Genomic DNA, 279,570 nt, shown 5'->3' on the forward strand with positions numbered 1-279,570 from the left:
CATCCCAAATAAATCACCTCCTTATTTGGAGATAAGCGAGCAAAGAATAAATGTGTGCGAGATGGATGGAGGCGTAGAAGAACAAAAGTTTGTTTTTGCTCGTCGATGACTTCAGCTTCACGGTGAGGTCCTGTCGGATTTATTACTGCAATTATAGTCGAACTTTCAAGTTGAACGCGATCCATTTTGTGCTTGACTTCTAAATTGGTCTGCTGAAGTGCTTCTCAATCAAATTTTCTCCACTCGCTGCGCTGGTTATAAATAAGATTATCTATAAAAATTGTATGAGTAAACCTAAAATTGAATCCTTTTTAACGTTGTCAAAAGGAAAAAAATACAATATAAATCAAGTTTCAACAACTGCTGACTACTCTTTTTTTTTTACAGCATTTTGTATAGGTTACAGGTTAGTCTAAAACGGAAAAAAAAATACTATAATTCCCCCAATAGGAGACGTTCTTTTTTCCCCAAAAGGATGGGTGCATCCCATAAATGGTAACGTCATTTTTTTTTTTTTTGACACCATTTGAGGAAGACTGATCCGTCAGCCTCGTAAGCCGAGTTTTGACGCACGAATGTGTATTTTTATATCGGCCGTATTCTTACTTAGTCATTACTGTAATGGGACGAGCTAGAGGAGCAGGACGTCAGTCCGCTGTGAGCATCAAGTGCCTGTTGCCGCTAACAACAGCTTATATTAGCTGAGGTTGTCGTGGCATTATTTTCAAAATAAGAAGCAAGCAGACCGAACCAATGTCCGGGTCAATCCTTGTTCACGCACAGGAATATTACAAAAACGGATAGGATCATGTGAAAGTATGATGATTCAATTAAGAGCGCACCGGGCGTGTCTTATATATAATGTACTTTAGTTTGGAGTCCCAAAAGTGTCTCCGGTTGGTCCAAAATGCCGCTTGTGCGCCTTTAAGTGTTTTTCATAGCCCTAATTTGGGCCTCTTTTTAAGTTCTCCATAAATTAAGTAGCTTTGAGAAATACGGATCTTCACGTTGCAACAATTGGAAGCTGTAGGAAGATGCATTGCCTTTATGTACCCCTGGGGTACCCGTACCCCATTTGACCCCGTTTTAAAGCCATCGGTTCAGTCCATCTCAATTTACCCTTTGTTCCAAATGAGAAAAGTAGCAGCTATCGTGTCAACTGCCCGCCAGTCAAAATGAAGGCTCGTCGCGGCTTCGAGGCCAATCAGAGAGAGGCGGAGCTTATCAGCGAGCATCGCTCAGGCTTCCCAAAGTGGCGTCTGCAGCACGCTCGCCGTTGCTCCTTGGGGTCTCCCGCCGCGGAGAAAGGGACAACAGATGGCAGGGCGGCCTCTTCCTTCCACACTCTTGGCTGATAATGGACACAGCTGTTACTCAACGCGTGTGGCGTGTGCGGATTTGTGCTCGATATTGCCATTCGATAGCCGTGTCTTTATGGCGCCGGTTTATTTGTGTCAATGCATAAAAGTTTGGATCTCACGTCACGCTTTGCGCTCAAGATTGCAAAGAATTTCAGTCTTGGCACCTGCTTGCAAGCGGTTTGGAGAGAAATTAAAAACTGGTTTTGTGCGCCCTCTAGCGGCTGTTATGCAATTTACGCTTTTTCAAGAGAAAATGTGACATATTTAGTACCCCTAAGTGACATAATGTGAATGGGAACAGGGGAACTGGGAAGAAAAAGGTTGAGCGCCACTGCTCTAGACAAAAAAACAAAACAAAACAACAACACACAATTGGTATGTTGAAAAACTCTCAAATGAAGGCACTTGTATCTCAAGACATGACTTAACGGTGGGTAGGGGGTACTAGACTGAGAAAAATATTTCCCCACGTTGAGGAAAAAAGGGTGAGAACCCTGGAAAAAAATGGTTGAAAAACTCTCAAGTCAAGGCACTTGTATCTCAAGGCACAACTGAGTCCAAAAGCAGCAAAGCTGTTTGCTTTTAAAGGCACTTTCGTCAGGCTAATTTGAGAACGTTCAAACTTTTGTTCAAGTTGTTTCATTAGTTAGCATTAGCATTTTTTGTCCGCTTTTCCTTTACGGCCTCTCGGTGGTGGGGGCCCGCGCGGTTGTGGTGGTGGGCGTTCGGCTGTCCATGACGTCTCGCATCCAGCGGGTGTACTCGCACAGTTTGGTGAAGACGCCGGGGTGGCCCTGGTTCTGACAGCCCAGACTGAACCACTGCACGCCCTGCAGCTGCCCGTCGCACACCAACACGGCGCCTTTGTCGTTCTGCGTGCCAAGACGTAAAAAAAAAAAAAAAAGTTGAAGTGAAAGTGTAAAAAAAAAAAAAAGTGGCGGAAAACGATTTGGACCCACCAAGCAGTTAGCCGTGTGTTCTGCACCAGCGCACAGCATCCAGGGGCTCCAGAACACGTAGTCGGGTAAACTCTTCATACATGTTTGGGCTTCCACAATGGGGACACTTAAACACTTCAGCTCCTTAGGAGACTCATCTGTTTCAAGAAAAAAAACGTCAATTATTAATACCGGTCCGTGGGTCAGCTGGCAAAGGGCCTCACCCGAGATAATGATTTTTTTTTTAACTGAATTATTTTATCTTGATGTTAGTTGTTTGGCGCCGCCTCTGGCCGCTGTCGGTATTACATTTTGTAGTGAGGAAAGACGGCGACGCACACGTCTTTGACGTCGGTGGTCTTACCTTGATTCGGCACGGTGGAGCCCCAGCCGCTGACGCCGCAGCTCTCCCCGACCCGAGGGCAGCGGCCCGGCAGCCCGATGGGTTGGACGTGCCGGTCCAGGCGGGCCGGCCGGGCCAGGCGCACCATGGCCAGGCTGTGGAGCGGCGAGCGGTACGGGCTGTGGCGGACCACTTCCGCAACGGCGATGCGCTGCTCGGTGCCCTCCTCCGCCGTCACGTCGTGTTCCCCCAGCGAAGCCGTGACACCGCTCGATCTGGGGAGCCGCCCATTTTAGTCGCTCCGAGTGCAGCGGACCCCCGGGTTACGGCGTCCCAGGCTTACGTTTTTTTTCACGTTACGAAGTGGAATACTACGTTTTTTCGTCCCTTCTTTACGGCGTTTTTCCTGCTGCGCGGCATCAACAACTGTCATGACCTTAGGGGTTGGCTATGTTTTTGTTGTTTTGCCTCCCTCTTCAGGCGTTTTTAGATAACGGTTTTTATTTTCTGTTCGTGTCAAACTGCCTGCGCTGCAACGCTTCACTAAGATGCTGGTCTGCTATTGCATGACTTACGTGGGCGCGCACGCGGCGGACGTGACCAGCCACCACTGGTTTACCAAGACAGCGCTGCATCTGCTCCTCGAGTTGTGGAGAGACGCCTGCCAGGGTCGGGAGTACGGCGGGCAAACCCTGCCGTCCTCCGACGTGGACGCGCCTGCTAACGCTCGTTATTAGTTGACGGTCGTCACCAGAAGGTCATGGTGTTCATAAATGGCGGCGCTTTACCCGTGAGGCCCAAAGCCAGCAGCAGAACAACAAGCTCCATCTTCTCCTTTGATGCGGTCTGTGGCTCAAGTCGCTGGCGCAAGCTGCTCCTTTTATAAGCCCCGGAGGATTTTGACTTTGCCGTCACTTCCCGCCCGGACGTGAACTTTGAAATGGCGCTCGCATCGCACCTTCTTTCCGCTAATCTTCTCTTCGTTCTCGAAGGACGAAGAAATGTCCTCACCGCCTGTGAAATCTGTTTTTTTGGCCAAGTATCGTTGTCGGAGTTATTAAACTTTGGAACTTTGGATATTGAAATAAAAGGTCAAATAATAATAATTTACGAAACTCGCTCAATCCCAAAAATGAAATTTTTGGTATATTTCAAAATTCATTAAATCCCATACTGTATATGTATTTTACGTATTTATTTACGTTTTTTTTTTTTTTTTTTCAAGAATTGGGGACTTGCTGGCACTCAAGTAGTTAATTGAAAAAATAAGAATTAAATGCTCTATTATAAAATAATAAAAATAAATCATTTCTGCAACTCATACAATCATACACTACAAATAAAAATATTTGCCATACTCCCATACTGTATAATTTTATTGATTTAATTGATTATTGAACCAAATAATAAAATGTATGTCTTTCAAAAATCTAGGCATTCAATTCCATACTGTATGATTTATTTGTTTATTTTCAAGAATTGGAAATTGGATATCACTGAATTGGTATTTTTTTAAATATTTTTCGAACTAACTGATTAGGGATCATAGACTGTGTTTTAGGACCGTGAAATGGAATAGCCTCGAATATGAACTTATGTTGTTGAACCTACAGTATATTTAAATTTTTCCTGTTTTACATAATCTTATTATTATTTTTGAGGGATTCTTGCATGTCGCTGCTTTTACAATATAGTCTAAAATCTGGTGTATCCCCATTTTGAGACCCGCTGTTTTGAAAATCATTTTATCATAATGAAATGAACAGGTGAAGCTGATACAAAAAAAAAAATATGTGAATCGTCCGTCGTAGTGATAAAAATTAAGCAGCATTGTCGCAAAATCTATAAACACTAAAAGACTTGTGATAAATCTTGATGGGCTGTATTAAAAAATACCTTGGCCCCAATAAACACAAATAACGTCTTACATCACAAACCAAGCACTTGTTACACAAGAACAACTTCAGGAAATAATTGCGTCTAATTCAAGTTAATAAAGTTAATATTTTACCATCGTACCTCCTTCCCACATGTTCTTTAAAAAAAAAAAAAAAAAAAAACTACGATTGCACAAAAAAGGTCGGGCTTTCAAGGCCAAATTATTTGCCGAGTGCTGTCGTTAGCCACTTTTTTTTTTTTGGTCTCATTTTACGGTGCAATAGGATTTATGGATTGCAAAACAAATGAGGTCACCCGGGAACAGCGTGTCCGCGTTTGCGCAAGACAACGCTTATCAGAGTTCATCAACACGGGAAGTCGTTTTATCCTAACAAAAATCCTGAGGTCTTCTCTGCCAGTGCGTCACTTGGCAGACTTTGAAGTGGGCGTGGCCAATCTCATTCATTTCATTCTAACACTAAAAAGACGTTTACTAAGAAAGTAACTAGCTAGCTAGCAAGTTAGTTAATTAGCTGACTAGCTAGCTAAACCGGACTATAATAACGATGACTGTGAGGTTCCAAATTTTCAATCTCACATTTGGTAGCTTCTATTCTATGCGCCAACAGTTTTAAAATGGACCATTCATTGAACCTGCGCTTTATAATCAGCAGCGCCTTATAGTGCGGAAAATATGGTATCTACCTTATATGGGCGTGGGAGTGAGTGTGCGTTTTGTTGACATTCATTTTAGTGCAGCTCCATCGAGTGGATGCCTAACGCAAGCCCAGCACTATGGTAGCTTCTGTTCTATGCGCCTTATAATGCGGCGCGGCCTATATATGCGGAAAAAAGGGTATTCTCTGAATTTATTCAGTCGATTTATCAGAACTGTCTCTTTATTCAGTTCAAGGATTTCTGAGATTAAAGTCACAATTCTCATTTAAAAGGGAGAAATTTGACTTCATCCTCACTTTGAACGGTCAAATCCGAAGTCCTTCAAGTGGATTCTTTATTCTAGAAATTCGGTTGAAAGTGAGAATTTCGAGAATGGAGTGAGACTTCTTACGTTGAGAATGACCAGAATAAGTCGTGAAACATGACACTTTTGTATAAATACTTTTAATATTTTGACACGTGATACGGAGGTCGGGTGTGTGTGGCGGCCGCAATTGGGGCGAAGACGGACTCGAGTGTCTCATTTCAAGCCTTCGGAAGCGACGTTGTCCTGACTGTGAATTTTTTCCAAGCCGTCGTCTGCTGCTCGCGGGTTTGTTTGGTTTGAGTGGTTTGGCGTTTACTGCTGCCCGGTGAACAGGTGGTAGAGCTGATCCTGTACGATGCTGTTGTAGGTGCTCAAAATGGTGGTGGTTTCCGAGTAAAGATTCCTGCAGAAACAACGGGGCGCAATTGAATATTTTTTTCGCTGTATTTCGTCCAATCTTTTGATCTCTTCGTGAAATGCGTTTCACATCATAGAGAGGGCATTGAAAGACACCGGGGAGCCGAAATTTCACCCAGATGTTGACAACATGTCAAAGTTCAACACAGCATGCCCGCTTACCGCAGATTTCCGATCTATAAGCCGCAGGTCATAACATCGGATATTTATGCAGAAATATGCATAAATATGTTTGTCTGTTTTTTTTGTTTTTTTTTTTTACTTTTTTTTAACTGCCTGCTTATAGCAATATCCTATTTTCAACAAACTGAACATGCCTGCAGGTTTAGCACCGCCATGTCTTCAGAATAACACCCACATAATACTGCAGATTAAAATAGTAGGTCAAACTTGAAATCAGTATTTCCTTCCTTTGCGATTTATTTTTTCTCACTTAGTTTAATTAGTTGAATGATTGATTATTTTATTGAACATATAAACACATTGCACATAATTCATATATCTATCTAGCTATGTATCAGGCTATAACTTGCTAGCTAGCTAGCTGTAGCATCTATCTATCTATCTACAGTATCTATCTATCTATAACTTGCTAGCTAGCTAGCTATAGCATGTATAGAACTGAATATCTCTATAACTTGCTAACTTACTAGCTATAGTGTCTATAGTACTGTATAGCTCTATCTACATATCAAATTTATCAGTTATAAAATGTACAAGTGACAGTTTTTTTTTAAAAGATCTTATTTAGAGTATACCTATTTATATTTAATACTCTCATTTTAAAACTCTTGTTGCGCACAGCCATTAATTGACAATTTTTCTTATGTCTTCTATTTCATAGTTGTTCCATAACTTAAAACCGATACACACTTTTGCTTTACCAGTGGATTGCCCCCTGGTGGCAAGTAGATAAATGGCAGATAAGCTGCACTGGGCTCTAAAGCGCAGAACTCAAATCACGAGAAAAAAAAGTTGGGCTTGGAGTCCAAAATGTATATTATCACACGAGCTAAAATAATGTGAGAATGACGTGTAAGAAAATGATCCAAAAATGATCCAAATAGAGCATATATGGAATATATGTATTCCATATTTTGAGAACACTGAGGCGGGCGTCTTACTTGACTTTCTCCTCCACCTTGAGGCCCTTGATGGTGTCCATGTAGCCGGACACGGTGTTGACCGCACCGTTGTAATAAGACTTGACGGAGTTGCAGAGGGCGGCGAAGGGGCCCGGCTCCTCATCCGTGGCCTGTCTCGGCATTCGGAAGCCTTCGGCGCCTGCGCGACACAACGGCCGACATGCCTCACGCATTTCCGATTGGTTGCCTCGCTCAGGCGCCAGGCTAATAGAAAATTGCCGCACTATAAGGCACAGCGGAATATTTGGCGCACCTTCAACGAATAGCCTATTTCAAAACTGTTCATATAGAGGGAGAACCGCATTATAAGGCGCATAGAATAGAAGCTACAGTAGCGGCTGGCGTTGCGTTATGCATCCGCCAGATGGCGCTGCGCTAAAGGGAATGTCAACAAAACAACCAGATCCTGTAAGTCACTCAATAGTTATTAATTTAACCACATTCTTTTAAGATTGTGACTTTTTCTCATTTTTAAGTTATTTTTGTAGCATTACGACTTCTACAATTTTTTCCAGCGTTTTAGCATTTAGGGTTCAAATGATAGTTATAGTTTGATTCTGATGTTTCGTTAACAACTGTATTCCCTTAAGATTATGACTTTTTTCTGATTTTTACTTTTACGTCTTCTCAAACATAGTCAACGCTAATTCCTCCGGCATTTAGGACTTTAAATTGTAGTTTTGATTTTATCAACTTTGTTGGAAAAATGTGGCATTTTTTTCTTGAGATTGAAATGTTTTCACTTTTTTTAAAACTTTTACAGCTTCTCAAACTGTCAGCACTACTTCAACTGGCATTTAGGGTTGATATTTTTGTTTTTTTTATGATTCGTTTTGTGAAACTTTTGTCGGAACAATGCAACTTTATTCTCTTAAGATGATGACTTTTTCTCATTTTTAAATTGTTGTTTTTTGTACCCTTACAGGTTCTCAAACATAGTCAGCACAATTTCCTCTGGCATTTAGGAGTTCAAATGATAGTTTTGATTTTATTAAGATAGGCTTTGTTAAACTTTCAACTTAAAATGCAACTATCTTCTCATAAGATTACGACGTTTTCCAATGATTAAGTTTTTCTTTGTACTTTTACAATTTCTCAAACATAGTCAACACTTCCTCTGGCATTTAGGGCTTCAATTCATAGTCATGATTTTATTATGATAAGTTATATGAAACTAGTTGAAACTGGTTTAAAAAATAATAATAATAATAATGGCGATTTTTTTCTTCCTGCTTGTCCAACTTCAAGTTGCTCTTCCCGAACTGCCATTTCGAATCAAAAAAGTCTCCACTTACTGACAGCAAGGAGTGCAAGCAGCACGCCGGCAAGCAGGAACTTGTTCATGACGGCGGATCTGATCTGCGAAACAAAACAAGTCAACGTCGATGATTCCGTACCCGCCGCTAGAGGGCGACATCGTCCGCCTGCTGTCCGCAATCGCTTTCAATTGCGGGCGACATGGTTCCGATCGACTCGAAAGAAAACTCACCGTATTCCCTTCCGGAAGAGTGATGAGAAAAAAACAGAATCGGCTCCTCGGCCATCCTAGCGGCTTTATATAGCGGCGCCGCGTGTTGACTTGTCGCTCCGGGAGTCAAAGTGCACTTCGGGGTAGATAAACTTGTGTTGTTGTTGCCCCCCCCCCCCCTCCTGGAAATTGTGAGTCCGTGCTGCGTGGCATAGTGCATTCCTTGAAATTCGCTATCTACGCGAAGACGTGGAGGACGATGATGATGAGGCTAGTGTGGCAATTATCTTTTTTTTTTTTTTTTGCTGCACGCCATGTTACGTGTGCTGACTTCATACCCAAAGTTTTTGCAACGCTTTGGGTCAGGGGCGCTTCTAGGGTCAAACTTATGGCGCGGCCAACCCCCCCACCAGGTAGATTAACTATAACAGTTTTGTCAATTTTAACATAATTTCATTTGACTAATGAAAGCAAAGCATAAGACCGTTAGTCCATGGATATTTAATCATTAAGCTTGTTAAATACTATTTAATGGCTACATTCTCATATCTTAATCAATTAGCGTTGAGGTTGAAATTAAATTTGAAGAATATTAATTGAAAGAATGGCTCGAACCCTGTGGTGTCCAAACTACGGCCCAGGGGTCATTTGCGGCCCAACAATCAAATTTTTCGGCCCACCGTGTGAACAAAAACATTTTTTGACATTGGCCGGCAATGCTACTGGAAAAAAAAAAGAATTTGACTATATAATTAAACTACATTATATAGACAATAAACTCTTGCGTGATTGATTAATTTCTATAGTATTGAATGGGATACATTAAAATCATAATAATGCGGCACATACGTCTTTCTTATTTTCTCTGTCTGGCCCTCAGAGGCAAATGTTTGGACACACCTGCTCTAAGCGATTAGTCAATTAAAATAGTTGTATATTGATTTGATAATCGACGTGGATTTAATTTTGGCACTTGCTTTACCTTCATTTGAAAGCACCATATTTGTCAGTGAATATTGTTTGGGGAAAATGTTAAGGATTGGCTGGAACAAACCATTGTGAAAGTGTGTGTGTGTGTGTGTGGAGGGGGGCTATATTTTTGTTTAAATACACTTCTTTAGAAAGTGACAAATAAAAAGCATTTCAAAGGTGTTGGGATGAAATCAAGAGGCTAGAAATGGCCAGGCATTGGGCTGAAATGACTTCTTGTGACATCACGGCGGCAACGGCGACGTGTCGGCTCAAGCTGGAGTCGCTGGACTCTAGTCTAGAGGCTGCTGTACACGTCAGCCGACCTCGTTTGGCTTACGAGATCTCGATTACGCTCGTCGCCTGCCTTGCGCCGCCGGCAACATTTCAAACAAAGTCTCCATTATATTGCATCATATTTGAAGAGCTAGGAGATATGTATATTCCAACATTGATTAAATAAAAAATGAAAAGTCCCGTTTGGACGTTTCAGTGAAGTTACTTCAGTTTCCTTTGCGGCGTTTATTTGAGATTCTGTTTTGATTCTGTGTTGAGCGGGTCTGATTTTAATACGTTCTTGTAAACAGAGGGTTCGAGAGTAGCCAGGTTTACATAAAGCTAGGGTTTGGGGGGAAAAGTCGATCAAGTCGGGTAAGTCGACCTTAAAAAATATCCAGTTGGAGGCTCTTGCTTTATAGCTTGGTGTCAAATTTACGGCCCGCGGGCCAGAACCGGCCCGCGAACAGGTTTAATCCGGCCTGCCAGATTATTTAATCATGTAAAGTATAAAAATGTTGCTTGAAAGTTTTTTTTATGATTAGTGGTAATGTTAATGTTTCATAATTGATAGCAATATTAATGTTTTATGATACATTATGATGTTGTGCTTGTACTACTTTGGACAGTATTAAAAACGAATAATAAACCTTTGTTTTGTTTTTTTAAAGTTATATAAATATATACCATGACTTTATTTGTCCAGCCCATTTGGGAATAGATTTTCCTCTATGTGGTCCACAAACTACAACAAGTTTGACAACCCCGCTATATAGCTCCTTTGCTTGTCTCGGTGCACCACCTAGTGGCCGGATGACTGATGCCGTTTGTGCTCCCAAACACTTACTGCTTTAATAGTTAGCGAAATTTTATAAATTGATAATATTAGCACACAAAGTTAACATTCCAAAAAGGATGCAGGCTTTATTATCCCAGAATATAATCTGTCACAATGAACGATTTCTGTAGGAAAAAAAAATGATCGTACTTGAGTTTCTGTTGGCTACTTAGAGATGAAAGGTAATGCGTAACTTGCGTGGTTTTAGTTTATTTTCGTAATCGGATGGGTTACCAGTAGCTGGGTTTACATAGAGCTGGGTTTGGGGAGTTGACCAAATGGGGTAAGTCAACTTTGAAATCTTTTGAAAAGTTTTCTCCGTTTAAGTTTCACGACTTCATGTTAGAGCACAATTGTATCGCTGTACACACTTAGATGTGTCACAAAAAACTGTAATCTGCTGGCTTTGCGAGTACCACCTTGAAATAAAGTCCGGTATTTTGCCCATCCCTGTTTGTTTTTAGCATTTTCCTCCCAGGCGTGAGTGCAGTACCTGCATAATTAGTCAAATTTCAATTGCGATATTGGCTGACACGATTGTTTCAAGTGATCCTCGGCGATACGGACATTTAAAAGCAGGTGACCTACATGTAAAATCAAGCACTTTGTCATCCCACCAGGGGGCAATGTTCCCCATGTTTGCATGGCAAAAGCCTCTGCTAATATATTATTTACCAGTGTGAAATGGCATTGAGTTTCTCACAGGATTCCTAATGTATACAAATTTGGAAAAATTCTATTGGCTAAAAACTTGGAATACATTGGGTTTGGAATGACCGAAAATGACACTTGATTGAAATTTGCTTAAGAGTAAATAATGTGCATGGTTCCAAGTAGGCTTCATTTTTTTCATAGGTTTGCACTTAGCAAGAAAGCTAGCTGTGTTGCCCTGTGTGTTTTTGCCATAATTGTTGTGTACTTTGTTTATTTATTTGAGTTCACTGTTATTGTTTGCAAGCGTCAAGGATCGAAGCCTTGTCTAAATGCTGCTTGTTAAGAAAAATAAAAAAAATGCAGACAAGTAGACACGTTTGACCAAACATGATGAAAAATGGATATTGACCCGAAAAAATGGTGGTTATTATCTTGGCCATAATCGCGCGGCCCTAACCTGTGGAAAATGTCAAAGTTGACACTGGAGTAAGTCCGCCCGAATCAAGACGAGGCTCAAACGTCTCATTTTTCCCGTCGGTTTTATTGCACACACTCACAAATCCAAGCAGACACTCCGGTGCGAGGACTACCGTCAGAACGCGCGCGCCGCCGAGCACATTTGATGCGGACGGCGAGCAAAAAGGAAGGACGCCCGGCGCCTTCGGGGCTCCGAGCGCCGCGCGCCCTCCGGCGGGCTTGCGCCGCTTTCCTTTTCTTTGGCTTTGTTTTTTTTACTCTGCGGGCAGGATCATGTCCAGGACCAGCTTGATTCTGTCGATGCTCTCGCTCAGATACTGGCCCACGTACGGGCGCATGTAGTGTCCGTACAGGCCCAGGGCGGATTGGCGGGCTTTGTCCACCAGGGGGACGGCCTCTTCCGCCAGGGCGCTGCGGAACGAGGGGGCCACGGAGGCGCGTGAGCGACGCTCCGGGGGGGGGGGGGTCAAATTTCAAAGGCGGCTTTGGCGGGGCGCTCACCTGGCAACTTTGACGACGGCCTGGAACTCCGGCTTGGTCTGCAGCGCCTCGGCGGCCTCTTGGGTGGCGGCGCCTTGAGCGCTGGCGCTCATTTGTTGTTGAAGCTTGCCGAAAGCGTTGAGCAGACGCTTGTAGAAGGTGGCCCTGTAGTCATTGTACTTATCCACCAGTTCCTGATCGGGGGCGGGGATTTCGCACAGGCTCATAGAGACTGAAAGGAGGGGGGTGCATTTTATTAACCTCGGTACATGCAAATGTAAACATGCACTTATTTATTGTCGTGCCGCCGCCGCGCAGGAGAAACTCCAAAAGATGTTCTATATATAGTGTGGTGCCATTGGTTTTAATCATTCATACTTAAAAAATCAATAAATAAAGTTGCTTCATGTTCCAATTCTTTTGCTTTCAATTTGAAAAGAAGATGTGTTACTTTTTTTTTTTTCCTGGCTCATCTCAAGCATAATTGCGTCACCTATAACAATGCGCATTCGTATAAAATTCAACAAAATGAAGGCATGCAAGAGTCACTGGAACACAATTTGGCCATGACTTGCTTCATGTTCCAATTAATTTCCTTTAAAATTTGAAAGACAAATGACCTGTTCTTGTAGGTGTACTGGTATCTTTAGGCCTATTTCATTCAGAAACTCCAAAAGATAAATAGTGTAACGTCATCTTTCATTTCCGGTTCGCCTGCCGGAAAGTTGCATCTCAAATCACAACGTACATTGGAAGAAAAGGTAACAAAAGCATACATGTAAACTAATCACTATAACATAAATTGGAAATAGCTTGCTTCATGTTCCAATTAATTTGCTCTTAATTTGAATAGAGAAACAAACTGGTTCTGTCTCGACACTAAAAAGCATTACTTTAACTACATATATATATATATATATATATATATATATATATATATATATATATATATATATATATATATATACATACACAAACACACATACACACACACATCTTCTTACCCTGCAGAACCAGGATCAAGGCGACGGCGTATTTTGTATTCATGTCTGAAAGGAGAAAAGCGAAACAAACCCATTTTTTTTTCCATTTTCCAATGCCCAATGCATCTTCAAACATATTTGGTAAGTAAGATCCTTGTAAAAAGAAAGCGCAAAAGTTACCTGCTACGGATCGCGTCCGGATCCCAGAAGTGACAGTGTTGCTCTGAAAGTGAGTTGTCTGCAACTGGGGACCGACATCCGGAGCCGATGATATAGGGGGGGACCGCCGGCACACGTCATCTGATCAGGACCCGCGCGCATGCACGCACGCACGCACACACATGCGCACACACATCGCCCAAACAAAGTCCAGTGTACATGCCATGCGCTTGAAAACCCCGCGGAGCTCTTGCGAAACGCGGCCCCGTGGCCCGTGCCGTATAGTTCCCCGTGCACCCGAAGACCCGGCTGATAGCGCGCGTCTTTGCTGCGCGCGGACGTCTTAATCTACACCTCGCCCGTAAAAACTCCCCTCCGATTAGATTATCTCGCCTCGCCGTTCCCGCCGAGGTCCCGGGTCGGTCCTGGCGCCACCTCGCTGACCCCTCGTCCTCATTTTCCCAGAATGGCGGGATTCTTTCTTTCAATGGCCTAGCAAGAATTCCCTTTTTGGCTAGTTCGGCATTGGTGGCGTCGTCCGATATTAGGGCGCGTCGTTGAATGCGGCCCGCTGTGGCTACGCCGATTTGCTAGCGCTAGCAAAGGTACAACAAATAGCACGTTCCGATCAAATGTGAATTCATAGCCGCTTTCGACTTGATCTCAGTCACAGACGGTATTTTGGGGCCGACTACTAGACTGTTCCTGTTCTTATTGATTTTTAGAATTTTGTCTGTATTTGCTTTCTGACTTTTCAGTGCGAATTCCTCCAAGAAATAAGGAGTTTTGACTTTATTCTTCTGATTCATTGAACAGTGACTGAAAAAAGTGAGGATCCCAACTACAGGATTTTCCGCACTCAAGGAGAAAAACGGGTAAAACCAGTTCCATGTATTAGCCGCTCTGCAATATAAGACGCACAGGATAGAAGCCACAGTGGTGGCTGGGGTTGCATTACGCATCCACTAGATGGGGCTGCGCTAAAGTCTGTCAACAAAACAATCAGAAAAGTCAGTCGAACATTTCCGTCACAAGTTAAGAATGAAGATGCTGCCACTCCCATTGAACTCTTTCACTCCCAATCCCGTGCAAAAACGGTTGAAAAACTTACACTCGCTCCCAATCCCGTATAAACGCGGGGTACCGTATGTTAAGGCGCATCGAATTATAAGGCGCACCCTCAATCGATGGCATTTTTTAAAACTGTTTTCATGTATAGGGTGCACCGCACTATGAGGCGCATAGAATAGAAGCTACAGTAATGGCTGGGCTCACGTTAGGGGTCCACTAGATGGAGCTGCGCAAAAGGGAGTGCCAGCGAGTCAAGTCACTCAAACGTTATTAGTAAACAATGAGAAATGAAGAATAAAGATATGTTGAAAGTAGTATTTCAATAAATACCTCTTGATTACATTCAAAGACTGTTTAAATCCATGCCAAAATTAATCAAAAGGTTAAAAGAATATAAATATGATTCCATAATAAACAAATGTTTGCAACCAAAGTATATTGTTTTGTTGATTTAACAACAGTTTATGGATTTATTTGATAAACTCTTGTTGTCTGTTAGCAAAACGTTTTTTGGGCCTTGTCCCCATAAAATATATACATATACAAATGCTTGTATAGCATATCAAAATATTAAACGGGGTGTTATAAAAAAAAGTCGTAATTGTAAAAAAATACATTTATTTCTAAAACGCTTAGGTCAAAAGGGAAGAATTTGCATAGCGCAATGTCGGTTTTTGAAAAAATGAAAGACTTTTAGGTGCGCCTTACAGTGCGGAAAATAGGGTGTTCGGTTTGATGAATTCTGAGGATAAAGTGAGAATTCTGACTTTAAGCCATGTGTCGTATTTTGTTTGACAACTGTTGTTCACTCTGTGCTACGTTGAAACTCGACTTGTCGGCATCTGGGTGAAATTTCAGCTCCCCGCTCCCAACGCTTTCCTTTCCAAGCGAATCGCCTTCGATGTACGGATGAAAGTATCGGCCGGAACGCGGCACAGGAGTTTCAAGTCGGACTTCTGAGAGAGTCTGAATAGACGGACACCATTTTCGGACAGCGTTTGTTCAGTTTGTTGCTTTAATGACGCGTGAAACGAAAGCCCGCCCTCAGTCGCTTCCTCGCTGGGTGCTATTGGCGGAAAAGTAGGGCACGTAGTTGGCGATCCTCTCCCGGGCCGACCGCCCGACGCCGGCCGCCCATTGGCCCAAGCCGTCCGCCAGCGGCCGGATGTGTTCGGCGTAGTACTCGCTGGCAAATTCCGTGGCCGTCTCCCTCGCCGCCGCCATCTTGTCCTTGGCGGCGCTGTGTGGGGAAGGGACACAAGGACGGCCATTGAGCGGACCTCGTTTTGGATTTTTGGATTTTGCCGCGTACGTTTTGGCCTTTGCGCCCCATGAACTCGCTGAAGTGAAAATCCAGCGCCCGCCGACGCCCCCGCGCTCTTTCGGAACCGCGCTTTGTTCGAGAGCGACGGGTTTCGTTAGACGTAATCCGTACGAAACAATCGTTTTAGAGGACATGATGGGAAAGTGGGAGGAGTCTCGTCAAGCGCCGCGACAATGTTACGTACGACGTACGCCGCCGCGTTTCAAAATAAACGCATTAAATAATACATAGGCTTTTATTTGGAAGTTTTTTTTTTGTTACGTCCCGATTAGCTCGACTCCTCCGATTACCCCGTAGCTGCCCGCATGGGGACCGGCCGTATGGTGCATTCAAATGCAGTCGGACGTTTCAAACTCGTACAGATTAAAAGGTCAATTTATGTTGTGGGTCAAATCGACCCATCTTAAAGTTCAACTAAATGTTTAATGATAGCGAAGGGAATTTGTGTACATTTCTGTCGCGGTGCTTTTTCAATCTTTCATTTGTTTTTTGTTTTGCTTAACAAGAACGTTGCAAAAATTAATCAAAAACTGCCTCAAAAAACTGCTTGAAATTGAATATTGGATTTCGGTGACTTACTACGCCCAGGGATAGATATATATATATATATATATATATATATATATATATATATATATATATATATATATATATATATATAATATATAATGGTTAGGAAAATGCACTCTATCAATCAGTTGTCCTCACTACGATAGTAAGACAGAAGTGCGTGTGTGTGTTTGCACGTTTTTGCGCGTGTGCATTCGCTTAAGCGCGGCGATAGCGACCGGGCGTTGTCAATCAGCCTCTGCAGGATTCCCGCCGCGTCGGAAAAATTCGGCGCCGCCGTCTGCGCCCGAATCGTCCCGCAGGCTGCAAAACAACGGCGGGCGAAAAAGCTGGTCAAGCAAAACAAGTCGACGAAAATCAAGCGGGACAAAACTTACCTTCAACCAGTAAAATGAGAGCAATGAGGAGAAATCTCATCTGCAGGCAAACAAAAATCATCTTTATTCATCTTTCTTTATGCTGCCGGCCGTCCGTGATTGCCGCTTTTCAAGAATACAAACAAATTAAACATATCGAGATAAAAATATAGACAGGCGTGAAAATGAGACACGCTCTCATTGAATGTCATACTTTAGAAGTGTTTTCATACATAGGGCGCACTGCATTATAAGGCGCATAGAATAGAAGCCACAGTAGTGGCTGGGGTGGCGTTACGCAGCCACTAGATGGAGCTGCGCTAGAGGGAATGGCAAAACAATCAGAATGAGTTTAGAAGAATGCAATTCTGATTCCATGAAATATTACATTTCTCTAAATCAAATTGGAACCAAAAAAACCTTCAAATCTATTTTCTTTTGTCGAAAAACACTTTCTGGATTTATTTAGTAAATTTGCGCTATCTTTTACAACTTGCCTTTTTTTACGGCCTCTCCCCATATAAATTGCTTCAAATTTGGACCACATGTAGCATATCAAAATTTTAAACGTGGCGTTATCAACATTTTAAGTGTATAAAAAAAAAAGTAGATTCATAACTAAAATGCAGAGGTAAAACCGGAAGAACTGACATTTCTTTTTTCGTCTCCCAAAAACTCAACGTTTTCTACGCTGTATAAGGCGCGCCGGATTATAAGGCGCTCGCTCATATATGGAGAAAATCGGAGGCTTTCAGGCGCGCCGGAAAAACCGTTAAGAGTGTACCTTTTTTCTTGTGTTTGTTTGTTTTCTTTCAGTTCCGTTGCTCCGGCACACGCGAGTTGAATGAAACCCGTGTTATTGAGCCATTTTATTTATATAAGGCAAACAGCTCGTACATTGGTCCCCGCGCTGGCGCTTTTTTCGTTATTTGTTTAGTTGAATAATTGCCTTTTCCCTGTTTGCCTTTGAACGCGGCGCACGGCGGTTTGAGGAACCGGCTCGGCCCAAACGAATCATTCCATATATTAGAAATCGCCGCGGCGGCAAACGGGAGCTCCTCCGTCTTTTGGACTTTATTGGAGGGGTCGCTGAGGCGTTTGCCGGCCGGGAGGGATCTCGCCAAATTTCATCCGCCGCCATGTGATGAACGCGGTCGGCCCCCGATCGCCTTCTCTGCGGCCAGAGTCCATGGCAAAAAAAAAAAAAAAAAAAAATCAATCTGAACTCTGAAGCAATAACAGCCTTCCATCCCACAGCTGTCCAAACACATGCGGGGGGTCAACATTTTGTTTGTTCCTAAAAAAATAAAACAAGTATCTTAAAGGGGGAGTCGACACTTTTTTTTTAAATGATACGCTTTTGAAAAATTAAATAAAATGCGGACCTTCAAGGGGAAGTCAGCCCGAACTTTTTTTTTTGACAGATATGGTCCTGGGGGGAAAAAAAAAGGGAAGTCCATGCATTATTTTGGGACATAATAAAATGCATTTGAAAAAAAAAAAAGGAGCATGCATCCTAAAGTAGAAGTTGACCGCTTATTAATTAGAAAGAAAAAGAACAATGTTGAAGGAAAAGTATACGCAATTTTTTGGAAAATTACATGCTTTTGAAAAAAATAAAATGAGTATCTTGAAAAGTATCATATAGGGAAGTTCATGCAATTTTTTGGGGCAGTAATATGCTTTCGGAGGAAAAAAAAAAAGATCAGGCATCCTAAAGCAGAAATTGACCCTTTTCTTAATTTGACAGAAGTACTGAAAAAAAATCTTAAAATGGAAGTCGACCACAAGGTTTCGTTTTTGTTTTTTTTTTTACCATAATATGCTTCAAAAAAACTATAATCTCAAAGGAGTCCAACCCAAAATGTTTTGACAATGATATACTCATCAAAAACAAAAGTATCTTAAAGGGACAATGTGTAAAATTTCGACCGTTTTTCATTCAAAAGGAATAAATGAAATGAATTCCAAAAACTTGCAAGTGAATGTGAATGTTTTAATTATAATCATAGGTCTAGTTATCATAAATTTTGCTCCATGGAGGGGTGGCACTCCACCCCAGGCGGCCATGTTTGTTATAGCTACGGACAATGGTAAATGCAGCATCTGCAGCACCTCCTGCTGTCCGTGATGAAAAACACTCTCAATCTTACACACTGTCCCTTTAAAGGGATTTCAATCCTTTTTTTTTTTTATTGCGGATATGCTTTTGAAAAAAAAAAACAATTTGAATATCTTCAATATGAAGTCAACCCACTTTTTTTGACAGTAACGTGGGGGGGCTGTATACAGAAAACGCTGTATCGTTCACATGGAATAAAAAGACAATTCATTTGGTAAAAAAAAAGTCAAAATGTTACAAATATGGCCGTTTTTTTCCCCCAAATTGTGCAGCCCTCGTTTTTAGTTGTATGAATTTTTTTAATCTGGAGGATGACCCCCATCAGGAGACCGTCGGCTTTTCCCGACAGGTTACAGCCAAGCGAGCCGTCAATCATTAACCGGCGTCAACTTTGGTCCACCTCTTGTGAAAGGCGCTCGGCGGCCGCCATGTTGGCACCTCACCTTTGCTCCTTTTGACACAAATAAACAATCAAACCCCTTGATGACCCCATCAAAGGAGGGAATGATTTCAAAAAACAAAATCTTTCCTTCGTCCCCTTTTCTCATGTTTATTTATTTGAAAAGATAATAAATGCAAGATGTCGTCCTTTAAGTTACATAAAAAAAATGGGTCAGAAGACAAATGCTAATGAGTGTTAGCTAAAAAGCTACAAATCACATTTATTCAATTAAAATGAATGATTACATGCAATATTATAGCATATCTTGAATATGACCTATTTAATGAGTAGCTTTCAATAGAAAACTAAGGTCATTAGTTGTATAAAACAATTGTGTACATGTATATGAATTCATTTTTATTCGGAATATATTATTAGTACTTTTATTATTTTATTAGTATTTTCATGCGTGGGATTTAATAGCCTTTTGTTTTCTATTTTTAGTATTTAGTATTTTTGTTTTACTTGTTTTATTTTGTATTACTTTTACTATTTTATTAGTATTTTTTAGTATTATTTAAGTCTTTAATTCCTTTTTGTTTTCTAGTCAAAGCTACTCTCATTAGATAAATAATTATTAAGGTTTACTTTTATTCATATTTATTTCATTATATTGCTTTAATTGGCTTGCTCATTTTGCTTTTTAGTCAAACACTTTTAGTTTGAATTCAAATATATAGCTGAAAATTTTTTAATGCATTTATTATGCATTTAATTGCCTTTTGTTTACTATTTTTCTATTATCTAATTTTTACAAGTTCATTTAGTACTTTTTTTTAGTACTTTTGCTATTTTATTAATTTTTCTCAGTACTATTTATGTATTTAATTCCCTTATATTTTCTATTCAAAGCTACTCATATTAAATAAAGAATTTTTAAGGGTCACGTTTAGTTCATATTTGATATTTCTTTCATTTGCTTTCTCATTTTGAGTGAATAAACGTGTGTTTCTTTTTTTTTTTTTTTTTACTTTTTACTTGTTTACATGTTGCCTCATGGATGAAGTCAAAATAAAATATATGTAATCGAAGACTTTTATCAAGGTTAACGTAATATTTTGTTCATTTAATGATTTTGTTTTTCTTAAAGTGTGGCTAAGATATGCTTGATTTTGGTATTTGGTTCAGATTATGTTTTGTGTGGTCAAATTTTATGTGCGTGCTTATTGTGGCGTTCTTGCAATGCATTCTGGGACTTGTAGTACATTCAGGTTCTTTTTTTTCCTTCCTTGCCCAGTGTTTTTTTTTATGATGCATAAATGCCTTTTCCCTCATATTTTGAAGACGAATGTCATATTTCATGAGCAATGTGATGACATCTTGATTGAATTCACATTTTTCCCCCAAACATTGCAATAATAATAGTAACAAAATGGACACCGCGTTGTTGTTTTTTTCCCCAGTATTGTTCATTTATTCACAAATTCAAAACAGATTTACAAATGAGTTCACTTTGGAAATCTTTCAAATAGTAACTTTGAATGTGCATATTTTAACTCATTCAATCCCAAAGACGCATTTTTACGTATATTCCAGGAGGCCTTCATATTTATTTCTTTATTTTGCAAGCGTTGGGGTGAAGAAGGGTGATAAAATGGCTGCCGCTGAATGAGTTGAATGTATCGGACGTAACGTGGCTGCCCGGGAACGTAGAGCGAGTAGCGCAAGAGCGACCACGAGCTTCAGGTCAGGGCGGAAGACTTGAAGGTCCTCCTAGTTGCCAAAGGTCTTCTGAAACCATTTCCTGTCGGAGCACAAATGCAACAAGTTGTCATTTTGCGGGCGCGCGTGCGTGCGTTTCTTTGTTTACGCCGACGTACGTGATTTTGTCGGCAAATTCGCTGTTGCGAATGTTTTCGAAGGATTGCTTGGTGCTGTCCGCCACTTTTTGGAACGCTTCGGCCACCTGATCGCCGTATCTGCTCAACTTGTCCTCGATGGTCTCGTCCTGAGCATCTGTGTGCGGGCGTCAATGCAATCAGCTGATAAGTATATTACGTTTAAAAAAAAAAAAAAAAAAAAAGCGAAGTTGAGAAAAATCCCACATTTCCGGGGTGCGGTGAACGCAACACTCACCCGTGTAGGCAATCAGAGCCAACAGGAGCACGGCCGCCGCGAGGTAAAGTTTCATCGTCTGGAAAAGTTACATACGTTAAATTTGAGACAATAAAATTGGGGGAAATTTCACAAAAAATGCTAACTATAAAATCAAGTCAAGTCTGAGAAAAATCATCTGAAAATTGAGAGTAAATTAAAAATATTGATAATAATAATCTCCTACCTGTGGTTGGTCTTGTTGTTTTGGATGCAAACTGCTGTGTTGTGTGTTTGTGTGTGTATGTGTGTGTGTGCGTGGCTTCTTATATGCCTGCTGGCTTGCACAAATGTGACGCACGCCGGACTCAAACGAGCGCACGTGGTGCCCCCCTCTTTTCTTTTTATTGAGCGTGTCACCGCTGCCAGATCGGGATCCGAGGTGCAAAAACAAGGCTCGCTTTACAAAGCGCAACCTCAATCGATCTGTCTTTCCCAAAGTGACAATGCTCACTTCTGATCGGCTCTGTCAGAAAGGTCTTTTTAAATGTAAATTTATTATCATTTCAGGGACGTTTGATAGCACATCTTTTTCAGAACCATACCATTTTGATTACGCAACTGTTGCGTAGTCACCGATACCGAGTACCGATACCGCTGCTTTTGATAAATGAAAGTCCCCTAAAAACACCAGTAGATCATTTCAACGAGAGGCCTATCTAAGTAGCGTTTTTGCCTAAGTTTCACGAAATAAATAGCATTTTTTCTATTATTTAAATTTGTAATAAAGAGCGCTCGATATTAGTGATGATGCAAGTGCTGATATCCTGAAATAAGATCACTTATCTACCCGATACAGATACCGTATTTTCCACGCTATGAGACGCACCCAAAAGCCTTAAATTACATCGGAAACGGAAAAAACGCAACTAATGGAGAAAGGTTCCGGTAGTTGTCGCTAACTTGAAGCTAGCGCCATGTAACTAGGATCATTTTTGCTGTTTGGAAATCGTTTTTTTTTTGCCTGCGTTAACAAAAGTAATGAAAAAAAAGGATGTTCCCAGAACTTTAACTGCGGGAAGCTAACATGAAGTTAGCGCTATGTAGCCGTGATTGTTTTTTTTCACGTTTGGAAATTGTTTTTTCTCTGCGTTTAGCACAATTAATTCTACATGCTGCCTGAACAAAAATGATGTGCCCAAAACCTTAATTAAACAAACAAAAAAATGATTGCAATGTTTTAAGCTAGTTAGGTAAAAAAAAAAAAGACGTCACGTCAGCAAGGCGCAAAAAAAGAAGTTCGGATGCGTTTTTATCTCTCTTTTTTCGATTTCGTGGGTTAGCGGCGGGTCAGCGCAGCGTTCTTTGATCAGCGAATGGAGATAAGCCAATGGACGGCCGATTGCATAAAGATGGGTCGAAAGGAGCTCCCTGGCCGCTCCTTTGGACCCAAAGCGGAATAATGGAGCCTTCCATTTGTGTTCCGACCGCATCACGCATGCAGGTCCAAAGTTTGACTTTGTCAACATTCATCAATCGACCCGCAATCCCCTCTGTGGTGACAATTAATCAAGTGGCCGGCGTTAGCCTCCTCCTCCCAAAAAAACAAAAAAAAACTTTCCAACAGGGATTTTATCCGACTCGTCAATTTATCGTCATTAGCGATCCAATCGGAATGTTTCTCCAAGTATTAGATCGGTGGATCTCCATAGGGGCTATGTGGGATTTTCAACCAATAGAATTTAGTGCTTTTAACAGGAATTGTGCGTGTTTATTTCCAAATAAGAGCAAATGAATTGGAACATGAAGCAACTTTTTTGTAAATCCTGTTCAAGTGGCTCCTTTGCAAACCTCCAAAATATCAAATACAAATATTTGCGTTTCCCATCGCGATTGTATCCGATTCATCGATGAATCGAATATTTCAATAATAGTTTTTTGCGATCCTATTGAGAATGTCTCTCCAAGTACGTTAGATCAGATGTTCTAAATGTGTGATTTGATCAGGTTATCAACGGATGGAATCTAGAGCGGTTTAATACCGTGACAGGAACAGTACATGTTCTCTTTCAAAATAAGAGTAAATTAATTGGGACATAAGCAAGTTTTTGTGAATTGTTTTGTCGTGGCTCCTTTGCAAAATGCGCACATGCTTTTATTTTTCTACTTTATGCAAATGCACATTGTCGTTTGTAATGTGATTTTTTTTTTTTTAAAAGCTGGGTATGTGTTGTGACTCATCATTTTTTGTTTTTCTGGAAATGAGTGTTTATTTTTCCCTAATTTATTTGACGCCTGACCCGGCAGGCCTTCTGACCCACATTGCAAGGTTCCGTGTCTTGTCAGCTGGTTAAAAAAAGAAAATAGCACCAAAAGGATTGGATTGCCTCACTCTTTGTCACACAGATGTTCCTTTTTTTTTGGGGGGGGGGCAGACAAAGCTGATGGTAGCGTCTGCTCCTTGTGAATTGCAAATGCAGAGAAATTTCTTTTGAAACCCCACCGATTCATAAATGAACAAATATCCCATTTTTTTTTTCCTCCCATTGGACAATAGAAGTCCCCAAAATGGACACATACCAGCAAGGGGTTGAAAAGACATTTTTCTATTCGCCGTCGACTGAAAATGACATCGGATTTGCTGAAGGCTCAGGTATCGACCAATCGCAGTCCGTGAACGTCACATGACTCCGGGGAAGCCGTAATTGGTCGTCACCTGAGCCTTCAGCACAGGCGATGTCATTTTCAGTTGACGCAAAATGTGTTTTGAAGTTTTGAAGTTAATATTTTGTTCATTCATGTTGTTTATGTGGAGTGATTCATAAACAAAATTCTTTTTACTTCAGGGCTAATTAAGTACAGTAGGTAGAAAATAAGTGGACTATCCCTTTAAGGAAAGTGCTTTCATCTGCAGTGTTTTTTTTTTTTTCGTCTTCTTTTTTGTGAGGTTACTAGCAGTTAAACATCTGTTGATTTGCAGAGGACTTTTTTTTTTTTTTCCAAGAAATGTTTTGATGGCACAGATGGAGCAGACATGCTGAGCGAGCGCTCCGTGATTTTCGTGTTCTTCGTTTTGCGTAATAGATGCACCACGCGCGCGCGTTTTTGTTTTGTCAGATCCATTTATTTTGGTTCATGTTATTGGTCTTTTGTGTTTTTTTCTGTGGTTTCTTCAAATTAGTCGTTTGTCACTCCAGCTTTTGTCTGTAGATAACATGCTAGCTAAAGTTAGTTTTTATCTTTAGCATGTTACATACGTAGTGTTGCCTCATATGTGTTTAGCTCATTAGCATTTTCGATTGTGCTAGGTATTGGTGGTGGGTTTTTTTCGGTCCGCTTTGGGCTGCCGTGTCTGACGTTGGCGTTGTTAGCACGTTAGTAGCACTTTAGCAATGACATCACACAGGAAGCACCTTGCATGACCCCAAACTAAACTTAAGTAAACTCGCACGCTCAGAATAATCCAAAAAATAAATATTACTGCTCCCGTGGTCCCATTTATTCGATTTTTTTTTTCCAAAAGGCTCTAACGAAATGACGGACTTGAGCGCGGTCGCGTTGCGTAAGATCTACTTTGAGAAGTTTTTTTATCCGCATCATCTGCAGTTCAAACATCGAGAACACTGGAAGACGTGTTCTTCCGGTTCTCGCCGGACAACTTTGAACACCACTATGTCCTTGTCTTGAACCGGATCCTGTTTGCGGCTGCTCCCTTGCAGCGGGTCCCAACGCCCGGCGCGGCTCGGCCGGAATTCATCCGGGGTCGGCCGCGGGTCCGGACCTCCGGTCTCCTGCGCGGAAGCGTCCAGCGTGGCCTCGTTGCGCGAGTTCCGACGGGCTCTCAGAAAGCTGGACGTGAAACTCTTTTAGAAGTTGTTTTCTTGGTTTTAAAGCTATTACGTGGAGCATACTTGCGGATTTCGGGGATGTCCTTGGGGAGGAGGAACCCCGCCTTACCCATTTGAGAGCTCTGCCGGCTCTCGCGGGCGCGGCAACCTGAGTTGGGAGACGGGCTGAATACCTGATGTCAACTTTTGACTTTGAAGTTTTGATATTGACATACCGACGAGGATTGCCAGGGAAAGGACGAGCGTTACGACCTTCATGCTGGTTGGTACACCTGCGAAGTGGAGCGCAATCAATACGTGGGATGCGGCCATTTTGGGCGATATTTTTACACTTTTGAAAAAGCTTCCCTCCCCAAGTGTTGGGATAAAAGTGGGTCTAAAAATGTCTGACACTGAAGTATTTCGCAGATTATTCCAGATATTTTCTGGAATGCAACCCCAGCCGTTAAGGGAACGGTGTAAACCTCAACGTTATTTTTCAACTGTGTGAAATATTTTTTTCAGTAAAGTACCCCCTAACCAGCATAAATCTTTTGATCTTTTTGATTAAAAAAAAACACCTTTGATTTAAAAAAAAAACAGCTAAATATAGCTGATTTGATGAACGTTGTCACTGCATTTTCATGGTACCACAAGGTGCTTTTTAGTCAGCTCTAGAACATAGCGTAACATCTGGTTCATGTCTAGTTTGCCTGCCGAAAAATTGCGTCACTAACGACAATGTTCATCCGTCTGAACCTTAAATTGTAAATTTTGCGAGGGAGTCACTATAACACATTTTAGCAAAGGGTTGCTTCGTGTTCCAGTTCATTTGCTCTTAGTTTGAAAAGAAAGCGTACTGCTCCTGTCCCCCAGTATGAAATTAGATTCGCCCCGTTAAAATCTCACCCTTTGCCCCGAAAGTGCCTCGGTGCCACCCCAATTTTGAAGCACCGGTGTACAGCAGTTATAAAATACCAAATTTGGTCGTCCTCATCTTACCTGAGGGGGTGGAGCCTCTTCTGTCTTGCGCCCGCAGTGGCTTGCCACTTATATAAGCGGCCGCTGCTCAGCGTGGGCGGATGTGTTTTTCTTCTTTTTCTATTTGTTTTGGGCTGCCTTATTTTTTTCAACACATCTCCACTAAAGTTGAATGTTGTTCCGTGGATAAATATTTATTGATAATGATTTCTTTTTGAGAACCGGTCTGACACTTTATGTTGATTATTTTTTCTGGACTCATCTTTTTTATTCATTAAGTTAATGATTTGATTTGTGAGAAGATGTACCGTAACCCCAAAACAGCACACTTTATGCTGAATATTTTTTTGTGGACAAATATTTATTTATTTGAGAACAGGTCTAGCACTTTATATTGATTATTTTTGGGTGGAAAAATATTTAATAACTATTTCCTTTTTGGATTTCTTCTTTGATCCGAAAGAGGGCATTTTAGGTTGATTATTAATTTGTGGACTACTACAAAAAAAAGTTAGAAAGGGTCTAAAGTTTGCCGTGTTTACATTTTTATTGATTTAATTATTTAACCACTGACATATATACCAGAATTTCACTTTAAAATGTATCAAAACACCAAAATACCAAATTTTACAGCAGGCCCGATGGGTGTGCACATTTTGATGACTTTTCGAGCATGTTTAGGCCCTCAAAAATGTGATTCATTCAGGAGAATAATGATAATAATAATAATAATCTGGACAGAAACAAGAGGGACCTCGCAGCGGTCACTGCTCGGGCCCTAATTAAGAGTGCGTCCTACACACAGTTGCGTGCTATATTTGGAGAGTTATGCTATTTTATAGCAATCCATCTTTGTTGGTGCGGCTTATAATCCGGAAAATGCGGTATGTTTTTTTTCCTGCGCATGGAGGAGAAAGAGGGAGACAGCTTTGGTGTTTTTCGACTTCTTTATTGAGCGGCGACAGCAGCAGCACGAGGTACAAAAAAGACACTTTGGGTTACATGCTACAACAAGCGAGGCAGCGCTGCCTAGCGGCCGACTGTCATTATTGCACCCGACTAGTGGCGTGGCGAAAAAGCGTTACTTGAAACGAGAGACTGGAAAGGCGTTTTCGGCGCGTTGGATTAAGGCCCGGCCGTCACTGTTTATTTACATTCTCAATCAGTAACTTTCAACTCCCCCCCCTCCCCTTCCAGGCGACTTCACTGGGCCTCGGCGGCGTCCTTGACGGCCTCGGCGATGCTCTCGAACTTCTCGCGGATCTGCGCGGTGAGCGGGGCGAACAGCTCGGTCAGCTCGTCCATCTTGCCCTCCAGGGAGACGCGCATCTCTTCGGCCGCGGCCTCCAGCTGGGTCCTGAGGCCCTGGGCTTGGCTCTCCAGCTCCCGGCCCAGACCTTGGGCCTGGGTCCTCAGCACGGCCGACAGGTCCGTCATCTTCTGGGAGGCGCTGTCGCTCGCCTGCTGGACCAAGGGCTCCATCTGCTGCCTGACCGCGTCCAGGTTCTGGGAGGTGCGCGATTGGATCTCGCCCAGGTAGGCGGCCACCATGCTGGGGTCGAACAAAAAGCGGCGTTGGTGTACGACCCTGATTCTCCGTCTCTTTTTTTAACTCGTTCAATCCCAAAGATGTATTTTGACGGAAAAAAAAAGATAAAGCCGCGCCGTCCGTTTGTAGGGTGGTAAAGATAATGCGCAGCCGTAAAAAACTGAGCCGAATGGCGCAATTGAGTAATATGTTCAAATTCCAGTTCATTTGCTCTTAATTTGAAAAGAAAAATCAATCGTTGCCTCAAGGTTAGCTTCTTTTTGTGATCTTAAGGGACGTTGGCTTACTCCCAAAATGCTCCATCTTTTTCGAGTGTCGCGATAACGCAATTGAGCAATGACTTGATTCGTATTCCAATTCATTTGCTCTTCATTTGAAAAGAAAGCAGAGCTGTTTTCATGGCATTCAAAACTATGTAATTAGATCTGCTGACCGAAACGGGGTTTTTTTGTCTTTTTTTTTTTTATTCTTGGCAATGTTTTTTTTAATATCTTTTTCATTGAAAATAAATATCAGCTACAAATACTTTTTATTGATTTGTAGTGGCCCCAGGGGAAAAAAAAAAAAAAAAAACTTTTATCAATTCATCTCTACTTGTAACCTTTGGGCCCACTCATGTAATTTATTTTTCCTTTTAGGCGATTTATGTATATGTTTGTTTATTTATTCATTTTTCAATTCATTTATGTATTTATTAAGAAAGCAGGGTTCTTATCGCTCCAGAGCTTGGCGTGACAGAGAAAAGCTGATATCAATATTTCAGTGCCATTGACGACTAAAGACGTCAAAGATCAATTTTTACCCGGCTGCCAGCGATCGTGTTAACTCGGTCGCCCGAAACGGATCTTTGAGGTCCGTGGCCGTCGGCGGCGGCGAACGCGTCGGAATCGGCGGCGGCGAACGCATTGGAATCGGCGGCGTGGTCGAAAAGGGACTCGGCGCGCACTCACTTGCGGATGTCCTCGGTGTCCTTGCTGAGACGCTTCCTCAACTTGTTGGTGTAGGCGTTGATGCGGCCCCTCACGTCGCCCGAGTTGTGCTCCATCATGGTCTTGAGCTCGCCCAGGTAGACGCCGCTGCGTTCCTTGGCGTCCTGCATGTCCTTCTGGAGACGGTTGGCCAGCAGCTGCAGCTCGGCGGCCAGCTGGTCCGTGGAGGCGGCGGCGTAGGGGCTCATCTTGGCCTGCACGTTGTCCTTGTAGGTCGTCAGCTCGGCCATGGCGTCGGTGATCAAGGTGCTGGCCGCGCGGGGGAAGCGACCGTCACGTTTTGGATCGGAACCGTTTGGGTTTGAGCAAAAATGCCCCTAAAACCTTTAGTGTCCTCGCGTACCCCCGAAGGTAATTGTCGCCCCCTCTTGAAAACCGTCGGCTTAAAGATTTACAAGTACGGCAAATTCAATGCTAGTTTGCTAGCCTATCTTTAACGTTTAGTATCACGTGTTAGCATTATGCTAGTCAATGTAATGTAAAAAGAGGCAGTTTTTTTTTTAGAGGGATACAAAACTTATTTGGCCATTTAGATAAGTTTATATAAGTGCCGCAACAACCTAGCAATTTTGCTAGCCCACATTTTCATTGTGTGTTAGCATTAAGCTAGTGGACCCGTGTAAGGTCAAATAATACAGTTTTTTTGAATGCAAGAAATATTATTGTGTTTTATGGAATGCTAAGCTTATTTAGCCGTTCAAATAAAAGTCCTGAAACTTTATTGGTGCTGCAAAAATCTAGCAATTTTGCTAGCCTGCCTATGGCGTTTTGCATTGTGTGTTAGCATTAAGCTAGTGGATCCGTGTAAAGGAAATGATGCAATTTGGTTAAACACATGTGTACTTTTTTTTTTTTTTACTGGTGATACAAATAAATGTCTTAAAATTTTAGAAGTACTACACCAAAATAACAATTTTGCAACCCTGTCTATGGCATTTAGCATTGTATGTTAGCATTAAGTTTGTGGATCTATGTAAGATTACAGTTTGATTAAAAATGAGATGTATTTTTTATGATAATTAACTTATTTAGCCATTATTATTACTTATAATTATTGACACTTGACATGTTTTTTTTTTGAAAATGTGTCATTTAAACTGGCGCTTCTTGGTAGTTTTGTTCATCATGTGTTGATGCTTTTTCAGTTTAAGTTGTTTTGGCGCCATCTTGTGGCGACTGTGTGGAATTTCAAAACCACTTGTGTTGCATTGGTCCTTTTGTGATTACTGATGAATGAGCAAGTTTACCGCCTTCCTTTGACCACGGCTAACCTTTCTCGCCAATTAACAATATTCATCGGAGGACGAAGGGGACATTTGGCGCCGAACCCGGCCTCCGGGAACTTACTCGAGCTCCCGGTTGAGCTGCGAGGTCTTGATGGTCTGCACCACTCCATCGGCCTTCTGGTTGAGCTCGGAGACGTACTGCCAGAAGCGGTCCACGGTCTGCACCCAGCGGTCCGGGGTGGCGTCGGCCTGGCGCACCACGCGGGCGTCGCAGCCTGGGATGGAGGCCGCGTAGGTTAACGCTCAAATCCATAAAATCACTTTAGCGCGTCACCATGCTTGTGGGAAATTCTTTGTTGGCGCCCGCCACTTCCGGTGGTCCCAAATTTTGGGCTTGAGTGGTTCTCAACCTTTTTTTCAATTATGTACCAGTTTTTTTTTTGTTTTTTTTCAGTCAAAGAAACCACTAAGCACTGCGTGCCTGTTTTTTGTTTTATTTTAACTTTGAAAGGACATTTGGAGTGGTCTATTGCGGTATACTTTATTTTGTAACTTCAGGAGATAGATCGTGAAACATCCGTTGTTTTTTGTGTGTTTGTCTGTTTTGTTTTTTTCTGGCACATTTTCCGGATCATTTATGACAAAGTGCAGAAAATAACAAAATAAGGCACACAATATATTGCAAAGGAGGCTGGAGAGCACAATTTAAAATCATGTTGCAATTGATTTGCGCTTAATTTAAAAAGAAATGTACCATCCTTGTCGCCACGTGAACAATTTTGATTTGTTAATACCTACAAGAGGCCCTCTTAAAATCTCTCCTTGTCCTACCCCCCCCATTTGAAAATTGCTAATCTTGGGGGGAGGGGGGGGGGGGGGGGGGGGACTTACCAGTTAGGACCGCCAGAACAAGGACGAGAGCTACAGCCTTCATGGTCAGTCGCAGACAGATACACCTGCAAAATAATGGGGTAACATATCAGAACATTTGGAATGCAAATCGGAAATGAGCTGATGGTTTTTTGTTTGTGTTTTTTTCCCTCTCCCATCTCACCTGAAAGGCTTGAGGTTCCTCCGTGTTGAGCGTGCGGGGACTCGCGGCTTTTATAGGCCGCCGCTGTTGAGCGTGCGTGCGTGCGTGCGTGAGGGTAGGCGGGGGTTGTTGCCGCACCCCCCCCCCCCCCCCTCCCCCGTCCTGCCCCACCCCCACCCTTACACGACGTTGCAGCATGTCCGAAGTTCTCAACTTTTACAGTACATCCGCTCGTTTGTTTGCGCAACGGGGTGAAAACTAACAAGCGAACGTTTCATTTCCACCTGTGTGAATTTATTTTAGGGTCTAATTGTTTCTTTATTTATTTTAAATGCTTCCCAATATTTTATGTTTATTTCTTATATATTATTTGATATTTTCAAGATCAAATATTATTTTTTTTTTATTATATTCCAAATACTTTTTTCATTAAAATCATGTAATGCCATGTTTTGGGATTTTTTGTTGTCCGCTAGGCAGAATCGAAATATTTGTGTTTCCGTTTTTATTTGATTTAATAATGAGCTGTTTTACCACCTTTGTTGAATTTATTTTGAGGTTGTTTCTTTCTATTTTTACTCCTTCTAAATATTTTATATTTACACATTGTATATTTAGATTTATTTTTTATTGATTCTGCTTTATATTCTCAATAATGTATTTTTATTTTTGTGGATTATAATCTGAATATTGTTTTTTATATTTAATGTTATTTTTATGATAAAGACCACAATGAGCAGTGTTTTTTTTTTTTTTCTTTTCGGCCTTTGGGCAGTATTCAATTAATTCAGTTTCCATTTTTATTTTATTAAATTATTTGTCTGTTTCACCAACAGCACTAACAACAACGCTTGACTATATTATATTTGAAATATATTTAATATGCTTTTATTGATGTGTTTTTCTTGATTTTTAATCCTTCTAAATCATTTATATTTAAACATATATTTATATTTCTTATGTTTTATACTCGAAATATACATATTTATTTTTTATTTGATGTATTATATTCTAAATCTTGTAAATTTAATTTGTTTTTATTTATTGTTCTATATTCTAACTGTTTTTTTTTATTGTGATTCGTTTTTATTGGAAAGAAGAAGATTATCTGTACTTTTTTGCTGTTGCGTTCAGTTGTGAAAATGTGTTTTTCATTGAAATGAGGAAATGGCATGTTTTTGAAGCAAAGACACTCCGTTTGGTCTTATCATGTCGCTCCGGCACAGATTTAATCATGTGCGTGGATGACATGACCAAAATGAATCACAGCAGAAAGTGCGGCGTCAAAATATCTGGTCTGACCTTTGTCATGAATTTATATGACACATGTTTATGCTGCTTGACACACTTTATTTCATATGCTGTCAGCAGCGACGTTGTATAATGGTGATATCATATTTTAGTTTTGTTTTTTTTTCTACATTGGTAAAAATTGCCCTTGTGGAAAGTATTTGCTTATATGCTGAATGAACGATAATACTTTTGAACTTCAATATCATTTGAGACAAGAACGGGACGCTTTTCTTTTCGAATTAAGAGCAAATGAATTGGAAAATGGATTTAACCACCTTGCAAAAATCTTGTACACCTTTCATTTGAAGTTTTAATCTAACTTAATGCTTTTTCATGCCAAAGGCGCTTCAGTTTTCAAATTAAGAGCAAGTCAATTGGAACCTAAAGTGACTCCTTTGCAAAGCTTTGCACACTGGATTAAATACAGCTCAACAAAGGTAGTTTTGTAAATCAGACACAGATGTGACAGAAATAGAAATAAAGATGGCAGAGCGCTATTGTGTTATTATCATTCAACAATTTTTTGCACTTGTAAGGGTGTACTTGGCCGAAAAAATAAAATGAAACGTGGGGTAGGTTGAGAGGCGCCAAAATAACTACCATAGTTTGGTCATGAAAACCTTATTTAAACAAAACTGGGTAACGATAGCAAAGCATCGATTAAACAAATACCTTATTTACTTTTGCCACTGCCAGGTCACCTTTTTTCTTTCTCCATTTTTGGACGTTGCGTTCGCTGACGTCAAACGTTGCGGCGGTCTGGACGTTGGCGTCCTCAAGCGCTTTCCTCCTAAAAGCTTCTGTCTCTTGTCGTTGGTGTCTTCCATTTTTCTCCCGCGACATTTTCTCGCGCCGCAAGTTCTTTCAAATATTCAAGAAATGCGGACGACGTTTTGTTTGCCTTTCATCGATGCGCGACGGAATATCACCCATGACCAAATATTACCGTAAATACCGTAACATCGTAGATGTTTGCATTTTTCTGGACGACGTTTTGTTGGTCTTTCTTCGGCGTGTGCCGCAATATCACCCGTTACCGTAAATCGCCGAAAATACCGTGAGAATATTATCTGCGTTTGTTTTTTATGTTTTCCATTTTTGTGGGTAAAATTTTGACGGAAAAAATCATTTTTCGATGTGCGAATATGTATTTTACCGTAAATTCCATTAGAATATTATAGAAATCCGCTCTTGTTGTCGATGTCTCCATTTCGTTCGTTTTCTTCGATGCGAGACGGGATATCGGCCATTACCGTAAAATGCTGTAAATACTATGAGAACGTGACGAAAACTCGCTCTTGTTGTCGATGTTTTCAGTTTTTGCCGACAACATTTTGGCTTGTCGTCACCGTACATTACCGTAAATACCGTAAGAATATTCTAGAAATCTGATCTTATTGTTTTCCAGTTCTCGTGGACAAAATGTCTTTTTTCTCTGTGCGGCTCAATGTCATCCATTACCGTAAATACCATAAGAATATTCCACAAATCCGCGCTCGTTGTTGATGCCGACACCGTTTTGTTAGTCTTTCTTCCATGCGTGGCGCAATATCAACCGTGGCCGTAGATACGGCAAGAAAATGATAGGAACGCACATCCGTAGGTCACGACGCCTCGTCGGAAGAAAAATTCCAATGTTTAAGTTCAAGCGTTTGTCGGACACGCCTGTGCTTTTGGGCCCGGTGTGTCGTTTACGTGAGGAATTACGGTAAGGGCTCCTTTTGCGGGCATTCCTTCTCAATGGCGGTCCGGCCTCGACAAAAGGGCCGTCTCGGCGGGTGTCGACTTTATGAATAGAAGGCGCGAGTAGCAGCGGGGCGTCGAGTCGGGCCTTGTCGTGCGAATGCCCCCCCCCCGGCCGCCCTCCCCTCCCCCGAAATGACTTTTGTTCTCCGAGGCGGCAAATTGCACGCGGCGTATCCGGCGAGCGCGCGCGGGGAGGACGCGCGCAAAGCGACACAAAGCCCGGCCTTGCCCCTTGCCCTTTGGGACTTTGAGATGGTGCTGGACGGGGGCAAAGATTGGTCCGCTTGGCCGGCTTCGCTAATTAACGCCGGGCCGTGATAACGCGCCATAAAGCTGGCGGGACGCTCTGGTGCGCAACTTAGAGGGCTTCACCGCTCACGGCTCACTCGACTGGATACTGGATACAGAAATATATGGATACATACATATATAGTGTGGAATTACGTGTACTGTACCTATATTGAAATTTGCATTTTCAAATACACCATCACATTTTTGTTTTTTGCATTTATATATATATATATATATATATATATATATATACACACACACATACTGTATAATGTTTGGGGAAATGTAGAGCTTTTCATTTATTTACATTTATACACACACACACACATATATGAATTGATTTATATATACACACACACACACACACACACATATATATATATATATATATATACATACACACACACACACACACATACTGTATAATGTTTGGGGAAATGTAGAGCTTTCAGCTTGATAACATCAAAGATTTATATTTATTTAAATTCATACACACACACACATATATGAATTGATTTATACACACACACACACACACACACACACACACACACACACATATATATATATATATATATATATATATATATATATATATATATATATATATATGTGAGTGTGTGTATTTTAAAATTTTCAATATATTTTGTGGAATGTAGGGATTTCAACTTGATAACATTCAATATTTATATTTCTAAATTTCTATTATATAATATTATATGTATATATATATATATATATATATATATATATATATATATATATATATTTTTTTTTTTTTTTAAGTGTAGTAGAATTAGATATATCTATCTTTACATTTTCACATACATATTTCTGATTTTGTAAAATCGTATCAGATTTTTTTCAGCCACTCCAGAAAATAGATGATGTGAAATCCCTGGGTTTTTGTCTAGCTCGCCCGCCGAAAAATTGTGTCAGGAACGATAACGTGCGTCAATGTAAAACTTGAGAAAATACATTTTTCCAACATGATGCAGCGTACAATATACAAATTGTATCTCAAAGTTGTCCAAGTCCGCAGCATTTCATCCTCTCAACAGTAAACATCAGGCTTGTGTAGTCATCCGCAAAAGCAGAGTTATTTGTTTTCAATCAAAACATAAAAAAATATATTTGATTTGAGAAATAATTTTTTTCATCTTTAACCTGCATTTCTATCAAATGTAATCAGTCATACACTGTTAGCTAAAGCACAATTATTAAAAATCGCAAGAACTTGCTTCGTGTTCCAATTCATTTGCTCTTCATTGAAAAAGAAAACGTAATGGTTGTCATCTTGTCATGAAAAAGCACGAAATTAGATTCAATGATATCTTAATAATTTGATTATTTTAATAGTTATATTAACCAGTTATTCTAATCATAGATAATCAATTCAATGAATGATCAAACTGAGAGCAGTTTTGCTCGATTGTACTCTGGTGTACCGTCGACTTCCCGTCTAGTCTCGGTCCCCGCGCGGCAATGCTAAAAAGGGATTATTTGTAAAGTGATTTTTTTTTTTTTTTTTTTCCCTTGCTGTTGAGGAATTGAAACAAAAGGCCAACCGGAGGAAGTGAAAGTCATGAGGTGGTACAGTCAAACTGCAAAACAACAAAGTCGGGGGGGGCGTGGCCAGACGTGGCCTTGGGACCGCTCAGCCGGCCGCTTCCTTCCAACCTTGTGGATATTTCGATGAAACCGCTATAAACGGCTGCAAATGGCAGATTCCGGCTCAGGAAAAGCGCTAAAGGGTTAACGTTGCTCCCGAACAGCTGGAGGCGCACCGGCGGAATGTTGTTTGCCACCGTGCAGCGCAGCGTGGGCGCAATCAGCCAGCGGCGGGGACGGCGGCATCGGGATTTGTTGTTGAACTTCCAGTAACCCGACATGTCTGGTCCGGTCCGCCGGCGCTGTCGCAACCCCCGACGCGCACGAAGCCCGAGTGCGCAACTGGCTTGTGACTAATACGGGACATTTTTTTTCTTTCGCTCAAAAGATCTTGCCTACTTCCACCGTTTGAGGTGGTTTTCGTTCCAAGTTCCAAGTAGTAAACCGACAAACCTCCGAGAATTTTTGACCCAACTCTGGCTTTTTGATACGTGATATCAATGGAGAAGAATCCGTAAAAAACTCGAGGAGGCTAAAACATCGCATAGATTGTCAAAAGACGATGACTTTTATTTAAATGCTTGCAAACGGGAATTGGAGAGGCACACCTTAAAGGTGTTAAATTTAGCCCATGTCGGGCTCATTTACTGCCATTCAAAATTGGAAATGCTGTCTATTTTGGACATGTCGATACCTCGATGTTTGATCGTGCATTTCCCACTATTTTTGCATTCATCCTTTCAAAGGCGACTCGCCAACGGGGCGCAATAGTAATTTTTGCGTTGAGACACCTGGGTATGACAGCCTGTTCAAAATCCTTTTGCTCACAAATGAAACGGGACTTGTTTGAAAAACAGCTATAAATATTCTACAAAAAATGTGAATAACTTGCATAAACTGACGTGTCGATGCGAATTAATCAAATTCATTTAGTTTAGCCTCCGTGGCAGGAAGCTGAAATTTTGAGCACGTGGGCAATTTTCAAACCGTCGACCGATTCTCACGGTTACCGATTCATCTTTGTTTGAACGAGGAGCTCGGTTTGGTTTTGTTCGTGCTTTTGCGCGTGCCAACAACGATGGTTCAAGTTCAACCTTTTACACGGAAGTGAGTCACGAGACTTTTTGTTTTTTTTTGGAAGGGCTTTATTGCGATGGTAACAGAAGCCTGCTTGGAACAGACCAACAGCGCGTGCCGCTGTAAACCACGAACACGTCTGGATCCCGATCAGATGGGCGAGAGAACGGAATTCTGGCAAATTGAGTTTGTTGTTGCCGACGCGGACTTAGTTGGTTTTGACGAAGGACTCGTAGAGGGCGGTCAGACGAGCCTGGAGGTCCTGGGCGTAGGGGTCCAGGGTCTCCCTCAGCTCCCCGATGTAAGGGGAAGCCAGATCCCTCATCTGCTGGGTCCTCTGGGTCATCTCGGCCTGGAGCTTCTCAGCCATCGGGGTCACGGTGTCCTTGAAGGTCTTCAGGTGCTGGTCCACCTTCTGGATCAGGTCGTCGGTGCGGGGACCCAGCTGAGCCTGGAGGTCGGCGACGGTCTGGTCCACGGTGGCCTTGAGCTCCTCGCTCCTCCTCACCAGCTCGCTCCTCAGGGTCTCGGAATCCATAGCCAGGAGTTGGTTGAGCTCGGCCTGGATCTGCTCCATTCTTTCCTGGATCTGGACCTTGACGTTGTTGGCGTAGGGCTCCACCTTCTCGCGGACGCCGTTGATCTCCGTGGCCACGCGCTCCTTCAGCGCATCGGCCTCGGCGCTCACCTTGGCGATCAGCTCCTTGGCCGCGGGGGGGAGCTGCTCGTGCAGGGTGACGGCGTACTGGTTGGCCATGTCGGTGCCGTCGGCCAGCCGGGCGCTGCGGGAAGCGCAAACGTGAGACGTTTGCCGCGGGGGTCGGCGCCGGGGCCCGGGGGCATACCTGATGTCCTGGCCCAACTGAGACTTCTTGATCATCTGGATGGTCTCGTCGGTGGTCTGAGTGACCTTGGCGACGTAGGCCCAGAAGGTGTCGGCCAGCACCTCCAGCTGGGGCTTGGGCGCGTCGGCGTAGAAGAGGTTGGCATTGCAGCCTGGCCCGGGAAATCGGAGAAAATGACAAAGTCAGCGATGGTTTCATCGGGTCCGTCGACTCGGACCCCGCGTCGTCGGATCCGCGGTTGGCGAATCCGGGTCATGACGGTACGTAAGTGCCCGTCGGTCGGGCGGGCGGGCGGGGACCTGGGTTTGCCCCCTGCGATCAGATCGGGAATCTTTCCGCCTTAAACGCCGAGTGTCCGGCGAGGAGGAAACGGCTCCGTTTTGACGTCGTCGGTACAACCCGTCATCCGGGGTCTGACGGATCCACCGAATCGGATCCTGTGCCGTCGGATCGACAGGTGGCAAAATCTGGTCCGTGACAAAGTCCCCCCCCCCCCCCCCCCCCCCCAGTCGGGTCGAAGCAACCGCGGTCGGGTTTCTACTCTCCGGACCACCGATCAGATCTGCGGGTCTCTGTGGTACGACCCAGGCCGAGATTGAACCCTGGACCTCTCGGTCTCAAGATATCCGCTCTAACGCTGGGAAGAAAAGAAAACTTTGGGCGGATAAAACGTTCGGATAGAATTTGAACTCAGAGGTCCCATTTTTAAAGTCTTTGCTGTGACCCGACCTGGGAGTGAACTCTCAATATCACAGTCTTAGAGCGGACTCTACCAGTAGGTCACTGAGCCAGTAAAAATTGGCGTTTCAAGTCAGTACAAAGAAAAAGATTGAATATTTAGATCAATTTTGGACGCTGCGATGCTCCTGGATTATCCTCGGAGGTAATGGTGCCACTTGTACAGTATTCGGTTTGACCTGGCCTGGGATTGAACCCTAGATGTCACAGCCTTAAGGCAGGCTCTACCGCTAGGTCAGTGAGCCGGTAAAAATTTGAGTTTCGGGTACGCAGAACGAAAAAGTTCGTAAGCTAATCGGATAGAATCAGGACTCGGAAATCTCCGTGGTTTTTCCTTCTCTGAAAAGGGTTTTGCAGCCGGCGCTTTGGTGGCTTTGTACTCACCGGTGAAAACAGCCAGAACCAGAACAGCGAGGACCTTCATGGTTGTTGGATCTGGGGTGACGGGACGCAGAATTTACAGCGGGAAGAAGAAGAAGAAGAAGAAGAAGAAGCCTGTTTTTCTTACCTGTGAGAGTATCTGCCAGTTAAAACTCCGCAGCGCTTCTGCTGAAGGGACGCGCCGCCGCCGCTTTTATAGCAAAGCGCGCGCTAATAATCCCAAAGTCCAGGCCCCATGTGCCTTGCTGTCACTCACTATCTCCGCTGATGTCCTAAGCATCCTGAGGACGTAACCTTATTCACCATGAATCACTAGATTTCATGTTCTTTCACATGATTTCCAACTCCAAACAAAGCTTTATCTCGAGGTTCTGATGTATCGCCGATTAGATAGTGGCGAAAAAAAGAAAGAAGAAAAAAACGTCTTGGTGGTGTACCATTGCTCATCTCTCATACCTTGAGTTTGGGGGTCAAAGTTCGCACGGCAACCGCCATGAGTCAACGTGAGCAAGGGTCAGTAGATCGTGCCATCGTCAGCCTCTTAAGGTCGGGCCTGACGCGGAAAATGACGTCGAAAGCAAACACGTAGAGCGATTGGCCGCAAAGTCAAAGTCATACCACAACTTTTTCTACGCGCTTCATTCTTCGGCGTCATCGCCGCTTGTGCTTGACGACTTTGGAGCCGCAACTGTTCATCCGATATCAGATTAACTCATTCGATGCCAGGGACGTATTTTCACGTATTTTCACAAGCCAGATACTTAGGTTTCTATTTAATACTTAAGTGTCTGGAAATTAATGTTCTTTATGTATTTAAATATTAATTTAAGACTTAAGATGTCCGGACTCTTAAAAAACGTGAAAATACGTCTCTGGTATTGAATGGGTTCATCAATACTTATTTTTCTTATAATCCATTTATCATTTTGAGAACTACCGTATTTTGGGACTATAAGCCGCACAAATGAAAATTTGACAGAAAAGCTTTTATTTTCTTCACATATAAGCAACGCTGGACAAAACAAAACGGCGCTAGAGCGCCACCTAGAGTGGAAAACCAAAAAGTAATCTTGAAATGTTGTTTTTTTGAGGGGAAAGAACTGGATTTTTGGCGACCTGAACATGCTCAAAACCTGGCCAAATTTTCCACATTCATTGGGCCTGATGAAAAATTTCACATTTTATTCATTTATTATGTATTATTATTTATTTTAGTTGTCATTAATGATCGATACAAAATCACTCCATAGCACCACCTAAAATTGGATACATTTACACTATTCTGGTACGTTTACGGGTGTTTTGTTTTGTTTTTTTCGAAAAAAAAATGTTTTTGGAAGGTTACAGTTGACATTTTTTTTCCTGCTGATAATAGAACCTGAACATGCACAAAAACTCAAGAAATTTTGCAGATCCGTCTGGTGAATTTTGTTTTTTAGAGTTGTGATAAACTAAAAGCAAAACGTCAAACGCCAGCTCGAGTGGAAAAATAGCGCTCAAATTTCGTTTAGCCTCCGAAGTACCGTTTTGGAATTTGGAAAGCGCCAATTTCGCGAATTTTCACAAAGCGTCTGACACCAGACAGGTTATTCTGAATGCGGAAGCTTTTTTGACACTCGTGATGAAATCAACCAAAACCAAAAAAAAGTAAGGCACACCTGGCGTGACCCTGTTCCAAAGTCCGACGGCGCCATCGTCCCGCGTTTATCTGCCGTTATCTGCCGCGAAAATTCCCCCAACTCCGTCTTGGCCGCTTCTCAAATTGCAGCGTCGCAATTCCAAGGTGAAAAGACCTTTAAAAAAAAAAAAAAAAAACCTCAAGTTCAACTCGAAGCCGTTTTTTGGAGGGGTCGCGTTGCTAGCATTAGCATGGTTAGCTTAGTCGTGTGACTGCTTTGCGACAACACGGCAGGGAGCGCTGGACTTTGACTCGTCCGCTACAAGCGTCAAAGCTTCTTGGCTATAAATAAGAGGCGCAAAGAAGACTGGCGCGCATACGCTCCACCAAAGAGACGCACGGGAGAGAGCAGGTGAGGATTCGGCAAGTTAGGTGGGAAATGTGCTAGCTTGTTGTTGCGCGCCAATTAGCAAGCGACGTGTGCTAGCTTGTTGCCAAGCGAAATCCTCTTTGTCGTTGCAGCAATCATGAGGCTTTTTGTTTTGCTGGCTTTGGCCGCGTTTGCGGGTAAGTTGCGAGCCACAAACGCAAGCACACTAACTTTTCTTTTTATTATTATTATTAACAATGTAATAAAAGTTTAGAAATTTAGAAATTAAAGCCCAGAAAAGAATACAAAATGATTTTGATAGCGTATGAAATATCCGCATTTAAAGTGTTCCAAGAAGGATGAGTGTGCATGGATACCAGATATCGATATCAGTGCTGATACCGGTCCCTTTTTTTTTTTTTTTTTTTCAAATCATGCGTAATTGGGATGTGCCTGATTTACAATTTGTACTAGGAATTTCGAAGAATGCCAAATCGATGATTCGTGTGGCGGTCTGAAAAAAAGAAAAAGGAAAAATTACCCAAAGTAGTCACGTTGACCACAAGCCCACAATTTGAAATACTAGACCTCGTATCTTGATACTGTTGATATCATTGGACAAATAGTTGTAGAATTTACAAAAACATTTTGCAGTTTCACTTCTGTACACATCCAATGTTCAAAATCATGATATCTCGTTCACCAGTGCTCTATTGCGATACTGTTGATATCATGTGGTAAATATCTCTCACAGCATATAGCTGTCAATGGCAGCGAATGAGTTTTAATGTTTTCGCCGGCGGCGCAGTAAAAATGGATCTTTGACGTCAATTCGCGTCAATGGCGCTAAATGAGTGAACGGCGGCAAAATATCGGCGATGCGTCTTCCCCGCAGCGGGTTGCCATGGCAACTTGTTCCGCGAGGACGCGCCCAAGCCTCCCGTGGAGGCTCTGACCGACGCCTTGTGGGACTACATCGCCAAGGCTAGCAAGAGCGCCGACGACACCTTGGAGATGGTCGTCAAGTCGCGCTTCGGCGCCCAGGTCAAGTAAGTGCACTATCCTAGTAGTTGCCTTAATTACCTTATCGCGATATTATTGATATCAAGGGTCACATAGCGTTTGGGTAAGTTGATCGAATCAATATTTTAGTTGGATACATAATATATTGTTGTTTTATCATGATACAAATGTTATCATCGGACGTGTGTTTTCGGTGCAATTCCTGTTTCGCGACACAAATGATATCATTACACTTGCTACACACTTTCAAGTCCGAAGAGCATACCAACATGTAACGGTTTTATCGTGATAGAAATGATATCACCGGACGCGCTTTCGACGCACTTCCTGTATCGTGATACAAATGTTCTCCCTGGACTGTGTCGTTGGGATCATTCCTGTACGGTGACGCCTTTGATATCATTACACTTGATGAATATTTTCATTGCCAACATATATTGATTTTATCACCATTTGGTGCACTTCCTGTATCGTGAAACAAATGATCTCACTAGATATGTGTCACGGATAATCCCTGTATCACGATACCAACGATATGACGACCCTTGCTAACCGCACGACGCATACTAACACACAGTGCATCGGTGATATCGTGATACAGTCGGTATCGCGGAACGTGCGCTTATGCCAAGGATATCACTGGATACGTGTCATATGGATAATTCCTGTCTCGTGACACCGATGATACCATGACCCTTGCTAATCGCACGACGCATACTAACGCACAGTGGCGATACGGTCGGCATTGTTGAACGCGCGCGACGGCTATATCTCGACGCCGGCGATATCGCCGGATATGCGTCGTAGGGATAACTCCCGTTTCCCGATACCAATGACGCGATGACGCCCGCCGGTCGCGCGGCGCAAACCGACACGCGGCGCATCGACGGTACGGCGACACAGCGGGTATGGCGGCATCATTCCCGACGCCAACGATGTGACCCCCCCCCAGCGCCCAGCTGGCGGAGACGGCGGAGGCGGCCGGCAGGTACGCCAGCAGCCTGAAGGAGGAGCTGCCCCGGGCCGCCCGGGGCCTGGCGGCCCAGATCGGCGCCGAGGCCCACGCCCTGCGGACGGTCCTGAGCCGGGACCTGAGCTCGGCGGGCGAGCGCATGGAGGCCTACTCGGACTCGCTCAAGTCCCGGATCCGGGAGAGGCTGGACGGGCTGCGGCGGGAGCTGGGCGCCTACGCCCGCACGGTGGACTCGGACGGGCTGCGGGCCGCCCTGACCGAGCGCGGCGAGGAGCTGCTGGAGCTGCTGCAGGGCGGCGCCGAGCGCAACTTGGCCTCCTTCAGGCGGGACCTGATGGAGCGCGTGGACCGCCACCTGACGGCCTTCCTGGGCAAGGTGGGCCCGCTGGCCCACAGGGTGCAGGAGGACCTTTACTCGGGGGGCAGGGAGGTGGGGCGAGCGGTGGCCCCCTACGCCGAAGACCTGAAGGACAGGCTGGACCATCTGGCCTCCGACCTCCAGGAGCAGCTCAAGGCTTTGGTCAACGACCGCTGACCTCCCCGGAGCGTGAGCTCCAGTGCCGTTTCTATTTATTGAAGCTCGTGCGCCAATATTTATTGTTTGTAAATTTCTTTCATAAATAAATGCATTTATCAAAATAAAAAAAAAAGCTTTCACACCGACTTCTTCAGCGATAATGGTGAAATATCAACGAGTATCGGATACCGACAGTTGCCGTATCATGACACTGTTTGTATGGTGGCCAAACATCTTGTAGGGAAAATAAGGGGAAACAAAAAAAAAAAACTTAGGAATATCAACAGGTATCGGATACCGACAGTTGTCCTATCATTATACTGTTGATATCTCTGTGTTTGGGCACCGTTGAGTCTTAAGTTGCGTTGTCCTGGTCTGGACATGCCCCCGAGACAAAAGCGCTCTTGCTTTTCTTTGGCGTGTCGCCGCACGCACTCAAGATGGAATTCACAAATGCAACAAAGGCTCCACCATCTTGTTTTTACTACCGTATGACTTTTAACTGATTCCGATTGCTTGTATTGAATTAAGTCCTAATTTTGACCCCCCCCCCCCAAAAAAAAAAGTCACTTTGGAACACAAGCACTAATGCCTCAAGTTCCAATTGACTTGCTCTTAATTTGAAAAGAAAGCTGAAACGTTCCTGTCACGCCGTTAAAAAGCAGGAAATTCGATACGGGCAGTAATCCTGTTGAAATTTCACGTGGCCCTCATTAGAAGAGTGCTGATTCTTTTTTTTTTTCCCCTTGCGTGTTTGCCGTGTGACATTTGTCCTGCGGTGACTCGGTCAAGCTGCAACGTGGAGGATCAGAGTCCACCCACTCAAACCGGCGCCACACCTTCAAACATTTTTTTTTTTTGCTTTAAATCAACTGAGTCAAGCCAACCGTTTATTTGACTCGTTTTACCCAAAAGTTGTCGGTGCAATTTTCAGCCAACTTCTGAAGTCCCTCATTTTGGCCAAAATGTTGGGTCGGTCAGTCCATTTTGGACCCAAATTGGGTTCTTTTTTGACCCAACGTCTTCAGTTTGTTTTTGTTTCCATTCAACGTGTTTTTACACTCTCAAACCAGAAGCCTTCGTTTGGCCCGAAAAGTTTGGGTGCTTTTTAGGATTTTCTTTTTGCATCTCTCATCTCTTTTGAGTTTGCTTCCAGGTGGAGCCTCCGGCGTGTTTTTTTTTTGCATGGGGTGATGTGACAACAAAAGTCACTTGTTTGGACAAGAAAAAGGGGCGGGGCCACTCAGAGCGTCTTTGAGCAAGACGAGTCTTGCGGCTAGCCTTTGGACGCAGATAAGCACACGATGACAGATACTCTTGTTGTCCCGTCTCGTTTTCTGTTTTTTTTTTTTTTTGTTTTTCAAAAGACCTCCCGAGGGCAACAAGATTAAAACGTGGACATTTTGTGCTTGAATTTCTTCAGGCTTCCTCCAAGGTTTTATTTGTTGCCTTCTTATTTTAGTTTATGTTTTTGGGGTTTTTTTTGGAAAAAAAAAGGTCTTTTCACAAAACGAAATCAAAGCTTTCAATTCATGATTTTTTTTCTTAAAATATAAAAAAAAAAGCTTTGGTATTTCATTGCAATCCCTCCATTTATTTATTTTTTATGTGAAGAAAAAATTACCATATACGGTAAGATCTTTCACAAAAAAGGCCATACTATGTTCGCTTGTTTTTTTGCAAAAAAAAAAAAAACTTCCATGGTGGTTTTCATGAAAAAAAGTGATATTTCCACGTGAAAAATAATGGTCATTATTTCCGTGAATAAAAGCCTTACATGGTTGGTTTTTTTTCTTTCAAAAGAGGCCTTACTCTATTTTTTTCATTAAAATAGCTTTACCAGTGGGTCTTTTTTCCCAAGTAAAAAATTTTACAAAAAAAAAATCTTGAAAAATTGCATTTTGATAATCACTCCTACAATTGAGTTGTTGGTTTACTGTTGAAATTGTTGCCACGAGTGATGAGAAAATGAAGCTTCGTGAAGCACTTAATATTTTTTTTCCTCCTCCAGATGGTGCTATTGCTTTAAAGTGGAACTGTATTACAATTCCGTTGCGTCCTTAAATCAAGATTGCCCCCTAGAGGAGTAAAAAGAATATAAAAGGAAGCCTTGCTTCACGAAGCTTACTTTAGTCATCACTAGGACAAGACTTCTTTGTTGTATGCTGGTTTTTCATTTTGGATCCAACTTTTTTTCCCTTGTAATCTTCATAGGCTAGAATGAACGGATGGACAGGAAATCCGCTTTTTTCCGCTGTCAAATCAGATTTTTGTGAAAAGAGCATTCCACAGGCTCAGTTAGAAAAAGTAACGCCATTTATTTGCGTCCATCACACATGATCACCATATATTAGGTCTACGCACAGACTTGATTTTCACGCGACATCTCGGCGGGCCTTCCTCCAAACGTAAAGACGGGCCGGGCCGGGCCGGTCCGGTCCCGGCTCCCGGGCGGCTCTGCTCTGTCCTGTCCTGTCCCTTGGTGGCGTCTTCTCACAGCAGTGAAAGAGCGTCTCTGAATGTAAAGTTGGGAAAAACTCGGTCCGGGTTCCCGTTCCTTTGTGTGTTTGGGGGTGCGCGTGTGTGTGTGTGTGTGTGTGTGTGTCCGACCGAGCGGGGGCCCGCGAGCTGGGTCCTGGGGGCGGCGGGGGCTCCGGGGGCCCCCCCTCTAGCCGATGACCACGCTGAAGCCGCACTGGAACTTGTTCTTGCGGTGGTTGAGGAAGGCTCCCAGCGCCACGGTGAGCGGCAGGGGCGGCAGCTTCTTCTCCAGCGTGGCGCCCACCACCCAGTTGCTGTCCACCGAGCCTGCCAAAGCCTCGTCACGACCGGGAAGGCGGCGCCGTCGCCGCCCGCTTACCTTTGAAGAGCAGGTTGGCTTTGGGCACGTCCAGCTGGTAGCCCAAAGACGTCGTCGTTTCCCTCATCCGCGTGCTGGCTTCGAATTCCACGCCCACCTGCAACTGTCATCCCCCCCAAAAATAATTATTATATACGTACATACAGTATATGTAGGAACTATTTTCCTAACACGAATTTTCCATTGCCGTTACCATTTATACTAAGGCTTTTTTATGCAATAAAAAAAAAGACCATCTATAGTCAGGTTTTTTTTTAAAGGGAAAAGCTTATTTTGAAGACTTTATGAGCATTTCTGCTTTGTAATCATTAAGATGAATGCCGTTTTCGCCCATGATATTGTGACGCTGGTGCCATTAATTTGACTGAACTTGAAAATATCAAAACAAACATTAAAAGACAAACACTGCCACCTACAGGAGCCGACAAGCAATTGCAAGCAATATATATTTTCTGGCACTATTTTAAAGGGAAAGTGTGTGAGATTTAGACGTTTTTTCATTAAAAATGAATAAATTAAATCATTGTCAATTTCAAAAACTTGTTTGTTTTAAATATAATCATAGGTCTGGTTATCATGACATGATATTACATGGGGAGTGGCTATAAGTGGATATAAGTGTCCTTATAGCTAAGGACAATGGTAAATGCAGCACCTGCAGCACCTCCTGCCGGCCGTAATAAAAAACAGTCTAAATTTTACCTTTAAGAAAAGTTTCACCTTTTAAACATAAAAACATTACATTGTAATCTCACACTTTTGCGCTCGATTTCTTTCCGGTTTTACGCACATTTTTTTTCTATTTTACGATTTTCTTTTAGAATTTCCGAGTATAAATACAACCCAGCGGTAAAGACTGTTTTAGCATTTTTTTTCTAACATATTCCACTTCATAAAATGTTTGCCTCCTCGCGTTTTCTTCTAGATACTTTAGCTTTGACATGACACATCAAAAACAAGAAAAAGCCGGATTTGGTTCCAAAATTTCTCCCAGGGGTTAAAATAAAAATGTTAAAAAAGGCATTCGGGAATGCTTGATTTTGACGACAGAAGACGTACCTGATCGTTGGCTTTATGGTAATACGTAACGTGACATCCCGCTCCTCCCACCGTCAACGTGGCCACGTAGTTGTCACCTGACCACGAGGAAAAGAACCCCCCCTCAAAAAATTTCCACTGACAAACAAGCGCGACACATGAGGGAAATAATATCGGCGGCTGTGATTTACCTGTATACCTGCCCAGCAGGGAGGTGACGGTTCCTTCTTCGCCGGGTCTCCGGTGGTAAACCAGCTCGCCGCCCAGAGCGAGCGCCGGCGTGACGGACTGGAGATAGTGGGCCACGACGATGCCTGAAAATAAATACATTCAGTCCTCAATCGATGAAAAAAGGTGTTTGGAGACAATCGAGCAGAGGCACGCGAAGCGCGGGCTAAAAACGCTCTTGTCCGTTTAACGCAGTGCCAAAAAACGTCAAGGTTTCAATAAGCGCTAATACCGTCTCTCTTCGGTAATGAGCACTTTCCGTTTTGTTTTTTTTTGCCTAATCTAACAAAGGGGGCGTTTGAACTGGCTGCTTGCAGAGCTGGCGAAAACAAATAGTAATAACACCTCTTAAAATGATATAATATTAGTTAGCAATCAAAACAAGTCAAGTCGCTTAGCACACCCTCCATGCCTTTTTTAGGTTTTACAAGATGGCTCTTAAATTGCATTTTAAAATGGTAAAAGTGCCTTTTCTTCAATCGGAAACACATATTTATGCTCATGCTAGTCAAAGGCGCTAGCTTTCAAGTGATTACGTCCAAAGTTATTCTGAAAACGTATGCTGCGCCCCACAGTGGAAGCACGGTGAAGTTCGATTAATGATATGGTATCGCTAGTGTTTGCTGAGTTGACTCAACAAGCCAAAAAAAATCAAATCAAATAAAAAGGTAACCGAGCGGTTTTTTGTTTTTTTTTAATCCTTTTGGCATGCGTGGAGGATAAATGGAAGTCCAGAGTAGAGGACGTGACGCGTTTACGTGTCCGAAACAATAAATTATGAATATCTGAATATTTATGACCAATCTAAACAATCCATGCACACCCTCCATGTGTTTTAGCTCTTACAAGATGGCCTCCAAAAAATTGCATTAAAAAAAGGTCAAATTAAGTGTGTTTTTTTAAATATCAAAAACATATTTCTGCTCATGCTAGTCAAAGGTGCTAGCTTTCAGGCGCTAACATCCAAAGTTATTTTGAAATGATGTTTTTTAGAGGATTTTACTGTGCCTCAGTGGAAGCACGGTGGCACATGACAATATTAGGACTGATGACAATGTTTGCGTAGTTGACTCAACAAGCCAGAAAAAAAAATATTAGATGGCAATCGAATGTTGACGTATTTATTCATACTAAACACGGTACACATATACTAGATAATTTTTTTTTTTTCATAAACTAGATTGTGTTCAATGTAAACTACATAGAGCAGTAATTTCAACACGGTGAAAAAGTGCTATTTTTGCCGCTGGCTATGAGACTGTCAGAATATCGGCCCAAGAAAGATGTCCCGGCGGGGACAGAGCGTCCTACCGGAGCCTACGAGGACGTCGGGGTTTCCTAGCGTCAGGGCGGAAGTGAAGTCGGCGCCGCGGTACTCCAGGTCACACTGCCAGTTGACAAACTTATGCTGTTGGGTCTGCAAAAAACACGCGCGCGCCAACAAAATGAAGTGCCACGCTTGCCCGATGCGCAGCCCGAGATTGAGTGAGTGCGCCACCTGGAGGGCGATTTTGGAGCGGACGGCGGTAGTGAGCTGATGGATGACTTGGGCGTTGAGGCTCCCCGTGTTGTCCATGTCGCCCACCAGGACTGGGAAGGACTGAAAAAAAGACTTTTTACTTCTTAAAAACCTTTATAAAATGACTTTTTTTGGTCTTTTTTTTTTTTCCCCTCAAGCATTTCTCATAAAATAACTGATTTTACGGAAAATACAGTGACTCTTTCCTCACGGAATGAATAAAATAAAAGTCTACCTTCCCCGTTCCCTACAGAATTATGACCAACGTTCTCATCGAGCACCGCGTTCTCAACAACGATAAGCGCGGCTGCTCGGTTTACCTCGGCGGGTCCGGTCTGTTTGCTGCCGACGTACGTGGAGCCGAAGCGATAGCCCGAGTCGCCCAGAGTGCTGAGCGTGATGGTGTGGCTGACCTGGAAGTGGTTACTCAAGCCTTTGTTCACCACCAAGCGCACGCCTTCCATCTGGAGAGGGAACACCTCTGCAAAATAAAAACATGAATAACTATAAGGTAAACCGATAAAGCGACAGTTGTACTTGATGAGATCGTGTGATGGCACGCAATGAAAATCATCCAAACGGGGTCCAATCCGGGCTCCGGGTTTTCCGGCTTGCCTTTGCATTTGCGGTGGCACTCCTCGTAGGTGCCCGGGTTGGGCAGCGGCGACGGCTGCGCCGCGTCCGCGATCTGCAGCTCGGACGAGGGCTGGACGGACGACACGGGGGGCATGGTGAATCCGGGGGGGACCGAAACCAACCCCGGGACCCCTTGGCCTCCTCCGGCCGGGGCGGGGGGCGGCGAGGCGGCAGCCAGCACACTGCCCATACTCAGAGGATTGTACACACTGCAAGCGAGAGATTCAAATAAATCATGACCAATCGGCAAAAATCTCAGTTATATTAAACTGATCTTTTTTTGCAGATTTCAGCAATAAAACACATTTTTTTAGGTCTAACAGATTTGATCAAATTATTTTAATGTTTGCACGCTTAAAAAAACACATTTCCCGCCTACTGTGGACTGGAAAAGGTCACGCGACCAAACCCAGAAAAAAGGCCAAAATCTGAGGCTAGACCACATGCGATGTCATTTTCAGCCAATAGCAAGTGGATTTTTTTAGGGCATTAACTGTACATGAAAAACAATTTTGTTATCAAATCAGTTACACACAAAATCTTAACTATTGACTGCAGAAAATAGCTAAGCAAAAATGCCTTCAAGAAAGAAAATATTCTTTTTGAACCAACCCAACCCAAACTTCCATGAAATTAATGGCAATATTCTATTCTCCGAATTTGTCATTACAAATTTGTGCATCTTATATTGACTGGCATTGCGCATATCGACACCTTGAGATAATAAGGTCAGGTATCAGTACCGACACCCATATTTTTGGTATGGGTACTCGGCATCACTAAACATTATTTATTTTTATTTTTTTTAAAGAAACAAGGCACAAGACTACTTATTTTTTTTTAAACATTTCAACTGCTGAAAGCTATCTTTATCATTGTCAACTATAAATACATTCCATTACGTCATCTGCATGTTCAGTTAATCAATCCAACCACAAATTTAGTTTATTTTTAGTGTGACTGCCATTGTCTAAACACCATCTAACTTTTGCAGTTTGGTTTAGTTCTTTGACTTCTATGGAGACGAGTACGGTATTTTCCGCACAATAAGGCGCAACTTCAATGAATGGCCTATTTTAAAACTGTGTTCATGTATAAGGTGCACTGTATTATAAGGTGCATGGAATAGAAGCTACAGTAGTGGCTGGGCTTGCGTTATGCATTCAATAGATGGAGCTGCCCTAAAGGGAATGGCAACCAAAAAAAAAATCTGATAAGTCAGTCAAACTTTTCAATCAGAAATTAAAAAGTACTATCTAAAGAATGGGAGGAAATGAAAAAAAGAAAACTCACGGTTTGTGCAGCACAGGTAAGAGGCGTGTTGGATTATAAAAAGCACTATCGACTATTAAGTGTTATAGAGCGGAAATACTTTAGTTGAATTTGAGGACTTGATGAGATGCTGAAAAGAGTTGACTTAGTCCTGTACAAATCGTTCCCCATCTGTCAAGCTCACTTGTGACTTCTTAAAAGATGCCTTCCCCTGTTACTCACTAGAAGCTGCAGAATGAGCTCTTAAGCCATGCGGGCATTACACACAAGGCTTAATCACGCCGTCATTCACAAGTAGCATTTCACACAAGTCTCAACGACAATTAGACGAAGGGCATAGTTAGCCACCTAAAGACACATTAGCACACATTCAAGTACTGCAATACAGTGGAGTAGCTTTTAGCTAAGGCCCAAATGGGTCCGTTTGTACTCATTCAAAGTGAACCGCATTGGTCGTGGTTGACACGGTGCAACTTACACGTAGTTGCAGTCACAAAATACTGCGACGGACACAGTTTGAGAGCCACAAAAACTTCTCGTTTAAACCGAGGTGGGGCATGCTCGCTAGCAAGCTTGCTTTAGCTTTGCTAGCAAGCTAGCTAGCTAGCTGGAGGCGAAGCCATGTGGATGGCCACGAGATCCGACTGTCAGGTACGTGCAAACACAGACAACGACTTTTATATTGTGTTTTCTTACACAAGCGGCTATATTTAAAAAAAATAGAAATAGTGGAATCTGACGGTTGATCTACTCACGAGAAAGGATTGGTTCCAGGGGAGGGGGGGTAGATGAGCGCCGGTAAACTTCACCGCAGCGTCTGTGGCCGTAGTTGACAAAGACCCGCCTTCTTCCGGTATTCGAGTCGGCCGATTGGCTCACGCAGAACAGACGCTTGTGGCAATTGGTCAGAAACGCCAGTGGATCAGCCCACTCCTGCTTGACGTCATACCACGGGGGTCATTCGCCAATCAGTAGGTTCATTCAAACGTCCACTGAATGACATTCCAAGGGTACGCCTGTTTCACGCGGCATTTCATAAACTAAGATGGCAATTTAAATCTTAAATATAAATCAAACACATTACGGACGTATTGATTTCGGCCGGTAGGCAGCAAGAGTGTGGATGATAATTTATACTCGTTTTGCGACGGACTTCCGTTTCCAACAGTGACGACGTAAATCGGAACGCGTCGTAAAAATTAACGAACGCAGGTGTTAACATAGCAAGCCGACTAAAAAGTCATATAAAATAGGGTTTGTAGTACTTGTATTTGTCATGTTTCGTGTGATTTTCAATGGGTGAGTGGTATTGTAATATAGGCCAGTTTGTAGCATTATAAACCACCAGGGCTCCGTTGCTGGGGCCCAAAAATTGTAAACACTGTACAGTACAGTAGAATTTTTTTTTCCAGAAATTCTGCATTCAATTCTATTATGTTGTGCAGTGCGAATGCGTAGCAAAAACATGGGAAACATTTCAACATAAATCTCGAAATACTTTTATTCTTCTCCCACAATTTAATGGCAACAACATTTTACAGAAAAACCCTTGGTTTGAGGTGACAAAAAGGTCAAATGGTAAGTCAAAAAAAGATGAGTTTCAAACATACACAATGTTCGTCTTTCACAGTTAAGGGAAGTTCAGATTCCACCTCATAAAATATGCGGACAGATGCTGGGTGGTATTGCCATTGGTAAGACAAAAACAACAACAAATGTTTGAACCAGTGCAATTAAACAGAACTGGCCTGCTTGGTGAGAGTGTGTGTGTGTGTGTTTATGATTGTACAAACTGCAGCATTCTTAAAAAAAAAAAAAAAAAAAAAAAAAAATAGGGGGGCGTCCCCCAAAATAATGATAGAATGAATCAATCTCGAATCAATCTCAAAAAATAAAAACACAGCCAAAACATGCCTTAGCATGGCTGATATTTAGCAGAATATACCCCAACACCTTTAATTCAACTTGGTGGCAGGAAACAATATGTATGTGTTTGTTTATATGTGTGTGTGAGATCAGACAAGCAGGTTGTAAACAAGAGCGAACCAGAACTCTTCACATTGTGTCTTGAGTCAAAATTTTGGGACACCAGATGCCATCTCTTCCTTCCTGAAAACACAAGCGTGGACGAAATGAAAGCATGTAAGAAGGAGTGGAAAATACGGATGCTAATCTTAATGCGTTTTGAAAATGTATGGCCGCAAACTCCTTTCCTCAGGAGGGAAAAAGGTAATTAACTGCAAACCCAATATCATGCTTGTCAATTCCGTGATAAGTTGTTTTCTTTTCGAACTAAGAACAAACGAATTGGAGCATGAAGCAATTTATTGACTTTTTTTTCCCCAAAAAAAGTTTTCTGGCTAAAGGGTACGTTGTAGAAAAAAATATATCACTGGGGGTACATCGTAGATTTTTTTTTTTTTTTTTAGAACCACTGGTGTATAAACGCTAACACACCTGTTAGAAAGGAACAATTTGGAGTAAAATGTGGGCTGGAGAAGAAGAGAATGATTAAGTCTCAAGTTGAATCCGAATATTAATACTGCAAGTGGGTTTACTGAGATACCTCACTCATTTAAAAAGCAAAAAATTACCAAATGAAATTAGGCTGCTTCCAGTTTTGCAGCATTTGGGTCAGCGTCAGCGTCGTCGGGTTCCACGGAGTGATACTCGGCCACGTACAAGCTCTTGTCGATATTGCCGGGGATGGGCTTGATGTCGGTGACCAGCTGGTCCTCGATGCTCTTCAGGTTGTGGCGATCCTCCGATGTGATCAGGTTGACGGCCAGACCCAGGTGACCGAAGCGCCCTGAACGAGAATGCGGAAATGTGTCGAAAGTCGTCTCAGGACCAAGCCACTTCACAAGCCTTTTTTTTTTTTTTTTCTATTTTATTTTGTCGTCAGTTACACAGAATATGATCATTATTTTTCCTTGTACTATCAACAGCTTTAACTCTTTCAGTGCCAAGTGTTAGCGGAAAGGCAGCCTTTAGAGTGCCTAGTATATTCAGCATTTTCACGCATCTTTCCAGGGCGGCAGAATATTGTGCGCCGTGTCTATGTAAAGGTGGGTGGTATCATATGAAAGATTGCTTTCCATTCCTTACTTACTTGTAATACATGTGTTGTGTGTGTGTGAAAACACTGCCATCCAATGGTCACAGTTATTACTACGGTGCTCGATTGCCTTAATAATAGATGGGCACTTGTCAAGGGTGTTAGCCTCACGCCATAAAAAAAGACTTGTATTATTTATTATTTTTATTACTATTTTAAAAGATGAGAATTCTCATCCATGGCACTGGAAGAGTTAAAAACACATTTTCCCCACTTGCGGCTGAAAATGACCTCACAGGTACCCAGGGCTCAAATTCAGCGCTCAGCTTGAGAATGTCACGTGACCGAACAGAATCTAGGCCGGCCGTAACCGGTCGTTACGAGAGCCTTGAGCGTTACGGTACGTTACTCGGTTGACAGTTTTCAAAGTGATCAACAGTACATAAAATACTTAATTAAAGCTGAAAATAATCACCTTTAACAGATGAAAATAGTGAAATAATTTTAGGATCAATAATTTTTAGGATTTTAGGATAATTTTGGGATTCAAAGGAATGGATGGCGGTCACCTGATCTTCCGATGCGATGCAAGTAGGTCTCTGCGCTTTTGGGGAAATCAAAGTTGATGACCACGTTGACCGCCTGGATATCGATGCCCCTTGTGAACAGGTCTGCCAAAGGAGCATTGGGTCAGCACCGGAAGGACTTTGAAGAGTTCAAAACATGAGTCGGGGGTCTCCGGCCACCTGTGCACACCAGGTTTCTGCACAGGCCGTTGCGGAAGTCGTGGAAAACGCGGTTCCTGTACTCCTGCAGCATTTTGGCGTGAATGTAGAAGCACGAATAGCCCAGCTGCGTGATCTTCTTGGCCAGGAGCTCCACCCGCTGGGTGGAGTTGCAAAAGATGATGGACTGGTTGATTTGAAGCTGCGGCATAAATACGAGTAATTAAGGAGAAATCATGACTTTTTTTCCTAAATAATGCCACGTTTAGACAAAAAAATAAATAAATGAATTAATCAAAACAAATATTGTAATTGCCCAAATATAAGATGCACTTTTTTCAACAACAATCAAGGCTAAAAGAATGGGTGCGTCCAAGAAACCCGAGGTCCCCAACCGCCGGTACCGGTCCGTGGATCAACTGGTACCGGGTCGCAAGGGCTGCACCCGAAATCAGGATGTTTTGGAACTCATTTATTGTAAACTTGCACGGTTCATTCATTTGTGCTTTGGCTCGATATGAATCCAAGAAAATATAAAGAATTGACAAATGTGAGATTTATTCTGTTTCGCTACGGTTTTTACATCGCCACCAAACTGTCGGTGTGTCCTGTACACGGTAACGTAGAAAACAGCAGAATTAGACCAAATTAAGAGTGCACGGCATTTGGGGAATTACGGTCATAACGATCATAATAACGATTGTAAGAGTGATTTGCTAAACTTTGAAAGTACAATTCTGGCGGTATCTCAGTCTCATTACGTTTGCTGACACCAACAGAAAAGCTTACCGTGATTTGAGAACTGCTCTATCAAGAGTTCTACGAGTCAAATCAAAGACAAAGAAAAAAACAAAAGAGCTTGAGCCTCACCCGGGAAAACAGCGTATTAAGACAGTGGACCTTCTGCCTTTCAGTCACATACGCATAATACTGAGTGATGCCCTTCAAGGTCAGCTCCTCCATGAGGTTGATTTCATAAGGCTTCTGTAGGTGTTTGTTCTGGAAGGAGCGGGTGGAAGAAAAATGGAAAAAAACTTTTGCTTTGACCCGAAAAGTCGGAGAGTGAAATTCCTCCTACCATGAATGTCTGCACACTGATGGGGAAGGTGGCAGAGTAGAGCAGAATCTGTCTGTTCTTCGGTAAGAATCTGATGATGTCTTCGATGATGCCCACAAAGTCTCGAGAGAGGAGCTTGTCGGCCTGCAAGTTCCAATCATTAATAGGAATTGAAAAAGTTAAAAAAAACAAAAACAAACATTGACGAAAGTCCTACCTCATCCATCACCATCATTTGCAGCTTGTCGACCTTAGCCAGACCCTTCTTCATCAGGTCCAGGATTCTCCCGGGCGTGGCGATGACAACATGCACTGCCAGTATAAAAACGCTTCATCAACACAGACGGCAGACATCTTGCCTCTCGTTGTCGAACGAGTTGGCGTCAAAGTTGCTCGGGTAACAACCAATCGGGGCTGGGTTTACAAATGTCACACGGTCAAAATCCCAAAACAGGTGAGCGACAATTGGACCCGAGCAAATGCGACGTCAATTTCGGGCGACAAACGCTACGATAATTGGACATCTGCGTTTGATCGAAAGAGATGGTGCACCTGTGTCGTCGAGGCGCATGATGTCGTCCTTCAAGTTGGTCCCGCCGGTGGTGGCCATGACCTTGACTCCTCCTAGGTGCTTGCTGAGCTGAATACTGATCTGGCTCATCTGCAAGGCCAACTCTCTTGTGGGCACTATCACTAAGGCTGCGTGGACACACAAGCGGGGAGGCCTGATCAAATGTGACGCTCGTTCACGGCGGGGAAAAAGTTAGTCCGGGTTCAGCGCGGAAGAGAAAAAATGCAGAGAAAGAGCAAGCCAAAGCCGACCTTGAATGTGAGCCTTCTTGAGGTCGATCATCTCCAGGAGAGGAATGAGGTAGGCTCCACTTTTGCCCGTTCCGTTTTTGGCGCGGGCCAGAATATCTCGGCCGGACAGGGCGACGGGGATGCTTTCCTCCTACGAGCGAGCATGTGCATTCGTGACTCTTGCTCGCGTTTGGCAAGATTAATGCCATTTTTTTTTCCCTTTCCTCATGCATCGTTACTCTACATAATGTTATTCCGCTTTCATGTCCAGAACCATGTTCATCCATTATCCGTGCAATGTTAAGGATTTTTGATACTATTAGTTTTCAGATTCAGACCAGTACAAGTACTCGACTCGAGTGGTCACAGATACCCATACCAAGAACAGATACCGCTAATAATTTGGATACACAAAATGGAACCCCCCTTCCCAGAAAAAATACATTTTACTGAAATGAATGACAATGTTCTCTTGTAATTTGTCATTTCTAGTTCATGATCATAAAGCTGCTCTAAGAGAGCAGCCAATACCATCGCATGTAATGATTTCTTGAAATAAGGCCAATCCGACAATTAACCAATGAGCCGGATGTTAAAACTCTCGGCGCCATTGATGTGAAAGGACGTCAACGAAACCGTAGCAAGGAATGCCATCGACATCATTCGGCGTCAGACATTTCTTTTTAATGGCAGCTCAAATGCCGCAATTCAGTAAAGTGGATAGTAATTATTGTAAACACCTCTTGTAGAAAACTCATCCAGCATTCTGGCACTGGTGTTAAACCTGGATATCACGATTCCCCAGCCCCAAAAGAAAAAGTCTAAAAAGACTAAATTCACTCAATTCAATTTATCGCCCGGCCCCGCATTAGCGTGTGCGCAGGTGTCCTTGGGTTAAATCTAGAGGATGACGAATTTTGGAAAAAAGTCGCCGTCGATGGAAAGCGTACCTGTATCGGTGATGGCTTCTCCCATCCCATCTCAAAGATCCCCATGAGGAGTTCCCTCTTGAGGCAGTAATCTTCAAATTCATTTCCCTTGGTGGAGGTCACATCCTGGTATTGGCAAAACACAGATTTGCTTTTTGACTCAAATCTGGTCAACAAAGTCCTATTTCTTGTCATAACCGTAGCTTACTTTCCTAACGACAATAATGCAGACACCCTACGGCGCAGGGGTCAAACTCCAGGCCCGGGGGCCAAATCTGGCCCACCACATCATTTTATGTGGCCCATGAAACCAAATGTCCACTTCCATGACCCTAGCTACACTCAGTTCCAAAATTGTAACTTGTATAATACTGTGCGTGTAATAAATGAGAACGTCGTCGAAATTTCGCGATGTGTTTGGTTATTTTTATTACCAGACTAATCAACAAAAAATATCCTTTACTTCTGATTTCAAAATTGCCAAGCAATCACTTTGTTGAGTACAGTAATAATACCACGAGACGATTTAAAATGGACTTGATTTCCTCATCACACTGGCCCATGTTGCAGTTGGAAGTTGTGGCTACAAAATGGCCAGTGACAAAAATGAGCTTGACATCCCCGCCCTGCGCCTACGAACTTTGCCAGTAAACTGAGGCGACCGCAGACACAATCTTCCAATGAAAATTGGCGCAAAAGGATCGAGAGCCACGGGTCCACGGGGTTTACTTTACCGTTGTTCTTATTCGATTGTCTTTTGGAGGAAGCTCCAGGGACTTTTTCCAGTCATCGCCGAACCTAAAAAGAAAAAAATATATCGTTTAAGAAAGTGCTAAATGAGAAGAGGCTGCTTTTGAATCAAATCTTACTTGATACCGCCACCGGCCTGGCGTATAATGCTCTTCTTCGGGGTTTGCTGGCCACTCAACCCGGCATTATTGCTGTTTCTGAGCTGTCCGTTGGCCGCTTTCATCAAGCCTGTCATCTGCACTGGGTTTGCTATTCTTGCCGCGGCCATTTTGCTTTCTTTTAAATTCACCAGTGCAACCGATTCTCAACAGATTTGTGCTTCTACTTACAGATAGACTAAAAAAGTAAAAAGTTACTGTCAACAGGCCCCTTGAAAATAAGAGTCCTGTATGTGAATTATGATTATTTACAAGATGACTCTCCAAAACAATTGGAGAAATAATTCAGATGAATAAATAAATGTTTGACCAGACATACACCCAATTTTTTTTTTTTTTTGGTAGGGTGTTTATCTTAAAGTCCTGTAAATTATTCTGCCAGAATAGCAATCCTGTTCATTAGTGTGACTTAGTCAGTTAGATGTTAGATTTACAAATTAGATTGAGTTTCTTTGACTTCTGCACAACTGGAGTGATGATTCCACCTGGATGCGGCCTTTCCTCCGGCTTTTTGCTGGGTTTGTAGTCTGTAAAGTGGTTTGAGATTAGCCAAAACCAGGTTACCTGCCATCAAGTAAAACAAAAAAGGATTTTTGAACATAAAAAATAATCAACAAAAACACAGGCACCGTTTCTCAGTCATTGATCTTTGGTGAATACTGTATCTTTAATAATGTATGATTAGTGTCCCTTAAGTGACATAAGTCTCCAAAAACATAGATCAGAAGACAATTTCGGCTACAGTAGGTCGTGGTTTACGATTGCCTTCGACTCCATCAATCACGACGCGAAAGTGTTTCAAAAAATGATGGTGAATATTTTACCCTAAAAAAAGCGAATGTCGAACGTCCGAACGACTTTTACACAAAATGTCACCAGCAAACGTGGCGTCCCATACAAAAGGCTTATACTGGTAGGAAAATAAAAGTTAGCGCACTAAAAACGTTTCGACGTCGCGACGTGTTTTTGAACATTTGGCGAGCGAGTAGACGTCAAAAGAGAACTCAAACTCAGTTGGAACGGTTTCCAAGCAAGTTTTCATGCTCTAAAACGCGAACTTAACTGTAAACACAATCGGAAACTTTTCTCTGACTAGCTCAAGTTAGCATGCTATTAGCCAAACCCATTTTGAATTAAAACTACGATGAAAGTTCCTCGACTAAATTGTCAAACCTACCTTGAATTTGCTACAGCCATGCAGCGTATCTTTGGTTGATAAACTTTGTTAACGTGACATTAATGTATAGTTTGAAAAAAGTTGCGACGTTGTTGTGAAAAATCCGCCTCGGTTGTAATGTCGCTTCTTTTGTTTTCTTGCTTTGAAATGACTGATAATTCAACGCGGCGGCGAGACGCTTTACGATTGGTCGGTAGGCTTCGTGGGGGCGGAACGAAAAATGAGCAATCAGATCGCACCTACTTTCGAACGTAATTATTCGATTGGCCTGAGGGTGTTTCCAAACGCGCAACCTTTGAAATCCAGATTTTGAGGGTTTTTTTTTTTAAACAAAAAATGTTCAACTCTGACCGTTTTCTCTGAATCTCTCCTCCACTACAATGAAAACCCAGCTCGCTTGCTGCGGTTATCCGGCAAAACTCGGTTCCGTCTTCGGCGTCACTCCTGTATTTTGGCCGATTTCAACTTTGGAATCCCATTAACTGGTAGACTGAGAACAGCGTGAAGATTTGCACGCTACGATTTTAATGGCTCATCTAAAAGCTCACAGGGCGGGCCTTGAACTTGCGTTAGGCAAAGCTTTTGAATTGTGCAATTTCAACAGAATTGCCTCGGTAATATTGGTATTCATAATCGTGAATGTCATTACTTGAGATGAAATTTGGGTTACTCAATTATTCTGAGCCTCCATAGTGCTCTATCTATTTGTCAAAAACGAGACCGATTGTGACATCATTTGAGATGCGATAACAAAAAAGTCTTGATTAATCACCAGAAAAATCAAGCAACACAAGGTGAATACAAGGAAATCACCATTTCTGGCTACTCCAGAAATGTCAAAGGCACAACAATGCCGCGAACTACAATCACCAGGACGATTATTATTACTATCACTATCACTGCCTGCTTGCAGTCAATTCCTTTCTGGAGGTCAAAGGGTACTCGCTCGCTCGCGTCATCTGGTGGGGCCAAGCCGCATTGGCCCCTAAGAGACACGCTATACCGGCGGCCACTAGCTTTCATTCTCGCGCGACGACTCGAGTCACTCGAGTCCAAACAATCGGGCGCTTCGCATGCTTTCGAATGGGTTTCAAAGAAAATCGCCACTAGTCACATCATCTGATATGCGACAACAACAACAACAACAAAAGCCTCTATTGATCATCAGAAAAATCAGGCAACACGGGGTGAAAACAAGGAAATGGCGAATTCTGGCCACTCCAGAAATTTCAATGGCACGACAATGCCGCTCACTACAATTACGATGACTTTGACTGTTGCTACTACAATCACTAATACGTCCACTGCCTGGTTGCCGTCAATTCTTTTCTGGGGGTCAAAGGGTGCCCGCGGGACTGTCAACGATAACTCCTATCCAATTACGATTGTCACCACGGGCTCATTGAGTGACGGATTAACGAAGGAACAAAGTGCGTGTGAATTTGTACGGCACGGCGCCGAAAGGGACGGTGGAGCTTGAAATGTTTTTGGTGCAAATTTGGTTTCTATCGGTGCAAACGTTGCCACGTTTAGGGGCGCCGTCCAAATTGAAGACCATAGATCCAAGATCCTTCCACCTTCTTTGTAATAAAACTAAGGGGAGAGCCCGAGAAGAGGCGCAGAAGACCTCGGGGCTCTCTCCCTCGTTTGCAAAAAAAAAAAAAAAAGAATTTTTGAATCTTTTTCAGAGTATTCAGTTGGACTCTCCACTGGCAGGTAAATGAGACCAAAAGAAGATCAAAAGAATAAAGGTGACAAGTGAAAAAAAAACAAGTTCCTGTTCCTGAACACGGTGACGCCATCACAATGCACACCAGATAAAGTAGTGCGGCTGGGATTGAAAACATAAAAGAGGAACGTCACGGCCGCGCATGTTCCAATTGTCACGCGACTGCGTGGGGTCACCTATGGGTCACAACCCCCCCACCCGGACTGCGCGCACCAAAAATCAAACAGAATGCAATCGCCACGTTGTCTGACGCGGGCTCTCTTTGATTGAGCGTTGGCGCATCCGGTTCGGGAACAAATCGCTTCAACGATTAAAAGATAAAAGTCCATTCGAAAAAACAAAAAAAGTCATTCAAGCCCAATTCCAATAAAGTTGGGACATTCAACCGCAATTCGAATTGTGACGTTGCAAAAAAAAAAAAAAATGAGCGCAATGCTTTGCAAATTGTGAAAAAAGCACAAAAATGAACGAAAGTGACCGTTTATTTTGATTGTGCTTGTTTTCAACTGCGATTTGTAGTTGTTTTTATGTGTCTTTTTGATGTGCGATCCGCGAGCTCGGATCTTGTCGGGACCCAAAAAATCGGATCTTTTTTTTTTTTTTTTTTTTTTGGAGTCCAGTCATGAAAGAGCTTAAAGCGTTTTAGAAGAGTTCGAAGGCGCTCTGAACCGTCAAAAGTCGCCATATCAAAAGCCCCCTCGTACTGTTGTATAAGTCGAACACCTTTTGGGAATCGACGCTTTGGCGTCTTTGGCTATACACTTGAAAGCGCGGGAAGAGTATACGCGTCAAGGCGTCTTTTGGCCTTGGCCGTCTCCCTGACGTCTGAAAGAGCGTGCGCGTAGCATTTCAAGGCGTCCTTTATGATTCGGTCGCAGACAAAGGGCGTGACGTCACTCCGAGCCTCGGCCGAGTGCTGAAGTTGGTTACCTCGCTTCATACTTTTTCGGACGGCGGCAGCAGCAGCAGCAGCAGAGGCAGCAGAGGCAGCAGAGGCAGAAGAAGCAGAAGAAGCAGAAGACGCAGCAGCAAGAAAAGCAGCAGGAGAAGAGCAGAGAGATGGGTGCCACTTACGCCCTTTGGCTCACCTGGCTTTTGCTCGCCACCCATCCGTCAGGTAAGCTTAACGTAACAACGCCCTTCTCTTCAGAACACACACACACACATATATACATATACATATATATATATATATACGTATGGACAGATATGAAGTTAATTAAGGTCATCAGCTCGTGATTTCTTTGTCAACAGATCTGCTGTATCACCAAAAGAAGATGCTTTATGTTGAATATATGTCTTTTTTTTTTTTTTTTTAATATTTGCGAAAGAACTCTCCTGACGCTTTGATCGCATAAGAACCGGAAGCTCCTCTAGGTCGCAGTCCTTGATGGACAGATATTAAGTTAATTAAGGTCATCAGCTCGTGATTTCTTTATGTCAACAGATCTGCTGTATCACCAAAAGAGGATGCTTTATGTTGAATATGTCTTTTTTTTTTAAAAGCGAAAGAACTCTCCTGACGCTTTGATCGCATAAGAACCGGAAGCGCCTCTAGGTCGCAGTCCTCCATCATCCAGGCGGCAGTCTGGCCACAAGCTCTCAAGCACTTTGCCGTACAGCCGTTTGTCGGAAGTGTTACGTGGCTCCGGGCCGCGTCTGCCGTCTCCTTAGCGCGCCGAATCTCGCCACGGGCGCGCACGCGTCGAATGAGCGCCAATGGACGGACGAGCTTGTGCAGCGCTTGCTCTGATCGCTTGTGTTGCTTTTGCAGGGCCGGCGCGCGCTGGGGCTGCAAAGCTGCCGGCCGCTGTTGGCAAAAAGGTCAAAATGTCCGCCGGCTCGCTTGACGCTGCTGTCTTGATGAAGCAGACAGAGTTGAAATGGACCAAGGCCTCAGAAACTGTTGTCACACTGACGAAAGCAGAGACTGACCAGGGTGGGTCTAAAGGGCGGCTTGCATTTGCAGTAAGATCGCCACGCACGCGCTTTCCTCATGAAAAAGGCTTGAAAAAAAGCAAAACTCAACCTTCGAAAAAAGCAAACTGTTTTGACAGCATTTATACAGGTTAAAGGCTTGTCTAAGCCAGCGGTGAAAACATTTGGCTCAAAGAAGCCAATCGCGGCTCCGATAAGTCTAGAATGACCAACTTGCAATATAAAAAAAAAACTCTACTGTTTTGACAGCATTTATACAGGTTAAAGGCTTGTCTAAGCCAGCGGTGTCAAACATATGGGCCGCGGACCGCAAATGGGGCTTTGACCCGGCCCGCGAGAGGCTTTCGTAACGTGAAAATGAGCTGAGTTTTTTCACACGTTTAGAAATGTTTGAAGATGATCTGTAATGTCATTGTAAGACCTAGGCCATTTTCATTGAACGTTATTATACATTCCGAAAAGGTGAAAATTAAGCAGATTTTTTTGAAAAACGTATTTGCAGATCTAGTTATGAAAAGGGGGGGCACTCCGCCCGAGGTAGCCATTTCTGTCTGTTTCTGAACTTCAAAGGGATAGCGGCTGAAAGCCGCGTGTCACACGAAGCCAACGCCATGACCTTTCACAGCCGAAATCTTGGCCATGTCAATGAAAATATTGGAATGGAATAAATGAGCATTTTGAACCGAGCGGGGACCCCACGTTGCGAGTCATCGAAATCTTTACTTACTTTTATTTGAACGATGTCGATTTGCCTCCTACAGCGTGGCTTGAAGCAGCAGAAAAAAAGGTGATTGAGCCGAAGTATACGTCGAAGGTGGAAATTGACCTCGCAACCGGAGACCTGACCCTGGGACCCCTTGAGGAGAAGGACTTCGACGGCGAGTACAAGGGCACCTACAAAGCCGCAGAAGCAGCTCCCGAGGTGTCCTACACTTTGGTTAAATCTGCTAGCGGTGCCGGTGAGTCGATTTGCGCTCCCCGGCTGACGATGACGTGTTGCTTTTTCCTTCGTTTCGGGGGGGCCGGGCTCAACTTTGTCGCCGCTATTTTCAGGGCCCCTCTCCGCTTCGCCTTGGCTGATGCTGTTTTGTGCGCTCTTCGCGCTCTTCCCGATTTAGCCGACAAGGTGAGCGGCGTCCCTTTCGCCGAGATTCGCTCGGGCACGTGCGCGAGGGTAGCAGAACATTCGAGGGTCCTCTCTTGACATTACAAATTGTAAATGTTTGTCGACAGAAAAGCGAATATTCCAACTTTGGTATCATAGCGACGTACCCCCCAGGGGTACCCGTATCCCCATCTTGAGACCCACTGTGCTAACGTAGCAAAGGCGCAAAGCAAAACATTAGCCAGCATGTGTGCAGTGACTCGGGATCGAAGCGGCGCCGTCGGTCCTCGCTGCGGAACGGCATGCCGACAGGCACCAGAGGCGGCGCCAAAAACAAAAGATCAAGCCAAACCAAGCACGGCCCGAGACGAAAGTGAATTTTGTTTTTTTTTCTTTTTGCAGGAGCCGCTCGCCAACGTCCCGTTCCCCATTTCCCGGCCAATGACGGAGGAGCTGCGTTTGGCTCCCGCGGTCCTAAAGCGCACTTGGATCTATGGGCTTAAATTCGGACGGCGCTCCAAAACGTGACCGCGTTTGCGCCGTTAGCAACCAAATTTGCACCAAAAACATTTCTGGCTCCACCGTCCCTCTCGCCGCCTTGGCGTACAAATTCACACGCGCTTAGTTCCTCCGTCGCGTAATGAGCCCATGGTGACAACTGCAATTGGATAGGGGTTATTGACAGTCCCGCCGGCGGGCGTCGAGCGAGCGAGCGACCTTTGACCTCCAGAAAAGAATTGACGGCAACCGGGCAGTGATTGTAACAGTAATCTTAGTCGTGATAGTAAAAGCAATAGTAATTGTAAGTTAGCGGTATTGTTGTGCCATCAATTTTTGGGAGTAGCCCGCAAGTAGCGATTTCCTTGTTTTCACTCTGTTGCTTGATTTTTCTGAGGATCAATAAACTTTTTTTTTTCTGTTATTGCATCTCAAATGATGTCACTACGGGTCTCTTTTTTTGACATCTTTTTAAAAAGGTCATGTTATGTCACGCTGGAGCACAAAAGATGATGCGTTATGTTGAATATATATCTGGGCAAATATCCTTTTGAAAACGGGAAAGAGCAGTTTGGATTGGCCTTTATTTATGTACAATGGAAAGTTGCTGGAGAAAATCCTTCCCTGCCGTTCCAGGCGGTATAAAAATTGGCCATCTGGGCTTCCTGCTTAATAGCTGGACATGGTGCGCTCCAGCCAGTCCTTGAAAAGGCACACCTGCGGATATGCACAAGCTCGTGAAGGGTTCCCTTTACTTCAAGTATCTCTATTTACTCAGCAGCGGTTCTTTAATGTAGGCACATGAGATTTGAACAGGCTCTCTCAAGGTATCAGCAAATCTAACTGAATGAGGCCTTTATTTACCAAATTAAAGGGAACTCGTTGCTAAAATGAGGATACTTGGCTGAAAACAATAGAGCGCGACCAATATGTTTTTTGTAGCTCGGTTGATGTCAATTTTAAGAAGAAAAAAATTTCGATTGCCTTTAATCGGCTATTCGCCATCCAGGCCGATTATTTGCACATTTTTGTTGCAGTGCTCATCCTATCATCGCTTTAAAAAAACAAACACATTATGCTTCAACGCCAGTAACACCAGTGTTCCTCACATATAACGACTAAGTGTTTAGGGTACACAAAGATAAAATAATGAGCAAATATCTACTCAAACGACTATCGGATGTCTACTCCAAACCCAACTGATTTGATTGCGCGTATCTGGACAAACCTTGGCATAGACGCCGGGGTGGTCCTTCTCGGCGCAGCCGTAACCCCAAGACACAACACCCTGAAGCTCACCGTTGCGCACCGCCGGGCCGCCGGAGTCACCCTGAGGGTATGGGAGGGAGGACCCAAACGGTGACCTTTTCAGTCAATTGCCAGAATTTGGAGAGGGATTCCGAGAAGTCCCTTAGGACCTTTGTTTCCCTGTGATTATTTGAAGATGAAGCAGAGCAGGATTTTAGTGTTAACGCTTTGTGGCTAAAAGCACTCTTCACATCATAGACTGCAAATGGATTTGTAATACCTGGCAGGAGTCCTTGCCGCCCTCCAGGAATCCGGCGCAGAACATGGAGTCGGTGATCATGCCGGGGTAGGAGTTGCGACAGTCCCCGTCGGACAGGACGGGAACGTCCAGGCACCGGAGCTTGTTCCTGTCGGCGGCTGGAACAGGGCACAGAGCGGAGGAGGGAGGTTCATCTCTTGAAAATTTGGAACGTGAAGGGTCACGCAAGAGAAGAGCACGGACCAAACGAAGCTACCCGTAGACACAGATGAAGATCTATTGGCCCTGATTCGCTACCCGTACAGCCATCCTTTTCAAAGTAGGTTCTGATTCTGAATCGGTCGAGGCGCTGACCTTGATGTCGTGCTCGCCCAGGCGCACCTCCACGCGGCTGCCGAGCATTTCGGCCTTTCGGTGGCGTCCAAGGGCGATGGGGGGGACGGCCATCAGACGCACTTACGACTTGTAGCAGTGAGCGGCGGACACCACCCAGTTCTCGTTGACCAGGGAGCCTCCGCAGAAGTGGTAGCCGGAGTTCAGGGACACCTGATGGGGCTGCGAGTAGGGCTCGCACTCATAGCCGCCGACGATCTTGTCGTCCTTCGCGGCGACTGGAAACCGAAGCACAAAGCCGTGAACGGAACCTTGTTTGGGTGAAGCGACCCCCGGCGAGGTTTTTACTCACGGGCAGCTCCGACGAGCAGAAGGAAGACCGGGCACCTCATTGTTGCTAAGCCATCCTGTCGATGAGACCGCTTCAAGCGGAGGTCGGCCTTATATAGGAAGGTGCGGTGAAACCATCACGATCAGGTCTCGATCAGGTCTGGATGAAGTTTTATTGCTGAACTGCACGGTCGCCAATCGAATCGTTCTTCTTGGGATGAATTTATGTGTGCGGGTTTGATAAGCACTCCCAATGTGTTTGTATCTACATTTAGCTTTTTGTTTATTCGGTGTCACAAACCTTGACCTTGCGCCGCGAAAGCTTGCCAACACATGGACCGTTCACAAGCTCCGATACGGATCGAGGCCTCGAGTCTTGAGGTACGGCAGCTCAAAAGCATTTGGCCACATCAGACATCGGCGTCCAACAAATTTGTATATGATTCTAGCTTTCTTAGCTTTATTGTTTTTTCAAATCTGTATCGCTAATATCGATGTTTTGGTATTCCTCCTGCTACCTACCTACCTACCCTAGCTAGCTAGCGAACTATCTCTTGTGAGCTAGCAACCTAGTTCTAACTAGCTAGCTAGCGACCTATCTGTAGCTCGGTAGCTCGCTAAATATCTCTCTGTAGCTAGGTAGCTAGTTCGATATCTAAAATGTAGCTAGCTAGATGCCTAGATAGATAGCTATCTATCTGTACTTCCTATCTCTAGCTAGCGCCCCAAGATAGACACTTTATTTATTGACCGTTTTAAATATGTCTTGAATGCTTTGTATTGGATTAACCGAAACTGTACAGCGTCCTTTTATTTATGAAAGTACATTTAAAAGGAAAACTCCTTGTTTTGACCAGCTGTGCTGAGTTGGGTTTGTGTTAGCAATGTGATTTAAGGATGACCTTGTTCTCTGTTTGTTTTTGAAGATTGTGTTAAGAGTGCTTCAGGTAGAAGATCCTGGGAAATGTCCACATGGTGAAATGTCTAATCAACAAGCTGTTATGTCACCGCAAGCGTTCGAGCTAAACTTTTAACACCCCTAAATCGCTGCTCCTCTTCTTTTTGGATCCGAATTGACAAGAATCAAGGTAAAGATCGAGGATGAATTAAAGGTCGACCACTGGTCAACGGCGCTAATTCAAATAAAAATCGTAAATTTGATATCGACAGAAGTCGACGCCTGGACAATAGCCGAATGGGGGCGATTGGCTCCCTGCTGACCAATGGGGACAGGGCGCGGAGGGGGGCAGTGCCCCCGATGGCGTTTATAAAGCCGGCCTTCAGGTATGCTGCTCTCATCCACAAGATCACTCAGCAACCATGAGGTGTCTGGTCTTCGTTCTGCTCATCGGAGCTGCCTGTAAGTATGACGCCGATTTCAAAAAATAAAACCCCTTGCTGACCCGAGTCACTGGGCAGAACCTGACGAGAAGACGCGATGAATACATTTGTCCATTTTTACTTCACGCCGGTAGTACGGATCATCATCCAGCTAATGCCGGTGCACAGGTACGAGGCAATGGAGTAGTTTGACCACAAATTCAACTTGAAGACAGGGAACGTGGAATCGTGTTTTCCGCTTGGGATCTCGTAGCTAGCTTTACACTGCTTTTGCATTCTGGCAAGCTCCAGCCCAGGTTCGAAGAGGCTGATTAACACTAACCCTATTTTGATTAAGCTTGAAGATCCGGGAGCGAAGGTTTCATAGGGTCTGCTAAAATTCATATTTTCAATCATCTTGACAATACACAGTCAATCATAGCTCAAAGAAAAGCTCGGGTTATTTTGGTAGCAAAGCTTGAGGGATGGCAGGCGCATTTCCTCCATCTACCACTAGGGCTACCAGAATTGTTGTGACAGAAGAAGGGTTGGGGTTAGGGTAGGGTTTTGGCCCACAGGAGCTGACAGAAGCCTCCAAGACTCATTGACAGAGGTTGCGACACTGCGAAACATCCGTGAAATTTGTATTCACGCGGCTTTTGCCACGCTACAGCTTGGGAAACAGTTGAAGACGGGAGGGCGCACGATTCAAATCGCGGGACGGATTGTGAATTCTATTTAGTGATGAAACCGCTGTCTACTTAGTACCTACGATCTGATCAATGATTTTTTTTTGCTTTGGGAGGTCGTTCTAAAGATTTACATGAAGAACTTTTGCATTTTCACTCCCCGATCTCTACGCATGATCGCAGTCGCCACGGACGACGACGACAAGATCGTCGGCGGCTATGAGTGCAAGCCCTACTCGCAGCCCCATCAGGTGTCCCTGAACTCCGGCTACCACTTCTGCGGAGGCTCCCTGGTCAACGAGAACTGGGTGGTGTCCGCCGCTCACTGCTACAAGTCGTACGTAACGCCCTCCCGCCCGATGGACGCGCCCCGATCGTCTCGAAATGACGGCCCGAAATGTTCGGCAGCCGCGTGGAAGTGCGCCTGGGCGAGCACAACATCAGGACCTCCGAGGGATCCGAGCAGTTCATCCAGTCCGCCCGCGTCATCCGTCACCCTCGCTACAGCTCGTACAACATCGACAACGACATCATGTTGATCAAGCTGAGCCGCCCCGCCGAAATTAACCAGTACGTGAAGCCCGTGGCCCTGCCCAGGAGCTGCGCCGCCGCTGGAACCATGTGCAAAGTCTCCGGATGGGGCAACACCATGAGCTCCAGTGAGTCCACCTTTGGCCTTTCCTAATTCAGAATCAGACCCAACTCCAAATGTTAAGAAGGAGCACTAGAAGGGTGGTGGATCAGCGCTGATTAGTCCCGATGTTTTCTCTCGGTAACCTTCTTTGGTCCATGCTTTTTCTTTGCGTTGTGTGACGCTTTTGGTTGGCAGAGGGGTCAAATGCAGGTCCAGAAAGTACAACCCTGTAATTCAAGTCAAACTGTGGCATGGTTGTCTCTCTCTGGACCTGGATTTGACACCTCCGTCGGCCTCTGCGGGTTCACCTTCAACAAGAAGATTGTATTCCGCAGCTGGTATATAGTTTGTGTTTCGGATTCTTCCCAGCCGCCGACAGGAACAAGCTGCAGTGCTTGAACATCCCCATCTTGTCCGACCGGGACTGCGACAACTCCTACCCCGGCATGATCACCGATGCCATGTTCTGCGCCGGATACCTTGAGGGAGGCAAGGACTCTTGCCAGGTATTACAAATCCATTTGCAGTCTCCTATGATGAGAAGATGAGTGCTTTAAGCCACAAAGCGTAACACTAAAATCCTGCTCTGCTTCATCTTCAAATAATCACAGGGGAACAAAGTCTTCTGAAGAATGAACAGACTTCCTTAACCCTAACATTTGTTTCGCAAAAAGTTGTACCATCCTGTCTGACTTTGCTCAGTGGAGTTTCCAAACTCTTCCATGAACTTTGTACCGTCAGGGTGACTCCGGCGGCCCGGTGGTGTGCAACGGTGAGCTGCAGGGCGTGGTGTCCTGGGGCTACGGATGTGCCGAGAGGGACCACCCCGGCGTCTACGCCAAGGTACTCTTCAACTCGGTCCGACGATCCTTTACTGTCACTGTCTCCAAGCGGGTCACACTGATTTATCGCTGTCCCAGGTGTGCATCTTCAACGACTGGCTGGAGACCACCATGGCCAGCTACTAGGAAATCCGAGGGGGTCGGTCAAGCACTTCGTCTTACATCTTTGGTGCTACGTGACGAATAAAGCATCCTTGAAACAAAAACTCTGGAACTTGATTGTCTCGTATGACTACGGGTTTATACCTCAGATTCTTTGCCGGAGTCGACGTCGTTCATCAGCTCCTAGTAAGGAGAGTCGTCGGCAGACTCTGCCCATGAATATTTCAGTTTCATTTTTTTTGACTGGCAGCTTTGAATTCATTAATGAGTCACTAAGACTTTTTTAACCGCATTCAAATTCATTCATGACTGAAAAGAAAAATCGGTGTCTCTTAGCTCACTTTCTAGATGTCCGCTGAACCATGGAATTAGCTTGAGCGAGGTTGTATAATGTAGATCAGGGGTTAGGGGTTGGTTCTAAGTAAACAAAAAAGGTAATCGCAAACAAAAACACCTTGCACAGGAAAAAAAGTACACAATAAAAAAAGAGCGTGCACGAAAAAAAGCATGAAATAAAAACGAAGCAAAGAAGAAAAGACGATTAAAAAGCACTCGAGAAAAAAGAAGCAAGCTATAAAAAAGTGCGTGAAAGAAAAAAGAAGCAAACAATAAAAAATCATGCAAGAAAAAGGAATAAAAAAAGAGCGTTCAAGAAAAAAAAGAAACGCAAGAAAAAGGAGCACGCAAGGAGGAAACAAATTTCTCTCTCTTTTTGTATTATGTATTAAATGATGAAGTGGTAATACAAAGCTTAAAAAAGCAGTGATAAGTTACAGTAGACTTCTGCGGTTGGACACCCGTAGATTTGCTTTTTGTTTATCTTAATAAAAAAAAAAAAATCTTCAAAAAACTCCACTCACCATTCTCTCAGTTTTAATACACACGCACACTGACCACCAAGTTTGAATTTTCTAACTGTTGTTGATGCCGTAAGGAGGGAATTATGCCCTAACAAGGAAGGGGATGAAAAACTTCGTAACGTGAAAAAAAACGTAACGGACATGGAATGGGATGTCGTAAGACGGGGGTCCACTGTATTCGGGGTCATTTACATTTCATTCAAATGTTCTCATGTTATGTAAACAAATACAAAAATGGGATCATAAAATGGGACTTTTTCGAGCAAACGAACAGAAAAAAACCATTACTGAATTGAGTTGAAATGATGTGAATGGATTTCTTCCCCAACTTTATCGCGATTCCTTCTCGATGTTCCTTTGGATTCCACGATCGGCTTCGCACTGCTGTGCCTTAACACACACAGACAATTTTGACGGACGTCTTATGCATGTAAGTCATCCTTTCTCTTAAGAGTCCAACCGACCTGCTGGGATGCAAATGACAAACGACGTCCAATCCCACCGGCGTCCTCGGCGTTCATTCCTGAGCGACCTTTCCCTCTGAAGCCTGCTGCACAGAAGCTTTTGTCAAACGAATGGCTTTTACGCAAATGCACTGTAGCATTTGTGTAGGTGTGCGCCTCTAGAGGGCGTGGCCTAACGAGCGGATTCAGTAGCTGGAATCGGAAACGCGCGTGTTTGCGGACATTGATTAATAACGCCACGGCGAATAGGCACGCGCCTTGGTTTTCAGCGAGGCCATTTGCTTCAGCACCACCTGGATGTCCTCGTGGTCGTCGTCTTCATCGTCGCTCTGGTCTTCCTCCTGCTTGCGTTTGGGCCGGTAGGGCTCCACTTGGATGGGCTCCGTGCCCTCAATGTCACAGCGGCAGTATGGGCACGTGTGCCCCGCCGACTTCTGCCGGATGTGCACAGGATCGCATTTTCAGCACTATGACGTGCACCTAGAGGCCTTTCATGTTCTCAAAAGCTTGCGCCTTATAATACTTGTGATCCCCTTTAGCGCAGCTCCATCTAGTGGATGTATAACGTAAGCCCGGCCACCACTGTAGCTTCTATTCTATGCGCCTTATAACGCAGTGTGAATTTAGATTAAAACAGTTATAAAATGGGCCATTCATTGAGGGTGTGCCTTAAAATCTGGTGCGCGTTAAAGTGGAAAAATACGCTAGTTTCTGTTGGATGGGTCTAACTTGTCTGTCTTAATGACGGGAGTAAATCATCGAATCATCAAAGTGATGGTGAAATTATTCTTAAAACAGGTCTGATTAACCTTGGCGATTTTCGGTGCAGATAGTTGGCATTTTGATGAATATATATACAGTATATACATACTGTGTTTTTGTCTTACCAGCCATGAGTGTAGGCAGCGTGTGCACACCAGATGTCCGCAGGGCTCAATGCGAGTGTCCTTGTCCTTCTCGGCGCAGATCTTGCACAGCTGGAAAGAGCTGCCCGCCTTGCAGTAAAGCTCGTACTGCTCCTGTTTGCCCGGCAAAGTAGATATGGACGGCAATCGAAAAGCCATTCTAGTTCAGACACCCCATACCCCCCCCCCCCCCCCCATTTGATCCATTGCCCTCGCCTCAACCAAAACACCAAAATCCATCCCATTCAATGCTATAATCTAGAAGCAAGTCTTGACCCTGAAACAGAGGTCTGAACTCGCGGGAGCCACCAAAATGGTCTCGACAAGTGCAAGAGGTCCCCACAAAGAGAGTAAAACCCAGGACCCTCCTCCACCCCCCCATAAAAAAAAGAAAGATTCTATCTATAGGTCAACTTGAAGACAACATACTTGCGTGACTTTGACTTTTGCTTTGTGCTCTGTTTGATGCAGGGCGCTGAGGTCCGGGTTGATGTCTTGCCCGTCGGGGTACAAATAGCTGGCACAGGTGACGAACGCACAAGTTAACTCTTTCGGTGGCACGGACTAGAAATCCCGTCTTTTGAAATAGCAATAACAATGATAAAATTCTGGTCAAATACTTTTTTTTATAGGGGGTAGCTGACACCCTTGACTGAGGCTTACTGTATATCCAGACATACAACATAGCTATTACCTACAAGCAATTCAAGGTAAGGAACGGAAATCCAACTTTCATATTTACATAGACACAGCACACAATATTCTGTGAGCTTGAAAGACGAGTGAAAGAGAGGCCAAAGACGAGCCAAAATGCGCGCGCTAACCAGCCCTGGGCGTGTCCCCGAAGGAGCGCCGTGTGAAGGGGCGTATCCTCGGGGATGGTCTGCACGACCTTGCCGTCGGCGCTCACGTGACCGATGGCCCACTGGCCCATCCTGGTGCAGCTCAGGCGGAAGATGTAGCTAAGAGGAGGAAGGGGGTGACCATTTATGCAAGGTTCCCGCGCGGGAGTTCCGGCGTCGCACCTGCCCGGCTTGCCCAGGTGGCGCCGCAGGCGCCCCGAGGCCTGCTCGTACGTGATGAAGGCCATGTAGCCCGGGTGGGTGACGGCCAGCTGCTTCCAGTTCCTCAGGAGCGAGCCCCACGGCTAGACGCAGGGAGGGCGGGCGGGGGAGGTGAGGTGAGGTGAGATTCCGACCGTGGAGAACGCGCCAGAAATGTTTCGAGCCTTGCGGCGGGAGGCACCTGAAAGAGCCTGGTGAAGACGTCAAACTCAAAGACGGAGACGTGGTCGTTGCACGTGAGGTCCACGGTGGACTTGAGGGCCACTGACTCCAGGCCGTCCTGGAACGGGTGCGCCACCCGCAGCTTATCGGCAAAGACGCTCCAACGCACCATGCTCCTGCAAGACATCCCCACTGAAGTTAAACTTCTTTTCTCATTTTCAAACAAATAATCGTGTCTTCTTTTCATAATAACACCGTAATTACCGCACTATAACTAAAAGCCTTCAACTTTCTCAAAAGCTCACAGTGCACCTTATAATCCGGTGTATTTTATAGAACGCCGGCTGTTATTCTTTTAATAAAGTTTGACTGGCATCCGATTGTTTCGTTGGAATTCCCTTTAGCGCAGCTCCATCTAGTGGATCCGTAAGGCAAGCGCAGCCTCTATTTGTGCTTCAATTCGATGCTCAAGGGGCGCTCTTGGAAGACGCGGGCACTCCTACAAGAAACGATTGATTGGCTACAGGTGCGGCAATCCACCAATAAGGACAGGAGTTGTAACACTCCCGCTCTTGAAATCCACTCCTTATTGTTTAATATTGAAAATAATAAGTGAATATTAAAAAAAGATAATCGTGATATATTATGATATATATAAAAAAAGACTCACTTTATCGGTATTGGTGCAAATTGATAGGTTTGTCATTTATGTTGGTGCTTTTTAAGTTTCATTTTTTGTCGTCGTTCTCGCACTTGTTTTCCCTATAAAGTTTGACGGGGGTTTTTCACGTTCAATGAGGTTTGGAATGACATGTAAATGCCACAAGATGGCAGCAAAGCAGATTCTTTCAATTAGACGGGGCTATGAAACTTTTTGCATCGCGCGTTGCTTTGGTCCCAACACAAATCGCAACACACACACCCAAAAAAAAATCGAAGCGAGAGTCTCACTTGTTGCCAAAATGAATCCTCCAAAAATCGTGCGCCTGCGCCTTGGCCAGCTTGTAGGTGTCACCGCGGTAACGGTCGCCCGGAAACAGGGCCTTGAGCTCCCACAGCATGTGGCTGAAGAGCAGGGCCAGCTTGGTCAGGTCCGCCCTGGCGCGGAAAGTCGACACGCACGTAAGACGCGACGCCCACACGGGCTCTTGGCTTTTGCTGCCTTTCGCTTCTGTCGAAACCGCAAAATGTTCCACTGACCGCAATCGTTCGCTGGTTACGTAAACAAACACCACTATACTTTTTTTTTTCAACTTCAATACAATGCTAGTTAAAATATCAGTGTATTTAGATTAAATTAAGCATTTCAGTATTTCATTTTAAATGTGTGTTCAAACACTTGAAATGGTTTATTAAAGCATCTTTTTAAGTCTTTTTTTTAAATAAATGCATTGCATTATTTTGAACACGTTTTTCAAAATAATCCATCATTTATTCTGTCGTAACACTTTATTTTAAGAAGGAGTTCATTCGATGTCAGTGAATCTTATTGAAGCCTTTTCAATGCCCTGACTGGAACGGTACGCTTTTCTTTTCAAATTGAAAGCGATTAAAATGGAACATGAAGCATCTTATATTACCTAGATGGGTGAACAGAATTGAACTGGGTTGTGGCAGGTCTTTTAAAATGACATTGAATGCATTTTAAATCCGTGACGGGAAGAGGACATGTTTCATTTCAAATTAAGAGCAAACTAAATGAAACATGAGGCAACGTTTAGCACCTCTAGAGGTGAGTGGGATTTTAACAGTTTCCGCAGGTACCGTCGAACCTAAATGAATATATTTTCATGGCGTGACAGGAAGATGACAGGTTTCTTTTCAAATTAAGAGCACAATCAATGAAACATGAAGCATTATCACCTACAGGTGCATGTGGGAGTTTAGCAGTTTCTGCATTTGAATGCGGTGACATGAAGAGGACTTGTTTCTTTTCAGGTTAAGGGCAAACTAAATGGAACACCTACAGGGCTATGCGGGTCATTAACAATTTCGGCAGGTATCAGCAAATGCAACGGAACGCATTTGAACGCAGCGACAGGAGGAATTGAAGGAAACGCGAAGCAAGCGTACCTGTAGCCGGACGTCTCGTCCGACATGTTGTCCTTTCCCTCTTCGAACAGCAGCAAGGCCCGACGCGTCTTCTCCAGCAGGTTCCTGACGTGGGCGCCGAGGAACGCCGCCTCGTCCCGGCCGGGGGCCCGGCCCGTCAGCGCCCCCAGGCCCCGGTAGGGCTCCCAGACCCGTCGCAGCGCCGAGGCGGTGGCGGGCAGCAGCTCGGGCAGGCAGGGCGGGCTGGCGGTCAGGCCCAGGCCGGGCCGGGCGCAACGCTGCCGCAGCTTGTCCAGCTTCAGCAGCGTTTTGTTGACCAGGCGGTGCTCGCGGTTGCCGGGGCGATGAGCCGCGACCGCCTCCCGGCTGCCCGTCGCCATCCCGGATCGTCTAGCTTTTTCTTGGGCGGGAGATCTTCATGGCGCCGCCGGCCGCGTTCGGGGAAACGCCTTTTGCTCGCCGCCTTTTGAACTGGAAAAAAAACAACAAACAAACTGATTTGGACATGGGACTCAATTGTTACGGCGCGCTAATATGCTGTCATATTTGATGATATATTCATTAAAAATAATGAGGATCATTTCCAACAGTAAAATCCAAAAATGTGTAATAATTTCATGCTATTATGCTTTCATGTTTGATTATGTATTAATTAAAAATAAGAAAGATCATTTCCAACAGTAAAATCCAAAAATGTGTAATAATTCATTTCATGCAATTCAATAGTATGATGTTATAATGTTGCTTTTAGTTCACGCGAAAGATAGAAATGATAAATGTTAGTATACGTATATAAAATTCACCTTTCAATCGCATACATTTTACATCAAGAATTTAAACTTCAAATGCCAAATTGAGCAAACACAACACACTAATCATGATATTAACTTTCAGAAATTGGGGTCGAAAAACGGTCTGCGCCTCACTAAATACGTTGCTTGGTTACATTTCGATATATTTTCATCGCAATAAAAGAACAAAGCATGGAACTTTATTTGAAATTCTTTTTTGAAGTAAAGAAAAGCGTCCAAATTGATGCCCCACCCCTTTTTGAATGTCATTTTTGAAGAATAATAAATGTTCCTCGGAATATCTTTGGAGACGCTCAAAGATCTCCGAACGCGACGTTACTCACGCGAAGCGTCCCAGCTGGCGTTTTGGCTCCGGCGGGGTCGGGGCGGGTCGGGCCGAGACGTGGGACTGGCAGGACGTCCGCCGGCGGCCTCTGCTTTTCTTTTCTCTCTTGGCGTGCCCTTTCTTTGCTGACTTCCTGTTTGAAGCCCGACCGACCGGTTTGCTTTCTTTTGCAAAGCGAGAAAGCGAGAGGCAGGGCTGGCCACAAAACCTCGCACTCTACGCTAAAGGAAAAAAAAAAAAAAAAAAAAAAAAACACTCACTGCACCTTGATGCATCTGCAGGCAAACACACACAAATGTTTAATCAATAAAAAGTCAATATGCCAGTAAAAAAAAAGGCTGAATCTGGAATTGTGATGCTCATTTCAGGCTCTGTCATGCAAAATTATTCATATTTAGAAGCACATTTCTACCGTATTTTCCGCATTTTCAATTTTCTCAAAAACTGACAGTGCACCTTATAATCTGGTTTTCATTTTGGGGGGGGGGGCAGAAAAAATAACATCATCGACATGTTAAATTCTTCCATTTTTACCCCTTGTTTTTTTAGTTTCTAATGTATTCTGTCCTCTTTGACTGACCCACCTGCTTGTTTTGTTGCCATTCTCTTTAGCTCCATCTAGTGGATGCATAACGCAACCCCAGCCACGAATGCAGCTTCCATTCTATGTGACTTATGATGGGGTGCGCCTTATTTATGAAAACAGTTTTAGGCCATTCATTGCCTTATACAATGCATAAAATCGATTTATCTTTTCATGGATCCATCTATCTATCTGTCTATCCATCTATCTGTCTATCTATCTATCCATCTATCTATCTTTAGTTTTTTCACAATAATATAATTACAACTGACCTCTGCAATTTGCTGGCAATTGGAGCAAGCTGGTACGCAGGGTAAAAATCTAAGTATTAAGTGACACTAATTGTTGATTAACTCTAACCAATAGTCCCGCCCACTTTTTACTCCGAACTTGAGCTAAAATGAGTTTGACATCCCTGCTAGTATATTCTTTCACTCTGCATGTGACCACAAGGGGGCGACGTTTCATTGAATGTGTAATCCATCCCGTCACAGCATGCAGCGAATTCTTTGCTCATTATTTCTGTCGTCATATTAGTCATAGAAAAGCTAAAAACATACATATAAAAAAAGAAATTGAATTTCAGAGGAAATGTGCCCTTTAAAAATGGCGGAGAAAAGATATATTTGCCAGTTGGCGGCAGCCAGAGACCACGTGACTCCCCCCCCCCCCCCCCCCCCCCCCCCAGTCCTTGAAGCATTTTCAAGTTGTAAACAAGTGTGCAAAGCATCAGTTAGTTTGTTTGTGTGCTCCGAAATTGTCGTTAGTGTGTCGGCGGCCTTTTTGGGTCTTTTAGGGACTTTAGGTGCCAAACGTTTGGCCCACACCTTGAGTGGAAGCAGGAAAGTACCAAATTGGCCCTAGCTAAATCACTGCGTCAGGAGATTTTTTTTACGTCGACGTGTGTGAGTGATTGGCTTTTCCTGGTCATGCTTTGTGACCCGGGGGCGGAGCTCGGGAACAAAAGCAACCAACTCTTGAAATACACCAGGGAACTTTGGGCTTTTCCACCATTTTGTGGAATTGATCGAAAAAGAGAGTGCCGTCCCATTTGTGTTTCATTTATTAAATGTGAAACTACAAATGCTGTGGTATCTCTTGGCATATTTTAGTCAACATCTCTAGAAGATAGATTGTGGAACATAAATATTTTATCTCTGGGTCACCTGCCGGATAATCGCATCACTGCACACCCGTATGAAACTTAACAGAATACAAGCACACAATGTTTTGCAAAAGATTCACCTTAAGACTTTTTAGCAAGAAGTTGCTTCGTGTTTCAATTAATTTGCTCTTAATTAGAAAAGTAAGCTATTCTGGTCCCATCACAAGATTAAAAAAGCATTCATTTGGGTTTGCCGATACCTTTAGAACACCTGTTGAAATCTCAAGTGGCCTCATTTTCCCCCACAGTGTCATATATATATTTGTGTTCACTTTATTTTTATTACATTGTGAAAGTATTCATGACTCTTCAATAAAGCAACCAATTCAATATATTTTTTAACATGTAAGCTTTTCTAAAGTTGTCAAAATGTGTTTTGCTAACTAGGCAATGAAGCAAGAGAAGCTAATGCTGTTTGAGTAAATAAATGGCAGCAAACCTTTTTGCGTTATAAAGACGCGTGCAAATTGCAATTTTTATTCCCTAAACTTCAGTATAGCTGAAAAAAGACAAATATACTTGTCAAATTGAATATGCCGCTGGATAAAAAGGGCACTTACGACAAACATTTGCAATGTGGGGGCAATTTTTATTCCCTAAACTTCAGTATAGCTGAAAAAAGACAAATATACTTGTCAAATTGAATATGCCGCTGGATAAAAAGGGCACTTACGACAAACATTTGCAATGTGGGGGCAATTTTTATTCCCTAAACTTCAGTATAGCTGAAAAAAGACAAATATACTTGTCAAATTGAATATGCCGCTGGATAAAAAGGGCACTTACGACAAACATTTGCAATGTGGGGGCAATTTTTATTCCCTAAACTTCAGTATAGCTGAAAAAAGACAAATATACTTGTCAAATTGAATATGCCGCTGGATAAAAAGGGCACTTACGACAAACATTTGCAATGTGGGGGCAATGGAAGACTTGCTTTCTAAAAGGGATCCCCGACTCCAAAACGTGTGAGACCCCCTGCTACAGTATATCGAACCGAGGGGATACTTTAAGACTCGGTGCAAAACATCCAAACACAAGTTTTATGCAAAAAGCCAAAACCGCAAAAGTTGCTAATGCACATTATTCTGTACTCCCCCTAACGCACACCGGCAAACGCGCACGCGTGCACGAGCGTCTTTGCTGAGTTATAATGGCTCACTTTCATTTTAAACAGAAAGCAATGGTGGCGCGCACTTACGCGGCTGCACACATTTGCAGAACTCCTTGAAGGAAAACACTTTGCAATCTGTTGAAGAAAAAAAAGAAAGAAAAAAAGCCACCGCGCCGTTTGGGGGGCATCGGTCCGATTTTTATCGCCATCATGCTGACTGGCGGTCAAGCACCCAGACGCACCTGAGCGAGCGGGCGGAGTTCATGAGCATGAACGCGGACGAGCGCTCGCCGCTGGACCTGAGCACCGGCCAGCGGGGGAGCCCCTCGGAATGCGGACGCTGCCGGAAGCAGCCCGCGCTCTCCCCTCGCAAGCGGCCGGCCGACGGAACTGCCCTGCGGCTGCCTTTCCGGAAGCGCCCGATCGCCGTCGAGCCGGGCCCGGATGACGAGCGGAGAGGAGCCCGGGCCCGGGCCCGCCCTGAGCTCGTGCCGACTTTGGACGTCGTCACCCCGCTCGCTTACGGTGAGGAAGAGAACCGGAGTTACACCCCCGCGAAAATGCGGCCGAATAGCTAAAAACGATGCCTGGCATTTTCGTTTCCACGGCATCCCCTCCAAAAACGTTTTCTTTTTTTTTTTGTCAAAGTTATAAAACATTGGAATCAGGACTGCGCGATTATGGCTAAATAATTACGATTATTGTGGTCAATATTGAAATCACGATCATTTTTTGGTCAAACGAGTCTATTTATTGCCTCTTTTTTAAACATGCAATCAATAAACAAGCTTTCGAGGCTTGATACTTGAACCTAAAATAAATAAATAATGGCAAAACCTTTTTACCGCTGTCCAAAATAGTATAAGCACAACATCAATATGAATCATAAAACATTAACGTTACAAAACAGTTCAAGTTTTTCATTGACTGAAAAAGATCCAGCTCATTTTTATACTCTACAAAATCATCACCAGAATCTCGGTCCCACGGACCGTATGTTTGGACCCCTGATCCAAACTAATAAGTAATATTATAAAATATGTATGTCCTTCTGAAAAAAGGGATATAGTGATATATATATGTATATATACAGTATTTATATACTTTTTATTTACGTTTTTTTTTTTCCAACCCGGGGAACTGGGTCAAATTCACCCAAGTAGTTGGTTCATTCCTTTTAGATTCCAGCCACCCATTTGCCCATTTGGTTTGAGTCAGCATTTATACTCCGGTTCTGAAATGTCCCATGTCAGTCAAAATTGTCGTCTCATGAAACGGCGTCGGTGTCGCCAATGCGGTCCAAATTCCCACCGTGTGACTTCCTCCTGCGGTCTTCCTCGTCGAGTGACACGTGGGCCCCGCGGGGGCCAAAGGAGTCATTGAGAAAAAGTCCGGTCAGTCGTTCCCCTTTTGACTCAAGGCACCGATTGTGTTTGTCAGCTCAGCAGCCGGCGTACCTGCACTACCCGCAAGCGGGCCATCTGGGCTTCCATCCCGCTCAACACCTGCTGACCAGCGCGGCGCTGGCCGCCCGCCAAGATGAAGACGGAGACACGTAGGAGCCTTTACTTTGATCTTGTCTAGCACTAAAACCTTGATGTCACTGGGCCCCAAAAAGCGCCTAAACCCTTGAACTGAATATACAGTGATCCCTCCTACTTGGCGGTCTCAGTACTTTGCGGGTTTTTCCGGGAAAATTAAAAAATATTTCAAAATTGAAAAAAATCATTTTAAAAATGTCCAAAAATGTACAAAAATTGAAAAAAAAAAAAGCAAAAAAGTACATTATATAGTATTGTATTAACCAAATAATGAAGTAATATTAGTTAATAACTATGTTAAGAATTCTTCGAGCGTTTAAGTTCGTGATGTTTTTATCTTATTTTGAAACGCATGCTTTTAATTTGTCGGGTCGCGTTCCATTTCCGTTTCCTGTTTTACGTTCTCTGTGCTCATTCGTCTCGTGACGGTGAGGTAGTGAATGACAACTTAAGCTCATTTATAGTTTATTACCATTTATTATAAATATCATTTATCATTATGATAACGCACGCTACTGCCTATGTTTAGTACGCGATGAGTGTTTATTCTGTTTATCTGTTCGTTTGTGTAGAGGTTGCACTTTATAGTTAGTAGTTGTTGTAAGTTGTTGCTAACCCGCTAATGTCGGCTAAAAATACAGTAAATTCATAGATGAAGTGTTTATATGTTAGTTGACTGACTTTAAGATTATTGTTGATTTATTATTCAACAGATACTACATGATACACCATACATGAGCCAAAATAAATGTGAAGTTCAACGTGATGACTTACGTACTCTTTCACCGGAGTCTTGGTGCAGATAACCAGTCCTGAGAACAAATTCTCAACAAACTAAGTAATATTAGTTATTTAATGAATATACAATAATGTTAATAAGGATAATGTAATGTTAAACAACAGGAGAAAGAAAATAAAATAGGCAAACAATTAAAAAGGATTGTTTGGTTACTGCGGCTATATTGGGGCGTACATAGAAATCTAGGAACTGATACCCCACTTCGCGGGTTTCAGACTTCGCGGGGGGCGGACAGCCCCCATTAACCGCGAAGTAGGGGGGATCACTGTATTCAAACTACAGAAATGCAACAAGAACATATACATACTAGAATTACATTAGTACATCGTAATCACAATATATCATGTAAAGAATCATTAAAAATGCTCCTAAACCCTTTAATCATATTAATTGCGGCAGTTGACAATATGAATGCCGTTCTCTTGTTTGCCTTGAGATGGTGCTGGTGTGTTTGTGATGAGTGCAGAGAGAGAAAGATGTTTAAATTGTACGTTTTATTTGATATTTCCAATGATCCTGGAATCATTTACAAGTGCGGGACCAAAAATATTGAATTTTAGGATTATTCTCAGCATGTAAGTTGACTTAAGTTTAGTTTGGAGTTATACGAAGTGCTTCCTGCGTGATGTCATTGCTAAAATGCTAACAACGTGCAAACAGCGTTGACATCAGACGCGACGGCCCAAAGCGGTATGTCACGTATGCGTTTTTATATGAATATGTACAATGTTAGCCGTAGCTAATGTCAATTTGATGTTAGTTCAGAAAAAAACATATAAAGTTGTTTCTAAATCAGTTTTAGTGGAAACTTAACCTTTGTAGCTTGTGCATAACTCTAATGCCACAATTAACCCAGACGTACAGACGTGTGTGTGTCTGTGTGTGTGTGTATATATATATATATATATATATATATATATATATATATATATATATATATACACACACACATATAAAGAGGCGTAACAATTTGCAAGCGCAAATACAAGACGGGCGTGCAACATTTTGGCCAGCGCGCATCGGCACTTACGTCAATGCGGGCCCTCGGGGTTGGGAAAAGCATGAGTGTGGGGTATCAAGCAGCCGGTGTGGTTTTTCTCGGGTATGTGCGCCTCGACAATCGGGCCTTTTTGAATGAGTAGACCCGAAAAACCAAACATCCGCTCCTCACTTCCTCATTTACCGCTCTCTGTCTTTTTATCGGCTTGATCTTTCTCTCTGACGTGAACGTGAGCGTGTTCTTCTCGCATCCGAGTCGGAAGATGCTCAACTTCACGTGGCTCGGGTCGTGCGCCTGTCTCGGCTTCCATTTGGTGTTATTTTTCCGGAAATGGAGTTCAAGGGCTACGGTGTCAAATTGCTGTCGTCAACTACATGTGAAGCAACGTTTAAACTGTCATCAAGGGCAAAAAACGAGTAAGGCCAAATCAGCCAATCAGACGTAAGGATGACCAACAAAGGAGTGCCGCAGGGTTCATCTTTAGGTCCCCTTCCATTTTCACTTTTCATTCCAGACATACTGTGACACGCTGTATCATTAGAGTTCGATTGAAATCACAATTGTGAACTTGATTAAAATCCTTGTTTTTAAATCAGACAAAATACACCATGTTGTCTTGCACTGATCAGTCTTTGCCTTTACAGCAAAATATTGAAAAATAGGCAAATGCGGTCTTCCCTTGTTCATCACTGGCGTTATGCTCCAAAAATGAGAGGTTACAAAATATTATCAAAGGAAATGTGACATTTTTTTTCCATTTGCTTTACTGTACATACATCTTTTAATTATTTACTGTATAACCCTGTTTTTCATTTGTTTCGTGTTTTTGTTAGTATACTGCGCAGTATGTTTTCATTTATTTAGGTTTTAGTCAGTGTTTATTTTGTGTTTATTATAGATTTGTCATCGTTTGTTTTTCATTTCATTCTGTTTATTTAAATGTTTTTCATTTTTATCCTTTATTAAACAATATAGCGTCTTTTCATTTGTTTTATGTTTATTATGCATATTTATATTTCTTTTATCTGTTTTTGTCCTCGTTTTTTGTTGATTATGCAGTCTATTGTTTGTTTACTAAACAGACTTTCCATTTGGTTTTAATTGCTTCTTTTTTTCCTTATTATACTGTAACATGTCTTCATTTATTTCATTATTATAGGAATTTATCATTCATTTTTTTTTAAGTTTTAAATCATTTTTCGGGGTGGTTTTTTTAATGAGGCGCATGGGAAAATTGAAGTCTTCGAAGTGCGCCTAATATTGCGGAAAATAGGCTCCGTTTGTAAAGCAAGTTCCAGCTGACGGCGTTTTGTTGATACGAGTCGTCAGCTGTGATGATGTCACTTACAGGAATGAGTCGCAGCTGCACACTTTCGCATACATCTGCTTTTTTCACTTCGCGTACCCGGTGCCGCTTCCTATCGGTTACCGCACGCGCTTGTATGGCCCATCATACGCGCGATGCCCCGACGCGTGGCGCATGGGAACGTCTTCTCCAGAAACGGCGAGTTTCCTGTTGCGCAACGTTTGCAGTATGACCAAAAAAAAAAAAAAAAAAGCCCCCTTTCGTTCGTATAGATGGATTTCTCACCGCACGGCCGCATGCAGAACGCGGCCATCGTTAGCAGCGGCAGGAAATGACGTGAAAACCCCTTGAGCGACTCTTACTGGAAGCTAACGGCCGCGCGAAAAAAAAAAAAAAAAAACAGAAGGCAGTGCGGTTCTCAACAGGTGTGCTCTGTTGCCGATTCTTGGCCCTGAAAATCAAGGCATAAAAAGATGGTTCTCAACCTTGTGTCGCTGATGGAACCCCTGAGAAATTTCATCCAAGTAACCCCTTAACAATGAATAGAATGTGGGGACGGGAAAAAAAAAAATTACAGTAGACAGATGCACGTTTCTTTTCAAATTAAGAGCAAATTAATTGGAGCAGGAAGCACCATATTGTGTTACACTGACTTTTTCAAAACAGAGGCTTTATTTATTTATTTATTTATTTTTAATTTCTTTATACAAATGAGCAATGTCATTAATGACAATTTTCTGGCAGATGGGCCAGGAATGAATATACCTAGAGATACTGAACCCACTGTAAATCAAGTTCCAAAGTTTCTGTTGCATAGTTCATCCGCAAATCAAAATGAATGTTTTTGGAATGCTGTGACAGGGATAGTACAGCTATCTTTTCAAATTAAGAGCACATTAAATGGAACATGAAGCAACATATTGCTCAGTTGTGTCATGTTGACTCCTTTTCAATACTTTGTATGTCCTTAGTTTAAGTTTTACAGATTTTCCATTGCCATTTACATATTTTTTTAATCTAGACAATCAATGCCAGGTATTGACTTTTTTCCATTTTTTTCAAATGTTTGACTAAAAGAGGGTCTAAAATAGTTTTTAATAACTCAATCAAGTCCTAAAGTTATCATTTACTTTTATAGCTATTGTACTTATTGTAATTGTAATTACTTTAACACTTCATGACTTAAAGGTAAGCGTTTGAGGACAAATTTTGATCTCGATTCCAGAGCTCTGCACATCGCGGTGGCCAAAGGGGAGCTGGGCGTCGCGCGCCGGCTCGTCCATCTGCTGCAGTGGGCCGGCCGAAGCCCGGACATCTACAACGACCTCCGACAGGTAAACGCCACGCCGAGGTGTCCCACTTCACCAGAAATAACAGCGCCCCTTTTTCTCATCGCTATAAAGCGATGCCATATCCTGTCTGGCCCCCTGCACCTAAACACACTTTTTTTTTTCTCACACCCTCGCTTCACAGTGATGTTGTGCTTGTACTATTTGCAGTACATAAAAAAAAAAATCTGAAGTTGTCGTTTTTAGGTTATGTAAACATACACCGTGATTTTATTGGTTCGGCCCGCAAGCTAAAGCGAGTTTAACACCTCTGCTATAATGTTAAGTCAGCAATCCAATGCAGAATGTGTGATTGAACGCCTCAGGGAGCTACGCCAACGCCAGACGCACGAGAATGAAATGAGTTCATAGTTAGTTGGTTATATTAAGGAACGCTGGCAATTTGGTAGGTGTGACTGTTTTGACTAGAACCGCGAAAAAGTCAGAATGCTTGAGCCCAAACCATTTGGGCTTCGCGGAGCTCCTCCAACTAGGAACTTGTCTGAAAGTTTGCTAACGAATGTAAACCACATCAAAATTATTATTATTATTATTTGAATCCTCAAGATACGAGACATCTCCAACAGAATTTCTCATTTGTTTATACAAAGGCGGCTTATAGTCCGGATATATATATCATCACACTGAAACTCGCTTATTTTTTTTGTGTGCACGCAAGGCAAGCATCCGTGCGTTTGTGTATACTTGAAGGTCCTCGTTCCGAGAAGTCACATGATGTGGCGGGAGGCTGTTTCGTAACATACCTGAGGTTCTCAGGGTGGTTCGCGGGGACTTTCCCTTGTTGCGTGTCGCTCTGCCGCTCGCTCATCGCGCCTCTCCACCGCTAAGTTACTGTGACGCTACCCCCCCAACGCCCCCCAAAAAAGTGCGTTTGTGTGTAAGCGGGAAAGCAAGCGCCGTGTTTGGCATGACATGAAGGCATTTCATGCCCCACTCATCTCCCAGGAATGCCAGAATACGGAGGGAAAGATGAGGGATTTTCCCTCGCTATCCTGCCTTCCTCTTCTTCCTCACGCACATACACAAAACACACACACACACGCTTCCTCTTATCAACGCTCCGCTCTCCAGGCTTTTTACAGGAAGATCTCATTTGAAGGCCTAAGTAAGGAGAGAGGATGGGTCGGTTCCTGTCGGATAAGATCGGGATGTCGGTCGATGACGCGTACTGTAAATATATGACTGCGTGTGTGTGTCTGGTGTGCGTATGAGGGAGTGAGTCACGAGATTCAGGGAAATTGACGGACAATGGCGTAACTGGATCAAGTCCGCAAAAACTTTCTTCTAACATGAAGGGTTTACTGGAAGGCCAGACCCTTTCCCCGCCAGTGAAAATACAAGTCCGTCATGTTAAGTACGCACCTCCCCAAAAAAAAAAAAAAAAAAAAAAACAGCACGGTGCAATAGTGGGATGTAGGGTAGGGTGTTCGCATGCTTATGTGGGTTTGCCTCTCAAATACTACCAAAAGTTACACACACTTCAGAAATGATCTGACACATCCTATAAAAAGGCTCTTGTGAAATACAGAAAGACGAGCACGCACACACACACACACACACACTGCCGAAATCCTCTCGCATGAACTAGATTTTTTGCTCACTTTACTGAAATGCACACACCTCTAGAACTCCATCAACACTACTTAAAGGTTGACTGAAATGCTCTCACATTCGACCGAAAGCTGACACAAGCGATTGAAATGTTTGAACACAAACTACTGCCCACACACGGACTACTGAAATATTCGTATGCACGCTACTAAAATTCACACGCACTAGTGAAATCCTCTCACACAGACTACAAAAACTCACAAACGCCATTTTTCCTCCGTCACATGCTGTAAAAAGACTCTCTCATGCACACCATGAAAATGCATAAAGCACACGTTTCCGTGAATGATTTGAAACATTTGAAGCTCTACTATTGGTTGAAAACTCCACACACACCTCCATGAGGTAAATCGTGAGCAAAAATGAAACTATTATTTTCAGTTGCAGTTTATTGCGCAACCTGTCCAAACACACATGCGCAAAGTCCACTTCCCTGCGCGTTGAACGCTGGCTTTATTTAAACAGGAGCGTCCTTGCCGGGCGCCGCCGCCGCCGCCGCGTTTATCGGCGGGCCGACCTCACGCTCGGGAATATCCTGCATTGCTCAAGGGCTCCCCGTAGACTCACCGAGTGACGTGTTTTTATGTGCCAGTGATTCAACAGCTAGAGCGGGGGTGTCAAACCTACGGCGCGCGGGCCGGTGCTGGCCCGCAAACTGGTTTAATCCGGCTGGTGAGATGATTTTGTAATGAAGTGTAATAGTAATATTTACGATTTATTGTGATGTCGAATTCTGTTTTGAACTATTTTAAAATAAACATATCACACAATATACATTGCTGAGCTATTCATCAGGATAGTTGAACATAAAAATCACCACCAAAAAGCGTCCAACTTCCGGAGCACAATAAAGATTCATTATTAAAATAATAATAATTAGCTTCATGAAGCACTTGTGTTTTGTTTTTTTTTACTCCTGGATGGCACTCTTGATTTAAATATTCATTGGAACTTATCTTAAAAGCAATAGCACCATCTGCAGGAGTCAAAGAATATTACAAGAGCTTCATTTTTTCATCGCTACTTTTCACCTTTAATGGTTTCATCCGTCTCTTCGGGCAGACCCCCCTCCACTTGGCAGTCATCACCCGGCAAGCCAACATGGTGGAGGCCCTGCTGCGGGCCGGCTCGGACCCCTCGGCGCTGGACCGCAACGGCCAGACGGCGTTGCACCTCTGCTGCGAATACGACCATCCGCCGTGTCTGTCCGCGGTCCTCTCGCTGCCCTCGTCTGTCGCCTGCCTGGAGGTGAAAAATTTTCGGGGTGAGCCATCTGCACGGAAACGTTCATCGCAGGACTGTACCGTACAACCCTCTTCATTTGGTACGTCTCTTGTTAGCTATTCCCACTGAGCCCTTTTGACCTCCCGCACCAGGTTTGAGTCCGCTCCATATGGCCGTGCTACACGGACACCGGGATTTGGCCGCCATGCTGCTGGCAGCGGGAGCCGACGTCAACGCCGGGGTCAGTTCCCCCTCGCGCGGTTCAACTTGCGTCGACCTTTCGCACCCTGTTACGTTACCGCCCCGCATCCGCTTTATTAGGACATCAAGAGTGGGCAGACTCCCCTCATTTTTGCGGTGGAGAGCAACGACGTAGAGATGGTCCGCTTCCTCATTGAGGTAAAAGATTGCTCCGCATTCTTAGAAATTCCCGAAAATCAATATTATTGGCTAGGAGTAGTTCATCATTAAAACGATGAAGTATCCAAAACAAAATCGTATAAATACTAATATTCATATTACGACTAGCAATACACAAAACATATAATAAAACCAAATAATAGTACATTACAATTACCCCTCAAAATGTTAAGTATTATCAACTCTACCCATACATACGAATATTTACATAAATATATTCCAGAATTTCTCTTTTGCGAGAAAAAAAAGAGTTAGCCATTCACTGCTGCAGATTTCGCAAGACGGGAATATGCAGATATAACGTTTTGCATTGTATGAAATAAAACGCTTCCCAGCAACAAAACCAAATCTTTCTCACAACATCTTGGACCGAAGCCTTTTTGTCAACTACAAACCCCACAATGCATCGGCAGAACTCTGCAACAAGAGTCAGGCAAAGCCACTCGAAGAAGTCATTGAAAGCCTTACAAATGATATAAGTTGCCCGCTGGCGCCCCCCGGTGGTTTGGGGATCCCAACACAAAATTGTACATTGTACCGTGTTCGCGAGTTGCCTTTTTAAGGACTAAAGCAAAAAGCATGGGAAATGCATGGTGAAACATCGCGTTTTTGATTTCCATTTCTAATTTAAATTGGCAGTAAATGAGCCCGACATGGGCTAAATTTCACATCTGCAGGGTGTACCTTTCGACCTCCCGTTTGCAAGCAAGAAGGGATGGCAGATTGAAAGTTGACATGTTTTGATAATCCTATGCAATATTTTAGTCCAACGGTGTTTTTTGTATGCTTTTCCTTCCTTATCACTCATCAAAAACATCTAAAAACCCAAGTGGGGTCAAAATTTCCCCCAGGGATTAATACGCACCAATTGAAGCAAAACTCCCAATTTTGGTCTATACCAGCTCTACAATCTCTCTATTCTGCGGTGGTATTGCCCTTTCAATAACATATCTGAATACATATGGTGCTGCAACACATGTAGACAATTCATATAACACTCAATGGTAAGTACTACTGCAACACTGAGAGCTCTCTAGAGGAGCTGTATGTATGCTGCACACCATCTTCTGACCATTTGCTGCCCCATTGGCTGGCGCAGAGGGGCTGTGACGTGAACAGGCCGTCCTACAGCAGCAACACGGCCCTGCACAGCGCCTGCGCGCGGGGCCACGGCGACGTGGTGCGGACGCTGCTCAAGAGCGGCGCCGACAGCGGCCTCAAGAACTACCACAACGACACGCCCGTCACGCTGGCCAAGAACAAGAAGGTAAGCCATCGCGTACACCGCCGCCTTGAGATAAGAGCTTTTTCAGTCACCGCCTCTTTTCAACTTAAAGCACTTTTACCTGAAATGTTTTTTCCTATTTACACTTATCAGAACTAGAACTATCATGAATACATTGCCAACCTTACCCAAAAACGAAAATCTGCAGATGTGAAAATGCTCTTATTTGGAAGTGCTTCCCTAAGCATAGTCATAACAACATGAAATAATAATATTGTGTGTTTGGAATAGGAATAAGGAGCACAATCAACTTGCTTGTATCTCTCTCGGGGAGCAGCCATTTTGACACTTGCCGGGCGACCCCGTCTCACCCAGCCCAAAAACAGACTGATGAATTACGGTGGACTTCCGCTACTGTTTGACTTGACCTCTTTTTACGACTTCCTCCTCTTCCAGGAAATCCCGGTTACGAAAGGCCGAAAATGTTGTCTCTAGTTACAAAATACATTTCAGGATACGAAAGGTGAAACTGTGTATAATATTGAGACAGGCGCGCCATAAAATGTACTCCATCACAACCCGCGATATCTCCCCTTCGCATATGTATTTGTTAGAGTTTTGGATGCATTTGTATTTATTCATATGCCGGTTTGTCCACAAACGGAAACGCGAGTCATTTGTTTACAGTGGTCCTGCACTTTTTATCTTCAAACACTTCATCCGCACTTTCCAACAGGAGTACACGCAGTAGAACTAACAAACACAAAACTGATATTAGCCACGGCTAACATTGTACATATTCACATAAAAACACATCCATACCTCTTTGGGCTGCTGTAAACAAACCGCCGAACACATCCTCGTGAATCGCATGTTAACTAGCATACTTCCGCGTTTAGCATCGTTAGCACGTTGCTAGCACGTTAGCATAACTCGCGGGAAGTACTTTGTCTGATCTTAAACTAAACACAACTATACCGACGCGCTCAAAATTATCCCCAAATAAATATTATTGCTCCCTTGGACTTGTAAACGACACCTAGATTACTGGGAATGTAAAATAAAAACGTACCAATAAAACTACCTGAACAAAGCTTTAGGCACGCACCACCAACAATGCACTAGCGTCATCTTAAGGCCAACAAATGAACTGCATTCATATTATCCACCGCTGCGATTAATATCATGAATATGAAGGGTTTGTGAGCGTTTTTATTGTATAACATAATCTTGATTTAAAATGGCAAAAAAAGAGAACACGTCACAGACATATGCAATCTTTTGCAGATAGCAGACATCTTACGAGGGAGGGGTTCAAAAGCCAGCCAAGTTCCGGGTCAACACATCGCCACGCGCGGCAGCAACTTAGTGACCAACGGTACGGGACATTCCATTGGTACACTTGCACATTGCACATCATTTAATTCACTTAAAAAAATCCAATCTATTTATTCCTTTTTTTATTCATGGAGCAAATTATCAATGCAGAACCTTTGCATCGTATGCCAAATAGGAGTAAGGCATATATTTGCATTGTCCAATCTTTTCCTTATGTGGGGAAGAAAAACGAGAGTATTTTGAGTTGTTGTGTTGGCTTCATTTTTGCTTTATGAAAATGTTTGTAACATCATACAGTTGTGTTGCTTATCGCAAGTCACTGTCAAGTTGGTCGTCGCTGTAATATTCACATTGGCCAGAGACGGCGCTAAAAGACGAAGATCAAGCCAAACAAAGCACAAATAAAGGATAAACCGAATCAGTTCTAACAATATTATGGGAAGCGGCCTAATGGGTTCGGTCCTATTGTTTTTTTTTTTTCCGTTTTTTAAATGCTTCACTGCATGTAGCTGAAATTTTGCTGATTGAATCTACAAATCCACCCTAAAATCCCAACTGCATTTTTTCCCTTTCCTCATTGCAGTTTCCCCGCCTGAGAGCAACAGTGGCGGTTGTTCTCCCTGCACGTTGCCGCCCACCCCATCTTTCTCCGTCGCCCCCCACTCACCAAGGACTCCGTCTATGCTTGCCTTTCCATTTTACTAGCGCAGGCCCGGAACTAACGACATCCCTTGGACCAACATGAGGAAATACGATGGCCCTGAAGTGCAAATCACACAAACAAAAAAGCGTAATCGCAAACAAAAAAAAACAAAAACGCCTCACAAGGGACACACGCTTTATAAAAGATGTACACAAAAAAGGATACGTGCAAAAAGAAAGAAGCTTCTTTTTATAGTGAGTGTCCTTTTTTGTTTGCTTCTTTTTTATAGCGCATGTCCTTTTTTGTTTACTTCTTTTTTATAGCGAGTGTCCTTTTTTGTTTGCTTTTTTCTTATGTGTGTCTATTTGTGTTTGCTTATTTTTTCTTGCGTGTGTCCTCTGAGTTTGCTTATTTTTTCTTGCGGGTGTCCTTTGTGCTTCTTTTTTCTTGTTTCTTTCTTGTAAGGCGTTTTTTTTTTCTTTTGCAATTACTTTTTTTTTTTTTTTTAGCTTTGTTTCTTGGTTGTGTGAATTGCAAGTCAAGGCCACCCAAAGGAAATGACCAAACTTGGATTCAGGGACGTTGTAAATGATTTAAAAAAAACTGGGGGGGGCAGCGGAAATACAATACACTCAGAAGTCGTGTGTGTGTGTGTGTGTGTGCGTGGGGGGGGGGGGGGGTGTCATAGAGCTCCTGTCCTCAGAAATTCAGGGAATTCTCATTGCATTAGTTGTGCATTTTTTGTCATTGTTTGCATGCGCCACTCACAAACTATTTGGAACTTTGACGAGGGTTGGTGTTTTTTGTAGCTTCCCCTTGCCACTAAAGTCAAATGGCGTTGATTTCTCACCCGCATCACACTTTACACCTTGCCAGTTGCGTTTGCGAAACATTTTGGAAAATCCGATCGGCAAAAATGGGAATACATTCATTTTGAAATGTCCATCTTTGCCGCCTTGACTGCGAAGGCAACACTCTTTTTGGGTGATGCAGATGGTGTTTTTGCAGTCTCTCCCCTTTCCACAGAAGTAAAACGATGTCGAGTTTCTCACCTATACTACACTTGCGCCTTACTGCCGTTAGATGGCAATGTTTTCCACATGTTCGCATGCGCAACAGAAACTGTACGTTTCCAAATGTTTTGTACATGTGTTATTGCTTTTATGAATTATTGTTGGAAATTGTTGCTGGACTGTTCGCTTTCAGGATTCATACGTCTTTTTCGAGCATTTCTGAAATGTCAAAAAAGCGAGCAAAGAAATTATGGGCTGGATACTTTTTTCAATAGCAGGTTATAAAGTAACATGGTTTAAATCGAAACTCAAGGGGCTTTTCTTCCATTTTTTTTTGCTGCTACGATATTTTAAAAATGAGAAAATGTGTTCGGTTTTCTACGTTTGCACACAACACTGGTAAGCAGAGATGCAACGATTAATCAATAAATGGCTAGCTAATCGAGGACTAAATCACCATTTGGGGGGGTAACCGATTAATCGTTGAGACCTACGATTAATTGCATCTCAAATGAAAACGGATTTGTTGAGTTCCTCTTTGAAGGCGTTGTTGGGCAAACATGTTTTTTGAACAGGGGTTCTCAAACTTTTGAGTCAGGGACCCCCCCATCTAGAAAGCACATTTTTCGAGGAGCCCCAAAATTCGATTGTTTTTACTCGAAGGCGGTAGCGTCATGCAGTAGTTTTCAACCTTTTTTTCAATGATATACCCGCGTGGAATGTTTTCATCCAAGTACCCCTTAACCCTTGTGTATACACTTTGCATTTCCCCCCCCATGATTTTGTAAATGCTTTTAAAAGTAACTTATTACCGTATCACTTTAAAACGAGTACGGAGAAGTTTTTCGTGCCGGGAGTTTTTATGGGTCCGCGGGGCCAGAGGTAAAAGCTTAATAGTCAATAAAAAGCCTCATAGAGAACAGTCCAATTGGAAAGCGGCCAAAAAGCCACTGCTGCCTTGTTAAACTTAAACCCGGAAATAAGAGCGACGAGAACAGGCATTCACATCTCAAGCATGGAAAAATATCAAAAACATAACATGTCCATGTGCAACTTATTTACCACAAACTCAAACTGTTGTCGTTATTGTCAACATCGTTGTCATCGTCTTCATCGACGTCATCATCAACACTATGACGACAAGGATTACGTCAACATCTTCGTTGTCGTCATCATGGTCGTAGTCAACGTCCTCACCGTCCTCGTCAACATCCTCTTTGTCGTCATCGTCAACGTTGTCGTTGTCATTGCTGTCATTGTCGTATGTCGTCATCTTCAACGTCATCGTTGAAATCATGCTGTAGGCGGAACTATTGTATACACACATCGGTTCCCCACACGGACAACTACAGTCGACGCACTGTTAATGTCAAACCTGTCCTTTTTCACCCTGTGATCGCCGCTGGTTTTTACACGAATTTCCGCACAATATGAGGAAGTTTTGAACGTAGCAAAACGTCTTTTCCGTGTTGTTTTTTTTTCTTGACGCCGAAGTGAGCGGAGAAGATGCGGCTTACGCTGCGGGCGTTGATCTCCCACGGCCGGGTGGCCCGGAAGATGGGAATGGGCCCTAAGTCTCGACTGGACATGCTCAGGAACATCCTGACCGGTCTGGTGCGACACGAGCGCATCGAAACCACCGCGGCCCGTGCAGACGAAGTCCGCTTCTACGCAGAGAAAGTACGCGAGCCGTTAGCCGCGCTAGCTAGTTTGCATCATTTTATAATCTAACTGTTTACACTGGAAATGTGTTTTCGTTTATCCCAGCTGATCGACTACGCGAAAAAGGGCGACACCGACGAGAAGGCGATGAAAATGGCAACTTTCTGGTTGACGGTATGTACGCACGTTTCGAATATTTTTCAACTACTGTTCCGTCGATTTTATTGAATAATTCCAGTTTATTTTCTTAATTTTTTTTCATGGCGTCAGTAATTCGAACTGCTCGCCTGCTGCAAAATGACAGATTGAGGAATAAAATGCAAATGCACGACAGGGTTAGCCAACAGTGTCACTGTTCAAACCTTCGTAATTGTCTTGCCATAATCAGTAAATATCGTGATGAACAGATGAAGCTTAAAAGCATGAAATCATCTTTCCATCCATCTGGTTGGGAAAAGCTTTATTTCTTCAGGCGTCGTGTGCACTTCCACTGCTGGGCAAAACCTTGATTGACATTTGAACTTTTTGGAAGGGATTTTAACAGCTCAGAGGTGTCAAGCTCATATTTGATTGTGGGCCGCATGGAGGAAAAGCTATTTGCAAGTGAACTGGACCAATAAAATCATACTATATATTTATGTCTTTAAAACAACAGTTTTAATGCATTATCCTTTTTAAATATTGTCCAAAGTAATACATCATAACTGTTAAAAGTTTTTCATATTTTGAAAACAAATCATCTCGCAGGCTAGATGAAAGGGTGGCCATATGTTTGACACGCCTACTCTAGATGCCGCTATTGGTTTAGAGATCTTATTAATTTCACTGCATTTTGAAATGGAGAGTGCCATCTAGAGCAATAAAAAAGAAAATAGCACAAGTGCTTGGCAAAGCTCCAGCTGCCTTTTTTTCCCGCTCCAGGAGAAGGACCTGGTCCCCAAGCTGTTCAAGGTGCTGGCCCCGCGATTCCAGAGCCAGTCGGAGGGCTACACGCGCATGGCCCGCATCCCAAACCGCAACAACCTGGACCGGGCCGAGATGGCCGTGCTGGAGTACAAAGGCAACCCCTTCCCGCCGCTCTACCCGGTCAGGAAAGCAAACCCGCTGACGCTCATCAACCAGCTGCTCGCCGGCTACCGCCAGGACAAAGCCGGCTCGCCGCCCGGCTTGTGAAGCCGACGACTTTTGGCTTACAGAAACGCGTTCCGATCTTTTTTCCTATTTCTGTATTTATTAAAAAATTAAAAAAAAAAAAAAAAGCATGTGTGCTGCTACTCAATTGCACAAAACCTCACTTCAATGATAGGATTTAGTCAAATCCTTATAATACATACACATAGGCAGTGTACACATACAAACACGCGCATATATATTTCATTATCATTGTCTTATACTGTACGTAAAATGAGCATCTTTGCGCAGTCTGTCAACGACGTGGATACCCGCTTGCTTTAAATACATATCACTGCCGTGAAGAACTGGAAAGAAACGACAGAGGAGCTAAACCGTAAGCACGCAAAGTCGTGAAAAACAAAAACATGTAGTTACCACATTTGGACTCAGGATGGCGCCAGAACTAACCCACGAAGGTTCGGTTTGTTGCCCGTTTTCTTTCCCCTGAGTTGCGTAAAAAGCTGACTTAAAAATAAAACGACAGCTATTCCTGGATGTTTAGGATAAATATCAGAATACAAGCAAATGCGGTCCTGTCAAGGCAGCGATTAAAAAAAAAAAAACACCAACACATAACAGACCTGTTGTAAAACATGTTTTAATCATTATTTTGGCAAAAAGTGTATCATATCTACAGTATATTTGACACGATTCAAACGCATTCTTAAACCGAGGAGCTTAAAAAAAACTCACACAAACTGTGCTTTTCTGTGTCATGCGTACATAATTGGTCACGTGATCCAGTCGGAGCCTCCACTTGTGTGCGCACGCGCGTTTAAAATGCGGAAGCGGCGCTTCCGCATCGACAGAACAAAAGGCGGGAGAATATACAGTTGACGTCATCACGTACAAGCACGACACAACAATTGATTCAAGTAGTGCTCCCTCATCGACTCACGCGCGGAATGAAAAACTCTCAAGCAGACTTTGGAACTAAACGACACAACTTTAGTTTTCTTTGTAGTTAGTGTTCGTTATACACTTTTAGAATTTGAAGCAAGCAATATTTTGTTATCATCCTGGGAAACAGGAATTGTAATTGCACATCGATGCCACTAGGTGGTGGAAGTGGCGCTTTCATTGTCGAAGTTTGTGCGGGGAGTTCGGCACTTGAAATTGCGTCAACGTTTTTCAAGTTATTCATTGTGATTTATAGAAAATAATAAGCACAATGTTTGACTTTTTAGGTTGAAATGTTTAAGTTTAATAATTGACATACCAATTTACATTTATTCTTATTTACTGATTTTTTATATTATTCACTGATTTTTTTTGTGTCAAATGGTTCAGTTGGTCAAAAGTGTTTCTAGTTTAAAAACCAATGGACATTTTTTTAAATTTCAGGCAGTTTTATGCAATTTAAGCGGGGGGGGGGGGGGGGGGGTACTTGGATAATACATTTTTTGTCATGTTCCAGTATATATTTTGGAAGATCTGTTCAGTATAGCTTCACTGTTTTGCAAAACTGTGACAAAAAAAGATAACAGTATTACAGTTGTAAACTATAAGTAACACTGTGTATTAAAACTTGTACTTTGTCATGGTTGGAGCGTGACAATAAGCAAAAGTGACGTTGACATAGCGACCGATGCCATTTTCTTGCCCCGCTCACACGTTCTTTCTTTTCACCTTTTTTTCTTTTTAATAATACATATTGAAAGTAAAGCTGAGGCTCGTATTTACATGTGTACACATCACAAATAAACAAGACCAGGAACATTAAAGTGCTCCATGCAGGACACACACACACACACACACGCACACACACAATGTACACTTGTTGCTTTTCTACACACGGTCGTCTTTATAACGCATTGGACACTTCCAAGGAGCCAGTTAGCCGTGTCATGCTAATTACGTTCAAAAACTTTACAAATGACATCCTGGAGTTTGTACACGTTAAACTTTGTTTCTTAGTTGTCCTTTCGACTACATTTGAGGCTAATGGAGATCCGCTAGCATTAGCCATCGCGTTAGATGCACAAAAAACATTGACGTGATTTAAGAACACTTGGCTGTAAAAATTACCGCTTGCTAAGCTAGCTAGTTAGCAACAAGGCCGGACACTATATTTTCAAAATCGAGCACGCTGTCCATTATTCTGTCCATTAATCGAATACAATTTTTATCGTAGATTAGTTTATTAAGCAATTATTGGTGTTTATTTGGTATTTATTAGTGATAGCTAAACAAATAAACAATATCAAAAGAGAAGAAGCTTTTATGTATATTTTTTCAAAGTAAAGGCTGATGTTTGCAACACTTATTTGAATTAAACATAAAATCCGTTTGTTAAAATCAATACATGAAATTGATTAAAGGATTATGATTTTATTTTGTGTAAACGTGTATAACTTTTAAATATTTTTATTAATTTTTTGAGCGCTTATTTGTGTTATTTGGTTTTGTTTATCAAAAAAGAGCGAAAAAAACAATATCAAGATGTGCAATTTTTGGGAATACCACTTTTCAACAGCAAAATTTAGAATCAGAGTTGAACAATTTTAAGCTAAAGCATGCCTCTAAATGATTACTCTATCAAAATAGTTAGATGAATCTGATAATCGATTAGACGGCAATTAATCGATTCAATTGACAGCTTTATTAACAACACTATGTAGTTTGAGCTTTTGCAGACTGAGCGTTGGAGTGAAAAGCTGTTAAAAATGAACGCTCATGACAGCCGCGACGTAAAAAAACAAAACACAAACTCATGATACGAGTTTTCATCTGACAAAAGTCATCATTTTCCATGAATAATAAAGTCGTCATATCAGGAAGTGGAGCTTTTGCATGAAAAGTCTTCAATCGCGGACATGAAGTCGTCTCGAGTAGTTTTCATACTGCGGGCTTTGATTTGTGTGTATTCATAAAAAACGTTTAATACACACCAGACGCTAATACTGAATATGGATGGGAAATACAACACAAACATGCATTTTTTTTTCTTTCTTTTCACAAAGACCAGAAGAGACGTTTAACATTTAGCGCATATCAGGAATTTGAAATAAACGGCTGTGATGAAGGTGAAGAAAAATGCAGTCAAGTAAATGCAGTAAACTTTTTTTTCCCCCCTTTAAAGTCCGGCTACAGCTGTAGAAATGCTCAAAATCCTTAATAAACATGTTTTTTTTTTCTTTTGAATCAAAATGTATGCGAAGAAAAAACAGATTTTAAAAAGTGGTTCAAAATGCTTTTTGTGACAGGTGAATGGTGGGGAAAAATGGTAGTAATGAGTTTTAACTTACAGTGGTACTTCTACTTAGGAAATTATTTCGTTCCGTAAGTCACACCGTAACGTGAAACTTTCATAAGTAGACGCTTTTTACATGTAAATAGCCCAATTCCTTCCAAGCCCCCAAAATGCTTCTAAACCCTGAAAATGAATATTATTCAATTATAAAAATGCATAAAAAAGTAACAAATACATATTTGAATTACATTTGTGCATAATAATCAAAATATATCATGTAAAAAAAAAAAAAAACATTAATTGTAGTGGTTGACAAAATGAATGCAGTTCACTTGTTTGCCTTGAGATGGTACTGTTGTGTTGGTGATGAATGCAGAGAGCGACACCTTTTTAGGACGTTTCATTTGTACGTTTTTATCTGCCATTTCCAGTGATCCAGGAATCATTTACAAATGCAGGAGCAATAATATTGAATTTTTGGATTATTCTCAGCATGTAAGTTGACTTAAGATTAGTTTGGAGTTATACAAAGTGCTTCCTGCGTGATGTCATTGCTAAGATGCTAACAACGCGCAAACAGCGTTAACGTCAGATGCGACAGCCCAAGGTGGTACGTTACATACGGAATGTGAATTTAGGTGAATATGTACAATGTTAGCCGTAGCTAATGTCAATTTGATGTTTGTTGGTTCTACGGTGTAAATTCCTGGCGGGAAATGTGAACGAAATGAGTAAAGATGAAAAACCACAAATACGGACATGACATTTAAGTCATGTTGGCGTGACTCATTCTGCCAACAATGTTGCCTTTTAAATCTTGAGTATTCTCGTTACTAGACACAATATTTCTCCGCTGAATCTTTCGCGACAAGAGGCGTTTGGAAGTAGAGGTACCACTGTATTGACCGTCGGCTGGGTCAAAATAGATCTTAGATCGTCTATAGCCGTCGACGGTAGCGAATGAGTTAATAAAGCGGGAGAAAAAACGAGAGCAAGCTACTTACAATCTTACAAGAAGAACAAATATTGGGGAGGATTTGTTTTTTTCCCCCCGCGTGGCGTTCAGAGGTCCTTCCATTGTTGAAATATTTATTGCTTCTCTTTTGTGTGCTCCTTGCGTAACGTCTCGACTTTGTACTCACCGCGAGCTCCCGTTTTCACGCCTTGGATCCGAAGGCGCCTCCGACGCCGCCCTGCATGCTGAAGTACTCGGTGAAAGAGGGGAGGCGTACGGGGGGCGAGCGCGCGGCGGAGGCGGCCGGCCGCGGCGGGATGGGGGGCGGAAGCGGCGGCAAAATGGCCGCCAGGTCGTCCGCGGCGGCCGAGGTGGTGATGATCTTCCGCTCGCTGTTCCTGGCCACGTCCGGGACTTTGCGCGGCACCGTTTCCTCCACCGTCTTGACCGGGTCCTGCGGGCGGGCGGAAAACCGTTACGACTCCTTGAATTGCTTTGATCGAGTCGGCGCTTTACCAAAAAAGGCCGGACTCTTCAAAAAAATGTCAAAATAATGTGTACGTGCTGAAATGTACAAAAAATGTCTTTGGAGTAGAATGAGTTAACTGGACGTGAAAAATACTTAAAACTTATTGGTCAAATTAATTATAGGCAAAATATCCATTTGTAATGGTAAAAATTGAGAAATAAGATTCATCTCTGTCTCTCTTTATTTATATAATGTCTTTTTTTCGGAAGTGTCAAAGTTTCCGATTCTTCGCCCCCCGGACGAAGAAGTTTCCACTGACCGACTGGATGGAGAAGAGTTCGGTGAAGTTGGGCTGCGAGTCTCCCAGGAAGGAGCCGTTGCCGTAAGCGTGGTGCGGGAAGCTCTCGCCGCCGCCGCCGCCCTCGCCTCCTTTGGGGCTGGACAGCAGGATCCCGATCTGGGACGTGCGCACGTGGTACGGGAAGTTCTTGTTGGCCGCCGACGGGCGCGTTATCACCTGCCGACGGGGACCGTCAAACAAGCTGGTCTCGTTCGTATTTTTTTTATGTCCGGCGAGACCGACGTGGACATTCGGACGATACGGAGGCGATCGACGATAGGTGCTGCCGTTCCGGCTAGCGAAAGAGCCCCGGTGGGTTGGGCGGCCGATACGAGACGGTTTAGCCGTGAAAAGTACCAACCAAAAAGACGATGTGGGCGTAGAGGTGGATGCCCAGCTGAATGCCGTTGACGATCTTCTCCCGAGCCCATCGGGGGATGCCGAAGTTGGCGATGAGCGCCATCACCGGCACGGCAAAGAACCTAAAAAAAAAAAAAAAAAAAAGAGACGCCGTACTTTCAGAATAGAATCAATTTATAATTTATTACTGTCACTGTCACTTAAAAGTCAGTTTTGCAGAATTTTCACTTTATATATATATATATACACTGTATATAACCCTAACCCTATATAAAATCGTCCTCATATGTATACAGATTCTACTACTCCATAATATGCTCAGAATGTGAGTCTATTCATTTATTATTGCCCTATTACGTTTTTTTTTCTTCAGTTTTATTGCCTACTTTATTATTAGCTCTATTGTGTAGAATGTAAGCACACACACTGCACAGGGAAGTGAACGGAATAAGATTGTGTAGTGTGACTATGCTTATGACAACAAAACCTTTGAATCTTGACTAAAGATACAGTATATATATATATATATATATATATATATATATATATATATATATATATATATATATATATATATATACTGTACTCTGTGGGCCGCGCATAGGGCTATCTTAAAATAACTTGAGAACCTCTTGACAGTTGAAGTCCATTTCTCCGGAAGCGCATGAATAATGGAAAAAAAAAAAAAAAAAAAAGGATCGCAGGCCCCGATGAATGGCGCGTATCCCCCGGCGGGCCCAGGACTCACCACAGCGTGTAGGTAGTGAAGAAGGGGACGTAGAAGGGCTGCTTTTCGGGGTAGTGCTTGAGCGAGACCAGCACGGCGTAGCAGAACCACACGTAGGCCAGAAGCTGCAGGCCCATCAGCCCGTAGCCCGCCGGGCTGTCGTAGGCGTACAGAACCTCGCCGGGATCGAAGAACTGAAAGTACATTTGGACACGGCGGAATATCATAAAAATATCACAGCTATTTTTAGTGATAAAAAGTTATTCGTGTCTATAAAATTAAATCTATATTAATTTCATGGCAATTATGCAGAGGAATTCTTTCCGCCGCTTGCCGTCGACTGAAAATGACATCACATGTGCTCATTTAACAACCGATCACGGCTCAGCTTGTGAATGTCAAACAACGAAAAAGCCAGCCGTGATTGGTGTTCATGTTATGTCAGTTATGCAGACATTAGGCAAGGTTAAGTTTCGTGATGATGACGTTTTAGAGCGTAGGTGTCAAACTCCAGTCCTGGAGGACCGGTATCCTGCAGGGTTTCCACGTTTCTTAACCCAACACATCTGATTCAAATGATTAGGGACATTTTCAAGCTCCCGCAGTTTGCTAATCAGCTAATCGTTTGAATCAGGTCTGTTGGGGAGAGACAAGCAGAGAACATGCAAGATACTGGCCCTTGAAGACTGATGTTTTAGAGCATAGTTATCAGATTGTTGTCCTGGAGGGCCGGTATCCTGCAGGTTTTCCAGGTTTCACCTGATTCATACGATTACTGCCAATTTCAAGCTTCCTGCAGAGCCTGCTAGTAAGCTGATCATTTGAATCAGGTGTGTTGGGATTAAAAAAACAGGAAGCATGCAGGATACCGGCCCTCCAGGACTGGAGTTTGACAATATGTTTTAGAGAATAGGCTCCAGGCCTGGAATTTGACATCTATGTTTTATAGCATAGGGGTCAAATTCCAGTGTGTTGGGCAGAGACAATCCCAAAACCACGCAGGATACCGGCCCTCCAGGACTGGAGTTTTTGACAGCCGCGGTTTCGAGAGTCCCCACATCGGGATCATGTTCGGCAATGACGCTGCCGCGTTCTTCTCGGGGGTGCCCTTGTACATTCATCTGGGTCGCGACCAGATTGCATTTCACGGTCGGGCGCGCACCCGCCGCCGCATAACGCACGCGGGCCCCGCGGCCAGTCCGGCGTCCGATCAAGCGGAGCCCGGCGTAACCCAGTTGGGGCTTATTTTTAGCGGGGGCTCCCCGGGGACGGCTTCCTCAGCGTACACGCCGTCCGCGCTTATCTCCCGAAAGCCCTTGTGAATTTCATCAGATGCCGAAGACGGCGCGCTCGGAGACGAAACGCCGCATAATTAACGAGGGCGAGCATGTCGCGGCGGGCGCATCCGCCGAGCCTGCGCTGCGTCTGCATACTAATGAGGGGACCCCTTGCCTCACTCGGGAGATTTGAAGGAAAATGAGCCCACTTTTTCAAATTGACCGGTACCTCGATATGGAGACTTACTAGACTTTTTTTTCCACGGCCAAGGTCGAGACTTCATTTGCTTAATGGCAAATCCGTTCCCCGCGATGACATGAAATTAAAAATTCCCTTTGTTGATTACAGATCAAATTGTTTCATTCATAACGAGCGGCAGATAATCAAACAAAACGAGGCGGTGTTTCGTCCCGATTATTTGCGGAAGGTCGGCATGGTAAACGGTTTTGTGCCATCCGTGTGTGATTTATTAAAACTTGGGCCTACGTTTGCAGTGGTATTTCAAGGCGTATTCAATAACTGCAGATGAAAAGCAGTGTAATCTTCATTTGTTTTATTTCTGGATCGTGTGCCAGAAAACTGCATGACTAATGACAATGAAGGTATGCGATGTAACAAAATAAAAGCAAACAACGGAGTTGAACACAATTTATACACAATCATATTCCAATTCATTTGCTCTCAATTTGAAAGGGGAAAAAATTTTGCAGCAGAAACTTCGGAATTACGTTTCTAAAAGGAATCTGTATGCGTATTTTATCCAGCAGCTCTAGATTGTGCAATAATATGTTTCTGGATCGTCTGCCAGAGAATTGTGTCACTGATGGCGACGTGCATTAGTATTAGGCTTAAAAATAAAGGCATACAGATATTTTGAAAAGGTGTCACTTTAACACAATTTTAGTGTTCCAATAAATTTGCTCTTAATTTGAAAACAAACAAAGGTCCTGTTCCTCTCACGGCACTAAATTGGATTTTCTGATGCCGTTGTAAAGTGTTTTCAAATCTCCCGCAGCCCCTGAAGTGCCCTCATGTATCCCCATTTGAGAAACACGCCCGGTATGATTTCACGCAAGCAGTTCTGCGCCGTCTGGTCCAAATGTCAAAAGCTGTTAAATGAGCGTGAAATAATAGAAGGAGCGGCGTCAGCAGCAGCTGGGCCCCAAACTGTCCAGTTTTCATTTGTTATGGATTATTTTACCACTTGAGTCCAGTCGACAAAACCCCGGGGGGGGGGGGGGGGGGGGGGGGGGGCGTTTCCCGCGCGCCAACAACCCGCTTAGAAGTCGGAATCAAAGTCAGCTCGCAAAATCTTACTTTACTACCAAAAGCAGACGTCTCACGGATTTTTCCTAAATGAATTCTTCTTCTTTGAACAAATATGATAGTTGTTCCTGTTATTGACGTTGTTAGTGTGACACTTTTAAATGTAAAATGGAATGTACTTGTCATTATGACAATTGCAAATGTATTACGAAATGTACTGTAAAATTACATGTTTTACTCAGGTTAAAATATTCAAGATATTGGCGTTAATGTTCCACGTTAATATTCATTATTATTTATTCATTATACATACGAAAAATGTTTCCATTTTATTTCAGGCACTTTGATGCATTTTAAGCTATTTTTTTCAGATTCGAAATAAGATGTAACCTGTAGGAACCCTGTAAAAAGTCAAGTTAAAGCTGAAAGAAGACTTAAAAGTTAAAAAGGATAAAATTGTATGGATACAATTTTCATAGAAAATGAAATGTTTTCTCTTTCTTTTGGGGGCTTTGCGAAAAAACACACAAAAAAAGAGGGGGGGGCTACGCTAATTGTAGCGCAGGCGTACCTCGGCCTCGTAGATGAAGAGGACGACGTAAGTGATGGTGTAGACGGTCATGTAGATGCTCAGCTTGACCGAGCCGCTGTGGCTGATCCTCGCCCTGACACACACGCGTGCACACAAAGGTCAAAGGTCAGCCACGGGTCGGACCGCGATAAAGACACAAGGGACATTTAGTGTTATATATGTTTAGTGAGGGGACGAACGTAGATTGAGATTTAAGGGGGCAAAGGAGCTATTCGAGCGCACAACAGGAACGGGCAGCTCACATTTGAACTCTTTGAATAATTTAAGGGCGGCTCCCTTTCCTTAAAGAAATCCTAAATATTGCATGAGCAAACAGCAAGACCGTTGAACGAGCTGCGCTCCTGGCTCAGGAAGACTCATTTGATCCTGGACGAGACTATGGGCCTTTACTCAGTTGCGTTTGCGTAAGTCATTTCTTGGATGAACTGCACATATTAGTCGTCTTTATTTGGGCCGGCCCAGTTCAAATGAATTTGACGTCTAAAGCCGACAATGGCAATGAATGAGTTAATGCGACATTTATTTCCAGCTGCGGTTGTAAAAACCTAAAATCGAGTGGAATGCCATTTGCATTTTTTTTTCCACTCGCGAAATATATTTTAAGTGGTGGGTCTAGATCACGCGTGTCAAAGTCCAGTCCTCGAGAGTCGGTATCCTGCATGTTTTGCAGGTGTCTTTCCCAAACACACCTGATTCAAATGATTAGATCATCGGCAAGCTAAGCGGGACCTTGAAAACCATCCTAATCCTTTGAATCGGGCGTGTCTGAAAGAGAAACATCAAAACCATGCAGGATACCAGCCCTCGAGGACTGCACTTTGACAGCTATGGACTATTCAGCAAATACAGAAGCTAGCGCGTGCTATAGCATTTTTTTATTTCTTGCTAATCTCCTGGAAAAATGTGTCAATGACGATGCACATCTACCTAATCCTTATCAAAATAAAGGCATAAACGTTTGTGCAAAGGAGTTACTAGAACACAATTTAGCAAGAAGTTGTTTCATGTTCCAATGAATTTGCTCTAAATGTGAAAGGACAACATTCTGTGAAGCCCTTTGAGACTTCGGTGATTTAGGGCTATATAAATAAAATTTGATTGATTGATTGATTGATCTTACTGTTCCTGCCCAACATTAATAGGTATTAAATTAGATATGCTGAAAGCCTCGAACTGCTGAACACAAACTTTGATCTTCATCTGAAGAGGTAACTCAAGCTATACTTTACTCAGCAACTACAGAAGACAGATTTTGAACACTGTTTTAGATCTGGCTCATCTGGAAGAAAATTGCACTGGTGATAATTTGCATTTGTATAAAATGTAACCAAATAACGGCATAGAATGTTGCAGTAGAATGCAAGACAACCAGCAAACAGTTGCTTCATGTTCCAATTAATTTGCTCTTAATTTGAAAAGAAAGGGGGGGGGGGGGGGGGGTCCATTCTTGCTACGCAAAACGTTAAATGAGATCTGCTCCAACCAGCATAAACACTGTTCAAATCTCGCGCGCACCTTTCCGTACCCCCGGGGTTAGCGGTAGAAGCGCTGATTTAGGGTGCCACGACAACCAATTTGAATCGGAAAATTGGTTTTCGATCAAAAAGCTGCGAGCGCATCACCTCGGACTGAACCGTTCCAGTCTAAAACCAAGCGCCCTTGAATGGTAAGGCACCCCATCTATGGAGACGCGAATCAAATTGCCTTTTATTGGGAGCGGGCTCACACGCACGCGACGTAAGATGGCGGGCCCACCTGGTGACAGTGAAACCTTTGCCCAGCAGTATGAGCATGAGCAGGAACACCAGGAAACTGAGTGAGAAGAGTAATTTCCCTGGAGAGACACAAAGAAGAGACGTGAGAGTAATAAGGAGGAAACCAAAATGGGAAGAAGCAGTCCACTGCACACGCTCGCACAATATCATTCCAGCATTTTCAAGTACGGGGCGGTTAACCTGGTCCCAGGCACTTTCTCGGACCATTATGTGTTTGGACAGCGGTAACTATTGTCCAAACGTCATTTGGGCGCGATTTAAAAGGAAGACTCGGCCTCGGGCTGCAGTTACAAAGTGATTAGATGAGGCAACGTTTTCATCCTCATCTCGTGGCTCTCTTTGGTTCGGGGAAAATGAATAACGCTCCGTTCGGATCGACTACGTGGCGACGCATTCGAATTGCGGTCAATGACGTTTGCGACAGTCAGTGACATCTATAGGTGGTGTTTGCTGCCACGGGAAACTATTCATTGTGGAAAGTGCAAAGACCTTTGACACAATTGAGAGATCCTTATGAAATTTTGTTCGTATATCCAGGTGGTGGCCTTCACACTATTGCGCAAGCCCACCGGCACACAATCCACCAAGCGCCCAATTTAAGAGCGCGTGAGGCAGCGGGGACTCACCGAGTATTTTCAGGCTGCCGTTGCCGACGCCATCGCGGGCGTAGAGGCCCCAGTAGACGCAGTGGAACAGCAGGCTTAGCACTGCAGAAGGAAGAAATACGTCCAGAACGGGGACGCGGAGGTGCAGGGAAAACAGAGAGCAAAAATCAAGTCATGAAGGACGAATACTTCAGGAAGATACTTGAGCCTTTTTTCTTTTAATATGACTATAATTTAGAGATCAGATAATGTAATCTACTCTCGAGTTGTATCAACTCCTGCTACATTGTTCGATGGTTGCCCCGGGAGCCAATCGCGTGTCTTGTAGGAGCGCCGTGAGCTGATTGACAGATTGGCCATGCCTCCTCACGAAACTCACACGCTTGCACGCGGGAAAGAGCAGAAACACAGACGATGCCACAAAAGGGAGAGTCGAAAATATGTTAGCTGCATTTCTTTTTGTAGTCAATTGGAATTTCAAGTGTGAACTCTGCTTGTTGTCAAGTTTGGTCAATTACAGGCTCTAAAATTGGACTTCCGGGCACCGCTAACACGAGGCCAACTGCGGCTCTCCGTGAAACTACAGCCAAGGGATGGAAACGGGAAGGGATAACGGTACAGTTACAGTATAAGGTTTAATCATTTAAGATTAAGTAAAATCTGTAAAGTATAAATACTTTTTACACTCCCTATTAACCGCCAAAAACGAGGGATTACTCTATTCCATTGAGTAATCGAATTTCCCAATTTTTTTTTGCATTTAAATGCATCGCAAAATTTAGTTTATTTACCAATTGTTTATTTTGTATTACTTTATTTTTGGTATTATACTGTCAGCGCTTCAGTCAATGTTGTCTTCAAAAACTCGGTTTTTCTCCCAACATTTCTTTTTGTGTGCATTGTACTACTGAAGTAGAGATTGCGATTGCTTTGGCTACCTCTAAGAAACCAGGTACAAAAAAAAAGGAGGAATTTCGCAGGGAAGAAAGCGGACAAGTCTGTGAACGGGATGAAGAAAGGGCATGGGAAGTGATTTCAAAAGAGGGCAAGATAAGGACATGAGCGCGGGCGCCGTCGGCCCATTCAGACGTTAATACTGGCCCGATAAGATCGGCCGCTCAAGTGTGGATTAGAGCTGCTGCGAGCGAGCGAGCGAGCGAGCGAGCGGGCGGGCGGCTCATTGTCGTCCCGCCGCAACCCGAAGCGCTTCTTCCCATCATGTGAATGTGTGTGTAGGATGGAAACACTCACCCTCCACACCTGCGGCCGTCATAAACATTTTGTAGGTGGTGTGAAGAAGCTGTCTCCCTTTCAGATTGTCTGCAGAAAAAAAAAAGAAAAGAAGATGGCATCAAAGGGATGAAGTGACGGAAGCGGGCTTTGTGCCAACAGATGGCGGCGTAGGGAACGCCAGGCCTGACAAGTGAACCGAGCGGCGCCGGCATTAGCATGCCTGCGTATACCCGGCCGTGCATTTCTTTGCGGGGATGAATATTTTACCGGGCCGGGCCCGCCCGCCGGCAGCTGCGGGGGGAAAATTTACAGGTGAGGAGCAAGTCGTAAACATTAGCGCTGCCGGCTTCGCACAATATACAAACGCTAGAGAAAACGGGAAATTTGGTGAAAATGAGCGTCTTTGGAATGAGAAAAATGGAAGCACACTAGCAAGGCAATCGTGGAGTATATTGGATTTGGAATGGGAAGAATTGGTTCATGTAATAATGATAACAGTAATAAGTACAAGGCTGCTACTGAGTTGGCAATAAATACATTAAATTTCGGACTAGAAGCCACTCCCCTTTTCTCACGCTGCAGTATTTTTTTTTAAACTAACCACCAGGGGGCGATCTCTACTGGATTCTGTGAAAGCAGCCAGTAAGAAAACACACATAAATAGAAATAGAAATAATAAAATTCTCGTCAAATATTTTTTTTCATGGAGGGTAGCTGACACCCTTGACTAGTGCTTATCTAATATTAAGCTAATTGAGCACTGTAGTGATAGCTGTGACCATTAATTATCAGTGTTTTCATACATACAACACATATATTACAAGTAAGTGAGAGGAAATCAGTCTTTCATATGATACCACCCATGCTTACATAGACATAGCGCACAACATTCTGTCGGCCTTGAAAGAGGAGTATCAATGCTAAATATGCTAGGCACTCTAGAGGTTGCGTTTTCCGATAACGCTTGCCACTGAAAAAAATGGATACCAGCTGTGATTCCTGGGCGCACAACAAAATATCTGAATCCACTTGCCATCAGCGTGAATCGCGAATAGATTTAGTGCAGAGTGTGAAGGGGAAGATGATAGCATAGATGTTACTGTTGTGTTGGTTTGGTATTCTAACAATCCAAGTGCGTGAAAATATGTCGGTGCTGCTCTTTTTATTTGTAAACATGCAGAAAAGCAATTTTTTTTCAAATAGTGGCCAAAATACAAACCAGATTTTTCCAATTGTGAGGTGGATATCCCAAGGATTTGGGAATTCCAAAGTCAACTATTTCTCAAGTCAATTAATGTCAGGTTCAGGCAATCTAAATAAACAATAAACAAGAAGGAAGGCCTCGATCTTCTACCGTTCTGATGATACTTTCTGTGAAACAAATATGGGATAAGCTATATACAGTTATTCTAACAATTAATCAATTTAATTGCCAGTGAATTTGATGATCGATTGGTTGTCGTTTCATCGTTGGAGTACTAAATAAATGTACTAACAGTTGAGGGGGTGGAATAGTGTGAAGGGCTCAGCCTTCACATCATAAAAATGAGATTAATTGTACTGCCCAATCATAAAGTCTAACGTTTAATGTACGATATGATGATTGTTGATCTTCCGTAATTAATCACTGGGAGCAATATTTGTTTTTACAACTCAAAGCGGCCGCATATTCTTCGAAATGAACGCTTGCACAATTGTACCGGGGAAGGTCGAAAGTAGCGGCGGTTTTCAACTTTTCGAATCCCCGGCAAATCACAGCGGGGGACTCGGAATCCGGCCCGTACCAGCGGCTCATTTATCTTAGGCCATTAAATCAGGGGAGTGGAAATGACTAAAAGTCAAAGTTAGCACAACAGACGCGGCAGATGGGCGGCAGTGTGGAAGTCTCCAGCGTGAGGAGGCGGCTCATCATGTGGCCTAATTGCTCTGCAAGGAGAGCGGGGAACATTCTCCACACTGACATCTATTCTCAGCAGCAATAACTTGAAGAATACAATGCAGGGGAAGTCACATATAACAGTAGAGTATCACTGCTGGAGGTAAAATAAGAAAGAAGGAAAAAAAAGTCCTCGAGGATCCGCTCGTGTCAGATAAACGTTCAATTTTGCGGTCCGCGCATTGCTTAAAGGAGACGGAAGCTTTGTGCTTGACCTTGCCATCTTCTTTCACTCGACATGAAGGATGAAACTTGCAAGATGGCATTTGAAAAATGCACGGAGGCTCTGTGAGCCAGCCCAGGTGAAATGCGATCTGAATGAAAGATGAAGAGCGGCTACGGCGGTGGTTTTGGGATCATATTTGGGCAAAGGGGAAAACCTAACATTTTGCTGCATAGCCTTTTTTCTGTCTCAGCTGGAAAAGGTGCAGTCTGTTTATCAATTCGGGAGCGGGGGGTGGCCCTGTAGCAACTCTGGAAAAAGTCTATCCAGGAGAGTCCAGATATCAGTTGTTTTGGGAGCAGTAAGACAGACAATGTGGTCGGTCTTGAGTCCATAGAATGAGACTCTGAAACGGGTTTAATTAGCCAAATTAGCAGGAAGATACTTTGAAGCGAAACACAATAAAAAAAGATGCACAAAAAGACTTAATTACATTGACATTGCATGATATGGAATCCGCTGCCAGCGATTAGCAACAGCTCTCGCGTTAGTGACTAGCAAAGCTAGCAGCATGAGATGCAAGCATTGTTAGCAAAATTGCTAGCAGGCGACAGGGGTGCCATACCGACTGATCACTTTTGAACAAATCAGGCTTACTTAAAAGTGCTCTTTTAGCCAGCAAAAATCGTTATTGTGGTTTTGACGCCACTTGACTTCATAAAACAAATGAGCAGCTTAAACTGAAGTGGCTTTTCTTGTCTTTTGTATTCATAAATGTTCTTGAACCAAGCAAAAGTACTTATTTTTCATTTTTCATTCATTCATCTCTGCCCGTTAAGGTAACGTTATCTTGTTGCATTTCTGTCACATTGATTCCATGGAAAATGACCAAAAAAATAATGGCAGAATCCCTTTCCTCGACTGCGTTAAAGTGGGACGCAAAACTCTGCCTTGGCGGACTTCAAGCGGGGAAACGGGAGACACGCAATAGTTGCCCCTGAAAATTTAAAGTGAACCGATATGAAAACAAGGCTTTTACCATTATGGGGTGCAAAATAGCAAAAGTGGTGTTTTGGTGGAATTTTCATGAGGACAAAGCTCTTTGGAGGACACCGGGAACATAAGAAGCTACTCTCAGCCCATCAAGAAAACATGGCGCTTTCCTAATCATGGAAAAGGACTTGAAAAAGGTACTTGCAGGCAAAGTAGCAGGAGAGCAGGAAGACCATGGAGAAGATGACCAGGAAGGTGATGTCCGTCTCCAGGATCCCTGACGACCAGAAATAGAATAGGCCATCGAGTGCACCGGCGTAGAATGACAAAAACGCTCGCGCTTTATCCGTCATGGTGAATGCATCCATTAGGGTCATTTGTCCGCTTGACTCTACTTTATTGGCCGCGTTAAGTCCATCGCTTCTTCCGGAATTGTTTCTCTCGCATTTCTGGAGGGGTTTGATACCATTTTTTGTTTTCCTTTATCCCGAACCACTTTGTGAAACCGGGATATGCGTCCATGGCTCTTACCGAATTCGTCGGCTGAGAAATGCTGCGTCCAGAAAGACTGGCCGTTGGTCAGTTTCATCTCGTACTCCAGCTGTAGACCATCACCCTGAGATTAAAAAAAAAAAAAATGCCCCGATGAGCAAAGCTGCCCTCCGGGTTTCTCCGATTCCTCGCCAAACACGTCACCGTATTCCAATTAAAATTTTTGAGGTGAGGATTCTTTGCATTTATAAGACGCGGCGAGACGTGGGACGGCGCCTTATTACAGCTCTCGGCGAGATGACACGGATCATAACCCGCAGCAACCGCTTCCGGCGATGTGATGAGGGGGAAGGAGAGATTGATGAAGAGGAGGCGGAGCTTCACAGCAGGCCCCTCGATTGCTTTGGCCGTGGATGATTGCCAGGTTTGAGTGACGGTCTTGCCACGCGAACGGATGATTTTGCCGTTTCGGAACGAACAATTTTTGAGATGCATTCTAATCGGATTTATAACATTGATTTTCCTGCGATTTTTGCAACATCAAATGTGGCAGTCAAATAGTCAGCAAACAGAAAATTCTTTGTTGACTTGAGTTTCACCTCAAGACAGTAGGTGGCGGTAGTAACCAGTTAATCGCCAAGTCATCACTACACATGCTACCATTTTTCAATTTTTTTGTGGGTGTTAACCTACATTTGTATGGATAGAACTGATGCCACTGAACAATGAGCGGTTGAACAAAAAAATAACTATTACGCCTTTAAAAGCATCAAGAAAACGCAATGCGTCTAGTTTGCGAAGCGTGCGCACAAGGGTGGAATTTAGTCGGAACCCCAACGCCCGCGATTTACAACTTTGACGTTTCGTGACCGCCGTTTGATTGGGACTTGTAACGATGTCATCATCCGCCACTTGACGGACAGGCGGCCGTCGTCGTCAATCAATCGGACCGGGCCGTTAAAGTTAACTGATGATCAGCGGCCCGTTGGAGCGTTTTGCTGCAGTCATCCATCTTCCGGACGCTAATGGAACGAAAGACGGGGAAACGCTTTTGCCCGGCAAATAAGGGACGGCGTGAAAGAAAATAGACAAAAGATTGAGAAGGGGGGATAGGGCTTTTTTTTTTTTTTTTTAAGGGGACTTTGGGTGGCGGGCTGGGAGCGGAGCTTTAATATGCGAGACCAAGAGCGTTAAGCGGCGCGTCTATTAGGCCGGCCTGGCGTGACACTAAACACCTCTCCGCTGGAAGCATCCATTCTAATCGCATTCTGTCTCCGTCTGCACCAAAACAAACAAGGACACTCGCCGGCGCCGACGGAATGCTAAGCGGAATGGAACCCGCTTTGGTTCTCCGTCGCGGTCGTTGGCAAACCCCGAGACATGCGAGCCATTTTTCTTGAGCGACCCCATCATTCGTTGCTCCGTCGGACAGTCCGTCGGTGCCGATGAAGTTTCAGCTTGAAGTTTCAGCTTGCAAAAGCGCAATCGCGTTTCCTCTTCTTGCTAATATCTTGAATCCCGCTTAAAATGCGGCCCGCTTCGCCAAGCACTCATTTAAGCTCGCGCACGTCGCATTCAAATAAGAGCTAAGTGGCGACTTAAATTCCGCGAGTCTGCGTCGGCCGCGGTTCGATCTCTTTCTTACAAGGTCTGTTCCACTTTCAGATGACGTTTGGTGCAAAAATACGGACGCGGCCGGGCTAAATTTAAGCTGGCGTTGATTGAAAATCCACAGCGAGCCAGCGCAAAATCGGCCTAGAAACATGCAGAGAATCACACGGGCCTCCTTGGGGAGGTGCGCCCGCTCTATTTTTTGCCTCGCTGATGCTTACGCCGTAAATAAACACCGCAACGGGTATTATTCCAACTCAAATCATACAGCACCCGTACTAACAGTTCAACTTAGAAACAAACTCATACAAAACACTGAAATTGACTTCCTAATATAAGGGATGGATGGATCGATTATCAGCCTGTGACGAAAACATTAAGCAGATGCGCAAACGCAAAAGAAAAGAAGCCCAATAAGACATAAAGTCCTTCCAAAAAATTATCTTGAAAATATTGAACTATAATTCAGGAAATTCTGATGACCACCTCTTTGACCACCAAAACGCATGACTACATTTCAACAAAGTTAAAAAAAAAGTTATATACTTTCTATCTTTTTTTCATATATCAAATGAATATGAGCTCCTAATATCTATAATTGGACTTCCTGTCTGCCAATAAATCAGTAAAAGCCCGTTAATCTGGCTCAATCTCATATGTATGTTTTACAAAGTACAATAACGTACATTATTTAATGATATTAAGAACAGATAAAAAAAAAAAACTGTAGTGAGGCTGAAACGTTTACATGGCATTTCCACCCATTTCAATGGAAAATGACGACATCAAATTCAAACAGCGAGTCAAAGCCTTGAAAATAGGCGGCGGCGGGGCGCGTCCGCGCAGGAGGGCCACTCACCCCGCATTTGCTGAGCGCGATGTACCACCACCTCTCCCTCACCGAGCGGAAACTGCGGCCGCCCACGCAGCTCAGCGCCTCCTCGCCGCCGCCGCCGTCGCCCTCCACCTGCCAGAGAACGCCGGCGTCACCCAGATGGGACGTGTCGCTTTTCGCCGCCCGCTCCGCTGATTTAATGGCGGGAGGGTGAAAGTGTGACGATGCAAACATATTTCACACTCCAAAATAGCCTGAAATGTGGCACGTGCGCCACAAAGATCTGTCACGCTGGATTTCACAGTGGGATGAAAAATACATATATTTGCTGTTTACTCAAGTAAGACAGATGCTTTTTTTTTTTTTTAAGGGGGTTGGCACTGAGGCGATGCACCTGGAATGCAGGCTACTCATGATCAGGCCGAATTTCAGCATTTTACCTTCCCTTTTCAATGCAAGATCATTTCCTCACACTTTGAAACCTTTGAAGAAAAATATACTGTAAGTGGCGTATATTTTAAACGTATATTTTTGTCGAGTAGAGTAGACCAGAGCAGAGTAGCGTAGAGTGGATAACGTCAATGGAAACTGACTATTACTGTATATTACTGCTGTACTGAGAGTCCAAAAGAGGAGCTGAGACTACTTACTAGTCTGTAAGATCAACTCTTCTGAATCGCAAATAAGGATGTCACTACTGTATGCTTTTATAGAGTGCAATTTTTGCACATTTTTAGGAAATGATAGGAACAGAGAAGTTGGATTGTATAAGGACAATGCGCGTGGGTGTCTTACCACACATCCCGACCAAGTGTAGCGGGTGGTGAGGTTGATGACCTGGTTGTTCTCTGGCCTCAGCACAGCCTCCTTCTGGTAGCAGTTCTGACACAGAGGAGGAGTCATAAGATTCCTACATATTTATCACATCCCATCAGGAGGTACACGTTCCAAGCCCACCAATCAAAAGGGAGGAAGGGCGAAAACTATATTCTCATTTTAACAGATAAAAAACATGTATTTTCCATACTATAAGGCACACCGGATTGTAAGGCGCATCTTAAATGATTGACCCATTTTAAAACCGTTTTCATATATTAGGCACACCGCATAAGGCACATAGAATAGGAGCTACAGTAGTGGCTGGAGTTGCAATCTGCATCCACTAGATGGAGCTGCGCTATAGGGAATGTCAACAAAACGATCAGTCAGTCAAACTTTATTAATAGACAATCAAAAATTAAGCATAAAGATGATTTGTAGAAAGTAAAGAATGGTAAGAAAATACATTAAAAGACTATTTAGATCAATGCCAAGACAAATCAAGAGTTTAAAAGAGAATGATTACAATTTACAGTATATATTTTTACTCAAACTGCAACCAAAAACCCTAAAACACATTGTTTTGTTGGTTAAAAACATTTAATTCTTAAATGAAATTGTGCTTTCTTTTACAAAAACTTGCTTTTTTTGTGCCTTTTCAGGGTGTTTGGTAGGAAGACGTAAAGCCCTTCTCCCATTACGAAAGACGTTTGACTCAGGTTGCGTTCTTTGTCTCCGGTCTCTCTTGTTGATAACTGATAAGAGATCCCAGAAGAAACAGTCAATTTTTATCCTTAACACAAGCTTGAAACACTTTCTAACTTTTTCAAATCCACTTTGCCAACGTGTTGCAGTCAAACACAGAAAATACTGTCTGGTCGCTTGTATAAATAGAGCGGGAACACTAATACTGTACGTATTGACCGCGTCCGCCCACACTCACTTTTACCTTCGACAGCGTGCAGACATTACGACAGCGACTCGAGGATTACGTTACACCCCAAGACAAATCGTACTGTTTTTATTGTACGCACACTTGTTGACATATTCATTGTGTTTTTAATCATCTCTTTACATTTTACGAGCGCACCCGATCCCGTTGCGCGGCAGCAATATGACAATGTTTTATGAAGGCGGCCGATGATGTGTTGCAGTCTTTATTAATAGCGTTATTGATTTGGGTGGCAGGAAAGAGAAAAATCCGCAACATTCGGCGCGCGGTGATCAATATAATATAAGCGGCTATAATTGAAAAACGTCAAAGCGGGCGGGATGGAACGGAACGGCTTTGTTTGAATTTTCTGCCGCGTGTTATTGTGGCCGGCCAGGCAAAACTAGAAGAAATGGGCAAACGTGTCAAACAGACTTAGGATTTTGACAATGAATATAATCCCAAGTATATTTTATTATGAAATACAGCAAAACTGCACATTTTTCAGGTCTATTTTTGTCAAAATGGTAGGATTTTTGGCTTGGCGGTTCTCAGAGGGGGTTATGTCAGTGAAAGAGAAAACCTGCCCCCCCCTCACCCTGACCAAAACTAACTACCGGTTACAGGTTAGACTAAAACTGAAAAAAGTGCATCCAAGTTCCTGAAATACAGTATAATTTTTTAGAATTGCAATTACACTTCACATGGCAAAAACAAAGCCCTTTGCCTGAGGTCATCTATGCTCCCCTGGCATAGCCTCGAGCCCCCCAAGGGGTTCCCGCCCCACTATTTGAGAAAGACCGGGTTATGTGAAGATATTTCAGGGAGGACGGGACATTCTAACGGGGTTTCTGTTTGAGTTTAATGCATTTTAAATGCCGTGAAAGGAAGGGCACATTTTTCTTTTCAGTTTAAGAGCAAATGCAATAGAACAGGAAGAAAACTATTGCTAAATTGTGGTAAAACAACGCATATGCACGTTGTTGCATGTTTTCATTTTGGTAGGTTTTGACACGAGACACAAATGCTAGAATTTATTTTCTGTAGTTGCAGAAAAAAAACCCACACCTAATCCAAACATGTTTTTTGCGCTTGTCAGGTAATATTTGACTCCAAAAAATGCTTCACAAGGGCTACATGACTGAGAAAAGACCGATAACGCAGGTAGACATTCAGATAATTTGACTTTACGACGCGATGCAGTTGGATAGGGTAGGGTCTTACCTTTTCGGGCCTCTTGTACACAGCCGGCCACTGCGAAGCGTCGTCAAAGTAGAGTAATATGTTCTGACAGCAGCGGGACTGCAAAGGGACAGGGTGGCATTAAAAGGCCGGGCCGGGCCGGGCCAGCGAGTGAGCGATGCGCACGGATCAAAGGAGGCGGAGGGAGATTGCAATGACAAAACGCGTCCCCCGACGCCGCCGCCACCGAGCGCGCGGGCCAAAATGGAGAGGAGGACTGACGGCTCCGGCTAAGCAGAGTGGAGGAAGCGGAGGAGGCGGCGTACCGTGAGAGGAGGAAGAAAGCCGAAGCTACATCAAATGACCTTGCCAAACTTACCATACTGCAAACTAACATCTTGACAGGTAGTCAACAACTTTTGGCCTTTGTTTTTAGGAACAGCTCGTCTTATATTCGGGGGATGACGGTATAACGTCTTATCACGATGTCAAGCAATAAGAAAGCCTGACAACAAGCTAACAAAAGGGGAAACAAAACTGGATAAGGAACTAAGAGTCAGTAAGCTAGCAGCACGATACCCAGCTAGCTAGCTGGCTAACTGAGCAGATAACATTATTATGAAAAGTCATTGATGGTTAATATAAGGGGAGAGAAAGAAATGCACTTGTGAAGAACTACACATACGAGGACGGAAATTTAGAAACGCAGCGCCGCCATCTTACCTTGGGGTAACGGAACCGGAAGTCCAGGCGTCCGAAGTCGGTGAGGAAGCAGAAGCGGGTGAGGAAAACCCAATCCTGAGACCACAACAAAAACATTCATGAACAACACACGTTATGGAAAGTGGGACTTTTTGTACATTATTGCTTTTTTGTCTTCTGATTGGCTGGTCGGAGCAATACGTGGAATTAAGGAGCGCGGATTAAGTTGGGTCAGTCGCTACCGAATACTTTTAGAATCAAATATTCAGATAAAAGTGTTCTTTTTTTAAGATGACTGTTTATTCACCAATTGGTGTGTATTCTGCATTGTTTGGTGATTCAAAAAACATCTAATGACAATTAGATGACAAGAGGGGTTGATCATTATTTCCAAAGTAAAAGAAGATTTTTGCTCATTTTAAAACAGGCTGTTTTAATGTCATCAAGGGGTATTTTTTTCCACTCATTCTTTATATAGTACTTTCCACAAATCATCTTTGTTCTAAATTTCTGATAGACAATTTTGACTTATCTGATTGTTTTGATTCCCTTTAGCGCAGCTCCATACAGAAGGTGCATAACACAACCCCAGCCACAACTGTAGCTTCTATTCTATGCGCCTTATAATGCGGTGCAGCCTATACATATGAAAAGCGTTATAAAATAGGCCATTTATTGAAGGTGCGCCTTATAATCCGATGCGCCTTACAGTGCGGAGAATTCAGTCACATCAAAATCAGATTTAAATATCCTATTGGGACACCCCTAAAATATGATATTGGTCAAAAGTTTCAACATGATTTCATTGTATGTAAAATTAGCGTCCAAAGTTTTATCTTGCATCATGCAGAAAAGGTCAACTTTAGGACAAGGGAGGAAAAAAAAAACAATTTGAGATGATGCCTCTCATATGGAACTTTCGCATCAAACCTCCCTCCTCATTCCCAAGATCTCACAATTTTTTATTTTTTATTTTTTGCTCGGCACAGTAAGCGGGCCTCCTGCAGACTCCGACATGCTTCTCCTTTGCACTTACTAAAAAGTAGCCTGAAGGCTGGTTGCTACGAACTATCAGAGCTGGGGGGGATTAAAATGATAAAAAAAGAGGCGGTGCACTATTATGGGGTGATTAGGTGTGCCCGCGACATAAACAAGTCTTGTAATTCGGCCGCCGAGAAGTAAAAGCGGGCGAGCGTCGCCAGCTTCGGGCGCCGTATATCAAGTTGGACAAAGGCGCGGCCGTAATTCAGCCGGCGTCTGCCAGCTAGCCGGGAGTGGGCCCGGGGACCCCCTCCCATCCCCGTGACAACCCAAGTGGAACCGAGCCACAATCCGCCGTCGGGAGGGGGGGGGTGTCCCTCTTTGAAGCGGAGGCGCGGCCGGATCCGTGGCTGTCGGCAGCCCGTCGCCATGGCGACGGCGGCATGCCTTCGGCGTCACGGCTGCCATGGGCACGGCAAACAGAAAAAGACGGAGGCCATCATTAAGGACAAATGTTTTTTTTTTTCTTGTTTGGCCGAGCGCTCGTTTTCGCGTCGGTCTTTCAACTCCGCGACTCCATCACGCCGGCGGCCATTGTGCTCGACGCTCTCAAGAGCGCTTTAATGGTTTCGCTTCCGTTTCCTTTTCTTCAACTTCAAAAGGTGCTCGCGCGCGCGCGCGCGGACGGACGCTGAAGCCGTTTTTTAGGGTTCAAGTAGGCCTGGGCAATCAATTCGATAAATTTGGCTTTTTACAAATGAACCGTGTGAAAATGAGTTCAATCACAAGTGTCAAACTCCAGTCCTGGAGGGCCGGTATCCCGCATGTTTTCGAAGGTCTCTCTCAAACGCTGCCGTTTCAAATGATTCGTTTTCAAACGCCTGCAGATCTTACTAATAATGATGTAAATCAGGTGTGTTGAGGAGAGAAATACCGGCCCTCTAGGACCGGAGTCTGTGTGCTAAATCGTAAAAATAAGGTTTTGGACGTTAGTTTAAAATAATTACTCACTAGCTAATTGTGGGAGGAGCAAGTTATGCACAAGCTATGAATATGTTGACGTCAAAACAGATTTCAACTTTATTTCTGTTTGAACATTTTTCACACAATTCAAAAACTAGTATGAAACAAAACAAAGCGACTTTAGTTGAATGTTTGTTGGGTTTGGGGGGGGATATTGTACCGTCCTGGTTTAACGCTGGTACATCCATCCTTCATACATAAGACCACTATGTTTCAATTTTGCAATTTTTATTCCTTTCAAGCCGGAGCAGCAAAAACACGTCAATTTTATTTATCCAGCAAAAAAACAAAAAATCAACCTCGACTTCATGAATTTTTATTCATGAAGATTGCAGATTTATCTTGTTATTTTTCTTCATATTTTTCCTTCTTCCAAGTCTGACCAGAAAAAGAAAATATGATGTAATTATTTTTTAACAAAAGCAACATTATTCTCGCTTTTAAATCCATTATTACAAGAGAAACAAGAATAACTGTAAATAATCTCTAAATGGTAAATAATCTCGACGAGGGAGAAACGCGACGGCGTAATACACGCCGATGCGAAAAAAACGAAAGGTCCGATTATTTGATCGATCGTATGAATAACCGATTGCAAAGGCATTCGATAGCAGGGACATTTCTACTGCAGGTTCACCTTGTTTTTTTCTTGGTATTTTTCCTGCTTCTAAGTCCGACCAGAAAAAAGAAAATACTGTTATGGATTTATTTTTTCACAAAAGAAGCAATGTAAAATAAATAAATAATAATAATTTCATCTCGGATTTTGGTTTCTGAGGATATTTTTGGCATCGTTATTAGAATTTTTTTAAATCGATAAATACAATATAAACGACAATCGTTCAATAATCCCCGAACGATGCGATGATTCGACCGATCGGAAAAGCGATTCCCAAAAACGTCGGATGGCGACAGTTCCGGTCGCGGCGCTCTAAGAATAAATTGGGCCCGATCACGCGGCGCCACGTGGGAGGATATCGCAAGGGGCGACGACCGGCGCGGGTTTGGGCTAAGCGGCTGCGGCGAGCCATTAATCAGGCGCCGGCCGCGGGCACCATGGGCTTCTGCGGCTTTCCTGCGTGGCAATCTGTCCTTTCATCTGCGCGCCGGCTCTCCAGACGCCCGTTTGCCTGCTCCGCCTCATTAACAATTAATTACCAATCAGCTGGCGGAGTCACCCCCGGACCGCCGGGCCCCCTAAATGATTCATTAGCCGGGGAGCCGCCACGCCGCAACGCGTCCGCGCTCGCAAACGGCGAAGGCGACAGACGGACACATGAAAGCGCCCCTTTCTCAAACGCGCGCGTCTTCTCATGCGACACTCATTAAAAAGAGATGCGCTGGCCGGAATTGAGTCCGAGCCGTTCAAAAAGCTTCGGCGGGATTTTCGATCGCGGCCCGGCAGAATTTCGAAAATGGGTAATGATGCTAATCATTTTTGCTTGCGTTTTGGACGGCGTTTGTCCTCATTAGAGCCGGGTTGGCGTTCATGGCGGGCGTCTTGATGCCACCATGGATTGCACTTTATGATTTTTTTTTTGCTATACAGTGGTATTTCTACTCATGAAATTAATTTGTTCGGGAAGTGATTTCACAACATGAAAGCTTTTTACATGTAAACGTTACATACAAATAGCTAATTCGTTCCAAGCCCCAAAAATGCTCCTAGAATGAATGAATATTATTCAATTATAAAAACGGTGACAAATACATGTTACATTCGTGCATGATAATCAAAATATATCAAGAATAATAAAAACGCGCCTAAACTCTTTAAATAATCCTATTAATTGCTGCAGTGAGCAATGTGAATGCAGTTCACTTGTTTGCCTTGAGATGGTGCTCCTGCGGTGGTGATGAGCGCAGTGAGAGACACATTTTTGGGATGTTTAATTTGTATGTTTTCATTTTACATTTCCAGTGATCCAGGAATCAAGTCCACAGGAGCAATAATATTTATTTTGGGGATAATTTTGAGCAAGTAAGTTTGCTTGAGTTTAGTTTGGGGTCTTGCAAAAGTGCTTCCTGTGTGATGTCATTGCTAAAGTGCTAACAACGTGCTAACATGAACGTCAGACACGTCAGCCTAGAGTGGTATGTTACATGTTTTTGTTACATGTTTTTATGTGAAGATGTACAATGTTAGCCGTAGCTAATGTCAATTTTGTTTGTTAGTTCTACGGTGTAAATTGTTGGTGGGAAGTGTGACTGAAACGAGTACAGATGAAAAGTGGAAGACCCACAGTAGTTTATGCAGCCCAACAAAGCAAATCTTGTAAAATTCCATAAACTCAGTTCCAAAATTTGAACATGTAATGTATAATAAATAAGAAAATTAAGGTTTTGCAGTAATTTTTCTTTTGTTTCGATACATTAACCAACAATAACACAACAAACTTGTATCCTTTACATCTGATTTCAGTACCGAGTCATCAATTTGTTGGGCCGAGTAATAAATTGTAATTTCGAGGGTAAACACTGCTCCCGTGTCATGTTTGGTCTGCTACGGGCTCCGCTCTAGGTCCACGTCAGAGGAGTGTCCGCGGCATGTGTTACATTACAGCCAAGTCCTTTGTTTAGCATGCAGGAATCCTTCGCAATCTATTTTTTTTTTGAATGAGAAAAAAACAAAACGAATCTCCAAGGGCGCGAAAGATAAAACACATCGTGGAAAGTTTGGAAGACGTTCCCTGTAGCGTCCTCGCCGACCTTCACCCTCGCCGCGTTTTAACACACGCCACCAGCCACTTAGGCTGATTGTCGCCATCGACCAGGCCCGACCCATTTGGATTAACTTTGCGTCTATCTGCTTTCCCCCGCCGTCGACAAAGTCACGAGACGGCGGCGCCGTTCCAACGAGCGGTGACCTTGGGGCGGCTCCGCGCGCGCACAGCCGTATGGCAAGCGCGCCGCCGCCTGGTGGCGATGAACGCGCTTGCTTGTTCTCGGCTTGCCAAATGATCCGTGACGCGTTCGAAAAAAAATTGGAAATGGCGGCGTAACAGAGTGAGCTCATTAATGCAAATGCCAGTGGACCATTAAGTCCACAGTCAAGCCCCTTTTTCTCAACGGGGATTTATTCCCACTATATGTGACAATCCCCAATAAAGACCTTATCAAAAATAACCGTTAACTTTTTTGCATCAAAAGTACTCGGTTACCGATATGTGGTAGTGCTTGCTCAGCTCTGGAGTAAAATATAGGGGTGTAACAAAGTTTATTTGAATCAGAGAATTGTTTTACATTTCAAAGATCTGAAAGAACTTTCAATATTTTACAATCAACTGTCAATCATTCAATGGATTCCATTCGGTCAATCTGATTAAATCTGATTTGACTGGTGACGAGCCTGCCTCATCACCAGTCACTTGACCGCACACACACACGCACCTTACAAATCCTGCACAGTGCAGGAAAGCTGCTAAAAACATATTTTGCACTACATGATATTTTGCACTATCATCCTCATAGGTATACAATTTTTTCCACTCCATCAACGCTATAATATGCTCATAATGTACATTCATTCATTAGTGGTTCATTATTAGTGCCATTATTGCTCTATTGCTATTTTTTATTGCCTACTTTATCGTTTGCTCGATTGTGGAATGCAGTCTGCTCAGGGAAGTGAACGGAATAAGAATTTCATTGGGTAGCATTACTGTGCATGGCGGTGGTGGGGTATCTGACCAATATTTGATATCGATATTGGACCAGAACACCCCTACCTTTAAGTCTGCATAATGGATGGTGGAAAACAGAAAATATTTACTGGTGAGAGGCTGAAATTTTGGTAATTTGATTCGATTCGTCTTGGATTAATTGTCCCAGCTTTGAAAAACATCAACAAGAAGCTCATTGCATCGTAACGACTCCGACTGAGCCATACCGTATTGAACCAAATCTTAATCCCGCTGATACCGACGGTATGGAATCGTTTCCACTTTAACTCATTCACACCCGTTGACGGCTATCGACGCGAGAGATCCACTCATGCTCGCCTGGCGGTGATTAACTATTTTAAGTGTCGCCGTACATCATTGTGAATGAATAACACTGCCACGACCGTCTTCCATTTCACTGAAAAATATTAAACTCATTGACTGCCACTGACGGCCATAGACGTCAAAGATCAAATTTTAATGAGCTGGCACTGAGCAAGCTAAAAATCCAATTAATCTTGACTCTTCTCTTGCATGTGATTTTATTTGGGCAGTTCATGACATCTTAACCTCGCTTTCGCCCCCTGGTGGTTGGCTCGCAATCACTGGAGAAAATGCTTGATGAGTATCTGTGGAGGTACTGATTTTTGATGGCAATATATAATTATGAATCTGAACCACAGGTGGGTCGGTGTATATTTGTGAAAATAAAAACATATAATTTGAGCTCCGCCACCTTGCAGTCGAACCGCTGGAGCATGTTTCTATAAAGAGCGCCGCGTTGAAGGACATGATGGATGAAGGCAGGGCGCCATTCAGTTTTTTTCCCCCTTTTTTATTGGCGGCGACATCAAATACTGGCAAGACACCACAACCTGACACATCACGCAAAATAACCTCGTTAAAAAATACACGCCGCCTTCGAAATGCTCTTTGCGGCACTGCCGTTTATATGTATGAAAAAAAAAAGTGGCGTCTATTTATGTGGATGGCGCATGCGTCGGTGGTAATAAATGGGGCAGATCTTTAGGCGTATAAATGCGTTTTTATGATATGGGGAATGGAGGAGCCCATTTGATGCATTTGTGGATGATTAGGTGGTACATGTTTTGGTAAGAGGAAAAAGGGAGCCTCTACTTAAGGGGCTGACATATGGTATTTAATTAGGGGTAAGGCTTTAACTGGGGAGAGTTTTTATAGGAATTCATATTAGGCAAAAAAAATAAAAAAATGAAGGGACTCCTTTGACGAGTGGTTATCATTTAATCAGTAATAAAAACAATTGTGAGGGGAAGAAGCCGGTGTCTATTGGAGGTGTGCTATTTAATCACAGACAGCTCAAACAGCATTTAATGAGCTTAACTGAGAACACAAATATGTATTTTTTAACATTAAATTATGGTAATATTTTTTTTCCAGGGGTTGGGTGATTATTTGAGATGTGAGTGCATTCTTGCTATTTTTATTTCAAGCATTTTTATCACAATAAATAATGCTTGATTTTAAGTATTGATGTAATCATATTAATTTTTGTTTATTTCGGGTGTACATTTTTAATCACATGTATTTTTATTTCAGGACTTTTTTTTTTAATCATATTCATGAACAATGTTGCAGATGAGTTATTTTTCTCCTAAGGAAAGGATACGAGATGTGGTATTCATTTTTTAAAGAGATCAATAAACATAGTTTTTGACTTGGGTTCCGGTGTTATATGTCTTTTTTTTTTTTTTTTAAATCACACATCATTGTGTCCATCACTGTGTCCAAAGCTGTGGGGGCAGGGACGAGCAAATGGACTGCAGCTGGCAGAAAACTAGAACAGGATTGAAGAAAAAGAAAAAAAACGAAACAAAAAAACAAAAATATGCATACAAAAAAATGCTAATTCTTTTTTGAAAAAAACTGCAAAAAAGAAACAATCACAAAAACGAAATTGAATCAAGCCTAATAATAAATAAAAGAATAATTATTATATTAAAATTCATGATTATATTATAAAACTTAGTGCAAAATAGCAGCAACTTAAAACAGTTGCAAACAAAATGCTAAGAACATTGGAAAAAAAACATGCAACCACAAATAACACGGATGCAAATGGGAAAGAAAAGGTTTTTTTGCATTTGTTCTGTTGTAGGTTTACATCAATTTTGCGCGTTTTCTTGATAATTGCCTTTTTAATGCATTTTTATCTGCGTTACTCGCGATTGTAATGCGTACAAAGGCGAACTAAAATGAAGCATCTATTCTACTAGTTCCGCCTCTTAATAAAACATGTCTTTCTATCATTTCGAAATGCTCTAATGAGGAACTTTCCACTTGAGTCAAGTAGGTGGCACTTTATTAGAGCAGACTTTGCGTAAATCGACACCCCCCAACTGAGAAAGTCGAATTGTGACGCGCAGGCGCTTGCTAAGTAGCCTTGGCGGAGGTCGGCGTCGCTCACCGCATTGCATTAGATTCGTATTCGATCGCAGCCACCTGTGCACATTTCCATCTTTGGCTCATTAGTCCGACACTGCGGCGGGTCTCGAACCTGAACACCGCCGCGCCCGGGCCGCCCAAAACGAGACGCGAACGGCAGATTGGCGCCGCGGCGGTCACGTGACGCACACCTGTAACCGGCGTCGCCCGGATAATTGGTCAGAGAACGCCTGAAGACCACAGGCGAAATGGCGGAACGTGTCCCGAACTTGAGCCGAAACGGCGGCGGCGTCGTCAAACGTGTCAAGGCCGGGAGAAGAAAAAACAAAGCGTCGCTCACCTCCTTGGTGTCCACGACGCCTTTGACGTATTTCCCGAGAACCGTGTCCACGGAAAGGACGCCGGACAACGCGGCCAGCCACAGCAGTCTCCCTCCGTGCCGCGCCTCCATCTTCCTCGCTCCCCCGCCGAGGCTCGACTGTGCCCGGGGCTCACTCGGAGCTGGAGTCGGGGGCGGGAGCGCGCACGGGGGAGGAGGGGGGGCGTTCACGCGCTTAAAAAAAAAAAAAGGATGGAAGCCTACGGGTGCGCATGCGCGTGTTTGCAATGCAGCACACGTTCAAGGTGCCGGCCTGTGGTCCAATCAGATGGGTCTGACGTCATCCAATGTTTTGTTCCCAGCCACTAGGGGGAGTGCAATGTGAGCGGACTTTGCAGATGTTGCCATGCTCTTTTTATCAGTTTGAAACATTTACATGTGCCACTTTTTTAAGTATTTTTCTTTTAAAGTCATTTATAAAAAAAATATGTTTTTGTAATAGAGTGTTAAAATAAAAGGATGTTTTTCATTGGACAATGTCTGTAATTATATAATCCAATGCGACAAGGAAACAGCGTTCATTGTTTATGATTCAGAATTCAAATACATATTGTTTTACATAGCAACATTGTGTTTATTAGCATGGATGGACTGCATGGCCAAACAGTTTCTACAAAAGCTACCAAAAACAAAAACTAGCAAAAACTATTTAAGAATTGAGGAAAGTGTAGGAAAAGGGAGTGTGTTTCTCCACATTTTTTTAACATTACTTCAGACTTCAGATGAAAAAGATGAAAATTGGAATGACATACATTTCAGACAGAAATACAGCAAGTCCAATATTTTGAATATTTTTGAAGTCAAAAACACATACTGGTATATTTTATGTATGTATTGTGAACAGCAATGTTGTGTGTATTTCCATCCCCCAATTTAAAAAAAAAAAAAAAAAACATGCACTTATTTATATACGAATGATCAGACGTCAGCCAAAAGTGAAACACAAGAGAAGTTCATGGTTGGATCGATTTATTTCGGATAAAACTCAACAGACGGGCCATCTGTGAACGAACCCTGCAAAAGAATCACATCTGACAAACAGCTCATTAGGTAAAAATATCGACAGGAATCATAACGAGGCTAAAAATACATTCCGCTCCTTTCGTTTCTATTCACAGGTTTGCACTTGTGGTGTGTTCCGAAAGGAAACAGCCTTGCTTCCGGTCCACGGCTTGTTCGGCTACAGCTCATTAGCATATTTCAAAAGGAAGTCAACTAGCAGCTGCGATGAAAGGGCAACGGTACACGCGCTCACGATCTTTGGTTTGGGATTTTTAAGCTCGATCGATACGCAATGTGGGAAAATGACATGACGACGCACCTTTGTCAGCGGATGACTTTGTCCGCTCGTCGTAATTCTTCGCTCGTTTTTTAATTTAAAGCGAATCCTACTTAAAGCAACACTCACCAACTTTTTGGTTTTTGTTGATTATGGCGGCGCCGCAGTGTTTGCCTGCAGGAAAACTACCGTAATTCCCCAAATATGGGATAACAAATCAGGAAAAGGGGGATGTGACATGTTGTATAGCAGACGCCATGTTTGTAGTTTTTGTGCGGCTGGGTTCCTGCCACCCATCTCCAAGGTTGCTTTAAAAGTGCTCCTAACGCCGTTGAATTTTGAAAACATTCGATGAAGGGTGAAAAGTTCAGGAGTGTTGCTTTAACTGAAAGGGTTGCTGAAGAATTGTTAGCTGAATGAGAATCCTTTCAAAAATCTCCACCTTGTTTTCAATCTCACGTCATAATAAAGAACTGCGCTGATCTGGAACTACTTTGGATTCAAGGGACATAAGTCATTTTCCAAAATTTGGTAAAGTTTCCTCCACTAGTCAAAAATTTGGGGATCTTTTGTGATCTGGAATGACTTCGAATTCACGTTGGCCCCAGTTTTCCAATTTACAGATCCTCCTGATTTAAAATGTCCAAAATATCAAAGGTTTTTACATCCTATGACAAAGCAACAATTGCATTGAATAGAATTTACAGTCAAAACTGTCGTCATTTTCAAATCGGGAAATTCTAACACGCCGGTTAAAGAAGCAGGCCGGCATTCAAACTGGTAAAGTGTCCGTCTTCCAGTCCCAAAAAGTCCAAAATCTCTTTGGAAAACCGCAATTATTTTTCAAGGACTAGCGTGCCAAGAAGGTCGGCATAGCCGGGAGTCACCTCGCTAAATCTTTTGGAAATCCGCCAGTCTCAAACTCGGACCCCGCTTTGCTGATCCCTAATCAAAGTTCTCGCAGACTGCAAGTTTGGCCCACGGAAAAAAAAAAAATACAACGAGATGCAGCATGTCAACAACAGATTGTGCCGGTCTGTGAACACAACAGCAAACTTCCAGCATATTTTGACAGCAAGAAATCAAAAAAAAAAAAAAAAAAATCTTGTGTAAAAAGGAGTGTTCAATGACAATATGAGAGTGGATGATTGCAAAGTGTAGCCTGTGAATTGTCAAATTAGACTTTTGTCTAGCAATTTCTATTGACAACAATCACCAAACGCTCACTTCCACTCTATTGAAAGCAATTCATTTAACACATTCAACCCCAAAGATGTATTTATACGTCTTTACAGTCCAGATATTCAATTACAGTGTTACAGTTTGTGTGTGTGTATATATATATATATATATATATATATATATATATATATATATATATATATATATATATATATATATATATATATATATATATATATATGTGCACACTGACACACATTACATATATACTGTAAATACCAAACTATTACAGTAAGGGAGGATCTAAAAATAGCCGGCACCGAGCGCACGAAAAAGCGTCACAGCCGCCGTCGTCTAATATTTCGAAAATGGCAACAATTCCTTAAAAATGGCAACCAACCTTTGGAACCTCCACGCGGCGGTTTGAGCAGCAGTTGCTAAAAAAGTGCTAGTTCAGGCCTTGCGCTGGATGCCGTGTTTTAGGCATCAGGTCAAGACGCGAAAGGAAAGCGAAGACAAACATCCTAACTACGGCAAAAGTGCAGCGAATGAAAGCGAAGCTCGGAGGATGAAGATGAGCTCGGCCCGTTTTCCTACTCGAGCGCGTCGCTTTTCTTCATCAATCCGACAGCAAAAACGTGGCGGGGAATGCGCGCCGCTAATCCGCCCGTCCCACTTTGCTGCTGAAAATCCCGCTCGGTCTACAGGGGAGGATTTTCACACGTCGGGTGAAAATACAAAATATTCCTCAAGCACTTAAAGGTGAACTAATCCCAAACATTTCCAAGCAAGAAACCGAATCATTGAAACGCTAATAATGTGAAATTGTAGATCCTAAACCGCGTTTAGGAAATTCACTTAGTAGCAGACCTCTGCCTGTGTTATATTTCTTTCACCCTTTTACCCTCATTCGTAATGTGAAACTCACCTACTCGCAGACAAAAGCCGTTTGATATAAAATAGTGCTTCGGCGCCATCTTGAGGCACCTATAGGTAATTCTAAACATCACTTATTAAGCGATGCAGCATGAAGATGTAATATAGATTTCCAGCATATATATTGACGATACAGTTATAAATCCACGAAAAAAATCATTTTTGCGCGTGACTTATTTGCGGATTCACAGTTGGGCCCGGTTGCTACACCACAGTAGAATAACGTTACTCTGTGCCCGGAAGACAAGCGACGGAGAGGAATCAGGAATGCGTAGTGCAGATTAATACTGTCACCTAGTGGCATTTTATAGGTACACCACTTCAAAGACTGAAAGTTATTTAGCTTTCTGGAACCCCTTTACAAAACGGAACGCTCATTACAAAGTGATTGGATAACCATAATCATCGAATGCAACTTTGCTTCCCAGCTATTACATCGCTTGCGCTACCCCTAGCGGTGGGTAGACTGACTGCAGCTCGGCTGTCTGAATGTGTCATTAAAACTTTTCTTTAGTTTTCCATCCAACTATGGTTGACAACTTCCTAGAAGTCACACATACTGTATGCATTACAAAACACATAAATGATGAAAATGTGAAATTTAACAGACCCTACGCAGAGCAGTTTTGGGAATCATTGACTTGATTTGCGGAGCTATTTTCTAATTTTGTGGAGCATTTATTTTTTTGCCAAGAATCCCATCCCAAGATTTTTTTTTTCTTTAATCAAGTTATTATGATTGGAGTTTTTAATTATTTTACTCCATATGAGTTTGAAATTACAGTCTGCATTTGAATGCACCATATGTTTTTATCCTAAATCAGTAGCAACTGTCGCTCTGAGGAAAAACTGCAAAATAAAAGACTGATAAGGCTTTCGCATTGACATCCATGTACTATTTGGTGTGTGTGTGTGTTTTTTTTTCCAACTTAGTGGCATGTTACGTTATGTTGTTGGGGCTGGTTTGAGCTCAAGCAAAACCCCAAGTCCTTAATATAAAAAAATACCGAGCATGTTCATCTTGGAATAAAATGGCGCGGAATTTTAGTGGAACGCTACAGAAAAATGTCGAGTACAAAGTCGTCCATTATGAAGCGTAAGTGGATATTGGATGGAGGCGGAACAGGAAGCCATGAACGGCAACAGCAAATGATTGAGGGGGGGAAAAAAAGCCTATCGGAAAATGTGCATTGCGGCTTTTTTTGGGGTCTGTTTTCCGGATAATTGGATTTGTGCAGCGAGTCAACAGAGCAAAATGTGACGCTATCATGAGCGCTTCTCCAAAGGGGTGGCGGGAGCCATTAGATTGCTACGTTGGAGGAGCGTCTTATCTGATCGGCCTGTTGAGGCCTGATCTGTGTCAAATAGATCCGTGGCGATACAATGTGCTTCCTTAACCCCTGACCGGGGATTTTTCCACTAGCTTGGCCTTATTATCGCCCAACTTGGGCTGACTTTGAAAGAAAGGGTCATAACGTTGTCAAATATAAATATTTACTTTCAACCCCGCAAAATGTTCAGTGGCATCAGTCCCATCCAGAAATATATAGATTTTTGGGGGATGGGGAAGCTACACCACTTTTATGTACAGTAAATGTAAAATGTGATAATAGCAAAAGTAACTGTGCTGTATATTTATAAAATTGAATGAGAGATATGTATTATGTCATTAGAGCATAATGACTTTTGACGACTTGCATTATGGGAGTCCAGGCTAAACCGATCATTGAAAGGCTTGAAAATGTCATGATGTCAAGGTGGCCGCTAGCACCACCCGGTGGTTTTGGGGTGTCAACACCAACATTTCTATTGCGTTCCCAAGTTGCCTTTGAAAATATGAACGATAAAACACGGGGTTTTCAATATGTCCAAAACGGACAATATTTCCAATTTTGAATTGGCAGCAAATGAGCCCGACATGGGCTAAGTTTGACACCTATAGGGTGTACCTCTCGACCCCCCGCTTGCAAGCATTTAGAAGAGATGGCAGCGCTGCATCATCTTTTGACAATCTATGCAATACTTTAGTTTCCTGGTGTTTTTTTGTATGCTTTTCCTTTGATATCACACATCAAAAAGCCCGAGTCGGGTCCAAATTTCCCACAGGGGTTAAAAGCGGATGCGGGACGGCATTCATACAGGACTGCCGATATGTTTTCAAAGCAGAAGGGGTGGGATTCTTTCCTCTTTTTTTAGGCCCCCACGCCCTCGACGTCACTTTGGGCCATGGTAACAAATCCGTCCGCGTCGGGCATTTTGGGCCCGAGCCCCGCGTCCAGCTCACCTCCGGTAAACAGGGCGGCGGCAGCGGGCCCGCCCCGGTCGGTCCGTTCCAGTTTGCGGTGCTTGCGCGGCTCGGGCGGCGTCTCCTTCTGCGCGAAGATGGCGCGGATGCGCTGGGCGCAGACGTTGGCCGCCTCCCTGGTCTCGCGGGAGAGCTGCGACAGGCTGAGGAAGCCGTGGGGGAGGTCGTCAACCACGCACAGCGTGACGGGCTGCCCCGCGGCCCGCAGGCGCTTGGCGAACATCACCGAGTCGTCCAGCATTGGGTCCAGAGCGCACGCCTGGGGAGAGACCAGCGGAACGCACGCGTGGGGCGTCTTAATGAAGGGATGGGGAGAAGGAAGCCAAGTGGCCGCTTGCACCTTTTTGTCTTCTCGCTGACTCACTGGAGCCATTTTGGAAAGCGCAAACAAACACAATCTGCAGAGAGCTTATGCTGTCATCGCGCGGGCTTTGTTTGTCGCTCAGCCTTCCCAAGAGATTTTTTTATTGAGGAAATCCAAGCTGTCAAATCATGACTTGCTATTTTGTCAGCCGCGTAGCATCGTTGCCAAAAAATCTACCACCAAGTGGGCGGATCAATAAAATCATGGTATATATTTATATGACTGTGAAACTACAACTATTCTATTTAAATATGGTACAAACGAGTACAACATGACTATTAATCATAAAACTTTTCAGGTTTTTCATTCATTGAAAAAAATTCAGCTCATTTTCATAATTTACAAAATCATCTCGCGGGCCGGGTTAAACACGCTCGCGGGCCAGAACCGGCCCATAAGCTGTATGTTTGACCCCACTGACAGAGTTCATATTTTGATGTTTTGGGGAAAGAAGAAATACAATTCTAGAGGTCATTGGTATTTTTATGAGATCTTTTCTACTTATTGATATAACATAAAAAAAATACAAAAAACAATGTGTGTTCCTAAATTTGTTTTGTTTTTTTTGGTCTTTCTTGGTTTTGGTTTTTAAGATCATTATTCAAATGTATTAATAGTACCAAAAAGTCAGAATTTGAGAAAGTAACCAACGAAATATGCCTTTTGACTGTGTTATTTGTGCAAAATGTCACTTTGAATAGATTATATGGAGCAAGGACGGGTCACAATCATCGCACTCACTGCTGGGGAATCCAAACACCTTGCTAATGATCTTGCAAACACATGCAGACAGTGTAACGGCTTCATTTGCACGTAGGAATCCATAAAAAGCGCGGCTGCTAGACGGCTCCCTTTTGTTATCGGCGCTCTTTAAAATGCAGACAGCGAACACAAATCCGCCGACGCTCGTAGCCTTTGCGGGCTTACCACGATGTGCACGGGCGGCAGGGCCTTCAGCATGCTGTCGGGGGCCAGGAGCGGCGAGCAGAAGGGGTCCTTGACCACCGGCGAACTGTGCAGCTTCATCTGGGACAGCTGCTCCGAGCGCAGCGGCTCGAAACCCAGCGGGAACTCCGAGCCCTCCTCGCCACCGGGGGGCGGTATGGCCACCGAGGACAGGTCGCCGTGCACGGAGGCACGGGGGCTCGAGGAGATGGAGAAGTGGATTTCTTCGGGCTGCGTAACACAGGCAATTTCACGTGACCTTGCAGGCTTGAAATGCTTAAGAAGAAAAGTCGATATTACACTATGGCAAAAGTTATGATATTCCCATAATAACAAAGAAAGGTTGTTACAACATGGGCAAATTTTTCACTTGTTCACGTGTTTGCGAATCTGGAAAATATGCGAACACCTTTGGAAAATATGTTTCTACGTGTTTTTCGATCGTGTTTTCAAATTGATGCTGCAGAAAAAGGTTAATGTTTTTTCCTGATTAATTACCTGTTTGGTCATGACATGAGACGAAATGAACTAAAATATTGATTTCCTTAATGAAAGCAGCCATTTAATTCACTGCAACAATAATCAGTCCGTTTTTATAGCGCAACCGATTACTGGATTAGCAAAAATAATTAATTTGATTAGTTACCGATTATTCAAATAATCATAACTATAATTAATAACAACTAAATAAAGTTGAAGTATGAGGAAATAGGTCAATATATTACATATACTGCTTTTGTAGCAGAACGAAAAAAAACAAAACAATTATGAATGTTTACAGATAAAAAAGTGAAATTCTGATGATTTGAACAATTTTCCAACCGATTCCTGTATTATCAAAAACAGTTATCGATTCATTTTCTGAATTGCAGATTATCCGATTAATCACAATAATATTTGCGTAATATACGCTATAATTATGACGTTAACGGGATAAGGTCGAAGTATGAGTAAATAGGTCAGTACATTACAGGGTAAAAACTGTCATCTTAGAAAAAATGTGCAGGAATCTATTGTTTGCAAAATGTTGGTATGAAATTAAGACAAAACATGTCATTTTGCAATAGTGGGACGATGCAAAAAACAAAGGGGGCTAATGTGTGAAAATTGATCGTTGTTTAGAGGAAAAAAACGTCATGTTCAAAAACTAGCTATCGTTATGCAGTTCCCCACTGGCTACGATGGCTTTTGAAATAAGCGCTGTTGACGTTGAGAAATGCATCGCGGGAAGCAAGGCAGCATCTCCTCGCGACCTACAGCGCTCTCAGATCCAAGCGGCGCACAGCGGGAGGCGGGATTGTGGGCTCCCAGGTCCTGGCAAGTCTGGCTCTTAACAGATAACTTCCCGTCGAGGAATAGCGCCGGTTCCGAGGGCGGCGGGTCCACGTGAGGAGAGGAGATGGACGCCTCGGACACGCTGGTCCTCACCCCGTCTGAGGCGACAAAAGGAGATTCAATTGGCGGCGCTTGAATTGATAATGGAGCGCGGAGGAGGAGGAGTTGGCTAGTTAGGCGCTCGGCGGGGAAATTTATGGCGACGGTAATGAACAATTACTGTCAGAGGCCTTCTGTTGCGGTGAGGGAAATTGCTACGAATGGATTTACGACAGTGGAAAGCAACAGGCAGGAGGACCTAAGTGCACCTCCGCTAAAGATAATCATATGAATACAAAATGAAGGCTGGCGTAAACCTTCAAGTGGACAGATGAAATCACCGCGCAAAACGACCCGTACCTTTGCAAAATTGTTCGCAAATTTGCAGAAATCTGCAACTTGCGTCCGATTTAGATGGCTCAACTTTTAATTTGCCCTTGGAAGTCTCTACGAGACCCTAAAATACAGGTATCAAACTCAAGGCCCGGGGTCCAGATCCGGCCCGCCTCTTCGTTTTATGTGGCCCGTGAAATGCTGATTTGACTTACGGATCTTGAATAAAATAAATAATTTGCAAGTTGCCTTTAACTTTGAAAAATGTGGTGGGGAAAAAAAAAATTCTGTTCCCAATCTCAGGAAAATATTTTACTGTCTTCTGATTTCAAAACTAAGCAAATATGTAACAAACACACTTGAAATTTATTGGACTTCACAGTCATCCCGGCCCTCTGAAAGACTACAACGCGGCCCACGATAAAAATGAGCTTCACACTGCTGGTCTAGGAAGAAGCGCCGTTGCGTTTGAGTTATGAACCTTTGGAACTACATTTGCTGTATTATCGCTAGGCGCATTTTATTCATTAAATCCAGAATAGAATTTGTCAAATGAAAGGAATATTGTGCCACATTTCAAAATTAGATTTGACATTACCTGCAGAAACTCTTGTTAAAATCTCCCATAGCTCCTGGATTACCTTCAAGCGCCCCCATTTACACAATACACATCATCTTACCAGTGGCTGGCGGTTGCGCCGGAGCGGTGGCGCCGGGCGGGTTGGCGGCTCTGTTGGAGTCCAGCAGCGAGTGGATCCAGTTGGAGGCGCCCTGCCGGAAGTCCCGGAGCAGCAGCGCCGTGTCCCTCCTCACCATGCTGAGCGTGCTGACCTTCTCCACCTGCTTCTCCGTCTGCGGCTCGTTACCTGCAGGGGGGTGCGAGGCACAACGTTCCATTCGGGAGCTAAGCCGAGTGAATCAGCAAAAGGTAATAAAACGGGAGACGAGTCAACGGTTGTGGTGATTGCAGACAATTTCGGCCAGGGAATTAAAAACAAATAACACTTACTAGCAGTAAACAAGCCACTATATAGCCACTATATATATATATATATATATATATATATATATATATATATATATATATATATATATATATATATATAAATAAATATATATATATATATATATATAAATAAATAAATAAAATTAGTCGCTCTTGGGAGCGCTGATTATTTATACGCTGTAATAAGTAGACTAGGAACTAATATATATGCAAATAAAGAGACGGTGCAGGCTTTACAGGAACAACTCCTGCTGCGGAGGAAATTATTTAAGACAATATTTACTTTCTAAAGTCTAGTTCACTACTGTGAGGGAAGACAAGTCTTTTGTGATTAATTTGATTGCTGAAATTAAAAATGAGAAACACTGGCTAAGATTTTAAACTACATCTTACCCATTAATATTGAAATTTTCATGACATGTTTACAACTTGCATCATAAAACCTTGTGAGAAGCATTGAGTTTGTTTCTTAACTACGATATAAATGTAAGAATTTGGATTTGGACCTGTAGCCTGCTCGGGAGGCGAGTCTTGACTTTTATGATCTGTGTGAATGTTTTTCTTCTTTTTTATAAGGTCTCTCCTCGAGCAGATTCCTCGCATTTCTAGAACCACAATTTTTCAGAGTGTGTGGGTGTGGATTTCTTTAGTTACCATAGTACATATCATGTCGTTAAAGCTGGTATTTAATAGTGGATATCAAAAAGTCTACACACCCTTCCTTCTTCAAATGCCAGACTAGTAAGAAAAACATTTGAAAACTTTGCTGCCAACGTCACCTGGATCCTGTACAATTCGATTAGAAAAAATAAAATCTACTAGAGAGAAGAACAAAACTATATAAATAAAGTTGATTTGACTTTTGCGCTACATTAGGTTAATGGTAGAATGCAGCCCATTTTTAAGTTGTCTCCATAAGAGCCCCTGCACATAATCGAGCTGAGTCCTTTTAAAAACATTAGAATAAGCAGCACAGCGGGCACGCACCTGCGTAGGCGCTGAGACACCTGGAGAGCACGCTGAGCGGCAGCAGGGGGTCCATGAGGGTGAGCAGACGGGAAGGCGAAGCGTAGGCGGTGAGCAGGGTGGCCGGGTAAATGGCCAACAGGCCGTCTGGCATGCGAACCCCAAAGGCGGCCGCGCGCAGGGACGTGGTCACGCACAGGTTGCCCCCGGCGCTGTCGCCCGCCAGGCACACTTTCTCCCCGGTCCAGCCTGCAAAAATCCAACGTCAGGGTCGATATACCCGCCACAGAAACCTTCTTTGCATATAGATAAAGCAAATGACGACGCCGAGCTTTCGAAAATGAAGTGCCGGCAGGCAGGGGTAGAAGATACAAACGCAAGTGCTGAGCGTGCGGAGGAGGTACCTAGCAGGTGGTGGTTCCTCAAAGCCCAGCAGTACGCATAGAAACACTCTTCCAGGGCGCGTGGAAAAGGGGCCTCGGGAGCCAGGGAGTAGTCCACTGACAGAATGGGGACGCCCAAGTCCTGGGACCAGCTCTTCAGATAGGGCTGCACAAAGAGAGAGCAAAACCAATGTGTAACCTCTTGGTGTCCGAGATTTTTCACGAGCCTGGCCTTATCATCACTCAACTTGGGCTGACCGTGAAAGGGTCACAACATTGTCAATCATAAATATTTATTAACTCTCAACCCCTCAAAACGTTCGGTGGCATCAGCCCTAGAGAGACATATTTAGAATTTTGTGGGGGCGGAGAACCTACGCCCTCTTTATGTACAATAATTGTAAAAATGTGATAATAGCAAAAGTAATTGTGTAGTAGATTTATGTATTTATGAAATTGAATGAGGAATATGTATGATGTCATAGCTAGGGTATTATGACTGAAGTCACTGAACGGCTTGCTTGTAAATGTCATAAGTTGGCCGCTAATTGGGGCAAATGCATGATAAAACATCAGGTTTTCAATATGTCCAAAATTAACATTAGTTCCAACTTTGAATGGCAGTAAATGAGCCCGACATGGGCTGAATTTGTCACCTATAGGGTGTAACTCTACACCTCCCAATTGCAAGCATTTAGAAGTGACGGCAGCGTGGCATATTGATTAGTCGTGATGTTTTGACGATCTGTTCAAAATTTTAGTCTCCTAGTTGTTGTTTTTTTTTTTTGGTATGCTTTTCCTTTGATATCGCACATCAAAAACGCCAAACAGCCAGAGTTGGGTCCAAATTTCCCCCAGGGGTTAATGTGCTCTTTAAGCGATGAGCAACAACAGCTGCCACAATAAAGCAGAGAGGAAAAGAAGGAGGGGAGGGGGCATAAAACTTACGAAAACGATCGTTCCCTTCCCTGCGATGTCTGCTTTGCGGCTTTATTGTCTAGACAGAGGAGCGCTGGCCCGCGCGGTCACCTCCATTTTCTTTGCGTGCTTCACTAACAAAAAATGTCCTTGTTTGATGAGAACACAAAAGGGAAGGACAAGAAGAGGTTGCCGCAAGATTAGCCACGACCTCAAAGGTTGTCCTGAGTATTTTTACGCGTCACGGGATGAGAGCTGTCGCTCGGCGCTGACTCAGCACCTCCAAAAACTCGCCGGTGACACCTTGAGAGTGGCGCAGTCAAAATAATTCATCATAGCCCTGCCAACTCAGTTTGTTTAGTCAGCAGAGGATTGCATGAACAATGCAATGGCGACCAGCACAAAAAAAAATGATGCTAAAAATTAGGGATGCCCTACACTGCAGGTGTCAAAAATCGAGGCACAGGGGCCAAATCCGGCCCGTCAAATCATTTTATGTGGCCCGGGAAATGCTAGTTATGACTTCAAGGTTCTGACTAAAATATCAAATTTGCAAGTTGTCTTCAACTAATTAAGCACACCTAAAAGCCTTCAATTTTCTCAAAAGCTGACATTGCACCTTAAAATCCGGTGCGCACAAACCGTGAGTTTTCAATTTGGGGGGCCAAAAAAAATACAATAACTTAATCGCCATATCAATTTTTACCTCTGCATTTCAGTTATAAATGTACTTTTTACAAATAAAAAAAACTTAAAACAACCATGTAATTGCAATAAAATAAGAATTTTCATCACTTGTTTTTTTCAGTTTCAGGAACTTTGATGCACTTGGTTATTTTTTTCTCTTTCAGACTAAGGTGTAACCCAGATAAACGCTGTAAAAAGTCATTAACAGTAGTTGAACGTTGATTTATATTGCTTTTTTCAGGTTTTGGTATACTTTTACCATTTTTATATAGGGGGGATGATTTGGTAAAATATAATTGAGAAGCACTGACTTAAGCCAATATTTTGAAAGGGTGGCAATATATAATTTATGTTGCACGATGAGGTTTTTTCTTTTTCTTTTCTATTAAAATGAAAAACATCGCACTATAGTATTGTACTTTATGAAAAATGCTAATGAATTTGACAAATCAGACACTTTTTGCCATATTTTTCTTTCAATTCATTAAACATTGCACTGGTGCTTCTGGAGCAGTAAAAGAACTTTTCTCGAAAATTCCTTGCTCTGTTTAGGGACCTCAATCTATCAAAGAGATCAATACTTTATTTTCAACATTTTTTTTTAAACTACTACATTTTGCTTTGACGGTAGCAGAGCAGCTCCTTCAACAAAGCATGTCCGGAATCAATAAATAGTACTTTTCTGTGGCACAGCTCTCACTATGCGCTAGATCTCTCCACCCCTGTAAACTGCTGGCACAGTTATAAAATGTGTGTTTAAAAAAAAAAATCTCTAGGAAACTGTCAATCCAATTTGCGCATTCCTATCTTTCAGAAGACACAGCTCTTGCACTGGATCTCATGAGATGGCGCCGGGGTACCCAAGAGTGCCCGTTGGGCGTGTGTGAAGTGTCACTTCCTCAAGTGAGTGTCAGAGATTATGAGCGGCTCTGCCAGTCAGTCAGGCCAGCTCATCATTCACTCGCCGGAAGGGAGCGAAACAAATGGCCCGCTAGACAGGAGATAAGGGCTTTGTGTGTGTGTGTGTGTGTGTGCGCGCGTGCGTTTGGTTAACTTTAAGTGAGTGGAGAAGCCCTTCTGGTGCACACACTTCCTGTCAAGCGAGGACAACACGTGCGGAGACGTCTGCTCTTTAACGGCGCACAAATGTTGCAGGGAGAGACTCCGAAAGCGCAATTCATGAATTTTCAATGGCAGTCAGCACCACGGAACATCTGGCGAGTCTTGACCAGCGAACGTGCCAAGCAACTTTACGGGGGGCATGAGACACGAGCTGGCAACTTGTCTAGATGTAATATAGCCCGAATTGAGAGAGGGTGTGCGCACTGTCGCTTTCTCATGTCTTCTTACATTCCCTTACTAAGTTTTAAAATGATTGACATTAAAGTATGGCATCTACATGAATAAAAAGACGACCTAAAAAACAAAACAAAAAAATGGATTAATTCCTTTTTTGAATGTTTTATCAGGAAAACACTAAAGATATTTTATTTAAGTACAATTAAAAATTGAAACTTCCTTCTCTCAAGGCATCAGTTGTTCAATACCTTTTTTTTTTCTTAGATTAATACTAGTACAACAACTAAACCTTCGAGCAGTCACCGATAGCAATACCACAAGTACTGACATCCTTCAGTAATCACCGATATCTAGTATTGATACTAGTAATTTAATTTTGATTAAAACTTTTCATTAATACCAGTACTAGCTGCAGTCCCGATAATACCTTGACACGAGGCCAAAGTCATTTACCAGTATCTATTCAAGGTTATAAAAAATACCAAAAATGAAAAGAAAACAAAAAAAAAACACTGATTTATAGCACATTTAATACACAACATATCTTCCTAAGTTGTTTCATGCGTCGTAATTTAAAATATATAATTTAAAAGAAGTTTCCTATAGTTTTAACCTGAATTTAAGAGCATTTACACGTTATTAATAGATTTTCAGAAGGATGATTTTTGAGCGTGAGTGTTGGGGGGGGTCGATACACGGGAGCAGGTTATTAATGTCATATTACGGTACGTCATATTAAACAGTCACAACCTGTCAATTTGTCCCTAGACCTGCTGAGCGATTCAATTTGCTCGCTTTCACACCCCTGATATGTAAACGGGGGAGGCGTGGGCGGCGATTGTCGCTCATTTTTGTCTGGGAAAAAAAAAAAAAAAAAACTAATAATGATAACGGTACCTCGTGGGATTTGGAGGTCTGAGCCACAAAGCCCCCGCCGTGGAAATGGATGAGGAGGCAGGGGGACGATGGCAGCCGCTTGGTTTTCAGCCCCAGCGAGAGGGAGATGGCGCCCGCGTCCGAGCGGGTGAGGGACAGCAGCGTCTCGCTGTCCTGGAGGCAAACAACGGCAGAGATGAAGCATCCGTTAAGACTGGAGTTGAACCCCTGGGGGGGGATTTTGACCCAACTTGGGCTTTTCGATGCTTTTGATGTGTGATATCAAAGGAAAAGCATACTGAAAACACTAAAAGGCTAAAATATCGCATAGACTGTCAAAACATGTCCACTTGCAACATGCTGTCCTGCCGTCCCTTCGAAATGCTTGCAAACGGGAGGACGGGCTTTCATTTTGCAGCAGGGAAGCGTTTTATTTCATGCAAAATCTGCATATTTCTGCTGCAAAATCTGCAGTTAAAAGCTGTTAACCTTTTTTTTCAAAATGAAACTTCTTCGAAACAACACAGCCTTGAGATATATATATGTATATATATATATATATATATATATATATATATATATATATATATATATATATATATATAGCTAGGCTGATGCCACTGAACATTTTGATGAGTTGAAAGTAAAAATATATATTTGACAGTTATCCTTTCAAATTCAGCCTAAATTATAGCAGGTGACGATAAATAGATAGATAAATAAATAAATAAATAAAAGCAGGACAAGTCGTAAACAGGCATTTGTTTTAGGGCCCCGCAGAGAGCGGGATTAGCTGCTGCGCACCTGCTACGACATGCGCAACAACAAACAAGGCAGGTTGATGAGATGTTGCCAAGAGGCCCTTTTTCTTCTCGCTGACGCAGCCTTGTAAATTGGTGACACTGTAGAGTGCCGCGCTGTTTTTGTTTTGAGCCAGATCAATGACTTTGAGGCGTTTGCTGAATGGCTTGTCTGGTTACGTGCCAGCCTCCGAACGAGGAGGATAAGAAAGCGGGGGGGTGATAAAGAGCTGAAAAAAAGTGGCAGTGACGGCGATGAAAAGGACAGGGATTATGTGTGGAGACGACTGGGAGAAGCCGTCAACAAAAATCCGGAATTTTCGACGCTCGAATATGCGAGCTTTTCTGAGAAGACCCAGTGGGAAAAACAGTGTTAAACTAGGTCAGACAACTATTAAGACGGGATTTACACTGCGGTACCAAGCGTTCATATCTGATTTAATGGCTTTATCATTTTTTGTAATGACTCCCTCTATTGGAGAGGTTACATTTCAGACCACCCGCGCAATAAGTGAAATCCACCACATAGAAATAACCCATTTAAAAGACTCGCTTAGACATTTAAACGCATAATAAATTAAGAGAGAGCAAGTGCAACTGATAAGAAATAAATATTACCGTATTTCTCTGAGGGTTACATACAGTAGATCGTGGCTGTCCAATTATTATGAACACATGGCCTGTGTCATTAAAATGACGGTACTTCAAGATGCATTTCTTCATCATATATCAAATGACATACTGTTGCGGTTATGGGGGGCGGAAATGAGACAAGTGCAAGGCAATGTACGCGTGTGCGTTGACGCAAACGCTGAAACTAATGTAGCGCCTGACAGAGGAATCACATCAATGTAGAGTTCTTTACAATAAAAAAAGAAATCTGCAAAACAGTGGAAACATAAAATCAGAACTCATGGTGGAGATCAGTTTGAGCTACAGAGGTACCTTGACTTAAGAGTTTATTTAGTTCTGAGGCCCAGCTTATAAGACGATTTACACATCTAATGTTTCCATTGGAATGACTTAGCGATATTTCAACAGGGGCTACATTTTGTTTTTTGTGTTATTAAAGGGGAAGTCAACCCTAAAATGTTCTTTCACACTTTGAATATTGTGTTTAAACTTGTCAGGGAGAACATAACAGAGTAATATTGTGCTTGTACAATATAAATTTAGCAGCAAAACGTTCTTATCCATCGCAGGGGCAGCCATTTTGCCACATGACGTCGCCTGAAAATGACATCACAGTTGCTCAGGGATAAGGTAAGATCCAAACACAGCTCCTGTTTTCTGTTTGGTCATGTGACGTTTACAAGATGTGCTGTGAATATATGATTCGATTCTATTTTACCAATCAGAACATTGTTTAGATTTGTTGGGATTTTTAGAACATTATACTGAAAAGACCATTTAGGGGTTGAAGTTCCCTTTCAATTAAATAACAATATGTTTTGACTTGTTAGGCTTTCTAGCACATAATACTGTAAAGACAATTTTGGGGTTGACGTTCCCTTTAAATAAAAAAAAAATAATCATTGTATATTTTAATATGCGAGGATCCAAACTGTTTGAACAAGGTTAAATGCCGTACACATTACAGTCTGTGTGCGTTGATAAGGTTTCATCTTTTCTTGACATTGTGCTGATTTATTAGCGGTGCTTGAACAAAGGTGGCTGTGGATACCGTACATGATTTATCTGTGTCAAGCTGGCAAATGCAGGGTGCATTCCATCTGAACTGAAGCTGCGCTCTTGAGTGGCAGATATCTGATACATATTGGATTTTATCCACCTTTGGAAGAGTCCTGATTCCAATCTCGAGATAAACCCATCCATGCCCCTTTTTTTTTTCCCTATTTCCGCCGCCATGACGCATATCCCGATTGTCCCACTTGAGAGCAAACAAATTGGAATTGTGTCACTTGAACCATGCGGCGCAAAAAAGAAAAGTTACAATGCCGGCTACCTGTCCTTCACGCAGGTCGTACGAGATGAGCCTCATCTGAACCGGGGCGGTGCCGATGTGCGCGGACGGCGGCGGTATGGTCACCGAGGCTCTGTGATTGGCCGCCAGCGGGAGGTCGAAGGGCACGGCGGGCACGGACAGCGCTCGATTCACCTTGACCGGCACGGACGTCATACTGGCCAGACTCTGCGGGCGCAGGGAGGAGAAGTAGTGCAAATTGAGAAAAGGGGATTGTGAGTTCCACGGCGGGTTCACCGGAGTGAAAGAGAAACCACATGAATAAATCATGAATGCCGCAGAAGGAATTGAATTCTCCTCTATTATTACTGTGGGCGCAAAGGCATAATGAGAGTGGGGTACGTCTACAGGAAGGCACAAAAGTATTGTCGACTGGGAAAACCCCCCCCCCCCCCCCCCCCCAAAAAAAAAACAAAAAAACAGCCATTTGAATTAACATCAATTGCACACCGTTCAAGTTTGACAAACTGACTTGTTGGAATTCTCGTCACCTGTTTTATTCACGTGCGAGCAATGTACACGTATAAATCAGTCAATTCGGGACTTTCTTTTTCTAGCGCTTCATTACTGAGTTCCACCCTGGCTGCGGCGTTGTGAGGCTACTTTATATGCAAGTCAGAACACTTTGGGGTCTGATGCTAACCGCGCTCGAGCTGGGCGATATGGAAAAACAAAAAACAAAATCGATTTCCTTCAATAATTCTAGAGAGAGAAATGAACCCATCAAAAAAGCATTTGACGGTTTTATTTATTTTAAAATAAAAAAATCATGAGGAAAATATTCAGGCAAAAATAAAAAATCAATTTGAGCGTAACCTTAACATTCACAGCGTGTACATAACTTGCTTAACAGTCCATTTATTCAGCGTTTACGGCAGTAAAAATGTAATATTTCTCTATAACTAGTATTTTCATGTACAGTTACATGCATTTAACTCTTTCAGTGCCAAACATTACCTGAAAAGGCAACCCCTAGAGTAACAGCTATTTCGAGCATTTTGACGCACCTTTCAAGGACGACAGAATTATGTATTGTATGGCAATGGTGGGATCATATGAAAGATTGGATTCCATTCTTTACCGAGAAAAAGAAAGAAAGATTCGATCTTATTCTGTTCTTCACTAATCAGTTTGAAAATAGGTCATTTGAGTGACACCAAGTTATTTTGGACAAAAGGAGCAAATGAGCTTTTTTGTGAAAGATGTATTTTCTGCACAACAGTGACTTTGACACGAACTTATGTTGTTTAGTAGCGTCTAAACAAATAAACAGTGTTTTCCTTTCATAAAACATGAACCAAAACAGTGAATTATTATCATTAAAAACAAAAACAAAACAAAAAAAACATAGGTGATAAGCGCACACTATCCTTGAGATCAAAGCCAATGAGCTCTTTAAATCTTCTATTTGGCATTCGGTTTGGCCATTTTTTCGGCGGATGACTCGCAGATCGACTGACTTTGCCTAGTAGCTTCGCGCGACGTCATCCTAATTTGCATAATCAGATCCACGAATCCAAAGGAGAGATTCACGCAAAGACGTGAAGTCGTGTCACGCGGAGTCATACTCATACGAAATGTGACCCACCGACAGCACTTCGGTCTCCGTGACGTTCCAGAAGGTCTTCCAGAAATGGACGTCCAGGTTCTGAGTGATGCGCTCGAATTCGGCCCCTCTCAACTCGGGGTCGATGGCGTACTTGCCTGAGGTGAAGAAGGAACTGGCAGCCACACCTGGGGGAGAGGATGGTAGACGTGAAACACAACCCGAGTGACGGCGTGTATAGCTTAGGGCAGTGGATCTCAAAGTGGGGGTCCGTGAAATAATTTGGGTGTTTTGGAACTGATTTAGTTCATTTATTAACAGTTCCCGGTTTGAGCCTCGTTCGGCTTAGTCTTTGTTTTTTGGCGCCGCCTCTGGCCGCTGTCGATATTGCATTTTGCAGCGAGGAAGGACGGCGCGGCTTCAGTTGGGAGCAGTTGAAGCCAGCAAAGCTGATGCTGTTTTTGACTAAATAATTGGCAACAACCTTTTTGGGGAAAATTGACCCGCTATGTTAAAAGGTATGCTATTTGCCATTTTTGTTTTCTAAACTTCAGTAGAGCTGAAAAGTATGTTTTTTTTTTTGTTTTGTTTTTCCCTGCAAACATTTAAAGGCGGTCCTTAGAAAAATTGCTTTCTAAAAGGGTCCCTGACTCCAAACAGTTTGAGAACCACTGACTTAGGAGACTGCGGCCAACGGGGAGCGAGAATAATCAACGGGGATAAACAAAGGAAGGGAAGAACCAGTAGACGAGTGTTGCGGGGAGTGAAAATCATTACGTTTGGAAGAATAGATCTCGACGCCTCTCAGATGTGTTCAAAACCTTGAAAAACAAACATGGCTTTACTGACTCACAGCACCATATCCTTGTCGCTATATAAATGTTTTATGTTTGCTCGGCTCGCGCAACTTTTGAGAGCAAAGCATTTTCTGGCTACGGAACTTTGGATGCAGCCTCGCTTCAAGTGATTTCGCCTGCGGTTGTCAGAGAGGATCGATGGCCACGACTAAGCATAGGAAAAAAAATCTATACAAACACTTAATAGGATGGGTTGTAGGCAGCCTATTCTATTGACGGGCACAGAAGCTTTAAGGCTAAAGGTTTCTTATTGCTGGCAGTACAAGTTGGCAGGAATGCTCACCGTATGGTGCAATACCTACTGCCTCCACTGCGGTGCAGCAGAGAGCACAAATAAAAGGAGTGCATTGAACGACAGTCAAAATGTCAAAAGTCCCTAGAAACTATAACACGGATGTCAAACATGGAGTTCTGGCCAGCAATCGGGTTTAATCTGGCCCGCGAAATGCTTATATAACGGTAAGTACAAAAATTAGCTGAATTTTTCAATAGATGAAAATCTTGAAATGTTTCACAATTAATAGTAATGTTAATGTTTTAAGATTAATAGTAGAGTTGTCCTTGTGCTATTTTGGACTTCAAATGTATTATTCTCTTTAAATACTGTCTAAAATAAAACAAGAACATCATTATTGATCATAAAATAATAACATTACTATTAATTATAAAACATTTCAAGATTTCCATCTATTAAAAAAAATCAGCTTATTTTTATACTTTCCACTTTATACTGTACTTTACAAAATCATGCTCAAAATCAACATTTGCAAATCTTGAGTGGAAAACAAAGATCAACAATTTTTTTTTGTTTTTTAGACGTTATGGACAAAACCAGCATGCATACCATGTAAACGTTTTTTTTAGTGTTCAATTTGGAAAAAACAACAAGTTGTTATTAGAGGGATTGGAATTAAAATTAGCTTTTTAAAAAATCTGATTCCTTGACGCAATTCTGTTTAATTATACAAGAGCTTCTCATGATATTTCTACAGCAGTTAATAATGCTATATTACTGAAAACATTCCCTTTACAGTTAATAACGATTCACGGTGACAGTTTGAGCTTGGACCACTTTACGAGCGGTCAAGTTTACGACCCAGTTCCGCTCCTATAGCAGTGATGGAATTCCAATTTATAGACCAGTTGAAACGCATTACTTTTGATCACTAACCTTTTGGGTTAAGTCACGATTTAAAACATCTCAGGCCATAAAAAATATAAAAAGATTGAAATGAAAACGTAAGCTTGCTGGTCAAAGTGAGTGCCAAATCATTCATCTGCTTGGCCTTTTAGCTCCGTGACGAACATTTCAAGCGGATTTAAGGATAGCCGGTGCAGAGTGTTGTCAGAGTTCCATTCCAGACGGCAAGATTTATCGACAGCTCTTGTGGCGTTTACAATATTGACACAACATTGTGAAATATGAAAAAGGCTGCAGGCTATCGCCTGAGATTCCAAAAGGATGAAAGAGCATGCAACGCATACGCGGCATCAAAAGAGCGAGCGGGCGAGGTTGCTGGGTCAAGGAACAGTGTGGAGGCGGCGAGACGAGATGAGAGCGACCTTTGAATGACAATGAAGACCGTGCTGACCTATTCCAGACTGATGGCGGCGGTAGTTCTCTCCAAAGGCCACCAGGCCGATGGCGATGGTCTGCAGGGACGGCCGGATGGCCGGGGTGAACTGCGGGGCCCAAGCAGAAAATCAGGACCACCTTTACGTTGCGCTCCAAAAGCAGGGAACACAGTACAGCTGAACACATACGGATATGCGTATTTTGCCAAATGAAAATGTTCTTTTTTTTCATTTTCTTTATCCAAGCATCCTCGACTTATAAACAAGTAAAACATGCTAAGTTAAGTCAGGTTTGTGGCTTGTCGTTTTTCTGCCAGTAGGTGGCATTAGCGTTTCATGTCGGGCATGGAATGATGTATTTTTTTTTTCTTTTCAAATTAAGAGCAAATTAATCAGAACATGAAGAAACTTATGAGCGCTTGCTTATTTCGTTTGTAGTAAATCAGTGGTTCTCGAAGCGGGGTCCACAGACCGGTCAGGGGGACCGTAAAATAATTTGAGTTTTTTAATAATGACATACGGCATATATTACTTTGAGAGATGTAGCAAGCTGGGAGCCCACCTGAAAGCCCAGGCAGCGTCCGTAGAAGCAGCCCTTGTGCATGGAGCTGTATTCGCGCACGAAGCTCTCGCTGAGGCCGCTCTCGTCCTGGAAGAAGAGGTCGCCGTGGCTGTTGTCGTGGAGCATGCGCTGGGCCAGGTAGAGCAGCGCCCGCAGCTGGCAGAGGGCGTTGCAGTAGGCTTCCATCTCGCTGGCGTTGTGGGCCACGCGGAAGAAGATGCTGCGGCGGTTGGCTGTGATGTAGCGCCCCTTGTGGATGATGTGGAGGAGGCAGCAGCGCACCACCTGGAAGAAGCCAAGAAATGGCGATTATTTTTCCCTCATTTGAAGCAATGCTAATACCTTTGCCTCTTTGAACGTTTCAAGGACGAGGTGTCCCTCAGTTTTCTTTGTTGTTTTTTTTTGCTTTCGCTGCCATTCCATGCAACAAATGGCGCAATCACGCGGTGGGAGTAGATTACAACTCTTGCCCTCACTGGTCGACGGTTACGACGGGAGCCAATAGCGTGTCTTATAGGAATGCCTGCGAGCTGTGCTTGGTCATGAAACTCACAAGCTGCTAGGAGAGATGCGGGGAGGAGCAGCAAGAAACAGCGGTGGCCACGAAAGGAAGCGTTGTAAATCTGTTACCAACATTTCTTTTGTAATAAATTGGAATTTCAAGTGTAAACCCTGATTGATATCATGTTTGGTCAGCTACAAGCTCCACTCTATTTAGACTTCCGGGCGCCGCTAATATGACCGCGGTTCTCCGTGAGACTACAGCCAAAGTGATGGGAAGGGATAACAGTACAGTCACTGTATAAGGTTTAATAATTTACCATTTAAGGAATTATGTGTACTGCAGGAATATTTGTCTTGAATATGTAAAGTATAAATAGTTTTCACATTTGAAAAAATACCCACATACACATGCACATTTTTACTTGGTGCTACCATTTCAGTTTTTTCCTGACAAATGCACTTTCTACTTACTATTATGAAAGGTGCTGTTCACAAACTATACACAGAATGCAGCCCGAAAGTCAATATTACAGCGCTAAGCTTCTCGTACACTTGTCGAGTCGTTAGAAATGTTACATTTCCAATCAAAATAAATGGCCTCAAGCGTCACCTAAAGTTTTTATAACAGTGACAGTTGAACCTGGAAAAAACTCGCTTAGTTTCGGATGTATTCTTGAAACAGACGATCGCTTCATTTGCAAATGTGCATGAAGTAGAATAAGTCAGGCTGTAAGGTCTGGGCTCACCAGCTTCACACAAATACTTTGATTGTATTATTCATATAAATACATCAAGGAGTGATAAAATTAGGAAAAGTTAACAGGATACATTTGAAGTTGCGATGCGTGAAAACAAGCAATCTTGACACTTGTGCCGGGGGTGTTATGTCCGTATTAGTTGTGACGATTGTGGGAATGAGAAGGATTGATAGAGGTAAACAGAGAGGGGTATTCATTTGCCGCTCGGCTCTGCTTATTCGCCGCAGCTTTCGAAGGTCACCGCGTTTCATCAATAACGGCGGGAGATAAAATGCTGTGCGTATAGCCGGCGAGATATACTGTAGTGCGGCTGCGGGAGTTTATCTAACCTGATTTGCAACACAAAATCAATTTGGGCAACAAATGAGCTGACCTTGGAACAAAGTCGTGCGCTGCCAAGAAGGGGCAGGAGAGCAATTTTTCAGGTGTGGACACGACCGGGGGACGAGGATTGCAGAACGCTCAGCACCCATAGATTCAAGATGTAATGCTATTATAATTGTCTCACAGTGAAACTGTTTCAGTCCTGCGTTTGACTTCTTTTTAGGATGTATGCGCGGGAGCTTTATGCTCCGCACTTAGGAGTGAATTTTTGTGTATATGATTTATATGATATCTAAATGATGGATGTGTCGTGCGCCGCTGTTGTTCTGTAGTGGTCTTCTGGTTTTATGTATGGAATACAGATGGAAATTGGCGACTCGCTAAACCTGGTGCATATTTCCTCATTGAAGCGAGCAGAGTAAACCAACATCCGAGTCCATACACAAATACTATGTTACTAAAACGGAGAGTATCGTGTAAAGGTTATGAAGTCTCCATACCTAGCCAAACTGTTGGTGCGTCATATACACAGTAACGTAGAATATACCAGAATTTAACCCCAAAATTAAGTGTGCGTCCTGTACGCAGGTGCGTCTTACATAACTAGGGCGTTAAGGTACTTCAAATGTAAAGTGTAAGAAGGCAATGAAGTTCATATGTTATTTGGGAAGATAATGTTTATTTTGAAGTTGAATGGAACAAACATTTGTTGCTGGGGTTAGCTTGACATCTTCCTGACAGTGTAAACTAATTAAACGGCCTCCCGAGGCAAAAAAACATGCCTCGAGCGTTTTCTTGAACGGGGGTACTCCAATTACTTGAGAACTTGTTTCGAGCCTGCCGGCATATTACCCTTTTCCCGGTCGAAAGCGACGATGAATAAAACATTACGGTCCAGTCTGATTTTCATTACCCGCACACCATGTTCATGCAAGTTGGGTTTTTAATGCTCATGAAACAATTTTGCTTGTTACTTGTGTGTGCGGTACCTTGACGAGCGAGCGATAGCCGTTGGCCGGTATATGCGGGTCGAAGTCGAAATGGTGGTAGACGGCGGCGAAGCCGGAAATGACGGGCTCCAGGCTGCGGGCGTGCTCCTGGATCAGCTTCATGGTGTCCACTAGCCGGCGGGCCGCGTCGCTCTGCGGCCCTTTGGCGCCGCCCGAGAAGAAGACGGCATTCTCCTCGCACACGTTGTACAGCGCCACAAAAACCGCCTTGGTGTCCATCACTGCACGAGACAAAGAAACAAAGCCCTTTTACCACTGCCAGATATTTTGCTGCGCTGGCCATCTTATGCACGCCGCCGGTATAATTTATAGTTGTTAATTAAATGATCTCCCCCAGGGACGTTATCTGTGTGCCACACTTTGTTTATAATGGGACACTAAGATCTTTTCATAGGCCGGATTTGTAGTGGCTCCTTCAATGATGATGAATGAGCCTATTTAGCCACTTGGTTGTTGTCTTTTAGCGGGATGGGGAAGTTTTGTGAGCTGCGGGGATTGGTTTCGAGCCGATATCATCTTTATTTCAAGGTGTCAGGTTGCTTGTGACGACGGCCGCTACCAAGGCGCCCTCTTGTGGCCGTCTGAGTAGGGAAAGTCAAGTCATGTTTATTTATTAATTATGATGATTTAAAAGTCTTTCACATGTGCATCTGTTATATAAGTCTATCCATCCATCCATCTTCTAGAGCCGCTTATCCTCAAAAGGGTCACAGGCTTGCTGGTGCCTATCCCAGCTGACGTCGGGCAGTGGGCGGGGGACACCCTGAACTGGTTGGCAGCCAATTGCAGGGCACACAAAAACGAGCAACCATCCACGCACCCAATCACACCTAAGGACAATTTTCTATGTCCAATACACCTGCCATGCATGTTTTTGGCGTCTGGGAGGAAGCCGGAATCTGGTGGATTTGAACCCGGGTCCTTGTACTGTGAGACGGACGTGCTAGCCACTGTTCCACTGAGCCGCCCTGGTCTAAATGTAAAGCACACTTCTTCAGAGCACAGATAGGCTTGCCTAATACAAATCTATCTTAGATTGTGTCTTTTTGACAATTATTTCACAGTAAATTATACTTATTCAAATATAATAAATATATTGCACTATCCAGTTAAAAATAGTGCGAAGGCTTGAGTCAGATTCGACCCGAGGTAATTTTTTAGCCAGTAGGTGGCACCGACGTTTCATGTTGGATGTTGGAAACAGGTACAGTTTTTTTTCCTTTGCAAAATAAGAGTCAATTAATTGAAACATGAAGACATTTGTGGACTCCTGCCCATAACCGTTGCTATAAATTACAAATCGTCCGCCAAGGTTGTGAAATAATCAGTCAAGCCAATAATAAGTCTATTCCTTGTGGAAACAGCAAAAAAATCCACTGAAAACAACGCAGGGGGAGAGGGGATTTGTTTTTGTAACACGCCGGCAACCGCGGAAAAACATGTCAAGCCCAGCTAACGGGAGTCCCGCAGCGAACGCCGCAAACAGCTGCGATGTGTTGAATCGCGACGCGACAATCGACGAGAGCTCCGCTTCCGCGCCGAGGTTTTTTCCCGTACTACTAGTGAGAGGGAATACCGCCCTGGTGGAAAATATTTGCGGTTGGAATCATAAAACACAACTTGTGTAATTCTCGCCCGGGGCGTAATGAGATCCAGCTCGGCGATCGGCCCGCTTTGCAATTAACTCGAAAAACAACGAGCTGTTTCATTCAATTATTTTAACCCCAAAATATCGGGTGGAGATATGGAGATACATTTCCTCTACATTTATCGTGCACGCGCTTATGTGGGTCACCCCCGAGGTCCCCGCCACAAGCCAGAAAGTTATTCCGAGCCTTCGATAGAAAGCCCTTTTTGTGCACGCATACGCGTTGATTACGTAGAGTCGGCATCAAATGCTTGGACGGGACATTGGGGGCCCGGCGGGCACTCGGCGAGGAACGTTAAGCGAGACTCCGCGGCTATTTGGTCGCGGAGGAGGCTGTTGGCTCGGCCCTGCCAACAGTATTCCCGCTTATGCGCGGTGGAATGAAATTGAGATGAGTTTCTGCGGAAGGTCGCAAATGCTGACATTTCTACTTCATCCCATGACTTCCACACAGAGACAACCTTTGCATCTTTTATTATTGAGCTGTCACGTCCAAATTGATTTGGGGGGTAAAAACCTTCACTGCGGGATGGAGGTTAAACCTTTTAATCGGCATTTTCTAATATAACACTAATAACACTTAAGCATTCTTGATGCTCATACCAGTGTAAAAATAACACAATAGCGCTTTGTTTACTCAAGCGGCCTACACACATAATACGAATTTGGATCAATTTGAGGGTTTTCAACAAAGTTCGGATGATGCAGCTGCAACAATTATGAGCCAGGGCTGTCAACCTCGTTTTGATCGCGGGCCACATTGTAGGAATAGTTTCTGTCGGGGGGCCACAAGGACTGTGAAGTCAAAGATATTTTAAACATGATCGTCACACATATTGACATCAGAGGCCACTAAAAACTGTTAAAAAAAAAAAAAAGTTACATTTGCAGACAAATTGAAAATGTATAGCCAGTCATTGTTACGAGACTGCTTTCAAATAGGACGGGGCGGTTGAATTTACTCCATTGTTTGTTATTGTGCGTCGTGCCGCCAAGCATGAATTTCAAGAACGGGCTGCGTGGTGACATCACAGCAGTGCGCCTCCGACGTAGTACGAAAGTGGACAGAAAAAAAAAAAAAGAAGCGGTCAGGAAGCATATTGATTTCTTTTTTTAATTCAAGATTGATATTGTGATGTTTAAAAGTATTTAAATTGCAGTATTTGGGAATCTCTATTCTTATGTAATTTTTTTTTTCCCCCAGTCAAAAAATACACATTGATTTGAAAGTATGCATCCATGGCAAAAATGATGAGTCTAGGACACAGGGACGCAGGCAAACGAGAGCTCTGAATTTAGTTTAGTGACTCATTCATTTCCAAAGACGTGATTTCACGTTTGTAAATTCAGGCATTCAATCCTAGGTTATTTGGTTTTCAAATTAAGCCTGGACAAAATGTTAACTTTTGACTGCGGAAAATTGCCAAGTTGAGCATCCTTTTAAATGCACTCCTTTGGGATACTTGGTGTAAAAAGTTCGATGTTCTTGACGTAAAAGGCTTGAGTACCTTCTTAAGCTAACCGCGGCACACTTTTCAATAATTTAACGTCTGCATTAGCATACTTGTGCACGGTTATTAATTTAGCACACTAAAAATCATACTGGAAGTGCGGGGAAAAAAAGGAAGTGTTTACCAGCATCAGTGTTCAAGTTGCCGTCCTTGTCTGTATCCTCTCTTGAGAGCGTGGAGAAGAAAAAAAAAAGACAGAATAAGTGAAAGGAAGGAGGAAAAAAAAATAGCCAGGAAGGTAGGAAGGGGCGGCCCGAAGGAAAGAGAAGACGGCTTTCCGCTTTGACTCTCACAGACTTGTTTGTTTGCTTGAGTGTCAGAATCGTCCCAAATTGAACGCGCTCTCCCGTGGGCTGGCTTTTTAAAAAGCCAAGCCACGCGGCCCCGCTCCAGCGCCTCCGTGTGACAGCTCTCTTTTCCGCCATTGGCTCTTTTGACTATGCGACTCCCTGTTGACATTCAACCCAATTGGCAGGCACCGCCGCCCCCCCCGCCCGACGTCACCAGAAGAAGACACTCAGTTATTGTGCACACTGTGCCCCCTGTTCTTACTTGTGCAGTTAAAGGCCACCAGCAAGGAGATAGCTAAAGCAAGACTATCAATAAAAATCAATATTAATCAACTCTCATTTACTGAAAGCAATAAACAGCGCCCAAAATTAGCAACCATGCAAAATCAATTCGATATGCAGATGTGATATAATATGCAAAACGGACGCGCTGACCACTGGTCCACCCCACTGTGCCACCGAGACAAATATTTTGGATTTTTTTCTCAACTATTAGTGTGACTGACAATCTGTACAAGTCAATTGGGAAAAATATAAATTGGCTGCAATATTAAAAAAAAAAAAACTGTACACACTTTTGCAGCCATATTATATATATATATACATATATATGGCTGCAAAAGTGTGCACACCCCGCTTTTACAATGTGTGGCTGAAATGTGGGAAGCTTTGACCAAAGGGTAAAAAAAAAAAATAGCGTGACAACAGTAATGTAGCAGAGTACAAACACACTGGCTGCGATTATTGGTACATGATCTTTCTGTAAATCTTATGCAATTTGTGTTCAAATGCTTGTTGTTGAAATGTAATGTTGAAATTGATGCTAATTACATTGAAAGCATTTGACACTGTGCGTTAGCAAAGGTTAAGCTAGCAGAAATGACTATTTGGACATACCTTCTTAGTGCATCAATATCTTGGTCCTGACAAAGTTTCAGGTCTTCAAAAACCTCAGTCTTGTTTTCAAAGGCTAAATTTAGGATTAAACTCATGGACTTAACGCCTTGATCTTATAACCTCAAAGTCTTGGTCATAACTTGATTTCAAATTCTTGTTTTTCAAAGACTTCGGTCTGAACTTGGATTTCAAATTCTTGTTGTCTTGGTGTTAACTCCTCAGTGTCTTGAATTTCAAAACCTTTTCTTGTCTTACAGTTAATGTGACAATGTCTTGGTTGGAAGTTGGGCTTCTCAAAGAGCTCCAACCCCAAGTCTTTTCTTGTTCACGTTTTTTTGCGCGGTTTGTCTAGCAGCATTGCTATTAATTCATAAACGCCTGAAGTAGAGTTGTAGGTACAGTGAAGTGGAAGTGGAGCATAACTGTAAAATGAATCTGCACTGTAACGTTTACAGAACTACACTGAAATTCACAAAGGAGGTTTTTGGTAATCTGCTGCACCCCAATGGTTTGGAAGAGGTAATACAGGGCAGAGTGGGCCTTGAAATGAGCACTTAAAAAAAAGAAAGGACATGAAGTTAGGCAATTGTGTTGTCAAATGTTGTTTGTAGTCACAAGTCGTCCCAAAAGACAAGTGAACGATTATGATCCCACAAATAGAATCCTTCCTAATTCTCTTAGAATTCATTTCACAAGTTGTTTTGTTTCACATAAATCATCAGGCTTGAGGATGTTTATTGTTCTTGTTTGTGATGCCAAAATGAACACTCAAACTGTGCCAAGTCTGTACAAATAGAAAAGTGTTGGATTTTTTTCAAGTGTGGATCGAGGCTGAACACGTGAACTTTCACCTACTAACACTTCCAGTTGTGTAATTAACGCTAGTTTAATGTTTATTCACATTTAAAACAAAATAATATTTCAATATTGAAATATATGGTTATTATCTATCTATTTATCTATTATTATCTATTTATATGTATTTTTTTTCAACAATTTACAAGTATTACACTTAAAAAACTGGCTGGTACTAAAAGAGTATTATAGAGAAAAAAAAATGAACTTTTTATCGTTAGCACTTTTTGTGCCAAGGCGTAATCGGAAAAGGCAAGCCGCTGATCACATCTTTGGTAGCTATGGAGAGCAACACTCCCACTAAATGGTCACACTTAATTACTACAGCTCTCAATCTTAACATTAAAAGGAGCGTTGGCCACCAGGGTCATCACTCTCTTCAAAAAAAACAAAACAAAAAAAAACAGTCAAAAGAGTTAAAATGTAAAGTGGACAGTCCCTTTAAATACCTCAATGAAGTAGTTAGTAGCTGTTGTAAACACGTCTCGTAAACAAAGCCCTTCCTTGTCCGGCGTTTTGCAAAGTCTCGATTTCACAATTTAGCTCATTTTCAAACGTTCGATTTTTTGTAAATGACAAATCAACCCAATGAATGCGATTTCCTGCTCGGCCCTAGAGTCAATGTCAAAAACAACCAATAACTCATGAATGAAATGACAACTATTCCAATAACGAAGTTATTGATTTGACTTATTTCACTTATTTGACTGTTGATGTTCTTTTGAGGAAGCAGACATAGACTTAAAAAATGCGACTTCCTCGGGTGCAAAACGACGCGGCCGGTGCGTAGCCCCATTGTTGCGCCCTTCCTGTTGTTCAGTTTGCGCTCGTGTGCGTTTGTAGGACATGGGTCAGCGCACTCCGGGCGGTCTTCCTCTGCCCGCCATTTGCTATTTTTAGAGTGTCCTATTATATCATTTGTTAAAGAGAGGTCGCAAGTGACGGCCGTTTGGATTCCCTTTGATTAAAAACAATTACACGTATTACAAGTGCTTTATTTTTAGGGTCTATATATGGAGTAAGATGGCTATCAAAAAGACATATGCGTGTTTAGCAATTCGTAGGAGTATGACTCTAAATTGTGTATCAGTTGAAAACTTGCGAGTGCAAGGTCCTTTGAATACCACTCTCGTTTGCACGACTTTGCAAATTAACATGATGTCACGCCTGGCTACCAGGCAAAGTCAGTCGATCTGCGCCGCCTTTAGTAACGCAATAGTTTGTTGAATGTCCATTTTCTTCATAAAATTATTTAACGAAATTGGACTGACAGGCTAATGACTGTAGCTTGTGACTCCAAATCCATATATTGTTTGAAAATCATGAATATCAACCATAAATTGGTCCGTCACGTTTTTTAAGAGATTAACTGCCACAATACCACAACAATAAATAAGTAAACAATAAATAAAATGAAAATCTTAATTTGCAGTTAATCTTTATGAATTAATCGTAATAAGATTACATTTCAGCGTTTGTGTCAGCAATTCAAGGAAAAGGGTTTCCAAATCAACTGCAGTGCTTATTTCTGCCAGCAGAGGTCACTAGCCATTACAGATGCTAAACAAAATGACGCCATTTTCCAATAAATTGGCATTAAATGGCCACAAATTGCCCCCTCAAAAAGATAATTTGAGCCTTACTAAAAATGCACATACATTCTGCCATTTTTTTCTGCTTTACGCTAGCACGGCGCGAATGAATCGCAGATTGACTGACTTGGCCTGGTAGCTTTGCGTGACGTCATCTTAATTTGCATATATCAGATCCACGAATCCAAAGGAGACGCAAAGACGTGAAGTTGTGTCTCGATATATATATATATATATATATATATATATATATATATATATATATATATATATAACATTGGCCAATAAATCGCAATACGTATCACAATAGATGTTTGCCGTATCGTAGCGTGTCACAATCTACTTTGGCACCACGTTACGCAGCACTCGAGGAAACTCAAGCACAGGGAAGTCCCGTTGGCCTCCCAGCATCAAACCCAGGGGAAAAAATGAGTCACATATGAGCCAAAGCTCTAAAATGTGCCACTCCCTGCTCAAAGTGTCTTTGGGCACAAGAAGACATTTTATGAGCGCAAACGTGAGTGACGGCATAGTGAGGCAACTGGATGACCGGGTCGGTTTGTAAGAAAAAGTGTCTGAACATGAACGTTTTCTTTTCCAGAATGCCACACATAACCAAATATTAAGACCCCTTTCTATGCCACCTTCCATGCATGGTCCCAAAAAAAAAAAAAAAAAGGAATTATGTGTCACTAGTATTTTTCTGGGGCTTGGCAAAACGCGGAAGCGGGCCAAATCTGGCCCGCGGGCGGTAGATTGGGAACCTGTTTTAAAGTGTTCAAAATTGGTATCGATCTTTATTTTGAGTCTCTTAAGTTCGTAAACAACAGGAAAGGAAAAATGATTCTTGGACATTTATTGTATTCTAATTTGATTAAGTGAAGCCTGTATGATGTTGTATGATTCATTGTATGATGTTATTATCTGACTTGTTTGTATACGTTTGTGATGTCGTCTTTGTTTTGTTATATTGTCGAATAAACTGTTTATGAGAAATGTAAAGAGATTATGTATCTCCAAAAAAAAGAGACAGTACAGCGAGGATCACGACGCATATCCTGTCTGGACTGACGTCGCATGTGACGTCACGCTTAGGAAACATCACTATGAGTAACGACATTCAAATAAAGGGGACACGGATGTATTGAGGTTGATTTCGGGGGGAAAAAAGTACCTGCTCAGATGAGTCCTTTCAGTGTCAGTGGCTGAAAGTAGGGACACAAAAATGTTACAAAGTAGCAGAGATCTTCCGGTCGGTAAAGCTCAGCTGGGTATTACCACGAAGGGGCAAAGGAAACGGAGGCGACGATGCACATTTGGCCTGACGAAGGACGGGAACGCTCTTAATAGCATCACCAGATGATTTGTTTTGATGTGCGAAGCTAAGCGGCTAAAGGCTTAAAAAGCAGCTAGTCGTTAGCGGCTAAGCTAGCGACACCGAAGGAATGTTAGGGGCGGGCTCGGAGACGTCATTCGAAGACCACAAAAAAAAAAACTCGGCTCACCCACTGGGACCTCTTTTTGTCTGCTCGAGCGTCTTCCGTTGACAACTTTGTCAAACCTGCCGCTCCCAGCGCTCTTCTTGCTCGACGCCATGCTCGCACGCTCTTGTTGACTCGCCGCCGCCAGCGAGCATGACCACTCGGCCCCCTACCTGGCTCGCGGGGCAATCAGGCTCCGCCCAACCCGAACCGGCTATAGCCAATGGGAGAGGATGTCTCGGCACGCTTGCCAATCAGACTTCGTAGGTTGTTTGGACACGGAACTGGCTTCACAACTAATCGGAGATATTGATACTTGTGTATGATCAACAAAGACTGTAAAAAAATATTATGCTTTTTCTTTTGGCCTCAAATATGAAGCGGAATAGAAAATGGATGTATGATGGAAAAAAGTATGTCCAGAAAAGAGAGTAGAAAAAATGTAAATGATTAAATGCAATCTCCCCACAAAAAAATGGAAACACACACTCAGATATCAAATTTAAAAATCCACAATTTTATGCCGCTAAATATTTTTGAAAGATTTCAAATAAAATAAAAAAAAATATATAAAAAGCCAATAGTTCTTAAATGTTGCACTAAAAAAAATCAGGAAAAACGCACACATCGAAAAACAAAGATAAAAAGACAAGATCAAAATACAATTCAAATTTAAATGCTTATATAATCATTTGTTCCATAATTGAATAATATTTGCTCATAGATTTGCTATGGCCAATTGATAAAAAAACATCGAGTTCTACTTGGGAAACGAGGTGTCTTTTCAAGGTTACCCCCCCAGTTTCCTTCTGTTCCATTCAGGGGTTCTCCAACTGGCTTTCATCCTGTATGTTGCCAACCAGATCGTGGTAAAGGCCTGCGGCCTTGTCGCAGTCTTTCAAATCCAGGCCCTGGGGACAAATGTTGACATCTAGTAATCATCTTGTCATCAATCAATCACCATGTTGGAAGTGAACTTTGACCCCCCCCAAAATATAAATAAAATGAAACTGTTGAAAAAATAAATATGATCTTGTTGGACCGGGTAAGACCAGCAAAAAAATTACATCAAAGAACCTGTATGGTGGGTAACATGTGATGCAGACAATCAAGATGATTATAACTTGTCTAGCTTGCGCAAGACAATTAGCACGTGATATCATACAGACTCTGAAAAACAATTACCATCTGGAAAGAACTCAAGGGCGTTGATATGTCTGTTTTTTTTGGACGCCAAACAAACGTGCCTCATAACGTGCAACTTTTCTTGTCTTCTCTTACCAAAGAAAATAAACATTCACCAATATATTGTTTGAAAAATAGAGCAACATATTCCTTTTTTTTTTAACACGGTATATGTTGTAAATACACGCAATCTTATATTAATGATCCATATATTTTGTGATATATCATTTAAAAAAATGGATTCACAAAGGAATTGGGCTTCTCATTTTCTATGTTTCTGAGTTGATTTAAAATGTTGGAAAATCGATATTATAAAAAAAAGAAAAAGAGAGAGAATCGGGTTTAAAAAACGGATGGATTTGATCTTATTTATTAGTATAAAGGTTATGAAATGTAAAGCTAGCTTCGAAGGCTAGCAGTTTTGGTCCACAGGTCATTCTTATGGAAAAACACACATTCTTTAATAAAACTTAATAAATGAAAAAAAAAAACTTTGATCTTTTATGGAAGTAATATGCCGATTCATAAAGTACAATCATGTATTGTACTTTATGCAGGAAAAAATACATGAAGTCTCCGTATAGATATAGTGTCAGATATATTTTCAAAATATGGTGCCAGTATTTTCCATATATGTGCTACCTGATAGATGTTCTCCTCTTCCTTCTTTGCCTTTTTCTGCTCCAATGCGTGGAGTTGCTTGGACTGAAAGAAAGGTCAAAAGTCATATTTTGTGCTGAGTCTGGCGGAAATCAAGTGGCTAAATTCAATGCAAATCTGACCTTGCAGAGGAGCGTGGTGGATGGCAGCAGGACACACAGAAGAAGTAGGATTCCCTCGGCCATCAGCAGGCGGTCTTTGGTCTTTTCGCTGAGGTTTATTGTCTTCTTTAGCGGCTCTGGATGCACACAAACAGATGGGCAGGTTTAAGATTGTGTTTGAGGATATTTTTGTATTTATATTATTTAGATATTTTTAGCTATTCAGAAAAAAGTTTAACCTGTGTTTAGTGCTGTTTCTTCACAGATTTGTTATGTTTTTTTGGTATTTAGTGTCTGTAGGTTTTCTGTTTTTTCTATTTTGGGCTTTTGTTTGTTTTTTATGTTTTCGAGTCGGGGGGTTTTGTTCATGTGCTTAACTTCGTGTTTTTGTTCCCCTCGTGTCTGTGTCTGGTCGGTATGATTGCGTCCACCTGCTTCCCTTGTATCGGCCAATCAGCTCCCTGCTCCAATTGTTTCTTCACCAGGTGCTCCTTGTTGTCTCTTTGGTGTATTTAGTCCCCCGCTTCCTTTAAGTTGCTGTTTGGTCATCGTCAAAGTGGATGCGGTTTTTGGCTGACCGTTGCTTGTCATCGTAAGTTCGATTTCTTTGGTTTGTTTGGTATTATTCTGAGCATACCTCGCAAGTCTGCCTTCCTGCGTTCTGGGTCCGCAACCTCTCTCGGCATGTTCCTCCACGACAAGGTCACCGATAAAAAAAGCACAAAAATGCAGTCCAATGACAGGCTAGCAAGATTTCTTCAACTTGCTTGGTTACACAAGCGAACCATTAGCAAACAAAGTCGACTATAAGAACGGCATGAATGGACAATCGGAGTGTTAGGTAAGGGTTATCGCATAATCCTTGAGTGGCTAAGGAGATTAAAGAAAAAAGCTGCGTTTTCACCATGAGAAGAACCTCCCCGCAGACTTCTGTGGGGCGGGCATTTTAATGAGAGCTTTGTGAAGATTAGCCAAGCAAGCAAATGAGGATGCTAACACCGACGCGACAAGGCGGAGTGACTTTAACAGGATTTGTGGCTTATGAGGCGTTAGCGCTGTTTAGCATGTGCTTGACTCCCGCGTCTGCACGCCATTTTACTCAGAGACTGCTCGAGCTCTGCTGGAGAGTTTGATGCTAACATGCTAACAGCGAGTATGATAACACATGAAGACAGCAAATGACGGAGCGAAAGCTTGGCCTGTTGTCAGGTACTCTTGACACAAAGCAAAATGTTAACATGCTAATGCTAAGTATTCTAACATAAGGGAAGAAAAAAATATGCAGGAACATTCGAGGAAGTGTTTGCAGTCTTCAAACTGCTAGCAAGATTTGAATGCGGCCTCATTTCACCTCTTCGCGAGACTAAGGCCCACGCCCAAAATAAATGACATTTCTGATATAAAAATACCTTATTTAAATACTCGCTCATCACGTGTGGTTTTATAGAACCACATTAAACCACAAAAGTAAAAACGCCTCTGGTCGCATTTACATTTTTCTTTCAAATTTTCACTGTCAAACAAAACAACCTACCACCATCTTGTGGTCATCAGTGGAATTACACCCAAAAGAGATGCCAATGGGGAGTTTTTTTCCCCCAAACTAACAAACAACTTCACTTACAATATGCCTGTCAACTAATTAGCACCAAAATATACAAGTACATTAAAAACGTCCAGCCGTCAATTCCTGTAGCAATAAAGGAGGATTAAAGAGGATTTGACATTCAATACATAATCTTCAGCACTAACGAGACTGACCTGAAATGCACCCTATCTCAAATTTTCACGACCAAAGAAACGAATGCGATCTCCATCTAGTAATGGCGGAAAAGTTCATTTTGGGAAAACTCCATTTGCTACTTGTTTACCGTAGACCTGCAGGTAGGTGCCAGGCGTGAAGATGTCCGTGTCATTAAGCCAACATCTGTACAGGCCCGAGTCGTCCACCTTCACCTCATCAAAGGTCAGGGTCCCGCAGGTGACCCCGGCGTACGTTTTGCTTCCCGAGCTCACCCGTGCCGACGCGGGGACCGGGACCAGTTCGGCGGCGCCGTCGGCGGGCTGAACGTGCGTGAGCCACGTGCTCCCGAGGGAGGCTGCGGGGGCGCCGGTTCGGTAGCAGCACTCCAGCGCGGCCCGGTGGGATACCTGCACCCTCAGCCAAGGCCTGTCCACCTCCAAGGACACCTTCAGCCCGGTGGACACTGTTGGAAAATTTACGTTCACTCAGGGAGTGGGAAAAAGTTGACGTTGGTGTTGATTCAATGGAGCGGCTGGGGGTGACACTTTAGGGCCCCAAGGGAATCCTAATTTGTTGAGGAGCCAAGTAGTGTCCCAAAGGAAGGTCCCTAACTATTTGAGGACGGTCCCTAATTTGTTGGGGAGCTAAATATTGTCCCAAAGACTAGTTGAGGACAGTCCTTAATTTTTGGGGGGCTAAGTATCGTTCCAAAGGTCAAAAAAAAAAAAAAAATTATATATATATATATATATATATATATATATATATATATATAGATAAATAGATAAAATGCTAAATAACTAAACACATTGAATACACTACACTGTATGCATAGGCAATTTTCAACTAAATCAAAACAACCATTACTAGTCAAAACATTAATAATACAATGTAACAACCATTACTAGTCAAAACATTAATAATACAATGTAACCAGACTTACCTGCTATGCAGCTGATGATCAAAACTCCGCAGACTGTGGCCATCAGGATTATGGAAGATCTTCTTGGAGAAATAAAAAGGCTCCGCACAACAATTGCCTGTTGTTGTAACAAAATGTGTCTTTTGTTGTTCTGTCAGGATTTACGCTTCAATGACCGACGTCGTATTTGCATAAAAGTCCCAGCTGCTCAACACTTACAAAAAAAAAAGGAACTAGAATGGAAACGATAACAGAAGCGCTCTAACTTCACAATGCTATAATGCTAACAGCTAGCATGTGAACTTCAATACAGCATTAAAATAAAAAAAATCAAGCTCTTCCAACAACTCCTAATTTGGGTCCAAAGCACATCTTTATCTGCTGAGTCATGAAAGAAAAAACTGCTGAAGATCTTGGAATAAATGGACCAAAAAAAAAAAAGGCAAACATTTATTTCCCCAATTTATTAAAAAAACAACAACGTACCACATTCATTTTCCTTAAAGTGTACATCATTTCAACAGCATCAGTAAAATCAAAACCCAAAATACACAATATACTTCTTGCATAGTCAACGCTGATAAAGAGAAAAACCTATGGTACATTCTGGAAAAAGAATACAAGCTGCGAGCTATAAACTCTTATTGCTTGGCCGATTCCGAGATGGGTGTCGATAAAAATAGCACTGATTATCGAAACATACGAGAATAGTACGTTCTTAATATTTTCTACCACCGGTGCCAAAATTCATGTCCTGTTCTCCAGTCTGTATTTGAACTTACGAGCGTCACCGTTTGCCGCCTAAACTGATTTCTATATGGGGCACTTTTCGGCTAGTCTTGTTTTCTTTTTACCGCGCAACAAACGTAACAAAACCCGCCAGTGAGTAAGGCTACTCAAAGCCGGGTAAGGTTACGCTACCTTCTGCTTCGCCGAGAAACCGAAGTGTGTGACATAACGAAACGTGTGAAAACCCGACGCGGAGTAATGCTAATCGGTGGCGGGTAATGCTACGTTACGTTCTACTTGCAACCCTCGCCAAATTTATCTTAAATGAAGTGTGTGACATAACACAACGTAACGTAACAAAACCTGATGCTAAGTAATACTACTTGACGCCGGGTAACGCTACGTTCTGCTTGGCGAAAAGCGCCACACGAAGAAATGTGACCAAAGTGTGTGAGATAAGGGAATACGTGAAAACCCGACGCAAAGTAATGCTAGTCGGCGGCGGGTAATGTTAGGCTACGTTCTACTAGCGACTGTCACCACACAATGAAAAGCGACCAAAGTGTGAGACGTAACGCAACGTAACGTAACAAAACCCGACGCTAAGTCATGCCACTTGGCGCCAGGTAACGCTAGGCTATGTTCTACTTCGCAACTAGCGTCGCGCGAAGATGTGACCGAAGTGTGTGACATAACGGAATGCGTGAAAACCTGACACGGAGCAATGTTAGTTAGCGGCGTGTAACGCTACGTTCTCCTAGCAACAGCCACCACACAATGAAATACGATCAAATTAGGTGCCATACCGCAAGGAACGTAACAACACCTGACGCTAACTAATACGACTCGAGTAACGCTACGCTATGTTCCGCTTCGCAGCGAACGGCGCGTGAAGAAAAAGTGTGACATCACGAAATGCGTGAAAACCCGACGTGAAGTAATGTTAGTCGGCGACGGGTAATGCTACGCTACGTTCTACTAATAGTCACCACAAAGTGTGTGACATATGCAACGAAATGTTACAAAACCCGACACTAAGCAATGCCACTCGACGGCGGGTAACGCTACGCTACGTTACGCTATGTAACACAATTAAAACGTGTGACGTAACGTGAGAAAACCCAGCGCTAAGTAATGCTACTTGATGTAGGGTAATGTTACGCTACGCAACAGTCATTACGCCAAAATGATAATAAATTAAGCTGACCACGCTACACAAAGATTTGCTATTTTGACTTTATTAATGTTTTTAAGGTCATTTTAGCGAATCAAAAATTTACACACGGCCCCCATTGACTTTGTGGTGAAACGTGCCCCATGTAGAGTTAAAAAAAAAAAATAATAATAAGCGTCATTTTGGCCTCTTTGGTCCTGAACTGCTTTAGATATCTATAAATATTGTGTTGTCAGGCAAAAGCGGACACGCTCGCGCAGCAGTACCAGGCCCGCCAGTTTTCCCACATCGGGTTTACCTGATTCTTGCAAATAGTGGCCGGGGTGTTTATTTATTTTATTTTTAACCAAGCTTTTTCACATTTTTGGTATTATGATGCCCTGTTAAATTTAATATAAAAATTGAGGTATTTATTGTTTGGATGCGGTTGAAGCTAATTGTTATATTTTGGATGACTACAACCAGCTTGAAGGGAGTTGCTTGAATTCATCTGATTATGTCCATAGGTGCTGCTGATTTGGTTAGCATGCACTCAAAAAAAAATGTTACTGACCAAATATTGATGACCAAAATTGGGTCCATTTGAAGAAACTTTTACAGTTTTGCAAAAAAACTGGCCAAATATTGTTTCGATACTTTTTAATTTTTTATTGTGGACCAGATTGATGCTACTTTTTTTACCCGACTATTTTTTAAAAGTGACAAATGATAGTCGCCACCTCATATAAATAAGCTTTTGTCGTGCACAAATGTACCAACCTTAACTTATTCATTGCATTTCACTGCCGTCATTTTCTATCATTTTGTCATTTTTAAGACACGCAAGATATGTTCTATAATTATATTTACACTGATTTTACCAAATGAATGGTCGCTCTATTTTCACCATGTAACAAAATAAATTGATTTAGCCTTTTTCTGGTCTTTTTATAGGATGCAGAAAATTGTGCTGATCTAATATCTAAAATGGGGCATCAGTGCCATCTAGTGGTGATTGTGCATCAGCACGTTGTTTCTTGGTTTGCAATTAACAGTGGATTAGCATCAATCACTCCCCCCGCCCGTCCTTGTTTAATCTCATTGACGAGTTTATCCGTCAATGGCTGTCAATGTAATTAAAGGGGCGGCCACTATTTGAGAATACGGTATTTACAAACACTTCCTACCCTACTCTGACATTTTCCGCTGTAATTATTAGCACAATCATCATCCACTTGCATCTGGTTCACTCGAAGCAAACTGGCGACGTTCCCATGGGTTCTACGTTCTAAGGTTAGCCTTCACGTCTACGACTACGTCCCCGGTCGGGCCCGGCGCTGCTTGGCGTCCGCTCGGTGAAAACCCCAAACCCCAAAAAAGGAATAAATAACAGTCAAGACAAACAAAAATCTTCGTTATTAACAGCTTGTTGGGCGCTGAAGATGGCAACGTGTTTCGATAAGAAGCTTCCAGAAAACTGGCAATCTCACCCATACAATTGTTTGAAACTATTTAGAATAAAACGTAGGCATTTCTGTTGTACTTTGGCAAATGAAAAACACCATGCTGATTATAGTGGCGTTTTACAATGGCTTTTTTTTTTGGGTAACGTTTGATTTGGCTAATGTAATTTTGGATTCCTTGTAAGCGCGTAGCAGCACTTTTTTTTTTGGCACCTCCGTCCGCAAAAAAACGCTCAAAAGAGGTTTTGTTTCGGTTCTTTCCAATCGCTTCTTTGCACAAGCTACGCAGGGCAGCACGGCGCTACACGGGAGGCTGGGCGAGACTACGTAACGTAAAGCTAACGTTAGGCGGCCGAGCCGAAAACGCCGCGCACGTAATGCTAACGTCGGAGCGTACACAAACACGCATCTCACAGCACTGGCGGCAAAAGCCATTTTCCTCCCCTTCTTCATCCTCCAGCAAATATCCAGGACCCGCGGTGAGACATTTCTTAGCCAAGGGAAGGTTTACCGAAAGCTTCCTGCACTCCAAACCAGCACCAGTAGGAAAAAAGAAAAAAGTCTAAACAGAAGAAAAGAAAAACATTCATTCATTCAATACCGGGTACTCGTCAATTTGTTACTTTCTTTTTATGACTTTATCCTTTAATCTATAAATGACCTAAGTACCTAGTAATTGCTTCTTCTGGCTTGTCTCCTTGACTTCCTTTGTAAAATTAAGTAAAGCTGTGGGCTTTTTTTTTTTTTTTTTTTGCGCTAAAGACATGCCACTGCTTCCTATTTCACAGCGGGCTACTTCCTGTTTGACGCTTCGCTGGCCCAGACCAAATACGGGCAAGCCTGTGCCACGCTGAGCCTTGATTATCTCACCTAGTGGCCAGCAGGTGGCGTCTTAGGCAAAGTGAGCGCCATCCAAGGAGAAGTTCGACAGCGCCACCTGGAGCCGGTGATGTTCCTCTTCTACAGTCTGGGAGACACAGGCAAAAAAAGCAATGTCTCCCTAGAAGACGGCGAGCTCTCGCATGCTGTTTTGCGGGCCAGCTCACCTGGAGTTTCTTGATTTGGCGCTCCAGGCTGAGCAGGCGCCGGCACACTTGCTCCATCCTGTCCTGGGACAGCACCAGCCTGGCCGTGTCCGTCGCGCCTCGGTGCCGTCCGGACGTCTGGCCTTCTTCTAATCCAGACGGGACACAATTACAACCCAGACCATCATACCATTGCACACAGCTCAGTAAAAACGGAAAATTCTAAAAACATTTCAACAAGGAGCCCCGGAACAAGCTTGGCGTTTGCAGTGAAGTGTAATAATACATCCATGCCACCGGGGGGCGTTGTCTTTGTCAAAGTCCGTGCAGGAGTTACAAACGTTAATGCAGGGCTTGACACCTGGGATTTATATGAATAATTATTTATTTATTTTCAGCAAGGATGGATCTTTTTTATTTCAGTCATGTTGAGCCTGGAAGGGGGGGCTCCCCCCACTTGTGGTCCCTTCTGAAGCTTTCTTATTTTCCCCACATGGAGTTTTTCCTTCTTCTGGGACGTTAAAGTAGGAGTACTAGTCTTCTAATAATAATAATAAAAAATTGTCTGGAAGGAATTGATGGCCCTCTCTTCATTCGAACGTTTCAAGACGACTTGAGATACGAGCAATCAAACTTGCATGTCAAGGCCCCAATAAGTACCTGTGGTTTGACAGCTGTCCATTTGTAAACCGGGCTCTTCTCCGTTTTCTCCGTCCTCCGACAGGCTGATGCTACCGACCAGCAGCCTCTTCAGCAGCGTGACTGGCCAAGCGGGAGGGGGAGGAGCTCGTCAGGCCGTGACATCGCAGCCGGGCGGGAGACTCGGCGGCTCACCTTCCTCCAGAGCGCCGGCGGCCACCTTCTCCTGAACGCTGTTGGAGTGTCCGAGGATGTCGAAGCCTTTGTCGGACAGGAAGTCGATCAGGGTGTGCCGGGGGTCCGAAGACTTGTCCTCGCTCAAGCTGTCCTTATCTGCAAGCGCACACGCGATTTTAGCTTCATCGGGCTAACGATGCTAACGAGTTTGGCGTGTCCATCAGTCTCACCGCCGCTACTCTTCAAGGCGCCGTTCTCCGTGGGGCTCTGTGGGGCGCTCAGCCTGACACACACACCATCATAAATTGGATGCACACACACAAACACACGCAAACTCAAAGACAAACGTGAAGTGCTAATACACACTTGTCAACACACACTCACCCGGCAGAACTAAACCCGGCTCCGCTTCCAGGAGGGAGCGTGATCCTCATCGGCGCCCCGCTTTTCTTCAGATCGTCCACTGCCGACTTGATCGCATTGGTCCACCTGTACGCACGACACACACATTCAAATGCAATTTTATAAAATGCCAAAGTAATCATTTACTTTAGTACTGAACAATTTTCTAATAAAGTACTGGAGTAATGTATTACTTTAAGTGCTAAAGTCATCAATTACTTCATAAATTAATCAGTACCCCTGATTACCCGAGTACTTGATTTATTACTTACTCCTTTTTAAAAATATCTATACGCACAAGTCCCCTTTTGAATGTCTGAACTTTTCAAACAAAATAAAGTCAGCGGGCATAATGAGCAACGGAACATAATTTAAGGAGAACATGTTGCTGTGATCTTCAAAATAAAAGTGTAGCAAGGGATCGATGTCCATATGTTCTTCATGATTAAGATTTATTTTGAAGTTATCTGAAGGTTACTGTCATAAATAGCATGAAAACCGAGGTTAGCTCGGCCCGTTCCCGTCGGCGGCGACGGATTCTTGAAAGCGACTCACAGTTTCCTCTCGCCCACGGACTGAGCCACCAGCTCGTAGATCTGCGCGCCGCTGTCCCACGTGAAGATGACGTAGAAGGCCTTCAAATCTGCAAGCGCCGCGAGTCAGTCGCGTTCTCCGGCAAGGCAAAGAGCGAGCGGGAAAAGAGGCGGGGCTGACCGGTGGCCACCTCGCGCAGGAAGGCCGAGTCCAGCTTGATGATGGGGCTGAGCATCTGCTTGCCCTCCGGCACGGCGATGATGCTCTTGCTCTGGCACTTGAGCACCATCTTGTCGTCCTGCCTCTGCAGGAGCACCAGCAGGTCCCCAAGCAGCACGCACTGCACCTCTGGCCGCGCCCAAAAAAAACACACAAAATCGCTTTTTTTGCTGCTTTTTTTTTTTTTTTTTTTGAGGGGGGTTCCATGTTCCTTACCAACAGCCTTCTCCTTGGTGACCTTCCAAGTGAGAGGACCCTCATAAAGCATCATCTTCTGCGTCAGGTCGATGTTCTATAAAAAAAAAAAAGGTCAAACATCTCAGCAATTTATAATGATGAAAATTAAAGCCGTAAACAACAATGAAGAACAGATCGTTGTAAACACACGCGTGTGTTTGCCACAGTCTATGATGGACCCATCATATAAGATGGATTTTTACACAGACACGCACGGAAACAAACACTCATATGGACACACAATGAGATTGACACAAGGTACACAATAATTGCAAACAGACACACGTATACACTGAAATGAACAGACGAGTTCTACAAGGACACACACACAGATAATCACAAACACACAGCCACAAATACACGCGCACACACAGAATGAGATTCACTGAAGGTACACAACGACACACGATGGATGCACGCACACACAGGTACACACTGAAATGAACAGACAAGTTCCACATTACACACTGATAATCACACAGGCACATGCTGAGATGTGTGACTTGCGTGTGTGTGTATGAGATTTTATGCTTGTGCAATACTACCCATGAGCGTGTCCTTTTGCACTTTTTGTGCGTTTGCGTTCATGGTGACAGCGTGTGATTATCCATGCGTGTGCGCGGATATGCCGGAGTGTAAATGTGTCCACGCGCGTCCATTTGCGTAACGACGCGCACGTACCTTATATTCCGTGTAGAGCTCATTGCTGGGCTTGAGTCCTGACGTGTCCAATCGGCGCTGGTAGTCCTTGAGCGTCTGAGCGGACAAATTGGGCCGTGACTCGACGCTTTGAGATGAGGAGCGCGCCGGCGGTTTCTCACCAGCAGGTTCTCCATGACTTTGACCTCCTCGTTGACGTGGTTGAGGATCTTTCGGCAGCACTCGGCGCTCCGATGGATGCGTTCCTTCTCCTCGGGATCCTCTGCCACGTAGCGCGCCCAAAGTCAACTTGAGCGAGGGTGCGCGGACTTACGCGGGTGCGCGCGCGCTCACTGGTGTTCTTGGCGATGTTTTCCAGTAGCAGCGGGTACTTGGTGAGCCTCTGCATCTCGATGGGGATGATGTCCTTCAGCTGCAGCCTCCGACACTGCGGCTTGCTCTCCGCCTCCTGCCGTCGCCGCCGAAGGGCAAAGGGTTTGGCGCGGCTCCCAAAATGGCCGCCGGATGCGCGCCCTACCTGGATGAAGGCGTTGAAGCGGACCTCCTTCTTTTGCCTGCTCTTGATCTGGTCCAGGGCCCACGACTGGTGACTGCAGAAGCGGGCCGTCAGCTTCTGGAACCATTCTCCTTCCGTGCCCCCAAACTGCAAAACGTACACACGCAAAATATATCAAGATAAATATCAAATAAAACGATACTTTGAAATAAGGGAACAGTATCTAATATGGGTACTCTCATCCAAAAGCGCACGTGAGACGAAGTAAATACAAGATGAGGTCTCACTCTGTTGAGCACCGTTGTGCTGATGGATTTGACGATAAAATTGTCCTCCAGGCGAAGTTTCTTCAGGTTCTCGTAGAAGTGATCTGGAGAAAGAGGACGGCGCCGGCTTGAGCTCCGAACACTTAACTCGGAAAGCAATGGGAGGCTCACAGTGCATTTCGATGATCTCGTCCAGACTGGGGAAAATGGTCGCCAGCTCGGTGGAGGTGAGGAGCTCCTGTCGTTCCAGAGGCTTGGAGAAGACCATCTGAAGGACGCTCAGCATGCGTACGTGGGCGTGCTCCGTGGCAAACAGCTCTAGGGCGGCAAATTAGGGTCAACGCATTAGACAAATGCATAACATCCTCAATATAATGTTCTGCGTTGCATGAAATAAAATGCTTCCCTGCAGCAAAATAACTCATGGTGATGCGTTTTTTTTAGAGGTTTGTGGATAATTTTGCACTATTTCTACTTCATCCTACTTGATATTTCTACTTTATTAATTCTGCTTTACTCTTGTTGTGTGCTGGGGAAAACTGCTGCTTCGTGTTGTGAATACAGATCTTTTGTATATCACAAAGACAAACTAGAGCTATGTTTTTTCTTTCTTAACTTGACTATTGCCGTTTTTTTTAACACCCATCCAATGCAATGCCGTATCTTGACCAATAGGTGGCATCGTTTCTCTACTTGCGGGTTTGTGTTCTCGGACGTGGTGAGATGGGATAGAAAACTACTCTTTCATTGACCGCTTCTGTGCAAATAGATTCAACTTGTTTGTGAAAGACGCGATTGCAGTTTGCAGCGCTGCAACCCGAGGGAAGCAGACGCAGACAAACTGTCCCGCGTTGTCATCCGCAGAGAGAAAATCAATCTCGGAAAGCAGCAGAGTCCCGCGTTACAGTACGGCGAAACGTAAGCGGTAGCTAGCGTGGCTCTCTCACCGTTGATGACCTCCTGCCTCTTGGTCTCCTCCTTGCTGAGGCCCGCCAGCGCCTCCGGGGATGCCAGCTCCCTCCAGTTGGGCGGATCCTGCTCGAACTCCAGCAGACGAGGCTCCATCTCCTCGGGCTGGGGGGCGGGGCTGGCGGGCGACGAGCCCGAGCCCTCCGAAGCCGCCGCGCCTTCGTTGCTGGACAAAAAGTCAGTCATCACACATTTGTTTTTGTTTTTTTTCCTAATCTAAATAGTTTCTGGAATATTTGCAGCAGTTTTAACTTTTACATTTTTGTATTTTGAGATTTATTTAAAAAATATGAACAAATTATGTCATTAATTTTATTTTCAGATTAACATCATAAAATTTAACTTTTTTTTTTATAAAAATACACATTATTTTTTTACTAACGTGTATTTTTGTCCAAGAAAAAAAAAATCAGATTAGAAAAAAAAAAAGCAAAGCTTTTGGTCAAATCTTATAAAATTTTGATCACAAAAAAATGGATATCTTCATTGGTTAAGTTTTCAGTTTGGTAAAAACGTTGTTTGAAACCGTTGCTGCAGTTGGACCTCCAAAATGCACGATATTAATGAACGATACTTATTTGAAGACGGGCCGGCGTCCATCCCTGCTGTGCAATCTTACAAATGGGGGCCGAGCGCGGCGGCCGGCGGCTGCAGGTCCACGTCGCTACGAGAGCGCGACTGTTTGGCCCGGGACGAGCCGCGGCGCTGTGACAGCTGGCGGTCCACGCGAGCGCTCTCGCTGCGCGCGACCTTCTTACTGCCGGCGGGAGGGAGTGGACGCAGGAGGACAGGGGACAGGGAAAGCAAAAACAGAAAATGAGGGCAAAGGATTCGGAGACAGCGGCAAGGGGACATGCAGTCAGTAAGGTGGAAGGACAAAAATGAAGGATTGAATGGAGCAAAAGACAATATGGACAGAAGGAAAAAGAAATGACGGACACATGAAAAATATGCATGATGTTAGACAATTACACCTTCGGGTGACGATTTGCATCGGCCAATGAAACGCATGCATCTCCGACTCAAAAACTTTCATCCGTTGGTGACAAGATTTTCTGTTTTTATGCCAAAGGTTTTGAGGGATTTTTCCGTTTTCCTTTTTCGTCCTTCCACTGCATGAAACGCAGAAGTGAACATTTTGCTCTGACGCGCTACATTTCTGGATCAATGTGTCCTAAATGTTTCTTTGAGTTTTTACACAACAAACTCAGATTTGCAAGGGTTATGAAATATTTGACGTGATTTGTCTTTCCCCCAAAGAAAAAACACTTGGGATTTTTTTCTGTCTTTATATAGCTAATTTTTCATTAAAAAGGAATAAATTAAATGATTGTCAATTTTTAAAACTTGCAAAGAAATGTGTTTTTAATGACCAATATAATGCTAGATCTAGTTATCGTGAAATGATACATATCTTATGATAGCTACGGGCAATGGTAATTGCAGCACCTCTTGCTGTCCATAATGAAAAACGGTCTAAATGGTGCACATTGTCTCTTTAAAATAACGGTAATATTTAAATCCTTAATTTTTGTGGATCTTAACACATTTGTGGATAGGATTCACCTGCATGTTATATTTTCCCCGTGTGTTTTTCTAAAATCCCCCAAATCTCAAAGCATTGCAGATTTTCTTTAGAAAAATGTTTAACTGATCTTGAAAATCAGAAACTTTCATATCTAGATTATTTAAATATTTTTATTATCATTTTTTTATCCAAGTAGATACATTTTACTAGTTTTTTAATTAAAAAAAAAGGACTGAACTGACCAAAGTCTTCTTTTGATACCGAAAAAAAAAAAGAAAAAATATTTCTTATATTTTATATCATATATATTTTTTATATTATATTTTATATTTATATATATATATATATATATATATATATATATATATATATATATATATATATATATATATATATATATATATATATATATAGATATTTTTTTTATATATTATAATTTTATATTATATATATATTTTTTTTATATATTATAATTTTATATTATATATATATTTTTTTTATATATTATGTTTTATATATGATTTGTGGAGCAAATCATTTTCATCGCCCGATAAAAGGAAAAACCTGTCAAAATTCAGAGATACATGCTTTTCAGTGGATGATATACTTAATTCCATTTAGTTCCACATAGCGTGCATAATGCATGAACATCAACTTGCATTCGGACCCAAAAGTTAATTGCAGAGAAACAATACTTAACTCATACTGGTTGCGCAACTCAGTGTAAGTGTGTGCACGTGTATGCGTGTGTGCATGTGAAGTATTGTCGGCGAAGGCGCCCACCTTGTCTTGCGTCTGTGAAAACACGGGGATACCACAAGGTTAACACCTCAGCTGTGCACAATTGCGACAAGACCTGACTCCGCGCGGCTTTGTCAGCGCAAACACGGAGACCAACACGCCACGGAGAACAGCGCCACAAAAAACGTGGACGGGGCTGCGTTCGCCCGGGCGAGCGGACAAACAAAACAAGCAGACGGCAACAAACTCCACACAGCTGGATTTCATATTTTGCTCAGCCTCTTATGGAAATAATTTGGGACAAAATGACAAAGGTACAATTAATTAGGGGCCTAAAGTGACTCTGTGGGGGTAGGAGATGGAAAAGGTTTTCTGCTGATATCTAATTGAATGTTTTTAATGTGGTGACAGGAATAGCATTTCTTTCTTTTCAAGTTAAGAGCAAATGCTTTGGAACAGGAAGCAACTTATTCCTCAATTGGTTTTTTGAGATGGGTCACATTTGAGACTGTCCTTTAATAAGCTACAGCGTTTATGCAACAGGTGCAAATGACATTTATAACTCAAGAGTACTCTGTAACACGAAATGATAAATGAAAATAGTCCAGCAGTTATCGAATAGGTGTACGTGTAGGTGGGCGGTACGGGAAGGCATTTGAGAGATTTTTTAACAGTGATTCAGCAGCTATCACCGAATCAAATCTCATGTTTTTTAATCTCCGTAAGTTTGTCTTTTCAAATTAAGAACAAAGTAATTGGAACATGAAGCACCTTATTCTTCAATTGTTATAGTATCCCCTTCGCCAAACGTTACATGCTTGACCAACTGTCAACGATGCTGTCATGTCTATGCCCCCTAGTGGCAAGTATGGCTGCGTGTATGTCGTTTTGACAAATAGACTCCCTGCGCTATTATAAGCTTACTTTAATATAGCCAGGGAAACCAAAAACGTGTCCAGATGCGCTTTATACTTCCTTCTCAACACCACAGGTGCAATCGTATAATGCCATGACAGGAACCTTTTTCTTTTCAAATTGAAAGCAAATTAATTCGAACGTGACACAACTCACTGGTAAATTGTGTTTTCGAACCAAAGTGCCTGAAAAACTCACACTAAAGCACTTTACAGAGCGTGAGTACTGCGGCAAAAGCGCCGCGTAAAAACACGAGGACAAGACAAAAGGACAAAAGAAAATGAGAGAAATGAAGAAAGGAAAGGCTGGAAGGGACACTGGGGCGCACTTTGGTTTTCCCGATGGGAGGACGCTTGGCGAAAAGCTAGCACACAGCAGGGACAGACAACCTCAGCCCGAGGACCAGCGCGCATTGCTTCACTCGAGCCGTCGCCGTTTCGGATCCCCGCTCCGTCCTCACCTGTCCTTCTCCGGGTTCTCCTCCGTCGGGGCGTCGCCGGTCGGGAAGGGCTCCCCGACGCCCAGCAGGCCCCCGGGGCCCACGGGGGAGACGTCGGCCCATTCGGACATGACGAACGGCTCCGGGCGATTGCTGGAGAGGCCTGAGATTGTTCAGATCGCCCTCGCTTAGCAATTCAAGGTCAAAGGTCCTAACTTGGCCCACTGAGCCGCAGGCCGCCTCACCAAAACCCAACCCCACTAACCGTCAGGGAGCAGCGCCTCGGGGCTGTTGTTCACGCTGGCGTTGTTGCCCGAGCCGTCCGTGATCTCCACCGAAGGCAAGGGGACCGAGCCGCCGCCGGACCCCGCCTTCCTGCCGGGGACGGCGGGCGTGGTCGGGTCGGGGAAAGTTCCCCGGACGGGCGCCGGACCTTTGCGCTCCTGACTCCCTTTCTCCCTGTCGGCTAGAAAACAAATTGGGAGGTTTTGAGTGAGGCGGCGGGTAAACAAAAACTGTTTCAAAATAAAATGAAAAAACAACAACATGCACCTTTGGGACGGAGGGTTAGTTTGGTTTGGGGAAGTGAACCTACAACCAACCCGACAATCAAGTGCACAAAATGTCTTTAGTGTGATCGGGGGCATGCAAACATGCTAGTGGGGTCATTAGTAGGCTCCAACTATTGTCGACAGTGAACCACCAGTTCATTGGTCCCGCCCCCACTTTGTGGAATTTTTTTTGTCATTTTTTACAGTGCGCAAGCAAGTGTGAATTTCATCACTTTTTAATATTTTGCATCTCAACTGTCCGGGGTACGTCTTTATATAAATAATTGGGCAATCTCTAATGTCTTGTAGGAGTGCCCTCATGAAACTCAAACATGCTGTTAGAACACCGGAGCGTTGCAAATCTCTTACCTAGATTATTTTTTGTAATAAATTGGAATTTCAAAGTATAAACTCTAAATGTTATCATGTTTGGTCAGCTACGGGCTTCACTGTAATTTGATTTCCGTGTGCCGCTAATATAACCGCGGCTCTCTGTGAGCCTACAACCAAAGTGATGGGAAGGGATAACAACACAGTTACTTTTAATAATTGAAAATTTAAGTAAATAAGTGTATTGCGGTAATATTTGTCTTCAAACAGGAGGTTCACTGTACAGATAGGGAGAGTAGTGGGAGCGAGCACTTGGGGAGAATTGTACCTTCAGCTTCCATTTTAGGTTTGACCTCAGCTGTAACAGGAGAGAAAGGGTCATTGACGGAACGAGACGGTTGACTAACGGGGCCCGAGTCGCTTTTACTTACGGGTGCCCGCGATCCAGCTGGGGATGCCCGGGAAGCCGCCCCGGGGTTTGGTCTTGGTGGACTCGTCCTTCTTGTTCTGCGGAAGGAGGACGCCGTCAGGAGGATGCGCGCGGACAAAAGTAATGATGGATAACAATAATTTAAAAAAAAAAGAAAATGGCGTCCGCCCGACTTTACCTTGACCAGCTTACTGCGGAAGAAGCCCCCACGGGACTTCTTGCTGTCCACCGCCCTGCTCTTCACCCCGAGGTGCTTCATGTAGAAGGCCACCGCTGAAAAGATGGACTGGCTGCAAAACACGCAACCGTTTCAGCTGTTAATACCTGGCCTGGATGGATGACTGAATGAATGAATGAATGGATGGATGGATGGATGGATGGATGGATGGATGGATGGATGGAGCTGACAAAATGAATGGATGGATGGATGATATGGCTAATGAATGAATGATGGATGCTGCTGTTGGATGATTGGGTAGATGACGTGGGTGGATGGATGGATGAATGGATGGATGGTATGACTAATAACTAGATGGATGGATGATGGATAGGGATACTGGATGGATGATAGATGCTATGGCTAATGGATGGATGATGGATGTTGGATAAATGGATGAATGGAATGTTTGGAAGCGTAGATGGTAAGAGGATTGATGGGCGGGTGGGGGAGAGGAGGTGATGAATGAATGAATGAATCGTATTAGGGTAATTTGGAAGAGTAACAGGCAACAGTTAGAGCTAAGGTGTTTACCAAAGTGAAAACCTTCATTTTTTTGGTTTTATTTTCGAATATTGTTATGTAATATATTGTTGGCTACACTGCATAATTGCCTGTCATTTCCCAATGTTTTTGAAAAAAAATCTTTTTAGAGGACATATTTTTATTGTTTTTCTTTGGGCTTACATGCCCATACAACAGGATATTGACATTTTTGTTCAAATATAAAATAAAAAAGCACACTTTAAAAATGTGTTTCTTTTGTTGTCCAAAAATATTAAAATATGTCTTGGCTATGTGGCCGGTGACGTACTGTGTTTTTGATCCTTGGGGTATTTTGATTAAAAACATGACAGTCGTTGTTATGACAACGCCTTCGCACTGTTTTGAATTGCAAAATAAAACCAATGCTAGCATATGTCCCTTAATGCTTCTTTTGTCATTGCATCATCGGGCGGCGCAAAAGAAAAAGTGAGGAGGAGACCAAGTGAGAAAATTCAAGAGCGCCCGCAAACAATGAAACTTTTTTTGGATCTCGCGTGGAATGTTGCATCAATGCGAGTTTCGCAATTTGAAAGGCAATTGCGGCCGTTTGAAAAGTAGATTTAAAAAATACAGGACAACATGAAATAAGCTAACACTTGACTTTAGCTGTAAATTGGCCTCAAAGTTTTCAATCAATTTTCCGAACGCAGATGCCACTCACCATTTCTCCTCATCCGAGACGATGGTAGGTCTGAAAAAAAGCACAAAAAAAGCCATTCGTTGAGAGAATAATGACTGATTAAAAAGAAAAAGCCCACTCACCTCTTTCTTTTAAGTAGCATTTTTCCTCTCTCGTGCGCGACTGATTACGAACAAGAAAATTTGAGTTTTTGGCCGACGGAAGCGAAAACCAGCGTGACCCGAATCAATGTGGACGATGGCGTTATTTTGTTTGGCGCTCAAGCTATTGAACATATTCTAATTATAAAAAAAAAAAAGAAAAGAAAAAAATGTCAAAATGTGACCTATGTATGCAAATCTGCACTGTAGTCAATGCAAAAAAAAAGTGTCTTCAAAAGACAGAAATGTGTTCAATGTCGAGGGAAAAAAAAGCCAAGCGGAGCGCGCGCGAGGTGGGAATGCTGCCGAGCGAGGAGAAAGGCTCTATTTAAGCAGTTTTTCTCCGTCTGATGCAACACGCAAGCAAGACAGCGGAAACACGACTCCCGTGTCTTGTTGTCAACACAAAAGAGGGGCAAGGGGGCGGGCTTTCCTTGGGATTTCCCTGCGTGAGCCAATCAAACGCTCCTTGTTGTTTGAGGTGAGCGGGTGCAAGCTCAGGACAAACGTTTGATTGTCAACTGTTGATTGGGAGGAGAAAGGGGAATAGATTGACTTGGGGGGGGGGGGGGGGGGGGGGGCTACTTGTGAATTTTTTTTTTCTGTTTTGCTTTGATGCGATGATCTCATCGGCCCACCTTTGTGGACATGAGTGGGCTTCAAGGATACTTTTGAAGTAGTGCTTAAACTTTTTGGCAAATTATTTTTCAGCCAAGTACCCCTAACGGCACAAAACATTTTCAGATAAAAAAAGAAAACAAAAACAAACTTAAAACAGAGTGCTGTTCTTTCAGTATAAATCTTAAGAAAATGCAGGCATGCAAAGTTTTGCAAAGGAGTCACGATAATAGATTGCTTCATGTTCCAATTAATTTGTTTTTAATTAGAAAGGAAATATGCATTGTGCCTGTCACAGTGTTAGTAACCCCTTGTAAGTGGACCATTTTTTGACAACCACGGTTTTAAAGCTCCACTTTCATCCTTTACGTATCTATAAATTTTATAAAAGATTATTAGGGCAGGTCTATTAAATGATCATGTATCATAATTTTTTCCCCAAGAAAAAAAAGTTACATTTTCAGGTAAAGTAGGTATTTTATAATTGCCAGATTACAAAAATGCATTTTTGACAATGCAGTAGTAAAAAAAATCATACATTTTAATAAAGTCATGTTTTCAAACTTCAAAATTTGTTTTTCTTCTTCTTCCGAGATTAAAGTTGCAATTTTTATGAGTAAAGGTGTCTGTTGTTGCGGGAAAAGTACAAGATGATTTCTACATTTTGGCTTGTAACAAACCCTAACCTATCAAAACGTTAAAAACATGAAATACTTGGCAACAAAGACCACTTCACGTGCCCGAGTGAAAATATGCCTTCAACCTCACAAAATGTTTTTTTTTTTTTTGCTAAGAGTGCTTTGCAAGTGGTGAGCAGCCAGTTTTCCCTCCCACTGGCCGCATGCCAACTCCAGAGCCTTTCTGCCAGCGTGGCACTGCACGCGGCTGGCTCACTCCATGTTCAACTGTTGAGTTGAATGCTCTGAAATCCGCTGTTAAACGCATCTCATAATCCACGTCATGTGACTCACTTATGGCGGAGCAAAAGTTTGGAGGGATTAAGTCTGGATTTTCGTTTTTGGCTTTGTGCTCTTGTTTGTTTTAAAGACTACAAAAATGAAAACAGGTTTCATACAGTACAAGATAATAGTCTTTGCCAAATGAGTCCATACAAGTGTATCCCCCCCAACCCTTTTTTTTAATTTTATATTGAATTTTCGAGTGCCGTAATTCTCAAATGGGGGTAAGAGCGCCCCCGGTGACAGATGAGATTCATTTCATGCCGTGATAGGAACAGGTCAATTTTCTTCGAAAACAAAGCGCGAATGAATCGGAACATGAGCCAATTTATTGCTAAATTGTGTCTTTGTGACTCCTTTGCAAAATATTCCATGCTTTTATTTTGTAAAATTTTATATGGACGCGCATTGTCCATTGTCAGTAGTGACGCAAATTTCCGCCAGACAAGCCAGAAATAAATCAGATGGTACCCAATCTAACTTCTGATGCGCTAGAGGACAAACAAGGGCAGATGTGGAACGCAGAATCTCAGATATTTTATCGTCAATTTTCTATTCTTCTAATTTCTACTTCCGTATGGTAAAATGTCTGAAAGTATCGACATCCGCTGCAAGCACCGATACCTTGAAATAAGCCTGGTATCCGCATCGTTACCTGTTGTCGGTACTCACTCATCCATGCAAAAAAATAAAATAAAATAACACATAATGCTTGCAGATATTGTCTCGGATCGATATTGGTATCGGACAGCATGCTGGGCTGCAATATTAGCATCAGAAGTGAAAAATCGGGACGCCGTTATTATTCCGCTCTGCTTTTATAAAGTGAAATATTAAGCAGTGCTATTAATTACTACTATATTTTTATGCAAATTGCAACATTTTGTGTGCGTGTCTGGGGGGGGGGCACTCACTGCGTTTCGGACATCTTGTCCAGCAGATTCTCGGCCACAGACTTCTCCTTCATCTCCATGGGGATGCGGTCAGTGGGATAGTGGTTCTCCACGTCTATGAGCTCCGCCTCGTTGGGCGTCATCCCCATCTTGCGTTTTTTGCGAAAGTCCTCCAGCTGCTTGGCCACCTCGGCCGCCTGCTCCAACTGGACCTCGTAGGCGAAGCGTCTTTGGACGTCTTCCGACAGCATGTCCGGCCGCGTCCGATCTAAGCGGGGTGAGCAGGTTGAGTGCGTGATAAATAAATATCTGAATAAATAAACCAAGGTGCAAAATCGAGCGCTGCTTACCCAGTTCAGTGGCTATGACCGGAGGTACCGTGACTCTGAGGATCTGCAATGACACCGCACGTGCAATGACGCACCATGACCACAAGGGGTCTCTTCAACACCAGAAATAACTCCGGAGTTTTCGCTAGGTGAGTGTTGAAGTCCAATCAGGAAAAAAATGGGAGGTTAAAAGAGAACACCGAGCAGGCTTTCTCAAGATCTAAACAGGAAGTAGACGGGTGTCATCGAGGAAACGGAAGAGAATGTAGAGTGTACCCGTACATGCACACAACTAACGCTATTTGCATTGCACGTTTTGAATGAAAAATGGACCTTTTATGCCTGACATACATATATACCCTAAAACAAACAAAACTGATTTTGGAGAGTGCTTTGATGAAGCAAACTAGCACCATATGCTGTGTAATTAAGCAAAATAAAAGGAGTGGGCATGATGTCATGCATCATCACATCCTCAGCCGTTCTTGAACAGATCCATTCAGTACTCAATAATTAGCAACGATAAATCATAATTTGTTTGTTTATCTAATCTAGTGGGTCTCAAATGGAGGCAGAATATCCCAGAGGGCACTTTAAGGGGTAAGTGAGATTTTTAGCGGGGTTTTTAGCAAATCTAATTTCATGCTTTTTAAAGTTGTGACAGGAACAGTACATTTTCTTTTCAAACTAAGAGAAAGGTAATTGGAACATGAAGCAGAATATTGCTAGTGTGACTTCTTTGAAAAACATTGTATTGCTTATTTGTTTTGTTTTAGACAGATGCACATTTGTCTTGAGACTTCAGTTTTTAATTTTTTTTTTTTTTTTTAATTAGTGGATTTTGGAAAATTATGATTTTAAACTGAACTGGTCTGAAATAGCTTTGAAATTTAGATTTTTTATAGTAACTTTATTAAATAATTAATTTTATTTATATATATAGTGCCTTGTTATATTTATGGAATATGACTTATCATCAAAAAAAAAAAAAAAATCCTGACAGGGGCTGCCGTTTTGCCAATTGCTGTCGTCTGAAGATGACATCACAGTTGTGCAAGTAAAATCCAATCATGGCTCAGCTTGTGAACGTCACATGACTCAACTCAGAAAACAGATGAGTTGTGATTGGTCGTTGCTTGCGACATCATTTTCTGATGACAATGACAAAATGGCCGCCCAGCGAGACGGACAAAAACTGGTGGATTTTGGTCCTCGCATATCCGACGTGTGCTTCCGCTTTTGCTACTTACGGCGCCCTTGTCCAAAAAGGTGTTGTGGAACTCCACAAACTGCTTCTTGGTTTCTTTGGCATTGAGGTTCTTCAAGAGGTCAGCATGGAGGTAACAAAGCTGAGAGGGCGTACACACACACACACACACACACACACACACGATGAGGGTTTGCGTGGCACGCGGAAGGACAGACAGCGCAAAATAAACACGAGTCACGATGACAAAGCCTTGGAGGGAACGTTAGCTGCCGTGAGAAAGGGGAAGCGCTGCGCTCGGAGGAGTGCTCGGGCGGGTCAGCTCAGACGCGACGTCCCTCGTCACTTTTGAGCCTTCCTCGCCAAGTCGCAAATGAGCGCACGGCGTATTTCTGCTCCAACGCGCAGATAACGGCGTCGCTACGGCAACGGCCGCTGTTTGCTATCATCCGCCCGCAGACATTGAAGAGTTAACTGTCGTCAGTCAGTACATGTGGAAATACTATTTGAAATTGGCGGTAATGTTTGCTAGGGCAGAATCTGTGGCAAAATGATTGAAAACATCAGTTATTACATTGGTCGTAAAAAACATTTTTAAAAAAGATTATTTTATTAAGCAATTAGGTCGTGATTTGTTTTATTGCTTAATTGTTTGATCAGGTAACAAAAAAAGTTTCAATTCTCATCCCTTTAGTCAAAGTCAAGACATTTTACATTGACAATGCAATAATAATAATAATAATAATAAAATGCAGTTACAGGTTTGGTCTGTACTATGTAAGAGAAATAAGGATATAATAAGGAGTATAGTTGGTAAAATATATTAAAAAAAACAACAACTGCAAGGCTCATTAAAAAAAAAAAAAAAAATTGGTTGCAAAATGTGAAAAAGCGTGTGCGCGTCTCACCAGCGGCGCCGGGTCAAACTGGAGGATGACGTGCTGCATGAAGACCAGCAGGTGGGCGGGGCGCTCCTTCAGCATTTCGATGGTGCTGAACAAGCACTGCTCGTCCACCACATCGTTCAGATCGTTCTCAAAGTCCTCGTCCTCCGCCCCGATGATGTTCATGGCTGCGTCCGAGCGCCTGGCCCCAAACGCGCCCTGCTGAAAAACAAACTAAATTGTCGTATCCGTCTCTTCTCTCTGCAATTCGGTTGCAAGTTTGGTGTGCAAACCGGTGTGAGCTGGAATCGAATCTGTAAAAGTTATGTCTCCAGCTGATTCAAGAGTGTACCAGTCAGAGAACACGGACAGGTATTCCATTGGTGGCATCGTTTTCAATAAAAGAAGCGGGCAGACCGAACCAAGGTCCGAGTCCATTCTTGTTCACACATAGCAATATTACTAAGAGGGATAAATTATGATGTCTCCAGCTAATTCAATTAAGAGTGTACCAGTCAGAGAACATGGAAAAGTATTCCACTGGTGGCATCGTTTTCAATAAAAGAAGCGAGCAGACCGAACCAATGTCCGAGTCCATCCTTGTTCACACACAGCAATATTACTAAAAGGCATTCCATTTGACTCGTTTAATAATTGTGGTCTTTCGACCACATTAGAAAACTAATGGAACATGGATGGTGCGCAATTTTGGGTATTTATGGCAAAATGAACAAGAGCTGCATCGTAAGGACAAAGAAAAACCGCTTGGAGCGCATTCAACGTTACACTGGCGCTGCGTTCACTGACCGCTCACAATGAGGGAAATGTGAAACACACTTAACCTACAAGAAATATATAACTTGGATGATGAATTTTTTTTTTAGTTTTTCTGCAGTTTTTACATTGTCGCCAAATTGTTGGTGCATGCTCTACACAATAACAGAAAATACGAGAGGGTGCATCCTATAAACAGGTGCGTCCTATGTTTGGGGAATTATGGTAATTATTAAAGTAATATTTTTGTAAAACCAAAAACATTGCTTTAGGTCCCTTGGGATGAACCTGGAAAAAAATCTCCACAAAAATTGCCCCCCAAATTAAGTCGGCGAGCTCCAAAACCGCAATGTAAAAAAATAAAAAAATTGAGCCTTGCATGCGGCATCTTTCATACTAACGTGTGAAAAATGAGCGACCATCCCGAAAGCAGAGCTGATCAAGTCCTTGTATTGCAGAATCCCTGCGACATTTTGGCTCGCGCTTGACCGCATGCCGCGCGGCCTTTTCCGTCGCTTTTGAGGCCGGGATCACGGAAAAATGGGAAACTTTCAAACTGCGTTCATAACGAGGCTCCGCGTTTCAGCCACCACGGCGGAGCTTTCAAACGGAGCAAAACGGCACGTTCGCCTGGTCCAAACACACGGCCTCTTTCATTCGGCCCGCCGGCGCGAGCCAAAGCGGCACCGCTGTAACTACATCGCGGAGGAACGAGGAAAGCCGACTCCTTACGGGAAAAAAGTGGCGTCATCGCTCCCGACTTCTTCTAAAGTCCGATGAGCTCAGGCTCGGCGCGGTTACGCGATACGCGTGGGCCGCCGCCGCCGCCGCCGCCGTCGGGCCAGACCGGCCTTCCTTTTGTGGTAAAAGGTCAAGAGAGCGCGGGTCGAGTACGCGCTTGCCTCTATGACTTCCAAGTGGTTACAGCTCATTAAGCGCTCATTGTGTTGCCGGAACACTGACTAACAAGGGAGGCTCAAAAAAAGAAAAACACACACACAGGACAGACTTTGCAATCAAAGTTGCGCAACTGTAAAAATGATTTATGCACTTAGAAATGGTGGGGAAATCATTCGGGACATTAGTTGTGAAATGAGGAAAAGCGGCCATGAATGTGAGAGCTGTAAAACAAAGCGGGGCAATCCACCAACGTTGTTACATTTCTGACGTTTGCTATGAAATTTCTAATAACGAGTAATGTATAATGGTGTCGTAAGATTTTAGCCAGGGTAGTCTTCGATACCGATTCAAAGTACCACTACCAGTTCTGATACATACAATAAAAATAAGGACGTAATTTGAAAGAAAGACCAATGTAGTATTTTTCCAAAGAATTTTACGGAATTACTGGCAATTTTCTATTGTTCTGAACAAGAAACGACGCTTTGAAATAAGGCCAGATATCAGCCCGATAGGCTATATTTTTTTCCCCCAGGACATTGTAATTGCCGAGGCCAAATTTGTAAAAGTTGAACAGATCTGGCTAGGAAATTTCTATAATAGTTGTTTTTATTGCTCAAATTTCTCATAAAATTTAGTAGGATAGGATATTGTAAATTATTCTTGAAATTTGCTGTTGGTTGTAACGTTAAACTGGTGAAATGAGCTAAATTGGAGATAGAATTTGTAAAAATGTCTTGGAAATTTCTAAATTTGGCTGTCATTTTTTCAAACCGCACAAATTTCTCATTAAAATTGAAAGAATTGTTAAAAAAAATGATGGAATTGAAAATATTTGTAAATCAATTACTGCAAACATTTATCCGAATGACCCAAACTGTGTGAAAGATTGTGAAATTGGTGGTGAATATTTGTAAAATTGGCCAGAAAATCTCTGGCGAAATTGTTTAAGAAATATGGCAAACACAGGTATCGGTGCTGATACTACCAGCCATATTTCAAGCACCTGTGAGCTATAGATCTATAGGCCTGTCTTTAAAATTCTGTCTTTTTTTCTGAAAATTTCATAACACTTGAGTCTTATTGTGTCCATTTTTTGGACGATTTCTTCCGTATGCTACCTGTAGCATTTAGGCAAAAGGCATGGCACTTTCCTGGAAGTGTGATATCTAAGTTGGCCGTGCCATTTCAAACTATGACATGATGTCAGCGTCTGGGTCAATTTCAGCTCCCTGATGTCTTCTTTTAATGCTTTCTTTGAATATCACAATTGAAAATGATGAAAACTGCAAAAAGGCGGTTGGGAAATTTCCAAGATTAACCCAAAAAGTGTAGAACTGGTCCCAACATTTGTAAAAATGGTCATAAATGTGTTGAATTGGTCGCGGCATCCGCAAAACTCTTTTTTTCTGCATTGTCCTATAATTGTCGCATAAAAATGTTGAATGGAGGCTTTGAAGTCATGCAATGAAGTGGCTGTGATTATCGGTATTCCCACAGGGACAGCATTCGTCAAATTCTATCAGCGGCAAGTCCGAATGGACTCTACTCAGCGCGCGGAAAATTTCACGAGGAAGGAAGGCGTCGACGTGTGAATGCGCCGTTCATCGGGCAGCCTGGAGAGCTGACAAAAATGTTTCGGGGTCAAGGTGAGTTCTTTGCCACAAAGCTCTTTGACTGAGCGGGTCCGGGGCGAAAAGAATGCCTTCATTCATTCACGGTCACTTGCGGTGCTATTGGGAGCCGCGCGTGTGACAAGGGTTAACCAAACCAACCCCGCCCACGCCAGCAAGGCCAAACAAGAACCACGGCCAGGCCCACGTGATGCTCTCGCACTTTACAAATACTCTGCGTCCAACTGGGCGATGTGGCCCAAAAAAATCATATCTCCATTTTCTTCAATCATTCTGCGATTTTAATGGACAAAAAAAACAAAAACACTAAAAACATTATTTCAAAGGTTTGATTTAATTAAAAAAAAACAACTGTAAAAATATTCTGAAAAAAAAGACCAGTACTGATTTAGTTTATCCTAACTGTTCATTTGTGCTTTGTTTGGCTTGATTTTAGTTTTTTGGCGCCGCCTCTGGCCGCTGTTGATATTACATTTTGTAGTGAGGAAGGACGGTGCGGCTTCAGTTGGGAGCAGAACTTGTTGTTCTCAAATCTCAAGCGTTGACCAGTCCGCGGGGATAAAAAGGTTGGCGACCACTGTTGTAAAGCACTCATCTAGCATTCTGCCAATTTTTTTTTGGATGCAAATTTAACAAAATCTCACTTTCACCATTTAGCAAATTTTCAGATCCTCGCTCTTTAAGATGTCAAATTAATACAATGAATTAATTTTATTACACAACCCTAACTCTGTGAAGAGCACAAAACGCACGCAACTTTTTAGTCGCAGGACGAGACACATATGGCGACCAACTGAAAAGCTGGAGTCGGCCGTGGAGGTTAATGGCTAGCAAGTAGGGGAACGTCAGGTGAACCTAGATTCGTTAGCTTAGCATCCTTAGCCTCTTGAAGCGTTTCTAAGAGGCTATGGGTGCTCTCCCGCCCGACACATTCCAGCTCTTGCTAAGTGTCAGGTGGCATCAATCTAATGATAGCCATCAAGCGTATGGGCTTCTGTGTGTGTACGTGTGTGTGTGTGTGTGTGTGTGTGTGTGTGTGTGTGTGTGTGTGTGTGTGTGAGTTAAGATTCGACACATGTGGGCGGGCGTCATTCCGACGTGATTGTGTGTGTGAGCGTGTGTGGTTGCCTTTGGTTTTAGCGACACGGTGGCGACCTGATTGCGGCTTTTACCGTCTAGTACTTGTGGGGACCTTTCCGGTGGACCCCAAAAGATCAGACCACTTTTTGAAGGTAGAATTGGATTTCGGTTGAGGTTAGGGTAAAGGCTAGGAAATTAGTTGTGATGGTTAAAGTTAGGGGCTAGGAAACGCATTGTCAATGGGATGTCCCCGCTACAATAGAAAACCCCCCTTGCGTTTGCGTGGGTGTGTGTGAGTGAGACAACTGGTCTTTACAACAGCATTCCTCCGTCCTCCAGGCCGCGTTCCAACACTACTTAGGAAGCAATAGGCTACACAAACTCATTTGACATCTTGAAGGTTCAACAAACTCTTACGACTCTGTGAAATATGTATTTATAATATTGATACAAATTGACTTCCTGAAAGTGTAATGTGCCAGGTGCAGCGGTGCCTTGAGATATGAGTAGGCCCCGAACAACGCAGAGAAAAAAGACAGATAAATTGAAGAAAATACGCACAGTGCATGACTCAAACAGTATTTTTTTGCGTCTAATTAATGACGTTATAAGTACATTATTCTAAACTGGTTACCAGACTACAAAGTGAAGCAAATATGAGTTTTTTTTAAAGATATGCGCAGTCACATGAGTTTTTTTAAGATATGAGCAGTTACATACAGTACAGTATCTCGGTCGACAACAAACAGCAGACGGATGGACAAATCTTTTGCCATGCCCCAAATAAAGGGCATGACTGAAGTCTGGGAAAACTCACTGTGGGATGGAATGAGCTAATCGATTAACTTGGACAGTTCTAAAAAACAAACTACGTTATTTCGTTTGGTATGGTTTTTGACAGATCTAGAGTGGTATTTTCCTTTTCCAAACAACTATATATTTTTGTGTTTCCCAACAATAACGAGCCAAGGTAACGCCTCGTGAAAAATGGCCATTCCTCTTGGCCCAAGTCAAAACGGCGCCCGCGGCCGCATTCCGAGTCGGAGCACCTGTGCCGTGGACTCGTCAGGTCATGGCTCTCCTCTTACAGAACCCGCGCTCACAATGGAGCCCGCTTCCTGTCCTCTTGCGCTCAACCGGGGCGGCGGCCCAAAAATAGAGCGGCGGTCACGGCAAGCCGCCGCGTACTCTCCGCGCTCATCCGGCTCATTAGCCGCCGGTGGGGGGATTCCCGGCAGCCCCCCTCCCGACACGTACACAAGGGAGCGCTGGAAGGTGGTGAGCATACAGACAGGAAGTGGGTGTAATTTCCTGAGGAAGCTATCAGAGCCATTTCCTCCCAGCGCCATCAGATGGACGAAAGCGAAAGCCAGACACAAGGAATGGAAGGAGGGACAAAAAAGGGGTAAGACGAGAGAAATACGACACGGGGAAGCCGCGCAGGAAGTTGACGCGGCAACAAAACCTGCTGACGAACAAAAGAAGAAGAGCGTGCGGCCTCGGGCGGCAACACTGACACAGAAAAGAAAAAAAAAAGAAACCTCAACACAGGGGTGTCTAAACTTTTGCAAGATAGACTGATTTTAAAAATAAAGCAATCCCTTGTTCATCACGTATAAAAAAAATATCAACAAAATACAGATTATTATTGTTTATTCTAAGTAGTGGTTGGTTTACGATCAGGAACTAAGAAGGGGGAATTATGACAGTAAAATATTTACATACATTTCTTGCAGGTTTAGGGGAAGTTGAGATATGGGAATAAAAATGTCTTTAAAATGGTCATTGGAGGATTTCATGTATTGAAATACTGGTGGTATCGGGAGTTGGTATCAGTGATTACTCAAGGATTGAATGCTGGTATCTGTCTGTAATACAGTGGTATCGAACCCCATTTTATATATGTATTTATATATATGTTTACATTTCCAAATTATTCTGGAAACATAGTTTATGGTGCATTTATACATTAAAATAATAATTTAGGAATTACAGTATAAACTTTTTTTCATGGGGGCAGCAATAGCATGCAAACTTTTTTTTTTTTTTTTACTGCCGTCCAGGACCTTTAGTGCATTTCTTCTAGCTTTTGGGACCCGTAGACTAAACAGAGAGAGGGAGGAAAGCAAGGGTGGGGGGGCTGCGCAGACCAGGACACACACACACACACACACACACACACACACATACACACACACATGTACATGGCCACACACACACAAATACAAAAATAACCAGGCAGAGAAGGACAAGTGTGGGAAAAAAACACGCCGAAAAAAAGCATCACCTGAGAATTTTCCTTTTTTTGAAGGGAGCACGCGAACATTGTCCTGCGCTCACTAAAGGCTCCCACCCGGGGAACAAATGCTTTTTGGCCGCAACTGGCAGAGGTGACGTAAGCTAACACCTCAGTGAAAACACACTGCTGCCTGTGTGTGTGTAGTGTCTTTATGTTCAGCGTTGTGTCCCACAGCCACCATTACATAAGAGCAGTAGGCACGCTTGGCGCACATGTAAGGTACAGTCGTGCCTTGAGATATGAGCTGCCATTTGGCCATTTTTTTGCCTTGGCTTGTGAGTGCACAGGGCAGCAGTTAGCAACTACAGTTATGCCCATACAATATTGAGATTGGATATCAGGCCCAAACACAAAATAGTGTTGGCTTGTCAACGATACATTCAAAATCTCCGATATTAGCGTACAGTACCGTATTTTCCGCACTATAATGCGCATCGGATTATTAGGCGCAAATTCAATGAATGGCCAACTCTAATATTTCAGACACATAGAATAGAAGCTACAGTCGTGGATGGGGTCGTGTTATACTGTGCTAAAGGGAATGTCAACAAAACAATAAGTCAGCTGAATGTTATTAGTATGTTATCAGAAATGAAGATGATTCGTGGACAGAACTACCAGTAGAATGGGAAAAATATTTCTTGAATACAAAATAATAGCGGAATGTGGCGGAGAAGTTTGAAAATAATCGGAGGGAGAAACAAGTGTATTTTCTCTCTGTGTTTGTGTCTGCTCTCACAGTTAGTGCCGCGCAAGCGAGGGAGACGTTGCTGTCACGGCACAAAACACCATGGCCAAATACCGTACCTTTCCCCGTCCTTCCCACCTCAAATGTAACAGATTGAAAATATTGCCGCTCCGGTATGACAGCACGTATGAAAGCACGCCTGTTGTGTGATGTCACGGTGTCCTCAGTCCTCCGGACTGTTTTAGGCCATTAGGTGTTTGCGCACAGGTCGCAAATATTTGGACATCGGCTTTCACCCCCAAAAAAATAAAAAATTAGCATTTTGTTTCGCAATTTGTTTCGTTTTCTACAGATGCGCTTTGTCATTAAAGGCGGCAATTTTCCGGCAGATGAGTCAGACATAAAACAGCTGTTAGACCATTTATCTTGTGGAAATACAATTGTAGTGCCAAAGTTTTAATAAATCAGACATGTATGGCGCGGCACTCTGTTTCAAGTATTTTTTTGTTGCATCTAGACTTGCTTTGCACTCATTAGGGGGCGCTTAGCTGGAAAAAAAATGTCATGGGGTACGTTCTTGAAAAAAGGAGCGCTGCACTACAAAATGACATTGGAGCTGGATTCTTCCATTTTGAAACGCAAAGGCTGGAAACAAAGAAGCACACAGGCAAAGTGACGGGCAATTTTAAAGTAACTTGGAAAAAGTGAGGGGCAACACAAAACATCTTTCACATGTGCAGCTGTTTCCTGTCTGCTGCGCCGCGAGGGTTCTGCTCTGGCTCACTGAACACGGTAGCTGCTGCTGCACGGGCCCTCGTTTGCCCAAAAAGCCTGACTGGAAGTTCTGTGGCTACGTGCTTTTGCCACAAGTTTTGTGTATAACCTTAGAACGTGTTTGACAAAAAAGGCAGAACTATTAGAAATGCGGCAGACTGATTTTTAGAGAGAAAAAAAAACAAAACACGAATGGGGAACTACGGTAGTTCAGCATCAAATGAATATTTGGCACGGTTAGCGACCCGTCATTTGCCTTTGGTGAAAGTGCTAGTTCTTAGCAGGCTAGTTTATTTGTCTCGACAGACGATTCGCATCGCGCAGCTTGTTGCTGAGATGTATAAAAGCCGTGCAAGCTAGCTTAGCTGCTGGACAAAGACACAATGGCTTTTTAAAAAAAAAAGTTGTTTAGAGCTGGTCAGTGCGCAGTAGCATCTTGTTGCTTGGTAATCCCATGGGGAAAAAAAACCCTTTGAGGAATAAAACAAAACGATCTTAAATTCACGTTGGCCGAGATCATTCCGCCCATATCTTGAAAAACTATTGGCCCACTAAAAGATAAGCTTTTTCTGGACAGTTTTGACACTACTTAACGATGTCCTGAATGCTATCCCGTTTTCCACAAATTCCTATACAAGAGTATAAAAGTCATTTCCTTGTGCCAACAACACGCACGCCACTACAGGCAGACACCCCCGGGGGAGGGATAACCCGCTTCTGAATACAGCCCCCCCCCCCCCCCCCCCCCCCCCCGAAACGCCAGCAGCGTCCGTTTGTCCAAGCGTCTGTCCGCGTGCGTGACCGGCGGCACACAAAGGGCAAAGTTATCCCAGAAATCTGAGCGCCGCTCGCTCTGACGGCCGGCAAACAACAAAGCGCCGCTTTGGCCGTTTCTCTTTCCACATCGCTCGCTTGCATCCAGGATTCTGAACGCCGGTTAGCCATTTTCTCGTCTTGGTCTTCCATCCAGACCATAACGCACTCTTCTGCAACTCCCTGATCATCGACCCCTCCCACATGGAGGTCATTGACTCTATGGAAACATTTGATAGGCCAGGAGCCATCGACTGGCATGGATTGGCGCTTCCCGAGCTCTAACTGCTTCCGTGTGTGTGTGTGTGTGTGGAGCGCTAATTGCCGAGGCCAAACACACACACGCACAAACCACTATAGGACATTGAGTCGTTTATTTATAAGTCTGCCGTGTGTCTGGATTTCATTTGCTTTTACATAGCGCCCGTGTCGAACACTGGAAGTGGTTTTAGCCGGCAAGGACGCTATGAGGCTACGCTAACCTCACGACAATCTGAACAATTTCATACCAAGTTGTGTTCAGGGGAAGATTTGTTGATATTTTGATAGATGGCTTCTATTTTCTGGTCCATGCTTATTTACATCAGTGCTTCTCACCCTTTTATTCAATGATGTAACCCACACGTGAAATATTAAAACCCTAACCCTAAATAAAAGATCAGTGGCATCCATTTTGAGATATAGTATATATATATATATATATATATATATATATATATATATATATATATATATATATATATATATATATATATATAGCAAAACAAAACAATATTTTTTAGGTTTTTGGTTGCAATTTGATTTAAATAATTCAGTTTATATATTTAATTGAGGCAATTATATTCTTTAAACAGTCTATTTTTAATTGTCCATTAATAAAGTTTGACTGACTTATCTGTTTTTTTTGTCATTCCCTTTAGCGCAGCTCCATCTAGCCACTAGATTCTAGTGGGTGCATAACACAAGCCCAGCCATTACTGTAGCTACAAGCTTCTATTCTATGCGCCTTACAATGTGTTACTGTATGTCTTAAATATGAAACCAGTTTTAAAATAGGCCATTCATTGGCGGTGCGCCTTATAATCCAGTGCGCCATAAAGGGCGGGAACATAAGTTTCTTTCAGTTGTAATTGATTTGCTCTTAATTCGAAGAGAATAATGTCCTGTTCCTAAACACATTCAACAACCAAAAGTTAGATTTGTGATACTTGTAAAAGCCCTGTTAAAATCTCAGATGCCCCCCCCCCCCCGGTTCCCCTGCGCACCCCAATTTGCGAATCACTGGTCTCCATAAATGATCCAGTACAAAGCCAAAAACCCACAAAAAAGCAGATTGATCAAATGACCAATTTTATCTGACTATAATACTTTAAATTACAAGAATTAAATAAATGCTATCAGCCAGAGAATACTTCTACCTAAAATCTGAGAATTGAGAATGATACTATAAGCTTGTCTGCTAACGGCCCCATCCAGATCGGTGGCCATTACGCGTCTGCAGTTTATTCTAACAGCGACGTGCGTTTTACGACGGCGCGGAGGAAGCGAAGTGCGTCGAAAGCGGCAACATTCCTTTAAAAGGAAGCAAAGGTGGCCGTTGAGCCGTGCACAAGCCTGCACTTGTTCAGCCGCCGGGCCCCCTTGCTCCAACTAGTTGGCACGCTCGCCACACCCGTCCCCCCCATTGGTGGGCCGACGGGGGCCATGCACCCCCATTCAAAATAAACATTTTTTTAATTAAAAAAAACAAAAACAAGCATTTTTCTGTTGTGAAACACTAACATTGATTAATTTATCGCTAAGGCGATGTCAAGTAAATACAAAAACATAACGGTGTGATAGATAGATAGATAGATAGATAGATAGATAGATAGATAGATAGATAGATAGATAGATAGATAGATAGATAGATAGATAGATAGATAGATAGATAGATAGATAGATAGATAGATAGATACTGTAGATACTGTAGATACTGTAGATAGTGAGAGAGAGAGGCCCATTTATTTGATACAAAAGCAGAAACGGAGTCGGGAATGAACTGAGATTTTGGCTGTACAATTGATATCATCTGATAGTTTTTGGTTTTAAACCGAAATCCGATATATTTTTTTTTTAACAAAACCAGCTGATAGACACAGACATTAACAAAAGAAAAGAAATGTTATCTATCTTTTACGACACAACATCAAAATAGCTAATGGGAGAACATCCTAGTAGTTGTCGTGGGAAGCTAACGCAAAGCTAGTGTGTTGAAACGATAATGTCTAAATTGGAAATATTATCTTGCGATTTGTGCAAATTGAGCATGTAGTGCGGCGCTGCCGGGTCTCCGTACCGGCGAATCCTCAAAGTCAGGTGACTCGGACTTAGGCGCAAAAAATTGTGATGGGGACACCTCTGACCTTCACCAAAATGTACTTTGACAGCAATCGAAAATGGCACTGACAAACAAAATGGCGTCCAAGCAGGCGTAGCGTAAATGTTGTACAAGGTAATACTTGCTAGCGCTTGTGGGAGAAAGGGGGTCGTTCAATAGAGACGATAGAGTATGCTAGCGCTAAAAATATTGGGCAAAACACGTACCGACTGCAGGCTATTATTTCTAATTGCATTTCATTTGCTCTACTTGAAGGCTGAAGTTTGGAGCCCAGTCCGAAAGTCGACAGCACACACAGGGAAACAAAAGCGGCCAAATGCGCCATGATTGAGTAAAGCCTGCACTGACTAACTGCTTATTGAGGCCAATTGTGAGCTCGCTGCTCTTTCCTAAGAGGGCGCACACAAACACAAAGCAAACATCCGCAATCAATACTATGCAGACACTCATGATTGATCTCGTCTGCATCTTTAACTAGGCTACTCATGGCCGACATTTTGCTTCTCAATGAACATGATTAGCCGATGTTTATGAGAAGTTGCGCTTCAAAGTTTTTCGACAAAAGTTCCCTTGAAGTTTTGCTATTACTTAATAGAATTGCAAGGTAGGCATGATGCAATTTTAGCAGTATTTTTTTTTGGATTGATTGCAAAGTGCTGATGCATCAAATTTGCTAAATTATCCTGTTATTATTTAATAATGGGTTCCGATTTTCAAATACTTGTTTTTAAAATCTTTGCATTGTTTTGGAATCGCATCTTGAACTGTTAAAAAAACAAAAACGAACAAAAAAAACAGGGCCGTGTACAATGCTTTGGTGGGCCGCTTATGGCCCGCTAGTTGCAGATTTCCTACCCTTTGTCATATGCCACAGTGGGCCAGGTGATTATGGCTCGTCACAGAATACTGTACAATGGTCATACCTAGTGTAAACTTTGCAATCGAATAAATTCAATTTGCAAGCATTTAAGAACGATCGCATAGTGCTGTTTTGTGGTATATTTAGGCTCCTGTTGTTTTTTTTAAACGCTTTTTGTTCGATGTATCAGGACCAATTGTCGAAATTGACACCGAGGGGTGAACGTCAAAAAGAACAACAAGCAACAAGTAATCTTTAGCAGCCGCCGGTCCAAAAGTCTACAAACAATTTAAAATCCCGATGATTTTTCTGACACGTAAATGCAACACTTCATTTGACGATTGATCGCAACATCAACGATCTTCCGAACACACAAACGCCCCCTTGCAAAAATTCCCACGCGTGACAAAGCACAACATTTCCTACTTTGCCGATTGAAAAGCGTTATTTAAACGCTGCGGTATATATTTTGTTGATTTTATGCAATAAAATACAAGCGGCAGTGTAGTCCGGCGAGAGCCATGGTCGGCGCAGCGTTACCGTGCTGAGGGATTTGTCGGAAAAAAAGTAAAAATCACCTTTTGGACACCTTTCTGTGCATTTTTTGAAAAACGTCGAACAAGCAGCGCGCCGGCGATGATGTTAGAAAGCTCTACTCACCGGCAAAGTGGGAGAAAACGTCCGTCCGAGCGTCTAAATTAAGGTTTCGTGTGGGGGAAAAAAGTTGTCGTGTGTCATCAAGTGAAGTAAAGTGAGCAAAGGTGGGAGGTGGGAGGGGGGGGGAGTTGGAGGGGAGGGGGGGAATACATTATACGCGGAAGTACACGAGAACAGACTCACTCACGGAAATTTTAAATAAATTATATGAAAAAAAATCTTTGTATTGTGTGAAACAACATTGCGGCAGATTTTTTTTTGTCGATACAAAAAGAAAATTCAAACCTCTGTGATACGAGTCACTTCCGTGTTGTGTCGCACTAAATAGTCCCCCCTCTTAATGTACACACAAATATTGATTTTACTGCATTTAAATGAACAATATAGATTTTTTTCCCCAACAATGTTTTGCGCTATGTATAATATTCTCTATTTAGTATATTACAGCTTGTAAAATTATTTGTATAAATTATATTGTATTTGTGTCGTCGCGTGAAAGTTCCCACCCCCTTAAATTACATTTAAGCCGCCTCTCACCATAAAAACAAAAAAAAGTTAATTTATAACAAATGCGCTCACAGTGTAAGCTTTTGGCACGATAATGTCCTCTAATGACCCTATAAAAATGACTTATTTTTAGACTTTTACCCACTCACGACTTCAAAGCACCGGTACTACTAAAATATAGCTTTTGATGGTGTATGACGCCCCCTGGCGGACAACAAATCCCACCCCATGATGGATTTTCGGCAATCAAAAGCAAAACCAAGCCACGTATTACTGTGCATACTAATAACAAGAAAGTGACATGGCAACAAAAGTCCAATATCCCAAATAATTAAGTTTATTGCTTTTCAAGATATCCTTTTTCCCCTTGTGAAAGTAAAACAAAAGACAGTAAAACAAAACATTTGAGGTGTGTACACACACGCACAGGAAATAGTATTTACAGCTGTTTGTGCATCACATTAGGAATTTTACAGTAGAGAATACAATGAGGCTCATGTCTATTTTTAATTCCATGGAATACAATTAAATTAAATTGAAATTAAATAATACCTTTTGCCGCCTTACACTGGATGAATGCTAATATAAAAATAAGTCTACTAGCATATTCTGTGCATCCCAAAGGAAGGGAAAAAAGACCAAAGGGCACAATTAAAATCTCCGACAGCATCCCAATGTGCCCATCATAGAAAAACATCTTATGAATTATGGAAACTTTGGATACACATAAGCTTATAACTTTATCCCCCGAAATATTGACTCAAATACGGAATGAAATCACTACGGTACAGCTAGCTCTCATCATAGGTGCTCGTCAATAAATGTACAATATAATAAAATATACACACGCGCAAATATTCGTTCAAATATTCAAAGATCTGCTCTTCTTCCCTTTTTTCCCCTCTCCCCAAATGTGCAATACAATTAAAAGTACATTTTCAATGTGGCTTCCGATAAAATAATTTGAGGCAAGATCAAAAGATGTCACTTGAAATTTGGTCTTGAATCAAATGAGACAAATGTGTTCAATATTGAACAAAACATAAACGTGTCACACAATGTGGTCAAAAGAATTGACAATAAATTATTTTACTCCACTAGAAATTAGGGATATTCTGTAAATTAAATAAATAATAAATAAATAATGTCCTCGCAGCAGGTATGAGAATGGTACAAAAATAAACATTACCCAAATAATTTAAGACACAGTTAAATACTGTAAAGTGATTTCATGCCAGCACTTTAAAGTCATTTAAGTAAAGTAAAACACAACAAAGCACAGGACAAAAAACACGTTGTCAAGTACTTGAAAAGTCGGATATATTCCATTTCAGATTCCCTCCCACCCCTCGAAAAGAAAAAAAAAAACATGTTTTTGAACATTACGAGAAAATTAAGTTAAATTAAATTCAGAAAGCAAATGTGCCCACACTACTAGAAATGTACTAACGCAACACTAGTAGCGTAAAACCGACGCAACGATTTCAAGCACAGGACTACTACAGGTAATTTGGAGAAAATCACCGGCAGGGGGCAGTATCGTCCCGTGTCTTTGTGATGGTTTGTCAAGTCACAAGAATTGCAAGCGGAGGCCATTCCTGTAGGTGGGACGATTCAAACGTCCACCAACCGAGATCCCGTCCCGTTAACGTGGATGGGGAAGCGAGTTTGACGCTGAAAAAAACGTCTGTCGTCGGGGACGTGGACAAAAGGGGAGAAAAGCAGAGCAATCCCACCAGAAGTATTAGCTGCGGATCATTTTGAGGGTCTCTGTTTCCCTGTGGCGCTCATGCAAGATGGCGGGCGGCGGCGGTGTGAGGGGCATCAGGCCCTTGAGGGGGTGGGCGGGGACGGGCGGCGGCAGGGAGGAGATGGGCGGCAGAGGCGGGGCCGGCGCCGCCCCCGACTTCTTGGCTCCGGCCGGGGTGGGGGTGTCCTTAGCCGCGGCGAAATCCTGCTCGTTGTCCGAGCTGCAGTCACTCAGGTCGGTGATCTCCAGATCCGAGTCCGACTCGCCGTCCCGCTTGGCGCCGCCCCGCCTCTCCGCGGGGCTCTGCCGCCCGGGGCCCAGGCCCAGGCCCAGGCCCAGGCTCGGGGGCGTGGCCCGGGCGCGCTCCCCGCCCAGCAGAGGGTTGCCCAGGTCGCCGCGGCCCAGCGACAGGCCCCCCTGGTAGGGCGGCGGCGCCGGGCGGCCCCCCGCCGCCCCGTTGGCGCCCCCGCCGGCCTCCCCCGGGGGGAGCAGGGTGGAGAAGGGGTGGGGCAACTGGGAGAGGCCGCCGGGCAGGGGGCCGGGGTAGAACTGGGAGGGGTAGAGGGAGCCGGGAGGCAGTTTGGGGCAGTTGTTGAGGGAGAAGGCCCCGGGCAGGTAGGGGTTAAAGCCCCACGGGTAGTCGAAGGGTGGGCTGCGGGGGTACGCGCCCAGCAGGGACGGCGGCTTAGTGTAGCAGGGGCCACCTAGCGCACACAAACGCACCCGGGTTAAACGTGTCCACGCTTGACAAAACGGAGGACAAAAGTGTTTGAAAAACCACGCGAGCGCGAAGGTGCCGCCGTTTCAGACGGGCGTTCGAAAGTACTTCGATACGTTAGCGCATATGTGCGAATATTTACAAACGCATCTGAATAGATTTGAAGGCATTTGCGAGGACGTCAGAACACGTTTGCAAATGTGTTCAAACGTCTTTAGATACATATTTACAAAAAGATTTGGAATGTGTGTTTGCAAATACGTTCAAACGTGTTCGAACGTGTTTAAATACATTTGAATGTACTGGCATAAAAAATAAGTAAAGAAAAAAACTCTTCATACCGTCAAATGTTTGTTTATTATTATATCATTTTTTTTTTTAAACATTAGATTTCGTCGTTGTAAATGTTAGCATCATCAGCGTGTCCTAAAAAGTTAAATAAGGACTTCTGTCGTTTTCTACAGGATATAAAGTTTTCCAAAGTTTTGATTTCAAACAAAAAACTAAAGGTGCAATGTGTTCTTTATGGTGAAAATTGAAAGAAATATTTCCTTGAAATCCATCCACACACTTTTGTAGTGATCTTTTTTTTGCATCGGAATAAAAGAAATTTAAAAAACGCCAAAAGTAGTTAAAATGCAAAATAGCGTCGCCGATACTTGGTCTAATCCTTCTGTTTGACTTATAAAACATGCAATGAAAAGTAGTTTTTTTGGGGTACGATTTTCACTTATTTCAATTTGAGATACGGATGACTTTTGAGTTACATGCATCGTCAGGCGAAAATGCCACTCATGTCTCAAAGCGCCAACGTTTAAGAAAAAAACTGCTATTCGTTAAATATACATTTGTTGAATTTTGTGAGAAAAAAGTCATATTTTCACGTAAAATAGTATTTGTTTCACATTTGAAAACAAGAAAATAAAAATCCAATTTTTTTTCAGTTGCACAAGACAAAAATGTCGGCGCGGCGGGCCGAGGAAACAAAGCAGCATCTTCAGCTCCCAGCGCCGCCAACTTCCTTCCAAGCGCCGAGCAACTCGCCGCCGCGTCCCCCCCCCCCCCTTTGCCTGCCACGTTATTTACTATGCGGGCCTAATTTGACAGCGGCGGAGTGCGTGTGTGCGTGTGCGCGCTCGCTCGTGCGCGTGTAGCTGGCAGACACATGAATATTGAATCAGTCAGACGGGCCCGGCTCGCTTGCTTATGAAAACACAGTAATGGGCGCCCACAGGCCACAAACTCAAGCCTGCACCCTCAATTAGGGCCTTCCTGCCTGGGAAGGGATTAGGACGGCGGGGACACATGGGAGGGAGAAGGAAATAAGACCCCAGGACAAACTGGGATGAAGAAGAGGAAGAGGAGGAGATGGAGGGATGGGGGGGGGGGGGGGGGGGGGGTCTCGTTGCCGCATCTGTTTACACGCTACCTCCCTCCCTTTCTCTAGTTTGTGTGTGTAGGCCGTTAACCCTCCTGTTGTGTTTGCTTGCAAACAATACTGTAGCAACAATGTCCCTGGGTCACTTTGACCCGGGGAGTACTTAGGCACCCAAATGTGTCTAATGATCCGAATCCGATACTTTGTTTTTACCAGTGATTTATGTTCACTTCTCAAGAACAGAGTAGTATCGCTGGGTCAATATGACCCGGAGGTGTGTGCATTTATCCAAAAGTGTCAAAAACTTGGTCTCTAACTGGAAACACATTCACAAAGTAACAAAAAAAATACTTAATGTATACTTGTGTGTTGCATGCATTTCTCTGGAATAGTAATAACATCCTGGGTCAATATGACCCGGAGCTGTGTGCATCTATCTAAACAGGCCCGTCTGACTGATTCAAAAACCTTTTTTTTTTTTTTTTTTAATTAAAAACCCATTCACAAAATAACAAAGGAAATACTAAATGTATACTTGTGTGTTTTTCTGTAATAGTATCAACATCCTGGGTCAACTTGACCCAGAGGTGTGTGTGCATTTAGTTTTTAATTTTTATTGGAAACCCACCCACAAAGTAACAAAGGCAATAATGTATACTTTTATGTTATGTTTGTTTCTCTGGATTAGTAATAACATCCTGGGTCAATTTGACCCGGAGCATATTTAGACACCCAAACCTGTCCACAATGTGTATGATCCAAATCCAATATTTTGTTTTTACCAGTTGATTCATATTCTTTCCTCAAGAACAGAAATAATGTCACTGGGTCAATGTGACCCACTCAAAAGTAACAAAAGCAATACTTAGTTTATACCTGTATGTTCCATTTGTTTTCAAGGAAAAGTATTTATATCCTGGGTCAGCTTGACCCGGAATCATGTGTAATCATCCATAAGTTTTACAACTTTTTGGTTTCATCCTGTTAACTAATATATCTTGTGCTACACTAGTTTTACCTTCAGAAACAGCAGTATTCTTAGGCTATTTTGACCCGGGTTCGTCATTTTAAGAAAATGCATACAAATGCAAATCCGACGGCTATGTTGATTATGCATAAGCCAAGCAGAAGTCCTGCATTGAAAAAATGGAATTGGAAACTGGAACGGAATCATGGAAAATCACCACTGGTTGCGGCGACCGTCTAATTGTCGGTAAAGTTAGATGCGCGGCAACTTTTCTCACCTGAACCAAGGAAAGGAAAGGCGTCCAGTCGGAGCTTGTCGCCCTCCGGCCCCGGCGCCGCACTGCCCCGATCAAACAGGGAGGACGCTCGACCCGAGTCTGGCAAGCGGGGGAACAGGGACTGGATGGCCTACATGGCGAAAGATGAGGAAAAAATAAAGAACCGAATAAGATGTGTGCTCCATTTAGCCGCGCATGTTTTTTTTTTTGTCAGGGAAAAAAGGGACTCATTTGAATTCATTTTTTGCCTGTACCCATTTGGGGCACATCTCAACTCAAAATGGTGGCAACCATTTAACATGAGTTTAAATGGTGAGGGTGTGCACACTTGTGCAACCCCTACGACTTTTCACTTTCCCGCACGGGGAGGCTTCATTTCCTTTTAGTAGTATGCCACATTTTTTTTTTAATATCACCAAAAAAATTGGCATTTCGACAGGGGTGTGTACACTTTTTATATCCGGTCAGTTTTCCGATGAAAAAGTCCATCACGTCAAATGCGAAGTATCGGCGCCTTCCCGAGCAATACGCTGGAAGAAGACGCAAAAAAATAAAAGAAGACAAGCGTAGTTCCGGCGCCCATCCAGGCGGCGGCGCCGCTGACGTCGCACGCCGGCAACCAAACGTGATGCAAGCGGCGCCGGAGGGGAGGCAAGGACGGCGCTACAAAGGGCTGTCACGGGCGGGGGGGGGGGGGGACCGGGGGAGAGGACGCGTTTGAGGCCGCCAAGGATAAACGAGGAGGAAAGCGGGAGGACGGCGCGGCGCCGAATCGGGCCGCTCGCTCGCCAGATCTGACGCGCGCCCCGCAATACGCCGGGGACCGGGAGACCGGCTGAAACAAATGGAACAGATGAATCCGGGGACTAGCCGGGACAAAGGGGGAGATTTTTGTTCCCGGATCAATACCCCGTGTCACCCCGAGTTTGAAAGGCGAGACCGAAGAGCCCGAGCCGCGAGAACGCCGTTTGCTTAACAAAGCGCACTAACGAGGCGCGCCATTCATCTGATCTGACGCGCCTCCGCTTTCATTTCAGATCGATGACAAGCCCAAGACGGCGGATGGGAGCGAGGAGGGGATCATGTCGTCTTTGGGGGAGCCCCGGGGGGGGGTTCAGGACGACCTAAAGTCGTCTCCCGGCGACCTTAAGCGTGCGAGCAGACGATTGACGGATGACACGCTTACTGTACTTTTTTTTTTTAATTGCACGGAAACTTTTCCGTAGGTTCTCATTTTGCGGTTGCGGTGTCAAACATACAGCCCCCGGGCCCATGATGGCCCCTCTCACTTTAGTCATGACTTGAAAGAATTCTGACTTCTCAGGATTCTAAGAATAAGCGTAATTGTGTGATTGGTCAGAATTTTGACCGAACTCAGAATTGTAATTATAAGGTCCGAATTTTGACGAGAGAACATAATTGTCAGAATTCTGGCTTTAAAATTTTAGGATGTAATTCTTAGAATTCGGAGACTTAAGTCAAATTTCTGAAACGACTGTGAAATCAGGATTTTCACTTAAGTTGTGACTTCAAAGTAAGAATTCTGACTTTACTCTCAGAATTCTGTGAACAATCAGAATCGTGAGATTAGTTAGGATTCTGACTGAGAATTGTAAATTATAAGGTCAGAATTCAGTCTATAGAACATGTCTTTTAAAAGTCTGACTGAATTCTGGGACCGCACGAAATTGTCAGAATTCTGGCTGTAAAGTTTTAGAACCTAATTCTGAGATTGATGTCGAAATTCTGAAACGACCGTAAAGTCCGAATTCACACTTTAGTCGTGACTCAAAAGTAAGAATTCTGACTTTTGTCTCTCAGATTTCTGCGATCAGTCGGAATTCCGACTTCGAAATGAGAATTTTAATTATAAGGTCGGAATTCTGACAGGAGAACATCATTTTCCTAATTCTGAATTCTGACACTGAACACAATTGGCTTTCAAATCTTAGGAAATAATTCTTAGGATTCTGAGACTTAAGTCAGTTTTCTGAGATGAGTCAGAATTCTGACTGAAGTGAGAACTCTAAAGATAAAGTTAATATAACTATCACGAATATAATTAATTATAAAATTGGCAAATCCGTCATCAAGTGTGCTTTAAGCTCAAGGCTGAATTTTTCTTATTTTGCCCGATTTTCATACGCCCCGGAAAGGCCCAGCAGGTTGCCAGAAGCCGCAACGGCAAAACCGCACGACAGCGATAGATTTTTCCCGTGAATTAAACGACTTTGTGAATTAAAAAAAACCCCATGCGTGTCCGGGTTCGTTTCATGCTGACGGCACAGCGCTAACGGGCACGGCGTGAAACGCGGGCGTACCTCCGGGGTGCAGTCGGGCGCGGCGGAGCTTCCGTTGAAGTGGTTCTGGGCAAGGAAGAAGGGCGAGTTGGCCATGTCCAGGATGGGGTAGTTGACCAGAACCACTTTGCTGAAGTTAAACTTGTAGGTGAAGCGCTTGCCTTTGGTTTTGTGCAAAATGCGTTTGTTGTAGTAATACCTGCAACACAGCACAGCTCGTGGAATGAAAAACCAAGAGGCGGGAGGCTCAACGCCGGCGTCAAGGTTGGCAGATTTTTACGGAAATGAAACAATAAAGAGCGCCGCCGGGCCGGCGCCGTGCTCGTTATCCGCTTTTTCAATACGTGGGCTAATCGCGTCGGGTCAGTTTCGCATGAGCCGCGTTTTGTTTGATTGTGCCGTTACGCTGGAAAAAATGCCAAAAACAAGAAAAAAAAGGCGCATTTTCTAGTTTTAAGCAAAACCAAAAATCTGCCAGTGATGGGAAACATTTTCTTGCCTAGAAAATCTAATTGAAATTGTTTTCGAATGGTTTTAAGAACAACAAGGGAGCAAAAAAGTGAGAAAATCTTAATTTAAGCAAGTTACAAATTTAAGCTTATAGGGCTCAATATAAGGCGGTGCTTCTCAATTATAGTTTGCAAAGCCCCCACCTAAAAATGGTATAATTATGACTAAAACTATATTTTTTAACCTTGAAAAATATGAGTTAGCGTTAAACTGGAAACTACATTTTAAAGGTTAGTCCGAAAGAGAAAAAAAATCCCCATTTGGCCTTTTGTATCATGAATTTTCCTTTGTGACAAGAGAATTCAAGAAAAGTGTAAAAGTACCGGCGACGGCGGCGCCCCGACATGGCGACGTGCGTTTCGCTTGGCGTGGAAAAGGCGCGGTGGCCCTTAATTGAGCAATTAAGGCAGGCTAATTAAGAAGGCTAATTGTGGCCCCAGCCAATTCATAACAATTAAATCGACGACAAGCCCCATTAAGAAAAGGCCGAGGACTACGAAGGGGCGGGGCGCGCGATTCACGGATGATAACGAAGGCGTTCGGGGGCGCTCAAGATGCCTTCAGATTAAACAAGTTTGACGAGTCGCCGAAAGTCGGCGAGGAAAATGCTTATCGACTTTGTCGGCCATCTCCTCTCTCGACTTTCCATTAAGATGGCCGCCGATAAAGAAGAGCAACTGAGGAATATCGACGCTCCCCGAGCAGAGGTTCCGCTTTCATATCGTCCGCGCCAACACAAAGCATAGAAAAAAGTCCATTTTGCGAGCGAGCGAGCGTCTCAAGCGGGACGGCCGGCGCGCGTTACCTCAGCGCTCTGCTGAGCTTGTCGTAGTTCATGTGCGGTTTACACTTCCTGATCCCCCAGAGTCGGGCCACCTCGTCGGGGTCCTTGATGACGAACTCGCCGTAGTCGCCCTGCCAGGCGATGACGCCCTGGTACTCCTCCTTCTGCAGCAGCTCCAGGATGAAGTGCCACAGCTGGATCTGCCGCGATCCCGGGCTGGACTCGGGCTTGTAGGCCCAGTCCGGGAAGGCGAACCCTGCGCGGGACGGACGGGGGGACGGGGGGGGGGGGGGGGGGGCGGGACGTTAATTCCGTCGGTCGCCGGCGGCCAGCGGGAGGTGGGCGTGCGGATGAGCGATGATGAAGGTGAGGGATGATGTGTTTAATAGAAGAGCGCCCGCCTCGAGCTAGCTTAGCGTGCGCCGCTGCCCTCTGGGCTGCGCGGATTGCTCAGGTGTGTGATGACAACTCTCTGGGAGAGACGTGATTGATGCTGCGGCGCACACACGCGCGCGCCTTCAAGCTGCCTGTTTGCACATCACGCACGCCGAGTCAAGTGTTTGTACTCAATGAACAATCAAAGTCAACACAAAAGCCGAACCCGAGGGCAGACCTCCGCCAAGGCCCGGCAATGGATCGACGCCACTGCCACGTTACCTGGGTCGGAACCAGCAATGCAGCGGTTGAAGGGATATACCGTATTTTCCGCACCTTCCATGAATAGCCTTTTTTAAAAATGTTTATTATTAGGCGCATTGAACAGAAGCTACAGTAGCGACTGGGGTTGCGTTATGCATCCACTAGATGGAGCTGCGCCAAAGGGAACGTCAACAAAACAACCAGATGTCATTTTTCCACCACTCCCGTATTTTCTGCACTATAAGGTGGGCACCTAGGATTTTAATAGGGCTTTTACAAGTATCACAAATCTAACCTTTGGTTGTTAAATGTGTTTATAGGAACAGGACAATATTCTTGTCGGATTAAGAGCAAATCAATTATGACAGAAAGAAACTTATGCTATTTCTTCAGTATAAGGCGCAACGGATTATGAGGTGTAGCCTATTTTAAAACTGTTTTCATCTAAAAGGCGCACTGCAATTTAAGGCGCATGGAATAGAAGCTAGAGTAGTGGCTGAAGTTGCATCCACTAGAACAGTGGTGTCAAAGACACGCCCGCAGACCGGTTCTGGCCCCCAAAACGTGTTTTATCTGAGCCGTGACATGATTGTGTAAGGTAAAGCATAAAAATGAGCGTTTTATGATTAATACATGTGTTTAAAAGCGCATAAATATATAGCATGATTTTATTGGTGTGGCCCACTTCGGAATACATTTTCCTCCATGCAAGCTTAAACAAGGTTGACACCCCTGTCTTCGAATATTATAGTGCCTCCTAGTGGCCGAAAAGGAGCAGCACACTGAATTGTTTTGCAACATTTAATCCTGATACACAAACTGTTTACTCAGTTACGTTGTAATTACGTTTTTAGAACAAAAACAGTTTTTTTTTTAAGTCTCGGACTTTATTAAGGGTAATTGACAATGTTTGACGTTACCAACCTGGTGTCCAAAGCGCGGGCACCGGGGGGAGCAGCAGATCGCTGACGCAGTTACAGTCCATGCCTCTGCAGCGCCTGACAAAAAAAAAAAAAAAAAAAATCCATCAATCTACAAGTTGAGAAGCAAGCGCATTCGGAACGCAGACGTGTTGCGCGAGCGCCGAAGGACACGTGCGGCGGCGATTCGGAAACGTGGCGGGTATCGACGCGAAAGGCGGCAGAGGTTATGTTTGCTCCAGCGATGGAGCGTTTGAAGGATGGCGTCCACCTGAGGCCGAGCGTGATGCAACGCCTTGGACATCCATAAGCGGCGGCCGCGCACTTGAAGAGCGCGTTAAACTTTAATTCGATTTAATCAAGCGGAATTTTCAGTATTCTTGCGTAAAGTAGGGCGGCCTCGGACGCAAAAAGTTTCAAGCGTTTTGTTTATTCCGCATGTATTACACATACTACGCCGAAAGGAACTTTTGAGGTGCGGGAGAAGTTTCTGTTGCGCTTGCAAAAATGTGGCAGGGAAAACATGCAAAGTAGCTTGAAGCACAACAAACGCAACTGAAAATTGACAGTAAAAACTTTAACGCAATCATCTACGACTCAACTTCAACCACTACGAGACCGATACAAGTAATAAACACTTTAGTTTTGACCGATACCGACACCGAGTACTGATACCATTGATACCGTTGTGGTCAGCTATCGGGTCGATATCGATTCTTGATATCGGTAATTGACCTAGACGCGATGTACTAACTAAAAAACGACTTTTGTCTGTTCTAGTTAATATGGTAACTAAAGGCTACATTAGCATGTTTTAGCATGTTTTTCCAAACAAAAACAAATGCGAACATTTGTCCTTTGGTCTGATGAGTCCACACTGTATAAATACAGCATATAAAATAATTATGTTCAGATAAAATATAGTTTTATAGATTCTGTATCTACTCTTGGACCGTCCAGTAATAACAAAAAAATAAAACATTTAAAGCAAAAAAAAGTAACCTGTAAAATGTGGATACATTTGCATTGGCAAGTATTCAATATGAAACATAAAAATTAAATGTAATAATTGCAGAAATAAAATGTAATAATTGTTTAAAACAAATAAGCTAAGTTGTTGATTCATTTTCAAGCATAAAATCTTTTCGTCTATGCAATTTAGTGATAACTGAAGACCACGTTAAAGCATAAATATGAATTAGCATTTGAATATTGATATATTTCATAAACAAAGCAGTATGTTTTTCCATAGATTTTCTGGGCAAATGTTGTCAAAATGTTGGGACCCGAGCAAACTAAATAAATACAATAAAAAGGCAATACTTTGCTGAAACAATTGTAAGGAAGAACAACGAGTGGAATATAATTTTTTGGGCCAAGAAATACAAACATTTGATCAGTGGAACTTTGTCCTTTGATCTGATGAGGTCCCCAACGATTGGTGCAAGGGCAGCACCTAAAATAATCACGTTTTGGATCTGAATTCTTAAACAGCTTATTGAGTTGTGCTTTGGTTTGTTTTTTGGCGCCGCCTCTGGCGGCTGTTGAAATTGCATTTTGTAGTGAGGAAGGACAGTGTGGCTTCACTTGAGAGCAGTCACCGTCGGTGACACACACGTTGTTGTGTCTTCCTGTGAAATCCGGCGTCTGGAAGTTGTACTTTGTTTGTAAGAACGTTATTTATGATAACATGCCCCAAATTAGTTTGTTGGATTCAACAACTTATATGTGGCTAACATGCTAGCTAATGTTAATTCTTATCCTCAGCGCGTTATATACAGTAGTGCTGCCTTGTATACGTAGGGGCAAATACATTTTTTTATTTTCAAACGTTCCTAAAATACGTGTTTTCTTCTGATAACGGGCCATTGGTTTTTGTAGCAAGAAAATTCCACTGAGAGCTGGCTCAAAAGTAACTGTTGAATTCCAATTAGTCCCGTTTGCATCTCTTTAATTTTTTTTTCCCTACATGCCAGCAGGTCTCAACGAGGTAGGGGGTGTTAGCGGCATGTAAATTAGCCAAATGCTAATGTCAAGACTAATGATGTTGAGAGCGGGAGAAGATTTGGGTGCGGCGGATACACGGCGACTTTTCATGGAACGTTTCTTTACAAAAGATCACATGGAGAAGAAGAAATGCCCTGGCCTGGCCTGGCCTGGTCTGGCTTCTTCTTCTTCTTCTTCTTTTTTTTTTGCCATCTTTAATGCTGCCCTCTGCATCGCTGCCTCGGTGCTTCTTCTGCCGCTATTTAATTATGCTGTGTGAATTTGGGATTTTTCCCTCCAGCATTGAAATAGAACGTGAATTATTAAGGTGTGTTTGTATAAATTATTATTGCTAACTCCAGGCGCTGCTCTCTCTCTCTCTCTTTTGAGAAAGACTCCCTCTCTCGACCCGCTCCTGGCCTTTGCATGCTAGCAACTCTCTCGCTCACTTTTTCAGTCTTTGCATATGCATCTCTGGCCTTTTTGCTTCTTTTTAACCATTCATCACATCGTTGCTTTTTTTTTTTTTTTTTCCATGCACTCTGATGTTGCGTTGTCGCACAATGAGCGCAAGCTGTTGAAAATCTAGCCTGGGGCCTATGTGCAGGCCTCTTAGAGACTATACTAAAAATAACATGAAATAATAAAACTTTGTGGTATCAAGTGAAATATGTTTGAGGAATTTGTGATAAATGGCGGGAAACAATTTAAAACTTCATCCGGTCACCATTACATCAGAAAAAACAAATACAGACACCCTACCTTTTGGTGAATAGCCTAACACTTATTTTTAGTTCATACAACAATCAAATTTCACCAGATTGTTAAGCTTTAGTACAGGGAATTAATTCACATATTTGACATAGAGTCCAAAATCATCACAGCCAAAAACACATGTGATCTTAGCTATGCGTCAGAGTTATCAATAATAAGAGACACTGTAATGCTAAGCTAGCTAGTTAAATAGATACATATGGTAATAGCGATAGATACACAACTAGCTAGCAAGATAGATAGATAGATAGATAGATAGATAGATAGATAGATAGATAGATAGATAGATAGATAGATAGATAGATAGATAGATACTGCAGCTAGTTCGTGATAGCGAGCTAGCTAGAAAGATGGTAACATACTATAGCAAGTGAGCATCAGCTAGCTAGCTAGATAGATAGACAAAAAAGATAGACGGACACATAGCTTGTTAGCTAGCAACACAGCTAGCTAGACATATCAGTTCTACGTTAGGCTTCATTTCACTTTGCGTAAAAATCCAGGAAAGTTAAACATAAAAGGATAAAAGGATGAAATTGAATGTTTTTCTGAAAAAGTTTGAACACCCCTGCAGATATTTTGCTGCTCATGTTCACACGTCGACCGCAAGCGGAGGCCAAGCGGTGACCTTTTGTGCATCTTCGTGAAAAGTAAGGCCCTGAGTTAAAATGCTGCTCTGTAACCCGAGCGTTCCTCTGAAGGCCGCCGCCTTGAACGAAAATCCGATATTTCGCGCGTTGGAGGTCGGAACGTATACGTTTGCCCCTCCCCGCGTGCCGTCGCGGCAGCATCTCGCCTTTGGTTTTCCGCGTGTCAGCTTCTGGCGCACCATCCAGGTGAATCCTTCTTTTCCTTGTCACCGCCACCTATTTCGGCATCCGAGCCCCGCCTACGCTCCTGGCGCCGCCCCCCTCGATGCGTTTTGCGTCGGCGCAGTAATTTTCCGTTTGATTTCGGAGGTAATGCATTTTTTACAAATCAAAGAGGAAGCGAGGCGACCCCCCCCCTCCCCCCTTCCCCGTCTTCCATCCTTCACCTCCTCCTCCGCCCACCACCCCCAAGCCCTCAGCTCCCCGCCCAGGGCCAGAGAGGAGATAAAGGAGCCTCCATCATTTCCTTGTTAGTTTTGATTTGGGCAGCGCAGGGCTTTCAAGTTCCTCCCCATCACCCCCAGAAACATTATAACTAGCAGCCCTGGGAATAGCGCTGCTCGCGCACGCTCGCGCCTACACACACTCACGGGTACACGCAGACGCACACACGCACAGATCGCAAGTATACACGGTGCGATAAAAAAAACAGGTAGGCGCTCAGGTAGCCGACACAAATAAAGACGTAGAGCCCATCGATAGTGACTGAATCGATACGGCCGGAGAGCACTTTTGTTTGGCTAAAAAAGACGTCCTGATGGAAGAGCACAAAAGCCAGAGCGCGATTTATCGGGGAGGGGGCGCAGAGGACGGCCGACTCCGAACAAAAGGGGTCTGATGATGGATCGCGTGTTGACAATGCGCTAAACGCCCGACCCGGGAAACTGCAGCACCGCGGGCCAAAAGGAGCCCGCAGGAGCGTTTGATGCCGCGCGCCGTGCTATGCTAGCACTCGGAAACCGGACAGAGGCGGGCGTTTTACGATTCACCGTTTGCCGGGGCCCCGGGCCCCCGTCGTCGTCGCTCCGCCGTTTTTGTCAAGACTAGGCGTGGGCCAATTTTCCGTGGTGTTAAAAAGTCAAAGTTTTCTCTTTTGCTTCGTCGAAACAAATGGGGCGTTTAACGCCCGTGCAGTATTTTGACCATTTTTGGGACATTTTCTTCCGGTATTTTATCCGAGGGCCCTCGGGGGATTGATTGATTTTTTGGGGGGGATCAAGAAATCTTTGTGGCCAATAACGACCGCCGACAAGAGAGTTTAACCCTTGTGCAGTATTTTGACCGTTTTGGGCTCCTTCTCTTCCGCATCATTCTGGAAGTATTTTAGCCAAGGGGTAGCCGACTCCTTGTATCGTGATATAAGTGGTCGTGCCATGTTGAACTTTGACATGTTGTCAGCATCTGGGTGAACTTTCAGTTCCCTCGTGTCTTATTTCACCGCTTTTCCTTTGATGTGAAATGCATTTGAGCATTTTTGGGTCATTTTCTTCCACATCTTTCTTGCAGTATTTTGGCCAAAAGATGGCACACTCCTGCCAGTGTGACATTCAAGTATTTCTGCCATACTTTGACGTTTTGTCACTATCCGGGGGAAATTTCAGCTCCTTAACATCCTCTTTCAATGCTTCCCCTTTGATGGACAAAATCTCAAACCTGATAAAAGCCTCGGTTGGTTTGGTCTACATTTTATTTTTGCGTCGGTTGACGTCATGCGTGTTTGGGGACTTCTTCCTGCCAAACACATCCGACTGATGTTGGCTTGAGCAAGCGGGCCCAGTGGAGGCGAGGTTAGTGGGCCAGAATTTTCAAGTGACGCTATTCAACCGAGGGGGCGGGGCAACAAAAGAAGAAGGCCAGAGCGACGGGTCACGATATAAAAAGATAGCGAGGCGCTTTTTCTTTGCAGAACATGAAACAAACTGTGCATGCGTCTCATCTTTTTTTTTTTTTTGGGGGGGGGTGGCCCCTGAAAAAGGCGGCGAGCGAGGCCTCCGCCCCGTCTTCTCTTTTCTTGCCTCTCGCTGCGTTCCTCTCCCTGCTCAGCTCTGACACACTGCTGCGCCTCGGGCTGCAACTACACAGGGACTGTGCGATGTGCGTTTGGAAAAGCGCAAGTGGAGACCAGGGGGAGGAGGAAGACAACAGGAACCTGTCCTTCCACCAGCACTAGGATATGGATATGCAGTATTTGTAGCGTTCTCGCAAAATCGGGCCTGTGAGATGTTCTGATGAGATCTCGATCCAGTATATTCCAATTCCACATTTCCTTCCCTTTAAGATGTTAGACAATACATGCTGGTAGCTAAAAAATGGTCCAAATTACAGTTGCAGACAAAATTAACCACAGTGAAATTTGTTTTTCGGGGGGACTACTTTTCACTGTAGGTGGTTGCGACTATTTTTAGCTCATGACATTTCGGCCATGGCACATTATTGAGCATATTAAATGCAAAGACGCATTTAAGGTGAGGGGAAGTGTGCGGATCGCGGTGAAATATTTACACATTATTTAGCATAGTAAATGCAGTATTTTGGATGATAATTGTACAAGTGACAAAGACACGTCTAAGATGAGGGGAAGTGTGTAGATGATTCGAACATAATTTTTAAAAAAAAAGCTTTTTGGAGGGCCTACTTTTTGCTGCGGATTGTTACAGCTAGCTTTAGCTCGTGACGATCTGTGTTGCAGCACATTTTTTTTGGATATTAAATACCATATTTCAGAACAAATTTGGTAAGGGTGACATAAGGAAACATCTAAGGTGAGGGTGGATGTGTAGATCACACGGAAAAGAAAGTTTTCGAAAAAAAACCTATTTGGAGGACTACTTTTCGATGTGGATGGTTACAGCTAGCTTTAGCTCATGGGGATTTGAGTTGCGGCATATTTTTAGTATGTTATATGTCATTTTTAGATGCTAATTGGTAAATGTGACATGAGGAAATATTTAAGGCGAGGGTGGATGTGGAGATTACGAGAAAATGACATTTTCTGGAGAAGAAAAAAGCCATTTCAGGGGGACTACTTTGAGATGTGGATGGTTACAACTAGCTTTAGCTCATGGGAATTTGAGTTGTGGGGCATTCTCGCTTTTTTAAATGCCATCATTTAGAGGCTAAATGGTTAATGTGACATGAGGAAACATCTAAAGTGAGGGCGGATGTGTAGATCACGAGGAAATGACATTTTCTTGAAAAAAAAAAGCTTTTTCAGGGGGACTACTTTCCTTTTAGCAGCAAACGCTCACAGCTCCGCCACAAAGACCGTATCAAGGCACTTGACAATTGTTCTCACTAACGCATGATAAAATTCCAAGGCGAGTGTGTCCGCAACTCACAAGAGAGTGTGTTTGTTTTCCCGACTTTTTCCCGAAAGGAGGAGAACTTCCCACAAGTTTCCAAGAGCGGGCGAGTGGCCGGAGAGAGCAGGATGTATTAGTATTACATATAGTGTGGAATGGGGTGGCGGCGAAAAAATAAATAAATAAGGAAAAAGACCGGGCTAGTAAGAGGATGAAGAAGAAAGTATCAATCGATAGGGTTAAATTATTCATCGTCATTAATTATCGATCGCTCGGCGTTGCCGGGGCTCGTCCGCCTCGCGCCGGAGTTGAAAGGCGGGAAAGCGGGCTTTATTAAAACCGGCTCGGGCCTCATTGTTTCATGTCCCGCGGCTAAAAAAAGGGAAAAAAGAGAAAAAGCAGCGGCGGAGTTTGCTCGGGCCTAGCTATCGCTATCGCGGCGCGCCCGTGCTGGGGGGGAGCTGACACGGGCGCGCGCGCGCGCCAACGGCGGCGGCGTCTCGCTCCGATCGATGCGGGATCAATGGCTCGCGCGGACTAATAGCCCGAGAGCGCCTTTGATCTGGCGGATGAGAGATCAAAAAACGCGCGCGGGAGCCGGGCGGCGAGCTGACCTTCGCGCGCGCGCACGTGCGCCGGCATGCGCACTCGTGAGGTTTGTTTTTGGCAGCGCAGGTTTGGCTAGCAGGGAAACCAACTCTGGTGGTGCCTTGAAAGGGGGTGGGAACTCCAAATTTGAAAAGTGTTTTTTGGAACCACCGGAAAAATACGAAATACAGCAAAAGCATGTTTATTCATTTTCTTTTCACGCCATTCAACATGTAGAACAGCACACGTCTCGACGTCCTCGTTCGCTCACCTTCACCGTGGTAAAAGTACACACGCACTTTCAGCTTCACGAGTTAGACTACTTTTGTCTTTTCAAATTAAGAGCAAATTAATTAGAACCTGAAGCAATTTATTGCTAAATTGCAGTAGTTAGCAACTTTAACCATTAGCAATTTTCTGGCAGATGAGCCAGAAATAAAACGCAATCTAGTTTCTGGGGTTGCGGAAAAAAGATGCCGGGATACACCACTACAAAATGTAGTTCCAATCCTAAAATGCTTTGTGTTAGTGTTAGTAGGGGTATTTTGCTGGAATTGAAGGGGTACATAAGACTTCAACAAGGTTTCTCAGCTAATATAATGCTTTTAAAAACCGGACAGAAAGACGACTTTGTCTTTTCAAATCAAGAGCAAATAAATTGGAACATGAAACAACTTTTTACTAAATTGTATTGAGCTGATTGCTTTGCGAAAAAAATGATGCATTCCTTAATTTTAAGTTTACTTGAATGCAAATCATCATTAGTAGCAAAATTTTCTGAATTAAAACAGATGTTACACAATCGATTTCCTGGGGTTGCAGAAAAAAGTGGCCAAGAAATACCACTACAAATGTAGTTCCAAAAATAAGGCTTTTTTTTCCATCCAAAAATGATTTGCGCTCTTTGCTCACAAAATTATCGACAATATTTCACCAAAATGGTCGAGGATGCTGACCCCAAGTGGACAAAAATACCTCAAATCCTTAAACATATTTTGACTTTTTATGCTCAAAGCTTTCATATAAATAATAACGTCAATATTTTCTTTCTACTTTGAATGCTTCGTCTATTCATAAATCCCAGAGAAATAAATACTCCTAAATAATAATAATAATAAAAATAATAAATACAACTGCTAAAAAAAGTAGCTTAAGCTATAAAAATACCACAATGTGATCACCAAACGCTTTAATGATAGACATAAATAATAAATAAATGAATATACATGTACCTTGCAGGAATACCAATGACCACAGCGCGACACTTCTGCTAACGACCCTGGCTAGACTTAGCTCCTCCCGATAGGCGAACATCTGGCGAGATGCATCTTTGCGATATACTTCCTTTACACCAATTCTGACTTTTTACTTGCTCGGTTGTCGCTATTGTTGGAATGAGCTTTTTTACGTCAGTGTGTGTGTTTGCGTCTTGGACCGGTGCAAATTTCGATGACGCTGAACAGTCATGTCGGCGGCAGATGTCTGATTCGTATCCGACTTGAACAAGCGGCCCGATTCGGATCCGGCGATATCCAAATTCTGCCGCCGCCAATGGACCGAAACAGGAGGGCGGGAAAAACATTGGAAAAGCGTCAGTCGCTCCAGCCAAATCTCGCCTTGAAATGCGCGCGTGCGTGCAAGCAAGCGTGCGTGTTTTCGCTCCCGTTACGTCTTCTGACGAGGCCACGCCAACAACAAGGGAACCATCTGTCGTTTCCTTGGAACAGATGAGTGTCCTGTGGGCTCGACTTCACGCCTGGAGAGAATCCTGCGCCTGTGTGTGTGTGAGTGTGTGTGTGTGTGAGAGCTTGGTTTGGGTTCAATAGAAGGTGGTGTCACGCAAAAATCAAAATCAAACAAGAGGCTAGCGCTCGTTTTGTTGACGGGTAAACTTGGCTAAAATGTCCGCTTATTGTCATTGACTGAGCATAAACAGTGCAAAATGAGTGCTGCGTTCGAGGGCGTGGTTTATATTTTCACATTTTCTGCTCAAACTTCGCGTTGTGTCCTGAGATAATGGCAGTTACAAATTGTCCGAGTTTACAGGGGGAAGAGATAGTTTTATTTGTGGGAGGCATTCATTCAAGTTAAGAAATAGGGGCGTTCGATACTACTTTTTTCAGATCGATACTAGTATGAGCGCTCCGTTTTTGGGCAGTCACCGATATCAATACCAAGTACCGATAGCGCCGCTACTTTTGATATAAATTATATTCTGAAGAAAAAAAACAAACGATTTTTCACTCACGCGGACACACGCGCGCACACACACGCCCCCTTGGGCCGCGTAGTGGTCGAGTTACTCCCTCCATCGCTCTCACTTCCCGAATTAACCACTCAAGAAGTCACCACTGACTCAATCAATAGCTCATACATAAAACCTGCTATAATCGCTCCCTCTGCGTGTCCGTCTCCCCCCACACCCCCCCCACCCCCACCCCCTGCCTCCTCCTCTTCGCTGGCCTTTTTTCAGACTGTCCGTTTTCATTTTTTTCTTTTTTTTTTAAGGTGGTTTGTTACAAAACGGCGTCGTCACTGGCAAACTCCATTTTCTTTTTCTGACAACATAGCTCATGCACAGTGGAGCCTTCTAATACTTGAACTGCCAAAATGACCACGTTCCCCAAATATAGGCGCGGCCGTGTATATGGTGCACACTTAGTTTTGGGGTCAAATTCTGGTATTTTTTATGTTATCGTGTATAAGGCGCAAAAACTATACCTTTGTAAACTCTTCATATTTCTTGCGTTATATAATTTTTGCGGGTTACATGTGTTTCGGATTTCCCACATTGTACGCGGTCGGTGAATGCAGCACCAGCGTCGAATGCACTCAAAGCAGTTGTTTTTCCTTTTCCTGGCGACGCAGCTCAAGTTCGTTTTGCCGTAAATACCCAAAGTTGCGCACCATCTGCCTTCCACCAAGTTTATGATTGCGTGTATATGCCAAAAGACCGCAATTAAAAAAAGGGTCCAAAGGAACACCTTTCCGTGTTACACAGCTCCATAATTGAATCAGCTGGAGACATCATAACCCCGACATGATCCTCTCCGTCTTAGTAATTTAACATTATATCGGATAGGCTCGGACGTTGGTTCAGCCTGCTCGCTTCTTTTATTGAAAATAATGCAGTAACAAGCTCGGCTAATGCGAGCTGCTGTTAGCTTCAACAGGCACTGGCCGCTAACAGTCAACTGACGTCCGCCCTCTAGCTAGTAGCTCGTAAGAAAAAAAAAATCAAATTTGAAATGCAAACTTTGACGCGGTTTTCGCGTTGCGTAAAAATCTGGCATTTTCAAATTTAGAGGCGTTTCAAACTCCTTCCTTTTCAAATCCACCCGATTCTCACTTTATGCATAACATGAAGTTGTTCACACCGGAGCGACACGCAAACTTTCCCGTGTCACGTCTGCGAGGTCACCTGACGCTACGCTAACGTTGCGCTACTTCCCACGCTTTTTTTCCTTCGCCGCTGAAATCCCTGACCCGGATTGCGTTCGTGTTCCACACATCAATATGACATTAGTTCCTGTTTAACTGGGAGACATCCATTGTTCCTACAGTGTGTTACCACTGCAACATACACACACACACACAAATGCAAGGGAGGTAGAAAAAAAAAAAACATAGAATTTTAAAAATGCTAAGGCCTCCTCTGGCCGCTTCTTCTTCTTCTCCTTCTTCTTCTCTGCCTGTCTCGGCAAAGTCTTTGATTCATCCGTACAGTTTGATCTGCTAGAGAGCGAGTTTTGTAAACACATTTTTCGCGATCATATAGCCACGGGCAAGGGGAGCGCCGGGCCGGGAAGAAGAAAAAGAAGAAGAGGAGGGAGCAGGGCGAGAGGGACGTTTAATGAGGGTGGGGGGGGGGGCAGACTGACAGAACATACAAGGGTGTTCGCACACACACACACACACATAGTGAAATGAGCTCATGGTGTCAAAAAAAGACACGTCCACCACATAAAGGTGGGACGTCAAAAGTGGCACACTGAGATAGGACGCGAAGCAAACACACACGCTCGCTCGGCTCCGATTGATAGTTTGAGCTGAGGCCGAGCATCGCAAGAGGTTGACGAAATGTGAAGCAACCGTGACAAAAAACCAGGCAAGCTCCGCAGGGCCAAAAGGGGGGCGGGCCGCACGGGTGACATGGCGTTTCCTCGCGACGTCGGCGTCGACGACATCGTTGCGAGTGCCCCACTCCGGCTTTGACTCCGCCACGTGCACATCTCTTTTTTTTAACTCAACCGGTCAGTTGTGTCCGCTGTCGTGTCCGTTTTGTCCCAGCGAGACAGCAAAGTCAATTGCATTCCACCCAAACACATGAGACATGATTGGAAAGGCCGGGATGTCCTCAAATGAGCACACTAGGACTTAGTAGTGAGGGGGGGGGGGGGGGGGGGGTCTCACGATTCGATGACGATTTCAGGGTCTCCGATTCGATTCAGAATCGATTTTCAATTTGCAAAACATGGTCGTACTACTTCAGTCTGTTTTACAAGATGCAATAACAAAGCCAAACATATTATTTTACATTTATTAACTCATTCAATGCCAGGGACGTTTTTTAAGAGTCCATTCAATCCCACATACTTGAGTGCCGATTTAATACTTAAATATCGGGAAATTAAAGTCCTTAATGTACTTAAATAACCCAAAAATGTGTCAAAAAAGAACTGACCCGATATTTGGGTCCATTTGACCCAACTTCCTGGTTGTACAAAGACACATATGTTTTGCAGGCTGCATTGTACAAATTAAACCATTTTTGGACTGCCTTGCATAAAGAAAAGTCGGAATGATGGGTCAAATTGATCCTTTTAGAACCCTTTATTGGGTTATTTTTGACCCAACGATTATTACAGTGAAATAAAGTGAAGTTTTCATCAAGTAAACACACTAATAACTGTTGAGGCAAAAATAAACCAATTATAGTTCCAAAAAGGGTCAGTTTGACCCAATTTTCCCAGTAAGGCAATTTTGGGTCAATTTGACCCAACTACCTGTTTTTTTTTTTTTTTTTTCACCAAAATAATCCTTTTATTTTGAGGTGTCTCATTCAAAATGACCCACTTGCAAAACACGTCAAATTGACCCAAACTTTGACTCAGTTTTTGACTCAGAATTGGGTTATCTTTGACTCAAGTGTTTTTAGAGTGAAAGTCAGCAATTTGGTACAGAAAATATGACTGTATTCAAAAATTTGGATTTACACGAACTCCCAGCAAACGTGAGAATGTACTCATGTATTCAATTTAAAACAAAATAAACTAAAGCACCCTGAGAAATACATTTATTCCATTTTCAAACCAGGTTCCGCTTTATGTTAGTGTAATGGTCCAGCTATGTTTGCCCATAGATATTTTTAAAAAGAGCAAAGTTAAAATAAATGCAAATTGTCATGCTGAAAAGACGTTTTGAAACATTTTTTAAATAATGCAGAGCAATAAGATGAGCAGATGACATCACAATTAATAAATATAAGCAATAATAAGTGAAGTGCTAAAAAATAAACTACATGGTTCAACGTTATAGAAAAAAGTCTGAGGTTACAATTTGCATAACAAAATCTAATTTGTTGGAATTACAGATGACCCTATAAATAACTAGATGACGTCATAACACAAGATCTATGAGTGCCACAACAGATCGCAAAAAAGTCCCCAAAAGCAGATCGTCAAAACAAAAATGGCACAATCAGCTAGAAGTACCAACAGATTTCAAACATATATTCTGAAAAGAAGTAGCTCTCGATCTTGAAATCGTGTATAAAAGAATGTTTTAGAAAACAAAAACAAAGCCAACTTAATGACGTCACAATTACGAAAACAGGCGATGGGGGCCTTCCGCTCATAGAACTCGCTTTTGTTTATTTTCCTAAAAGAACTTGCACAATTCCCCAAACTAGAAAAAAAAAGAAATCAATTTTCCTTTCATTTTTTCCTTCCTTGCATTTTTTTTTGTTAACTTGAGCCATGCTGCTTTTAAGTGCGCAGATTTATAGCTGCGAGCGGGAAAGTCATTGCACGTGTGTGTGCGTGTGTGTTTGCATGCGTATTGCAGCGTTTCCTCTTCCTCTTCTCGCTTTCCTTCCCTTTTTCCCCTCCTTTCTGTCTTTGTGCGCCGTCCTGGGAATTGTTGCGAGCGTCCACAAACACACTGCAAACACCCGCCGGCCCAGCGCCATCGATTTCTAATTAGACGGCGGGATAATCGTTGCGGAGAGATGCAGCAGAAGAAAAAAAAAAAAAACCGAAGAGGAGAGTGTGAGATGCCGCTAAATAAATAAATAAACGAATTAGAAGGCGGATTAGATTCTTTTTTTTTTTTTTAACCAAACAAAGGTGATCTAGTGAGGAAAGAAAAAAGGAACAATTCAAATAAAAGAGTCAAACAATTAGAAAGAGAATTTAAGCAACGGGATGAGTTTATTGAAAAATGACTTTTAAAAAATACGTGAGGTTTTTTGCGATTACATCTAATTTTAACGTGTAAATGATGAGATAAATTTATATTACGGGTTTTTTTATTTTTCCCCTCGCACCGTGCACGTTTCGTCGCAGTTTAATATTAAAATTACATTGATGCGAACTATGTCGGGATGTTGTGTTTGACAGTGAGAACTCGTAAAAGAAAAGTTACGTCTCGGAATGATTTTTCTCTTCGCCCCACGTTTTTTTCCCCACAGAATAATTCTAAAAGGACAACGATATCCAAACTACTTTAGATGCTGTGTTCAGGGTCATTGCGAAATCCAGCTTTCCTCGTAAAAGGAACGGGCTGATTTTCTCCTCAATACACTTTGTTTTTCACACGATAATTCTAAAAGGACATTGGTATATGCAAACCACGTCAAACGTTGTGTTCAGTAACAGTGCGAAATCCGAGCGTTCTTTGTAAAAGGAAAGTTTCGCGTCTCGGAGTGATTTCTCACCTCTTCACAGAATAATTCTAAAAAAAAAACCATTGCTATAAGTAAACTACGTTATATGTTACGTCCATGAACAGTTGGAAATCCTATAATTTATCGCAAAAGGAAAGTTACACGTCTCGGAGTGATGTTTCCTCTCGCCACACGTTTTTCGGAGAATAATTCTGAAAGGCCATCGACAAACGTAAATTACTCAGATGTTGTGTTCAGGGACAGTGCGAAATCCTAGCTTTCTCCGTGAAAGGCTAGTTACACGTCTCGAAACGTTGACTTGCAATCGCTTTTTCTATCTACACAGTTTGGACACTTTGTCCTCTTCTTTCGTGCCGCATGTATGCAGTGTGACGTGGCGGCGGCGGCGAGGGGGTGTTCAGGAGAGCTCGTTTACTTTAATTAACGTTTCATCATCCTCGACTCGGAACCGCGCACCCAAAGGCAAGGTGCGCACGCTTTCATGCGCGCCACCCCTTCATCATCATCATCATCTTCTTCTTCTTCCTGCTCCGGGCTGACCACTTTTCATGTTTCTTCTTCTTCTTCTTGGGCAAGCCATCAAGCAGCTCTCTGGACGCTCTTGTTAGTTAATTTGAAAAGTCAAGCTTCGAAGGCGACTTTTCTTCCTTTTTTTCAGGGATTTAAAAAAAAAAAATCCAACTGCCAGTGAACGCATCCTATCCCCTCCGGACAGTTCATTAGGTTCGGTTCATTATACGCTTGTTCAACTTCAGCCGGGAAAACTGACCAACACAAAAATAGCAATGCTATGGGGGGTGAAAATAAGGGCGATAGAGTGAAAGACTACTTTTAAACGATCATTTTTATAGGACTTCATAAAAATCCTGTAATGCCCTCGCATATGGGAAAGGCGAGCCGTGGTCGTCATTGCAAGTTTTTAGCAAGTTACCAAACGCAGGGAGAAGAAACGCCACAGGCACAGAAAATAAAAAAAAATATATATAAGGTACTTAAGAACTATGTTGAAGTGAATTGAGGTGTAACATTTAGACAAAACCAGTACTTTGCCACCATCTAGATATATCTTGGTGCTAACGTCATGGTGAAATGAGTTGAGGAGCTAATGTTTGGCTTTGGTGCCATCTAGATGCATCTTGGTGACAGAAATGTTAAAGTAATTCCATTTAGACAGAAGTAGTACTTTGCTGTCATCTACAGGCATATTTGTCGTAAGAAGTTGAGGAGCTTTAGTTTGACAAAACAGTCCTTTGCTGCTATCCAGAAGCATCTTCGCGTTAAACAACTTTTTACATTGCGCTATGTTAAAACGAATCGAGAAGTTTCATTTGGACAAAAGTAGTGATTTGGCGCCACCTAGTAGAAACTTGGTACTTTGTTTAAATGATTTGAAGAGCTTCATTTGGACCAAAATAGGGCTTTGGTGCTTTCTGGAGCGGCTTTGTTTCCGAAGCACTGTGTCGAAGTGAGTTGAAGAGCTGACAAAAGTAGCGCTTCGCCGCCATCTGGTGGCACAATGGTGCTAAAGGTGGCGTGTTGACATGAGTTGAGGAGCTTCACTGAGGCCAAAGTACTGCTCTAAGCCCTTTAGGCCGGATCAAACAGATGTTCCACCAAGCCCAGACAAGAGAAGCTGCAATAAAAAGGGCGGATTGAGTTAAAGCGGCGCTCCGGTGCGGTGGCGCGCAGGTGGGCACCGAGCGTGCCGCTGCCGGTGGAAACGCTTTTTAAAACATTTACAGCGCTAACCGGATTTGAGGCCTGCCGGGGTTAAGGGCTTGATGAAATGGGAGCGGGCGCGCCGGGAGCCCGGAGGTGAGAGCTCACATACAAATTGACAGGAGAACTCAAGGCTAAGAATACGCCGGGCGGGCCGCCGCTCGTCTGCTCGCCGTTCCGATGAGTCGCCGTCCCGCCGTCTCGCCTTTTTGACCTTAGGCCGCCCTCTGACGTCCACTTGAAATGACGTCAAAGTGCCCGCGGGCTGGCGCTGCCGACGCCGCGAGACCGAAGCGTTTGCATTTACAAAAAAAAAAAAAACATAGCGCCTTTGGGGTTAGCCTCTGAGATATTTGTACTGGCTAAAATGGTAAGGAAATGGAATCCGCTTGCAAAACTGACAACATAATGCCTTATCGGGCTTTTATTTTGAAGTTTTTCCTCAGAGCACCGGTTACGTCGCGATTAGCTCGACACATCCGCGTCTCCGCTAGCCGCCGACTTGTGGACCGGTCGTACGGCGCGTTCAAATGCCGTCGGACAATGCGATAGCCTTATCAGGCTTTTATTTTGAAGTTTTTCCTCAAAGCCATGTTAACATCCCAATTAGCTTGACACATCCGCGTTTCAGCTAGCCGCCCACTTGTGGACCGGTCGTACGGCGCGTTCAAATGCCGTCAGACAATGCCATAGCCTTATCGGGCTTTTATTTTGAAGTTTTTCCTCAAAGCCATGTTAACATCCCGATTAGCTTGACACATTTGCGTTTCAGCTAGCTGCCTGCTTGAGGACCAGACGTATGGCGCATTCAAATGCCGTCAGAGAATGCGATAGTCTTATCTGGCTTTTATTTTGAAAATTGTCCCCAGAGCACTAGTTACGTCCCGATTAGCCTGACATGTCCCTGTCTCCGCTAGCTGGCAACTTGAGGACCAGATGTATGGCGCATTCAAATGCTGTCAGAAAATACAATAGCGTTATCAGGGTTTTATTTTGAAGTTTTTCCTCAGAGCCATGCTTTTGTTCCGATTTTCCTGACACGCCCACGTCAGTAAGAGGGTCACACATACGGCGCATTCAAATGCAGTAGGACATTTCAAACTCCTGCCGAATACCATCGATTCAATAAACCTTAATTTGAATTACTAATATTAATAATCGTTACTAATGTCATATAGTTGTTTAATGACAAACATTTCCTCGGACGTTTTTTAAATTCTAACAATATGTCCATAAAATTAGAAAATGACTCCATGAATTTCAGCCAATGATTCACAAAACCGCTCTTTTTTTTGAGACTTGTATAACATGATATCGAAGCGATATCTGATATTGAAGATACCCCTCCTATTTGCACTCTTTCAAAATGCGTTTAAAGACTTTTCCAAATGCTGTAAAAACCTGCGTCGGAGCATCTAAATGCGATATTTGCGAACTCCTCTCGCACGGGTCGCAGTTTGCTCGTCCTCTTTTGTTGTATTTGTCACCGCGCCGCGTTCGGCGCCCGCCTCTTTCAAGCCTCTCGTAACTCCGATCATGGAAACGACGACGAGCTCATAACGCGGCACGCACAAAACAGGCCGAGAATTCGATCTCTTCCCTCAAACACACGCGGGAACACACACTGTAGTGAGTGTTGCGTTGTCAAATGGAATCTCCAGTTGAGTGCGTGTTCCACCTGGCGCGTGGGCGTATAACGCGAGCGCGCCATGACGGATGACTGAATTAGAGCCATAATGACAAGTGACGCCGGCGTTAGCGCCGCCGCGGAGGGCGCCAATCAACAACGGAGGCGCGAGGAGAAGGCGCAAAGGCGCCACCGGGAGACGGCGGAAGTCACCGGCACCCTTTTGGAAACGCTCACTTTTCGCGCGCCGGAGTCAGTGAGGTGCTTTTCGCGTTTCCACGGTGACGGATGAGGACGCGGTGCCGTAAATCATCTCGCCGCGTAACAGCAGAAATGGACCAGGGGTGTCCAAACTATGGCCCGGGCGCCATTTGCGGCTCTCCCTCCACACTTTTGCGGCCGCTGGAATGTATTAAAAATGCCTGAAATGTTTGAAACTTTTATTATTATTTTTTACCGTGAATAATAGGTTAATGGAAAAAAATATATGGCCCTTACGTCTTTCTATATGAATCTTATGGCTGATAAACTGCCATTATGGCAGATAAACTCCGCCATTGCGCCTCTCTGATCATGGAGACTTGAACACAGCATCTGATCGTGTCTGTTCATCTTGCCTCGCTCCAGCACTGTCCCACCCATAGCAGCATCTGATTGGTCAGCCGTGCAAGAGCCACTGCCAGAGCCAATCAGTAGTGAAAGCCATATATGGCTTTATGCGCATATGTGCAAAGAGCACGGACACAATGGAGAGAACCTCTAAAAACACATGAAATTATCGCGTATGTTAAGTGTGCTATATAAATAAAGTTTTGAATCCCGCTAGCCTTCTAGGCTAGCATACGCCAGTAGCCTTTCTAGGCTAGCATACGCTAGTGCGCAAGCCACAGGAGATGCTTTCTGTGTCGATTGAGAAATCCCAAGCCGTTTAAATGAAGTATTGGGCTTTGTGATATCACTTTCACGCATTCAGCTAGAGTTTACTGTTAACAACTGACGAGGATAATTGGGTGACGTGGGTGGAAGACTTCCACCCAACGCAGGTCAAATAAACTCCACAAAGGAAGTCCAATTAGTGCTTAATAGATCCAGTGTCTGGAATGTATTATAGCGGTAAACAGTGGTACGTGCGGGCACTTCAGGGGCTAACTGGAATTTTAATAGGCTTCCCGCAGTCTTTAGCATAACTGAATGCTTTTGAATGCCACAGCAAGAACAGTGCGTTTTCTTTTCAAATAAGAGCAGATTAATTGGAACATGAGTCCTTTGCCAAATATCGCATGTCTTTATTTTGTGACGCTTTCCACGGCTTGGCGTTTAGTGACGTAATTTTCAGGCAGACAACCCCCCCCCCCAAGAAAAAATGATGTTAAACGATCTGAATGATTAAAGCTTGGTAGGTGTGCTCCAGCGAGTGTGCCATGACACGAGTGAATTGGAGGGGTCTCGGGAGCCCTCGCGCGTGGGGAAGAAGCGAAACGTTGTGGGGGGGGGGGGGGGGGGCAGCATGGCGACAGAAAGAAATATTGACAAAGGCAAGATACACACATAAGTCAGGCGCGGCACACACCTGCCTGCTGCGGGTGTTTTATAGCGGTGCTCTGCGCAGGCGGAACAGCCTGACAGGCCAGTTCCTTCAAGGGAAAATATGGAGTCCCCCCCAACGCCGCCACCCCACCCTCCCGCCGGCGCCGCCTCGTCTTTTGCGTCCGCCTGATATCATTCTGTCAGCTGGCGGCCGCACTCTTTTTTTCCATCATGCCCTTATTTCTTCCCGGGCCGTCTCCCGCCTTTTATTGGCGCTCTACATCGCACCTGTCATGTTCCCCTCGCTCGTTTCCATCCATCTTCTTGTCGCGCTCTTAATCCCCTCTCATTTGCGCTCGCGCGCCCCCCCCCAGCGCCGCCCCATTTCCGCCCGTTTCGTCCTGATTCGGCCCGGGCTGCCTGCGTTCCGTCTCTCCTGCGAGTTTGCGTCACGGATCCCGTGAAGTCACATGATCTCACGAGAATTCAGGAGGAAACGACCTTATACAATACTTTTAGTTGTAATTTGATTAAGTTAAATATTTAATTGGCTCATACTTGTGCAACCCCAGCCACTACTGCAGCTTCTATTCTATGCGCCTTGTAATGCGATGCACCCTGTACATGAAAAGAGTTTTAAAATAGGCCATTCATTGAAAGTGCGCTCAAAATCCGGTGCGCCTTATGGTGCGGAAAATGGGTCCGTTGATTAGGAGTGCTTGATGACAGCTGTTCACATTGCGATCATATTTCGATGTGTTTCATACATTTTGATTGACTTTCCGCCACCAAATTGTCACCCTGCAGGCACACAGATGAATCCGGTAATCTTTATGTTTTATATCCGGGCGCATTTGACATTTTGAAGAAAACTGAGATCCGACAGCTGGAGAAGCTCGACTTGATAGAAAAACACAGAGCTTATCGAGTTGAAATCAGCGGTCGGGCGGAAGTCTTCGGACATTTGCCGCCTTTCGTCGGGAGCGGCGGCGAATCCCGAATTTGACGTTGTCGGGGTTTACGGGCGGTCAACCTAGTCTAACCTGACTCAAGCCATCGCATCTTCCTCCACTTTTGTCTTGCGCACTGGTTTTTCCCTTTATTTGCCTGGCGGCCCCGCGCCTTCCCTCCCTCTTTTCTGGGCAGCGCAGAGCCCCATGTGTCGGAATCAATTAGGGCTGAGAGCCGTCGCCGCCGCTCTTTCACGGAGGTAAATATTAAACTGCGGCGAGCGGGGAAAAGAGGGGGATGGAGCGAGCGAGGGGAGGGGGGGGGGGGGGGGTCCTCCGTCCCTAATCCGGCGCATCGATCAGGCGGGGATGAGGGTAATATATTATTTTGACAAGATACGATCCTCCGACGCGCACCGCTATCCCCGCCGATCGATTTCTTTTTTTCTTGCCTTTTCTCCCCCTCGGCCGGAGTTTGTGTGTGACTTTGTGTGTGTGCGCGCATGATGGGGGGGGGGGGGGGGGGGTAAGGTGCGCATGCATTTGTGCGCTGGAGTGTGGATGCAGGGTGACAATAGGAACAGCATTAGGAAATGTGAGGAAAGGGATGAGGACGCTGGACAAACAAGGCGCTGTCTAAACAGCTAAATCGCACTCTAAAAAGATGGATGGAGAATGCGGGAATTCCGTTGTTTTCGCGGGTCGACCTATTGTAAAGTTAAGTGCCCCCCCAACCCCCCTCCCACCCCAACCCCGACCCCCCCCAACCCAACCCGACGCGCGTCCCCTCTGCCCGCTTCTATATCGCTTTGTAAACTGTGTCTAAATGCTAAATTCGCGGATCAATTTTTTATTCCCCCCCCCCCTCCCCTCGCTGTCCCCTCAAGCCTTCAAGTCATGCTGTCCTCCCATGATGAAGGGTGTCCTACCGGCCTTCTGCCCGCATGTGCGTGTGTGTGTTCAAATGAAGTCCCGCTACAAAAAAAAAGAAGGCGAACATTTGGTAGAAGGAATCAATAGAAAGTGACAGCATGATACGTCGCAGTGGGTTTTTTTTTTTTTTTTGGACAATGCCGACTTTGCCACGCACTTAAGCTCTCCCCAGCCACGATTTAGGAACTCTTGGCGGTACTTATGTTTGGAGACGCTTTTAAGCCGTGACGCTTTTTAACAAAAGCTTTGTTAGAAGGCGACAAGCCATCCAGCCCAGCACTTTGTTCCCAAAACGCGATAGCTGCCTCCAAATGTGTGTTTTGCTTTTGAAGAAAATTGCTCTGTAAAATTGCGAATCCGGTGGCATAGTGATGAACATGTCCGCCTCGCGCTTCTGCGGGACTGGGTTCCAATCTGTGGCCTTCTGCTTCATTCCGCAGTTTGCGCAAGGACTGACGATTTACAACCATGTCTCTCGTGTGTTTTTACATCATTAATTTCACACAAAAATCTGCAATACGTCCCCATCAAGTACAGTACACCAGGTCACAAAACCAGGCTAATGTTGCCGAAAATTCTTTTCACATATACACACACAAAATTTGAACAACTAAAAAGTTAGTTGATAAAGGCATTTCAAAGTTAAAAAGTTAATATTTTCCACTTTTGGTCAAATTGAATACGAACTCCAAATACGAATAATCAGACTCCTTGGCTCCTGATAAACGTAATCAGCGCTTAAAAATAAGAAAAAAGGTCCATTATTGGGATAAATGTTTTTTGAAAATGTGCGGTCCTAATGTATGGCTTCACCTCTAAATCATCTATATAGCGTATTTCCCCGCACTAGAAGGCGATAAGGCGCACGTTCAATGGATGGCCCATTTTAAAACGCACCACATTGTATGGTGCGTAGAATAGAAGCATCCACTAGATGGAGCTGCACTCAAGGGAACGTCAACAAAACAATCAGATTAGTCAGTCAAACTTTTCAATCAGAACTTAATAACAAAGATGATTTGTGGAAATATCATCAATGGGAAAAAAATCGTCTTGATTACATTAAAAGACAGTTTCGCTCAGGTGCGGGCAAACTTTGGACTCGGGGCCGCAAAGAGTTCTAAAATTTGACAAAAGGGCCAGACCAGGAGCAGCTGGATGGAGTGTTTTTATAATCAAACTCAAAAAAGAAAATAACGTGGGATTACCCTATTACCATGGTGCCTAACCCTAACCCTAACCCCAACCCTAACTCAATGGCTGGCGACCAGTCCAAGGTGCTGCTCCTTGTCCCAAAGTCACGTGCGACCGGTTCCGCTGCGAGTCCAATGAGGACAAGCGCAAGAAAAAAAAAACGATGACTGCAACTCCCCCCGGAGAGAAAGCGCCGCTTGCCTCGTAAACACACGCCACAAAACGCAGCTTTAACTGACCTATAAAGACCACCGCAACAAAGTTGGGACTCAAATAAAAATGCAAGTAAGAGAGAGGAGTCAATCCCGAGACAAAGTAAAAATCAAATCGTAACTAAAATGTCAAGGTCGGACCGCTCACAAAAATTTGACGGCCATTTGTGGGCTATTTGTGTTCGATCGCCTGTTTTTTTTTCTTAGCGAGCAGGAGACTTCAAGGCACAGGAGGACATTAGAAATGGACGGACATTTGGATTGTGGAGTGGACTGGAGCATTTGTTTGACATGGAGTCAAACTGCCAAAAAAACGGATCTGCTCCTTCTTAAGCAATGTATGGCTTTGCATGAGTGGGTCACGAATTGAAGAAAGTTGGCAAAACAAACGCCAAACCAGAATTTTCCGCATTTGGGTCGTAACACGTCCTACCACACTGTCGTCTGAGAGGAATATTTCGATGTCTCAAAATTCATTCTGTAAAACGAAAACGCTCCTAACCCTTTGAAATAAATCATATTAATTGTAACAGTTGACAAAATTAGTGCAATTCCTTTGTTTGCCTTGAGATGGTGCTGGTGTGCTGGTAAAGATAGCCGAGAGATCTTTTTTAGGTCATTTTTATTTGTACCTTTTTATTTTACATTTCCAGTGATTGGGGCATCATTTACAAGCCCACGACGGCAATAATCTTTATTTTAGGATCATTTTTAAGCTGTAAGTTTAGTTTGCAGTCATGCGAAGTACTTCCTGTGTGATGTCATTCAGCCCACTAGCTATTGTGCTAACGTCAGTGGTATGTTACGTATGTGTTTTTATGTGAATATATTCAATGTTAGCTGCAGCTAATGTTTTCTTTGATGTTTGTTAGTTCAACTGTACATTTAGCTTGAATGCACAGCAACCCTCGTTGGCCGGGTGATGGAAGCCACTGTCCGCCGGCCCGTAGAGCGCCACCGGCGGGGGAAAGTAGTTTACTCGTGAATCCGAAAGGCGACAGCGCGGCGCTCTCACAAGTCATTTTCCGAACGACTTCTCCCCTTTTTTGCGACCGGCTCTTGCTCCCATTGTGCCATTTTCTGCCACTTTGAAAGAGAGTCCGTATTGCCCCCCCCGCCCCCCCCTCCCGCTGCGAGGCAGACTATCCTGGGCCGGGGAGGAGGGCGGGTGGGCGGGGGAGGGGGAGACGGGGTCAAGGTGAGCTCTAATACACTATTGATCGGCCCCAATTGAAAACCTGATGGAAATTTTACCTCCCTCCCCTCTGTTCCTCCTCATCTCGGTGCGACCCCCCCCCCCCTTCTTCCCCTTCCTCCCCTCGCCTCTTTTTGCTTCCTCGTCTTCCGCCGAATGTCTCTCCCCACCACGCCATCTTTTAATCACGCTCCCACCTCTTTTCTCCTTCTCTTTAAATCTTTCCCCATCCCTCCCCACTGTTTCTGTCGCTTCCTCATCCCCCCCCCCTCCCCAGTCCTCCTCGTGTGCATCAGATGGTCCATTTGTCACTAACCCAGTGCATATTGATCCCGGTGGCAGTGGCATACGGGGCGAGGCGGCCGCAGTGTATTAAACGCCACAAACGCTTTGGACGCCGGGGCCCCGAGAACGGTCGGCATCCCGACGCGGCGGGGCTCCGTCGATAGCCGCCGCCTCCTGTCAACGAGCGGCCAAATGGCCTCCCCGCCCGACGCCGCCGTCACTCAAGCGCACGACAAAAAAATAAAGCCGGGGCGGATGAGGCGCCGAGCACCGCTCGAAAGTTTCAGACGATTAGCGCCATTTAGCGTTCAAGTCAATGCCGTTCTGCTCTCTTAACACCGCTGCCGTCCCGCAAACACCCCCAGAAGTCATCGGAATCCACTTCAGCCGCATTAAGAATTTGTATATTTTAAAAAAATTAGCCTGCCAGCCAACACATGCAAACGCACAAGCAAATAGACTGCTAGCCCGATGCTAAAATATGACGGGAATCATTCAAATCAGCCTTGATGCAACTGAAATGTGAACAATAACGGTAAGGCAACACATCTAGACATTTAGCAGTACTTATTTATGTATATTATTAGGAGTATGCAGTTTTTTTACTTCTGATACAATATCAAGAGGGCATCCGCTTAGGGTAATCCCCGATAGGTTCAATTTTATTTTCGTATTTTTAGTAGTATTTTTTAAGTGCTGAGCTCAAAGAAGATATAAAAATGGCTAGATGAGTTGATTTCCATGATGGAGGGGAGGTTCTTGTATTTTAAAACAGACTCATTCAATCCCAAATATGTATTATTACTTTTTTATGATATATATTTTTAACTAGTCCATACATTCAATCACAGGTACACAGGTACAGGTACAGGTACAGGTACAGGTACAGGTACAGAGGAGTTTTTTCCTCAAGTGTTCAAGTAGTCATCTATCTATCTATCTATCTATCTATCTATCTATCTATCTATCTATCTATCTATCTATCTATCTATCTATCTATCTATCTATCTATATATATATATATATATATATGTGTGATGAATTAAAGGAGGGTCTAACTATGGCTGGCCCAAAATGAGTTGATAATTGAGACATTTTTGGCGCGAGTACAAAAGAAAAGCGAGTCCTTTCAGTGGAAAAGGCGGATTATCGCGATGCCCGGCACTTCACGAAGGCCGGCGACACCTCGCATGCAGAGCGGGCCGCTATCGCAAGCGGCAGATAAACGCGTCCGGCGCGCCTTGATTTATGTAGCGTTGTGTCCGTGTGACAGAAGCGAGCGGCTATCGCCGCGCTCCATCTCCCAATAGACACCGCGGCGCAGCGGCGGCGGAGGGACCCCCGTGTCCACATCATGGCCGATACGCATCTGGAACATGGAAGCGCGGATTGCGACGGGAGGATCGTTGTCCTCTCAAGTGCCACTTTGTCCTTCACTTTTTGTCTTTTTGTCCTCTTTTCTAGCACCCGTTGTTTTCTTGTGCTTTGCTTTTGTTTTTCGACTAGCATATTTTTCCGATTCAAGATTCAAGAGTTTGATTTTCATTTGCATAGTAACGCCACACAAATAAATTCTTCTGTTCACTACATTCCACATAATAATAAAGTAGGCAATAATAAAAACAGTAATAGGGCAATAAGGGCAGTAATTATGCCGATCATTTTTCGGACAATCGGTCGCAGTTTTGTTCATAGTTTGGCCGCGTGTGCGACATCTAATGTGAAATTACGAACACATTTTTTTCGTCATTTCCCGTGTTATTTTCACACTGCCAACCACAAGAGGGCACTGTAGGCCCGTGGAACCATATCTATTACTCTCACACTTTTGAAAACGGAGCGATTCAACATTAGCTGTAACTTAGAAAAACAACCGAGAAGGACGGAACAAAAATGGCATCGAAACAAAAATGCAAGTCGTGAAATACGACTCAGAAAATCCAGCATCGGAAAATGTTTGGAGTTTGGAGAAAAATGGAGCTTAATCTCACTGAAATGAAGAAGGCAAAAAATGCTGGCTAGCAAAGCTAAAAGCTAGGTGATTTATTGAATTGCCTTTCAAAATGAAATGTTTGTGCTCGGTGTTGGATTTTATCGAGGAAATTTGCCCCTGGAAAATGTGACTTATACTGTACGTATGTTTGATTTTTATGCCGATTTCGGCCTGTACTCCAGAGAGATTTATAATCCGGGAAATACAGTAATCTGGTTTCTTCGCCCCACGATTTTTTTTAGCACTATTTTGGTCCAAATAAGTGCAGTTCATCTCTCGACCATTAGATGGCGGAATTTAGATTGAGATGCCATCAATTTGAAAGAAGAAGAATGAAAACATGAAAAGTTTGATCGCTTGTTTTTTTTTTTTTGGTGAAGATCAAGTCGAGTCCTGGTCAATCCTGCTTTTTACGCCTGCAGAAGTCAAAGGCGGCTTGGTTCATTTATCCTCCTCAGTTCCCGCCCTTGTCATCCATTCCTTTCGCCGCCGAGGAAGGAATCAGTCTCACCTTAATTGCTCTTAAATCGGATTAATGACTGAGCGGGGACAAGTTGACTTCATCCCTCTTCGGGTAAAGCCCTCCCTCCCTCCCTCCTCTCATATATCACTCTCATACAATTTTTTTTTTAAGCTTGCCCTTCATTTGCGCCCGCTTTAGCCTAAAGCTTGAAAATATACAACAATATGTCAAAATAAGTACCTGCGATGAAATGTCTGGACTTTTAAAACTGTAAAATCTTTGGAATTGAAGTGTAGTTCAATTTGATGATTATTTTTGACAATTTTGCAATTAAAGATTTTTAAAGTTGCTCTCAATTAAAAATGACATCACATGTAACGACCGATCAATCACGCTTGAGCTTATGAAACGTCACGTGACCAAAAGGTGAGCCGTGATTGGTCATTAGCCGAGCCTTGAGCAGACTTTTTTGCGTCAACAGGAAGTAGAAAACTATCTAATTATAACTAACTATAATAATTTTGCAATGAAATAATAGCCCAAAAAAAATAAAAAATTTGCGAACATCCGCGTCACAGTGCAGAGGTTTACGGGTTCGATTCTGGCTCTGGCATTCCTGTTTGGAGTTTGCATGTTATCCCCGTGCCGACGTGGGTTTTCTCTGGGTACGCTGCTTTCCTCTCACATTCAAAACAAAACATGCATGTTGTTTTTGAGATTGATTGTCTCTGTGTGCACTGTGATTGGCTGGGAACCAATTGAGGATGTACCCCACCTAGAGCTGGGATAGGCTCCAGCATGCCTGCGACCCTAGAGAGGGAGGAGTATTTTCCACAGGATTATTATTTTAATAAATCAAATTTCAAACAAATACTTGTTGGTTTTCCATTAAAATCGTAATCCTCCATGATAATTGAAGCCACGTCCCCAAGCCTTAAGAACTAAACCTGGAATTACCTACAAATATACACTTGTGTGCTTGGAAATGTACGCTCTAAATCTAAAAGCAAAGTAGAAAGGGGGGGGGGGGGGGGGGGGGGCAGCCCGTTGAGCAAAAAGAAATGGATTAAAAAAAAAGAAGAAAAAAATCTCATTTTCCTGTTGGTTGCACTCAGCTGCAGGCTGCCTAAACACGCCGCACGACACCTCCGAACCTTTTGTTTCCATCCGGGAGGAGCTGTTGGCTCCGGTAGCAACAGCGCCCCCTGAAAACTGAGCTTCTGGACACCCGTTTCATCATGAAATGCGGTGGACATGTCCATCATGACAGGACGCACATAAGAAGTCTCAAAGACCAGCAGCGCATATTGAACTACAAGTCGGAAATTTCAACAGCGTTTCTGGAGGTATCACCGCATCCTATTCGGTGCTATGACAGGAACAACACCGTTTTCTTTTCAAATCAAGAGCAAACCAATTGGAACATGAAACAACTCAGTGCCAAACTGTGTCAACGTGACTCAGTTCATGGGTATATGGGAGTAGAAAATGTAAACAAATAGGATGGCGCAGCATTTAAGTCTTGCTTTGCCTTGAGAAGAAAAAAAGTTACACAAATAAAGGTTGAAAACCACTGGTACGGACATCTTTATTCCTCACAGAGGATAAAGAATCCATGACTGACTACAGACTGCATGCAATGTGTCAAACACTTGCTTAAACGTTTCTTCCTATTAGCCTTAAACTAGCGGGCTAAAATCCAGGCGAAATTTGTTTTGCAATTCTCTTGCTTTGACAGCGCACTCCACCTGCTTGTCTCCGGGATTAAGGCGTTTATCGGCGCCGCTTCAAAAAAAAAAAAAAAAAAATGCCCGCCAGGACGATAAGAGCGGCGGAGGGGATTTGTCAAATTGCTCGCCATTGATTAAGTGACCTTTCGCGTCTCCCAGCTACGCCGACGGCGCCCGTGGCGGAGATAGATGGAAAGGTGCCACTCTCGTCATTGGCTACAACTTTGTACTCATGTGCAGACAAGAGGAAGGAGGAGGTGTGTGTGTGTGTGTGTGTGTGTGTGTGTGGGGGGGGGGGGGGGGGGGGGGGGCTTTCCTCTCCACATGTAACAGGTAGCAAAGAAGAAAGCATCTGGCCAACCAACCCCCACCCAGCACAACAAGTAATAAGCGCTGAATAATGAATAGTGAGATGCGCATTTGAAGACGAGCCGAGGGGCTCATATCGCACAGGAAGACTTTGAGGGGCAGGTGTGTGTGTGTGTGTGTGTGTGTGTGTGTGTGTGTGTGTGTGTGTGTGTGAAAGGAGCTTCACAGCTCCCATTTTCAGCGCTAGTAGCCGCCGGCGACGACACACCTTCGAGGAGTCGGCGGCGACATTTTTTTGTACGGTGACATGGCCTTGTTGAAATTGTCTCAAAAACTTGACAAAAAGGACATAGTTCCAAAAAGTGCATAACCTTGCTTTTTAAAAGAGGTAAGCTTAGCTTAATGTAAACAGATAACGCGAAACTGGCAATAAATACTTGAACACAAAGGGTGCAGCAACTCAAGTAGACAAACTACAATAATACAAAGGCATGTATTCTTTATCTTCTCCAAAGAACAATTTCATGATCGTTTAAGAATAAGTAGTGAATAACACCATGACCTTTTTTTTTTTTTACATTCTATTTGTTATGATGATTTGAGAGAGTGATATCACTGCATTTATATTAATAAAATGACATGCACAGTTTAACACTGTGCTTAAATACACAATATCAATTCTATTTTGATAGGGAGTCAATTTTCTTGAGCATAAAAGTCAAATACAAATGAATATATTGAGATGGAGGTAGTGGATGGACTAGCTGAAATTACTGTATTGCAAAAACACGACATATTTTGAAAAACTGCCTAACCTTGACTTAAAAAATGTAATCTTATCTTTATGCTATCAAATGACGTAAAACTCGAATCTGGTGTTCGGCAATAAATATTTGAACACAAATGGTGCAGCAACTGATGTAGACAAACTATAATAATACACAAATTCTTCATCCTCTTCAAGAAACAATATGATGATAGTTTACAATTTAAGAATAAGTAGTTCATATAACAATGACAAACTTTTTTTACATCGTATTTGTTATTACGATTTCAGAGGGTACTGCATTTATTTATGAACAGGCACTGTAATATTATGCAATTTAACACTGTTTAAATATGGGAGATGAAGGTTAAAGATAAAGGTTAAATATAAAAGAACATTTTTGAGATGGAGCTGAAATCACTGTATCTTAAAAGCTTGATTTTAATGAAACAAAATAGTTAAAAAAAAAAAAAGCATAACTTTGTCCTAAAAGCTTAGCTTAATGCAAACAAATAAAGCAAAATGCTAATGACCTGCTCGCAGGTCAAATCTATGCAAGGGTGTTCAGCAATGAAGATTTGAACACAAAGGATGCAGCAACTCATGTAGACTATAATAATACACAGGCATACATTCTTTATCCTCTTTGGAAAAACCGACAAATATTTTTACAGTTAAATCACACTAAGAAGACGTGCAGAATAACACCACGTTGAAGAACTTTATTTATTATTATTATTTTAGAGTGTAACATCTGCATTAATTATGAATAAGAATTGTAATGTCAAACCATTCAACACTGCTTTAATTTAAAAGATCAATTCTACATTACTAAAATAATTTTCTTACACATAAAACTTAAATACGATTGAGCATTTTTGAGATGGGGTAAAATAGATATTCTAAAGTATAACTGAGAATAAAACGTTTTTTTTTTACCTAAATACTTTACCTTTCTCTTTAGACTTTGTGTTTGTTTGTTTTGTTTTGTTTTTTTCACTTTTACTTAAATGCAGCACATGAGTCAGTCATGGGTACTTTTTTGTTTTTGACAAAAGTACTTCTGAATCTTACACCCTTCAAGCTCTACACAACAATGTCATAAAAAATATACACAATTGTGCGGAAGAGAGCTATATACCTGTCATCTACTTTATTTAATTAAAATAAAAAGGAATTTTATATATATATATATATATATATATATATATATATATATATATATATATATATATATATATATATATATATTGATAGCCTCTATATCTATCTTTTATGTAACGCTTGCCAATAAATGAATACTCAACAATCAAAGTATGAACTACTGTAGTTTTTTGTCCAAGAAATTTTCGCTTTTAGAGCCATATTGCATGTATAGAAAAATATGATGTCCCAAAATGGTGTTAAATATTCATACGACCGGGGCATAGAAACCGATTCGACCGGTTTGATTATAATCGTTTCTAGTTCCCGTCTTTGAGATTTCTGAAGCATATGAAGAAGTTTTCGTTGAAAGCGAACGTTTCCTACCTGCTGGAGCTCGGCGTCGCCCCGCCTCAGCGATGCACCTGAGGCCGAAGCCCGACCGCCGTCCGTGGGCCTCGCGCGGGGAACTCGCTCGTAGCTTAGCCTCGCTCAAGATAAGACTCGCCAATATTCGGCTTTTCTAAACACAAACACAAAAAAAGCCTTGAATAATTCCGAACAATGCAGAAATTCCGTTAAATCGAAGCGACAAAATGAAGAATAAAAACATGCCCTTTTTTCATGCTGTAAATAAGTTTGCCGATGAACAACTTTTATTTATGATTCAGGTATTTTTGGAAAGACAAAATCATTCAGTTTAAAAATACGTTTTTTTTTAACAGCATTTTAACAAAAATAAAATATAAACAAAAAAAAGAGCAAATCGCTTTGGATTCGTCCCAAAACTCTTCAAGGATGAATTTCGTACAGCTCATTTTCTTTATAGCTATTAAAAAGACGTCATGTAAAATCATAAAATCTTGGCATAATTTTTAAATGTTTACGTTTTTTTCCTTCTAAAGTTTTTTTTAATATTTGAGTAAAAAAAAATTCAAGAAATCAAGAAATGACGCTGTTTAATCCTTTCCTTGAACAAGATAAATATATTTATTTTAGTTTCGGCTCGATTAGATTGCAGATGTCGCAATGTTTGTTTTCTTTTTTTTACTTCCTCCACATTTATTTTCCACATTTGAAATGACAGAGTTCAAGCGTGTTCCGGATCTAAGGGCCTTGCGATAGGCTTCGCGGCCTGCTCGCAGCAAATTTCCACAGGCGTTTATCAGCTGCGCTTTTGTCACGTGACAGCGCCCAGGCACATCGCTACGCCTTCAATAGCAGGTAAGGAAGATAATTATTAATTTAATTAAAATCGCACGTTGGGAAACCTTTTCGGCTTCCGTTGCCTTGCAGCGACATAAAAAATACAATTGGAGGCCTTTGGGTGAGAAAAAAGACCAACGATTGCCTCAAGGGAAATGCCTTTAATAATCAGTTTGCAATTTGCGAAATTACAAAAATATCAAAATTATAATTTATATTATCCTCAGCACTCAAATCAAAGCGACAATAGAATATAGAAACAAAGTTTGATTTTTAACGAACGTGTCATTCTGCTCCAACTTCCTTAAATCACGAAATAAAATCTAAAAAGGCACTTCAATAATTCATACACAACAATTAGGACACATTGTCAGTCTTACAGAAAAGAAATATCAAATTATGGCTCGATGTTTCGTACGGTTTTCGTCAAGTTTGAATTTCAATCATTTCCAAATAATCAGAATATAAAATCGGCAAAGGTGAGGAATTTTTGACGGACTGCAATTTGCATTGTAAATAACCATTCCAACGAAACACGAACTTTTGATAATAATAATCATTATTATTATTGTTATGATAATTATAATTGAGATGACAATGACTGATTTTGGTGCGCGTAATTTTCCGTTACCTGACAGTTTACACGCGATAAATATTCACCTTAAATTACTATTTTGAAAAATAATATCTGTTCTGGCCTGACTATTTATTCCAAGCGCTTGGTGCAAAGTTGCATACCGACTGCATGTGTTTGAAAACGGGCTGGGGATTGGGCGCATCCATTGATTGGCCTCTTCATCTGCAATAGTTACATGCGTGTATCGATCCACAAACACGGCTGATCTGCGCGGACGCCGCCACAAATCATTGACGGGATCACGCGCGCGCGCACGCGTTATAGCATACATATGTATGAAAAACTTCTCTGGAAAACAAAAGGAAAGAGCACCCTAAAAAAATCCCCAAATTAATTTCTCGTTCAATCCCGATGCATAAAATGTGAAAAAATGATTTCCGCAAGTACGAAAAAAAAGAAAGAAAAGTTGTGCTGCAACAAAACTAGCAAGAAACGAAAAAGCGCGTAAAAACACCAGAGATATACGCCAAATGCGCGCGCACGTGTGTGTTTAATTGAGTGATGGATGCAGGACAGCGTGGAGGTGAGGGCGAGTGGAACAAATGGAGACACTTTAATAAAGAGTCAAATCCGGGACATGGCGGACAACCAAACCCACGCGCCACCCTGGCACGTGCACGCGCACAGAACTACATATCGGAATTTTTTTTTCTACCCCAAAAAATTAAAAAAATTGCATTCAATCCATGAAATCACATGCACCGAAATCGCATCGATGAGAACTAGCGAAAATACCGCCGCGCACAACTTTTTTCATTTTTAAAAATAAAAGATGTCAATAACAAAATAAGCGACGCCGATGATGTTGCGCATCCAAAACTCGCGCGAGAATTCACTCGGACTCACTGGCAACTTTTTCCAAAGCGCGCCATTGGGAAGCCAAGCGGGAAATGTCCATTACGCCAACGAGCAAAGGCTCGGGATCAAAGGTCAAACTCACCTGCACTTTTTGAGCTGCTGTAGTTTTTGTTTTTCTTTCTTGTTTTTTTTTTTAGGTGAAGGGAAAGTGAGCAAAGCTGTCAGTCCATCCAAACGCGCGCGCCGAGAGCTAAGACTCGACTAGCAACCTGAAGCCACCGAGGACAGCGCAGGGGAGGCGAGGAGATGGAGCCAAGGAGGAGGGGGGGACTGGAGGGAGGAGGGGGGAGCTGGGGGGGAGGTGGGAGGGCGGACTGCTCCGCCTCGCTCTCTCTCACTCTCTCTCTCTCTCTCTCTCTCTCTCTCTCTCTCTCTCTCTCTCTCTCTCTCTCTCTTCGCTTTTCCATGTGTGTATGTGTGTGTGTGTGTGTGTGTGTGCGTGTGTGTGTGTAAGTAGTTAATTAGTAAATCCCCGTCCGCGGTGCCTCGGGTCGGTTTGTTTTCCCCGGTCGACAAGCCGAGAGGAAGGAGAATTTGAAGTAGGATTCGACCCGTTTCCGCTCCCGTGTCTCATATATGAGGCCGGCGAGTGTGTGTGAGTGTGTGTGTGTGTTTTCTGCCAGTTTGCCTGCCCCTGTAAAATGCCCCTTTGGGACGTTCCAGTTGTAGGTTCAAGGGCCCTAAAATAAGTAGCGCGTTTAGGGGAGAAACGCTGTTCCTTTAAGGCACAACACAGGGTTTCTATTGGGTTTGGGTCTGGGTTTTAGATTTTTTCAAAAGTGTGTCTTGGTTTTCCATACTGACTGTAGAAAAATCTACACTTTTTTTCAAATTTCTTTTGACAGATTTTGTATTGGGTTTGGGTCTGGAGTTGTGATGGTTTCTAGGGCATTTTAAAGAACTGGTCCAATCTTGGGCAAATTTGACTGATACTTTCTAGATTATTCTGCACTAAACGATACAAAAAACGAGGTGAATCTACACAAAACAACCACAAAAAATGGGGTAACTGTTACCATTGGATCAAAATGTTTGGATTGGTGGATTGGTCCATTTCTGGCCCAAATCGGGCTATATTTTGACCAAAAGTTTACAGAGTATCATCTTTTATATACTTTGGAAAGTCTAAGGTATGTATTTTATTACATGCGCTCAGAAACGTTGTTAAAAATAAACAAAACCACCAACCCAATATTTGGGTCACTTTGACAGATTTGACAATCTAAAAAATTGGGTAAATTTATAGGAAACAACCCCTAAACCCCCCCCTAAAAAAAGGTTATTCTGTACAAGCCTAACCCTAAAAAATTGGGTTATTTTATATGAAACAAGCTAAAAAGTGAGACAGATTAGACCCAAATATTGGCTTGGTCCTTTATTGACCTATAATTAAGTTATTTTTAATCACATTGTGTTTTTACAATGTAGGATTTCAACAGGGGTGTGTAGACATATACATTTATATATTTTTTTAATTTATTTTATTTTTGGGGGGGGGGGGGCGCTCCAGTGATTGTTTGAATTTTCTTCAGTCAAAAAAATGTGTGATAGCCTATAAAATGCAAGTGCGATCGTGACATATAATGTTTCCATTTTTGCACGACTGTGTGGAGGATTATGACAAGGAAGCAAAAAAAAAAAAGGATGGGGAATGTGGGACTGCTTGTTGGAGAGCTGCCAACTGGCTTTTTCAACGAGCACCAATGAAAGTGTGTGTTGGTGTGAGTGTGTGGCAAATCCTTAAACGTGGCTAACGAGAGGTCGAGCCCCTGTAGCGGCTGCGGGCGTTTTATTTTTTTAAGCTTTGGCGCAAAACTCAGCACGGCGCCGCGTTGGGTTTCAAAGCATCCGACCATGAGATGTGCTCTTAACGCACTTTAATTGTTGAATTGATCGCCGATCGGCCGCTTCATAATCAATTGGGTAAACCGGCGGAAGTCACTTGAGTGCTGAGAGTTCAAGTCGAGGAGACAAGCGGATCAAGGGGGACGCAAAAGATTGTTATTGGGCAAAAATGCCCCTACGTGACAAATGGAGGTATGTGAAGGCACTATGGGGGACGCGCGAGATGTTAACGGGGGTTTTTGCAGGTAGCAGCCCATTTCATTTTTGCTTTTTAATGCCGTGAATTCATGCAAGGAACCGTCCTCTTTTTCTTTTCAATTGAACAGTAAATCAATTGGAACTTAAAGCAACGTCTTGGGCATTTGTCTTTTGGTGACGCCGTTGCGCAAAATTTATAGATCTGCGGATTAGCCCTAAATAAAACAGGTGATGTCACATGACCTTCATTTTGGGGTTGCCGGGTAAAATATGCACGGGGATACCACATCCAAGGGAACGTATTAAGAGACGAGGGGGCTGAACTTTCACCCAGATGGTGACAACATGCCGTAATTCAACATGGCATGACCACTTAGCTATCACACTAGCAGGAGTGTGTCATCCACTGGCTAAACTACTAGAAGATGATGTGAAAAAAAATGACCAATTTCACAATAAAAGGAAAGCTTTAAAAGAAGCGATGACGGAGCTGAAATTTCACCCAGATGGTGACAACATGTCAAAGTTCAACACGACCACTTAGTAATCACATTAGCAGGAGCGCGCCATCTCTTGGTTAAAATAGCGCGAGAATGATGTGGAAGAAATGACCAAAAATATAGTCAAAATACCGCACAGAAGTATTTGAATCAATCCTTTGACCTTTACATAAAAGGCATTTCAAAGGAAAGGCAAATGACGACATGAGGGAGCTGAAATTTCACACTGATTATGACATGTCAAAGTTCAATATGGTGCAACCACTTCATTACCAGGAGTGTGCGATCACTCAGCTAAAATATTTGCAAGAATGATGTGGAAGAAAACAACCAAATAAAAAAAGGTCAAAAAAGGGGTATTTTTTTCTTTAATTCTTACATCAAAATGAACGCATTGAAAGAAGAGACTAGGGAGCTGAAATTTCACCCGGATTGTGACAACATGTTTGATATGCACCACCCTTGGCTAAAATACCGCAAGAACGACGTGGAAGAAATTTACGCAAAAGCGGTCAAAATACGGTCGGCAATTGGGCCCCAAAACGTTTTTTGCAATGATTATGCATTCCAGCATGATTAAGCGCCCTCTAGCGTTGATGTTTACATATTTTTCAGGGGTCCGTGCGGGATTACCCACAATGCACGTTTCCCATTGCGCATCGGCGTCCATTTGCCTGTTTGGGCCAGACCTTCCTTCCACCCGGCCGATCAAAGCTTGGCTGGTAGTCGGCGAGTCCCCTGAGGGTCCAGGCCATATCGACGCGACCGCCGCCGTGCGAACGCGCGTGCGCCTTGCGTAAAGGGCACAAGCTGGTGCGGACACGGCCAAACATGGCCGTAACCTCTAAGCGCCGCTGAGTGCGCGCGCGTCACCTGGGAGGAGCATGTGACAGAGCGGCAGGTCCGGGCAGGAGGATGAAGAACTGACCTATCACATCCCCATCGACTGAGTTAATTAATATAAGTAGAGGCGAGGATCCCCGGCTCACTTTTCAGCGTATGGATTTGCTGTCCGCTCGCATTTGCCGCCTTTTTATGTCCATTCGATGCAAATCCGATGCCTGGTGTCCCGGGGCCCCATGGTGACAGCTCATTTTGCCGCGCCTTTGACGCCCGCACATTTTTATTGGGGTTCCGCGCCTGTGACGGATCGCTAGATGAGATCTCACCTGAGCGCGTGTCCGCTTGAGGCACGGGAAGGCGCTAAAAGGCGGCGGGCGGCGCCGGGCCGGGCTAGCGAAGCGACAAGAACCTACAAAGGTGGCTTCGCTTTTTCCACGGTCGGATTGATACGGAGCCCGAAACATTTAAATGTCTTCAATCATTCTAGACCAGGGGTGCCCAAACTTTGACCTTTTTCCAGCAGCCAACCTTTTGTGATCGGCGATTTATCTGATTTACAAAAAAAAAAATGACAGTGTATTTATTAAACTAAAATGGTATATTTTTCAAATTAGCAATTTAAATCATCTTTCAGCAAACGTTAACATTTACAGCGGGGGGTGTCAAACATACGGCCCGCGGGCTTGTTCCGGCCTTCAAATGGGTTTCATTTGGCCCGCGAGATGATTTTGTAAAGTATGAAAATCAAATGATTTTTTTTAATAATTAAAACACTTGATGTGTTTTTTGGTTAGTTGTAACGTTAATTTTTAATGATTAATAGTGATGTTATAATTATTTTTTTTTGGGGAGTATGAAAGAAAAAACTGAAGTTGTTTAAAGTTGTATAAATATTATATAAAGTATGATTTTAGTGGTATGGCCCTCTTGGGATTAGATTTTCCTTCATGCGGCCCAGCAAGCTTTAACGATTTCGATATCCCTGACTTACAGGCTTCATACAGGTTCCATCTTATTCTGAATCTGAAAAAACAGTGCATCAAAGTGTCTGAAATGAAAAAAAATGTCAATCCTTATTAAAAGTAGATACATTTTTGACCAAACAAACCGTTTGATGCAGAAAGTAAAAACTTTTTAAACATGTTAACCTGTGGAGAAAGCTATAAAACATTGTGCTGTTTTCTTTCTACATTTATTTTCAAGATAAATCCTGAATTTGCTTTAGAAAAAGCGTTAACAGCAATTGAAATTTGTTCAAACTCGCGTAAAGTGACTGCTCTCAACTGAGGCCCCGCCATTTTTCCTCACTGCAAAATGTAATACCGGCCGCGGCCAGAGGCGGCGCCAAAAAAAAACAGCTCGAGATAAAGTAAATCAGTAAATCAGTGCCAAAACACCAATATGGCAGTTGATTCGAGGACCGGCCCGCGGACCGGGGGTTGGGGAGAGTCCAATAATTGGACTGTTTTGTGGTTTGATTTAGATTGGCGCCCTCTCGTGGATTAACAGCAGCGACGCGGAAAACATTTTTGTTTTCTCCCGCGGGCCTCCGCGAGCCGGGAAGGACAATCGGGGCCGACAAGCAAATCTTCATAGACTCTTTGAGTAGATGAAAAGCGGCTTTCTTCTTTGTGGGAGAGGGAGGAAGGGGTCGGGGTGTCGGGGTGGGGTCGATGCTGGGTTTAGGGGGTAGGGGGGCGGGGGGGTGACACAAGCGGGACAGACAGGAAGACAGGAGGAAGAAGGTGGGAAACGGAGAGAAAGGCGTAGGGAAAGAAAGCAAGAAAGAGCTCCAGTGCCGAGTCTTAATCTGAGCTGTTCTGATCAATAGCCCATTTCCCATTGTTGCCAGAGCCTTTCGATCGCTACACCGCCGAATTAACACACCCACTTTAATCTAGGGGGAGAGGAGCCGGAGAGGAGGGGGCGGCTTTACCGGGAGCAGCTGCGGAGGCATTCTCAAATCAAATCAAATCTAATTGTTATCACTGTAGCCGCTACACTTATTACGTTTGCCAACATCCGACGGCCGTGAGCAAAAAAAAAAAAAAAAAAATCCAAATGAGACTTTATTTGCTTCGTTTGGGATGCGTTCGCGGGCCTGTCTGATTACTGGATGACGCAAGAACTTTTTTCAGTCCAGACATTCAATCACATGTTCATACATACACACACCATTTTTTTCTTTACTTTTATTAATTTAGATACTAATAGAACTAATGTAAATGATTACTTTCCATGCAAAGAGTACTTCAGTTACTCTTGGTTCTGATGTATAATAACACTACAGTACCGAAAGTAAATTATTACTTTAATGCGCTTTTATTTTGAAGTTCCACCCGGAAGCACACTATTTAAAAAATATCCTGTTTTTACGGTAAAATACCGGCAACTTGGTTGGCATCCTGTTGAAACATTTTGTAGATTTACGGTAAAAATAAATTGCTTTGATAATCTTTATTTTATGTCGTATTTTTTGTAGATGTAAAATCAGCAGTATCAATACAATTTTTTTTCCCCTTAATTATAGAAAATGTTCTATATTTATGGTAAAAACTGTATTGATTAGTTTGATTTTACACAGTACATTTTGTAGTTATAAAATCAAAAGTATCAGTACATTTTTTTATTTTTGGACTGATTTTTTTGGACACATTTTTACGGTAAAATACTGGCAACTTGGTAGAAAAGTACCGTTAATTTACGGTAACACATTCTCGATATTTACAGTAAAAAATGCAATTGTGACTTGCCAGTACTTTTCTGCCAACCAAATTGTCGGTATTGTACCGGAAAACATCTTTTTTTTCCTTAATTCATAATTCGTTTTTTGTAGCGAAGCGTCCGTACCGTCAAATTCGGACTATAAGACGCAATGGATTATAGGCCTCAACAACAAAAATTTTACAGAAACTTTTTGTCATGTACAGTCCACACCGAACCATCAGTTGCGGGTTGTAGCATCAGATATTTACCCAGAAAGATTGTACATACAATTTACGTAAGTCACTTTTAGGATACTTTTACAGCATCACTTTATTGCTACCCATTTTCAAGCTAAAAAAAAGTGTGTGTGTGTGTGTGTGGGGGGGGGGGGGGGGGGGGGGGGGCTTCCTTGCGCCCCCAACTTTTTTCCCCCTTTGGATTCATTCTCCTCACTCCTTTTGAAGTTGTTTCATAACGGAGCAATTTTCTCGTTAGCGTTCTTCTTTAATTGTGGTTAATTAAGCGTGCTCTGGCGGTATAGGGAGCGCTGTTGCAGGGGAGGGGGAGCAAAGGGGGGGTGGCTTTGGAATTAGCTGTAGTTCAGCTGTGAAATATGAGGTTAAGTGGGCGAGCGGGTAGTGAAAAAAAGAGGAAGCGGGAGAGGGGGGGTCACTGACTCCAAGGCGAGGGGCGTGGGGGAAAGTAGCAACTTTTTCATCGATTAATCGTTTGCTAAGGGCTAGCGCGCTCAGTGTGCTGAACTTGATTGGAAATGGACTACTGAATAGAAAAAAAAAGAAATGGGTCCACGTGAAGAAGTAAAATGGGGATTTGGGGAAAATTTTCTCAACGAATTTCTGTATAATTATACAATTTTCCATCTGGTGGAAAAGCCTGTGAGGAGGGCGGAACTTTAGTCATTGGCAGTTTTTAACCGGTCCTTTCATATCCCGGAGCCCAGCGTGTTTTGGTCATTGTGAATTCCTTACGGAATTATTTTCAATTTAAAAAAGAAAAAACAAGCAGGCTGAACCAACGTCCGAGTCCATCCTTGTTGACACACAGGAATATTAAAACGGAGAGGACCATCTAAAGGTTTATGACGTTACTAGCTGATTCAATTAAGAGTGGCAAGGTAAGGAACTATGCGGATCTGTTAGAGAACACGGAAAGGTATTCCATCGGACTTGTTTATTAATTGCGGTCATTTGGCATATACACACAGTCATAAAGTTGGTGAAACTCGAACGCAGCTCAACCTTGGGTATTTATAGCAAAAAGAACTGGAGAAGTGCCGCGAGAAAAAGGAAACACTTGGAGCGCATTCAACGTTGCACTGGCGAGGCGTTCGCCGACTCAAATCTTAAACACGCTTAACGCGCAACAAATATATATCTTACAGATATGAAAACACAAGAAGATATGAAGAGTTTACGAAAGATGAAATTTATTCTGTTTTGTGATAGTTTGTATATTCTTGCCAAAATATTGGCGCATCTTACGCACTGGAGGTCCAGTACCGGTACCAGTTCCGGCCCGTGGACCAACTGGTACCGAGCCGCATGGGCTGCACCCGAAATGATGATGTTTTGGAACTGATTTAGTTTATCGTTTAACAGTTCATTCATTTGTGCTTAGTTTGGCTAGATTTTTGTGTTTTAGCGCCGCCTGTGGCCGCTGCTGATATTACATTTTGCAGTGAGGAAGGAAGTTGTGGCTTGAGTTGAGAGCAGCCGATGACACGCACGTTGTTCCGTCTCTGTGAAATCTGCTTGTACTTTCTTTGTAAAAATGTTGTCATTTTTGATAATATGCCCAAAATGAGTTTGTTGATCCAACAACTTGTGACTGTGCATAACATGCTAGCTAATGTTAGTATGTTCTATAGTGCTGCTTTGTATGCGTTTAGCTCGTTAGCTCATTTGCATCGAATTTTGTATTGAAATGAATAGCATTTGTAATTGAACTACATGAATGATTTCATCAATGTAATTTGTGTACATTTTTGTGCATTTTGAGCCTCAAAAGTATTTTTGAAAAGCAAGCTGCGGGCTCCCGCTCATACTTTATGTGCACTTTAAATTCCCCCCGGGTCCACAGTAAAATTCTCAAGCGTTGACCGGTCCGTGGTGAAAATAATGTTGGTGACCCTTGCTACACACGGTAACATAGAAAATATCAGAATTCCACCCCCAAATGAAGGGTGCGCTATACACGCTAACTGTTTGCGTTAATAATTAGCCCGTGATGGAACTTTTGATCGTGGGGAATTTCGAAGCAATCCATAGATTTTCCCCAAGGTCCAACGGGGGTTTGATCACGCCGCCACGCCGATTATTCGGGCTCCCGGCCGCCCGCGCCAATCCTCGCGCGGTGTCCGAGCGCCCCGAGCAGATTAGCGCGTCTACACGCCAGCCTCCATTAAAGCGCCGTTAGCCGCTAAACGCTTCGGCGCCGAGCCCGCGGCGGCCGTAAAAGTCCACGAGGCCGTAAAGCACATGAGCGATGATCGCGGCTATCGACTGTACCGAGTCGGGCCCGTAAGGGCCCATCCCCCCCCCCACCCAAGTGGCAATAATGAACTTGTTAAGGCCTCTATAAATATTGGCCTCCGCGCTCGGCGATCGTTTGTCCGGATTTGCCCAACGCGGCAAACAAGCGGCCGGGCGTCCGAGGTGCCGCGGCTAATACCTAATCAATGAGGGCGGGCGCCCCCTTTGCAGCGGGCATTTCCCTTGTACAAAGAAGAGGAGAGAGAGAAAAGGGGAAAAAAATTGATGAACATTAGCGTCGATGGCATAAGTTGCGCCAGGAAGCTTTGACAAGCGCATCGATTGTCAGACCTCAGAGTGAGTAAAACTCACAGGAAACAATGGATCAATTGAAAAGTCGTTATTCAGCCAATATTTTCTGCGGTGGATTTTCCCACACGTGACGTAGCCATATTCATACGCGCGCCATTGTTTTTTGACGTTAGATATAACGTGAATTTCTAACTGTAATGGTGTCATTACTAAATTGTTCAACCGAAAACCAAATATTAAAACCAATATTAAACGTGTGCATTTTCTATATAGTAAAGAGTGAATGGCGCAGCTATAGTTTGAAACAAAAATCATCTGGACAATACTAGTGATGGAAAAGAACGTAAAACAACAAAATGATTAAAAGAGGGATGGACAAGTACCAATACTAGGTGTCAGTATCGGGCCGATACCTGGCAGCCGATACCAGGTCAGTTTTAGTAGTTTTATCACAAAGTAGTAATTGCAAATTAGCAAAAAAAAAAATTGCAATAACAAACTGATGAAATAAGGGATGGACAAGTACCAATACTAAGTGTCAGTATCGGACCGATACCTGGCGGCCGATACTAGTTTGGGTCAGTTTTAGTTTTTGTCACTGTATCTCTCACTACTCAGAGGTGAGTTCTTCTACTGTTATCAGTGGAGACAAATCCTAATCTAAGAATACAACCACAAGTCCTAAAATAAAATACATCCCCCTGAGTGCCAGCCTTTTCGTTTGTGTCCATTGTTGTGTCCGTTTTGTCTCATCCAGAAAGCAATACTGAATCGTATCCCATCCAAACACGGAACATGATTGGAAAGGCCAGGCCAGGATGTCCTCGAGCGAGGACACTAGGACTTTGGACGGTATCTCTAATGAGTCATAAGATAAAGATAAAAACAAATGTCCACAAATGTGGACACAAATGCCTCCCTATCAGAAGGGTACACGTGTAGACAAAGGTTTGGGAGGAAGAGGGATATAAACCCACACGATTATTTAATAAATAATAAATAGTTGCTGATAATTTGATAATTGATTCGTTGTAGATTATTGGATTAATTTTGGCGGATCCAAAAATTATAAAATTCAATCATCTGTAATGGAACAATGTTTAGACTGCAAAAGAAAACGTGTATATGAAAATACAAAATACAATTACAATTCCTAAAATTAAAAAAAATACATATTTCTATCCACCTGACCCAGTAACTATGATGTGAGGCAGACTTGCTAACCACTAGGCCACCGCGCTGCCACAACCTTTGCAATCACAATCCATCTAATAAGTATTACTTATCAAAAGCAAAAGACGTGCAAGTTTGAATTCTCCTGATTACTCAACTCACAGTGCCAAAGTTTTTTTTTTTGTTTTACTTTTTGACTGTGATCAAGTCTGCAAGCTGCGGCCATATTTTTTCGTAGTAAGGAGTAGAAAGAACTTACCGGCGAGGACGGCTTCCCTCCTGAGTCTTGGGGCCAATCCTGCGGGAGTGATGAGCGCAATTTAGCGCAACACGTTCAAAAAAAAAAAAAAAAAAAAAAAGGAAAGAAAGGGAAAAAAAAGTTGACATGCGAGTCCGGCGCCAGTGAGCAAAATGCTTTGGATTACATAAGCAAAGCCTTTAAGAAGCATGTGCTGTGAGAGAGAGGCTATGCAGGGGAGGGGGGAGGGGGGGGAGGGGGGGAGGGGGAGGGGTGGCTGCGTGCGTGCGGCGGATCGATGGGGTTATAATTTTGTCCGAAGTGGGGAGAAAATAAAGTTCATGGAGGAATGAAATTTGAAAACAGATGGCAAATCCCGTCCTGCTCGTGGTAGTCACCCCCCCCCCCCAACCCCCCCACCCACCCCACTCCCCTAAATAAGATTCGATCCCCGGGAATGGAGTGTAGACAATATTCCAAGCGACGTTTGATGAAAGTGACAGATTTTTCATTTTGGACATGTTGGGGTTGGGGGGTGGGGGGGTCGGGATGGGAGACTTCATCTGATTTGTCTGCAGGACAGAAACTTGGAAGCGTAGGACACAAGCGTTTCCCCCCCCCCCCATATAAGCAAAGCCCCCCATCTGCCTCCATGCCCCCCCCCCTCCCTCCCTCTGCGGGCGAGGCAAAAGGGTGAGGAAACAAGAATAGCAAATAAATGAGAAAATTTGGTACAGCGCCCCGCTTCCGTGCGTTCCACGCGAGCAATAACAATTAAATATCGACCGCTTTTCCCTCGGCCGGAGAGAACCTGAGATACCCGGAGACTGCCAAGTACGCCCCCCCGCCCCCCCATACACCTCCTTTCCTTCTAATCCAAGTCCATCAGGCCAATGGGCTCTAATTTGGTGTATCTCATTCCTCTTGATTCCATACGTACCTCGCTTTCATGGTTGACGATTTTATTTATGAATTTTTTTTTCTTTCAACACCCTGAACATGAAGACTTCCTCACACTGTGAATTTTAGTCAATCAAAATCAATCAAAGCAGGCGGCGGGGAATCCAGGTAATCATTTGGTTTATGAGAAAAAAGATATATTTCTGTTCATTTCATTTTGTTTTATATTAAATTAAGTCTAGTCAAGTAGTTTATTTTGCAAACACATTAGATTTTTTTTTCCTAATTCTGTAAATGCTATTAAAGGCGTATTAATTCAAGTTATTTCTGAATATTTTTTTCCTTCAACCACTCTCGTACAAGATGAGCAGATGAAGCAAGATGAAGCACCGGCGTTACCATTTTTTTTCTTTTCACTTTGCTGGATGGACTTTGAAGACTTGATCAGCGATCAGCTGAGTGGTGTTTCTCAAAAGTTGTAATCATTTTTACGCCACAGTATGATCTAAAAACTATTAATCACCTGGCAATATGAAAATAAATTGGGATGGGAGCGTACCAATAGCAAATATCGACATCGGCCCCATACCAGGCAACCTAGAACATTAAATAAACAACGCACAAGGAAGGAAGACAATACTTTCAATTCATTTTGCTCACGAGGATACCGGACAGATGTGTTCAGTTACAGGTCGCCTAACGCTCTGCAAACCATCTTGTTGAACCCTCTTTTATTCATTAGATTGGTCCTTTCAAAATGTCGCCGCCCTAAAGGTTTTGAGGGGTGCGCACGGCGATAAGGGGAAAAAAAATCAACACATGGTAGTAATATCGAGGTATTGTTGGATAAAATGGTAACCGATATAAGATGCTCTTTTGTAGCAGGTGTACAATTCCAAAATAATCTCGCTCAATTTTTGCTTTTTTTTGCTCAATTTTTCTCAAAGGTCTCTAAGGTGGACCTTATAGTCTGAAAAATATGGTCATAATTTTGAAGTCGTTTTGTAGACTATTTCACATATTCCGTGGATGCACTTTCAGACTGTTGAAGATAGGATGTTGCTGTGAGCAGACAATAAAAAAAAAATCCATATACCATTTTTCTGTCTAAATATCTGATGCTACGGCCTGCGGCTTACAGCCCAGTTTAGCCGTGACAAAGTTTTCTCTTTTTGCTCAATTTTTGCTGCTGCAGCTTTTATAACAGTGGGGCTTGTAGTCCGAATAACACAGTAATAATTTTGAAGATGTTTTTATAAAGTGACAATTTGTGGACAATTTCACATATTCAGAGGACACACCCACAGCATTTGAGAGCGGAGCCAACCGCTTACATTTTTACCATTTTACACGCAAGCTTGATTTTTTAAAAATCATGAACACTTATGGGAGATTTTAACATCACTCTTGTGTGCTGTGTCATATTCATGAGACGGGTTTTTTCACACGACATGGACTTTGAGTCGAGGGGTTGAATCGATATTTCTACTTGTGCACGAGTGGGGAGCGCGATCACTTTGGCAAGCTATGGAAAAATTGACGCTCGCCGCGCGGTATCGGTTTGATTCTTGTGGTTTTTGTGCACAGATTGTCTTTTCTTTTGTTGGCGTTTGCGATGATAATTGGGGACATGTATTTTCCAAAGCTGATCCTTGAGAGGATGAAAACTCCAAATTGGACTTTTGAGCGATACAAAAAAGATAAATAAATAAATAAAGCGTTCCCGCGGCTGTTGTTGATTGACGCGCGGCGGAGCTTTGCACGCGGCGTGACGGGACTCCCAAGAGGAGCGGCGGGCTTTATGTTGGACTTAGCGGCGCTCGTGGCAACTTTTCCAAACCAATGGCACGACTATCAAAAGTTTGGCCAATCATTGTCGCGGGCCGCTTCTCTCTCTCTCTCTCCCGCCTCTTTTAACGTTTTTTTTTCCGCCTCACAACTTCTGTGTGCGCACGCCCGAGCCTTTCAATTTCTATTTATTACGACCCCCCCACCCCCCAACCACCCCCCGCCACTAACTCCTCAGCTCCACTTTTCCACACCTCCTCGCTCACTCGCCTTAGCATTAATGTCCATGTTATTCTCTCTAATATGAATTTATATTTAATACAGGGCTGCACTTGTGCTTCTAATTTTCTTTTATACGTTTATAAGTATTTCATATCGACAGAATGTGCGTTGTTGGTTTTTTTTTTGGCCAATTGGGTTCAAGCACTATGAATCCTGCCTAGCAACAAGTGACCGAGGGATTTGTGCCAATCTGTTGACCGAATTCACTAGCTAGCGGAGTCAGAGGTTAAAGGACTTTAGATTTTTCGTACTGAAGATAACTAACGGATGCTTAGAATTTTAATTGAATTCATAAACCCAGCAAACATTTATTTAAAGGTTAGATTTATTAACTCTTCAAGCGTTTTCTGAAAAAACAACGCATAAGGCACTGGTGTGCTTTAGTCCGCCACATCATTTTATGTGACTCGTTAAAATACCAAATTTGCAAGTTATCTTTAACTTTTACACATGTTTTTGGTACCAATGCCGCTTTTGAACGGTTTTTAATGGCCTCTGATTTCAAAATGTATAAAATTGAATTTGATTTTCATAAAAATTAGTTTGACATCTGCCCTTGAGTCCTAGCGGATTTCGAGCATTTTGGCACATCTTTCAAGGATAACAGAAAATGTAAACATTGATGGTACCATATGAAAGATCGGCTTTCATTCTTTACCTCAAATAAAGAAAATAAGAGTCTACCTTATTCCGTGCTTTAGTAATCACTGTTTGAAAATAGGTCATTCGAGTGACACATTATGGAAGTCCAGGCTAAGCCAATCATGGAAGTCATTGAAAGACTTACAAATATCATAAGTAGGCCACTAACGCCACCCAGTGGTTTTGGGCTGTCAACACAAAAAAAATCTACTGCACCCTTTTTGCGAGATGCTGTTAAAATGATGAATGCAAAAATAGGGGGAATGCATGATCAAACATGGGGTTTTCAATAAGTCCAAAATTGACAAGATTTCCAATTTTGAATGGCGGTAAATGAGACCGACATGGGCTAAATTTGACACCGGCAGGGTGTGCCTCTCGACTTCCTGTTTGCAAGTATTTTGAAGTGACGGCAGCGTGGCATATTGAAAGTCATCATCTTTTGGCAGTCTTTGCAAAATTTTAGCCTCCCAGTGGTTTTCCTGTATGCTTTTCCTTTGATATCAGGTGTCGAACACATCAAAAAGCCCAAGTTGGGTCCACATTTCGCGTAGGGGTTGAGGATGCGTCCTTTGCACATTTTGTCCTATATTCGGGGAACTACGGTAATCGAATTAATTGGATTTCACGCCGGGCCCTAAAGGAAAGCAAACGGTTGCATTCAAACCATGTCGTAAAGCAGCCGGAAACGATTTCCCCCTGCCCCCCGGAAAACCCCAAAAGAGCGCCCCCTGTTGTCGCCTCGGCGGCGCCTTTGGCACATCCTTGCCCTCGCCTCGTCATCTCCCCCGTTTGCCTTTAATTGCTTAACGCGTTCATTCTCCCGGCCCCGATAGCCGCGGCATTAACATAGCTTGTGGCCCCCGCTTTCTCGTCTTCCCGGCGCCTCTTTTTCCACTCTATTTCTCATCAGCGGTCGGCCCCGAACCTGCAGGCGGCTCTCCTCCTCGTCTCCTCCTTTTCTCCCCTCTGCCGGCCGCCGCCTCCCTCCCTCCCTCCCTCCCTCCCTCCCTCCCGCCCGCTCTCTTTCTCTCTCTCTCCCCGGCGACGGAATTATGAAAAATGCGCCCATCGACAGAGCGCCTCAGCTTCGATTAGCCGAGATGGGACATGACAGGCCGCGATCAATACTTATACCGTCCTATAACGTGTCAACTAATGAATCAATCTCGGCTAAATTTTCCATTTTTCAAAAGCCGACGCGAGAGACTGGAATATCCTCTTTTGTAAAGATATTATTATCGATTTCGTCGGCAATTTGACATCGGGGGTAGTTAATTCCACTCTAGAATAAAATTGAAAACACTTGAGATTGAAGTGAGGGAGGCGGGGGGGAGTGAGGGCGGGGGGCGGGCCGGGGGGGAGGGGGCAGGGAGGCAGGGGGAGACGGCTGTTGACTTGATAAAAGAGAATGGGAAGATGGAAGGAAGAAGAGAGATTAATAGCGCGCGCGCGGGCTGCGACGTCCATCCGTCCGAGTTGGGATTTGAACCGCTAACCTCGGGCTGGCCAAGCAAATCTACTAACCGCTAGGCCGAAATGCCGACCGATAAATGCCAAATGATACTGTGATTTCTAGTGTTGTCCCCATACAATTTCACTTCCAACCTGAAACCGGCTTAGAGTACTACTGTCCGATACCGATAGCAAAACCGGTATCGGCAAGAATGATGTATCAGGGGTGTCAAACTGGTTTAAGCTTGCGGGCCGTTGGGAGGAAAGTCTATTCCCAAGTGGGCCCGACCCATAAAATCATGGTATATATTTATATATACAACAATTTAAAATTTGTTCTTGTTCTTTAGTACTATCCAAAATTACTGTCCAAAAAGTACAACACCACAATTGATCATAAAACATGAACATTACTATTAAAAAATGTTTTCAAGTTTTTCATGTATGTAAAAAAATTCAGCTCATTTATACACTTTACAAATCATCTCGTGGGCCAGATTACACTCATTTGTGGGCCAGAACTGGTCTGTGGGCCGTATGTTTGACACCGCTCTCATGCATGCTTTTATTTATTTATTTATTTATTTTTTACTATGAAGTATTAGAAAAAATCTTGATGGAGTGATACAATAATCAGAAACAATAGCAATGAGAAAATATCACTCATTTATTCCAAACATCTTGGGTTACAAAAATGTCCTCATCCAAAATTGGTCAGCCCCCCCCCCCCCCCCCCCCCCCCCAAAAAAAAAAAAAACTGTAGCAGATTATTTTGTTCTACATCCAAAATCTCTAAAATTAGAACTCATAACACATCTTGATCACGTTTGTTTTAACATTTCATAATTATTTTTATTACTAAAAGCACACTGAAACCAGGATCAGAATCCAGATATAGATTTGGATTTAGACTTTACATCTACTAAATGTCAATGGCAAAATCGTATTGAAACACCTTTCAAAATTTGGAAACTGAAACTTGTGTAGAACCTGAGCTAATTTTCCTTTTTCTAACGTCACAAACCGAAGATATGACATTGAAAATTAAATCGCAGTTGCTCGGTTGACTAAGTGTGAATGTCACATGACCAAACTCAGAAACCAGATAACATGATTGGTTGTTACCTGAGCAACTGTGAATTTCAAATGCCATTTCAGTCAACAAATTGGCAAAATGGCCGCCCCGAAGATGGATCACAAACAAGTAGCTTTTGCTGTTTAAGACGTTTTTATTCTATTTTTTATTAATTCAAGGTATCTATTTATTTATTTTATTAATTCTTTTTATGGGCTTGAGGAAGGTCTAATATAGGTTTTGCAATTGCGATATTAATCGGAATGTTGTATTTAGATGAATGGGGGGCATATTGAGCAATCGTATTGTAGAGAAAATATTGGGGCTGATTTCCTTTGAAAACAGCAAAAACAACAAAGTAAATAAAAATAGCTAACTCAATCATTTTGGGATTAATGACTTAGTCGCGGAACTAATTACAGCGACGGCGATTTCTAATGACTGCAGAGGCCGTTAAAATTGCGACTGGAAACCTTGGCGCTAGCGCACTAAAGGATGTTAGGAGGACGGGCGCCGATTGACCCCGGCCCGGAAAAAATCCATTTGAATGGATTCCTCCCAACCCAAATTGGAAATGGCGCTTGAAGCTCATCATACCAATTCTTTGTTATGTCACTTTGAATAGTGTCTGGCTGAATATGTGCATGAGCCGGGAGTCCGTGTGTGTGTGTGTGTGAAATATAGATGGCGGAGTGCCAGTGCGTGTGTGTGGGTCAGCAAGGTTCAGTGTAACTGTCGCCAATCACAGCCTTATTTACCTGTCAAAAACACTATCATCCCGCACGGGCCCCGCCGAGCAATTTCTGCTGTCTCTTCCTCCCCCCTTCCTCACCCTCTGCCTCCAATTACAAGGTAGAGGGGCTATTTCTCACCAGGACAAAAAAAAAAAATGCCCCCCCCCCCCCCCCCCCCCCCCCCTTCTCCCGCCACTCTAGCCTGTTCCTTCCCCGTGCTGAGAGTTGGAGTGGAAACGAACAACCTGTAAACACACCCCACTTATCCCAGTGTATAATGTTGTGTGTTTGTTGCCCACGGCTGGCTGGGTGGGGGTGGGTGTGTGGGGAGGAGGGGGGGGGGGGTGCCGCATGAGCAGACGTAGAGTTGTGAAATAAAGATGCAGCCGGCGGCGCCTTTGAAAGGCGGCTCGATCAAAAGAGCCGTCGCCGGCCATATCCGTCTTGTCTCAAGCAGGTGAACATGAACGGGGTGTGTGTGTGTGTGTGTGGGGGGGGGGGGGGGGGTAGTAGACGAAGGGCTTGTCCTCTTAACTGTGCCGCAGAGGCTTTGAAGTCTGCTCAAAGTTCAGCTTTCGTCAAAAACAACGGTGAAAAAGCGCAGATGAGCTGTTGTCAGGAGCGTCAAGTCATCCCCAAACATCACCGTTGAGGTGAAAAAAAAAAAAATCCACTCGCATTTTGTAAATAACTGGATTCGAATTAGTCATCAAAATCCAGATTTAAACCCAATAGAGCATGCATTTTTAGTTTAACATTAGGGAATTTTTTGTGTCATTTTAACATTTTTATCAGCCACATTTATCATTTGTAGTACTCACTTACAGCAATTGATTCACATACAATTATTTTTTCTTTGTATTTTTAAATAAGAATTTTTATTTATTTTTAAAGTCCTTCATGAACGGACTGATTATCATATGAATTTGATGATTAAAATAATCACGTATTGCAGCCCTACATGAGTCAAGGTAGGCCTTTTGGTCACATCTACGTGATCCCTCCGTGAAGTTAAACATTTTCTGGAAAGAGAAAATGAGAAAAACATCTTTCGCAGCGACAGTTTTGAACATTAAAAAAAAAAAAAAAAAAATCCCAGGAATGAATCTTGCTGATGCATGAACGCGGGCTAGAAGTTGGCCTTTGATTTCCTGCTGCCGTAACAGGAATACGCGCACACCGCCACGTCCGTCTTCATGAGCGTCCCGACGAAAAGGCCATCCGACAAAGCCATTAACGGGGCGCTGTAATACGCGTGTCTGCCGCGCAGGCCAGTGACACGCGCACAAAGACATTCATGGGCTGCCATGCGGCTTGATTGAGTCGCCAAATCAACGGGGGGGGGGGTAGAGGGGTGGGGGGGCTTCTCGTTCCACAAGACTGATGAACGTCAGCGGTGGGCTAGTAGTTAGCACGTCTGCCTCTCTCTTTTGAGGGTCTGGGTTAGGGCTTTCCCGACGCGATGTTGATATCAGCCGAAACGACTATCGGATTATATCTGTCAACATCTGAACTCTCCGACATTAGCGCGTATATAAAACATACACAGGAATGCACATCAGCGGTACGCAAGTACGCATGCGCGACAGAAATCACTGACGCGTAACGTCACCTGCTTCACTTCGCGCATTTGCGTACCTAACTTTGAATCATGACAACAACCGAGCCAGAGCTGAACATGAAAAGCGGCTCCAAGATGTGCCGTGGCTTGAAGCACACTCAAATGTGGTGCGAGATTTACCGCTCATGTCCTTAGTTAGCAGACAAAACCGGTGTGTTTGGCACAGGGTCGAACATTTTCAGTCATCACTTTTTGACAAGTATGCGAAGAGCATGTGAAGAAATGGGCCAAGTTAGCACGCGTCCACAAACGTGAGGGCTTTAAGCGAGTGTCACGACTTCATTTTCACACATTCTGCCTGGCAAAAATGAATTTTCATTACCACTTAAGTGCATGAATCTGCCAGCAAATTAAAGGGGAAGTGAGATGTCACTCGTGGGACTGCCGGCGGACGCTCGCTGGAGGGAGGCGCTATGAGGAAAAAAAAAAAAGGCGAGAGGGGGCCAAATGAGGAAAAAAAAAAAGAATATAAAAAGAGGGAGTGAAGAATAATGTTGAAGGGAGGAGAAGGCGGGTAGAAGGCAGAGGCAGCTAAGCAGAACCAGCCAGCCCTCGCAAGCCAATCAGGCCTTCATTAGCCCGGGCGGGAGGGATCGATGGCCAGCCCGCATCAATTAAACACCGCAACGCTCGCGCACACTCACACGCACCACACATCACAAACAACTATTCCGTTATATGTGCGGAAAGGGGAAAAGTATAAAAACTCCAATGCTAAAACGCGTGACAAATACGTCCATTGCATTTTGTGTACAACTTGTTTTTGGCTGCGTTTACAAAGGTTACAAACAAACACGCATTCACGCCGATGGAAAGGCTACCGTAATTGCCCGAATATAAGACACATTTTTTCTCCCAAAAATGGAAGCCAAAAGTATGACTGTCCAATTAACAGGAACTTAAAAATTCGATTAATCAATTTTTTGACACGAATCGTGGAAGATCGATCAATCAGCCACATAAGTTGAGTTTTGATGTACATATGTCTACATTTTTTTATATATATCGGCTGTATTCTTACAATAATAACCGTAATGGGACGGGCTAAAGGGCAGATGTCATTTGGCTGATAGCAGCCAGTACCTGTTACAGCTAACAGCAGCTCTTGTTAGCTGAGGTCATTTTCTATAAAAGAAGCGAGCAGACTGAACCAACGTTCGAGTCAATCCTTGTTGACACACGGGAGTATTACTAAAACGGAAAGGATCACGTACAAGTTATGATGTCTCTAGCTGACTTTTATATATATATAAAAAGTTCAAGTTTTTTGTCATTAATTACATAAAATAAATAAAGGTCCTGACAGATTTTCTTTCAGGTCGGATCCGGCCCCCAGAACTTGAGTTTGACACCTGCGATTTAACCTACTAAGACTTAGGGTCTGCATTTTTCTTTTACACAAACTGAATCTTGGTTTCAAATATCGGGATTCAGTCTCCGCGGCTACGAATAAGCGATATCGGCCCCTAAAAAAAACATCTGATCTCAAGTCAGAACCCTTTGACTGTGAGGCAAACATGTGAACTACGAGGGCACCCACAAATCTTTACGCCAGATCAAGAATATGCTCATGAGCGAATCAATCCATTTTAGTTCCAACAAACACCAGCAGCAAATATGTCTTGAAATCCATAAAAGTCCTAAAGGCATTTTTCTAGAAGCAACCTTCCTCGATTCACTCTCCGACACAGGCGCGCGCATCGATAACACCCAATTACACACACGCTCGCACGTGGAGGCCGGCAAAACACACAATTACACACGCTCGGGACACACATTTTATTAACACTCAATTACACACGCGCATAAATCACTGGGCGGCCGCGAGGGGAGACGGATTGCGCGCCGATGTCTTTTTCACTTTTGTCATATTTCATGACAAACGCGTACAAGATTTCTTGACTATTATCAAGCAAATAAAAGGGAAATCAAGTCAACCACCTAGCTAGCTTCGAAGCGTTTTTTTTTTTTTAGCGCTAGCTTGATTGCACATACACAGAAATGGAATAGAAAATAGCATTGTAGGCTAATAGCGCTAATAGCGATGTAGGCTCCGCCTCCGCAGATGACGTTTGCAAATATATGCTTGAAAACACGGGGCTGCGGCCGAGTCCATTAGCGGGAGGCCGCGCTAGCCGAGCCCCCGCCGGTCATCCGCTCGCCGTCGGCATTGACACATCAGTCTCCGCGCCTCTAACGCGATGTGACAGTGTCGAGATTATAATATCTGCCCAGTATTACCGGGGCATTAAACGCCATTATGGCGCCCCCGCCCCGCCCGGCGCTCAGGTGCGGCCCTCGCGCCCGACCGGATCGGCAAAATTGCGAGTGGACATTGTGGGTAAATTGAAGGAAGGAAGGAAGGAAAGAAAACGGCGGTGGGAAGAATTTGAGCATAGGATTGGTATGGTTTCATGCTATACATGTGACAATAATTCTTTATAATTTATGTTGAAGTCATCTTTCCCCATTGGAATGAATGGACATGTCATTAATCCGTTCCAGCTTGCCAATAAAAAGGTAATGTGGTCTTCATCAAAATAAAGGACTACATAGTGGATCCCGCTATACAAAATTAATCCGTTCCCGAGTTGGGATCGTAAGACGAAATTGTCGTATGGCGGCTTAGTCAAGTCTTAGTTTATCTGTAAATCATCTTTTCCCATTGGAATGACTGGAAATGCCTTTAATTCGTTCCTTGTAAGGGGGTTTGTATAGGAGAATGTCCATGTTAAACTTCCTAAAACAAACAACAATGGCATGACTAAATAAAAAGTAAAAATAACTATTCTTCTCAATGTTGTTATTCGGACAATGGCCATCTGGGTGCAGTCAGACTTACTGCTACATAAGATGGCCACGGCGTTTCAGGAAGCGGCGGCGGTACCGAACAGCGGTTCAAAGGCGCCCGAAGCTCGGATGAAGCTATTCCATTAGCGAGCATTCGCGCGCCGTGGCGACGTTTGATTTAAGGTCCGCGCCTGCTTCCCTGCGCCCCTCCATTTGTTTGCGCACCAAGAAAAGCGCTTCCACCACACAGTCTTGTTGTTTTAATGAGACAAATTAATAAATAAGGATGAATTTGCGCGGGCCGGACAAGAGGAACGGCAGACAGCCGCGGTATACTTAGCGCGCCGCTGCTCCATCAAGCGCACGGGATGTATTTGTGTGGCGTAATTAACGCTTAATAAGTAAGTGATTCATTATGATTAGCGTGCGGATTCGCCGTAATGGCCCCTCTCTGCGCCAGCAATCAACTTCAGTCTGTTTATCCGCACATAACCCCCTCCGATCCATCTCTGTCTGCCCCCCACCAAAACTCCTGATGCTCGGCGCTTTCCGGGCGTGGATTCGCGGGAGGAAGGGCTGCGCCGCCGCGACGGGGAAGTAAGACGTGAAAGATTTGTTTATCTAATAGATTTGCGAAGAAAACGCGTTCATACGTCAAGGATGTAATTATCATTTTGGGGGGCGGCTTTTTGTTACGCCATCGTTTAGTTAAAAGTCTCCAGGGCACGGTTGGCGTATTCTCTTGTCGTTAGGGATGTACTTACCGCAACAGTGATGAAGCGTCGGGAGAGGATCACTCGATATTGCATTTATGCAAATGATGGCGTAGGGGTAGCTTTCTATTTGAGGTCAGGCCTTTCATTTTGCCAGACTGGAAAGTCAATCGGATTCATTGAAAGTGATTTTTCATCGTCGTTTAAGGTTGTCTGGACGGTCCTTGAACAAACCTCCAGGGTATCAAAATATAGTTTAAGCGTTTTTTTTTTTTTTTTTTTTAAATCTTATGTTTAGGAGCAGAAGGAAGACCTAAAAATGGAAGAGCATCTGCAAGTTGTCAGTCCGAAGGATGGTAAATAAAAAAACATAAAAAAATGCGAGTGATATCCATTCTCTTACCAAAGAAGCAGCTCGAGTTTAGCTTACGACATCAATGCCAAGCACCCGGGTAACAATAGCGACAAAAACGCTAATATAGCGAGGCACGGAAAAGTTCTTTGCCTTACTAAACTCCCCGTATTCAAGTTCGACGTGATTGATATGAGTTCCTTTAAAGCGGAAGCAGCTCGAGTTTAGGTTACCGCATCAATGCCAAGCACCTACAGCTACCAATCCCAACAAAGACGCTAATGAAGTGAGCCGCAGCAAAGTTGTTTGCCTAACGAACCCTGAGAACATCTGACAATCAAATATCCGTTGCATAAAAGGTTCTACAGGTGAAACTGCAAGTATTGATGCTAACATTAGCACGTGAGTAGCATTGTCCTTCAACCATTATATTGGGATTAAGCTAGCAGGCCACACTTAAGGCAACATATAATTTTCTTTTTGTTTTATTCTAAGTTTGACTGTATTAGTTTTTCTGTTTTAAATGACTTCTGGTGCCAATTCCCGTCAGGCTGTTGGAAAAACAGAAATCATGTTTTTTATTCTTAATTGCATTCTCAAATGTTTAGGAGCAGAAGGAAGACGTGAATATGAAAGATCACCTGTAAGTTCTAAGCCTGAAGAATGGTAAATTTAACATTAAAAAAAATGCGAGCGATATCCATTCTCTTACCACAGCAGCAGCTCAAGTTTAGCTTACTGCATCAATGCCAAGCACCCACAGCTAACAAAAGCAACGCGAATATAGCGAGGCAAAGGGCTTTGCCTGACTAAACTCCCGACATTCAAGTATCCGTTGATTAAAATCCTACAGGTAAAATTTCGAGTACTGATGCTAACTTTAGCATGTCAATGGCATTGTCCTTTAACCATTATATTAGATTTAAGCTAGCAGGCCCATTTTTAGTTTGATAGAAGTCGTTTTTCTGTTCGATTGTTTAATGTGAGCGCTAATTCCTGTTAGCCTGTTGATAGCGTTTGCAGCCGCATGTTTGTACGGCGGAATGCGCACGAACACGCGCACATTGACACACAAAGGAGTGGAACAAACAAGGCGGCAAAAAAACGGCAACAACCGCACTTGACAGGCGCTTTTGCCCGAGCCATTTTCTAGCCTTCGGGGGGAAAAGCTTTGCACTTTCCACTCGCACCTCCTCGAATGTTCATTGCCCAGAAAATTATTTCTGCAGTCATTTGGCCGCCATTGTGAGCGGCAATCAATTTCTCTTCTCTCGGTGATGGTCCCGCGTTGTGGCCACAGAAGTTTGACCTTCTCTAAAAGATCCATCAATTTATCCGTCCATCTTGCAAGCTATCCATTAATGTGTTCATCTTCCCCCCGTTGTTTCTCTTGGGCTCTCCGCCGCACGGCCGCTAAAGTGGCTTTAAAGTCACGCGCTCATCAAGACCCGACGGACGGACGGCCGGGTGTGGGGTTCTGGGGCAATTATAGCAGCGCGGCAGAATGAGCCGCCGGCGGAAAATGACGGCTATTTGGGACGCGGGAGAATATGCACTTGAGACAAAGGGAAACCCATTCGGAGCGCCCGCGTCGGCGTCGAACCCCGCCCGCGGACGAGGTCGGGCCGAGGCTAAACGACATCGCGTTAGCGGCTTCGGGGTCAGGCGATCGCTCGCCGGCGGGTTTTTTTCCTTCCCCTTTTCCGCCGCGACTGGATGGTTGGAAGGCAATCGTGGCGTTTACTCGTCTCGGGTGACGGCGTGGCGCTCTCCGCCCCTGACCCGCCGAGTTAAGACGCCAAACAACCCGCGGCTGTCTTCGGAACCGGTAACGATGTCCGAAATTCGGCATCGTGTGGCACTAGGGAATATGTACGACCGCGACGGACAGCGAATTACCAAAGGTGGCCATTTTTTTGCTGGTCCGACCTCCGTCAGAGCTCCGCCCCCTTTCCGTCGTTTTTTTTTTTTTTCAAGCCGGAAGAAATTATAATCGTCAGACCGTCGGTGTATATTTCCTGTTCCTGTCGTGGCGTTGAAAAATCTTGAAATCGTATTTACTGAAACCCAGTTAAAATCTCCCGTACCCCCTAAAGTGCATTCTCATACAGGTTAGAGGTTAGTTATTATCAGGTAGGAAAAAAAAACAGCGGCTCGTTTATCAAAATACATTTGACTCATTCGCTGCCATGGACGTTTACATTCGTCACAGCGAATCCAAACGTTTACTGCCGAAAACGAGGATACTATCTGAAAAATATTTCAGAAAAACACAGTTTGACCGTTTAATAAAAGTTCTTACATTGTTAGGTGAAAAACTGCCAGCGGCTCGATTATGAAAACATTTGAACTCATTTGCTGCTATAGACGTTTACGGTCGCCAAACGTTTACTGCCAAAAACGAGCATACTATTTGAATTGTGAACAAAAATACACAATTGTCTGTTTAATAAACATTGTTAGGTGAAAAACGCTCAGCGGCTGGATTATGAAAAAAGTTGAACTCATATGCTGCCAAGGACGTTTATATTCGTCACAGCGAATCCAAACATTTCCCGCCAAAAACGAGTATACTGTTTGAATTCAAAAACGCTCAAGTTATCTGTTTAGTTAACATTCTGACATCGTAAGGCTAAAAACAGATAGCAGCTGGATTATGAAAAAATGTTTAACGCATTTATTGCCATGAATGTTTATATTCCTCACCTAGAATCTAACGTTTAATGCTAAAAACGCTGAAGAAAAACGCACAAATTGCCTGTTTGTGAAAAGTTCGGACATTGTCAGACCCAAAACACACAGCGGCTCTATCAGAACACGTTTAACGCTTTGGCTGCCATCGACGTTGCCATTGGTCAGCTGGAATCCAAACGTTCACCGGCAAAAACCAGCTGAAGTCCATTTCTTAAGGAAAAGGAACAAGAGAAGGTCTTACAAAGCTTGTCTGTAAAATTCAGCTCTGTAAACAAAGCGGCACGACTGAACTCGAGATGAGCGCGACTTTTGAGTAGAAGATAAGATGGGGCGGTGAATCTCAAGTCCAGGTATTCGGCGTTGCGGGAAGACGGCGCAAGGGCGATGCCTTTGTGGCCCCTTTTCCGCCACATCCTCTTCCGCCTCCCTCATCTTTTCCTTCCTCCCCTCTCGGCAGCCGCAAAGCTCTCCATCCTCATCTGCGGCCCCCTTCCTTCCCCTTTATTCACACTCCGGCTCTCTCTCTTTCTCGGTCTGTCCCTTCCAATCTGGCTCGCCCCTCTCGCCGTCTGCCAGGACAGTATTATATATTCCAGTCTCATGCTTTACATGATTTGGGCAATAGATGAAGCCATATCCCGCTCGGGCCGCCCGGCCCTCCCCCTCTCTCCCTCGCCTTGTTGTTTAATGTTTCAATTTGAAGGAAGCAAACATTCAATCAGACAGATTAACTGTTTAATGCATGTCATCAGTCAAACTGTCGACGAGGAAAGGACCCCCCCCCTCCCCGACTCCCCTCCGCCTGCTGCCCCACCTCGCACGCATTTATACCCCCCCCCCAACTGCCGCTACGTCCTTCTCACTCCCTTGCTCTCCACCCAGAAATGTCTACTCTCATATAGACGAGCCCGCGCACCCGTTTGAGTGAGACGACGATATGCATGCCAAACACGAGTCCACGTTGGGCCTCCTGTTTTGGAATGGTCGGGGCGAATAACGGCTTATTTATTTCCGACTATAAGGCGCAACTTTTTTCTCGTGATTTCAGCCCCGCGGCTTAACAAAAGTGTGCAATGGGGCCGCATGTTTTTTTTTTTGCTCGCCGCCAAGAGACAATCAATTTTCGCAACAACGAACTGGGAAGATGTGAATCAATGGCTGTGCTCAAAAAGTGTTTGAAAAATATAGTTTCAAAAATATAAAAATGATGTAAAAATTGGATAAGAGCTTGTATAAAAGTTTATGAAGTGTACTTTTGATATATACGGTGGTACCTCTATTTAAGAGATTAAATTGTTGCAGACGTAATCTCGTAACTTGAATCTTTCCAGCCAATCACATGGCACACAGAGAAGAACAACCAATTTAGAGTCTCAATACACCTGCCATGCATGTTTTTGGAGTGCCTGGAGGGAACCCAGGGGAGAACATGCAAACTCCACACAGAAAAGCCGGAGCCAGCTGGATTCAAACCCAGATCCCTTTAACTGTGAGGCGGACATGCTAACCACTGCGTCAATCTCCACCAATAACTCCTGGCAGGATTTCAATTAGGCATATTACTGTTGTGTTGGTGCCTTACTCTAACAATCAAAGCGCATAGGTGTTATGTTGAAAATATGTTGGTGCAGCTATTAATTGTAAACGTGCGGGCGTGTTCAGTCTGCGTTGAAGGCATGACGTTGCTATAACCGAGCAGTTTGAAAAATAAAAAATACAACAACTTCCACGTGCCATCTTTCTGCGTAATATCTAATGTTACAACCTGCCGCGAACTATACATGGAAAAAACAAGGAATTTTCATTATATTTTGATTGGTGAGGCTTATAATCAGGTGCGGCTTATCATGGAAAAAATAGGATGTTGCGCTCCAGCGTATCTCCCGTAATCTGGCAATCGGACTTCCTGTAACAACCCGCGCCTGTTTTTTTTTTTTCTTAGTTACTGAAGAAAGAACTTGTATTGGATAATAAAAGGCAGTTTTCATCAAAGGTACAGGTCAGGCTCCAGCAGAGTGCGACAAGGCAGCTCCGCTTGGCACCCCCCTACGCCTCTCTTCATTTTGACTTTATCTCCCTGCGCTGTGGAGCATCTCGTGTATCTCCCCCGCCCGGCCTCCACTCTCCGACCGCAGCGCAGAGGGTGGCCAAACCTGGTAAGTATTGACAAGGAGCTCCAGTGACACGGAGAGAGCCAGTCGATGCCCAGACACCCGGGGCCAAGGGTCAATGACAAAAAAGGAGGCCCGCCTGCAGCGAAGCGAACGGGGGAGGCGGCTGATAGATGGAGGGGGAAGTCACCACAGATGCGAGGCCCGATAGACAAACTTTAGGACGTGGAGGCAAGGTGAAAGCAGAAAGGAGTTGGATCGACCAGGACGGCGCGGTGGTAGAGCGCTTGGCGCAGCTGCTTTTGTGCTCTGAAATTCCGGGTTTGAATCTCCGCCTCTTTTCAGCATGGCTCTCTCGCTCAAAAGTAAAATACTTCGGCCGTTTGGGAAACAGGCGATTTTGCCCATGGCCACCAACGCCTCTGCGGTTGACTGCATCGCAATTCGTCCATGCATCATAACGGAGACGTCATAACCTTTACGTGATCCTCTGCGATGACTCGGACGTAGGTTCGGTCCGCTTCTTTTATTGACAATTTAACGCCGTAAAAACCTCAGCTAGCGCGAGCCGCTGTTAGCTACAAAAGGAACTGGCTGCGTCCCGTTACAGTAATTATTGTAAGCGCGAATATGGCCGATATGAAAATGTATATCTGTGCATCAAAACCCGGCTTATGTGGCTGACGAATCAATCTTCCTGGAATTGTGTCAAAGAAAAAATACACTGATGCCTTGCTACTTTGCGCCTCCTCTATCAGTGCATTGCAGATGTTTTTTTCCATTAAAAAAAAAAACTATATCGCAGAGAGACGTGCTATGAAGGTTCCCTGCATGCCAGACAAACGAGTTAACTATAAACCCACGTGCCTCTCCGTGAGCCTACAGCCAAAGGGATGGAAAGGGAAGGGATAACAGTACAGTTACTGTATGAGGTTGAATAATTTAAGATTTAAGAAAATATGTGTATTGCGGGAATATTTGTCTTAAATATGTAAAGTATAAATAGTTTTCATTCTAAAGAAAAATTCAGGTACCCACATACACATGGGGGGTGGGGGGAGGGGGCTGGTCCCCATTAAACACGAAAACTGATGGATTACTGGATATCTTTAAGTTACTGTTTATAGGGCGCACCCATACTTTTGGCCTTCATTTGTTGGAAAAAATGTGTTGGTGTGTATTTACTCTTGCACGGACGGCAGTGCAAGGGTTGGTACAATTTTTATTCTGTTCCTCAAGTCAAGTTTCCGTGCTCAGGCGGCGTAATAGCAAAGAATAAGTAAGGAATGCATCGACTGTGGAAAAATCACTTTGGAGGAACATTCCAGAAGTTTGAAATCTAAAAAAAGTTGACATTTCACAATTGGCCCCTTTGAAAAGTGTCGTCAGCAATTCGTTTCTTTTATTTTTCAGATTTGATCCGATACAAGTAGATTTACTCAGGAGCACGTTTAGCATTTTGTTTGTGGATTCTTTCAAATTTGACGTCAAACGTCCTCCAAGTGCGGAATGACCCATAAGTGTTCCTGAGGGAAACGGGACAAGTGAGAGCGAGCGACCACACACGCACGCGCTGCGCCGCGCGTTGCGTATCGACAGCGAGAGTGTCAGTATGTATCGAACAGCGGGAGCCCAGAGAGTCAGCCTCCATCTCTCCATCGGATATCAGTCCCTACTCCTCTAATCATTTCCTTCCTTTTGGCCCTCTCTTCTTTCTAATGCAATTATCCCCCCTTCTTTCCCGCGCTCTTTTTTCCCTCGCCCGTCCGTCTTTGTTTCTGGGCCTTCCGTCCTCCTTTTTTTCCCCCGCTACTTTTTTATTCTTTGTGAACCTTGTATTTTTCCCTTTACCTTTCCGCCTGCACGCTTGTGGCTAACAACCAGGCGTCTGAGCGTGTCAGTTGTACTTAACGTCGCCGCACCCCCCCGGCCGCCTCCTCTCTCGTCTTTTGATCTTTAATGATCGGCCGAGGTGTGCCACGGAAAAATAAAAACTCCGTCTGATTCCATATGAGGCGTCTGGAGGTGTGCGAGGGAGCACGGTGCTTTTCGGGGATTTAGTAGAAAACGGGACAAAAAAAATGAAAATGGAACCGTTCGAGTAACATTTCGATGTTCAAGTGGAAAAAGAAGTTCGCTCGGTCCTTCGCAAAAAGTGGGTTCGGTACTGGTTTTTTTTTTTTGCTTTTGCTGCTTTAAGTGTAGTTGCGCATCCACAGCACCGGGTGGTGCAGTGGAGCTTTAATGGTCAAAGTCTGCGCAAGAGAGTTGCTGTCAACATTTTTTCGTAAATCAAAATAATACGTCATGTCATTTAGATTGCTGATTATGACTTTTGAAGACTTTTACATGATGAGAGTCCAGGCTAAGCCAATCATGGAAGTCATTGAAAGGCTTGCTAATGTCATAAATTGGCCGCTAGCGCCACTCGGTGGTTTGGGGGTGTCAACACAAAAATTTCCATTGCGCTCCGTTAGCGAGTTGCCGTTGAAAGGATGAATGCAAAAATTGGGGAAAATGCATGTTAAAACATCGGGTTTTTGATATGTCCACAATTGACAATAGTTCCAATTTTCAATGGCAGTAAATGAGCCAGACATGGGCTAAATTTCACCCCTAGATGGTGTTAACTACATATTTTGTTTCATCCTAATGGCTGATTTATCAACAGAAATTTCAGTGGGATAGCAAAAATCTTGTGTGGCTGCAGCCGTGCGTCCAACGTTTTTGCAAGTCTGTTGAACGGAGTTTGCCGATGAAAAGTTGAATTCAAGCCCCATGTTGCGTACATTTCCAAATGTTGCGTCTGTCGGTTATATTCGTTCCTTGCTGCGCTTCCTCTTTAATGATCCTAACCTCATTAAATTGTCTCGAGTTGGAAACGGAGCAGGTGCGAGGGAAGGTATTTTGCTAGTTGGCGGCTTTTGACTCTGTGCCAATTTGCTTCGACAGCCCCGCACGGCCAACACCTGTTCAAATACCTGTGGAGTGGAAAGCGGGGCTGGAAATAGACAGCTCGCGCCGTCGCCTTCCCCGCCTCGGCGGCGAAGCTTTCGCCGCAATCTTGAGCGCGGCTTCCTGTTCGCCCGGAGCCGGCTCAGCCCGCACCGGAAACAGATGGCTCCCCGGAAAGTCCTGGAGCCATGTTGCCAGGGCGCGAGAGAGGAGGGGGTGTGTAACCATGTGACTGTCGCATCCAATCGACGAGGAAATCTAATTAACGCCGCTGTATCATTAAAGGACCTGGATCGGGGGTGTCCAATTTTTTTTTGGTTTGGGCGCCGCATACAGAAAATGGAAGGATGCTATACATACATACATACATACATACATACATACATATACATATATATATATATATATATATATATATATATATATATATATATATATATATATATATATATATATATTATATATGTATACCCCTGTGGTCAATTTTGACCCAATATTAGAGGAAAAAGAAGCCAAAGAAAAACCATTAGGACACTAAAATATTGCATAGCTTGTCAAAACATGACAACTATCAATACGCCACGCTGCCGTCCCTCTAAATTCAGGAGATGGAGAGATACACCCTTTAGGTGTCAAATTTAGCCCATGTCAGGCTCATTTACTGCCATTCAAAATTGGAAATATTGTCAATTTTGGAAATATTGAAAACCCGACGTTTGATCATGCATTTCCCCTGATTTTTGCATTCATCATTTCAAAGGCAACTCGCAAACAGGCTGCAAAAGAAATTTTTGCGTTGACACCCCAAAACCACCCGGTGGCGCTAGCGGCCAACTGATGACATTTGCAAGCCTTTCAATGACTTCCACGATTGGCTTAGCCTGGACTCCCATAATGCAAAAGTCTTCAAACAATGTTCTAATTATGACATAATAAATATTTCTATTTCAATTTCATAAATATATAATTATACAGCATAGTTACTTTTGCTGTAACCAATTATTTTGGCTTAGCCCGTACTCCCATAATGCAAAAGTCTTCAAAAGACATAATACTATTGAATAGGAGAGCTTTAAAAAAAAAAAAAAAAACTGGTAATGATTCGAATGTGGTTCAATAGTGTCGTCTAAAAGAGTTAAGCAGCCATTAATGGAGTGAGTGCCTCCTGTCCAATTAGCCGCAGCTAATCCGTTGCTCATCCCGGATTTTTCCACGCACCGCTTGCCCTCCGCCGATACTTGGGCCGCACGGCCCGTTTGTCGCGGCGGCGCGCCGCTCGGCTCGTGGCGATGGCCATCGTCGTAAGCCTATTAAGGGATTTCGTCTGAATTTCTACCCCTAATTATGACATACGATCAGATACAGCGTGTTTATTTTTTGGGGTCATTCTTTTCATTACACATATAGAACAGCTGTGTGTAAGAGTACCAAAGTTCTTTTCAAATTAAGAGCAAATTGATTAGAACATGAAGCAATTCATGCAACACAGCCCATTTTGTTCATTAAATTGAATTACTAGTCACCCGTCCCCACATACTGTATATACTGCAGTTGTATGTATGATTTTCATTATATTTATTATTGCTAAATTGTGTCTTGCTTCGCTGAAATTGTTTCTGTAGGAGTCAGCAAATGTAATTAAATGTCTGATAGCTTAATGATAACAAAGAATAAATAACGCTATAAACAAGCTAAATGACGAGCAGCACGGTGTTCCAAAACTTTTAACAAGTATTTATGTATACACAGTAGAGCAGCACAGAAAATCATAAGCATGCATTCTTTATCCTCCTCAAAGAGACTATTATTTAAATCAGTATGTCTGGAATACACCGCCCCCTAGTGGAAAAGGCATTCACATCAGAATTTTTTTTTTTTTACTATTTTCCTGCTCAGTTATTGCTCATAATGTATGATCATTTACTTCTGCGAGTGTGATATTAAATGTGATTTGCTCTGATATGCATTCTGCTTATTCCAATATGCACTTTCAGCAATACCTCATTTTAAACTCGAATATAAAATAGAGTAAAAACGTGCACATTTTAAGCACATAAAACATGCATTGTCATTTTGAGCTCCAAATACACACGTATGCATAAAATATGCATTTTATATACTTGCAATTGTTACGTTCGTCTAGAGGCTAATTTGACTTTCGTAACGCAATTTTTAGACGTGATTTTGTTTGATGAAGAAAAAGGCTTTTTTTTTTTAAATTTACATCAATTTGAACGAACCTGGTACTTTCCCGCTAATCAATTATTTTTCGTTGATTCATTTCTTTGTGGGCGCGCAAAAATGAAAGCACACATCTGCGAAAGAAGCCTCCGTTTTTGCACGCATCTCTCCCTAAGACCCCCCCCCACCCACCCCCGCCCCCCCACCACTTTTCTCTCTCTCTCTTTGGGAGAAGGGGAGGGAGGGGGGCGGCGAGGAGGCGCGACTCGCAGGGCGGCACATAGCTGATCAATATTCGATTTAGTTGCTAATTTAGGGCCTTTCTATAGCTGTCATCCCGTGATGTATGAGTCCTAACCCGAGGTCGCCGCCGAAAAAGAAGACCAAAAAAAAAAACAAAAACACACACACACACACACGAGAGACAGAGAGAAAAATCAAACACCAGTCAACTTTTCACTTAACAATAGAGCGACTTGAATATTATTTATGGGGGGAAAATGGATGTAGGGCTTGCGGGAGGGAGGGGCGGGGAATCGCTCCAGTCGCCGGTGGCCGTGATGAAGCGCCCGAACGTAAATGCGCATGCGCGCTCGCCACCTCGGCGATTAAGAGCCAAGCGGCCGCGCGTTTTGTCGCGTGATTTGGCGATGACGTCACTAAACGCTTTGCCGATCGATCACTGTTCCGAAGGATGTTATCAATAATTTGAAAAGCCATCACGTCTCTTTTACGTCTGGACTTTTTTTTAATGGCGGCGTAATTAGTTCGAGATGGAGATGCTTTATTTGAAGTGCTTGGAAATTTGCATAAAAAAAAGAAATGGCTGCTGATGAATGGACACGTCGAGGCGGAACGAATCATAAACACACATCAATCACGACCGGGCGCTAGGCACGGGGACGCATCATTCTTTGCCGCAGTTTTTTTTTTTTTTCCCCCCATTATCTAATGAGTGTGCGCGACTGGAGTGCTCTTGGACCAAAAAAAAAAACAACAACAACTTCGAAATGTTCTCAAGAACCTAACTCGCTTCCTTATGTGACAAAGTATTTGAGTAGTAATAAAGTAGAAGTTCCTGCGAATTTTTGCGACCATATCACATTTTTCAAGGTTTTACCTCTTAAACACACACACAAAACAAGGCATGAAACCTATTTAAAAAAAAAAAAATCTACTGTGCATGTTAAATCATTCAATGCCAAGGACGTTTTACCACGTTTTTTTTTGCTTTTTTTTAGGTTTGGACATTAAATCCCACATACTTATGTATTAAATCAATACTTAAGTACATTAAGAACATTAATTTCCAGATACTCAAGTATTAAGTCCATACTTAAGTATCTGAGACTAAGTGTTTGAATTCTTTAAAAAAACGTGAACATACGTCATGTGCATGTTAAATCATTCAATGCCAGGGACGTTTTACCACTTTTTATTTTTTTAGGTTTGGAGATTAAATCCCATATACTTATGTATTAAATCAATACTTAAGTACAATAAGAACATTAATTTCCAGATATTTATGTATTAAGTCGATACTTAATAGGCGATACTAAATGTCTGGATTCTTTAAAAAACGTGAAACTACGTCCGTGGCATTGAATGAGTTAATATCACAGGTGTCAGGTGGAATCCTCATATCTCAAAAATTATTTGTTTTTCAGGAGAGTGTTCAATACATTAGCATTGTAAAATATAGAAAGCCATTTCCAACACTTTTGATTGGTCAATAATTTGTAAAAAAATGACACTCACACATGAACGATGACCAATAGTTCATTAGTACATTTTAAAAAATATGAAATACACTAAAATGTGACTTTTGAAAGACTATACGCCCTAGAAATCATCAATCTTGATGGAACTCAGCAACACATTCAAAAAGAAAGCAGAGAAACAAATAGAAACAGGCATGACAAGGAGGCACACCTGGACAAGACACGAGTGGCCGCTTAACAAAAAGGAATGCGCAGGATAAGACATGAAAATTGACAAAACAAGGTGAAAAAAAACTGATCATGGAGCATAAACGCAGATATTTCGTGGCAGGGTTATTTTTGCTGTGTCTCTGTGTGAAATGACTTTTTAATAAAAAACTCGAAGCAGTTGGGGACAATGGAGTTTCTTTTCACTCAAGCAAAACAAAACAAGGATTTTGTGCAAGCGCATGTTGCGATTGATCGTCAAAGGCGAGGCACTTGGCTGCCATGTAAACCGCCCAATGAATAAAAGGCATTTTAATTAGGATGATTAGTTAGGAAATCAATGAGCTGGCAACCAGAAGACCCCCCCCCCCCCCCCCCCCGCATTCACTTTAATGGGCCGATCAAGTGAGCTGCTCTTTCAAGCCGCCTTTTGTTGTCGGCTGCCGCGAGCTCAAAAAACAGGAAATGTTACAAGCGGCCAATATCATGGTGCTGATTTTCTCTCACTTGTTGATGACAAGTGAAAAACGCGCACGTGAGCGCGTTCTCACGAGAGAAACCGCTGCTCTGGGCTCTGAGTGGTCCTTCATTGATACTCTCTCTCTCAAAAAAAAAAAGGTGACTGTCATTCATCAGTTACGTTGCACTTCCATTGTTGGCCACTAGATGGCAGGAAATGCTTTACATGCACTTTTGAGGCTGTTGCCACAAAAGATTTCAACGTAAGCCACCATCAATGTATGGAAAGTACACTTTTGGATTCAAATTCATGCTACATTTAATACAACTTCCTTGCCGCAAAATGAAATAGAAGATTGAGGAAGTAGTCCTTAAGTAATTCAAGAGCCTCAAAAAAATTCTGCCTCCGGTATCAGTTTATTTTGCACACGTTGTCAGGAAAAAGTCAAGACAAGCGCAGCAACGTTCTCGTGCTATGAAACTTCAAAATAAACCATGAGATGACATATATGGACCTCAATGACTCCACACTTTTATTCTGGAGTAGGCCAGTGTGTCACAGCATCATTGCTAGCTTGATGCTAATAAAGTGACCTGAAATCAAGTTCAAAAGCTAATTACGCTAATTAAATGCATTTTTCCAAAGGGATTTTGAATGATTTTTGTCCTACCTTGATTTGATATCATTTGAAAGGGAAGTATATATATTTTTTAACTTAATTATAAAAATATGCAACGGCTGCAGCCCTAAAAACAAATACTTTTTTTTTTTCCATCAAAGTTTTCATATATCATTTGTGGGCCATTTTGGATGAGTTATTGAGGTTTTTTTTCTTTTTTTAAAATTTGGGAGATATTACTGATCCCTCACATTATTTCAGCCATGGCAGAGGTCGTTCCTGTTCAGTTTGAAATTTCCTGGAGTAGCGTGAGTGGGAATTCTGTCTTTGGGAAGCGGATGTGTGTGTGTGTGTGTGGGGGGGGGGGGGGGGGGGGGGGGTGTCCCTCCTTTGCATACAAACGAGGATATGGCGAGCGTCCGCTATTGGCTGCCAGCTGCCATGGAGCTCCTGGCTTATTTGGCCAAAGTTGATTTCCCCAGACCCTTCTCCCCCGGGGCCCCTCCCGCTCCCCTTCCCCCCCGCCCGGGATCCCGCCGGTTAAACGGACAGGTCATTGACACAGTCAGCCGGCACATCCCGGCATTTCAATCTCCTCTGCCGGCGCCCCCCCACCCCGCCGCCCGCGTAAAGGCCGCATTTCCCTGGTCATTAGCGGGCAGTCAGCGGGAAGGTCTCACCTTGCCGTCCGACGCCATAATCCCGTCAAGGCCGCCATTAGCGTCATTACGAGGAAAGGCCCCGATGAATAATAGCCCACAAGCCGATGTGAGTCCCCCCCCCCCCACACACACACACACACGCCCGTAATGAGCATTGTTCAAACGAGCCAAACGAAATTGATGCCGAGTCGCCGAGCATGAACGACAGCTCATATGAAGATGTGTGTGCGTGTTTGTGTGTGCGGGGGTGGGGGTGGGGGGTCGCGAGAGGCTGTTTAACAGCGGTATTAATAATCTCCATGATCTATGATCTGGTCTCGTGTCACTCAGCCATTAAAGAGACATTGGTGTTCTGCGCCTCGTCGTCCGCCCCCCCCCCCCCCCAAAAATAATTGTGTGTTAATGGCTCGGATGGTGGGGGGTTTAGGAGGGGGGGATTACAACCCAGGGAGCGAGGATGGAAGGATTATCGGGGCAAGAGGTCGCTGTTAACAGAGGAGATGATTAGCTGCCATGACTGACCCCGAGCCGCTGACCGCATCCGCCAAGGACAACAAATACAGTCCAGGGTAGCGTAAAGTTAGCCGCCGCTCCGCTTGTTCGTCGACGCTTCGGATTTCATTCAAGGTATCGGTACTCGCCGCGGCGGCCGATACCAGTGTCGGACACAGTTTTACGGTCATGAACTTGACATTGGAGGACTAGGAAATAATTGAAATAGGGTAGGGTAAATATATATTATATATATATATATATATATTATTGAGTTGATTGCGTTAACAGAATATTATTTAGCTTTCTGCCGCCGAGTGTCATTTTTTCTCACCCCTCTTAAAATTGCGCGCACGCGGCCACTTTGCGTTTTGATCCCGGCAGTAAAGGGGAGCGAGCATTGCGCCCCGTTGCCAGGGCCCCCCGAAGCAGTTGATGGCTCCTAATCTGAGCGGAATGAGCCGTGAGAGGAAACGGCAAGTTGGGAGGCGGCCTTCCCCGGTTTCCCCTCTCCGCCGCCTCCGTCCGCCAAATGAAGTTGTTTGGCATTGACGGGACCCTTGAGGCCGGCCGCCGGCAGAGGCGGGAGTCGCCCCGGCAACGCGGAGGCGGCCGGTGAGGACACTGAAGCGTTTCTAATTTAAATAAAGCCTTGGGCAGACTGAAACTGGCAGCGAGTTTCCCCTTTGCTCACTGGCAGAAAAAAGGCAAAAAAAAAAAAAGAGAAAATGGGGCTGAAGGAGGGGGGGAGCCAGAGGGATATAGAGATGTCTCCCGTGCTGGATTTGTTATCCGCATGGCGGAGTTAGAGGCCAGAGGACGACGTGGCGAGGGAGGAAAAAAAAAAAGGCGGCTGAATGAGGCGGAGAAAAGGCGACGCCAATAATGGAGGGAGAAAAAACT

General features: G+C 43.3%; 22 protein-coding genes across 42 annotated transcripts in view; 5 read left to right on the top strand and 17 right to left on the bottom strand.

Annotated features, from left to right (window-relative positions):
* Positions 1-1,737: 1,737 nt before the first annotated feature.
* LOC148425991 (trypsinogen-like protein 3) lies at positions 1,738-4,671 on the bottom strand. 4 transcript variants are annotated; one of them, XM_088409738.1, is made up of 6 exons: positions 4,662-4,671; positions 3,431-3,665; positions 3,218-3,359; positions 2,664-2,917; positions 2,321-2,457; positions 1,738-2,233 (listed from the first exon to the last, which is right to left on the bottom strand). In XM_088409738.1, exons 2-6 carry the CDS (start codon positions 3,468-3,470, stop codon positions 2,039-2,041), a joined length of 768 nt encoding a protein of 255 aa, XP_088265864.1. In that variant the 5' UTR covers positions 3,471-3,665; positions 4,662-4,671; the 3' UTR covers positions 1,738-2,038. The 4 variants fall into 4 exon arrangements, with proteins under 4 accessions (XP_088265864.1, XP_088265863.1, XP_088265861.1 ...); XM_088409737.1 differs by having other exon boundaries at positions 3,218-3,362; XM_088409735.1 differs by lacking the exon at positions 4,662-4,671 and having other exon boundaries at positions 3,431-3,482.
* A 955-nt stretch (positions 4,672-5,626) lies between these two features.
* On the bottom strand, positions 5,627-8,658 carry apoc2 (apolipoprotein C2). Of its 2 annotated transcripts, none has more exons than XM_088409290.1 (4): positions 8,557-8,658; positions 8,363-8,426; positions 7,047-7,206; positions 5,627-5,908 (listed from the first exon to the last, which is right to left on the bottom strand). In XM_088409290.1, exons 2-4 carry the CDS (start codon positions 8,409-8,411, stop codon positions 5,818-5,820), a joined length of 300 nt encoding a protein of 99 aa, XP_088265416.1. In that variant the 5' UTR covers positions 8,412-8,426; positions 8,557-8,658; the 3' UTR covers positions 5,627-5,817. The 2 variants fall into 2 exon arrangements, with proteins under 2 accessions (XP_088265416.1, XP_088265418.1); XM_088409292.1 differs by having other exon boundaries at positions 8,363-8,421; positions 8,557-8,647.
* A 3,136-nt stretch (positions 8,659-11,794) lies between these two features.
* On the bottom strand, positions 11,795-13,511 carry apoa2 (apolipoprotein A-II). Its single transcript, XM_088411659.1, has 4 exons — positions 13,393-13,511; positions 13,234-13,278; positions 12,251-12,461; positions 11,795-12,160 (listed from the first exon to the last, which is right to left on the bottom strand). The coding sequence occupies exons 2-4, from the start codon at positions 13,274-13,276 to the stop codon at positions 12,004-12,006; spliced, it is 411 nt and encodes a 136-aa protein (XP_088267785.1). The 5' UTR covers positions 13,277-13,278; positions 13,393-13,511; the 3' UTR covers positions 11,795-12,003.
* A 1,928-nt stretch (positions 13,512-15,439) lies between these two features.
* Positions 15,440-17,638, bottom strand: apoc4 (apolipoprotein C4). 2 transcript variants are annotated; one of them, XM_088410819.1, is made up of 4 exons: positions 17,477-17,638; positions 16,714-16,753; positions 16,513-16,639; positions 15,440-15,682 (listed from the first exon to the last, which is right to left on the bottom strand). In XM_088410819.1, exons 2-4 carry the CDS (start codon positions 16,751-16,753, stop codon positions 15,487-15,489), a joined length of 363 nt encoding a protein of 120 aa, XP_088266945.1. In that variant the 5' UTR covers positions 17,477-17,638; the 3' UTR covers positions 15,440-15,486. The 2 variants fall into 2 exon arrangements, with proteins under 2 accessions (XP_088266945.1, XP_088266946.1); XM_088410820.1 differs by having other exon boundaries at positions 16,555-16,639; positions 17,477-17,627.
* A 3,002-nt stretch (positions 17,639-20,640) lies between these two features.
* apoc1 (apolipoprotein C1) lies at positions 20,641-21,649 on the bottom strand. Its single transcript, XM_088409344.1, has 4 exons — positions 21,538-21,649; positions 21,333-21,390; positions 21,077-21,212; positions 20,641-21,000 (listed from the first exon to the last, which is right to left on the bottom strand). The coding sequence occupies exons 2-4, from the start codon at positions 21,385-21,387 to the stop codon at positions 20,970-20,972; spliced, it is 222 nt and encodes a 73-aa protein (XP_088265470.1). The 5' UTR covers positions 21,388-21,390; positions 21,538-21,649; the 3' UTR covers positions 20,641-20,969.
* Positions 21,650-24,848: 3,199 nt separating this feature from the next.
* Positions 24,849-26,184, bottom strand: LOC148425996 (uncharacterized). The gene is made up of 4 exons (XM_088410036.1): positions 26,120-26,184; positions 25,354-25,410; positions 25,202-25,286; positions 24,849-25,139 (listed from the first exon to the last, which is right to left on the bottom strand). The coding sequence occupies exons 2-4, from the start codon at positions 25,394-25,396 to the stop codon at positions 24,887-24,889; spliced, it is 381 nt and encodes a 126-aa protein (XP_088266162.1). The 5' UTR covers positions 25,397-25,410; positions 26,120-26,184; the 3' UTR covers positions 24,849-24,886.
* Positions 26,185-27,026: 842 nt separating this feature from the next.
* On the bottom strand, positions 27,027-30,996 carry apoeb (apolipoprotein Eb). The gene is made up of 5 exons (XM_088410035.1): positions 30,917-30,996; positions 30,754-30,818; positions 29,984-30,137; positions 28,598-28,885; positions 27,027-27,650 (listed from the first exon to the last, which is right to left on the bottom strand). The coding sequence occupies exons 2-5, from the start codon at positions 30,794-30,796 to the stop codon at positions 27,302-27,304; spliced, it is 834 nt and encodes a 277-aa protein (XP_088266161.1). The 5' UTR covers positions 30,797-30,818; positions 30,917-30,996; the 3' UTR covers positions 27,027-27,301.
* Positions 30,997-36,970: 5,974 nt separating this feature from the next.
* Positions 36,971-40,871, bottom strand: apoa4b.2 (apolipoprotein A4 b, tandem duplicate 2). The gene is made up of 5 exons (XM_088411975.1): positions 40,536-40,871; positions 39,005-39,158; positions 38,881-38,931; positions 37,759-37,909; positions 36,971-37,695 (listed from the first exon to the last, which is right to left on the bottom strand). Exons 3-5 carry the CDS (start codon positions 38,918-38,920, stop codon positions 37,122-37,124), a joined length of 765 nt encoding a protein of 254 aa, XP_088268101.1. The 5' UTR covers positions 38,921-38,931; positions 39,005-39,158; positions 40,536-40,871; the 3' UTR covers positions 36,971-37,121.
* Positions 40,263-43,441, top strand: LOC148425999 (uncharacterized). Of its 3 annotated transcripts, none has more exons than XM_088411977.1 (4): positions 40,263-40,907; positions 41,018-41,062; positions 41,761-41,914; positions 42,841-43,441. In XM_088411977.1, the coding sequence occupies exons 2-4, from the start codon at positions 41,023-41,025 to the stop codon at positions 43,394-43,396; spliced, it is 750 nt and encodes a 249-aa protein (XP_088268103.1). In that variant the 5' UTR covers positions 40,263-40,907; positions 41,018-41,022; the 3' UTR covers positions 43,397-43,441. The 3 variants fall into 3 exon arrangements, with proteins under 3 accessions (XP_088268103.1, XP_088268102.1, XP_088268104.1); XM_088411978.1 differs by having other exon boundaries at positions 40,895-40,927; XM_088411976.1 differs by having other exon boundaries at positions 40,263-41,062.
* Positions 43,442-45,672: 2,231 nt separating this feature from the next.
* tomm40 (translocase of outer mitochondrial membrane 40 homolog (yeast)) lies at positions 45,673-51,766 on the bottom strand. The gene is made up of 9 exons (XM_088412016.1): positions 51,687-51,766; positions 49,639-49,868; positions 49,344-49,504; positions 49,003-49,104; positions 48,816-48,921; positions 47,468-47,590; positions 47,298-47,374; positions 46,239-46,341; positions 45,673-46,186 (listed from the first exon to the last, which is right to left on the bottom strand). The coding sequence occupies exons 2-9, from the start codon at positions 49,847-49,849 to the stop codon at positions 46,047-46,049; spliced, it is 1,023 nt and encodes a 340-aa protein (XP_088268142.1). The 5' UTR covers positions 49,850-49,868; positions 51,687-51,766; the 3' UTR covers positions 45,673-46,046.
* Positions 51,767-52,414: 648 nt separating this feature from the next.
* On the bottom strand, positions 52,415-59,721 carry ddx61 (DEAD (Asp-Glu-Ala-Asp) box helicase 61). Its single transcript, XM_088411721.1, has 13 exons — positions 59,587-59,721; positions 58,371-58,973; positions 58,236-58,299; positions 57,523-57,627; positions 56,594-56,723; positions 56,324-56,470; positions 55,989-56,083; positions 55,793-55,915; positions 55,585-55,713; positions 54,736-54,916; positions 54,559-54,660; positions 53,526-53,740; positions 52,415-53,040 (listed from the first exon to the last, which is right to left on the bottom strand). Exons 2-12 carry the CDS (start codon positions 58,517-58,519, stop codon positions 53,535-53,537), a joined length of 1,431 nt encoding a protein of 476 aa, XP_088267847.1. The 5' UTR covers positions 58,520-58,973; positions 59,587-59,721; the 3' UTR covers positions 52,415-53,040; positions 53,526-53,534.
* Positions 59,722-62,019: 2,298 nt separating this feature from the next.
* Positions 62,020-65,420, top strand: LOC148426002 (uncharacterized). Its single transcript, XM_088409740.1, has 5 exons — positions 62,020-62,432; positions 63,090-63,254; positions 64,015-64,212; positions 64,307-64,379; positions 64,761-65,420. Exons 1-4 carry the CDS (start codon positions 62,375-62,377, stop codon positions 64,369-64,371), a joined length of 486 nt encoding a protein of 161 aa, XP_088265866.1. The 5' UTR covers positions 62,020-62,374; the 3' UTR covers positions 64,372-64,379; positions 64,761-65,420.
* A 2-nt stretch (positions 65,421-65,422) lies between these two features.
* Positions 65,423-67,234, bottom strand: LOC148426003 (trypsin-1-like). Its single transcript, XM_088409610.1, has 6 exons — positions 67,049-67,234; positions 66,823-66,974; positions 66,718-66,771; positions 66,385-66,615; positions 66,085-66,186; positions 65,423-65,573 (listed from the first exon to the last, which is right to left on the bottom strand). The coding sequence occupies exons 1-6, from the start codon at positions 67,086-67,088 to the stop codon at positions 65,526-65,528; spliced, it is 627 nt and encodes a 208-aa protein (XP_088265736.1). The 5' UTR covers positions 67,089-67,234; the 3' UTR covers positions 65,423-65,525.
* A 981-nt stretch (positions 67,235-68,215) lies between these two features.
* Positions 68,216-70,717, top strand: LOC148426004 (trypsin-2). The gene is made up of 6 exons (XM_088409739.1): positions 68,216-68,386; positions 69,219-69,372; positions 69,444-69,694; positions 70,039-70,175; positions 70,411-70,512; positions 70,590-70,717. Exons 1-6 carry the CDS (start codon positions 68,347-68,349, stop codon positions 70,635-70,637), a joined length of 732 nt encoding a protein of 243 aa, XP_088265865.1. The 5' UTR covers positions 68,216-68,346; the 3' UTR covers positions 70,638-70,717.
* A 752-nt stretch (positions 70,718-71,469) lies between these two features.
* Positions 71,470-92,617, bottom strand: cblc (Cbl proto-oncogene C). Of its 9 annotated transcripts, none has more exons than XM_088409727.1 (13): positions 92,600-92,617; positions 88,757-88,967; positions 77,256-77,478; positions 76,142-76,591; positions 75,020-75,166; positions 74,088-74,244; positions 73,868-73,989; positions 73,667-73,804; positions 73,272-73,359; positions 72,825-72,956; positions 72,195-72,371; positions 71,938-72,020; positions 71,470-71,863 (listed from the first exon to the last, which is right to left on the bottom strand). In XM_088409727.1, exons 4-12 carry the CDS (start codon positions 76,498-76,500, stop codon positions 71,991-71,993), a joined length of 1,350 nt encoding a protein of 449 aa, XP_088265853.1. In that variant the 5' UTR covers positions 76,501-76,591; positions 77,256-77,478; positions 88,757-88,967; positions 92,600-92,617; the 3' UTR covers positions 71,470-71,863; positions 71,938-71,990. The 9 variants fall into 9 exon arrangements, with proteins under 9 accessions (XP_088265853.1, XP_088265851.1, XP_088265849.1 ...); XM_088409725.1 differs by lacking the exon at positions 92,600-92,617 and adding an exon at positions 91,679-91,697; XM_088409723.1 differs by lacking the exon at positions 92,600-92,617 and adding an exon at positions 91,417-91,695 and having other exon boundaries at positions 77,256-77,473.
* Positions 80,189-93,195, top strand: bcl3 (BCL3 transcription coactivator). Of its 2 annotated transcripts, none has more exons than XM_088409733.1 (9): positions 80,189-80,644; positions 81,565-81,674; positions 85,991-86,099; positions 88,788-88,989; positions 89,102-89,190; positions 89,271-89,348; positions 90,469-90,636; positions 91,882-91,972; positions 92,516-93,195. In XM_088409733.1, the coding sequence occupies exons 1-9, from the start codon at positions 80,564-80,566 to the stop codon at positions 92,635-92,637; spliced, it is 1,050 nt and encodes a 349-aa protein (XP_088265859.1). In that variant the 5' UTR covers positions 80,189-80,563; the 3' UTR covers positions 92,638-93,195. The 2 variants fall into 2 exon arrangements, with proteins under 2 accessions (XP_088265859.1, XP_088265858.1); XM_088409732.1 differs by having other exon boundaries at positions 80,190-80,644; positions 81,560-81,674.
* Positions 93,196-94,918: 1,723 nt separating this feature from the next.
* mrpl17 (mitochondrial ribosomal protein L17) lies at positions 94,919-96,509 on the top strand. The gene is made up of 3 exons (XM_088410870.1): positions 94,919-95,268; positions 95,356-95,424; positions 96,172-96,509. The coding sequence occupies exons 1-3, from the start codon at positions 95,095-95,097 to the stop codon at positions 96,421-96,423; spliced, it is 495 nt and encodes a 164-aa protein (XP_088266996.1). The 5' UTR covers positions 94,919-95,094; the 3' UTR covers positions 96,424-96,509.
* A 492-nt stretch (positions 96,510-97,001) lies between these two features.
* Positions 97,002-127,497, bottom strand: tmem145 (transmembrane protein 145). The gene is made up of 15 exons (XM_088411729.1): positions 127,311-127,497; positions 118,902-118,976; positions 118,221-118,298; positions 116,042-116,128; positions 115,271-115,378; positions 112,840-112,924; positions 112,514-112,585; positions 109,235-109,303; positions 108,005-108,085; positions 107,359-107,437; positions 105,583-105,676; positions 102,489-102,661; positions 101,742-101,862; positions 101,360-101,557; positions 97,002-101,025 (listed from the first exon to the last, which is right to left on the bottom strand). The coding sequence occupies exons 1-15, from the start codon at positions 127,419-127,421 to the stop codon at positions 100,774-100,776; spliced, it is 1,683 nt and encodes a 560-aa protein (XP_088267855.1). The 5' UTR covers positions 127,422-127,497; the 3' UTR covers positions 97,002-100,773.
* An 804-nt stretch (positions 127,498-128,301) lies between these two features.
* On the bottom strand, positions 128,302-160,570 carry lipeb (lipase, hormone-sensitive b). Of its 3 annotated transcripts, XM_088410291.1 has the most exons (15): positions 160,421-160,570; positions 160,090-160,120; positions 155,406-155,446; positions 152,102-152,343; positions 149,527-149,811; positions 148,982-149,072; positions 146,575-146,720; positions 144,969-145,154; positions 142,224-142,376; positions 138,444-138,588; positions 138,061-138,288; positions 136,748-136,933; positions 135,618-135,793; positions 134,343-134,591; positions 128,302-133,310 (listed from the first exon to the last, which is right to left on the bottom strand). In XM_088410291.1, exons 1-15 carry the CDS (start codon positions 160,509-160,511, stop codon positions 132,939-132,941), a joined length of 2,622 nt encoding a protein of 873 aa, XP_088266417.1. In that variant the 5' UTR covers positions 160,512-160,570; the 3' UTR covers positions 128,302-132,938. The 3 variants fall into 3 exon arrangements, with proteins under 3 accessions (XP_088266417.1, XP_088266416.1, XP_088266415.1); XM_088410290.1 differs by lacking the exon at positions 160,090-160,120 and having other exon boundaries at positions 160,421-160,497; XM_088410289.1 differs by lacking the exons at positions 155,406-155,446; positions 160,090-160,120.
* A 322-nt stretch (positions 160,571-160,892) lies between these two features.
* Positions 160,893-165,174, bottom strand: cd79a (CD79a molecule, immunoglobulin-associated alpha). Its single transcript, XM_088410293.1, has 5 exons — positions 165,030-165,174; positions 164,214-164,549; positions 162,364-162,479; positions 162,224-162,286; positions 160,893-161,307 (listed from the first exon to the last, which is right to left on the bottom strand). The coding sequence occupies exons 1-5, from the start codon at positions 165,070-165,072 to the stop codon at positions 161,215-161,217; spliced, it is 651 nt and encodes a 216-aa protein (XP_088266419.1). The 5' UTR covers positions 165,073-165,174; the 3' UTR covers positions 160,893-161,214.
* A 283-nt stretch (positions 165,175-165,457) lies between these two features.
* On the bottom strand, positions 165,458-198,297 carry arhgef1 (Rho guanine nucleotide exchange factor 1). 2 transcript variants are annotated; one of them, XM_088410829.1, is made up of 30 exons: positions 198,206-198,297; positions 185,369-185,566; positions 184,504-184,602; positions 183,275-183,317; positions 182,946-183,192; positions 180,336-180,365; positions 179,090-179,201; positions 178,913-178,988; positions 178,810-178,839; positions 177,866-178,066; positions 177,622-177,763; positions 176,289-176,300; positions 174,597-174,734; positions 173,956-174,143; positions 173,180-173,326; positions 173,030-173,112; positions 172,764-172,889; positions 172,580-172,694; positions 172,408-172,508; positions 172,268-172,342; positions 171,566-171,641; positions 171,311-171,478; positions 171,152-171,239; positions 170,579-170,683; positions 170,425-170,477; positions 170,213-170,350; positions 170,039-170,140; positions 169,400-169,527; positions 169,224-169,320; positions 165,458-168,915 (listed from the first exon to the last, which is right to left on the bottom strand). In XM_088410829.1, the coding sequence occupies exons 2-29, from the start codon at positions 185,528-185,530 to the stop codon at positions 169,246-169,248; spliced, it is 3,060 nt and encodes a 1,019-aa protein (XP_088266955.1). In that variant the 5' UTR covers positions 185,531-185,566; positions 198,206-198,297; the 3' UTR covers positions 165,458-168,915; positions 169,224-169,245. The 2 variants fall into 2 exon arrangements, with proteins under 2 accessions (XP_088266955.1, XP_088266956.1); XM_088410830.1 differs by lacking the exons at positions 174,597-174,734; positions 176,289-176,300.
* A 726-nt stretch (positions 198,298-199,023) lies between these two features.
* The window catches only part of erfl1 (Ets2 repressor factor like 1), a 95,706-nt gene continuing 15,159 nt past the window's right edge, over positions 199,024-279,570 (bottom strand). Inside the window, exons 2-8 of one of the 2 annotated variants that reach the window (XM_088410908.1) lie at positions 252,235-252,273; positions 239,593-239,728; positions 208,957-209,030; positions 207,415-207,649; positions 206,121-206,298; positions 203,800-203,929; positions 199,024-201,163 (exon numbers count right to left, since the gene is read on the bottom strand). In XM_088410908.1, the coding sequence (XP_088267034.1) occupies positions 200,454-201,163; positions 203,800-203,929; positions 206,121-206,298; positions 207,415-207,649; positions 208,957-209,017 (1,314 nt within the window). In that variant the 5' untranslated portion in view covers positions 209,018-209,030; positions 239,593-239,728; positions 252,235-252,273 and the 3' untranslated portion in view covers positions 199,024-200,453. Of the gene's footprint in view, positions 201,164-203,799; positions 203,930-206,120; positions 206,299-207,414; positions 207,650-208,956; positions 209,031-239,592; positions 239,729-241,988; positions 242,109-252,234; positions 252,274-279,570 lie in introns of those variants that run through there. The other variant, XM_088410907.1, reaches the window with a different exon arrangement.

Source organism: Hippichthys cyanospilos, chromosome 3, assembly GCF_059441005.1.
Source record: "Hippichthys cyanospilos isolate Australia breed blue-spotted pipefish chromosome 3, RoL_Hcya_1.0, whole genome shotgun sequence".
Taxonomy (NCBI): domain Eukaryota; kingdom Metazoa; phylum Chordata; class Actinopteri; order Syngnathiformes; family Syngnathidae; genus Hippichthys; species Hippichthys cyanospilos.

Coding starts and splice junctions, on each gene's coding strand:
- LOC148425999 (XM_088411976.1), top strand. CDS start 41,023: ATGAGGCTTTTTGTTTTGCTGGCTTTGGCCGCGTTTGCGG. Junction 41,063..41,760: donor GGCTTTGGCCGCGTTTGCGG/GTAAGTTGCGAG, acceptor TCTTCCCCGCAG/CGGGTTGCCATGGCAACTTG. Junction 41,915..42,840: donor CGCTTCGGCGCCCAGGTCAA/GTAAGTGCACTA, acceptor ACCCCCCCCCAG/CGCCCAGCTGGCGGAGACGG.
- LOC148426003 (XM_088409610.1), bottom strand. CDS start 67,088: ATGAGGTGCCCGGTCTTCCTTCTGCTCGTCGGAGCTGCCC. Junction 66,187..66,384: donor GCGGCAAGGACTCCTGCCAG/GTATTACAAATC, acceptor CCATACCCTCAG/GGTGACTCCGGCGGCCCGGC. Junction 65,574..66,084: donor ACCCCGGCGTCTATGCCAAG/GTTTGTCCAGAT, acceptor GCATATCCGCAG/GTGTGCCTTTTCAAGGACTG.
- apoa2 (XM_088411659.1), bottom strand. CDS start 13,276: ATGAATACAAAATACGCCGTCGCCTTGATCCTGGTTCTGCAGG. Junction 12,462..13,233: donor CTTGATCCTGGTTCTGCAGG/GTAAGAAGATGT, acceptor CCCTCCTTTCAG/TCTCTATGAGCCTGTGCGAA. Junction 12,161..12,250: donor GCCGTCGTCAAAGTTGCCAG/GTGAGCGCCCCG, acceptor CTCGTTCCGCAG/CGCCCTGGCGGAAGAGGCCG.
- apoc4 (XM_088410819.1), bottom strand. CDS start 16,753: ATGAGATTTCTCCTCATTGCTCTCATTTTACTGGTTGAAG. Junction 16,640..16,713: donor TCTCATTTTACTGGTTGAAG/GTAAGTTTTGTC, acceptor GTTGTTTTGCAG/CCTGCGGGACGATTCGGGCG. Junction 15,683..16,512: donor GAATGCACACGCGCAAAAAC/GTGCAAACACAC, acceptor TTCCCCACACAG/CGCCGCCAAGGACAAGATGG.
- LOC148426002 (XM_088409740.1), top strand. CDS start 62,375: ATGGGTGCCACTTACGCCCTTTGGCTCACCTGGCTTTTGCTCGCCACC. Junction 63,255..64,014: donor GAAAGCAGAGACTGACCAGG/GTGGGTCTAAAG, acceptor TGCCTCCTACAG/CGTGGCTTGAAGCAGCAGAA. Junction 64,213..64,306: donor TAAATCTGCTAGCGGTGCCG/GTGAGTCGATTT, acceptor CGCTATTTTCAG/GGCCCCTCTCCGCTTCGCCT.
- apoeb (XM_088410035.1), bottom strand. CDS start 30,796: ATGAAGGCTGTAGCTCTCGTCCTTGTTCTGGCGGTCCTAACTG. Junction 28,886..29,983: donor CAGCTCAACCGGGAGCTCGA/GTAAGTTCCCGG, acceptor CCGCGCGGCCAG/CACCTTGATCACCGACGCCA. Junction 27,651..28,597: donor GACACCGAGGACATCCGCAA/GTGAGTGCGCGC, acceptor GTTCGACCCCAG/CATGGTGGCCGCCTACCTGG.
- lipeb (XM_088410291.1), bottom strand. CDS start 160,511: ATGGCGTCGAGCAAGAAGAGCGCTGGGAGCGGCAGGTTTGACAAAGTT. Junction 146,721..148,981: donor CCGCCATCAGTCTGGAATAG/GTCAGCACGGTC, acceptor CCTCTCCCCCAG/GTGTGGCTGCCAGTTCCTTC. Junction 135,794..136,747: donor GGCGCAACCGCCAGCCACTG/GTAAGATGATGT, acceptor TTGTCGCCTCAG/ACGGGGTGAGGACCAGCGTG.
- mrpl17 (XM_088410870.1), top strand. CDS start 95,095: ATGCGGCTTACGCTGCGGGCGTTGATCTCCCACGGCCGGGTGGCCCGG. Junction 95,269..95,355: donor TCCGCTTCTACGCAGAGAAA/GTACGCGAGCCG, acceptor CGTTTATCCCAG/CTGATCGACTACGCGAAAAA. Junction 95,425..96,171: donor TGGCAACTTTCTGGTTGACG/GTATGTACGCAC, acceptor TTCCCGCTCCAG/GAGAAGGACCTGGTCCCCAA.
- apoa4b.2 (XM_088411975.1), bottom strand. CDS start 38,920: ATGAAGGTCCTCGCTGTTCTGGTTCTGGCTGTTTTCACCG. Junction 37,910..38,880: donor GGTTCTGGCTGTTTTCACCG/GTGAGTACAAAG, acceptor TTCCCGGGCCAG/GCTGCAATGCCAACCTCTTC. Junction 37,696..37,758: donor CAGTTGGGCCAGGACATCAG/GTATGCCCCCGG, acceptor CGCTTCCCGCAG/CGCCCGGCTGGCCGACGGCA.
- LOC148426004 (XM_088409739.1), top strand. CDS start 68,347: ATGAGGTGTCTGGTCTTCGTTCTGCTCATCGGAGCTGCCT. Junction 69,373..69,443: donor GCCGCTCACTGCTACAAGTC/GTACGTAACGCC, acceptor AATGTTCGGCAG/CCGCGTGGAAGTGCGCCTGG. Junction 70,176..70,410: donor GAGGCAAGGACTCTTGCCAG/GTATTACAAATC, acceptor TTGTACCGTCAG/GGTGACTCCGGCGGCCCGGT.
- apoc1 (XM_088409344.1), bottom strand. CDS start 21,387: ATGAAACTTTACCTCGCGGCGGCCGTGCTCCTGTTGGCTCTGATTGCC. Junction 21,213..21,332: donor GGCTCTGATTGCCTACACGG/GTGAGTGTTGCG, acceptor GCCCGCACACAG/ATGCTCAGGACGAGACCATC. Junction 21,001..21,076: donor GAATTTGCCGACAAAATCAC/GTACGTCGGCGT, acceptor GTGCTCCGACAG/GAAATGGTTTCAGAAGACCT.
- tomm40 (XM_088412016.1), bottom strand. CDS start 49,849: ATGGGCAGTGTGCTGGCTGCCGCCTCGCCGCCCCCCGCCCCGGCCGGA. Junction 46,342..47,297: donor ACCATAAAGCCAACGATCAG/GTACGTCTTCTG, acceptor GGGGGATGACAG/TTGCAGGTGGGCGTGGAATT. Junction 46,187..46,238: donor AGCCAACCTGCTCTTCAAAG/GTAAGCGGGCGG, acceptor AGGCTTTGGCAG/GCTCGGTGGACAGCAACTGG.
- bcl3 (XM_088409732.1), top strand. CDS start 80,383: ATGAGCATGAACGCGGACGAGCGCTCGCCGCTGGACCTGAGCACCGGC. Junction 88,990..89,101: donor GGAGGTGAAAAATTTTCGGG/GTGAGCCATCTG, acceptor CTCCCGCACCAG/GTTTGAGTCCGCTCCATATG. Junction 89,191..89,270: donor GAGCCGACGTCAACGCCGGG/GTCAGTTCCCCC, acceptor CCGCTTTATTAG/GACATCAAGAGTGGGCAGAC.
- tmem145 (XM_088411729.1), bottom strand. CDS start 127,421: ATGGAGGCGCGGCACGGAGGGAGACTGCTGTGGCTGGCCGCGTTGTCC. Junction 118,299..118,901: donor TCCGGTTCCGTTACCCCAAG/GTAAGATGGCGG, acceptor GTCCCTTTGCAG/TCCCGCTGCTGTCAGAACAT. Junction 108,086..109,234: donor GACGGCCGCAGGTGTGGAGG/GTGAGTGTTTCC, acceptor TTCCTTCTGCAG/TGCTAAGCCTGCTGTTCCAC.
- cblc (XM_088409727.1), bottom strand. CDS start 76,500: ATGGCGACGGGCAGCCGGGAGGCGGTCGCGGCTCATCGCCCCGGCAAC. Junction 74,245..75,019: donor AGGATTCATTTTGGCAACAA/GTGAGACTCTCG, acceptor GATGTCTTGCAG/GAGCATGGTGCGTTGGAGCG. Junction 72,372..72,824: donor GCTGCCTACACTCATGGCTG/GTAAGACAAAAA, acceptor CACATCCGGCAG/AAGTCGGCGGGGCACACGTG.
- LOC148425996 (XM_088410036.1), bottom strand. CDS start 25,396: ATGAAGGTCGTAACGCTCGTCCTTTCCCTGGCAATCCTCGTCG. Junction 25,287..25,353: donor TTCCCTGGCAATCCTCGTCG/GTATGTCAATAT, acceptor CTCCCAACTCAG/GTTGCCGCGCCCGCGAGAGC. Junction 25,140..25,201: donor GACATCCCCGAAATCCGCAA/GTATGCTCCACG, acceptor TTTCACGTCCAG/CTTTCTGAGAGCCCGTCGGA.
- LOC148425991 (XM_088409737.1), bottom strand. CDS start 3,470: ATGGAGCTTGTTGTTCTGCTGCTGGCTTTGGGCCTCACGG. Junction 3,363..3,430: donor GCTGGCTTTGGGCCTCACGG/GTAAAGCGCCGC, acceptor AACGAGCGTTAG/CAGGCGCGTCCACGTCGGAG. Junction 2,234..2,320: donor AACACACGGCTAACTGCTTG/GTGGGTCCAAAT, acceptor CTTGGCACGCAG/AACGACAAAGGCGCCGTGTT.
- apoc2 (XM_088409290.1), bottom strand. CDS start 8,411: ATGAACAAGTTCCTGCTTGCCGGCGTGCTGCTTGCACTCCTTGCTGTC. Junction 7,207..8,362: donor GCTTGCACTCCTTGCTGTCA/GTAAGTGGAGAC, acceptor TGTGTCGCGCAG/GCGCCGAAGGCTTCCGAATG. Junction 5,909..7,046: donor AAGGTGGAGGAGAAAGTCAA/GTAAGACGCCCG, acceptor TTGTTTCTGCAG/GAATCTTTACTCGGAAACCA.
- ddx61 (XM_088411721.1), bottom strand. CDS start 58,519: ATGGCCGCGGCAAGAATAGCAAACCCAGTGCAGATGACAGGCTTGATG. Junction 56,084..56,323: donor CATGCGCCTCGACGACACAG/GTGCACCATCTC, acceptor TTATACTGGCAG/TGCATGTTGTCATCGCCACG. Junction 55,916..55,988: donor AAATGATGGTGATGGATGAG/GTAGGACTTTCG, acceptor TGGAACTTGCAG/GCCGACAAGCTCCTCTCTCG.
- arhgef1 (XM_088410829.1), bottom strand. CDS start 185,530: ATGAACATCATCGGGGCGGAGGACGAGGACTTTGAGAACGATCTGAAC. Junction 179,202..180,335: donor GTCTCGGATGAGGAGAAATG/GTGAGTGGCATC, acceptor CGTGTTTTGCAG/CCAGTCCATCTTTTCAGCGG. Junction 172,890..173,029: donor GCACAACGGTGCTCAACAGA/GTGAGACCTCAT, acceptor TACGTTTTGCAG/TTTGGGGGCACGGAAGGAGA.
- cd79a (XM_088410293.1), bottom strand. CDS start 165,072: ATGGCCACAGTCTGCGGAGTTTTGATCATCAGCTGCATAGCAG. Junction 164,550..165,029: donor GATCATCAGCTGCATAGCAG/GTAAGTCTGGTT, acceptor ATTTTCCAACAG/TGTCCACCGGGCTGAAGGTG. Junction 162,287..162,363: donor CCACCACGCTCCTCTGCAAG/GTCAGATTTGCA, acceptor CCTTTCTTTCAG/TCCAAGCAACTCCACGCATT.